This window comes from Biomphalaria glabrata, chromosome 17, assembly GCF_947242115.1.
Source record: "Biomphalaria glabrata chromosome 17, xgBioGlab47.1, whole genome shotgun sequence".
Lineage (NCBI taxonomy): Eukaryota > Metazoa > Mollusca > Gastropoda > Planorbidae > Biomphalaria > Biomphalaria glabrata.
In genome coordinates, this window is record NC_074727.1 from 28,014,645 (window position 1) to 28,303,002 (window position 288,358).

At 37.5% G+C, this 288,358-nt stretch overlaps 4 protein-coding genes and 1 long non-coding RNA gene across 19 annotated transcripts; 3 read left to right on the top strand and 2 right to left on the bottom strand.

The window, feature by feature from the left end:
- The first annotated feature begins 24,428 nt into the window (after positions 1–24,428).
- Positions 24,429–163,211, top strand: LOC106052506 (potassium channel subfamily T member 2-like). Of its 4 annotated transcripts, none has more exons than XM_056016391.1 (31): positions 24,429–24,450; positions 35,729–36,064; positions 37,265–37,347; positions 63,055–63,151; positions 65,611–65,685; positions 65,838–65,946; positions 75,712–75,786; positions 80,987–81,073; positions 82,039–82,142; positions 85,248–85,434; positions 86,916–87,080; positions 89,140–89,276; positions 89,758–89,821; positions 90,055–90,163; positions 94,037–94,145; positions 97,098–97,247; positions 98,979–99,178; positions 103,831–103,866; positions 111,240–111,380; positions 114,383–114,548; positions 119,244–119,349; positions 123,058–123,230; positions 123,359–123,430; positions 126,167–126,298; positions 139,565–139,676; positions 140,500–140,604; positions 146,130–146,213; positions 149,548–149,685; positions 151,074–151,299; positions 151,838–151,922; positions 152,848–163,211. In XM_056016391.1, the coding sequence occupies exons 2-31, from the start codon at positions 35,955–35,957 to the stop codon at positions 153,239–153,241; spliced, it is 3,831 nt and encodes a 1,276-aa protein (XP_055872366.1). In that variant the 5' UTR covers positions 24,429–24,450; positions 35,729–35,954; the 3' UTR covers positions 153,242–163,211. The 4 variants fall into 4 exon arrangements, with proteins under 4 accessions (XP_055872366.1, XP_055872365.1, XP_055872367.1 ...); XM_056016390.1 differs by lacking the exon at positions 24,429–24,450 and adding an exon at positions 31,171–31,512; XM_056016392.1 differs by lacking the exons at positions 24,429–24,450; positions 103,831–103,866 and adding an exon at positions 31,171–31,512.
- Positions 163,212–185,674: 22,463 nt separating this feature from the next.
- LOC106080086 (nucleoporin NUP42-like) lies at positions 185,675–215,048 on the bottom strand. 5 transcript variants are annotated; one of them, XM_056015450.1, is made up of 8 exons: positions 214,959–215,048; positions 207,818–207,951; positions 204,616–204,769; positions 204,308–204,402; positions 200,474–200,550; positions 192,794–192,880; positions 190,230–190,270; positions 185,675–186,819 (listed from the first exon to the last, which is right to left on the bottom strand). In XM_056015450.1, exons 2-8 carry the CDS (start codon positions 207,888–207,890, stop codon positions 186,000–186,002), a joined length of 1,347 nt encoding a protein of 448 aa, XP_055871425.1. In that variant the 5' UTR covers positions 207,891–207,951; positions 214,959–215,048; the 3' UTR covers positions 185,675–185,999. The 5 variants fall into 5 exon arrangements, with proteins under 5 accessions (XP_055871425.1, XP_055871427.1, XP_055871426.1 ...); XM_056015452.1 differs by having other exon boundaries at positions 214,850–214,962; XM_056015451.1 differs by lacking the exon at positions 214,959–215,048 and adding an exon at positions 214,590–214,729.
- On the top strand, positions 214,429–242,361 carry LOC106073453 (transmembrane protein 18-like). Of its 4 annotated transcripts, none has more exons than XM_056015456.1 (5): positions 214,429–214,549; positions 232,702–232,819; positions 239,384–239,438; positions 239,584–239,677; positions 239,820–242,361. In XM_056015456.1, the coding sequence occupies exons 2-5, from the start codon at positions 232,789–232,791 to the stop codon at positions 239,922–239,924; spliced, it is 285 nt and encodes a 94-aa protein (XP_055871431.1). In that variant the 5' UTR covers positions 214,429–214,549; positions 232,702–232,788; the 3' UTR covers positions 239,925–242,361. The 4 variants fall into 4 exon arrangements, with proteins under 4 accessions (XP_055871431.1, XP_055871432.1, XP_013089469.1 ...); XM_056015457.1 differs by lacking the exon at positions 214,429–214,549 and adding an exon at positions 214,736–214,758; XM_013234015.2 differs by lacking the exon at positions 214,429–214,549 and adding an exon at positions 229,177–229,944.
- On the bottom strand, positions 238,530–239,825 carry LOC129923620 (uncharacterized). Its single transcript, XR_008775573.1, has 2 exons — positions 239,665–239,825; positions 238,530–238,935 (listed from the first exon to the last, which is right to left on the bottom strand). It is a non-coding gene; the product is annotated as an uncharacterized LOC129923620 (long non-coding RNA).
- Positions 242,362–256,010: 13,649 nt separating the features above from the next.
- Positions 256,011–275,542, top strand: LOC106079206 (mediator of RNA polymerase II transcription subunit 30-like). 5 transcript variants are annotated; one of them, XM_056015966.1, is made up of 6 exons: positions 256,011–256,082; positions 261,606–261,656; positions 263,744–263,988; positions 264,321–264,479; positions 265,590–265,685; positions 271,569–275,542. In XM_056015966.1, the coding sequence occupies exons 3-6, from the start codon at positions 263,758–263,760 to the stop codon at positions 271,665–271,667; spliced, it is 585 nt and encodes a 194-aa protein (XP_055871941.1). In that variant the 5' UTR covers positions 256,011–256,082; positions 261,606–261,656; positions 263,744–263,757; the 3' UTR covers positions 271,668–275,542. The 5 variants fall into 5 exon arrangements, with proteins under 5 accessions (XP_055871941.1, XP_055871937.1, XP_055871939.1 ...); XM_056015962.1 differs by lacking the exon at positions 256,011–256,082 and adding an exon at positions 258,406–258,473 and having other exon boundaries at positions 261,606–261,673; XM_056015964.1 differs by lacking the exon at positions 256,011–256,082 and adding an exon at positions 258,413–258,473.
- The last annotated feature ends 12,816 nt before the right edge of the window (positions 275,543–288,358 follow it).

Genomic DNA, 288,358 nt, shown 5'->3' on the forward strand with positions numbered 1-288,358 from the left:
GCAAAATGTCCGTCTGTCCGTCTGTCTGTCTGTCCGCCTGTCACACTCAGATCTCGAAAACTAGAAGACATATGAAAAATATTATTTCATCATTAAATGCGGCTTGAAAAGTTTAGGTGCAACGGCTACTTTTGGTTTTCTAAAAGCAAACCGTTTAATTTATAAAATTAATTATGCAAGCGATTTTTTCATTAAAATACACCAATTCTAAAACAATTACGTAAATGTAAGGGAGGCAATGTTACAATATGCTAACAAAGATGGACAGTTTTTGTGTATTTTCAGTATCACTAAGTCAAATATATTTTAAAAATGTACAGGAAATGTTTACAACAAATATAAATAATAGTTAAAGATGTTTTTTCTGATCAACTAGCTGCTAAAATTAAAAGAAAACATTTCTGTTTGTTTATAAAGGCTAATAATGCACTTTGTATGTAAATATCACGCACATTTTTCTTTAATGCACTTTTTATGCAGCTATTTTCGTGCAGTAGCGTAACGTCGAAATATGATCAGGTGCTAAACCAATTCCTTAAACTTTTTTTAAAAATCAGATTTTATTTATTTTTTCTTTAGTGCCCCCATCCGAATAAAAGAAGATTATTTTTGTGCGTTTTGTCTGTTGGTCGGTCTGTCCGTCACGATTAGATTAAAAATGTTTGTTTGCTCTTCTAATTTATATTACATTCAATTTCCATGCTTAAACGTTGCAAAAACACATTATCAATAATATGTTGTTCCGTTTTTTATGTAAATAGCATATTAATGCTAAATCAAAATCTCTATACTGACTTATATTTCATTAAGTGTAAAAATGTTCCGGATATTGTTTTATAAAACATGAATTATGCCTAACGATTGTTTGAAATCGCATAATTTACTAATATTACACTTATATTATTTGACAATGCGTCACTATAATTTGGTTATCAATATCAAATTGTTCCGTATTTTCATCTATAAACAAATTTTAAAAATATCGACAATAGGTTGTTCAGGGCTTTAAAGAAAAGTAAAACATAACATAGAAGTTTTGTAATCGATAAAGAATGTTCCGGATTTTGTTTCTTACAAATCGTCGCCAGAAATTTCCGAATTTATTTAAAAATCTACTAACGCCAAATAATTGTTTGAACTCCCTCTTCTAATTAATAAACAAATAATCTTCTCATTTACGAAATAATGTTTTTACGGATTTTTATGAAAAATATTTTAACTCACTACTCTCTTACAGTACATTTAACTTTCTACCTAAAACATTAAAAAATCTAATTATCGTTAATATTATGTTCCGATTTTTAAGGAAAACAGAATCCAAACACCAAATTTAAGTAGGTATGAAAATCTCTCCACATGGCTGTAGTACATCTAATTTTTATACGATACCATCCAAAAAATTTAATTAACGGTATTACATATAAATCTGAAATTCTCTTTTTCTTTTAGTATTTGTACAAACATCCGGAACAATCTATTATATAAGCTTTTCAATTGTGTTCATACCTAAAAATTATTGCGATGTTTTGAAACGTAAAATAAAGGTTAATCAATTTTTAATAACTTTTAGTTGTTTTTTTTATATCAAGATGACGGACAGACCGACTGACAGACAAAACGCAAAAACAATGCGGCTTTGATCCTCTTTAAATAAATTCTATTAGAACTCAGTGCACCAATGTCTATGAACCCTCGTTAAATATCTCGTGTAAATAAAGACATTTTTTTATGGTACCGGTACTATAAGCCTATTCTGAGGTAATGGAATTTTTTTTCTTTGACGTCATATGAATGAGCTCTTTAAATGTAATGTTAAAAGAACGCACTCGGTGCACCAATGTCTATTAACCCTCGAAAAATTGCTCGTATTGATGAAAACATATTTTAGTCTAACTAAGCCGTGTGACGTAGTGTTTTTTTTCATTTGACGTCATATGGAATGAATTCTTTAAATGAAATGCTAAAAGAACGCACTCGGTGCACCAATGTCTATGAACAATCGATAAATGGCTCGTATTGATGAAGGTAATTTTTAGTCTAGCTAGGCCGTGTGACGTAGTGTTTTTTTTTTCTTTGACGTCATATGGAATGAATTCTTTAAATGAAATGCTAAAAGAACGCACTCGGTGCACCAATGTCTATGAACACTCGATAAATGGCTCGTATTGATGAAGGCGATTTTTAGTCTAGCTAGGCCGTGTGACGTAGTGTTTTTTTTTCCCTCTGACGTTATATGGAATTAATTCTTCAAATGAAATGCTAAAAGAACTCGGTATAGTAATGTTTATTAAGCCTCGTTATGTGACTCGCGTTTAAAAAAGGAATGATATCTTGATTTAGATCTAATCTAGATTTTTTAAACTAGATCTAGATTTTTATTACAGTATATCTAGATCTGGATTTATATTCTAATTAAAATTATTTTAGAGTCTAGATCTAGAATTTCTAGATCTAGTTTAGACTAAAATAGACGATTAAGATGTAGAATTTCAATTTCTAAACTTAAAGTGTAAAAAAAAAAGTGTAGATTTTCATTTCCAAACGTTTTAATCAATATTGCAATGTTTTAATATACTAAAACTAATCTACTATTTTTTATTTAATTTAAATTTAAATTTACGGCAAATGAATCTTTGAAACATTATTACTTTTGACCATCAAAATTAAATCACCTCTTGAATATTATTTGCGATTTGCGAATATGCAGATCCGACAGGGATCCGACTTCGACGGGGGCCGCCTCTGAGTTTATGTAACACAAACTCTCTTTGTAATCTTGTTTGCTTTGATTTTGTTTATTTTAGGTGAGATTTTAATACTAAACTATATCACTTGGCCCAGCACAGCAAAGGAGGTTTTGAGTTTAAAACCCCCTACCAGGGGGTTTTGAGTTTAAAACCCCTACCAGGAGGGTTCGAGTTTAAAATCCTCTACTAGGGGGTTTGAGTTTAAAACCCCCCTGTCACTGAATGTTTTATATATTATGAATGTGGCTGTGGTTATCAATGTAGGCGTGGTGGTGACATTGGGTTCTTGTTACAAATCACTGAATAATGAAATGACGCTGGGTGTAGCAGACACAATAAATTTAATATAACACCACATAGTGAATACACCATACAATTCGACCCAGGAATGGTCAGTATTAATCCAACAGTAATATACGAATATCACAACTTAGTACTTATTCTATAACCAACTACTTTAAACATCTAACTCTACTGCTTATATCTTAAGTGACTCAATACAAGTGCTTGCTACAAGATCTCTATGTGGACTGACTGCCTTTAACTCTCTGGTTCACCTAAGGTCAAAAGTGTTCACCTTAGTGCAACATGGGTTGTGAATAAGATTCACAATATGGAATTAACATACACAATACAGAATTAGGGTTTCTACTCTATGGCACCAACTTTGAGGTGGTGACATTACCTATCACCCCCCTTTTGAAAAAAATTTTGAAGAAATTTTTTTTTAGCTTGACGACATAATTATCATAAGTAGGATCAATTGGAATTCTTGGGGTCTATCAAATGTAAAATTGCAGAGTTCAAATAGAACTACAAACTTGCAATAAAATATATAATAAGACAGTGTTACACAAAATATTTGCTGAATCAAAAAAATTCATACAAGGGCAAAATTCTCTAATTCATCATATTCTTGTAAGGCAATTCAAATAATTCTCTGAGTCAAATACTTAACATCTCAAATAATTCTTTACATGTAGTTCTAATATATACATCAATATTCAAATGTGTTCAATATTTACAAGTCTTTTTCATAATAATATGTGCAAAGTGTGACAAAAATTTCAATGACAATCTCCTATGTCACAATGTGAAAAATTAATACAAGTTTTTTATTCACAATATCTATTTATAAAAAAATCTTTGACACTATAGAAATGTTAGAAGTCTGTTTTTTTTTTAACACCAATAGTACAATATGTACAAATCATGTAGAAAATGTTACAAGTAAGTCTCAATATGTAAGTGATAAGTATAGAAAAATTCAAAATATGTGTCAAAATTCAACATCAAATTGTTTAATGATCATTGTTACCAATTCAATGTATCTGTTTACTTCAATATGAGGTTTGACATCTCCATAAAAAATTGTTGTGCATTAATATTACACAAGTAAATATGTATAATTCAAGTATCAAAATATTTGCTCAAAAGTATGAACATCAAATCAAAGTAATAAGTATCCCTCATAGTGCTTGTTACATGCACCTTATGTTTCAATTAAGTATTTCTCCATATGACAGTTCAAATAATTTGTAGCTAGAAATGGCAAAAGTTTAATGTTACATTGTTTATCCAATAATTATTGTGTACAAAGTTCAAAAAAATCTTTAGTCAAAAAAATTCAACTGAGAAAATGCGTCAGTTGTGATACAATCTTTGAGTTTACATTAATTTGTTCAAGCATATACATACAAGCATAACATCATAATGGTTTAGTTGTATTTATTTTAATCTGTTGTGAAAAAATGTGTAAGTCCAATTTAAAAGAATAATATCAAGTGTCTCTTTCAGTACTTGAAATATCAAAAAGTTTGTACAACAATCTTCTTGTTTACATCAATGATTGTTACAAAAAATATAGTCCATAAGAATAGTTTGACAAAAATGTTTTCAAAAAATACAAGTGTATGTCAATATTTGATTACACTAATTGACATTGAATAAATAAGTTACATTATGAATCAATCTCCTTTTTTAATAGTATTGAAAAATGTGACTAAGTTATATAATTGTGATAAATGACATAGTAAAAAAAATTCCAATCTTGTTTACAATAGCTGTAGAAAAAAAAAATTGTCACAGTTGTTCTCAATACAATGAGAAAAAATAATGTTTACATTGCATGGAAAAAATTAAGCTAGGTACTGAATAAGTTTGGAAAAAATTCAATGTTTGTTTACATTGTTGAGTACAAAAATGTTATTCTTGTTGACAAAAGAATGTGAAAAAATTGTTGGTTACAATGTAGTGATCAAATTCCAAAGTTTGTTTACAAATAGAGTTTAAAAAAAATGGTTTCTAGTTCAATGTTTACAAATAGTACTCATTGTTTACAAAACAATGTTCACAACATGACATCATGGTTGGTTGTAAAAATAATTGTGTTTACTTTAAGGTGTGAATCTTAAATCTTTGAAATTTACAATGGTGACTTTAATTCTTTGACCTTGAATAGTGTTTTCATACATCTCATGCAAAATCTTCTTGTATTCCTCAAAATCTTCATTATCTAACCACATAAAATAGCCATATTTTGGATGCTCTTCAATACTACTATAGGTACAATTACTAGATACATTTTCAACACTAGATAAGATATCATCCAATGAACAATTGCCAGGCAATTTGTATAGACATAGATTAGTTCTAATTTGTGGCTTTTCCCAAGGTTTGACCAAATTTGGATATGCTCCAATAATTATTGAACAGATAGTGTTTTCTAGAACAACCACCTTAAATTTCCCATTTATCCATGGTGATGTAATATCTACCATAGCAGTTTTACAGTGTATGATTTTACTATTGGGCATAGTAACAATAGCTATGTCATTTAGATAATTCTCTTGCTTCACTAAATATTTATCGACAAAGGTTGTGGTAGATTCTTCATCTATTATGCACTTAACATCACGTTCATTAACTGATGCACTATAGAGTTCTAGTTGTTTACTATTTTTAAATGTTAAGGCCATTTTCTCATTAGTAGTTCTGTATTGAGGTCTGAATTCATCTCTATGAGCATTTGTATAGGAGCATACTTCCTCTGTTTGTATCTCACTAGTTACTTTTAGTGTTGTGCTAGAATCTGTTTGACATTCTACATCTACTTTATTTGTATCTGCAATTGACTGATTATGTTTAGTTGCTTCATGTATACTGACATTGTTGAAATCATGTGAATTAGTAGTTGATGCTAACTCAATGTTTTCTTGATTCACACTATTAGCCCATTTTACTAAGGCTTCTTCTGACAGTTCAACTATATTCTCTATGTTCCCTATAATTAGTTCTTCAGCTGGGTTGTTCATTACTATGGCTTTGTATTGACCAGTGAACCATGGTGATTCAATGAAAACTAATGCTGTTTCACATTCTTCCCATAAGTCTTTATTTGCATAAATCAGTGTGACCTTGTCTTCAAGTATCTGTTCAGGTTTTACTAGTGATTTCTTCACAATGATTGAGGTGCAGCCGCTGTCACGTAATGCATATACCTTAATGCCATCCACATAGGCAGGATACACTTTTAATTTGGCTACCTTTGTCTGTATATATGCTACTGTTTCATATTCTATTGGTCTTTCAGTTGCTACAGCTGCCATGTTTTGTCTGGTATGATTGTTATTGTGGTAAGTATGTTGTCTATCTTGAAATTGGTCTCTTCTAGACATTCTGTTGTTTTGCCATCTTCTGTTTGTTTGATGTGATCTACTGTTAGTTGGACTGTAGCTTTGCCATGTTCTTCTGTTATATTGTTGTTGATAGGATCTATTATAGTTAGGACTGAAGCTCTGGTAATTTTTGTTATTTCTTCTATATGTATGGTTTCTATTTAAATATTGCTGTTTTTCTGATGACATTCTCTTTCTGCACTCTGCTTTGGTGTGACCCAATATGCCACAGAAAAAACATTGTATGCTCTTGGCATATTTAAATTTATTTGTAGTTCTTGGATGGTTTTCTGTCACTGTTGCAGCTACATTGTACAATTCCCTTTTGTCAATGGTGATGTTTGGATGTGAGTCTTTGTATGTTGTTAAGTTTGATATCAATTCAGCTTCATTTTTTTATTTTTCTCTCCTTCAGGAATGAGAATGCTGCATCTGTAACATTAATTAGCACATTCTCAATGAGAAAGAAATCTAATATCTGTTTGGGGTCATCTAAGTTGCAGTTTGCGAGTTGTAGCCACTTTGTCATGTTCTGGCGCATGTCATGTATTGTTCTTTTTAAATCTGTATTCTTTGCTAGTTTTATTTCCCTAAAAAGTTTTCGATAGTGCTCCTCCGTTTTGCCAAAATGTTCAATAAGTCTTTGTTTTACTGTGTTGTAGTCTTTTCTTTGCTCCATAGTTAGTGTGTCGATGATGTTTAGTGGTTCACCTCTTAGGTTAGCTAGAAGTTGTTGAGCCATTTGTGCACTATTCATATTTGCTGTTTGACAGATGTATTCAAATTGAATAATGAAATTTTCCAATGTGTCTTCTTTTGGGTCAAAGTTCCTAAATTTGCTATGATACTGATGATGAGATGCAGTTTGACTTGCTGAATTGTCTTTATTTTCTTTTGCTAGTTTTGCCATTTTTTCTTCATGTTCTTTTAATTTTATTTCATGTTGGCGTTCTTTTTCTTTTTCTAAGTTTTCTTGTTCTTTCTCTCTCAGTCTTCTTTCATGTAGCCTTTCTTCCCGTTGCTTGTCTTTTTCTACTCTAATTCTATCTATTTCAATTTTAATGAATGCAGCTCTATCATCTTCTTTTAACTTTAGTTTATCCACTATCTCTATTAGTTTTTCATACTCAGCCATTTTCAAAGATTCAAATTAGTAATATAGTTTAGTAATAGATATGTGTACTAGATATTTGTAATTGAAATATTGTACAATAAATACTTATTATTGCTCAAATAGTAATTACAGGTAATAGTAGATATATATTTTGTGCGAAACAATTGAGGTTATGAGGTATCTTAAGTTATTCTTGGTACTTTGTCTAGTTCGTAATGTAATACTTTACTGATCAATTATATGATTATGTATTTCTAGTATCTCCACTTGCAATGTAAAAGTTTATTGCAACAAATAATTCACAATTATGAGAGCCTTATTAGTCTGGTAAATAGTGATCAATGTATCAATAGTATCAAAATAGTTGAATGTGTTTGAAGAGTATATACAATATAAATCTTGTCAATCTCAAATCAAAATATATCCCATAGTGTATCAAGTGTGTAGTGTAGTGTTGATAATAATAAAAAATAGGTTGAAATAAGAAGTAAAATAAATATATATATTAATAAGTAATTAGACAAACATAAATACACTATAGATACTAAACAGTCTGCTTTAAAGAGACATTACAAGATAGTAGAAATAGTAGACAAAAGAATTACAATGAGAAATAACTATGACGGAAAAAAAAATTCAACAGATGTAAACAAGACAATATCAATACAAGAGTTTAACAATATGATAGATACTTGACGAAATACAAACTTAATACAGCTATACGATCAAGTATTTACTTTATCTAAAGAGTCCCTACCAATACCTGGATGCTTACTTGAAAAAAAATATAAATGCTCAGACTCAATAGATAATTAAATTTAGTCCCTAAAGTCAAATGTATATATAAATACAAATGTAAACAATGAAGAAAATTGTGGTGTAGTTCAAGAGAACTAATCAATACTGATAATACTAAGGGTAATTAAAGTTACTTCCCTTAAATATTCACTTGATGCTTGACTTGTACATAAAGTTCCGGTGATGCTCCACATAAAATATGTCCACAGTACAGTTCATAAGTAATCCACTTGCTAAATCCGCAGCACAACGGTACAGTTCATAAGTAATCCACTTGTTAAATCCACAGCACAATGGTACAGTTCATAAGTAATCCACTTGCTAAATCCGCAGCACAACGGTACAGTTCATAAGTAATCCACTTGTTAAATCCACAGCACAATGGTACAGTTCATAAGTAATCCACTTGCTAAATCCGCAGCACAACGGTACAGTTCATAAGTAATCCACTTGTTAAATCCACAGCACAATGGTACAGTTCATAAGTAATCCACTTGTTAAATCCACAGCACAATGGTACAGTTCATAAGTAATCCACTTGCTAAATCCACAGCACAATGGTACAGTTCATAAGTAATCCACTTGTTAAATCCACAGTACAATGTTACAGTTCATAAGTAATCCACTTGTTAAATCCACAGTACAATGTTACAGTTCATAAGTAATCCACTTGTTAAATCCACAGTACAATGTTACAGTTCATAAGTAATCCACTTGTTAAATCCACAGTACAATGTTACAGTTCATAAGTAATCCACTTGTTAAATCCACAGTACAATGTTACAGTTCATAAGTAATCCACTTGTTAAATCCACAGTACAATGTTACAGTTCATAAGTAATCCACTTGTTAAATCCACAGCACAATGTAACAGTTCATAAGTAATCCACTTGTTAAATCCACAGTACAATGGTACAGTTCATAAGTAATCCACTTGTTAAATCCACAGTACAATGGTACAGTTCATAAGTAATCCACTTGTTAAATCCACAGTACAATGTTAAATGATACGGTACTCAAGTTCTTGAACAATAGTAATCCATTTTCATACAGTTGCTGAAACAAATATAAATAACTAAAAATGACCATAAGTAGTGACGACAAGAGAGGTCTAAAAGTAAGAGCGCTCTCTTATTAAATGTGCTGTTAGACAGCGACAATAGGAGTGTGTCATTAGAATTATGACGAGCACTCGATGTAGATGATTCTTGAATATGTCAGCTACTTCGACTGACCATATATCAGCTGTCTTCAAACGATGACTTGAATGACTTGTAGTACTAGATTTTCACCCACACCGGTTGTAGTATCACGGTTGTCTAGTTTCACCCACACAGGTTGTAAGATCAGGGTTGTCTAGTTTCACCCACACAGGTTGTAAGATCAGGGTTGTCTAGTTTCGTCCACGCAGGTTGTCTCAGCATATCATGTTAAAGTGACTTTGAACAATGCTGTCATAAATGTCGTTTTCGGCCGCTTCTGACACCATAAATGTCACTGCGTTATTTTATATGTTATGAATGTGGCTGTGGTTATCAATGTAGGCGTGGTGGTGACATTGGGTTCTTGTTACAAATCACTGAATAATGAAATGACGCTGGGTGTAGCAGACACAATAAATTTAATATAACACCACATAGTGAATACACCATACAATTCGACCCAGGAATGGTCAGTATTAATCCAACAGTAATATACGAATATCACAACTTAGTACTTATTCTATAACCAACTACTTTAAACATCTAACTCTACTGCTTATATCTTAAGTGACTCAATACAAGTGCTTGCTACAAGATCTCTATGTGGACTGACTGCCTTTAACTCTCTGGTTCACCTAAGGTCAAAAGTGTTCACCTTAGTGCAACATGGGTTGTGAATAAGATTCACAATATGGAATTAACATACACAATACAGAATTAGGGTTTCTACTCTATGGCACCAACTTTGAGGTGGTGACACCCCCTATCAGGGGTTTTCGCATTTAAATTCTCCTCTTCTATAACACAAAACAACAAAAATGCAAACGACAATCTCCCAAATTTCACGAGCACAGTTAAGGAAGATTTTGATTTTTAAACCCCCTCCAAAATTTACGATAAACCCCCTCTTCAATAAAAAAAAAAGAAAATTACACACTCAAAATTCTATGAGCATAGCCTAAGGGGTTTTGAGTTAACCCCCACCCCCTCTTCAGTACCTCTTCAATACCCGGTATAAAAAAAGCAAATTATTACGCACTCAAAATGTTATGAGAGTAGCTAAATGGGTTTTGACTCAGTTTTGAATTTAAACCCCCCTTCAGAGGGGTTTGAAGGTAAAAAAAATACCTCTTTAATATTAAAAACAAAGCAAATTATAAACTCAACATGTTATGAGTGTATTTAAAAAGGTTTTGAGTTTAAACTCCCCTTCAGTGGAGTTTGAAGCTAAAAAATACCTCTTCAATATAAAAAAAAAAGAAAATTACACACTCAGAAATCTATGAGCGTAGCTAAAGGGGTTTTGAGTTTAAACCCCCCGCAAGCGGGGTTTGAAGTAAAAAAATATATCTTCAATGTAAAAAAAAAAGCAAATTACGCACTCAAAATGCTATGAGCGTTGCCAAAAGGAGTTTTGAGTTTAAACCCCCCTTCAGAGTGGTTTGATGCTAAAAAAATACCTCTTCAATATAAAAAAAAGCAAATTAAACACTAAAATTATTTGAGCGTAGCCAAGACAATTGGGGGTTTTGAGTTTACATCCCTCTTCAACAGATAGCTTTTTTTTAAAGTTTAAAACCCCTCCAGATGGTTTTGAGTTTAAGATCCCCCTACAGAGTGTTTTGTGGTGGAAAACCTCTATCTTCAATATTATTTTAAAGCAAACTTTACTTCCACTTACTTTATTCTTTGACCGTAGCTAAATTGGGTTTTGAATTTAAAAAAAAAATATAACTCCAGAGATTTTGTAGTTTCAAACCCCCAACAGATGATTTTGACGATAAAACTTCACTTTTCAATTTAAAATCTAAAGCAAACAGCAAATATGCTGTACGCACGTTTATGCATAGGGTTAGGGTTTACTGGGCGTTAGGGTTACGGTTTGGAAAAAAATCGCCCCCCCCCCTCCAAAGTTCTGGATCCGCTTGTGAGTCTTCACTTTGACCATTTGATTGAGCGTACATGGGGCTTGATGTGGTTATATTGAAACCCCATTCAGAAGCAAACTCTCTATATTGATAGCTGTTAAATGGCATATTGTCGCTCACTATTTCTTCTGGTATGCCATGCCTAGCAAAAATACCTTTCATTGCCCTGATGACACATTCTGCTGTTTTGTTCTCCAGTCGTTTTATTTCAGTGTATTTGGAGAAATAGCCCACAACTAGCAAGTAGTCATTGTTACGCCACTCAAACAAATCTGTAGCAAACTTTTTCCATGGTCTGTCTAGTACAGCACGAGGTAGCAATTTTTCTTTCATATTATTTCTTTTGAATGTTGCACATGTTGAGCATTTCATTATTGTCGAAAAAAATCCTGACCAAAACACACACTGTCTTGCCTTCGATCTGGTTTTTTTCAAGATCAAAATGACCTGCGTGCAACTTGTCGAGAATTTCATTTCTCATATTTGAAGGAATTATAATTCTGTTCTCATAAAACAATATTCCATTCTTTTCACGAATACTGTCTTTAAATGACCAGTACACATTTACTGCTTCATGTACTTGATTGTTAAACATTGGCCATCCTTTTCTGACATAATTACTCTTTAATTTATAAGCAACATCCACATGTAGTCCTTTCATATCTATCATTTGGTTCTGGGTAGGCTCGTCAGCACGAATTATGCTTGCTGCTTTCTCTAAAGTTAAGTCTACATCTCTCAGAAGTCTCTCTCTCACTCGATCCGACTGTATGCCACATACCAATCGATCTCTGATGAGTTGTCGAACTTGCATTCTTTTGCCAAATTCTTCAAATCAGTATGATACTGTTCAAAAGTTTCATCGTCCTTCTGATTTTTTGTAAAGAATTTAAATCTGTCATACAGAGTGTTAGACTTAGGCAAAAAATGATTCTCAAACCTTTCAATTACTTTTTCTACAGTCTTATCTTCACATACTTGACAAGTATTGTGCATGTCTCGAGCGGGTTCACCGATCAGGTGCAACAATAAAGCTTTCTTCACTGGCTCGGGCTTCGTATTCTTTCAGTGGCGACCATAAACAGTTCAAAACTTTGTCTCCATGTTTTCCATCTTTCAGATAGATTACTGTCTAGTGACAACGGTTTAGGAGGATCGAATAATTCCATGATTCGTATAGATTCTAGATTTTATGTCTAGTGTCACGATCATCAATGATGCTGGATGTCACGCTGAATATGAACTTGATCTAAACTGCACAATCAATGATCGTGATTGCCGAGGATCTAGAAATCGTCAGTTGATAAGATGATCATTTAGAAGTTGCTAGTAGATAAGATGATCACCTAGAAGTTGTCAGTTGATAAGAGGATCATCTAGAAGTTGCTAGTCGATAAGACGATATAAGTATATTATTATTATATTCAATGAAGAAACTTCTCCTCGTCAAATACAAATACTTTAATTAAAAACTTGGAAAAGCTATTCACAATAGTTACAATGATATACTGTGATTGAATAAAACATAATATATATATATATTTCTACTAAATTAAAAGATCTACACAATAATACGATCATGTCATCTTCCTTTGAGTTCCAACACGAGACTTGCGGTAATATCTAGAATCTTTTTAGACCTTTGAGCGTTACCATGTGACTAATATCTTTTTGTCGCTTGGTTAATCAATTGACCAATAAAATACAGATTATCGTACAATAATTTATATTTCTAACCAATCACATTTATTCCAAAACAGAAGGTTGCTGCATGCTTGGGATCCCCCGAGCTAGCTGAAATCTTGCCGACAAGATCTACCTGTTACCAGCACTTTCAAGCAATGTGACAATAGATATGACACCTAATCTGACACCAAATCTGACACAAGATCTTAAACCAAATCTGACACCATGTTCTGTTGTCACAGATAGATATTAACATTAACATACTGTAGGCATTAATTAATAGTAATGATAATAATAACGAGACTGTGGTTATCAAAGTAGACATAGAACAGACTCTCTTTTTATTTCCGTTCATTCCTTTTGCTTTCGCCCAAAACATAAACAACAAACTATGACGTAATATCCTATAATTAATATCCTTCCTTTTGAAGCAATTTCACAGTACCTAAAGCGCTCTTTGATTTAAATCCATTTTTTTTTTGGACCATTCCTATTTTCCTTTCATATTCGCATCATTGTCGTATCCCTATGCCTTCTAAGCTGTTTTTTTTTTCAATTTACACTTTTTTTTTAAAGAGTAATGAAAAAGAAAAAAAACTTAGTCTTAATTATAACACAATTTTTAGTTTTTTTTTTGTTTTTTTTTTAAATTCATATTAATTGAACACTGTGTATAGAATCCAAATTTAAGTCATTGTTCTGTAGTCACAGATTAATAATAAATTACTGTAGACGTTACTAATTAATAATGATAATAACGAGACTGTCTTGATCAAGGTAGACATATATAACTAACTTTTTATTTCCGTCCGATTCTTTGCTTTCGCATAAAACATAGACAACAAACAATGACGTAATATCTTCTAATATTAACACATCCTTCCTTTTGAAGCTATTATCACATCCTTCCTTTTAAAGTTCTTAATACTTATATTTACAAGGAATTTTGACAACTCGACCACTTCTGGTTGTCTTGACCGGCACAGCAAGTTCTCTAGATGTTGGTTTATAATTGTCTGTTTCTTTTGTTCTAACAGTTTGCTGTTCAGTGTCTTCGTCGGTGTCATAGTACCCAGAGATGTCTTCTTCGTAGCTCTTGTTTAAAAACCGTTGATTTCGTCTGTATGTTTTCCCATCATTTGTCTTTATAATGTAAGATCTGGGTGATGGATGTTTCTTAATGACGACTGCTTTCTGCCATGTTTGTCCTAGACGAACTCTCACCTTCTCCCCGACAGAGTAGTCTTTAGGTAACCTTGCTTTTGCATCGTACCTCACTTTGCTTTTCCTCTGTCGTTCGTTGAGTAATGTCTCTGCATTTTCAGCTACCGATGGGTTCAATAGTTTGGGATCAGTTGGAATGATGTCCCTGAGTCTTCTACTCATCAGCAGTTGTGATGGCGAATAAAGCAGTCCGCTTATCGGAGTATTTCTATACTCGAGCATAGCGATATATGGATCTTTCCCACTTTTGTATGCTTTGTTGAATATCTGCTTTACGATACCAACATACACCTCACTTTGTCCATTTGATTGAGGGTATCTGGGACTTGATGTTGTTATATTGAAACCCCATTCAGAAGCAAACCCTCTATATTGATATCTATTGAATGGCATATTGTCGCTCACTATTTCTTCTGGTATGCCATGTCTAGCAAAAATACCTTTCATTGCCCTGATAACACATTCTGCTGTTTTGTTCTCTAGTCGTTTTATTTCAGGATATTTAGAGAAATAGTCCACAACTAGCAAATAGTCATTGTTTCGCCATTCAAACAAATCTGTCGCAACCTTTTTCCATGGTCTGTCTGGTACAGCATGAGGTAGCAATTTTTCCTTCACATTATTTCTTTTGAACGTTGCACATGTTGCGCATTTCATTATTGTCGAAAAAATATCTTTAGACAATCCTGGCCAAAACACACTCTGTTTTGCATTGAATCTGGTTTTCTCAAGACCAAAATGACCTATGTGCAACTTGTCGAGAATTTCATTTCTCATACTTGAAGGAATTATAATTCTGTTCTCATAAAACAATATTCCATTCTCTTCATGAATACTGCCTTTAAATGACCAATACACTTTCACTGTTTCATGAACTTGAGTTTTTATCTTTGGCCAACCTTCTCTGACATAATTCATTACAAGTTTTAATTTAGCATCAGATTCAGTTTTCCTTCTTATTTCAATAATCTTCTGATCACTTCCCGGAAACTGTGCTGTTGCGCTATGAATTCTCATAACTATGTCATCATTTGAATTTGATTGTTCTTGACCATTGATGTACGCACGCGATAACGTATCAGCAATATGCATTTTTGAACCTGGAGTGTAAGTTACTGTTAATTGATATCGCAACAGTCTTAACATCATCAACTGAAGTCTTGGTGAAATCTTGTGTAAAGACTTAGTCACAATAGTTTGCAAAGGTTTGTGATCTGATTGTACAGTCACAGTTCTTCCAAAAATATAATGGTGAAAATGTTCAGCTGCAAACACTATAGCTAACATTTCCTTTTCTATTTGTGCATATCTGCACTCTGTTTCTGTCAATGATCTTGACGTATACGCAACTGGTTTATCTTCTTGCATTAAACATGCTCCCAACCCTTTAGAAGAAGCGTCACACTGAATAGTAACTGACTTTTCAAGGTTAAACAATTGCAGAACTGGAGCTTCACTAAGTGTTTTCTTTATTAGTTGGAAAGCATTTTCTTGCTCTGCATTCCACTGCCACAATACATCTTTCTTTAGCAATTCACGCAATGGACTGGTAATTGTTGACATGTTTGGAATGAAACTTGACAGAAAGTTCAACATCCCTAGCAGTCTTTGAATTCCTGTTCGATCTGTTGGTGCTGGCATCTCCATTATTGCTTTGATTTTAGCTGGATCTGGACGAATACCATCTGCTCCAATCTGTTCTGTAGTCACAGATTAATAATAAATTACTGTAGACATTACTATTTAATAATGATAATAACGAGACTGTCTTTATCAAGGTAGACATATATAACTAACTTTTTATTTCCGTCCGATTCTTTGCTTTCGCATAAAACATAAACAACAAACAATGACGTAATATCTTCTAATATTAACACATCCTTCCTTTTGAAGCTATTATCACAGTCATTGAAATTTCACTAAAACGTGTCAGCTTGTTTCTTTTTTTTTTTTTTTCCGAAACAGTTTTGTCTACGTAATTTTAAAGCATTGTAGAAGTTTCTTCCTGGAGATAGAACTGAAAATTTCCGATAAGTCAGCAAGAATTTGATTCCGGGCTGGGCAGGCCTATGACAGAGTATGAAGCCCGGTTTGTTGTTGAAACTGATAAACCTAGGTGTCGGTTCACATATGCTTAGGTGGAAACAAAATTTCCTCACGGAGCGGACGGTGCAGACACGTGTTGGTAAGCACGTGTCGTGAAAACTTCGACTGGAGCAGGGCGTGCCGCAAGGGTCGGCTCTCAGCTGTAGGCCTACACTATTCCTCGCCTATATCAACGACTTACCGCGCCATACGACTCATCTGTGGAACCTTCAGGACAACGCCAATTGCCGCTGGCGAGATTATGGCAAACATCCCACCGTTGAAATTGCGAAGAGAGCGAGCCGTCAAATTAGCTCACGAGAGATATATGCGTCTGGAGGAGGGATGCCCACTCAGAAGTCTGGTCGACGACTGGGAGGATAATAGACGTCTCAAAAACCGGCCCTGATTCATGCATGTGGCTCGTGGGCTGGTCAGAGAGATGAATCTCCGGTGGAGCGGGCTGCTCTTTCTCCGTCCGGTTCTTTATTCCCGATGGAGGCTCTAGGCATGCCGACGATACGGAAATGCCTACTTGACCCAGTGGTAACAAAGCAGAGTTATCCCACACGGCTACTTCAAGCAGCAAGAGAAACTATCGCATCGTATCTAGCCGGAGTGACCACCATCTACACAGATGGCTCTGCAGACGCTAGAGGGCCCTGTGAAAGCTGGGTATTGGGCGGTAGTTTGACTCTCTGGCGAGCTCATGGGCCCTGCCAGGGGAAAAGCAGCCTCGAGGCTGAATTGGAAGCAATGTTCCAGGCACTGAAATGGGTGGAAATGAAAGTACGTAGCGGGGCTGCGCCAGCCAGCGACGTAGTCTTGTTCACGGACTCGATGTCCGCACTAGAGGCCTTAGAGGGGCTAGAAGAAGGTGTCAGAAGAGTATTGGACCTCCTCACGGTCGGAGGGCGTCTCCTAGGATTCGGTGTGAACGTTGCCTTACAATGGGTGCCAGCCCATTGTGGAGTGGTCAGGCACGACTTGGCTGACCACCTCACAAAAACCGCTGTCGCGACGGCGCTCGAGCATGATGAACCGTGCACATACCAAAGTGTACGATCCCTGTCCAACAAACGTTTGTTGGCGCTTTGGTACGATGGCTGGGATAATTAATTTTTAAAACATTGCTACTAATTTAATTTTACTAATATTTTACTAATATTCAGATAAATTAAACTAAAATAAAACCATTTTTTCACAGCCCCTCTCCTTGTTGATCGGTCGTTAGCTTGACGCTCCTAGTTCAACTGTAGGGCCTTTTATAGTTTTAATAAATAAACTTTAAATAAACTCAACAAACTTCTTATGTGATCAAAAACTCAATATAATTGCTATTAAGCCTACTATACTCACAGATTTAACTTGAGGTGAGATATTATCTAGGTCACAACAAAACAACGTCTTTACTCTTTCATGTCTCAAGATGGTCTGCCGTTTCACTTTTGCATCACGCTAATTTCATCATCCCCAATGCATAACCACCAATCAATCGATTAACCACTTCTTACCGTCACCTAGGAAACTCACAATAACACTCCTTTTTGTCAGTACATTGCACCCGCTTCCATTAGAGGTACGCCCCCCCCCCTTTTCCGGGAGTCAAAGCAGGACGTTTTGGCGCAGCCGTTTTTGCGCATGGGACATTTTAGCACGAAATTTTTTGGTCACACTATTTACAATATCAGGTGACCGAGCCTAGCTCGAATGAATAATTTGTTAAGGAAGGATATATACCCGAAGTCATTTTGGAAATATTGTTGTAATTACGAAAATGAACGATCGGTTAAAGACTATCAATCCTAAGAGTTGCTTTTTCGTTCTGACAGTTCTCATGTAATTGTACATGGCGATTGGAATAGAAAGTCCCCCCAACAGTAGGCCTATAGAAAACCACAGCTCACGTCTTAACGTTTTACATTGCTTCTATTGGGCTATTATAGGCTTGGAAGAAAGTCTTTGCAGTGTAACTTCTAAAATGGTTACTTTCTGACATTTAATATTGCAATTAATATATTCATTATGGCTCTGAGACATGCTCACTTTACAGAAAACAACTAAGACTTCTTGAGTGCTTTCACCAAAGATGCTTGCGCTCCACCATGGACATACGGTGGCAGGACCGCACTACAAACAGCGATGTCCTTGCCAACGCCGGTATGGACAGTATGGTCTTATGGTCCGACAGTTGCACTGGGTAGGGCACGTATCCCGTATGGGAGACGAACGTATGCCAAAGGCAGTCTTTTTTTTTTTTTGGTGAGCTAAAAGGTGGTCGACGTAACAGAGGCGCCTCACGGAAACGCTTCAAAGACCAGCTTAGGCGTCAACTTTCCTTGGCTGACATAGAAGTGAGCAACTGGTTGTATGTGGCCTCCGAACGAGACATACTGAATAAGTGTCCTGCAAAGCGTGACTTTCGGATTATAAGAAGTTCATACCATTTTGCAAGAATATGGCTGTTTGTATTGCGGTCTTTGGTGAAGTCGTTCAAGAAGTCTTAGTTGCTTTCTGTAAAGTACTCATGTCTCAGATCCACATAGAGGGGTTGAGAGAATCACTGGTTGACACTGATTTTTGTAGACAGGCGGAGCGATTTATTTCGCCACACTCTCGCTTGGAGGCGTCCAAAAGCATGCCTATCCCTAATCACATATCAACCTCTCTTTAAAGCAATGCGTCATTTGATACTATGCTTCCCAGATAATGTGAAGTTATTTACCACTTTAAGGGATGTCTATGCGCGGTGATCTTTGGGCTGAGTAGGTTTTATTGGGTGACTTCTGGAACATGACTTCTGTTTTACCGAGGTTTATAATGTGAGCTGGCGCTCATAGATCTAAGTTTATCTTTATTTTAATTTGTAATTTATATAGGCCAGGGATATGATGTTTGTAATTTTGTGCCTTTATAGTTTATATAGTTCAGTGCTGAGCATTTTGTAGTTTCCGCTATTTATAACTTTCTGCTAGTTTTAGTCTTTTTCTGTTATTTGTGTTTTACTCGTAGAGGAAAAGTAGTTTTTAAAATAGTTAACTAGCCTTAGAGCTGTGGATGTTCTTTCCTATTTTTTGTCCCTGGTTAGTTCTGCTTATTTTTGTCTTTGGCATTAGTGTTGGATTGGTTGTTATTTTTAATATCAGTTTATGTGCAGGTCTGTAAACGGTATAAAGCCCCCATATGAGTTTGAAATAGAAATAACTTTTTATCTTCCTTTTTGTATTTTGTAGGATTTAAATTTTAAGATTCTCTTTTTAATGCTGTTTAATTTGGTATATAATGTTGTGTAGTCCGTGTCTGTAGTAATTTGCTAGATTTTATTGTTGTGTACGGCTAGGTACAAATTAGGGAAATCGGTAGTCCAGTTTAGTTATAGAAAATTAGCGTGACGTCATGGTCTCCGATATGTTCGCGCTGACAAGTTATAGCTAGCACCGAAACCACGTTAAGCTCTCTTTTGTCTTGAACAGTGGTCAGTTCTGACATTGGTGCCTGTATAAAGCTAATTGTAGTGTAAATTTCAGCTGCGACCACCTGTAAGTTGGAAAATGTTTTTATTTTTACTTTTTTTTTAGTTAGGTTTATATTAATTGTTCCTACATCTACTGTTATAGTCTAGATGTAGACTGATTAGTGTAGTGGCATCACTGGCTAGTTAATTAGCCATGATTACCTCTGATGGAACCGGAATGTTCCCTATGTATTTTTATTAATATTTTATTGCTAGGATAACCACTCTATTAAGTTGGCAGTTTGTCCTACTTATTAATGTAAAAGATGGCTGTATCCTAAGCATCGCTGTCATGGCGGCTTTGTTCAGTTTGTTGAGCCTAGACTTAGATTTATGTTATTGTTGTCTGGCCCAATGTGTGTAATAGTGGCTTAGACTTTGACTTGAGTATGTATGGCTTTTATTAGCCAAATGAAGGTGATTGTTATTACCTGCATAGATTGTTTTGAGCGTGTGTTAGTCTAGATCTAGTCCATTATAATGATTATTTTATATATTTTTCATATGTCTTATGACTTATGTTTGTTTATTTTGTACAATTGCAGGCTATAATTCCTGCCATTATTTCTGCTGCCTAACTGCCTGTCTGCCTTACTGCTATAGTACTGCCATTACTTCTATAGTACTGCCATTATAGCTGTCTGCTGTGGTACTGCTGTAGTTCTGTTGCTAGTAGCTTACTGTCTGCAATAGCTACTGCCTTTATTAGTATAGATTACTGCCACAGTTAAGCTGTCTGCTGTACTGTTGTGTTTGGTGTTGGTATTTTTAGGTGTAATCTAGTAAAGATAGTTAGACATTTGGGTTTCTTATTAGTGTTTGTAGTGGTATAGTCAGGCGGATTAGTTGTTTATTTCTAAGTTTATTTAGTTGTTTCTGTAAAGTTTATTTTCATTTTCGTATTCATCTATATTTTTATTGCTTTGTAAGTTTGTTGTAAATAAAGTGTATATAAGTTTTGTTTTATAAATTTAGTTTAGTTTGTTCTTTTAGTTAGCTAGATTAGTTTAGTTTAGTTTAATTGTGCTGTCTGGTTGCTTAGGCGACTTTAGCCCCTTGGTCGCAGACCGAGGTGCACAGATTGGGCCCACCCAGTAGAGCTACCACCTGCCTACTGTAAAATATTAAACAAATGTTGAGCAGCAGATAATAATAAAAAGGGCCTCACTCAGTAGATCCACATCCTGACCTGCTCGCAATAGGTTAACCAAAAAAGCAGAAGCGTGATGAGAATTCGTTGACCGTGAGTGGATATCATCAGGGCCATCCTTAGGCCTATGCTGCCGCAGTGGACCCCGAAGGTTCAAAAGCCCCGCGCTAATTCTAGGTGTAAATTATTAAATTAAACCATTAAAATTTATAATAGGGTTCCCGTGGTCTCCTTGTTTTCAAGGAGGTCCTGGAAATCTTCTGAAACTCATAAAAATGTCCTTAAAAAGACAAAATTGTCATTTTGGGGTGTCAATCAATATGGTAAACGCCAGTCCTACGCGTGATATAAAAAAAAACGGCATCGTCAGCTTTCGTTTAATAAAAATGTAATGCAAATACGAATTTATTTTCTAATACAAAATCTTTATTTTCACTTATTATCCTTATCCCTACCCTTACTGGTCCCTCGCAATCCATTTCACATAGGGCGCCGCAAATGTTAGGGCCGGCCCTGGTTGTGCAACTAAGGCATAGATAAACTGTGTTATGACCATTTCCTATGTTTTGGTATGGGACAGTAGACTTCGAAGCTTAAACATATTGCAATAAATATCAGGTGACCGAGCCTCGCTCGGATGAATAATTTGTTAAGGAAGGATATATACCAGAAGTCATTTTGGGAATATTGTTGTAATTACGAAAATGAACGATCGGATAAAGACTATCAATCCGAAGAAATGCTTTTTCGTTCTGTCAGTTCTCAATGTAATTGTACATGGCGATTAGAATAGAAAGTTCCCCCAACAGTAGGCCTATAGAAAACCACAGCTCACGTCTTAACGTTTTACATTGCTTCTTTCGCGTTAAACTATTGGGCTATTGTTGTAATTACGAAAATGAACGATCAGATAAAGACTACTAATCTGAAGAGTTGCTATAATGTTCTGTTAGTTCTAAATGTAATTGTACATGGTGATTAAATATAAAGTCTCTTAAGTCCTCCTATAGTCTAGACCAACCACAGCTCACATCCGTCTTATAGTTTTACACTGCATCTTTTGTGTGAAACTCTTGTAGGCCTACTATTATTGGCTTGGAAGAAAGTCTTTGCAGTGTAACTTCTCAGATGGTTACGTTCAGACATTTAATTATGGAATTAGTATATTCATTATGTCTTTAGTACGAAACATCAAGTGACGCAAATCTCTACGTTATATGGTAAAACAGGCACTTTGTGACAAAGTAAAATAGCGCATTTTTTCTTAATAGACTTAAATCATTGCATTAGTTTTCTAAAGAAACGTTTCCGTGGGGCACCTCTGTTACGCCGAAAAATATGTTCGTCCTTCATACGGGATACGTGCCCTGTTCAGCCTGACTATCGGACTATAAGAAGTTCATAACGGCTTTTGTCATCCTTCCATCCATCCCAGTGGTGCTAAAGCCTGTGGAGGGATATGGCCTGCTTTTACTGATCTCTCCATTCAGATCTCTCCTGGGCCTTCCGTCAACACCCCCTAACTCCAAGCTTTTTACCGAGGTTTATAATTAAATCAAAAGAGTCTGCTGCAGCGTACGTAAACTCGTTGACCGCTAGATGGATATCATGTTTAGTGTGAGCAAGTAAGGCGTAGAGAAGCTGTGTTTGTTTTGTTTACCTTTGTTTTGGTATAGGACAGTAGACACCGAAGCATGAACACATGGTAATAATTCACGAGCAAAATAATAATAATAATAAGGCTTGTCTTCGAGTCCGAAAATTAATGAGGATTGCATCTGTGACCTACATCCAGGGCAAGCATAACCATTGTCCGCGGTGATCGATTAAGATTTTCTTTTAGCGTCTGCGTCTGTCCTCGGCAGCAGATTTTCTTTTGGTCTCAAATGTGTATCCGCGGCCTTTGTATAGAGGGAATTCTTTAAGTCCGACAGTTACGCTGGACAGAGAAGTATCCTGTATGGGAGACGAATCTCAGACGAACGTATGCCAAAGTCAGTCTTTTTTGGTGAGCTAAAAAGTGGTCGACGTAACACCGTAACGCTTAAAAGACCAGTTTAGGCGTCAACTTGCCTTAGCTGACATAGAAGATAGCACCTGGTTGCATGCGGCCTCAGAACGAGACAGCTGGAGGTCACCAGCAAAATATACAATAAAGTAAAAGGTATCTACACCGATCTACGCAATTAAAGTGTAAAGAATTTATTAAGCCTTCAAAACACAATAACTAATCATACATCGGCACATTTAATTTCATTACTTTTCTTTTAAGTTCTATAATAAATCAATCTACAGTAAGATGGTGCGCAAATGTTTAATTAGGTCTATTGATCCTTTAAAACTCGTTCTTGTTTGCAAAGAAATATTTTAGTGTACTGCGATAAGCCTAGTGACGTAAGCAGCGTTTTTCCCGTTTACGTCATGGAAAAGTTTCATTCATAAAACATTCTAGCCAAAATTATTTTTTCGATAATGAGGCATTTTCAAACCGATATAACGGTCGACCTCGAGTTTTCCCGATGTGGCCAATGAGTTGAGAATTTTTTTTTTTCACTAATTTGCACATACCTTGAAATTTTAAAGAAAATCGTTAGAGCCGTTTTTGAAATAAAATTTATATATATATATATATATTATAAATATAAATATATATACATACATACATACAAGAATTGCTCGCTTAAGAGTATAGGATACATACATACATACAAGAATTGCTCGCGTAAGAGTATAGGATTCATTGTATTATTTCCTTAAAAAGAATGATACATATCTATGTTTTGTATCAGTGTTTGTGTTAAGAAGTATTTTTCATGTAGGGAACAAGAGATATTTGTGTCCGTTAGTTTTGGTATTTAAGATTGTTATTTAATTATTGTTAGATCATTAACATTACACAAGACCAGGCAGCCATCCATGCTTCACAGTAAGCGTGCTTAAAATAGCCAAAGCTATAAAACTTTTGTTCGCCTGTGTGTGTGTAGGACAGGCAGTACAAAACCACCTATTTCTGCATCTGCCATAATAACGTAGATCTGAGATAATATAGAAGGGGAGATTCTGAATGTCCCATACACCTAAACCTTTCTCATTGGACTGCTCCAACTGCCATTAGAATCTCTACCGAATAGTAAAATTCTTTTATTGTCAATTTCTGATAGAAAAGAAACGTTTCTTTCAGCTCAGGTGAAACTATCTAGTTCTGGTATTCTAATGGAATAGTCAAAGTTGACCTATGTTCAGGCTGTGGAGGAGCTCCTTGCGTTTCACTTCTTCTCCGACGAATTACTTGGGCTATTTCACATCCACTGCTGCTAATATTGTGGTAAGTAGCTTAGAGTCGCCCCTTTTATAACGCTCATAAGTCGTAAGTACCGCCCTCTCCCTCCTTAAGTTTAATGGGGCCACGTTAGTTAAGATTTCAGTAGCGTTTGTTGGGCTTGTCCGAAAGGTGCCCTAAATGAATCTAAATGAATGCCTGGACTCGATCGAGTGATTCGAGGGCTGTTTTACTAGCATATATTTGAATTGTATAGCTGTACTCAATTTATGATCTGACTGCCCCTAAGTACAGTGTGCGTAGCATGTCAGCTTTGGCCCCCCCCCCCCACTTTGTGCTGGCCAGCGTTCTTAGTAACGCTAACTTTTCCGAGGCTTTTCTTTCGACTTCCTGGACGTGCTGGAGCATTGACAACTTTCTATCAAGGGTCACCCCTAGATATTTTGGCGTATTTTCACGTTGGAGTCGCAGCCCACCGAGTTGAAGCTCAAATGGAGCCTTAAGAATGTCGATTCCCAGGCTGAACAGGGACCAGGTCGTTTTGGCAACGTTTATCTGCATCTGCCATTTTTCGCAATACGAGGAGATGGTTTGGAGATCTGCTTGTAATGCCGCCTGAATTTGGTCGGCTTTCTTCCCATTTGACCAGAGGTCAATGCCATCAACATATAGCAGTTTCTCTGACCGCAGTGAGCTGGGCAAATCATTAAAATAGGCCATGAAAAGTGTGCAGGAGAGGGCAGAGCCCTGTGGCAGGCCATTGTGTTGTTGTTTTGGCTTGCTAAGGGAGTGCTGGTATTTTGTACGTGTGCTCCTCCCAGACAGAAAGGATTGTATCCAATTGTATATCTTGCCCCGCACACCCATGGCTCTAAGTTTAAGATAGAGGCATTGTTTCCACACGCGGTCGTAAGCCTGTTTTAGGTCTATAAATACTGCATTTGTTCTTTCGGACCTCTGGCACCCATCAGCCACCTCCTGTGCGAATATTGTGACCTGATCGATCGGGCTCAAGCATGTCCAAAACCGGTCTGTTCTGGCGCCAGGATACCGGCACTCTCAAAGGACCAAACTAGCCGATCGTTAACCATGCGTTCGGCAATTTTGCCAAGGGTCGAGGTTAGTGAAATGGGTCTGTAGGACTCCTCATTAGTCGCGTCTTTGCCCTTCTTGAGGACTGGTACAATGATAGCACTCTTCCAGGCCCCGGGCAGTTTGGACTCTGCCCAGGTTCGATTCATAAACTCTATGAGTTTACCTCTTGCAATTCCCCCGAGCCGAGATGTTTTACCATCTCAGGGGTAACCTTGTCTGGCCCAGGATCGTTTCGTTTTTTGCACTTAGCTATCGCTCTGTCCAGCTCAGCACGGCAGAAGGGCGCGTTGCACGTTGTTTGGCTTTCAGGCTAATCTGGCTCCCTCTCGAGTCTTTTACGTTCTTTATTGAGGGCTTTGGACTTGGCAGACTTCTTTTCGGACTCGCTAATTTAAGCAAAGTGTCGATTTAGCAAGTCGGCCAATTTGGTTAACGTTGAGACCGACCTTCCGGGTGTGAATAGAGGGGCAGCCGTTCGCGCTGTGTCTTTGGCCTCAAGGTTTCGTAGAAGACGCCAGGCTTTCGAGGAGTCCCGAAGATGCATCCCGGCACAGGCAGCGTTCCAATGGTCCGATCGGAAGCGTCGGGCCAGTTCACTCGTTGCTCTACAGAGCCTATTGTATTCCCGCCGGTCTCCGGGCCCGCTTGCGTCTCAGGACCAGCTTGTTCAAATCCTGAGACCACACACGCTTCTGCCTGACACCAGGGTGCGTCCGTGGGAAAAACCTCTTGGCCACACCCAACATTGCCGCTGTTATTTCGCCATATAATGTCCACGTCTTTTTCCTGAGATGAACTCCTATTGAAAAATCAGAGCAGGAAGGACTAGTCCTCCCGTAGTGCTCTGGCAAGAAACTTAGCCGTCCGGCGTAGTGCCTCATAGCTACCATACAAGTCGAGTGACTGCACAGGCAAGTCCCCCCTTAGCTCGCGGAGCTGGGGACACTCGTACAAGACATGCGACACTGTTTCGACGCTCTCTCCACAGTGACGGCATCGGGAGTCAAAGTTAGTGCGGAACCGGGCAAAGTATTCCCCAATAGGACAATGTTCCGTCCTGCACTGCGCAACTATTGACTGCTCTGACCTCCTCAGTCGCCACCATGGATCGTCGCGATCTGGGTGACGCATGCGCTGCCAGACACCACGTGCTCTGTCGGATTCCTCCCAGGACTTTAACCACTTCTCATGAATGAGTGCTCGGATTTGTGCCGTTGCTTGTAAGTACGTGCTTGGTGCTTCGAGGTGTGTGGCTGCCATTGCACCCTCCCTTGCGAGGGCGTCTGCGTCCTGAGACCACACACGCTTCTGCCTGACACCAGGGTGCGTCCGTTGGAAAAACCTCTTGGCCGCACCCAACATTGCCGCTGTTATTTCGCCATATAATGTCCACGTCTTTTTCCTCCACCGCTAAGTTCATTAGGACAGTGTCGACTGCTGCCTCGTATGCTAGCTAGTTCGCCTTGGTGTAACTCCACTTCCGTGGTACTTTTGGGGCTACACCCCTGGCCTCTGAGAGGGGCAATTGTGATTAATAAGGGCCTATGATCGCTGTCTATGTCGTCCAGGACCTAAAATTGAGTATTGGATTCTGAATTCGAAGTTATAAGAGTAAGGTCAGGTTTGGATTGGCTGCCGTTACCAGTATGAAATAATGTTGGGGGAGTATGTTTATTTTGTAAGCAAAAGAGATTTGAATTATTGAGCAGATCATGTAGTTTATGTCCTGACGAGTCAGTTACGTCATAGCCCCACTGTGGAGACTTTGCATTGAAATCGCCCGCGATCACATTTTGAGAATTGATATTTGTGCTGTCGATCTTTAGGCCGATTTCGTGTTGGAGGAGGGGGGGGGTATACAAGATATTTCACCCTTGCTTATGAACCTTGAGGACTGGGTGTTTGGTAACCAAGTTATTGCAATGTCAGTCCCTGGCAGTCTGTGCACTTACATCTGAATGCTGTGTAACCGGTTATGTTGGCATTCCGCTTACCAGTAAGGGTCTCTTGTAACAATACTACATCAATTGACCTCTTGGGGATTACCCGCAGATATTTCGTTGTAAGATCGTGAGGGACCTAGTGTTAATGGGCTAAGTCCCTGAAGTTTGTTGGATCCCACTAGTGTCTAAATGATTCTTTTGAGAGCTGTGGGCTCTCGTCACTAAATCGCTTCCAGTCAGTTCGGCCTGGCGCGTAACATTATCGTCTGGAGGTTGTGCCTGATGTCCAACAACCTGGTTCGTATCGGACCTCCGAAGGAGGTACGAATGCAGTGTATGTTGAGAAGAGGACTTTGGTTGAGGAATTTTAATCCATTTTTCGCGACCTGAGAAATTACCCCTCATCGAGGTCGCGGGGCGACTAGTAGTGGACTTTTCATGCCCAGGCCTGACACCCACTTGTTCAGGTCTGCTCGTGCCCGCTTTTTTTCGTGTCTGTACTTGTCATAGATGTATGGTTAAGACCGTTGGCGGCCTGTTACTTCTCCTATGCAGCACTGTGCATGGCCTATACTCATGTCACCATGGAGGGCAAGGAAAAATCACCTCAGCAATCACCAACACAGTTTGGCAAAATAGTTTCCTGCAGGACAGAAGTGGGGTGGTACAAGTTTCTTGATATTCCCAGTATCAGAATTACCATTTAATTCCTCCACTAGCACAGCGCACCAGGGAACGGGCTAGTTAGAGCCTAGCTCGTGGACGCCAACCAGACTGCCCGACACAGCCCGCGAAGGCCGCACCGTCAGTCCAGTCTTTGCCCAAAGAGAGACCCGCTAATCAGCCGGGACCCAGAAGATCCCAGCCAACCCTCGAGTTGGTGTCACCGCTTTTCGGAGATCCCGTTAGGTCTCTTCCTCACCGTTGCCCTGGGCCCCACGGGAGGGGGGGCTGGACATAACCCCTTTGATGTCATTTTACACTCGCTGACAGCTCCTTCATAAAAAGCGACCCTAAGAGAGCAGGGGTGTTCACCCGACGATTACATTCTGACCCTTCATTCTTTCAAAAGACGTTTATTATGCCCTACAATGTTTCTTCCCGGATTTAGTGGAAAAATGGTAAAACCCCCGACATTGACAGCAATGGGGTCTGGGGGTGCGCTTGGAACTCCCCCAAAGCAGGGCGAAGCCCCGCCGCCAAGCACTATTTCTGGTATTGAAAACCAACAAAATGAATATTCTGAGGTATCTATAGTAAATTTTCCTGCTATTAAAAGTTTTATTTCAAAAACCTAAAATGCTATTCTTACTGCCTTACTGGCGCCAAGTTGTACTAGGATGTCATCGCAACCCTTAGTATGCGTAATTCATTTTGTCGGAGAACATGTCCCGCAAACCTCATGCGACGCTCTGTCACAACCTTACTTAGGGGTCGACTCCCTATTCGGCATAAGATTTCCTTGATTTAGACCCGATCTCTATAACTGACTGCTAAAATCTATCTTAGCCATCTTTGTTGAGCCACATTTAGTGTTTTTCAATTTCGACAGATGACTATTCAATGTACTTTATTAATGGAGCCCCGCCACAGGTAGAAATGTGTAACCTCTCTTGAATACGCTCTTGGAATTAGGTGACTGTAGTTTGCTTTAGATTTTATATCGAAAAGGAAAGTTTTATCGTCAAAATCATCTGCTGTGGATTTTAAACTAAAAAATCTATGGGGTTGTTGTATTTTTTTAAATTCAAAACCCCATTTAGCTACGGTCATAGAATTTGGTAACTGTAGTTTGCTTTAGAAAATTTTTAAAAACTCAAAACCATCTGGAGGGGTTTTAAACTTTTAAGAAAAGCCAACTGTGGGGAGGGGTTTAAACTCAAAACCCCCAATTGGCTTTGCTACGCTCAAATAATTTTAGTGTGTAATTTTTTTTTTTATATTAAAGAGGTCTTTTTTAGCATCAAACCCCGCTGAAAGGGGGTTTAAACTCAAAACCCCTTTTGGCAAAAAATTTGTTTTTTTTTATATTAAAGAGGTCTTTTTTAGCATCAAACCCCGCTGAAAGGGGGTTTAAACTCAAAACCCCTTTTGGCAAAAAATTTGTTTTTTTTATATTAAAGAGGTCTTTTTTAGCATCAAACCCCGCTGAAAGGGGGTTTAAACTCAAAACCCCTTTTGGCAACTCTCATAGCATTTTGAGTGCGTAATTTGCTTTTTTTAATATTGAAGATGTAACCCTGGAGTGGAGTTTAAACTTAAAACCCCTTTGACTACACTAATAAAATTTTGAGTGTATAATTTGCTTTGTTTTTAATATTAAAGAGGTATTTTTTTACCTTCAAACCCCGCTGGATGGGGGTTTAAACTCAAAAGTGAGTCGAAACCCATTTACCTACGCTCATAACATTTTGATTGCGTAATTTGCTTTTTTTTTTTTATTGAAGAGGTATTTTTTTTAGCTTCAAACCCTACTGAAGAGGAATGGGGGGGGGGTTAAATTCAAAACATTTTGGCTACGCTCATAGAATTTTGAGTGTGTAATTTGCTTTTTTATATTGAATAGGGGTTATAAAATCAAAATCTTCCTTAACTGTGCTCTTGGAATTTGGGGATAGTCGTTTCCTTTTTTGTTTTGTTATTAGAAGAGAGGGATTTAACTGCAAAAAAAAACCAAACAAACCCTGGTTGCTGGTTTTAAACTCAAAACCCGCTGGTATGGGGTTTTAAACTCACCCCCCCCCCTGATAAAACCTCAAACCCCCATGGTATAGGATTTTAAACTCAAAACCCCCTGGTAGGGGGTTTTAAACTCAAAACCCCCAGGTAGAGGTTTTAAACTCAAAACCCCCTGATAGGGGTTTTAAACTCAAACCCCCCTGTTAGGGTTTTTTTTATTCAAAATCCCTTGGCTGCGCCCAACCCGCCCCCCCTGGCTACGCCCATGATATATGTATATATATATATATAAAGCAGCTAGTGTTTCTCAACTTTGTACGAAGAAAAAAAAACCAGTCATGTTGATGTTGAACACTTTCTCTTGATATCTTGGGGGTCTGGGGGAGCGCTGTAAGCCTCCTAAGTGGGGTTCGGGGCGAGTATTTTTTTTATGCATTTTTCACTGTAGAAACGCATTCTCCCGACATTTACAGCTCATTATATATCAGTTGGCTTCGGGGCAGAGCCCCGACGCCAAAAGCGTTTTCTTGCATTTTTCACTGCAGAAACGCATTCTCCTGACATTTTCAGTTCATAATTCATGAGTAGGATTTGGGGCTTCGCCCCGACGCCAAAAGCGTTTTCTTGCATTTTTCACGGCAGAAACGCATTCTCCTGACATCTACAGCTCGTTACTCATCAGTGGGGTTCGGGGCAAAGCCTCGACGCCAAAAGCATTACAGTGTACAGTTTAGTCTTAATGAGATTTTTTTCAAAAAAAAAAGAGCGGGCGGCATTTTAAAATTTCGCACGCAGGCGGCCACATACCTCGCGGCGGCCCTGGTATTATTGAAAATATACATCTGTATGTTAAACAAGACGGCCTCACAGAATACATCTCGCCCATACAATATTTTGGACTTGCACTGCCTCTGCTTTTAAAGACCCTACGCTGGCAGAACGAACACGTCGCTTTGTCAACAACCTTCAACTCCGCCTGTAATGACCTTTTCTTTATTTGACACAAGGAGCTAAGTCTATTTTTAGCCGTGATCTCGCACAATTATTCAAGGGGGTGGAGTTCCGTGTAAAGTGGCAAACACTGAAATAGCTTCAAAAAGTTCGCTTCAGTTGACTGAACGTCAGACAGTCTGGTTGATTGAGAAGCTTTGGCTTTGCAGAAGTAGAGAGACCAGATCTCATCCACTTCAAACATTTGAGAACATAATGAACATCTACTAGATTTCTAGATTTCGATTATAGATATAGGACTAAAGTCACTAATGACTAATCTAAAACTTACTAAAAGTAAAAGTAAATCTAGATCTAGTCAGTCTAAGTCTAGTGAGTGACTAGTCTATACAGTCTAGTGTAAAAAGTTATTTAAAAAAAAAAAAGGTTAGGTCGTTAGGTAAGTTTTCTTTTATTTTACTTTAATTATTAATGATAATTTATTGGTTTGTAAATTTAGTAGAAATAGTCATATACTATTATATTATAGTATAGTAGGCTATTATTAATTATAGGATATACTATAGACTATAGACTATTATCACTATAGATCTATCTACTAGAGAATAATCTCGAGTGAGACGAGTGTAAATCTAGATCTATCTACATTCTCCATCTTAGATCTAGCAATAGTTTCATATTATAGATTCAATGACAATAGACTTGAATAGAGTGACAGTCTGTCTATAAGTATAGATCTAGTAATAGTATAGTTATAGATATATATCTAGTAATAGTCAGTATAGTCATACTATCATAGTCATAGATCTATCTAGTAAATACAAGCTATCTATACCTAACCATGGTTATAACTGATCATGACTGGACTGATGGTATTAAATCTAGTATTAGACTGTCACTAGTCTATATCTAGATCTATAAGTATATAAAATATAAATAATAATATAAGTCTATCTAGATTATAGATATAGTCTAGATTAGTTTAAAAACTATATAATACTAACTAATAATAATAGTATAGACAATAGTAACAGTAAATAAATGAACTGAAATAGGATATAACCTAGACTCTAGACTAGAACATATATTAGTTATTAGATCTATATAATATATAGATCTATATGATATATAATATAATAAATATAGAGATCTAGATCTACATAATAGATCTAATTTCTAATCCATTTAGTATAGAGTAGGCCTATAGAGTATAGATAGATCAGGGGTGTTCAAATTACGAGCCGCGGGCCACATGCGGCCCGCCGGCACCTATAGAAATCAGGTGTGCCCACGGTATATATACATATAAAAATGTAAATATTAAAAATAATATCTATATAAATTCTTAAAACTGTCTCATTATAGAAGTTTTAAGTAAACGAAGATTATGCTTATTGGCTATACATCAATACACTCGATTCAAGACACAATCTCTGAGTGTTGGGCAGGCTTGGAACAAGATGGCAAGTGTAACAACTAATGGAGCTCGATCTTTGACTGAGAAAAAATAAATTTTGTAATATCCCAACCATAAATTCTAAACAGGAAAGTTTGCACAAAGCTGCATAAAATTTCTTCATTATATTGGTTAAAACTCCATAGTAATGAAACTTATTAAAGCTAGGGATGTTAACCACGGGTAGTTCCGATTTATGAACAAAATAATCCAATGTAACGCTAGCCTATCATGGGCTAGGCAAATGAGAAGATTATAAAATCTCAAGAAAGAAATTGTTATATTACTTGAAGGACATTGACCTTGACTTTGATACCAATATTTCTAATGAAGAGTGAAAGACAGATTTCATGTCTCTAATAATTGGTATTGCAATTGGTTGTTTATATATGAAATATAAATGCATGTTAAATCTTTTCAAAAGGCTTTCCCATTTCTACAGGCAAGCAAAAGAAAATAGTTTTTGCCATTTTCCTTTGCTGAAAGGTGAAACTATTTTTAGTGAAATAATTAAAAGTACAACACTTATTAAGATTCCTTAATTGTGCAATTTATAAAAGCAAATTTTAAGACGTCATTAACCAGTTTTCAATATTATCAGCTCACCATTTATAACTCCAAGCAAAGAGAAGTTCCATTCAGTACTACCACGGGAGTGGTATGGGTGCCAGAAGCTGTATTTTTAAAATTAAAAAAAAAACCTTTGCTGCTGTTTACACTATTTGGGTATATATACATCTGTTCTTTTTCTTTCTCATTTTACATGTTTGAGGGTTCAGATCAGTAATTCTATATCTGAGATGAACCGCGCAGTGGTTTCCAGATCAGGCAGTTCTCCGAATAGTCTTTGGAGAGTCTTGTTCGGGTCTCTTGATTTAGTATGCACCATTGAAGGACATGGTCAGCATTCTCTGGTGATGCTCCATAAAGACAGGTTTCCCTCATCCCGACATTTAACTTCCGGAACATATATTATTGTCTCATTCTGTGCGAAAAAAATTTTTTGTGGAAACTAAACAAGTATAATCACTGGTCAATATTGACTGACTAATTTGACAGCAGTCACAGGGGTAACAAGTAAAAACTAGTAAGATAGTTTCACAGTTCCGGAACATTATGCATGAGTGTAAAAAGTAAAATACTGCACATTAAGTAAAAATGGATATTTGTGGGGATATTGTGATATAAAAAGAATATATAGGCTAACTCTCTGAGTATATAGGATAGGCCTAGATTTAGAATATTTTTTTTTAATTTTATAAATCTAAAACTAATCACTGGTCAATATTGACTGACTAATTTGACAGCAGTCACAGGGGTAACAAGTAAAAACTAGTAAGATAGTTTCACAGTTCCGGAACATTATGCATGAGTGTAAAAAGTAAAATACTGCACATTAAGTAAAAATGGATATTTGTGGGGATATTGTGATATAAAAAGACAACTGCAATTTTAAAAAATTGTAAAATTTGTTTCCAAAATTGCTAACTCTTGTTGTAATTTTTCAACGCAGAGTGTGAAAAAAAAACAGAAAAAAACGTGAATAGTGTAAATATGAATATTCTACACAGTTAGTGAGCATATCTTTCTAAGATATATATATATATATATATATATATATATATGCAGCCCACCATTCCCAATTTTTTTTTTATGCGGCCCTCGATACAAAAAAGGTTGCCCACCCCTTGATTAGATGATTAGATCTAGACTAGAATATATAGGCTAACTCTCTGAGTATATAGGATAGGCCTAGATTTAGAATATTTTTTTTTAATTTTATAAATCTAAAATTAAAATGTATCTAATCTAGGGATCTACAATTTATAATTAAATTAAATTCTAGATCTAGATCTAGATCTTGATCTAATCTAGAGTGACCAGAACCTCTCATTATATAGCCTACTTACTTGATTACTTGATTAGATAATATATTACTTTATTATTAGGGAATTGGGCCTATAAGAGTCTTTAACTAAATATAATATTTATTTCTATACTAATAGTAGTCTATATAAAAAATATAGAGAGATACAGCTAGTATAATTTAGTATAGATTAGAATGACTAGCAGATTTAGACCCTAGACATAGATTGTTTTAGAAGATAGATGAATAATCTATATTCTATCTATTTTATTATTCTATATCTATGTAGATCTTAGATTTCATAAGATAAGTCAAGAGATGTACTATCTATAAGATATTATTTTAGTCAATTCTAGTGTCTTGTTTAGTCATCTAATGATCTTTACTAATCTATTTAATTTATAATGATCTTTACTAATCTATAGATTTAATTTAATAGATCTATTTTATATTCTATATAATTTACTATAATAAGTATATATAATATATAAAATCTATGTCTAGATCTAGATCTAAAAGGTTAAGTTGATACTAATACTGACAATAGACTAGTAAGATTCTAGATTAATATCTATCTATAGTATTATAATATAATTCTAAAAATTAGATCTATGCTCTATATAGTAATAATAATCTATAGAAGACTAGTCTGCAGCTGCTACTCTGTAAGTGAAATCTATCTTTAAAATATAAATGAAATCTATCTTTAAAAAAAAAAAAAGAATTTAATGGATCAAAATACAGATCTACAACTAATCTAGTCTAGATTTCTAGATTGAGTTCTAGTTTGTTGTCTAGATCTAGATCTCTATATTCTGTTTTCTCACATCTTGAATTTTTTAACACCACATACTGCCTGTAAAGATGTTTAAGAACATTAGCTTTAGAGAAACATGCTAATAAATGTTTGTTTATATATCATTGTGTCTATCTGCTTCAAATTTGGGACACTTTAATTCTCCCATTTCCCATTCCAGGATCAAGATGAAACTTTTCACAATTATTTATTCCCCCTAACAGAACAAGAATCAATAAAAAAAAATGACCAATTATTTTATCAATTAGTCGTAATTAATTAATTGTGTTTTTATATTAAAAAAAGACTCAGCAGGATAATGGGAGATAAGCTTTGTGTAGACAGTAAGGTTTATTAAATAAGAGAAGATTAGCCATGTATAGAGATTTGGACAATAAGGATTTTTAAATTAATATTGTCTTAATTATAATTTTTACAAATGATTTCCTTTTTAAAAAAAAATAAAAGATTGTCTAGTAGCCTCCCTTAACTCGTATAAGCTTTGTTTCTTCAAACAAGTATTTTTTTTTGTCTAGTTTGCCCTTTGTGTTTGGACCAACTGAAGATGTCAAGATACCTACTATGTCATCTCATGACATGACATATGGTTACGCTCACTGGCTGTCACCTAATGACGTGACATATGGTTAAACTTACTGTCTGTCATCTAATGGCATGACATATGGTACACTCACTGGCTGTCAGTCATTGATTCCTAAACTACACACAATATTCTAGTGATTATCTTCTTAAGTCAAAAGAATGTCATTCGATGATGATACTACTGGAGCTGATTGCGATGGTATTGATTTCAAATGGATGCAAGAAGACAGTGATTCTTATGCAGAGGAAGAGGAGAATGATCGTGATGGGTAAGTTCACCTGAAACATCTATGTGGTCTTCTTCTTCTATCTAAGCTGTTTTTAGACTTAAAAAAAAATTTGCTCCTAATCCAGCAAGTCATTCTGACTAATAATTAGGGAAATTGACATGTATGACACTTTTGTGAGCTATGTAATGTCTTCATGACAATTACCTGACATGGATGTACATGACAATATTTGTGCTATTGACATTTAACAAAATGTGTTACACATTTCTAAAGTCAATGCTACCTTATGTGATTGTTAAGCTAAAGCATCCTTAGACCATTCTATCACATGTACAACTAGTCACCTAAGTTGGGAGCTGCTTGTGATGAAAAGAAATCTTTGTAAAAATTGAATGTTGTGAAAAGAAAACAAAACATCTGAACATTATATGCAAACAAAACTTCTTTGTGTATTCAGTGCACTGTAAGGATTAATTTGATGATTGATGTCACAAGGTTGTCATTGAGAAAGGAATTTATTGAAGAAGAAAACTAAATATCACTCATTACAAGATTAAATGTGACAGGTGACATGCTCTGATACACTTACAAGACTAAATAACAGATGACATGACACTCTGATACACTTACGAGACTAAATAACAGATGACATGACACACTCTAATACACTTATGAGACTAAATAACAGATGACATAACATCTCTCAAACACAAGACTAAATAACAGATGACTTGACATGACACACTCTAATACACTTACGAGACTAAATAACAGATGACACGACATGCGTGGCTCTTGTATACAAGACTAAGAATGCAGGTACTTACAAGACTAATATACTTACAAGACTAAGTAATTTGTATGCTTACAAGACTATCTCATACTTACAAGACTAAACTTACAAGACTAAGTAACTTGTGCATTTACAATATTACAATACTAAGTAACTTGTATTCCTATTAGACTAAGTAACATATATATATATATATATATATCTATATGAAAACAAAGGGCTCTCCTACATTGTTCAGTCAATGAAGAATGAAGAATGACACTCGTCAGTCAAATTGAGTTTTCAATTGTGATGTTGGGATATACAATCTCTTAGATTTTACTTGTTGATTTTGTTGTTTAGGTTTAAGAAAGTTTATAGAGTGTATAACTATAGGATAGTAACATCATTGTATTCATTACTTTGACACCATTGTAGTCATTACTTTTGCACCATCATATTCACAGTGGGGCATTACCTAAGATCCATGGAAAGGAGAAATCCTGGAGAGCTCATCTACGTCGGATTATACTGAGGAACCCAACAACACGTAAGTAATAATCTTACAGTCAAGTCTTCTTTATATATTATATACATATAACAACATGTAAGTAATCTTACAGTCAAGTCTTCTTTATATATACATATAACAACATGTAAGTAATCTTACAGTCAGGTCTTCTTTATATATACATATAACATGTAAGTAATCTTACAGTCAAGTCTTCTTTATATATACATACAACAATACTACACTTACATGTTGTTGTAATCTTGCAGTCATCTTCTTTATATATACACACCTGACTTTCATCAGAGCAGTGTTGACTTCACATGTATACCTGTTCTTAATTCCATCAGTGTGTACTCACTTCCATCAGAGTATGTACAGCTAATATTGTGTGTACTCACTTCCATAAGAGTATGTACAGCTAATATTATGTGTACCCACTTCCACCAGAGTATGTACAGCTAATATTGTGTGTACTCACTTCCATCAGAGTATGTACAGCTAATATTGTGTGTAATCACTTCCATAAGAGTATGTACAGCTAATATTGTGTGTACTCACTTCCATCAGAGTATGTACAGCTAATATTGTGTGTACCCACTTCCATCAGAGTATGTACAGCTAATATTGTGTGTACTCACTTCCATAAGAGTATGTACAGCTAATATTGTGTGTACCCACTTCCACCAGAGTATGTACAGCTAATATTGTGTGTACTCACTTCCATCAGAGTATGTACAGCTAATATTGTGTGTACTCACTTCCATAAGAGTATGTACAGCTAATATTGTGTGTACTCACTTCCATCAGAGTATGTACAGCTAATATTGTGTGTACTCACTTCCATCAGAGTATGTACAGCTAATATTGTGTGTACTCACTTCCATCAGAGTAAGTACAGCTAATATTGTGTGTACCCACTACAAAAGCTCCTTGTCAACATTCATGGTCTTCACTTGGAATGACTTATACAACTATTCAGAACAAAGACAAAGTTCAAATTGAAGAAGAAAATTTGTGTTTTTGTTGAAGCCTGGCTCCCCTCCACCTCCTGGTCTTCAAGCAAGTCAGTCAGAACATTGAAGCCTGGCTTCCCTCCACCTCCTGGTCTTCAAGCAAGTCAGTCACAGAACATTGAAGCCTGGCTTCTCTCCACCTCCTGGTCTTCAAGCAAGTCAGTCACAGAACATTGAAGCCTGGCTTCTCTCCACCTCCTGGTCTTCAAGCAAGTCAGTCAGAACATTGAAGCCTGGCTTCCCTCCACCTCCTGGTCTTCAAGCAAGTCAGTCAGAACATTGAAGCCTGGCTTCCCTCCACCTCCTGGTCTTCAAGCAAGTCAGTCACAGAACATTGAAGCCTGGCTTCCCTTCACCTCCTGGTCTTCAAGCAAGTCAGTCAGAACATTGAAGCCTGGCTTCCCTCCATCTCCTGGTCTTCAAGCAAGTCAGTCAGAACATTGAAGCCTGGCTTCCCTCCACCTCCTGGTCTTCAAGAAAGTCAGTCACAGAACATTGAAGCCTGGCTTCCCTCCACCTCCTGGTCTTCAAGCAAGTCAGTCAGAACATTGAAGCCTGGCTTCCCTCCATCTCCTGGTCTTCAAGCAAGTCAGTCACAGAACATTGAAGCCTGGCTTCCCTCCACCTCCTGGTCTTCAAGCAAGTCAGTCACAGAACATTGAAGCCTGGCTTCCCTCCACCTCCTGGTCTTCAAGCAAGTCAGTCACAGAACATTGAAGCCTGGCTTCCCTCCACCTCCTGGTCTTCAAGCAAGTCAGTCACAGAACATTGAAGCCTGGCTTCCCTCCACCTCCTGGTCTTCAAGCAAGTCAGTCACAGAACATTGAAGCCTGGCTTCCCTCCACCTCCTGGTCTTCAAGCAAGTCAGTCACAGACCATTCACTGGCAACATCCACACACCACAGAATGGCAGGACCCAAGTCTCAAGACCTTCAGTTGTCAATGTTTCACATTGTTAAACAACATTACAACTGGTGCGGCATTGAAAGAAAGAATTTCATTTCAAATCTTTTTTAAAATATCTTTAATCTTCATGTGGAATCCCCCCCCCCTTTTTGCAAAAAAAAGTTTTTTTTTTTGGGGGGGGGGGGGGGTTGCAATAGTACTGATTAGTCTCGAGTATATGTTCTGAGTGTTGGAGGCTGTATACTATTTAATATTTGTTGTTCCATAGTTCATTTTATACAAGAAGCCAAGACGTCACTTTACAGAGATACATTTTGTGTATAACACGACATGCTTACAATATACAGACTCTTGTGTAGGCTTTAGTTGTGGACATTTCACTTTATTTAGTGCTTATAATCGTTCTAAATATTCCAGACTTGTTAATTAGATTTAGCTTTGGTTTTTATTTGCGACATCTAGTATTACAAACCTTGAGTGTTACAAGCCCCATTGTTACATGTTTCTGTGCTCTTCTAGCCACGTTTGTTCACCAACAGCCCTGCTGAATACTTCACATTGACTGGGCTTACTACAGCCACATTGTTGGTCTGCCATGAAGAATTTCTATAGTTCAGTGGGTACCCAAATCTTGTCTTTTAAAACACCGGGCTGAATGTGACCCCTACAATGAATCGAGTGACCTTCAGAGACCAAACACCAACCTTTAGACGCTGTGTGCATTGAGACTCCCCGAGGAAAGGTTGACCAAAGATTATCAGCCTGTTGAAGATAGTTGAAGTAGTCTTGACAGTTATTGCCATCCCATACCACACAGGACTGGTTCTGACCGATGATAACATCTTTACAAGTGAAAGTCACCCCCCCCCCCCTCCCTCCCTCTCCAACAGTTTGAGGTGGGGCATCGTGTCCTAGGGATAAGGCTTACATGCGTTGTAGACATAAACAGTGAGAGAAGTAGAGTGTAGAAACAGTGGTCTTCCATAGGGGAGAGAAGTAGAGTGTAGAAACAGTGGTCTTCCATAGGGGAGAGAAGTAGAGTGTAGAAACAGTGGTCTTCCATAGGGGAGAGAAGTAGAGTGTAGAAACAGTGGTCCTCCATAGGGGAGAGAAGTAGAGTGTAGAAACAGTGGGCTTCCATAGGGGAGAGAAGTAGAGTGTAGAAACAGTGGTCCTCCATAGGGGAGAGAAGCAGAGTGTAGAAACAGTGGTCTTCCGAACAGGGAGAGAAGTAGAGTGTAGAAACAGTGGTCCTCCATAGGGGAGAGAAGTAGAGTGTAGAAACAGTGGTCCTCCATAGGGGAGAGAAGTAGAGTGTAGAAACAGTGGTCTTCCATAGGAGAGAGAAGTAGAGTGTAGAAATAGTGGTCCTCCATAGGGGAGAGAAGTAGAGTGTAGAAACAGTGGTCTTCCATAGGGGAGAGAAGTAGAGTGTAGAAACAGTGGTCTTCCATAGGGGAGAGAAGTAGAGTGTAGAAACAGTGGTCTTCCATAGGGGAGAGAAGTAGAGTGTAGAAATAGTGGTCCTCCATAAGGGAGAGAAGTAGAGTGTAGAAAAAGTGGTCTTCCATAGGGGAGAGAAGTAGAGTGTAGAAACAGTGGTCCTCCATAGGGAAGAGAAGTAGAGTGTAGAAACAGTGGCCCTTCAAACAGGGAGAAAAGTAGAGTGTAGAAACAGTGGCCCTTCAAACAGGGAGAAAAGTAGAGTGTAGAAACAGTGGCCCTCCATGGGACCACACCAAGAAGTGTGTAACAAGTAGCTGGGGGCCACACCAAGAAGTGTGTAAGCTGAAATAAAAAAACAAGAAACTAATAAGAACGTTGTGTTGTTATGAGTGTGGCAAAATATGTGGGTCACAGATGGGACTGTGTAGCCACATGAAATACTGCACACCTCATTCTTCAATGTCTAGAGTTTGTGTTTTGATTGCACTTTGAATACAAGAGCTGGATTTGGTTGATTGAGTACACTTTTGTATGAATAATTTTGGACATATATTTCAACAATGTTCTTTTGCACCCCTGCCAATCCCCCCCCCCCCCCCAAAAAAAAAACAACAACAACGAAAAAACTATTTTTAAAAACTTTTATTTTTCATTATTCCTGTGAAATAGCCTGCAGCACATATTCCAGGCCCAATGTAGACACTACCTGGACCCGACAATGTATTTGAGTAAGATAGTAATGTAACAGCATTGAACCTCAATTGATACTTGACATTTCATGCAGCAATGTCTGGACGTAACCATTGGAGAAGTCGCACTGAGACTTTGTTCCAAGCCAACACTAGAGACCCCCCCCCCCCCCCGTTCAAGCTGCCACTGGACGTGAGCAACGTAAGGCCACAACTTCAAAGACAGAGAGACATACAATCGACCTTTGAACTGCTTTCTTACATTGTTTAGTGACACAACAAGCGACCTTTGAACTGCTTTCTTACATTGTTCAGTGACACAACAAGCGACCTTTGAACTGCTTTCTTACATTGTTTAGTGACACAACAAGCGACCTTTGAACTGCTTTCTTACATTGTTTAGTGACACAACAAGCGACCTTTGAACTGCTTTCTTACATTGTTTAGTGACACAACAAGCGACCTTTGAACTGCTTTCTTACATTGTTTAGTGACACAACAAGCGACCTTTGAACTGCTTTCTTACTTTGTTCAGTAACACAATAAGCGACCTTTGAACTGCTTTCTTACATTGTTCAGTGACACAACAAGCGACCTTTGAACTGCTTTCTTACATTGTTCAGTGACACATCAAGCGACCTTTGAACTGCTTTCTTACATTGTTCAGTGACACAACAAGCGACCTTTGAACTGCTTTCTTACATTGTTTAGTGACACAACAAGCGACCTTTGAACTGCTTTCTTACATTGTTCAGTGACACAACAAGCGACCTTTGAACTGTTTTCTTACATTGTTTAGTGACACATCAAGCGACCTTTGAACTGCTTTCTTACATTGTTCAGTGACACAACAAGCGACCTTTGAACTGCTTTCTTACATTGTTTAGTGACACAACAAGCGAACAAGCGACCTTTGAACTGCTTTCTTACATTGTTTAGTGACACAACAAGCGACCTTTGAACTGCTTTCTTACATTGTTCAGTGACACAACAAGCGACCTTTGAACTGCTTTCTTACATTGTTCAGTGACACAACAAGCGACCTTTGAACTGCTTTCTTACATTGTTCAGTGACACAACAAGCGACCTTTGAACTGCTTTCTTACATTGTTCAGTGACACAACAAGCGACCTTTGAACTGCTTTCTTACATTGTTTAGTGACACAACAAGCGACCTTTGAACTGCTTTCTTACTTTGTTCAGTGACACAACAAGCGACCTTTGAGCTGCTTTCTTACATTGTTTAGTTACACAACAAGTGACCTTTGAACTGCTTTCTTACATTGTTTAGTGACACATCGACAACCAACAGTGACATACAAGCGACCTTTGAACTGCTTTCTTACATTGTTCAGTGACACATCGACAACCAACAGTGACATACAAGCGACCTTTGAACTGCTTTCCCCATAGCTCATGTTCTTCATTACCAAAAAAAAAAAATGTTTCCAAAATGAGTTCCGGTCAATATTAACTTTCCTTTCAAAATCATTCAACCGAGAGTGAGGCTCCAGTAACTATTTCAACCGAGAGTGAGGCTCCAGTAACTATTTCAACCGAGAGTGAGGCTCCAGTAACTATTTCAACCGAGAGTGAGGCTCCAGTAACTATTTCAACCGAGAGTGAGGCTCCAGTAACTATTTCAACCGAGAGTGAGGCTCCAGTAACTATTTCAACCGAGAGTGAGGCTCCAGGAATTATTTTCATATGTAGTATGTAAAATACCAATGAGTGACACATTGACCACGAGATTCCTATATTTGTAAAATACCACGTGACTGACACATTGACCACGAGATTCCTATATTTGTAAAATACCACGTGACTGACACATTGACCTCGTGATCTCTTAAACTGTCTCGAGTATCCGCATCACATTTCGTACAGATTCCTTTGACCTCCTCGGTGCTCACTAAGAACTGCTCTGTGACAGATTCGCAACCTGACGACAGCCATTCGCGAACACACCGCAAGCTCTATCAAACCTAAGTATTTTCGGTCTTTCCCCAAAAGGCCGCAGTCTCTATATTAAGACTTTAAAACAAGAAAATATTTTTAAAATACTTTTAAAAAGCGTATAATGAGCGTAGTTGTTTCAATTAGTTTGGATCAGTCATGTAATTAAATTTGTGATAAATCGAGACTAACAATCTAGAGCAGTTCAAAGAGAATAGTGATGATGTTATAGGCCAGTGATGCCCAAAATACGGCCCGCGGGCCAGATCCGGCCCAAATGCCGAAATGTCGGCACAAAGTGTAGAAAACCTCTACACCCCCCCCCCTTAAAGAAAAGTTTAAAAAATGTCTCTTTACCTACGTTAGGGCCCTCAATTTTTCTCCGCTTGATTGGTACCATGACTAACATCTGTGCGTAACTTTATGAGATTGGACTCTTAATGTAGAATAAAAAAAAAGTAAGGACCTGTGGCAGAACATGATACTAAGCCAATATAGATTTGAGTTGTCAATAAAGTGTGTGGCTGTATTAAAAAAAAAAACAAAAAAGAAACGCAATTATAAAACACATGTGACGTCATTGGAATCAAAAGATAGTTAAACTACGTCTAAGAGAGTGGAAGATTAATGTGAATAGTTACCGAAAAGAGACAAGACTATGGTAAAGCTAGCTACACTGTTGCTCATATTTTTTTAGCCGTTTTCTGACGCTTGGAAAAAAAAAAAGAATACTATCCCCATTAATGAACGTAAGTACTAGATCCACGGGTTTCTAATCAAATAGTTTCAGGTCGATTTCATTTCGTTTTATTTGGCCCGAAACTAGGGTCGGAAATTAAAATGGTCGATTTATGTTGGGCATCACTGTTCTAGTGTTAGTGCTAGGTGAGCATTATTTGACTTGAAATCAAGTAGACAACACAGATTGAAAACACAAAGACATTCAATGGCTTTCTCTCGTCACTGTTTCTAGGGGGTAAACACACAAAACAAAACTCATCGAGAATATCAGACAACTAAATTGAAACCCCCCTTCAAGTACGCAGGACCATTCTAACGTTGGCTCCCCGAGTGGGGGGAGGAGAGAGGGGGGCGGTGTGCTGGATCTCTTTGTGGGCAGGGTTTCATTTCCCAGTGTTGACGTCAGAGCGTTTTATTCTATTGGCACACCATTGAAGTCTGGAGGATGTAGATGATATGTGTGTGTGTGACTGTGTAGTTTACTTTAGATATCCGACAAGGTCACTTAGAGGACGTCCAGGAAATTTCCTGTCAACAGATATATATGACCCAATGTGAAACATTAATATATTAAAGTTGAAATGGTTTATTAAGAGACATTAATCGATTATATTCTAGCTCAAATAGTCTATTAGGAGAAATTTTGGGTTATTTTTGGTCACTTTAACCACTGCGATTTTGATCTCAAAAATGGCTTAGTGGTTATAGGCTTAAGTTAAGTAATAACGGGAGGTATTTTATCGTCAATGGCATATTGTCGAATTAGTGATTATCAGTCTGTCATCAAGACTTTGAAATATATGCTCTCCAACAAGTCAAACAACTAGAGACACTCTGTAACACATTGTCCAACAAGTCAACAACTAGAGACACTCTGTAACACATTGTCCAACAAGTCAACAACTAGAGACACTCTGTAACACATTGTCCAACAAGTCAACAACTAGAGACACTCTGTAACACATTGTCCAACAAGTCAACAACTAGAGACACTCTGTAACACATTGTCCAACAAGTCAACAACTAGAGACACTCTGTAACACATTGTCCAACAAGTCAACTAGAGACACTCTGTAACACATTGTCCAACAAGTCAACAACTAGAGACACTCTGTAACACATTGTCCAACAAGTCAACAACTAGAGACACTCTGTAACACATTGTCCAACAAGTCAACAACTAGAGACACTCTGTAACACATTGTCCAACAAGTCAACTAGAGACACTCTGTAACACATTGTCCAACAAGTCAACAACTAGAGACATTCTGTAACACACTGTCCAACAAGTCAACAACTAGAGACACTCTGTAACACATTGTCCAACAAGTCAACAACTAGAGACACTCTGTAACACATTGTCCAACAAGTCAACAACTAGAGACACTCTGTAACACATTGTCCAACAAGTCAACAACTAGAGACACTCTGTAACACATTGTCCAACAAGTCAACAACTAGAGACACTCTGTAACACATTGTCCAACAAGTCAACTAGAGACACTCTGTAACACATTGTCCAACAAGTCAACAACTAGAGACACTCTGTAACACATTGTCCAACAAGTCAACAACTAGAGACACTCTGTAACACATTGTCCAACAAGTCAACAACTAGAGACACTCTGTAACACATTGTCCAACAAGTCAACTAGAGACACTCTGTAACACATTGTCCAACAAGTCAACTAGAGACACTCTGTAACACATTGTCCAACAAGTCAACAATTAGAGACACTCTGTAACACATTGTCCAACAAGTCAACAACTAGAGACACTCATTATGACACTGACACAGAGCATAGTGTTGTAGGTACCAAGAAATAAAAGCAAAATAAGTCATAGACAACATGTTTAACCGCGACACGCTTGGTTGCGTTTTCGACCAGAACCGCGTGTGTGTGTCTACTAGCTGTCTATTGTATCAGAAGACGTATTTGCCCCCCCCCCCCTGTCTGCCCACCTTGTGTCTCTATTGTCATACAAACTGATGTCTTACTTAGTCTGTTGAGATGCTTATGTTGTGGTCAGCAGGCACGTAGAATATTAATTACATGTCATTCGGCTGTGGTGAACTATTATATTGTGGTCAGCAGGCACGTAGAATATTAATTACATGTCATTCGGCTGTGGTGAACTATTATATTGTGGTCAGCAGGCACGTAGAATATTAATTACATGTCATTCGGCTGTCGTGAACTATTATATTGTGGTCAGCAGGCACGTAGAATATTAATTACATGTCATTCGGCTGTCGTGAACTATTATATTGTGGTCAGCAGGCACGAAGAATATTAATTAAAGGTCGTGAACTATTCTGCGACGTCCAAATGACCAGTCTTGATCTTGTTTGAAGCACGTCGAAGTCTGTCACAAGAAACATTCTGTGATCTCACGTCGAAGTCTGTCACAAGAAACATTCTGTGATCTCACGTCGAAGTCTGTCACAAGAAACATTCTGTGATCTCACGTCGAAGTCTATCACAAGAAACATTCTGTGATCTCACGTCGAAGTCTGTCACAAGAAACATTCTGTGATCTCACGTCGAAGTCTGCCACAAGAAACATTCTGTGATCTCACGTTAAAGTCTGTCCCAAGAAACATTCTGTGATCTCACGTTGAAGTCTGTCCCAAGAAACATTCTGTGATTTCACGTCGAAGTCTGTCCCAAGAAACATTCTGTGATTTCACGTCGAAGTCTGTCCCAAGAAACATTCTGTGATCTCACGTTGAAGTCTGTCGCAAGAAACATGTGATCTCACGTTGAAGTCTATCACAAGAAACATTCTGTGATCTCACGTCGAAGTCTGTCACAAGAAACATTCTGTGATCTCACGTCGAAGTCTGTCACAAGAAACATTCTGTGATCTCACGTCGAAGTCTCACTTTTGATCACGTTTGTGCCATTTGTCCAAGACTTGAGCACCCAATGTATTTCCAAGCTATTGTTCAACTAAAACATGTACGAAAGACAGTATTGATCCATTTGGTAAGGATGTAGCTCTAAATACTAATTGTATCAATCTTTTAGACTAATACATGACATATTGCGTGGACAGTTCTCATTGTTTTAGTAGATCTACCCCGAGTGGACATTTCTCAATGTTTTAGTAGATTTACCCGAGTGGACATTTCTCAATGTTTTTGTAGATCTACCCCGAGTGGACATTTCTCAATGTTTTAGTAGATCTACCCCGAGTGGACATTTCTCAATGTCCTGAGTGGACATGTCTCCTCGTTTATGTATCACTTGGCTGTGTAACATTTAGCTCTTGAGCTATAATGGGGAATAACCCTTGAGGTATTATGGGCACGATATGGCCTAAATTGTGCCGCTGTGCCAAAATCCCCCAAATATCAAAACATTTTCTTGCGATAAACCTTAACTACCCTAACTAGTAAACAACCAATCCTATCCTAGACTAATCCTATTCCATAGATCTCAAGCCTTGCTGTGTATTCTATCAATGTTCCAGTCAGGTTGTAACGACTGACTTTGCATAGTGTTGTTGAGTTTAGCACACACAGCGTGAAATCTCCGAAGAGAATGGGGCAGGGTAGGTGGAGCTAGTCTCTGTCTAGTGGCTTTGGTGACATCACACACACACACAGTCGACCTTCGTCTTGGTCAAGGCACATACACTCATTTAGTCAACTGGAGGAGCGTTAGGGCAAAATGTATCGATTAGGTTCAAGTGAACCCCCAAAATCTTGGTTAGTGTACTTCTAAGTAAACCCCCAAAATCTTGGTTAGTGTACTTCTAAGTAAACCTCTACATCTTGGTTATTGTACTTCTAAGTAAACCTCTACATCTTGGTTAGTGTACTTCTAAGTAAACCTCTACATCTTGGTTAGTGTACTTCTAAGTAAACCTCTACATCTTGGTTAGTGTACTTCTAAGTAAACCTCTACATCTTAGTGTACTTCTAAGTAAACCTCTACATCTTAGTGTACTTCTAAGTAAACCTCTACATCTTAGTGTACTTCTAAGTAAACCTCTACATCAGTAATTCCCAAAGTGGTCTATATAGACCCCCAAAGGTCTACAAAGACTTCTACGAAAGTGAAAAAATAAATTGGGGGTCTATGAGATGTCCACGGGGGGTCATGAAAAGTAATGTTAAACAAACAGAAATGTTGATTGTACGGCGTTGATTGTTTAAAATTGGGATTCATGCCTTCCTTGTTAAACAGGCGGGTTAAAAAAGGTATAAAGTTCAGAGTAGAACCACAAAATCTCTCTTCCACATCATATAGAGAGTATAGAGAAGATGGTGGTTTGTGAGCGTCTTACAAGATCTCTTTACTTATAGCCAAACATAGAAAACATTATAGATAAAACACTGATTTTACCAGCCCTTGAAGTAGTTTAAAAAAAATGTTTTACACAATCCTACATCTGATATTCAAGGGCACATTATGTAATTCTGACATATACAGTTTGGGATTAGCGGTGTCACAAGCTCTGACAGGGTGTAGCGCTGTATGCTGCAACAGCCTGAGGGTCGCCGGCTCTTCATTTTTCCTCAGGGTTGACCCACGAAACCTTTCCCATGTTTTGGTATAGCTGCAGTTTTCTTTCTTCTCGGTGGGTTGCTAGCCAAGCCAAGGAGTCCCTCCTGCCTAAAGCTGACTGTTTTAGGCGCTCGCCTTCTCCCCTTCTCTTGTTAATGAAAACAGTTCCGCGAACCCAATATTTGAGCCCAATGTGAAAGATCAAGAAATAGAGAAACCGCTCCATGATTTTTGCAGTGATATTTAACTAACTTAAGGCAAAAAGAAATAAATAATTTCATGTTTGGACGGACTATTTCATAGAACAACAAATTCCTAGATGAAACATAATAACCGTAGTAACGGATGATAAAGCTGAAAAAAAAAAAAACAGCAACACACTTCCTGTGTGATTTGTGATTCTAGTAATATATACATATATAAATTGTTATTTGAATTGGTTTCAATTTGGATGTTATCCATAAAAAAAGATCTCTAGAACTGAAATGAAGCTTTCAATTTACTGTTCCATTCTTCGACTCACTTAATATACAGTTAGAGATACAACAGTTTAATTTGGTTTCAATTTACTGTTCCATTCTTCGACTCACTTAATATACAGTTAGAGATACAACAGTTTAATTTGGTTTCAATTTACTGTTCCATTCTTCGACTCACTTATATACAGTTAGAGAATACAACAGTTTAATTTGGTTTCAATTTACTGTTCCATTCTTCGACTCACTTATATACAGTTAGAGAATACAACAGTTTAATTTGGTTTCAATTTACTGTTCCATTCTTCGACTCACTTAATATACAGTTAGAGAATACAACAGTTTAATTTGGTTTCAATTTACTGTTCCATTCTTCGACTCACTTAATATACAGTTAGAGAATACAACAGTTTAATTTGGTTTCAATTTACTGTTCCATTCTTCGACTCACTTAATATACAGTTAGAGAATACAACAGTTTAATTTGGTTTCAATTTACTGTTCCATTCTTCGACTCACTTAATATACAGTTAGAGAATACAACAGTTTAATTTGGTTTCAATTTACTGTTCCATTCTTCGACTCACTTAATATACAGTTAGAGAATACAACAGTTTAATTTGGTTTCAATTTACTGTTCCATTCTTCGACTCACTTAATATACAGTTAGAGAATACAACAGTTTAATTTGGTTTCAATTTACTGTTCCATTCTTCGACTCACTTAATATACAGTTAGAGAATACAACAGTTTAATTTGGTTTCAATTTACTGTTCCATTCTTCGACTCACTTAATATACAGTTAGAGAATACAACAGTTTAATTTGGTTTCAATTTACTGTTCCATTCTTCGACTCACTTAATATACAGTTAGAGAATACAACAGTTTAATTTGGTTTCAATTTACTGTTCCATTCTTCGACTCACTTAATATACAGTTAGAGATACAACAGTTTAATTTGGTTTCAATTTACTGTTCCATTCTTCGACTCACTTATATACAGTTAGAGAATACAACAGTTTAATTTGGTTTCAATTTACTGTTCCATTCTTCGACTCACTTATATACAGTTAGAGAATACAACAGTTTAATTTGGTTTCAATTTACTGTTCCATTCTTCGACTCACTTATATACAGTTAGAGAATACAACAGTTTAATTTGGTTTCAATTTACTGTTCCATTCTTCGACTCACTTATATACAGTTAGAGATACAACAGTTTAATTTGGTTTCAATTTACTGTTCCATTCTTCGACTCACTTATATACAGTTAGAGAATACAACAGTTTAATTTGGTTTCAATTTACTGTTCCATTCTTCGACTCACTTATATACAGTTAGAGAATACAACAGTTTAATTTGGTTTCAATTTACTGTTCCATTCTTCGACTCACTTATATACAGTTAGAGAATACAACAGTTTAATTTGGTTTCAATTTACTGTTCCATTCTTCGACTCACTTAATATACAGTTAGAGAATACAACAGTTTAATTTGGTTTCAATTTACTGTTCCATTCTTCGACTCACTTAATATACAGTTAGAGAATACAACAGTTTAATTTGGTTTCAATTTACTGTTCCATTCTTCGACTCACTTAATATACAGTTAGAGAATACAACAGTTTAATTTGGTTTCAATTTACTGTTCCATTATTCGACTCACTTAATATACAGTTAGAGAATACAACAGTTTAATTTGGTTTCAATTTACTGTTCCATTCTTCGACTCACTTAATATACAGTTAGAGAATACAACAGTTTAATTTGGTTTCAATTTACTGTTCCATTCTTCGACTCACTTAATATACAGTTAGAGAATACAACAGTTTAATTTGGTTTCAATTTACTGTTCCATTCTTCGACTCACTTAATATACAGTTAGAGAATACAACAGTTTAATTTGGTTTCAATTTACTGTTCCATTCTTCGACTCACTTAATATACAGTTAGAGAATACAACAGTTTAATTTGGTTTCAATTTACTGTTCCATTCTTCGACTCACTTAATATACAGTTAGAGAATACAACAGTTTAATTTGGTTTCAATTTACTGTTCCATTCTTCGACTCACTTAATATACAGTTAGAGAATACAACAGTTTAATTTGGTTTCAATTTACTGTTCCATTCTTCGACTCACTTAATATACAGTTAGAGAATACAACAGTTTAATTTGGTTTCAATTTACTGTTCCATTCTTCGACTCACTTAATATACAGTTAGAGAATACAACAGTTTAATTTGGTTTCAATTTACTGTTCCATTCTTCGACTCACTTAATATACAGTTAGAGAATACAACAGTTTAATTTGGTTTCAATTTACTGTTCCATTCTTCGACTCACTTAATATACAGTTAGAGAATACAACAGTTTAATTTGCTTTCAATTTACTGTTCCATTCTTCGACTCACTTAATATACAGTTAGAGAATACAACAGTTTAATTTGGTTTCAATTTACTGTTCCATTCTTCGACTCACTTATATACAGTTAGAGAATACAACAGTTTAATTTGGTTTCAATTTACTGTTCCATTCTTCGACTCACTTAATATACAGTTAGAGAATACAACAGTTTAATTTGGTTTCAATTTACTGTTCCATTCTTCGACTCACTTAATATACAGTTAGAGAATACAACAGTTTAATTTGGTTTCAATTTACTGTTCCATTCTTCGACTCACTTAATATACAGTTAGAGAATACAACAGTTTAATTTGGTTTCAATTTACTGTTCCATTCTTCGACTCACTTAATATACAGTTAGAGAATACAACAGTTTAATTTGGTTTCAATTTACTGTTCCATTCTTCGACTCACTTATATACAGTTAGAGAATACAACAGTTTAATTTGGTTTCAATTTACTGTTCCATTCTTCGACTCACTTATATACAGTTAGAGATACAACAGTTTAATTTGGTTTCAATTTACTGTTCCATTCTTCGACTCACTTATATACAGTTAGAGAATACAACAGTTTAATTTGGTTTCAATTTACTGTTCCATTCTTCGACTCACTTATATACAGTTAGAGAATACAACAGTTTAATTTGGTTTCAATTTACTGTTCCATTCTTCGACTCACTTATATACAGTTAGAGAATACAACAGTTTAATTTGGTTTCAATTTACTGTTCCATTCTTCGACTCACTTAATATACAGTTAGAGAATACAACAGTTTAATTTGGTTTCAATTTACTGTTCCATTCTTCGACTCACTTAATATACAGTTAGAGAATACAACAGTTTAATTTGGTTTCAATTTACTGTTCCATTCTTCGACTCACTTAATATACAGTTAGAGAATACAACAGTTTAATTTGGTTTCAATTTACTGTTCCATTCTTCGACTCACTTAATATACAGTTAGAGAATACAACAGTTTAATTTGGTTTCAATTTACTGTTCCATTCTTCGACTCACTTAATATACAGTTAGAGAATACAACAGTTTAATTTGGTTTCAATTTACTGTTCCATTCTTCGACTCACTTAATATACAGTTAGAGAATACAACAGTTTAATTTGGTTTCAATTTACTGTTCCATTCTTCGACTCACTTAATATACAGTTAGAGAATACAACAGTTTAATTTGGTTTCAATTTACTGTTCCATTCTTCGACTCACTTAATATACAGTTAGAGAATACAACAGTTTAATTTGGTTTCAATTTACTGTTCCATTCTTCGACTCACTTAATATACAGTTAGAGAATACAACAGTTTAATTTGGTTTCAATTTACTGTTCCATTTTTCGACTCACTTAATATACAGTTAGAGAATACAACAGTTTAATTTGGTTTCAATTTACTGTTCCATTCTTCGACTCACTTAATATACAGTTAGAGAATACAACAGTTTAATTTGGTTTCAATTTACTGTTCCATTCTTCGACTCACTTAATATACAGTTAGAGAATACAACAGTTTAATTTGGTTTCAATTTACTGTTCCATTCTTCGACTCACTTAATATACAGTTAGAGAATACAACAGTTTAATTTGGTTTCAATTTACTGTTCCATTCTTCGACTCACTTAATATACAGTTAGAGAATACAACAGTTTAATTTGGTTTCAATTTACTGTTCCATTCTTCGACTCACTTAATATACAGTTAGAGAATACAACAGTTTAATTTGGTTTCAATTTACTGTTCCATTCTTCGACTCACTTAATATACAGTTAGAGAATACAACAGTTTAATTTGGTTTCAATTTACTGTTCCATTCTTCGACTCACTTAATATACAGTTAGAGAATACAACAGTTTAATTTGGTTTCAATTTACTGTTCCATTCTTCGACTCACTTAATATACAGTTAGAGAATACAACAGTTTAATTTGGTTTCAATTTACTGTTCCATTCTTCGACTCACTTAATATACAGTTAGAGAATACAACAGTTTAATTTGGTTTCAATTTACTGTTCCATTCTTCGACTCACTTAATATACAGTTAGAGAATACAACAGTTTAATTTGGTTTCAATTTACTGTTCCATTCTTCGACTCACTTAATATACAGTTAGAGAATACAACAGTTTAATTTGGTTTCAATTTACTGTTCCATTCTTCGACTCACTTAATATACAGTTAGAGAATACAACAGTTTAATTTGGTTTCAATTTACTGTTCCATTTTTCGACTCACTTAATATACAGTTAGAGAATACAACAGTTTAATTTGGTTTCAATTTACTGTTCCATTCTTCGACTCACTTAATATACAGTTAGAGAATACAACAGTTTAATTTGGTTTCAATTTACTGTTCCATTCTTCGACTCACTTAATATACAGTTAGAGAATACAACAGTTTAATTTGCTGAATGTGCACTACACGTTAAGCAGGGGGTCTACCGTAAACCAGAAAACATGACAAGGGGTCTACGAGACAAAAAAGTTTGGGAACCACTGCTCTACATCTTGTTCTTCCCAGTGTTTGCTGGCGGTCATTGACTTTTAGCACCAAACTGCTAGTAGACAACTACCTTTTAACTTTGTTATCACGCAGTTCTGTGACTTTGTTAACACGCAGTCCCTAAATGGAACCCAGGTGTACCTGACTTAAAAACCATATTGAAATGATCTGAGCTTATTCACTAATGTTCCGATAAGAGAGAGACGTGATATGATGTTGTGATGATGTTATCTTTAGATTGTGTCATACAACTTCCCATCACTAATGTTCCGATAAGAGAGAGACGCGATATGATGTTGTGATTGTGTTATTCAATAATGTTCAGATGAAAGAGAGAGAGGCGATATGATGTTGTGATGATGTTATTCAATAAAGTTAAGATGAAAGAGAGAGAAGCGATATGATGTTGTGATGATGTTATTCAATGTTCAGATGAAAGAGAGAGAGGCGACATGATGTTGTGATGATGTTATCTATAGACTTCTCATCAATTCAAGACATTGCCATGACGAAAGGAGGATCTATTAAGACATAATTGTTTCAAATCACTATTACTGTGTGGGCCCTACAGAATGGTTCTCTCTTAGTTGTTGTCCCTTCACAAAACAGAACACATTCCAAGAGGACAAATAGAAACCAATGTGCGCGCAATGTAGTCTCTTACAACTTGAGTGACTGACTCGGTGATGTGAACATACTCATTTAATGAGGATATTTCCATCCATGCTGTTAGTTTTAACCCATTATCACACCTATGTACCGTCGGACATAAATCTTTGTCCGAGAGACTGTCACTTGAATGAGGAAGTTGTCCCAGACAGTTTCTCAATTACCTCCAGGGGTCCTCAAAAACAATGAAAGTTGTTCTAGTACTAAGAGATTCACAAGTTATTTTGGAGTCAAGGGCTTCAGCGAAATGTCTTGGAATGAACTCGCAGGACAGTAGCACGTGGAATGCATTAGAGGTGACGAAATAAAAGTCTAAGAGCTTTATAACTTTTGTAGGAAACGAACCGTGGGCTTGAAACTGGACAAAACTGGCTGCTTGGTGTTTAGGTCAAATGTCTTGTTTTATATTAGTAACACCGTGCTTCAACAAGACACATCTTATGGTCAAATGTCTTGTTTTATATTAGTAACACCGTGCTTCAACAAGACACATCTTATGGTCAAATGTCTTGTTTTATATTAGTAACACCGTGCTTCAACAAGACACATCTTATGGTCAAATGTCTTGTTTTATATTAGTAACACCGTGCTTCAACAAGACACATCTTATGGTCAAATGTCTTGTTTTATATTAGTAACACCGTGCTTCAACAAGATACATCTTATGGTCAAATGCCTTGTTTTATATTAGTAACACCGTGCTTCAACAAGACACATCTTATGGTCAAATGTCTTGTTTTATATTAGTAACACCGTACTTCAACAAGACACATCTTATGGTCAAATGTCTTGTTTTATATTAGTAACACCGTGCTTCAACAAGACACATTTTATGGTCAAATGTCTTGTTTTATATTAGTAACACCGTGCTTCAACAAGACACATCTTATGGTCAAATGTCTTGTTTTATATCAGTAACACCGTGCTTCAACAAGACACATCTTATGGTCAAATGTCTTGTTTTATATTAGTAACACCGTGCTTCAACAAGACACATCTTATGGTCAAATGTCTTGTCTTATATTAGTAACACTCTGCTTCAACAAGACACATCTTATGGTCAAATGCCTTGTTTTATATTAGTAACACCGTGCTTCAACAAGACACATCTTATGGTCAAATGTCTTGTTTTATATTAGTAACACCGTGCTTCAACAAGACACATCTTATGGTCAAATGTCTTGTTTTATATTAGTAACACCGTGCTTCAACAAGACACATCTTATGGTCAAATGTCTTGTTTTATATTAGTAACACCGTGCTTCAACAAGACACATCTTATGGTCAAATGTCTTGTTTTATATCAGTAACACCGTGCTTCAACAAGACACATCTTATGGTCAAATGCCTTGTTTTATATTAGTAACACCGTGCTTCAACAAGACACATCTTATGGTCAAATGTCTTGTTTTATATTAGTAACACCGTGCTTCAACAAGACACATCTTATGGTCAAATGTCTTGTTTTATATTAGTAACACCGTGCTTCAACAAGACACATTTTATGGTCAAATGTCTTGTTTTATATTAGTAACACCGTGCTTCAACAAGACACATCTTATGGTCAAATGTCTTGTTTTATATCAGTAACACCGTGCTTCAACAAGACACATCTTATGGTCAAATGTCTTGTTTTATATTAGTAACACCGTGCTTCAACAAGACACATCTTATGGTCAAATGTCTTGTTTTATATTAGTAACACCGTGCTTCAACAAGACACATCTTATGGTCAAATGTCTTGTTTTATATTAGTAACACCGTGCTTCAACAAGACACATCTTATGGTCAAATGCCTTGTTTTATATTAGTAACACCGTGCTTCAACAAGACACATCTTATGGTCAAATGTCTTGTTTTATATTAGTAACACCGTGCTTCAACAAGACACATCTTATGGTCAAATGTCTTGTTTTATATTAGTAACACCGTGCTTCAACAAGACACATCTTATGGTCAAATGTCTTGTTTTATATTAGTAACACCGTGCTTCAACAAGACACATCTTATGGTCAAATGTCTTGTCTTATATTAGTAACACTCTGCTTCAACAAGACACATCTTATGGTCAAATGTCTTGTTTTATATTAGTAACACCGTGCTTCAACAAGACACATCTTATGGTCAAATGTCTTGTTTTATATTAGTAACACCGTGCTTCAACAAGACACATCTTATGGTCAAATGTCTTGTTTTATATTAGTAACACCGTGCTTCAACAAGACACATCTTATGGTCAAATGTCTTGTCTTATATTAGTAACACTCTGCTTCAACAAGACACATCTTATGGTCAAATGTCTTGTTTTATATTAGTAACACTCTGCTTCAACAAGACACATCTTATGGTCAAATGTCTTGTTTTATATTAGTAACACCGTGCTTCAACAAGACACATCTTATGGTCAAATGTCTTATTTGTGACAACGCTGTCCTTTCCTTCTCTTGTCCATGTTTTGCTTCTGCCTGTTGTATCGCGGCTCTATAAAACTTTCTTCCATTGGCTTACAATAACTTGACAGCAAGTGACGTTTGTATTGCCAGTTGTAAATTGAAACCTTCACTTGACTAAATGTCTCGGAACAACCCAACCTTCTCAACCCACCACCATTACACACAGACCTAATAAAAACACTCACACACACACACACAGATTTTATTGACATGCTTTTTTTTGTGTTGGAGACACGATCCCCGTATAATCATGGTTTAGTTTACGCAGAGGCAGCCTTAGCAGAGCGCGGGGCCCTGGCCGAGTGTCATATGCGGGCAGAGAGGACCTTAGCAGAGCGCGGGGCCCTGGGCGAGTGTCATATGCGGGCAGAGAGGACCTTAGCAGAGCGCGGGGCCCTGGGCGAGTGTCATATGCGGGCAGAGAGGACCTTAGCAGAGCGCGGGGCCCTGGGCGAGTGTCATATGCGGGCAGAGAGGACCTTAGCAGAGCGCGGGGCCCTGGGCGAGTGTCATATGCGGGCAGAGAGGACCTTAGCAGAGCGCGGGGACCTGGGCGAGTGTCATATGCGGGCAGAGAGGACCTTAGCAGAGCGCGGGGCCCTGGGCGAGTGTCATATGCGGGCAGAGAGGACCTTAGCAGAGCGCGGGGCCCTGGACGAGTGTCATATGCGGGCAGAGAGGACCTTAGCAGAGCGCGGGGCCCTGGGCGAGTGTCATATGCGGGCAGAGAGGACCTTAGCAGAGCGCGGGGCCCTGGGCGAGTGTCATATGCGGGCAGAGAGGACCTTAGCAGAGCGCGGGGCCCTGGGCGAGTGTCATATGCGGGCAGAGAGGACCTTAGCAGAGCGCGGGGCCCTGGGCGAGTGTCATATGCGGGCAGAGAGGACCTTAGCAGAGCGCGGGGCCCTGGGCGAGTGTCATATGCGGGCAGAGAGGACCTTAGCAGAGCGCGGGGCACTGGGCGAGTGTCATTTGCGGGCAGAGAGGACCTTAGCAGAGCGCGGGGCCCTGGGCGAGTGTCCTATGTGGGGCCTATATATACCGTACCACATCACGCTAAGGAGCTCGTCTAACGCTGTAGTCCTTTTTTTTGTGTTACTTCACATTGTACCTTACGTGTAGGTACCTGTACTATTGGCCTGTGTCACTAATTACTTCACATTGTAACCTTACGTGTAGGTACCTGTACTATTGGCCTGTGTCACTAATTACTTCACATTGTAACCTTACGTGTAGGTACCTGTACTATTGGCCTGTGTCACTAATTACTTCACATTGTACCTTACGTGTAGGTACCTGTACTATTGGCCTGTGTCACTAATTACTTCACATTGTACCTTACGTGTAGGTACCTGTACTATTAGCCTGTGTCACTAATTACTTCACATTGTAACCTTACGTGTAGGTACCTGTACTATTGGCCTGTGTCACTAATTACTTCACATTGTACCTTACGTGTAGGTACCTATACTATTGGCCTGTGTCACTAATTACTTCACATTGTACCTTACGTGTAGGTACCTGTACTATTGGCCTGTGTCACTAATTACTTCACATTGTAACCTTACGTGTAGGTACCTGTACTATTGGCCTGTGTCACTAATTACTTCACATTGTACCTTACGTGTAGGTTCCTGTACTATTGGCCTGTGTCACTAATTACTTCACATTGTAACCTTACGTGTAGGTACCTGTACTATTGGCCTGTGTCACTAATTACATACTGTATAGTGACTGTTCTGCATGAAAGATTTCGCCTTTTAAGGGTAATAAACCTAACTAATGACTCAGAAACTTTTTGCATGAAAAATCAATAAACTAGATAATAATTTCTGCTAAGCACGCTGAAGTCGGAAAGTGACTATTAACCAGAGTACTCTCAAGAACCAAATCGTTGCTTAGACGGCTACAGACGGATTCAGTCACGGAACTTTCCTCTAATAATAATACTATGTATCTTCTCTCCCGATACGCGGTTCGAATGCCGAAGCGAAATTGTTCTTTAAGAACAAGGTGTGAGATAAAAGCCTCTACAGTTGTCCCTGGACTTATGCGGAAGGGCTATACCACGGGTTTCCAAAATATATAATGAAAAACTTTCTGAATGCTGATTGGCCGAAATAATCGTAGAGCGCGCAATCACGTGTCAATCCAGACCAATTGTTATAGTAGGCCTCAACATTGACGTCGCAGCCTGTGTAGACCAATAGCTCGTTGCCCCGTCACAGGTGTCACATTAGAAACGGTTGGCATGTAAAGATTATTAGGAAAATGGGAAATTGTTATTTAGGACAGGGGTGGGCAAATTAAGGCCCGCGGGCCACATGCGGCCCGCTGGAGTGTTTAATGCGGCCCGCCGACACATACAGAGGTCAGGTGTGCCCACAGTATATACTTATAAAAATGCAAAATTATTAAAAATAATATAAATATAAATTATTGAAACTGTCATTATAAAAAGTTTCAAGCAAATGAAGACTATGCTTATTGGCTATACATCAATACACTTCATTCAAGACACAATATCTGATCAGTATTTATTCAATGCTATAAAGAACTGTGTTGAATGTTGGGTCTGCTTGGAACAAGATGGCAAGGGTGACAACTGGTGGAGCTCGATCTTTGACTGAGTAAAATGGTGTGTTTTTTTTAAATACCCCTACCATGTCATTGAAACAGGAAAGTTTGCACAAAGCTTCATACAATTTCAGCTTCTTAATATCAAGAGAAAAATATAATAATCAAACTTGCTAGGGCCATGATGTATTAACCACAGGTAGCTTCGATTATGAATAAAATAATCCAATATTTCCTCTATCATAGCATGGGCAAGGCAAACGAGAACACTGTAAAATCTCAAGGAAGAAATTGTTACGTTACTTGAAGGACATTGACTGTGACTTTGTTACCAATATTTCTAAAGAGTGGAAGACAGATTTCATGTTTCATAATCGCTATTGCAATGAGTCTTTTGCATATGAAATGTAAATGGATGTTAAATCTTTTCAAACAAGGCTCTCCCATTTCTACAAGCAAGCAAAAAGAAAACAGGTTTTGTCATGGTTTCCAGATCAGGCAGTTCTCCGAATAGTTTTGGTTCTATAGGAGGGCTTTAGGGCCAGAGTCCTGTTCGGGTCTCTGATTTAGTATGCACCATTGAAGGACATGGTCAGCATTCTCTGGTGATGCTCCAAAAGGGCAAGTTTCGCTCGTCCCGACATTTAACTTCCGGAACATATATTGTCTCATCCAGTGAACAATCATTATATTTTGGGTGGGGGGGGGAACTAAACAAGTATAATTACTGGTCGACTTTGACTGTAATTTGACAGCAGTCACAAGGGTAACAACTAGTAAGCTAGTTCCACAGTTCCGAACATTATGCACGAGTGTAAGAAGTAAAATACTGCACATTAAGTACAACTGTATATTAGTGGGGTTATTGTAATATAAAAAGACAACAGCAATTAAAAAAATTATTAATTGATTTCAAAAATTGCTAACTCCTCTTGTAATTCCTTAACATGGAGTGTAGAAAAAAAGAAACGTGAATATAATACAGTGTAACTATGAATTAAAAGTTAGCTAGAGTATCTTTCTAAGTTGTATATACATATGCGGCCCGCCATTCCCAAATTTAAAGAAATGCGGCCCTCGATCCAAAAAGGTTGCCCACCCCTGATTTAGGAGATGAAAGTCTTCTGATGCTGTTGGTATCCACAAACTAGTGTACGTATAGGAAATACCGAGGCAGCGTTAAAGAAAGTACACACACAAAGTATATTCCTTGATGGGTTGTCAGGTCAAACTTGGTTTCAAACGTGACATGTAGCAGCCTTGCCACTGGCTTCAATTTGATTTGATTTCTACACGTTTTCCTATTCAAATCCGATTGGATGATAATTGGTCGCTTCCGGCTACTTTTTTTTTTTTGAGGCCAAGGTGAACTGTTAAACAATGATAGCCTCGTAGAATCGACAGGTCATAATTGCTGTTTTTACTGAAACTGAACAGTGTTAGCAACCAAAAATATGCTGAGAACTTGCATGGTAATTGGTATTCTACAGATGCCGGGAAGGCTTCCAAAAGATTGAGTCACAAGTCCCAGTTAATGAGAACTGAACTGGATTCCGAAGCTGAAGGTGACAAGGAAATCTAAGATCGCGGGGCCTGGGGCTGTTGCCCCACTTGCCACCCCCTAGGGCCGCTACTGAGTTTACGTGTGCAGGAAGTGACGTAAAGACATGATGTTTTATAAATATAATATAATAAATATAATATTATGTTTAAAATATAAATTATGTTTTAAATACTCAATCAATTGTTGAGAAATTCGCAGATCCATTTCTTTTTGTTCTTGACCATTGATGGGCCGCGCTACTAAAAACTCTCGATCTGGATGGACAACAGAAGTGGGTCTTGTAGCATCACGTCTTCACCTTGCTTGGGGAGCCTAGTTGACCTCCTAGTTGACCTTTATTGGGGAGCCTAGTTGACCTTGCTTGGGGAGCCTAGTTGACCTTCATTTGGGGAGCTCGCTTCCTAGTTAACTTTGATTGGAAGGTCATCTTGTATTTGGCAGAAGGGTACAACCAATAAAGCTAGTCTATGGGGGGGGGGGGGGGAGCTCAGTGTAGAGAGGCCTTCAACTCTGTCCGTTCCCGTGTTCACAAAAAGTTGTTTTTGTTTTAAAACAATTCCTCTAGTCAAGTTGCACATTCCTGGAGCAAAAACTGATGGAAACGTTTGGAAAACTGTCTCTAACACACACACACACACACACAAATACTTTCAATTTGGCGAGATGATCTTGAACAGACACTATGTCTTGGGGTATTTCACCTTGTGGGCCCTATTCATCCAAGAGATGTTTAGATAGATGTTTGTAACCTTGTCTAGATAGATGTTTGTAACCTTGTCTCGATAGATGTTTGTAATCTTGTCTAGATAGATGTTTGTAACCTTGTCTAGATAGATGTTTGTAACCTTGTCTCGATAGATGTTTGTAATCTTGTCTAGATAGATGTTTGTAACCTTGTCTAGATAGATGTTTGTAACCTTGTCTAGATAGATGTTTGTAACCTTGTCTAGATAGATGTTTGGAACCTTGTCTCGATAGATGTTTGTTATCTTGTCTAGATAGATGTTTTGTATCCTTGTCTCGATAGATGTTTTGTATCCTTGTCTAGATAGATGTTTATATCTTTATCTAGATATTTATTTGTATCCTTGTCTCGATAGATGTTTTGTATCCTTGTCTAGATAGATGTTTTGTATCCTTGTCTCGATAGATGTTTTGTATCCTTGTCTCGATAGATGTTTTGTATCCTTGTCTAGATAGATGTTTTGTATCCTTGTCTCGATAGATGTTTTGTATCCTTGTCTAGATAGATGTTTTGTATCCTTGTCTAGATAGATGTTTTGTATCCTTGTCTCGATAGATGTTTTGTATCCTTGTCTAGATAGATGTTTTGTATCCTTGTCTAGATAGATGTTTTGTATCCTTGTCTAGATAGATGCTTATATCTTTATCTAGATATATATTTTTTGTATCCTTGTCTAGATAGATGTTTCTATCCTTGTCTAGATAGATGTTTCTGTCCTTGTCTAGATAGATGTTTCTATCCTTGTCTAGATAGATGTTTCTATCATTGTCTAGATAGTTTGTATCCTTGGCTATCATTTTAGATTTTTGTGTCCTTGTCTAGATAGATGTTTGTATATCCTTGTCTAGATAGATGTTTGTATATCCTTGTCTAGATAGATGTTTGTATATCCTTGTCTAGATAGATGTTTGTATATCCTTGTCTAGATAGATGTTTGTATATCCTTGTCTAGGTAGATGTTTGTATATCCTTGTCTAGGTAGATGTTTGTATGTCCTTGTCTAGATAGATGTTTGTATATCCTTGTCTAACCATGTAGTTAAATGGCATCAACCTATTTTTATTTCTTCCAGGAATCAATATTTCTATTGTATATATCACAGCCAAAGTGATCATGTGTGCCCTGTATGTTGTAAGGGTCTGTCTGGATGACCCACAGCAGTATGCTTGGTAAGTACTGGGACATGTTCAACTAGACAGACACTTTTTGACATGGCAGACAATTGAAGAACATTAAACAAAAAATATCTAGAATATATTTTATCCTTAGGCTATGGCGCTATTCCTGACGCTATTCCTGACGCTATTCCTGACGCTATTCGTGACCTTATCGAAAATACCAACTATAACAATTTTAACTGCATTTTCTTGATACAAAAGAATAGCTTTTCTTTTGTATCATGAAAATGCAGTCTTGATGACCCACAGCAGTGTGCCCTGTATGTAGTACAAGTCTTTTGGATGACCCACAGCAGTGTGCCCTGTATGTAGTACAAGTCTGTCTGACCCACAGCAGTGTGTACTGTATGTAGTACAAGTCTATATGAATGACCCACAGCAGTATGCCCTGTATGTAGTACAAGACTATATGAATGACCCACAGTAGTATGCCCTGTATGTAGTACAAGTCTATATGGATGACCCACAGCAGTGTGCCCTGTATGTAGTACAAGTCTATATGAATGACCCACAGCAGTATGCCCTGTATGTAGTACAAGTCTTTTGGATGACCCACAGCAGTGTGCCCTGTATGTAGTACAAGTCTATATGAATGACCCACAGCAGTATGCCCTGTATGTAGTACAAGTCTTTTGGATGACCCACAGCAGTGTGCCCTGTATGTAGTACAAGTCTATATGAATGACCCACAGCAGTATGCCCTGTATGTAGTACAAGTCTTTTGGATGACCCACAGCAGTGTGCCCTGTATGTAATACAAGTCTATATGAATGTTCTAGAGCATTATGTTTTTAGGATGACCATATGCCCGCAGGCTCCCCCCCCCCCTGGATTCTGAATTGAAAATTGTTTGCACCATCAAAACAATGATTGTATCAATCTGACCAACTGAACATAGTGGCTGCTCACTGAGACACCATCAAAACAATGATTGTATCAATCTGTCCAACTGAACATAGTGGCTGCTCATTGAGACACCATCAAAACAATGATTGTATCAATCTGTCCAACTGAACATAGTGGCTGCTCATTGAGACACCATCAAAACAATGATTGTATCAATCTGACCAACTGAACATAGTGGCTGCTCATTGAGACACCATTAAAACAATGATTGTAGCAATCTGTCCAACTGAACATAGTGGCTGCTCATTGAGATATCATTAAAACACACACACAACAACACTTTGAGCATGCTGATGAACAGTTTAGGGATGCCATGAGACCACCTTGTTGCTACTGGTATCACTTGTATAGCAGACATTGAACTTGTTTGACTACTAGGATCAATGTATAGCAGACATTGAACTTGTTTGACTACTAGGATCACATGTATAGCAGATATTGAACTTGTTTGACTGCTGGGATCACATGTATAGCAGACATTGAACTTGTTTGACTGCTGGGATCACATGTATAACAGATATTGAACTTGTTGCTACTGGGATCAAATGTATAGCAGACATTGAACTTGTTTGACTACTAGGATCACATGTATAGCAGACATTGAACTTGTTTGACTACTAGGATCACATGTATAGCAGATATTGAACTTGTTTGACTGCTGGGATCACATGTATAGCAGACATTGAACTTGTTTGACTACTAGGATCAATGTATAGCAGACATTGAACTTGTTTGACTACTAGGATCACATGTATAGCAGATATTGAACTTGTTTGACTGCTGGGATCACATGTATAGCAGACATTGAACTTGTTTGACTGCTGGGATCACATGTATAACAGATATTGAACTTGTTGCTACTGGGATCACATGTATAGCAGACATTGAAATTGTTTGACTACTGGGATTTAGAAGTCTCTAGCATAAAGTACAAGATGATAACATTTTTAAACAAATCTATGGATGTTTGTCAAGATGCTGTTAGCCTTCCATTTGTTCCACCTGCAATGTAAATATTGCCTTAAAAAAACCTAAATGATGCTCTGCCAGATGTTGTAAGGTATTTGTATGATTACTGTATTGGTTGTCAAACTGCAGAGTGACTCCAACATTTCCAATACCATTATGAACAAGCAATTCAGTGGAGGTACACAATTCTCATTTCAGCTGTCTTTTGGTGGTCATCACTCCCAATGTTTGTCTACAAGTTGATCACCCCCCCCCCCATGTCTACAAGTTGATCACCCCCCCCCCTTATGTCTACAAGTTGATCACTTCCTGAGAGAACAGGAGTACACTTGTGGAATTTCTTGTTGGTGATGTTACTATGAGTTGTTTCTTATTGATCTGAGGGGAAAAGGAGGGGGGGGCTTAAAAGAAATCAATTTGAAACCAGGGATACAATAGAATGACTAGATCAACATTTTTGACATAGGTTAGCATGGGTAGCAGCTTGTCTATACATACATCTGTAACTACTTTTGTTTCGCCTCTATGTCTCTCTGTATGTCTCTCTCTAAACAACTGAATGGTTTGGTCCTCAGTCATGGTGTCCCTTGTAACACTACCAGTAAAACAGAAGGTGGAGAAAATGGATTTACATCTACAGACATTAACTGGTAATGTTTGTTTTCTTGTCAGATTTCTGTGTGCTGAAACTGTTGGCTCTCTTGTTATTTTACATTAGACTAAGACTTTACTTTTCTCTAGGATTAGTTTCAATGCAAACATATCTACGTTGTTTTGAGACTGTTTCTTGGCTTATCCACAGGCATGTTTTGTTGTGGGTTAGGCGTCCATTATGGTTGTGGGCCATTCAAGTTTTCTTGGCTGCAGTCACATTGCTGAAGACATGTATCATTGTTGGTGTAACTGTCAAGGTGAGTCCATCCTCTAAACATTTGAGATAGGGTCCAAATAACACAGTGCACATGGATGACATTTGAGATAGGGTCCAAATAACACAGTGCACATGGATGACATTTGAGATAGGGTCCAAATAACACAGTGCACATGGATGACATTTGAGATAGGGTCCAAATAACACAGTGCACATGGATGACATTTGAGATAGGGTCCAAATAACACAGTGCACATGGATGACATTTGAGATAGGGTCCAAATAACACTGCACATGGATGACATTTGAGATAGGGTCCAAATAACACAGTGCACATGGATTACATTTGAGATAGGGTCCAAATAACACAGTGCACATGGATGACATTTGAGATAGGGTCCAAATAACACAGTGCACATGGATGACATTTGAGATAGGGTCCAAATAACACAGTGCACACGGATGACATTTGAGATAGGGTCCAAATAACACAGTGCACATGGATGACATTTGAGATAGGGTCCAAATAACACAGTGCACATGGATGACATTTGAGATAGGGTCCAAATAACACAGTGCACATGGATGACATTTGAGATAGGGTCCAAATAACACAGTGCACATGGATGACATTTGAGATAGGGTCCAAATAACACAGTGCACATGGATGACATTTGAGATAGGGTCCAAATAACACAGTGCACATGGATGACATTTGAGATAGGGTCCAAATAACACAGTGCACATGGATGACATAGTTTCTTAAATTTCAGCCTAACTAATACATGGAATAACAAACAAACAATGGACCTGTTGTATTGATTTTGTCAGTGTGTGGGTCAACATTTCAAACTTAGATACATAAAGACATTCCTTTATAAAAATCTTAAAATCAATGTGTTTTTGTTTTATGATGAGGTATTAGTATATGTTCGTCCCGAGACATGACGTTAAACTGCGCTCCTCTTTCCTTAGCACTTTTGGAGCTCAAAAGTGCCCTACTTCTTTTCTATCATTGTGTCTGCCTCCTCTTTTCCTAAGTCTGCCTTCATTGATCATCACACTGTCTCCTTAACTTTTAATTCTCACTACGTCCTAGACCAGTCCGTTTGCCGTGGACTGCGACGGGTAAGGGGGGATAAAGAGATCCTAGTGTTTGAGTGGTGGCTATCTAAGGATAAACCACAACAACACAATACTTTGGCTCCAAGTTCCCCTAGACCTGAGACCCAGATGGCCCGCGTCGTCGACCTTTGCTGGAGGGCGGTGGCTGGAGGGTCAATCAGGGAGCTGCTGTATCGGACACATGTCCGATGTAGCAGCTGACTGAGTATAGCACCTGTGTAGCCCTGGCGGGCTCATTCTGGACATCCGAATGGCCCGTCCCCTTGTTCTACTCGATGGCGGGTGGGGAGCACAGGTGCCGAATTAACCAAAATATATATGGACAAAAAAACACACACAAAACTACTTGCCCCAGACCTATGTCTGGGCAAGAAACGTCGAATTGATGATAAAAAAGAGGAGGTCCCAAAAAGCTGTGCCACCTGGCCATCATTTCTGGTGGTTAGGTGCACAGAGGAGGGAAAAAGCCTGACAAAGTTGAGCCCTTTTATTATCTATAAGGGACTCAAATCAGTAGTGGGAGAGCCCAAGAGTGTGTCTAAGCTACACAAATCAATGGAACTCCTTGTAGAAGTAGACAGCAAGACACACTCTGATGGGCTTTTAAGATGCAGAAGACTCTGTGATCTCCAAGTGGAAGTCATGCCACACAAGAGTCTGAACACCAGCAGAGGTGTAATCAGCTCTAGGGACCTACTGGAATGTTCCGAGAAGGAAATAGTGGAGGGCATTGAAGGAGTCACCCATGCCCGGCGCATTACCAGGCGCAGGGAGGGTGAGGAGGTCAAAACCGCCACTATTATCCTCACATTCAGAACTAGGACACCGCCAGAGTATGTGAAGGCAGGATACCTACGAGTTCCAGTGAGGCCCTACATACCTAACCCCATGAGGTGCTTCAAGTGCCAGGGTTATGGACACGGCGCGGCAGTCTGCAAGAGGAACACTGTGTGTGCCAGATGTGCTGGAGAGGGTCATGAGGACAAGGGCTGCACAGCCCAGTTCAAATGCCCAAACTGTCAAGCTGGCCACTCAGCCTACTCCAAGGACTGCCCTGTGTGGAGTACAAGGCAAGAAACGGATGTACCTTTAGCCAGGTGAAATTGGCTGTACTGGCCCTACCCAAGGGCCAATTCGGCTTGACAAAGACCTACACCCAGGCTGTTGCTAAGAAAGGAAGATCCATAGCCACAGAGACGGACACATTGACCCCACCACCCCCTCCTCCTCCTCCAACTCAGAAGAAAACACCGCCAAAGAACACACCTCTGAAGAAACAAGAAAGCCCTGTTGTCATGCTAAAGAACAGGTTCTCTGTGCTCGCTGATGAGAGCATGGAGACTGAGCAGCATGTCAAAACCAATACTCCGGGAGAACCCGGAGACATCATGTCTGACACAGGTTCTCCTCAGAGAACCCAGCCAGATACCCCAACCTCTACCGAGTTAGAGGTTGACCAACTCCCTAAGGGGAGAAATCAAAGCGGAGAGGATGCCCGAGGTGAGAGAGGAGGAAATAACCTCCACTCTAACCAGAGAGATCTCCCCTCTCCAGAGAGAAAGACTTCCCCCAAAAGGGGGTTGTCCTCTTCTCCATCCAAACCCAAGAATAAAAATACCAAGGTCACTGGAATAAAGAGAAACCCCTCCGGGGGCCTCCCAAGGCCAAATAGCTCCAAGTAGGTCATCTAGAATAAGCCATGGATTCCAGAATTTTACAGTGGAATTGTAGAGGCCTCAAGGCCAATTACGAGGAAATGCAGCTACTGATGGACTCTGAGACTCCTGTAGCTGTCTGCTTACAGGAAACATTTCTGAAAGATTGCATCAGCTTCCGAAGCTACCGTGCTTACAGCAAGAATGTTGAGGATGCAGAGAGAGCATCAGGTGGAGTCTGTATCCTTGTGAAGGATAGCATCCCCCATGAGAGGGTAGAACTACAGACCACACTACAGGCCGTAGCAGCTAGGATATAACCCTTCACAAGGTTATCACTTGCTGCAGCCTGTATCTACCACCAGGCGCTCCATTAAACCGAACAGACATGGAGGACCTATTGAAACAACTCCCCTGGCCTTATTTAATCCTTGGGGATTTCAATGCCCATAACACCATGTGGGGATCCAACAATACCGACACAAGAGGTCGTATGCTGGAGGATATCTTCCTACAACATGATTTATGCATACTTAATGATGCATCACCGACCTACTTGCACCCAGGAACTGGATCACTCACATGCATTGACCTCACCGTATGCATCCCCGGACTTCTGGACGACTTTAAATGGTCAGTTAGCAATGATCTACGGGGAAGTGATCACTTCCCAATCATCATTACTAACAATTTCCCTTCATTAGGACGACCTCAGCGGTGGAAACTGAATAAGGCCGATTGGGAACAATTCCAAAAAAGATGCTCCGAGGATATCACAGAAAATATCCTCAAGGAACAGAACCCAGCTGATACCTTTGCTAGCAAGCTACTAAGTATAGCCAGGAAAGTTGTACTCCTAACCTCTGCAAATCCAAAACGGCCTAGCAAACCATGGTTTGATACAGCTTGCAAAAGTGCTATTGGCGATAGGAAAAAACGACTGGCTGCATTTATAAAGAATCCTTCCCAGGAAAACCTAAAGCTATTCAGGATAGCTAGAGCAAAGGCTAGACAAACCATACGGTCAGCCAAAAGGAATTCCTGGAGAAGTTTTGTCGGCAGTCTGGATGCCAAAACTTCTGCTAGAGCGGTTTGGAAGGCAGTAAGGCGAATCAAAGGGAAAGAATCAAATGCAATAGGGCATTTGAAAAACCAAGGACGAACTGTCACGTCCCCCAGAGCAATAGCTGACTGCCTTGCATCCTCAATAGCAGAAAAATCATCCACTGCACACTACTTGCCAGAGTTCCAAAAAGTCAAAACCAGGGAGGAAAGACACCCAATTGATTTCAGGTCAGAGAACAATGAAGACTACAACAAACCGTTCTCGCTTGAGGAACTGAGGGAATCGCTGGACAAGTCACATGACACAGCGCCTGGAGAAGACGAAATCCATTACCAGTTCCTCAAGCACCTTCCCGAACCCTCATTGGCAGTCCTGCTAGGGGTCTATAACTGTGTGTGGCAAACAGGCGCTTTCCCAAACAGCTGGAGGAAAGCCACAGTTATACCGATACCTAAACCAGGAAGAGACGGCTCTGACCCAGCTAACTATCGACCAATAGCACTAACAAGCTGCATCTGCAAAACCATGGAAAGAATGATTAACAGTAGGCTGGTCTGGTACCTGGAAAGGAATAAAGTGATCTCAAACTACCAGTGCGGATTCCGGCAGGGGCGGACAACAACTGACCACCTGGTAAGGCTGGAAGCTTATATTAGAAATGCATACTTAGAAGAGAACATCTAGTAGCTGTATTCTTCGATATAGAAAAGGCCTATGACACAACCTGGAAACATGGCATTCTATGTGACCTGGCGCTTATGGGGCTTAAGGGACACCTCCCCCGTTTTGTGGAGGAATTCCTGAAAGATCGAAAATTTCAGGTTCGAGTGGGCAACTCCGCTTCTGACACTCATGACCAGGAAATGGGTGTACCCCAGGGCAGCATTCTGTCAGTCACCCTGTTCAACATTAAAATAAATAGCATCATAAATGCGCTGTCCCCTGGCATAGAGTGCTCTTTGTATGTTGATGACTTTGTCATTCTTACTTATGGGAAAAACATGAACACCTTAGAAAGAAAATTACAGTTATGTTTAAACAAAATTCAGGGTTGGGCAAACTATAATGGTTTCAAATTCTCAGACTCCAAAACAGTTAGTATGCATTTTTGTAATCTAAGGGGACTCCACCCAGACCCTGAACTATTTATACACAAAAAGAAGATGTCGTGAAAACTACAAAATTTTTAGGCCTCACCTTAGATTCCAAATTTAATTTTCTCCCCCACATTAAGGAACTTAAGAAGAAATGCCAAAAGTCATTAAACATACTAAGAGTACTCAGCCATACGGACTGGGGAGCTGACAGAGATACCTTGCTGCTGCTCTATCGGAGTCTAATTTGATCCAAGCTAGACTACGGATCCATAATATATGGAGCAGCAAGGAAGTCGTACCTAAAAATACTGGAACCAATACAAAATGCTGCCCTGCGTCTCTGTCTCGGCGCGTTTCGTACATCACCTATCCCAAGTCTCCATGTGGAGGCTGGAGAACTCCCCATGGATATAAGAATGAAAAATCTTGCAATGCAGTATATAGTCAAGCTAAAATCCTACCCCACGAACCCTGCTTTTGACTCCATATTTAACCCCACATAGGTAGAATTATACAATCGAAGGCCTAACGTCATACAGCTGTTGGGCCTTCGAATGAGAGAACCCATCCAAAATTTAACCCCACCCATTGACCAAATCTCTAAAATAGAAACCCCTCAGAACCCTCCTTGGCTAATGAATAAACCCAAATTAAATTTATCCCTCCTTAATTTCAAAAAAGAAAATACAGACCCAAGCATACTACAAGTCCACTTTAGGGAACTGCAGGAGAGCTACGGAGATTGTGGCACCATCTACACAGACGGATCCAAAATGGAGGGAAAGGTCGCGTGTGCCTGCTCCTTTCGGAACAAAACAATCTCCCGTAGACTCCCTGATGGCTGCTCCATCTTTACGGCCGAATTGCACGCAATATTGCTTGCACTTATGGCCGTAAAAGCATCAGAAAGGAGTAAATTTATAATCTGCTCCGACTCCAAATCTGCATTGCAAGCTTTGGGGTGGATGAAGACTGACATCCCATTGGTACATAAGAGCCTGAAGCTGTTGGACCAAATAACAGCCGACCGTAGGGATGTCACCTTCATCTGGGTCCCCTCCCATGTTGGCATTGAGGGAAACGAAGCCGCAGACAGAGAAGCAAAGAGAGCCCTAAATCATGCGGTGTCAGGAACCCAAATTCCCTACTCGGACCTGAGACAAAGTATTGCCTCTGCCACCTATCGAGAGTGGCAGAACCGATGGGAGGCTGAGACTCACAGTAAACTCAGGCAGATTGTGGCGGATGTCAGGTGGCGGCCCACATCTAAGGGTCTGACAAGGCGTGGTAGCACGACCATGTCCAGACTTAGGATTGGCCACACCTACATCATGCACTCTTTTGTACTGAAGAGAGAGGAGCCCCCACTTTGCGAGTACTGTGACTCTCGCCTCACCGTGGAACATATCCTCGTTGATTGCCCCAGATACCAGGATGTCAGGGCGAAATATTTTAGAGCCACTAATTTAAAAACACTATTTGATAATGTCGACCCTGGGTAGGTACTGGGCTTTATTCGGGAAGTGGGGCTATCTACGAAGATCTGATATATGAATTTGTGAACATGCACTATTTACATTAGATTTTTACCAAATATTTAAATTTTTACTACCTTTACTATTTTAACTGTGAATAGACCTTGATTTTAATTATATGACTGCATAGAATCTGGCCCTTGTTGTTTAGAGAGAGAGTAGTCCTTAAGGGACTGCAGGCACGACATGGCCTAAATTGTGCCGATGTGCCTCAAATAAAACAATCAATCATTAGTATATGTCAACACTTTAAGTTGACTCCAATTACTTTATTATCTTCAATGCTATCAGAAGAACAATGGGTAAGTACATTAGTTTAACAAGTACTTAGTATTTTTACCAATCTAGCAAGTACTTGCACTTGTCCCATAATAACAAGTATTTCTAACTATCTAGGAAGTACTTGTCACTAAATCTATGAGATAATAGAGCAATAAGACATTTAGCTGCTAAATCTAAGAGTTTTTTAATATTTTTTTTTTCTATTCAATATTAATTGCTTTGTCCTCAACACTTCTAGGTTGTGTCTCTTTCTTTCTAGGTCTTGGAACAATTTATGTTGACCCTCCAAATAGTATTTATTTAGACAATTTATCTCCAGATATGATTTATTTAGACAATTTATCTCCAGATATGATTTATTTAGACAATTTATCTCCAGATATGATTTATTTAGACCACTTATCTCCAGATATGATTTATTTAGACCACTTGTCTCCAAATATTTTTTATTTAGACCCCTTATCTCCAGATATGATTTATTTAGACCACTTATCTCCAGATACTAAATCTATTTACTTATACCACTAAACTCGAGATACTATTTATTCAGGCCACTTAACTCTAGGCACTATTTATTAATTTATATCATCAAACTTGTAATATGTTTTTAGACCACTTAACTCCAGGATCTAGTTCTTTTAACCACAGAATATCAGGTCCCTTTTTTTTAACCATCAAACTTTAGTTACTATTTCCTTAGACTTGCCAAGTGAAGTTACTATTTCCTTAGACTTGTCAAGTGAAGTTACTATTTCCTTAGACTTGCCAAGCTTGCAATAGTTATTATTGCCTTAGACTTGCCTAGTGAAGTTACTATTTCCTTAGACTTACCAAGTGAAGTTACTATTTCCTTAGACTTGCCAAGTGAAGTTACTATTTCCTTAGACTTGCCAAGTGAAGTTACTATTTCCTTAGACTTGCCAAGCTTGCAATAGTTACTATTTCCTTAGACTTTGGAAGGGAAGTTACTATTTCCTTAGATTTCCAAACTTGAGTTACTATTTCCTTAGACTTGCCTAGTGAAGTTACTATTTCCTTAGATTTCCAAACTTGAGTTACTATTTCCTTAGACTTGCCTAGTGAAGTTACTATTTCCTTAGATTTCCAAACTTGAGTTACTATTTCCTTAGACTTGAAAAGGGAAATTTCTGAGACCTTGTAATGTCTTAATTGTAACTGTCACTAAACACTGACATGATTAGCTAAAAATAAAATGTGACAATATTCCTGAAACATCAGTGCGACAAATGACTTGCTAATTCAATCAATTATCTTCATAATTAGAAAAATATAATGTGTGGTAAGCACATTGTACTGTTGATTTCCATGTTTGTAATGCAGTCTTTGTATGAGATGTCTCAACTCCTTCTGGAACATGTCTGGAACATGGCTCCAATCTTCCTTTCATTTTCTGTAGTTAAAGTTCACGCTTTGCATGCATACAAGAATGTCCCCATGACAAAGGGGCTTATTGGTCTGATTTCAATGCTGAGGGCTATGCCAAATTGTATTGAACTTTGCTGTTGTTTGATTCTGGACAGTAATTCAGGTCAGGTACCTTCAGAGCTATAAATATACAAGCATTGGTCACTTCGTATTGGTGTTGTTTTACCTCTGATCTTGGTGTGCTTGGTCAAACCCTGTTCTTATTATGTTTGATTTGGGGCATATATTTGCATTCCACATGCTTTTGGAGTATTGTCTCTGTGCATCACCTAGACCCCAGCTATTTCTACCTGCCTGACCTGTCTATGTGCATCAGCTAGACACTATTTCTTCCTGCTAGACCTGTCTCTGTGCATCAGCTAGACACTATCTCTTCCTGACAGACCTGTCTATGTGAATCAGGTAGACACTATTTCTACCTGCCAGACCTGTCTATGTGCATCAGGTAGACACTATTTCTTCCTGTCTGACCTGTCTATGTACATCAGCTAGACACTATCTCTTCCTGACAGACCTGTCTATGTGCATCAGCTAGACACTATCTTTTCCTGTCTGACCTGTCTATGTGCATCAGCTAGACATATCTCTTCCTGTCTGACCTGTCTATGTGCATCAGCTAGACACTATCTCTTCCTGCCAGACCTGTATATGTGCATCAGCTAGACATCCACAAAGTGCAAGTCATTTTTCTCCCACCATTGCATGCCGTACTTTCAAGAGCATCTTCCATTATCCTTTTATGTAAGATCACTGAAAAGTATTAGTAAGCCTTGACTCCAGCTTTGGGTGTTTAACCAATTCCCAATGTTGCTTTTGAAGTACTAGTGAGTTGGATGTAAAAGTTATTTTCATTGTTTTGATTGATATTTTATTTTTCCATAGTTCCCCAGTGTGCCAAACTGTGTTGAAAATGTTTTGAAATCTACAAATATATGAAAGAAATTATGTAGGTGTTGAAGGTATTTCTCTTTTTAAGTTTGAGGATCTGTTCTCTGTTGTGCTCTGTTCTTGGTTTTGAGATGGTTAGCATCATTTGTATCTAAAGAAAACAACAACAATACAACTCCTAACCTACTTGATGGGCACTTCCACCAGGAGCCAACACAAAACTTGATTACTCAATGTTCAAGACCTGCCTTTTTTTCATTGGCAAGATCTCACAGATCTTTCATTCTTTCATTTTTTAATTGACAAGAGATTTCCCTTCAAGCCTCTACTGTACATTTCCATAAACAGTTCTCTAGGAACTTTGTCTAGTTGTGTAGTATGTGCTCTGGTCTGTGGTTCTAGCCCTCCCCTTAACTATCCCCATCATCTTGCTGGAGGTTTAGGTTTGGAGGTCATAGATTTGAATCAACATTGGACTATCCAAGAAACTGTAAGGTTATCTAAGAAACTGTAAGGTTATCCAAGAAGCTGTAAGGTTATCCAAGAAACTATAAGGTTATCCAAGAAACTGTAAGGTTTTCCAAGAAACTGTAAGGTTTTCCAAGAAACTGTAAGGTTTTCCAAGAAACTGTAAGAATCCAAGAAATGAAAAGGTTTCTCTATGCCATTGAAATGCATGTATATATATTCTCAATATGTTCTCTTCAACAGGGAAATCTATTTATGCTGTTTTCCTCCAGAATATTTCTGTTAGAGATGGTGTGTAGTCTACCCTTTGTTTTCTCAGTAAGTCTCATTTCAATCTTCTACTGGTTTGAGTTCAGTTAGAAGACACACAAGAAATAAAAGTCAAGACACTGCAGGCATAGGAACAAACAGATTCACTCATACACTGCACCAAATAGCTGGCCAGATAGTAAAATAAGATATCTGGCCAGATTCCATTCTTACATATCTAGTAAACATAACACACTGAACATTGTGCACAATGTCTAAATAGCACATACCTTATGTTAGGGTTGTAGTTTACCTTTGTTTGTTGTTCACCTCATTGTTTTCAAGTCTAAAGTCACTCAGTTAGGACTTGATCAAATACATAAATATGAACAGCGTTGACAAACTAATCTGTGTCTCACCTGTTATATATATTTATATGTCTCACGTTATATATATATATCTGTGTGTCACCTGTTAGTGCATGTGGAATATGTACAAGTGTATATATATATCTGTGACTCACCTGTTAGTGCATGTGGAATATGTACAAGTGTATATAGATCTGTGACTCACCTGTTAGTGCATGTGGAATATGTACAAGTGTATATATTGTTATAAACTTGGTGGTGGCACAGAGAGGGGTAGTGGTGTGTGTGTAGTCAGCCGACGCAAATCGCCCCAGGCCAGCGCTAGACGAGCGGTCAACCGTGACGAGGTACGACTGTCAGCCGAGTCGTGTCAACAGGACGGTTCGGGAAGGATCGCAGCGTCACGAGAGTTGTAGTCACCTAACCACCTAGAAACGTCGAGCGGCGTTCTGTCCGGTTCGAGAAGGCCAGTAGGGACCCTATATAAAGAGCGGAGGTGTCGCAGTCAAGACGGTTCACGACAGAAGGTACAGAAAGCGGGTTTACGACAGGAGTTCAGAACACGGTCGACTACAGCACTGTTCAACGGTGTGGTCCTGTACGGAGCATTACGACGGTTCAGTGCGGAGTACTGTCAAGTACAGTTGAGACGAACGGCGTCTTGATCTTGGTCTGTGATCGAGTCCGACACAACGAGCCCAAGTGTGTGAAGTCAGTCCCGAACTGTTGAACCCAGTGCAAGCCCGGAACGAGACGGAGGGACCAGTGCAAGACTTGATACGGCGGAGAGATATTTGTTATCGCAGAGCTATTTGTACTGTTCCACGTGCTGCCAATTGTACAGTATTGGCTGTTATTTATGGACATTAAACCTTTACGTTATTTTGGAGCCCTGACTTGTCAAGTTCTTTAAGTTGGTGGTGTATGGTGCAGTTTGCAGAGAGCCTGGATAGTGAGATTCGTAACAATATATATCTGTATGTCACCTGTTAGTGCATGTGGAATATGTACAAGTGTATATATATATCTGTGTCTCACCTGTTAGTGCATGTGGAATATGTACAAGTGTATATATATCTGTGTCTCACCTGTTAGTGCATGTGGAATATGTACAAGTGTATATATATCTGTGTCTCACCATGAAGAGGCTAAAGAAACATTGTCTCTAAACGTTTAAAGTTTAAAAAAGTTTAAAGTAAACGAAGATTATTCTAAAAGCAATATTTCAAAACATTCAGTCAAAAGAGACTAACAACAGTTTTTATTCAATGCTATGAAGAACTGTGTTGAAAGTGTTGGTACAAGATGTTAAGGGTAATAACTGATGCAGTCCGTAGTTGACTGAAAAAAAACAGGCTTTTGAATAAAGTAAATAACAATATCCCAACCATTATCTCATTACATGAAAAAGTACATAAAGCTGCATAAAAAATCACATTTCGTAAAACATAAAAAAAAAAATGTTCATATGTTTGACTTAAGGCCACTGTAGGCATAAGCAAACCATGCATCTGCCCCTGGCCCATGATTGCTGGGGTCCTCGCTCAGAGTGCACATGTCATTACTTTAGAGAACAAATAGCGAAATTAGTCATCAATGATATTGTTGAAGTAAACTAGGTTTTTAATCAATTGCATCATTTTAGTTTTTTTCGCTGTTTATTTTTATTTTTCTATTTTATTTGGGGCCACCAAATTCACCTTGCCTAGGGCCCCAAATTCTCCAAGGTCGGCCCTGACTGGCAGTTCCGAATACTTGAAGGTTTGGAAACAAAACATTTCGATGCTCGGTAACACAGTAGCATCCGCTAGCCTAGCATAAGAAGAATATGGGATCTTTAGGAAGAAATTGTTTGGTTCCATGAAGGGCATTGACTGTGACTTTGTAACTAATATTTCTAATGAAGAGTGGAAGACAGACTTCATGTTTATTACTGGAAACACCAAAATGTATTGCTTGCGCATGAAATACTTGTGCATGTTAAATCTTTTCAAACAAAGCTATTCCATTTCTTGAGACTAGTAAGTGAAAACAGGTTTTATTATTTTCATTAGCTGAAAGGCGAAACTATTTCTAGTGAAAGGATCGTGGAATTTGAAAGCAAATCCTAAGACGTCAAGAACTTGGAACCAGTTTTCAATACCTCCAGCTCACCATTTAATGCAGAAGCCGATTCAGCTCCAGATGACAAACCTCCTAGCAAATTATGACCTGAAAGAGAAGATCCAGTCAATTTTTTTGCAGGAGCTTCATGGGGGCCAGAAGCTGTATATGGACACTTTAAAAACTTAAGCATTATTTGGAACCACATTCATAAAGCTTCTGAAAATTATCAAGTGTAAAAACAGGTCGATGCTGATTGACTGTACAAGACAGAGGTCACAAAAAAAACAACTAGTAAGCTAGTTTGACGTTTCTGGAACATTATGCACAAGAGTAAACAGTTATATACCTCATAATAAGTACTACTGAACATTTGTGATGTGATGAAATTCCATAGTATGTTAGGATGTAAACAGACAATAGCAAAATTTAAAAAAACTGATTCGTGAAATTAGTTCAAGAAATTGCTAACTCTTGTTGTAATTCCCAAATTCGGGGTGCAAAAAAATAATCTATATTTATGCGGCCCTCCAATCCCCATTTTTTTTTAATGCGGCCCTTGGAAGAAAAAGGTTGCCCACCCCTGCTGTAGCTGATACATTTACCAGAAACTATCTATCTGCCATCACTCGCAATGACTTAAATTGCTGCATACTAGTCTTTGCCACCCGGGCGTTACTCAACTATTGCACTAAGTAAGGGCTAAAAATCTACCATTTTCCTGTGATGACGTCAGAACTGTGATAGAACAATGTCAAACTTGTGCAGAGCTGAAGCCCTTTTTTTTTTGACAGCCGACCTGAGAGCTGATTAAAGCGACTCAACCTATTGAGAGAATTAGTATGGATTTCAAGGGACCTCTTCCATTTCAAGAAAAAGATATCTACTTACCATTATAGATGAACTCTCTAGATTCCCATTTGCATTTGCATGTCCCGATATGTCTTCATCTGCAGTTATTAAATGTCTCAATGACCTATTTGCCCTATTTGGATTTCCAGGGTACGTCCACACTGACAGGGGAACTTCGTTTATGTCTACTGAGGTGCAGCATTTCCTCCACGAGAGAGGAATCGCGACCAGTAGAACAACCCCTGACAGTCCGAGAGGAAACGGACAAATAGAGAGACTAAACGGGACTTTATGGAAAGCCACCACTTTGGCTTTACATTCTAAGGAATTGGACATAGCTAAATGGGAACTAGTACTAAATGATGCTCTGCAGTCCATCCGGTCATTACTATGCACCGCAACTAACACGACATTACATGAACGACTTCTTGGGTTCAACCAAAGAAGTGGTTCCGGGACCTCTCTGCCAACATGGTTGACCAGTCCGGGTCCTGTCCTGCTGAAGAAGAACCTTAGATCATCTAAATATGATCCCATAACAGAAGAAAAATGCAACCCTCAGTACGCTGTTATCCGAACACTAAACGACAGAGAGGAAACAAGTCTCATTACGAATGTTAGCCTCTAGGGAGGAACAAAAAGTTATAGAGAATGAGAATCAGAGTGGAACAGAGCTTGATACTGATTGCCCTGTCCAAAGCTCGCCTCCCAGGAATCAACGTACGAAGACATAGCCAGACCGTGGGAAGCTCAAGCAGATGAAACTACACATAGATACAACGTTAGAGTAAGGAGAACTAGGCCCAATTACAAAGTGTAAAAGCTCATCAGCTTACTATAACTTTTAAATTGACATTCAATTTGTCAATACTAGTCTCCAAAATGACATTTGTTTATTTTACTATCTTCATTTTACTTTGTTACTTGACTTTAATATATTTGATTTATCATGTTATATTTAAATAAGCTATTTGATCTATAATGTTTTATTTGTTACAGCATGTCCTGCTATTCTACATTGTTTGTTGACTTGAACCTCTATTACTGTTCTACGTTTATTTAATTCTTTCATTGTTAATAATACAATAAGTAAGCACAATTAGAACTGGGGGTGAATGTAATGAAAATTATATGCTGTATCGGTTGTCGTTCTTATGTTTACATGTGCTTGTAACTCGTCCGTAAGAATGTGTTCACGAAATGTGTGATGTGTAGTCATTCAGTGTATTAAAGCCATACTAAATGGACATGGTTTTCGACTCTATTATCATTATGTTCATAACATAACAAAACAACAAGAACAAATATATTGGATATTTAAATTTTTTATTTACAAAAAAAAGGATTATAGTGCATGGATATTTAAATTTTTGATAATACCAAACAAGTATATTGCTTAGATTTTTAAATTTTTGATAATATAGAACAAGTATATTGCTGGATATTTAAATTTTTGATAATACAGAACAAGTATATTGCTTAGATTTTTAAATTTTTGATAATACAGAACAAGTATATTGCTGGATATTTAAATTTTTGATAATACAGAACAAGTATATTGCTGGATATTTAAATTTTTGATTATACAGAACAAGTATATTGCTGGATATTTAAATTTTTGATTATACAGAACAAGTATATTGCTGGATATTTAAATTTTTGATTATACAGAACAAGTATATTGCTGGATATTTAAATTTTTGATAATACAGAACAAGTATATTGCTGGATATTTAAATTTTTGATTATACAGAACAAGTATATTGCTGGATATTTAAATTTTTGATTATACAGAACAAGTATATTGCTTGGGCAGTATGGAAATTTACATCAGCTGCCTCATGTATATCTTGGTTTTGAAGGAAAAACTATTGCCCCATGCAAAACTTGGTCTAGTAAGGAAATTAACAGAATGTGATTATGTTCTTCCATTTGTCCCTGTGTAGGTGTTGTGGCCGCCACTGCTAGAGAACATCTTCATACCTCATTTTCTGAACTGCTGGCTGGCTTTGATCTTTTTGAAACGCTTACTTGTAAGTTAATACTGTTTTGTCCTTCATTACTTTACAGTCTCATTTATCACTTGATGACTGAAACATTGGTTTCAATCTCACCTTGTTGCTCTGTATACTTGTGAAACATTGGTTTGACCTTGTATGTTTGTGAATCATTGGTTTGACCTTGTTGTATGCTTGTGAAACATTGGTTTGACCTTGTTGCCCTGTACACTTGTGAAACATTGGTTTGACCTTGTTGCCCTGTACACTTGTGAAACATTGGTTTGACCTTGTTGCCCTGTACACTTGTGAAACATTGGTTTGACCTTGTTGCCTTGTATACTTGTGAAACATTGGTTTGACCTTGTTGCCTTGTATACTTGTGAAACATTGGTTTGACCTTGTTGCCCTGTACACTTGTGAAACATTGGTTTGACCTTGTTGCCTTGTATACTTGTGAAACATTGGTTTGACCTTGTTGCTCTGTATACTCTGTGAAACATTGGTTTGACCTTGTTGCCTAGTGAAATACTTATGAAACATTGGTTTGACCTTGTTGCTCTGTATACTCTGTGAAACATTGGTTTGACCTTGTTGCTCTGTATACTCTGTGAAACATTGGTTTGACCTTGTTGCCTAGTAAAATACTTATGAAACATTGGTTTGACTTTGTTGCTCTGTATACTCTGTGAAACATTGGTTTGACTTTGTTGCTCTGTATACTCTGTGAAACATTGGATTGACCTTGTTGCCTAGTGAAATACTTATAAAACATTGGTTTGACCTTGTTGCTCTGTATACTCTGTGAAACATTGGTTTGACTTTGTTGCTCTGTATACTCTGTGAAACATTGGTTTGACCTTGTTGCTCTGTATACTCTGTGAAACATTGGTTTGACCTTGTTGCTCTGTATACTCTGTGAAACATTGGTTTGACCTTGTTGCCTAGTGAAATACTTATGAAACATTGAAAGAGAAATGTTTTTCTTGTTTTATTCCTAGAATGACTTTCACCTTGCCAAACAGAGATTTCAAACTATGTCAGTGACCTTGTCTCAACAGTCTTGGTTTCTCATAGCTACTTTATGTTGTCTGATATTTACAACGTAAGTCACTTTGTTTCTGTAGTTCTAGACTCCTTCTAGGTATTTCATTAGATACACACTGTACACACCTAGATCATTATGAAACATCATCATCTGTAAGTATAGATCATATAACATCATCATCTGTAAGTATAGATCATATAACATCATCATCTGTAAGTATAGATCCAATAACAACATCATCTGTAAGTATAGATCCAATAACATCATCATCTGTAAGTATAGATCCAATAACATCATCATCTGTAAGTATAGATCCAATAACATCATCATCTGTAAGTATAGATCATATAACATCATCATCTGTAAGTATAGATCCAATAACATCATCATCTGTAAGTATAGATCATATAACATCATCATCTGTAAGTAAAGATCATATAACATCATCATCTGTAAGTATAGATCCAATAACATCATCATCTGTAAGTATAGATCCAATGACACCATTATCTGTAAGTAGATCCAGTAACACCATTATCTGTAAGTATAGATCCAATGACACCATTATCTGTAAGTAGATCCAGATTATCTTAAGTAATTAGATTATCTTAAGTATAGTTCCAATAATTCCATTATCTGTAAGTATAGATCCAATGACACCATTATCTGTAAGTAGATCCAGTAACACCATTATCTGTAAGTATAGATCCAATGACACCATTATCTGTAAGTAGATCCAGTAACACCATTACCTGTAAGTATAAATCCAATGACACCATTATCTGTAAGTATAGATCCAATAACACCATTATCTGTAAGTATAGATCCTATTATCTGTAAGTATAGATCCAATAAATCATCATCTGTAAGTATAGATCCATTGACACCATTATCTGTAAGTATAGATTCAATAACACCATTATCTGTAAGTATAGATCCAATAACACCATTATCTGTAAGTATAGATCCCAATATCTGTAAGTATAGATCCAATGACACCATTATCTTAAGTATAGATCCAAAGACACCATTATCTGTAAGTATAGATCCAATGACACCATTATCTGTAAGTATATATCCAATGACACCATTATCTGTAAGTATAGATCCAATGACACCATTATCTGTAAGTATAGATCCAAAGGCACCATTATCTGTAAGTATAGATCCAATGACACCATTATCTGTAAGTATAGATCCAAAGGCACCATTATCTGTAAGTATAGATCCAATGACACCATCATCTTTAAGTATAGATCCAATGACACCATTATCTGTAAGTATAGATCCAATGACACCATTATCTGTAAGTATAGATCCAATGACACCATTATCTGTAAGTATAGATCCAAAGACACCATTATCTGTAAGTATAGATCCAAAGACACCATTATCTGTAAGTATAGATCCAATGACACCATTATCTGTAAGTATAGATCCAATGACACCATTATCTGTAAGTATAGATCCAATGACACCATTATCTGTAAGTATAGATCCAAAGGCACCATTATCTGTAAGTATAGATCCAATGACACCATCATCTGTAAGTATAGATCCAATGACACCATCATCTGTAAGTATAGATCCATTGACACCATCATCTGTAAGTATAGATCCAATGACACCATTATCTGTAAGTATAGATCCAATGACACCATTATCTGTAAGTATAGATCCAAAGACACCATTATCTGTAAGTATAGATCCAAAGACACCATTATCTGTAAGTATAGATCCAATGACACCATCATCTGTAAGTATAGATCCAATGACACCATCATCTGTAAGTATAGATCCAATGACACCATCATCTGTAAGTATAGATCCAATGACACCATCATCTGTAAGTATAGATCTAAAGACACCATTATCTGTAAGTATAGATCCAATGACACCATTATCTGTAAGTATAGATCCAAAGGCACCATTATCTGTAAGTATAGATCCAAAGGCACCATTATCTGTAAGTATAGATCCAAAGGCACCATTATCTGTAAGTATAGATCCAATGACACCATTATCTGTAAGTATAGATCCAATGACACCATCATCTGTAAGTATAGATCCAAAGGCACCATTATCTGTAAGTATAGATCCAATGACACCATCATCTGTAAGTATAGATCCAATGACACCATCATCTGTAAGTATAGATCCAATGACACCATCATCTGTAAGTATAGATCCAATGACACCATTATCTGTAAGTATAGATCCAATGACACCATTATCTGTAAGTATAGATCCAAAGACACCATTATCTGTAAGTATAGATCCAAAGACACCATTATCTGTAAGTATAGATCCAATGACACCATTATCTGTAAGTATAGATCCAATGACACCATTATCTGTAAGTATAGATCCAATGACACCATTATCTGTAAGTATAGATCCAATGACACCATTATCTGTAAGTATAGATCCAAAGGCACCATTATCTGTAAGTATAGATCCAAAGGCACCATTATCTGTAAGTATAGATCCAATGACACCATCATCTGTAAGTATAGATCCAATGACACCATCATCTGTAAGTATAGATCCAATGACACCATTATCTGTAAGTATAGATCCAATGACACCATTATCTGTAAGTATAGATCCAAAGACACCATTATCTGTAAGTATAGATCCAATGACACCATTATCTGTAAGTATAGATCCAATGACACCATCATCTGTAAGTATAGATCCAATGACACCATCATCTGTAAGTATAGATCCAATGACACCATCATCTGTAAGTATAGATCCAATGACACCATCATCTGTAAGTATAGATCCAATGACACCATTATCTGTAAGTATAGATCTAAAGACACCATTATCTGTAAGTATAGATCCAATGACACCATTATCTGTAAGTATAGATCCAAAGGCACCATTATATGTAAGTATAGATCCAATGACACCATTATCTGTAAGTATAGATCCAATGACACCATTATCTGTAAGTATAGATCCAATGACACCTTCAGCTTTAAGCATTAATGATCCTTAACTTTCTCATCATTAAGATTTAAAAAGGTCAAATCACCAGCACTAGCAGAGCATTGAGTCCATTGCTGGCCCATCAGCTCTCCACTTTGAACAATCCATTGCTGGCCCATCAGCTCTCGACCTTGAACTGTCCATCGCTTTGTTTCTCCTTGACAGAATCTGTGGGATACAACATATTCAGAGAGGAAGCTATGAAAGACAACTCAATATGTTTGAAAGTGTATACTTTGTCATCGTGACCTTGTCCACTGTTGGTTATGGAGACATCTCCCCTGATATTTGGCTGGGTCAGCTGTTTATGTGCATCATGATCTGTGTAGCCTTCTCCTTCATCCCTCGACAGGTAATGGCATCAGTTTACCGAGTTGTTTTGTTTCACATTGAAATCATGTTATCAAATATTGTTAGAACTCATGTCATCAGTTTACTGAGTTGTTTTGTTTCACATTGAAATCATGTTATCAAATATTGTTAGAACTCATGTCATCAGTTTACTGAGTTGTTTTGTTTCACATTGAAATCATGTTATCAAATATTGTTAGAACTCATGTCATCAGTTTACTGAGTTGTTTTGTTTCACATTGAAATCATGTTATCAAATATTGTTAGAACTCATGTCATCAGTTTACTGAGTTGTTTTGTTTCACATTGAAATCATGTTATCAAATATTGTTAGAACTCATGTCATCAGTTTATCGAGTTGTTTTGTTTCACATTGAAATCATGTTATCAAATATTGTTAGAACTCATGTCATCAGTTTACTGAGTTGTTTTGTTTCACATTGAAATCATGTTATCAAATATTGTTAGAACTCATGTCATCAGTTTACTGAGTTGTTTTGTTTCACATTGAAATCATGTTATCAAATATTGTTAGAACTCATGTCATCAGTTTACTGAGTTGTTTTGTTTCACATTGAAATCATGTTATCAAATATTGTTAGAACTCATGTCATCAGTTTACTGAGTTGTTTTGTTGTTATCAAATATTGTTAGAACTCATGGGGATGTGGTAATTGTGTGTGTGTGTGTGTAGCCAGCTGACACAAGTTACACAGGCCTGGGCTAGACTAGTGGTCAACCACAAAGAGTGATGACTTGTTGGCATTTTGGAAAAGATGTGTTGTAAACAAAGTACTTATTCCAGTCATGATGGATATAGTCATGTGACCACCCTGAAGGGACAAGCTTTGTTCCATCATGTTCTAGAGAAGATCTTTGGGGACCCTATATAAAGGGCAAAGATGTCACTGTCTAGATGGTTCAATGCATTGTGGTTCTGTACAGCACATTATGACAGATTGGTTAGGAGTAAAGTCAAGACACCTTGTGAGTACGAGACGAAGTCACAAGCTATGTTTAAGTCTGATACAGCTAGCCCAGTGTGTGAAGACAGTTTGAAACAGTTGAATCCATTGCAAGTACAGTAATCAATGATGAAGCATTTGTACAATATTGGGTGTGATTTATTGGACTTTAAAGTGTTACTTTATTTTGGAGCCCTGAGTTTTGAAGTTCTTTGAGTTAGTGGTGTAGTTTGCACAGTGCCTAGATAGTGAGTCTTTACAATATGATTCATTTTTTGTCTTCTCTTCAAATAATAGACAACCAGAATAGAAGCACATTTTTTTCTGTTTGCTCCAACTAGTGAATTTCTTTCTGTTTGCTCCAACAAGTGAATTTCTTTCTGTTTGCTCCAACTAGTGAATTTCTTTCTGTTTGCTCCAACTAGTGAATTTCTTTCTGTTTGCTCCAACTAGTGAATTTCTTTCTGTTTGCTCCAACTAGTGAATTGATTGATGGGTGTATTTATTGTTTCAACAGTTAGAAGAGATTGGTTCTACCTGGTCACAGAGAAAGAAAATGGGAGGAGATTACAGCAAGAGGGCTTCCAACAGAGGCAAACATGTTGTGGTGATTGGGGCAGAGTTTACCATTGAGTCTGTCATGAGTTTCCTCAGTGAGTTTTTTGAGCATCCAAAGCTTGAAGTAAGTCTTTAACTCCCCCACATACATTTCTTCCATCCAAAGCTTGAAGTAAGTCTTTAACTCCCCCACATACATTTCTTCCATCCAAAGCTTGAAGTAAGTCTTTAACTCCCCCACATACATTTCTTCCATCCAAAGCTTGAAGTAAGTCTTTAACTCCCCCACATACATTTCTTCCATCCAAAGCTTGAAGTAAGTCTTTAACTCCCCCACATACATTTCTTCCATCCAAAGCTTGAAGTAAGTCTTTAACTCCCCCACATACATTTCTTCCATCCAAAGCTTGAAGTAAGTCTTTAACTCCCCCACATACATTTCTTCCATCCAAAGCTTGAAGTAAGTCTTTAACTCCCCCACATACATTTCTTCCATCCAAAGCTTGAAGTAAGTCTTTAACTCACCCACATACATTTCTTCCATCCAAAGCTTGAAGTAAGTCTTTAACTCCCCCACATACATTTCTTCCATCCAAAGCTTGAAGTAAGTCTTTAACTCCCCCACATACATTTCTTCCATCCAAAGCTTGAAGTAAGTCTTTAACTCCCCCACATACATTTCTTCCATCCAAAGCTTGAAGTAAGTCTTTAACTCCCCCACATACATTTCTTCCATCCAAAGCTTGAAGTAAGTCTTTAACTCACCCACATACATTTCTTCCATCCAAAGCTTGAAGTAAGTCTTTAACTCCCCCACATACATTTCTTCCATCCAAAGCTTGAAGTAAGTCTTTAACTCCCCCACATACATTTCTTCCATCCAAAGCTTGAAGTAAGTCTTTAACTCCCCCACATACATTTCTTCCATCCAAAGCTTGAAGTAAGTCTTTAACTCCCCCACATACATTTCTTCCATCCAAAGCTTGAAGTAAGTCTTTAACTCACCCACATACATTTCTTCCATCCAAAGCTTGAAGTAAGTCTTTAACTCCACATTTCTTCCATCCTAAATTGAAATCACACCAGATTCTGCCCCGTCTCAAGATTAAGCCAAAACCAGTGACTCATTTGGGCGCATCCATTGCCTTTCGAGACAAAAGGAGCCATATATATAGGAAAAAAGCATTACCTTTAAAAATAGTTTAATTATGACAAAGTTAGTAATTAAGTGTCCTGCAGTGCTCATGGGTGCATTAGTCAGTAGCAGTGCACATGGGTGCATTAGTCAGTAGCAGTGCAAATGGGTGCATTAGTCAGTAGACACATCAAAACAAACAAGACATAAATAGAAAATTGTTTACATGTTTGAAACGCAGGCAGGACCTTGTACTACAAGCACTGGTAGAAAACTGCAATGGATGCAAAAAGTGATCCTCCTAGTTAAAGATTGCTAACCTCTATCTCATTAGAATAGGAAACTGTTGGCCTGTAAATAAGATTGCTAACCTCTATCTCATTAGAATAGGAAACTGTTGGCCTGTAAATAAGATTGCTAACCTCTATCTCATTAGAATAGGAAACTGTTGGCCTGTAAATAAGATTGCTAACCTCTATCTCATTAGAATAGGAAACTGTTGGCCTGTAAATAAGATTGCTAACCTCTATCTCATTAGAATAGGAAACTGTTGGCCTGTAAATAAGATTGCTAACCTCTATCTCATTAGAATAGGAAACTGTTGGCCTGTAAATAAGATTGCTAACCTCTATCTCATTAGAATAGGAAACTGTTGGCCTGTAAAAAAGATTGCTAACCTCTATCTCATTAGAATAGGAAACTGTTGGCCTGTAAATAAGATTGCTAACCTCTATCTCATTAGAATAGGAAACTGTTGACCTGTAAATAAGATTGATAACCTCTATCTCATTAGATAAGATTGGCAGTGTAGGATGATAAGATTGCCAGTGTATGATGATAAGATTGCCAGTGTATGATAAGATTGCCAGTGTAGGATGGTAAGATTGCCAGTGTAGGATGATAAGATTGCCAGTGTAGGATGATAAGATTGCCAGTGTATGATGATAAGATTGCCAGTGTATGATGATAAGATTGCCAGTGTATGATGATAAGATTGCCAGTGTAGGAAGATAAGATTGCCTATGATGCCCCCCTCTGTGTGTTTCAGCACTACACTGTGATCATGATGAGCAGTGAGGAGCTAGATGACAACATGCAATTCATACTCAAGGATCCCAAGTGGGCCAATAGAGTTTTGTACATCAGGGGCTCAGCTCTGAAGGACATAGATTTGAAACGTTGTAGGTCAGTGCATAAGATCTGACATTTTTTAAAATAGTAAAGGGGTCCAATAAAGCTAACCAATGCCATAATTGTTATATTATATACTTTGTATTTGTTCAAGTTGTGTTGATTTGTTAATGACCTGCTTTTCTTAATGTGGTATCAGTATATTTGTGTTGGTTCATGCCACTGGTTGTTTTATTTTAGTCTGTGCCAAAAACAAAATGTCCCCCCCCCTCTGCCCCTTGACATTGAATCCTAGTCCAGAAAAACATTTGCCTTGTTCTTCCCATGGAACAGTCTGAAAAGGATGGATGTTATTTGGATGTCTGCTAAGCTCAAACTCTGTCTATAATCATATGAGACTTGACCAATTGTAAAACAAAGATGTGCCCCCTCATAACCCATTGGCCTCATAGAAAAAGACTACTTGTAACTATGCATTAATGTTGTGATAGGCAAGACGTGTACAATCTTGTCCTGCTTGTTTGTTTGTCTCCAGAATCAATGAAGCTGAAGCCTGTTTCTTCCTGATCAATAAGAACTGTGGAGATGTGGAGAAAGCTGTAAGTTTGTTGCTGAAGTTATGTTTTGTTTTTAAACTGTGTCTTGGGGTTGGAATGGCCTATGTTCAATTATTACCATTCAGTGCTACTACAGTTTGTGAGATGTATTTACCTAATAGTCCAAGCACTTGATAAGTTGATGTTACTACTGAAAGCAACACTAATGTCATAAGCTCACTATGTACTGAGATCTTTCAGTTATTATGTTTTAACGTTATGTTTACTTTATCTAGGACCAACACACTGTACTGAGGTCCTGGGCTGTCAAAGACTTTGCTCCTAACTGCTCTCAGTATATTCAGTTGTACAAAGCATCCAACAAAATTCATGTCAAGTTTGCAGGTACTGTGGGTTTGTATGATGTTTTAGCGGACAACTTGGAGACATGACGTTAAACTGCGCTCCTCTTTCCTTTGCACTTTTGGAGCTCAAAAGTGCCTTACTTTTCTATATTTGTGTCAGCCTCCTCTTTTTCTCAGTCTGCCTTTATTACCCATCACTCAGTCTTTTTATCTTAAAAATCTCCCTACGTCTTAGACCAGTCTGTTTTGTCTTTTTATCTTAAAAATCTCCCTACGTCTTAGACCAGTCCGTTTTGTCTTTTTTTCTTAAAAATCTCCCTATGTCTTAGACCAGTCCGTTTTGTCTTTTTTTCTTAAAAATCTCCCTATGTCTTAGACCAGTCCGTTTGCCATGGACTGTAAAGGGTAAAGGTAGATAAAGAGACCCTGGTATTTGAGTAGGTGCCTATCTGAAGATAAGTTACTACAACACAGTACTTTGGCTCTTAGTTCCTCTAGACCTGAGGCCCAGATGGCTGAGATACCAACATAGGTTGGAGGGCAGTGGCAATCAGGGAGCTGCTGTATCGAACATGCAGCTGAGTATAGAGGGTAAAAGCCTGACAAAGATGAGCTCTATTCTCATCTACAAGGGACTTAAGGCAGTAGTGGGAGAGCCTAAGAGTGTATGAAAGCTGCACAAATCATCTGAACTTCTCATAGAAGTTGAAGGCAAGATACATTCTGATGGGTTTCTACGATGCAGAAGAATATGTGATCTCCATGCGAAAGTCATGCCACACAAGAGTCACCAGCCACCAGCAGAGGTGTAATCAGCTTTAGAGACCTGCTGGAATGTTCCTAGAAGGAAATAGTGGAGGGAATTGAAGGAGTCACCCATGCCCAGTGTATTACCAGGCATAGGGCAGGGGACAAGGTGAAAACTGCCACTATTATCCTCACATTTGAAGGCAGAATACCTACGAGTTCCAGTGAGGCCTATAAAACCTCTTCTGGTGTTTATTAAAGTGTCTGCTATATAAATAATTAAATGTACGTTCTCTTCACTTGATTTGTTGCACTTCTTTTATTGCGGATGTTCACTATAACTGACGTAGCACAACAAACATAGAAACTTCATTCAATGAGTAGCAAACGCTATATTTATTAATTGTTCACTGGATAGTAACATAATGTTAATATATATTCTCATCGCATGTTTAATTTGTTTAAAAGATTTGTCAGTGATGAAATGTCAGTGAACGAATAGTCATGGAACCATTCTAGATCTAGAACTATATCTAGAATCTTGATATAGAATCATTAGAATTCATATGACTTTACATGTTTAGTCTTAAAATTACTAGACACCTAGGCCAATGTTATGATCAGGAATAGTAGGCCTTTGGGTACCGAGTAATGGTGTACTAATATGCTGTTCGTATCAGATTCACTTCTTTATGTGATACAGTTCCACAACATTATAGACATTATTTCCAAAAAAAATAATTAATCAGAGTTTCCTTGTAAATTTTTTTTTTTTATTAATTCTTTATTCATTGTTTACTTTAGAGAGTGACTTTAGAGAGTGACTTTAGAGAGTGACTTTAGAGAGTGACTTTAGAGAGTGACTTTAGAGAGTGACTTTAGAGAGTGACTTTAGAGAGTGACTTTAGAGAGTGACTTTAGAGAGTGACTTTAGAGAGTGACTTTAGAGAGTGACTTTAGAGAGTGACTTTAGAGAGTGACTTTAGAGAGTGACTTTAGAGAGTGACTTTAGAGAGTGACTTTAGAGAGTGACTTTAGAGAGTGACTTTAGAGAGTGACTTTAGAGAGTGACTTTAGAGAGTGACTTTAGAGAGTGACTTTAGAGAGTGACTTTAGAGAGTGACTTTAGAGAGTGACTTTAGAGAGTGACTTTAGAGAGTGACTTTAGAGAGTGACTTTAGAGAGTGACTTTAGAGAGTGACTTTAGAGAGTGACTTTAGAGAGTGACTTTAGAGAGTGACTTTAGAGAGTGACTTTAGAGAGTGACTTTAGAGAGTGACTTTAGAGAGTGACTTTAGAGAGTGACTTTAGAGAGTGACTTTAGAGAGTGACTTTAGAGAGTGACTTTAGAGAGTGACTTTAGAGAGTGACTTTAGAGAGTGACTTTAGAGAGTGACTTTAGAGAGTGACTTTAGAGAGTGACTTTAGAGAGTGACTTTAGAGAGTGACTTTAGAGAGTGACTTTAGAGAGTGACTTTAGAGAGTGACTTTAGAGAGTGACTTTAGAGAGTGACTTTAGAGAGTGACTTTAGAGAGTGACTTTAGAGAGTGACTTTAGAGAGTGACTTTAGAGAGTGACTTTAGAGAGTGACTTTAGAGAGTGACTTTAGAGAGTGACTTTAGAGAGTGACTTTAGAGAGTGACTTTAGAGAGTGACTTTAGAGAGTGACTTTAGAGAGTGACTTTAGAGAGTGACTTTAGAGAGTGACTTTAGAGAGTGACTTTAGAGAGTGACTTTAGAGAGTGACTTTAGAGAGTGACTTTAGAGAGTGACTTTAGAGAGTGACTTTAGAGAGTGACTTTAGAGAGTGACTTTAGAGAGTGACTTTAGAGAGTGACTTTAGAGAGTGACTTTAGAGAGTGACTTTAGAGAGTGACTTTAGAGAGTGACTTTAGAGAGTGACTTTAGAGAGTGACTTTAGAGAGTGACTTTAGAGAGTGACTTTAGAGAGTGACTTTAGAGAGTGACTTTAGAGAGTGACTTTAGAGAGTGACTTTAGAGAGTGACTTTAGAGAGTGACTTTAGAGAGTGACTTTAGAGAGTGACTTTAGAGAGTGACTTTAGAGAGTGACTTTAGAGAGTGACTTTAGAGAGTGACTTTAGAGAGTGACTTTAGAGAGTGACTTTAGAGAGTGACTTTAGAGAGTGACTTTAGAGAGTGACTTTAGAGAGTGACTTTAGAGAGTGACTTTAGAGAGTGACTTTAGAGAGTGACTTTAGAGAGTGACTTTAGAGAGTGACTTTAGAGAGTGACTTTAGAGAGTGACTTTAGAGAGTGACTTTAGAGAGTGACTTTAGAGAGTGACTTTAGAGAGTGACTTTAGAGAGTGACTTTAGAGAGTGACTTTAGAGAGTGACTTTAGAGAGTGACTTTAGAGAGTGACTTTAGAGAGTGACTTTAGAGAGTGACTTTAGAGAGTGACTTTAGAGAGTGACTTTAGAGAGTGACTTTAGAGAGTGACTTTAGAGAGTGACTTTAGAGAGTGACTTTAGAGAGTGAACATGTCCAATAGGTATGATAGGCCTAAGTTTGGTGGAAAAAAGGGAGGAAATAAATAAAGAAATAAAAATAAATAAAAAAATATTATTAAAATATTGCACAGTTGCATTGTGGGTAAAAAATCTCGTTTTGAGAGCTGACCACATGGTCAAGAGCCAGTCAATGCCATGAGTATCAAGAAGACAGACGTGTTATGTCTGTATTATTAACTGTGTATTTGATATTTTTCATTTGGATTATGATTTATTTTTGTGAAATATTCCATGCAAGTTGATGATGGCTGAAGTTGCCAATTTATTGTGAACTGTTATTTCATTTAATAAATATGATGTCTGCACAAGGAGTTTTTCATATATCTACGTGTTTGGGGTGAGATAGTACTCAATAGATCAAATAGACATGCGCAACAACAAGTAGAGCATTTAATTAATACTACAGACATACCAGTAATACCAGAAGTAATACAGACAATTTGCTCATAGATAACTTGTTCACCGACAGATGCAACTGTGACATCTTGATTTCTCGGTGCAATATTAAACTCCATAAACAAGTGTTCCACAACCAATACGTGTGTGTGTGTAACAATAGCTACTAGATAATGATGTGACAGGTTTCCATTGATTCTATTTGTGTACATTCCTATTTGAATTGATTTTGTTCAGAGCATGTCATCAGTGAGGATGAGTTCAAGTTTGCTTTACTGGCCAACAACTGTTTGTACCCAGGACTGTCCACACTGGTCACTTTAATACTTCACACTTCTCGAGGACAGTAAGTTGTTATTTACACAGTGCTTTTGAGTTTTTATTTGTTGTCATTTACATAGCTTGAAGACTTGTCACCTTTTTTTCCCATAATACACCCTCAGTATATCTCTACTTTAGATTCAGTTGACACTCACTTATATAATGGTAGACCCTAACAGATGTAGTAGTCAGATGTAGACCCTCAGTATATCTCTACTTTAGATTCAGTAGACACTAACTTATATAATGGTAGACCCTTACAGATGTAGTAGTCAGATGTAGACCCTCAGTATATCTCTACTTTAGATTCAGTAGACACTCACTTATATAATGGTGGACCCTTACAGATGTAGTAGTCAGATGTAGACCCTCAGTATATCTCTACTTTAGATTCAGTAGACACTCACTTATATAATGGTGGACCCTTACAGATGTAGTAGTCAGATGTAGACCCTCAGTATATCTCTACTTTAGATTCAGTAGACACTCACTTATATAATGGTGGACCCTTACAGATGTAGTAGTCAGATGTAGACCCTCAGTATATCTCTACTTTAGATTCAGTAGGCACTCACTTATATATATATATATATATACATACTTTATCCATCGTAGTTTGATGATGACCACTTTGTCATCCAGGGGGCTGAGGGCTTTGCACTGGGGTTTTATGCGTCCTCATGTGTCTGGTGGGACCTATGTGAGCCCGGAATGTTCGGCTGCACACTGGGCAGGTTATTCCAGCTGGAGCTAGTGTCATTGGCCTTGCTTTTCTTCTCTGGCGTTTTTCTTCTGCCAACGTTGTTCTTTTTTCCTCAGCAACCTGTGCGCCAGTTTTCACAACACGACGCCATGATGCTCTGTCATGTGCCTCTGTCTCCCAGGTGGCTGGGGCAATGCTGAACGCCTTCAGAGAAGCTTTGAGGGTGTCCCTGAAGTGTTTTATTTGACCATCTTGCGAGCGCTTTCCTTCGCTTAGTTGGCCATACAAGAGTCGTTTACGGATGGGGCGATCTTCCATTCTGCAGATGTGTCCTGGCCATCGCAGCTGGAACTGCATCAGGATTGTGTGGATGCTTTGCAGACCCGCTCTTGGAAGGACTTCAGTATCTGGTATTTTGTCTTGCCATTTGACATGCAGTATTGTTCTTAGACATGTCATGTGGAAGTGGTTCAGTTTCTTTGCATGTTTTCTGTACACTGTCCACATTTCTGAGGCATAGAGCAATGTAGGTAGGATTACAGCTCGATAGATCCCTAGCTTTGTATTTGTGGTGATACATCGTCTGTTCCAGACGTTTTTAGACAGTCTGCCATAGGATGCACTGGCCTTGGCGATACACAGGTCGATTCAGTAGACACTCACTTATAAAGTTTGGTGGACCCTTACAAATGTAGTAGACCCTCAGTATATCTCTATTTTAAATTCAGTAGATGTAGTAAGTAGACCCTCAACCTTTAACTAAAATATTCATCTGTTTGTATTATTATATGTATATTGACACTAAATTTTCATTAATTAGATAAATTTTTTTCTCCTGTATTAAATCTTCATTAATTAGAGACATTTCTTTCTCCTGTATTAAATCTTCATTAATTAGAGACATTTTTTTCTTCTATATCTTCACTAGTCGACCGGCGGCGTAGCTTATGCCACTATTTTGCAAGGCCGGCCTTAGGCCACTGCAACCTATGCAACCGCTGTGGGCCCCGCACTTTTATAGGACCCTTGCTAATTCAAGGTGTATAAATTATTAAATTAAACCATTTTATAACTTAAAACAGATTTCCCGCGCCCTCCTGTCGATTTACCAGGAGCTCCTGGAAATGTCCCGAAATTGCAAAAGATATGAAAAAGTCCTTAAAATATATAAACATATATAGACAATATTTAAGTCCGGCGCTGCTTTTAGTGTTTGTAAAATGTTTTACATGTTTCGGATGTTCCTTCAGAGTTGAAGGACGAAGGGGGATGGGAGAGGGCAGGCTTTGATAAATCCAAATGATAGTCCAGCATGCAAACCACATGACCAGGCAGCCATCCGTTGTGACCGGTGAATACTTGTTCTCCCCCCCCTCTTGTTTTTTCGTGGGGTGACTATCCGCAGAAATAAGAGTGATTTTTCATTTACTTCTTACTTCTTCTCGTCCAAACTCCTGAGCCATGAAGAGAATTATATATATAGATTAGAGACATTTTTTTCTCCTGTATTAAATCTTCATTAATTAGAGACATTTTTTTCTCCTCTATTAAATCTTCATTAATTAGAGACATTTTTTTCTCCTCTATTAAATCTTCATTAATTAGCGACATTTCTTTCTCCTGTATTAAGCTTAGGATATTGAAAAAAAATATATCTATAGGTTGGAAACAGGTGTATGGTAAAAATTGATTTTATGTAATTAAAATTCAATATTGTCTGTCTGAATGTGCCCGGTTTAATATTTATGTTTGTTTCACTTTGAGACCAAATGTAATGTATCTGTCTTATACTTTTATAAATGATGAAAGACCAAAATATATATGAAGAGTCAGGAAGCCGATGGATGTATGTACAGTTAATTGCACATATAAACAATACACAGCACAGTTGGTAGGCAGACACTAAGTATAATCAAACATAATGATCAATGAATGTCCAACAGAACAATTCAATAATATCTCAAAGACTGAACTCTCAGGTGAATAACCTATTAATGTCAATCAACTCAATAACTCTACTAAGCATCTACTGGATGATATTCATACAATAACTTAACTGGACTTTGACTAAATCTCAACTCTCATAGAATCTCAATGGAACTGCCTGACAATCCGAACTGAACTTTCTCTCTGTCTTATTATAAAACCATGAAGGGAATACTTCTTCACTAAATAAAATAGGATCATTCTGATCTGAAGTACAACTGGATCAGCTACACTGGCTCATGTCTTCTATTCCTATGTTGCTGTTTATGTCTTGTAATTTTGTTGCAGAGAGGGTTCCTGGGCACCTGAAGCCTGGCAACAAGTCTACGGGAGGCATTCTGGAAATGAAATTTACCACATACAGCTGGGACGTAGCATTTTTTTTAGAGAGTATGAGGGCAAGAAGTTTACCTATGCCTCAGTTGATGCACATAACAAGTAAGTAGACCTATGCTTCAGTTGATGCACATAACAAGTAAGTAGACCTATGCTTCAGTTGATGAACATAACAAGTAAGTGGAGTGAGTAGAACTACATACATTTGGAGGCTCACACTTGAAGAGAACTAGCTGGCTTTGACTCCACTGACTAATCATTGTAGTACTTGACTTTATAATACTGATTAATCATTGTAGTACTTGACTTTGTTATACTGACTAGTCATTGTAGTGTCTGACTTTATAATACTGATTAATCATTGTAGTACTTGACTTTGTTATACTGACTAAATCTTTGTAGTGCTTTGACTTTGTTATACTGACTAAATCTTTGTACTCTTGACTTTTTTTTTTCTGAGTTATTTGTTTTTCTTAACACTTGCTGGCCACAAGGCTTCCATTTTAGTGGACTGTCAACATTTTCTTGTAATTTTATTAAGAGCTTGCAATCCTTTCAAACTTGTTTTCCATCAAAATATCATTTCATTCCAATTGCTTTAGAGTAATGGGTCCAGTGGATCATTCAGGAGGTTTGTGGAGCATTTATTCAAACTGAACATGTGAAATGGTATTTACTGAATAGAAAAGATTGTTTGATGTAAACCCTATACCCTTGACTAAAATCAATGCTCACATTTGTTTGGTAAATGATCAAGACCATAAGGCACAGACATGTCTTCTAGAGGAAAACGTCCCTTGAAACTAGAGATGTGAGGATTTAGTTGTTTGAACTTTAACATGCAGACCACATTTTAAAAATCTCCATATAGCAGGATTTAGTTGTATCTGTTACCTGGCACAGCCCTCTTTGTAATGCTACCAGGCACAACCCTCTTTATAATGCTACCAGGCACAGCCCTCTTTATAATGCGACCTCTCTCAAACAAAAATGTTTGGCAAGGGAATCTGATTACCAATACACTTACACTCTTTGGAAACTCCTGCATGCATGAATAGTCTTCAACTTTTCAGCTTTTTATCCAAATATTTGAAAGGTTCTAAGATGCTTTCAAACACCATGAATTTTTTAATCAAGTGTTAAATCTCATCTTAGGATTGAGGTTATAAATTTCATTTCAACTTTCATGTACATTGAATTATTAAAATTAATTAGTGTGAATAAACATTATTTTAAAACATTATTTAAAAAAAAATAAATGAAAGAGTTTAAGTGTGATTTAGGACTTGTACCTCTGACCCTCCAATTTAAAGTGTGAAGCTCTAAAAACTGAGCTGAGTGTTATGAATATTTGAGGAAATTATGCACAAAAAGTAAAGTGCATAACAATTGAAGTATACTTTTCCATAGCTCTATGAAACACACAGAAGATAGATCTAGTCATTATAAATAGTACTTCAGATGCCTAAGACTTCTTCTCTAGATCTACACACAAAACATTAAGTTTAGATCTATATAAGAGTCAATGTATAGGCCTAGACGCTGGAGCAAAAAGGAAGTGCTAAGTTTTAATTATGTCTAAAACATTTGGATTGAATTTGCGAATAAATAATTAAATATGGTAAATTTAAATGCTGTAGTTTTGAACTTGTCCTAGATTCAAGGAAAGAGATACAATGTTAAATTTTCATATTTTTTCTTGCATCAGAAGTGGGAGAGTAAGTGTTAGCTGCATCAGTGAATCAGGTCTCTTATAAATATATAGATTGAAAGTTTCTCTAGATTCAGATTTCACCTTTTTCAACTTGCTCTACATTTGAATGTAATCCTTAGGTATGGTGTGAACCTAATAGCTGTCTTTGATTCCACTGCTGGTGAAGCTAAACTTCAACTGAATCCTGGCCCTGACTACACAATGAAGGCTTCAGACTACTGTTTTTATATGAGTTTGTCACGAGAGGAGAACATGAAAATCTCTCCTTCTGACTTAGATGAAGGCAACAGCACATCAGATACTAGGAATAAAAACATAGGTACATTAGATCCACACATAGTTATATTCAACATTGGATTTCTTCTCATGTTAGTTTTGTACAGGAATTAGGTCAAGCTATAAATAGTTTCTGGCTTTATCTTGAGCTGTCAATACAGTTTTGTGTGAGGGTAGACTAGAATCTGAACAAATGTGTTTGGCTACAGAAATAAAGAATTACATTTTTATTCAAATAGAATTTATAAATATTTGCAAAATTTAACAAAAAAAAACGTGTTAGAGGGTACTTGATAATAATTGTCTTTAACTTCTCAATCTAGTAGTCCAGATGAGTTGTGTTAGAGGGTACTTGATAATAATTGTCTTTAACTTCTCAATCTAGTAGACCAGATGAGTTGTGTTAGAGGGTACTTGATAATAATTGTCTTTAACTTCTCAGTAGAGTAGTCCAGATGAGTTGTGTTAGAGGGTACTTGATAATAATTGTCTTTAACTTCTCAATCTAGTAAACCAGATGAGTTGTATTAGAGGGTACTTGATAATAATTGTCAGATGAGTTGTGGTGCCTGAGTTTGAATTTTGATCTTAAATGGATAATTTTATTTTTAGCTAAAGTTGAAAAAAATATTTCTTTAAAACAACACTAACAACTACTAATGTTATGCTTATTCATGTGTTAGGAATGATCAGATCCAAGGCAGACTTTTAACTCAACTGTGACCTAAAACCTAGTTATTAATAATGTTCATAAACTATCAGTGGACAGACGAGATTTAATAAACACTGCCTCTAGGGCCATGCACTGCTACTAGGAGATGCAAGATAGAATAAACTAGATAGAACTGCTACTGTGAGGAGCAAGACTTGAGACAATATTTCTCCCAGTAAGAAAATGTCAAACATTTTATTATTAGAGGGACATGATAGCCTGAACTCTACAAATAATCAATATGTTGGACATTCTCTCAGTGGAGGGACATGATAGCCTGAACTCTGTTTTCTTAAAATCTCATACATTTTATGACTTAAGGATAAAACCTGCCAAAGAGAAAAAGTGGGCAAAATGAGTATACTTGCATTGTCAGTTTTTGTCTCTAGGAGTATACTTGCATTGTCAGTTTTTGTCTCTAGGAGTATACTTGCATTGTCAGTTTTTGTCTCTAGGAGTATACTTGCATTGTCAGTTTTTGTCTCTAGGAGTATACTTGCATTGTCAGTTTTTGTCTCTAGGAGTATACTTGCATTGTCAGTTTTTGTCTCTAGGAGTATACTTGCATTGTCAGTTTTTGTCTCTAGGAGTATACTTGCATTGTCAGTTTTTGTCTCTAGGAGTATACTTGCATTGTCAGTTTTTGTCTCTAGGGTGTTTAGTTCTAACCATGAAAGTTGGCAACACAGAAACAGAGTGAACTACTTGGTCATGTGTTGGACCTGTATGTTTTCTTACATCTGTTAAGGTCTACTACACAGGGAGCATAGACCTAGACATGCACTACACAGGGAGCTAAGACCTAGACATGTACTACACAGGGAGCATAGACCTAGACATGTACTACACAGGGAGCATAGACCTAGACATGCACTACACAGGGAGCATAGACCTAGACATGTACTACATAGGGAGCATAGACCTAGACATGTACTACATAGGGGGCATAGACCTAGACATGTACTACATAGGGAGCATAGACCTAGACATGTACTACACAGGGGGCATAGACCTAGACATGTACTACACAGGAGGCATAGACCTAGACATGTACTACACACAATGAGACAATTTGTATTTTATTTCTTTTTTGTTCTGATAGTTGAACTAAACAAAATGGAGACTCAGTGAAGTCATCAAAACGAAACTTCAAGACAATGTGCCAGATGTCGTTTTGCATCCATTCTTAAAAAAAAAAAGATGCCCTAAATTCTTTCCCATGATTCTATTTTTGTGAGCAGATGACTTGTAAAGCCCTATGTCATTGTTAGTTGGCACAACTGCAAAGATCAAAGGATAACCTTTTGTTGTTGTTAGCTTATTTTAAAGATGGTAAAAGAGGCTAGACACCTTGGGATTTTATTTTAAGCTTTTATTTCTGGCTTGCTCAAAGTATGTCTGTATGTAATCCTTGTCCAGTCTCTCTGTGTAGGATTTTAACATGTAATCCTTGTCCAGTCTCTCTGTGTAGGAACTAAAGTAATCCTTGTCTAGTCTCTCTGTGTAGGAACTAAAGTAATACTTGTCTAGTCTCTCTGTGTAGGAACTAAAGTAATCCTTGTCTAGTCTCTATGTGTAGGAACTTAAGTAATCCTTGTTCAGTCTCTCTGTGTAGGAACTAAAGTATTCCTTGTCTAGTCTCTCTGTGTAGGAACTAAAGTAATCCTTGTCTAGTCTCTGTGTAGGAACTTAAGTATTCCTTGTCTAGTCTCTGTGTAGGAACTAAAATAATCTTTGTCTAGTTTTCTCTGTAGGAACTTAAGTAATCTTTGTTCAGTCTCTCTGTGTAGGAACTAAAGTAATCCTTGTCTAGTCTCTCTGTGTAGGAACTTAAGTAATCTTTGTTCAGTCTCTCTGTGTAAGAACTAAAGTAATCCTTGTCTAGTCTCTCTGTGTAGGAACTAAAGTAATCATTGTCTAGTCTCTCTGTGTAGGAACTAAAGTAATCCTTGTCTAGTCTCTCTGTGTAGGAACTAAAGTAATCATTGTCTAGTCTCTCTGTGTAGGAACTAAAGTAATCCTTGGTCTAGTCTCTCTGTGTAGGAACTTAAGTAATCCTTGTCTAGTCTCTCTGTGTAGGAACTAAAGTAATCTTTGTTCAGTCTCTCTGTGTAGGAACTTAAGTAATCCTTGTCTAGTGTCTCTGTGTAGGAACTTAAGTAATCTTTGTTCAGTCTCTCTTTGTAAGAACTTAAGTAATCCTTATCTAGTCTCTCTGTGTAGAAACTTAAGAAATCTTTGTTCAGTCTCTCTATGTAGGAACTTAAGTAATCCTTGTCTAGTCTCTCTGTGTAGGAACTAAAGTAATCCTTGTTCAGTCTCTCTGTGTAGGAACTAAAGTAATCCTTGTCTAGTCTCTCTGTGTAGGAACTAAAGTAATCTTTGTTCAGTCTCTCTGTGTAGGAACTAAAGTAATCCTTGTCTAGTCTCTCTGTGTAGGAACTAAAGTAATCCTTGTCTAGTCTCTCTGTGTAGGAACTAAAGTAATCCTTGTCTAGTCTCTCTGTGTAGGAACTAAAGTAATCCTTGTCTAGTCTCTCTGTGTAGGAACTAAAGTAATCCTTGTCTAGTCTCTCTGTGTAGGAACTAAAGTAATCCTTGTCTAGTCTCTCTGTGTAGGAACTAAAGTAATCTTTGTCTAGTCTCTCTGTGTAGGAACTAAAGTAATCCTTGTCTAGTCTCTCTGTGTAGGAACTAAAGTAATCTTTGTTCAGTCTCTGTGTAGGAACTTAAGTATTCCTTGTCTAGTCTCTGTGTAGGAACTAAAATAATCTTTGTCTAGTTTTCTCTGTAGGAACTTAAGTAATCTTTGTTCAGTCTCTCTGTGTAGGAACTAAAGTAATCCTTGTCTAGTCTCTCTGTGTAGGAACTTAAGTAATCTTTGTTCAGTCTCTCTGTGTAAGAACTTAAGTAATCCTTGTCTAGTCTCTCTGTGTAGGAACTAAAGTAATCCTTGTCTAGTCTCTCTGTGTAGGAACTAAAGTAATCCTTGTCCAGTCTCTCTGTGTAGGAACTAAAGTAATCCTTGTCTAGTCTCTCTGTGTAGGAACTAAAGTAATCCTTGTCTAGTCTCTCTGTGTAGGAACTAAAGTAATCTTTGGTCAGTCTCTCTGTGTAGGAACTAAAGTAATCCTTGTCTAGTCTCTCTGTGTAGGAACTAAAGTAATCCTTGTCTAGTCTCTCTGTGTAGGAACTAAAGTAATCCTTGTCTAGTCTCTCTGTGTAGGAACTAATATATTCCTTGTCTAGTCTCTGTGTAGGAACTAAAATAATCTTTGTCTAGTTTTCTCTGTAGGAACTTAAGTAATCTTTGTTCAGTCTCTCTGTGTAGGAACTAAAGTAATCCTTGTCTAGTCTCTCTGTGTAGGAACTAAAGTAATCCTTGTCTAGTCTCTCTGTGTAGGAACTAATATATTCCTTGTCTAGTCTCTGTGTAGGAACTAAAATAATCTTTGTCTAGTTTTCTCTGTAGGAACTTAAGTAATCTTTGTTCAGTCTCTCTGTGTAGGAACTAAAGTAATCCTTGTCTAGTCTCTCTGTGTAGGAACTAAAGTAATCCTTGTCTAGTCTCTCTGTGTAGGAACTAAAGTAATCCTTGTCCAGTCTCTCTGTGTAGGAACTAAAGTAATCCTTGTCTAGTCTCTCTGTGTAGGAACTAAAGTAATCATTGTCTAGTCTCTCTGTGTAGGAACTAAAGTAATCCTTGTCTAGTCTCTCTGTGTAGGAACTAAAGTTATCCTTGTCTAGTCTCTCTGTGTAGGAACTTAAGTAATCCTTATCTAGTCTCTCTGTGTAGAAACTTAAGTAATCCTTGTCTAGTCTCTCTGTGTAGAAACTTAAGTAATCCTTGTCTTACTATAAGCCCTCCTTCCTGTCCTAACCTCCCAGACCTAGAGAAACTGTTCTTTCAATGTTGACACATTCAAGGGGTGTAACTAATGTGTAACTGTAATCAGTGTTTCTCTCCCCTACTTGTACTTCAGCCTATAAAATGTGTCCAGACAAAAGCCAGAGTATTGGTGAGACTTTTTAATTGACTAACTTCACTAGCTGCACATCTAACCATAGATTAGTGAATTGCTTGGGATTACAGAAGTATCTTTAAAACTTCACTAAATTATTACAAATTTGTTTACTCTTAATATACATTTTCTTTTGCCGATCTTAGAAATTTACCATTGGCTACAGCATGTTTAAAAGTTTCATTTCAGCAGTTGTCAGTTTCTCTAACACCCTAATTCTCCCAGCTTGAACTTGCAAAGTCTTTCAACAGGAGCTAGAAACAAAAGTATTAAAACTGAGAGAATATGTTCATGGAATTAGGAATAGAATAGATTTATAAATGAATGACAAGGTATTATACAGTGACAAGGGATTAGGATGCATGCAGTGTGATTCCAATGTTCATCAAGATCTAGTAAAAATGTTCATTAGCAGATGTTCATTATATCATGCACCATTAGCACAGAATGTTTTGACCATGTAACTGTTTATTTGGAGACTATCTTGGTTAACAAAAACATTTACAAGGGATGTTACCACTCAATACTGATTGAAAAAAAACAACCAATAAAATACACATCTCAGCCCAAACTATTAGAAATAACAAGGTTATAAAGACAGTTTGTATGGAAACACAAACTCAAAATTGGCCCCCAAAGTGGTCCACCCAAGCAGGTATAAAGGCATCAGAATGAAATTCTGTCAAAGATAAATGACAGAGAAAAATTGAGAAAAAGGGTTGACAGATGTTTTGTGGTGCTCCAGCAGACCAAAGGATAGGTGAAAGTGAATGTAAAGTTAGATGTGAACCTGGCCTAACCGATGTCTTATAATGTATATCTAATTGATCTAATTGTTTTGTAAAGGGTCAATCTCTTATTCAAATCCTAAAAAAAAAAAAATTTTCCCCCTTGGTTGAATGTTCTATATATGCAGTGCAGCTCTGCTGTTCATGCAATAATATGAAAAACTACTTATTAATTGTTGTTTTAAATTTTGTCCAACTTATATGCATATTAAATAGTTTTTTTCTCTTTAAATAAAATAGTTAACATTTTTTGTGTAAATGTAATTAGTATGGCAGAACTTACTTTACTTAGCAATACAAATGTAAAAAAATATTTTTTTGACAAAAAATCTAAAACCGTTTGCTTAAATGTGCGACAAATATGGTAAATAGTCATCTCCCCTACTAAAGAGCCTCCAGTGTTTGTTACTATTAATAGTGAATAGTTGTAAAAGTGGTGTATTTTCATGAAAAATCTGCTTGCATAGATAATTTTAAAATTACTTTCGGAAAAGAAAAAAGTAGCCATTGCATCAGAACTTTGAATGATCTAAAATATCATGATGTCTGATTTTCATTTTCTCTTCTAGTTTCTGAGTTCTAAGCGGGACAGAGGGACAGACAGACAGACAGGCCACACAAAACTAATAGCGTCTTTTCCCCTTTTGGGGGCTGCTAATAAAAACATAAAGTTGCAAACAGGAAATGAAGTTAAAAAATGTTTGGGACAACATTCTGTCCAGAAAAGAAGAAGACAAAATGACAATAGAGAATTGTGTAGCTAGAGAATTAAAATAGCTTTGTCAGAGAAAAAGTTTTTTGATAGAAACTATTTGAGGAAGCTTTCTGGTGTCTTGACATAAGAAGCTGTCTCTTTTGTCTTGACATAAGAAGTTGTCTCTCTTGACATAAGAAGCTGTCTCTTGTTTCTTGACATAAGAAGCTGTCTCTTTTGTCTTGACATAAGAAGTTGTCTCTCTTGACATAAGAAGCTGTCTCTTGTTTCTTGACATAAGAAGCTGTCTCTTTTGTCTTGACATAAGAAGTTGTCTCTCTTGACATAAGAAGCTGTCTCTTGTGTCTTGACATAAGAACTTGTCTCTCTTGTCATAAGAAGCTGTCTCTTTTGTCTTGACATAAGAAGTTGTCTCTCTTGACATAAGAAGTTGTCTCTCTTGACATAAGAAGCTGTCTCTTGTGTCTTGACATAAGAAGTTGTCTGGTGAAGTTGAAGTTTTCTCTGATTGCAGGAAATGTTGAAATCCCTTTCATTAAGTCTGTTTAATAAATTAAGTCATGAAACTTGTGATGTGCTTGTTCAGGCTGTCTTGAGGTCAACTCTAGATGACTTGAATTTCAATTAATTACTCTGCAAGCGTTTGGGTTTTATTGTTCGGGTGTATTCAATGTAGTTGATCAACAATACAGAATAAACAAGACAATCGATTTAACGAGTAAAGAGATGTGATCAACACTGATGAACAATTTAACATATTTATTCTAAGAAAAGGCCACAGTAAAAGTCTCTGTCACTAAACATGTCTTTACCCTAGAGGATTCTATCGCTAACTGATTTTCCGGTCTCTAACCCAATATATCCCAAACGTCACTAGTCCCGTTCAATATGCGTCTTCTATGATGCGTTGCTAAATAACTAAACTATAAATAAGGTGTCTAACAGATTAGATGACATCCTTTTTAATGTTTGTATTATATGGTGTGCATTAGATGAGTGTGTTTAGTGTATTATTTTGTATAAAGTCTGTATTGTATGGTGTGCATTAGTTTAGTTTGTCTTGTGTATTGTTTTGTATTATGTGTGTATAGTATGTACTATATTTTGTATAAAGTCTGTATTGTATGGTTTGCATTAGTTCAGTTTGTCTTCTGTATTGTCTTGTATTATGTGTGTATAGTAGGTACTATATTTTGTATTCATAGCCTTTGTACATTTTTTTTTTCTTTTTTAGCAGCCCTGTAAGGGGAAAAGCCGCTATTAGGTTTGTGCAAAATGTCAGTCTGTCACACTCAGATCTCGAAAACTAGAAGAGAAATGAAAAATATTATTTCACCATGCGATGCAGCTTGAAAAGTTTATGTCCAATGGCTACTTTTGTTTTTCTAAAAGCAAACCGTTTAGTTTATAAAATTAATAATGCAACCGATTTTTTCATAAAAACACACCAATTCTAAAACAATTGCGTAAAGGTAAGGAAAGTAATGTTACAATATGTAAACAAAGAAAGACAATTTGTATTTTAAGTATCACTAAGTCGAATTTTATTTATTTTTCTGGTCAACGAGCTGTTAAAATTAAAAGAAAACATTTATGTTTTTGCACTTTGTATCTAAATATCATGCACATTTTTTAAAATGGACTTTTTATGCAGCGACTTTTGTACAGTTGCGTGACAAGAAGCGGCAAAATAAGGTACTAATCAGTTTCGTCAAAAAATTATAAATAATCAGATTTTATTTATTTTTTGTTTAGTGCCCACATCAGGATATTTTTGTGCTTTTTGTTTGCCAGTCGGTATGTCTGTCACGTTTAGATAACAAAAAAATAAAAAAACTCTAAAAACTATTGAAAATCTGATTTAACCTTTAATGTCAATAGCATATAAATGCTAAATGAAAATCTATATACTGACTAATATTTCATTAACTAAAAAGTTGTTATGATTGTTTGAAATCACATAATTGACTAATATTACACTTATATTCTTTGACAATACGTCACTATAGTTTATTTATAGAAATCAACTTGTTCCGTATTTTCAACTTAAAACAAATTTATGTCAAATGACTATTTTTTTCACAGTTTTATCTTGCTTTGAATATCTTTAAATATGTTGCGAACTCTCTTTTCCTATTGATATAGATGTTGAAGAAGTGCTAATTCGTCGATGGTGCTGAGAGGATCTAAAATAGTAGACCTTACTTGAAGTTGTCAGCTGATAAGATGAAATAAACTTTACTTGAAGATGTCAGCTGATAAGATGAATTACTGTGACATGCAGGGGATTCTATATCTCTAGATCTAATATTGTCTAGTAGATTGAATAAGTGAAGATCCATTAATTCAAATACAGAACTTTAATACAAAAACTTGAAATCACAAAATATATTATACAGTAATTACAAAAGAAAACTGTAATAAATATGAAACGTTCAAATTAACCACTAGATTCTAACTCAAAAGTAATACATCTAAACCCTATGAAATCTCCCGATAGACTGAATAATTTAGATTCTATATTGCGCATCCCTTTATTTATTTCCGGTGGTGTAACCCACCAAATCATAGCTTTCTATCACGTGATAAATGCGTCTTTGGTTTGAGTGACAGATGTCAAAGACGCCATTGGAATTACCAGCAACCTAGATTTGAATTTCAACGTTGACCTAATTTTTATTTGAATAATTAAATATATTTTTTTAAATAATAAAATATTGACAATGATACCTGACATTGACAGTAGGTTGTTCAGGATTTTAAAATAAGAAGGTAATTTACTAGAAATGGTTATTGAAAATCACTTTTTAGACTTATTTCACAGTTAATTTTCTTGCCGAAGCATAACAAAAGTTGTTTAATTGGTAAAGAATTTCCGGATTTTGTTTTGAAAAAGAAATCAACAAACATTATTTTAATTTTCTTACAAATCATCACCAAAACTGTTCTAAATTGTTTATGAAAAATCTACTAACGCTAAATAACTGTTTGAAATCCCTCTTCTAATAAGTAAAACAGATAATCTACTTCTCATTTACAAAAATTGGTTGTTCTGGATTTTCAATTTAACGTTATTTATGTAAAATTGCACTTCTCTCTTACACTACATTTAATTTTCTAGCTAAAACATTAGAAAATCTAATTATTGTTAATATTACATTCCGATTTTTAAGGAAAACAACTTCCTAATACCAAAGTATGGTTTGAAAATCTCTCCACAAGGCTATGGTACTACTAATTTTCATACGAGACCATCCCAAAAATTTAATTAACAGAACTTGATTTATCTGGAATTCTTTATTTTCTCTCACTATATATATCCAAACAACAGACCAGCGCGCAAACCGCACGACCAGGCAGCCATGATTTAGACTAGATCAAGATCTATAATTTTAATTCTAGACTTAAAGTGTAGATTTTTATTTCCAAATGTCTAGATTGTCTAGATCAATATTGCAATGTTATAAAATACTAAAACTAATCTATTTTTAAATTTAATATTGCATTCAGTCTATTAATAGATTAAATAAATTTTTTTTTTTTTTTTTTTACAAAAATGTTATCTACATTGCATCTATATTATTCCAAATTTATATTTTAGATCTAGTAGATGTAGATCTTAAGAGTGCTAAATCAGAAGTTTAATTTAGGTAGATCTACATCCTCGTTCTAGTGCCATTTCAATGACAATGCCAATAGCTCTGTTGGTAACTGTGCTGGGACATCGAGCAGACGTTGCCGGAGTACAAGCTCGATGACTTGTTCTTTTTTTTTTCCAATTATAAATCAATACCAAAAGATCTACAGTCGCTCGTCTGACATATTGTACATATCCGGTAGTTGTCATACTGTAATGTGTTATATATCTCTGTATCAATAATAGGCTATTAGTTTGTTATTAAGTTAACAGCAATGCCTGGTGGTGCAGTTAGCGCACTGGACTGATTACCTCAATGGTCCCGGTTTCATACCCTGCTCTCTACCATCCCCCATCGTCCAGCAGGAGATTTGGATAACGAAATAAATTATCTTTAACTTTGAAGGAAAATCCAAAACATGTAAAACATTTTACAGAAAAAAACATTTTTTACAACACCAAATGAATCTTTGAAACATTATTACTTTTGACAATCAAAACAAAATCACATCTTGAATATTCCTTGCGAATAGACGGATCTAACAGGGATCCGACTCCGACGGGGGCCACCTCTGAGTTTGTGTAACAGCACAAACTCTCTTTGTAATCATGTTCTTTTTCATTTCTTGTGATGATACTCCTATTTTATATTGTTCTGGGCTGGTGTGAACCTTTGATTGTTCTGGTATGAACCCATTATTTGATTGTTGTTTTATAATTTTTTTTTACTGCTTGTACTGGCTTTAAACATGACATGTCATGTTACATATAGCAGCAAGGTTAATGTACTGGCTTTAAACATGAAATGTCTTGTAATATATAGCAGCACTTATGGTTCAAGGTTAATGTACTGGCTTTAAACATGAAATGTCATGTAACATATAGCAGCACTTATGGTTCAAGGTTATTGTAGTGGCTTAAACTAAAACTTTCAGTAAGAGTTTCCACTGTATCAAAATGTCAGCCAATTTATTCCACAAGTTTGTTTAATGCCTTTCATTAATGAGTGAACTTGAATATCAGCAAAATTGTTCATTAGTTGTGTGTGTGTGTACGTGTCCCCATGTAGCTTTTCAGTCATCCAAGTCTGTTGTTTTTTTAGCTTGTCAATTTTCTGACCATTAAATCTAGACCTGTAGACAAACTGACCTTCAATGACCTTCTCAGTGGGAGGATTGATCTCCTTTTCACTTGTTTGTTTCTAATGTGTTTCACTTGTTTGTTTCTACTAACTATTGGCTTTGATCTCTTTGAAAGTAAGAAAATTTGCTTTGAATAACATCTCTAGGTCAGCTTGCTTGAGTAGATTATAAACTCCTTTGAATGTTTAAATATCCTGCGTTTTTAAAGTATTCTTTAGAGCAAATCCTAAAAAAAAAACTTTAAAAATAAAATTATTTTTTTTAACACTGTTCATTACCAGCAAATGAGCTGAGTCATCACTTTGTTCATGAACATTTGGGAGTAATGCAAAATGTAAGGAACAAGTTGACATGTTAGCAAACCTCTCTGTCCTTCCAAGACTTTTACTTTCCCGTCATTCTAGACAATGGCAAAACTAAAAGTCAGATACATTTCACATGGCTGTCAGAGCCTTATCACTTGATCAATCAAGAGTAGGACAATGGCTGCAAAGAACTTACTTCAATCTAAGTGAAGTGTTTTGTGTTCATATCATACTTGACATCTGTCAACTTAGTGTGTATATACACACATACACACAGGTCTATTTACTATCTTATTTCTACACAAAACGTCCTTCTGAAGTCATAGAACTAGTCACTTCAAATTTGTAGAGGGGTTTATATATCTGTACATTCTGGCCCTATGTCTGCATTACATGAGACATGCTGGTCTTATGTCTGCATTACATGAGACATGCTGGTCTTATGTCTGCATTACATGAGACATGCTGGCCCTAGGTCTGCATTACATGAGACCTGCTGGCCCTAGGTCTGCATTACATGAGACCTGCTGGCCCTAGGTCTGCATTACATGAGACATGCTGGTCTTATGTCTGCATTACATGAGACATGCTGGCCCTATGTTTGCATTACATGAGACCTGCTGGCCCTAGGTCTGCATTACATGAGACATGCTGGCCCTATGTTTGCATTACATGAGACCTGCTGGCCCTAGGTCTGCTTCCTGTCTGATGTGTTGCTATTGAATGTGTTGCTATTGAATGTGTTGCTATTGAATGTGCCTGTGTCTCTAACTTTGTTGTCAGCCATGATAGTGAAAGAGATGCACAAACTGATGCAAGACATCGATGGGGAACAAGAAGAGATTGATGAAGAGTCTGTCTTTAGTACCATTACATCTAATATTGGGGCCACACTGGCCAAAAGTTTAAGGAAAGGTATAGAAGGTCAGTAAACCATCAGATTTAACATTTCTGTATAATGGTCGGATTAAATGTGAATGTTGTCATGTTCTAAACTAGATAGCAATAGTTGTTGTTTCAGTGACTAGATAGCAATAGTTGTTTCAGTGACTAGATAGCAATAGTTGTTGTTTCACTCACTAGATAACAATAGTTGTTGTTTCACTGACTAGATAGCAATAGTTGTTGCTTGAGTGACTAGATAGCAATAGTTGTTGTTCCAGTGACTAGATAGCAATAGTTGTTGTTTCAGTCACTAGATAGCAATAGTTGTTGTTTGAGTGACTAGATAGCAATTGTTGTTGTTTCAGTGACTAGATAGCAATAGTTGTTGTTTCAGTCACTAGATAGCAATAGTTGTTGTTTCAGTGACTAGATAGCAATAGTTGTTGTTTCACTGACTAGATAGCAATAGTTGTTGTTTCACTGACTAGATAGCAATAGTTGTTGTTTGAGTGACTAGATAGCAATAGTTGTTGTTTCACTCACAAGATAGCAATAGTTGTTGTTTCACTGACTAGATAGCAATAGTTGTTGTTTCAGTGACTAGATAGCAATAGTTGTTGTTTCAGTGACTAGATAGTAATAGTTGTTTTTTTCACTTACTAGATAGCAATAGTTGTTATTTTACTGACTAGATAGCAATAGTTGTTGTTTGAGTGACTAGATAGCAATAGTTTTTGTTTCAGTGACTAGATAGCAATAGTTGTTGTTTCAGTGACTAGATAGTAATAATTGTTGTTTCAGTGACTAGATAGCAATAGTTGTTGTTTCACTGACTAGATAGCAATAGTTGTTGTTTCAGTGACTAGATAACAATAGTTGTTGTTTGAGTGACTAGATAGCAATAGTTGTTGTTTCACTGACTAGATAGCAATAGTTGTTGTTTCAGTGACTAGATAGCAATAGTTGTTGTTTCACTGACTAGATAGCAATAGTTGTTGTTTCAGTGACTAGATAGCAATAGTTGTTGTTTGAGTGACTAGATAGCAATATTTGTTGTTTCAGTGACTAGATAGTAATAATTGTTGTTTTCAGTGACTAGATAGCAATAGTTGTTGTTTCAGTGACTAGATAGCAATAGTTGTTGTTTCACTGACTAGATAGCAATAGTTGTTGTTTGAGTGACTAGATAGCAATAGTTGTTGTTTCAGTGACTAGATAACAATAGTTGTTGTTTGAGTGACTAGATAGCAATAGTTGTTGTTTGAGTGACTAGATAGCAATAGGTTTTGTTTCAGTGACTAGATAGCAATAGTTATTGTTTCAGTGACTAGATAGCAATAGTTGATGTTTCACTCACAAGATAGCAATAGTTGTTGTTTCAGTGACTAGATAGCAATAGTTGTTGTTTGAGTGACTAGATAGCAATAGTTGTTGTTTCAGTGACTAGATAGCAATAGTTGTTGTTTGAGTGACTAGATAGCAATAGTTGTTGTTTGAGTGACTAGATAGCAATTGTTGTTGTTTCACTGACTAGATAGCAATAGTTGTTGTTTCAGTGACTAGATAGCAATAGTTGTTGTTTCACTGACTAGATAGCAATAGTTGTTGTTTCACTGACTAGATAGCAATAGTTGTTGTTTCAGTGACTAGATAGCAATAGTTGTTGTTTCACTGACTAGATAGCAATAGTTGTTGTTTCAGTGACTAAATAGTAATAGTTGTTGCTTGAGTGACTAGATAGCAATAGTTGTTGTTTCAGTGACTAGATAGCAATAGTTGTTGTTTCAGTGACTAGATAGCAATAGTTGTTGTTTGAGTGACTAGATAGCAATAGTTGTTGTTTGAGTGACTAGATAGCAATAGTTGTTGTTTGAGTGACTAGATAGCAATTGTTGTTGTTTCAGTGACTAGATAGCAATAGTTGTTGTTTCAGTTGTTGTTCCAGCCAGCTTTTCTTCTGATGACCCCAAATGACCTCAATATATTCAAGCTGCAAACCAAGCTGCAGACATTTGTTGGAGGATTGTAAATCATATTTCCACTGTAAGAATCAAGCCCTCAATAAATGTGTTGATGAACTGAAATCACTGAGTGTAAGAATCAAGCCCTCAATAAATGTGTTGATGAACTGAAATCACTGAGTGTAAGAATCAAGTCATCAATAAATGTGTAGATAAACTGAAATCACTGGCTGTAAGAATCAAGTCATCAATAATTGTGTTGATAAACTGAAATCACTGGCTGTTAGAATGAAGTCATCAATAAATGTGTTGATAAACTGAAATCACTGGCTGTTAGAATCAAGTCATCAATAATTGTGTTGATGAACTGAAATCACTGGCTGTAAGAATCAAGTCATCAATAAATGTGTTGATAAACTGAAATCACTGGCTGTAAGAATCAAGTCATCAATAAATGTGTTGATAAACTGAAATCACTGGCTGTAAGAATCAAGTCCTCAATAAATGTGTTGATAAACTGAAATCACTGGCTGTAAGAATCAAGTCCTCAATAAATGTGTTGATAAACTGAAATCACTGGCTGTAAGAATCAAGTCCTCAATAAATGTGTTGATAAACTGAAATCACTGGCTGTAAGAATCAAGTCCTCAATAAATGTGTTGATAAACTGAAATCACTGGTTGTAAGAATCAAGTCCTCAATAAATGTGTTGATAAATTGAAATCACTGGCTGTAAGAATCAAGTCCTCAATAAATGTGTTGATAAACTGAAATCACTGGCTGTAAGAATCAAGTCCTCAATAAATGTGTTGATAAACTGAAATCACTGGCTGTAAGAATCAAGTCCTCAATAAATGTGTTGATAAACTGAAATCACTGGCTGTAAGAATCAAGTCCTCAATAAATGTGTTGATAAACTGAAATCACTGGCTGTAAAGTTATCCAGTTCATTGTTTGTTAATAAATGTTAGTGAATAAATGAATAGAAATTTGATTTTACTTTGAACCAAATAGCTGTAAAAATGTAAAGCAACATTAAGTCTTTAGAGCCGGTCCTATCTTTATTGTTTGTTCTGATAGGTGAGCCTTTACTTGGTATAGAGTCCAGTAGAATGCTAGAAAAACCCATAGGACTAGGTCAAGCCAATGGCAGCAGTCCTAGAGCTGTGGAATCCTTTGATAGAGTTCATGCAGCCACAGTGCCAGTCAAAGTTGTGCAACATATGATTCACTTGGGCAAAGAAAGGTAACTCTAGAATAACTTTTTACAACTCACTCTGTCTGACAGTATGGTAAAATTTTTTTACATGTTATTTCTCCAACACCCAATCTCTTATCAAGCTGAAATTTTGCACAATTATTTCTTTGACCTGACAACACAAGATTCAATAAACAAAAATTAACCAATAAGCTAATTAACTATTGCTAGTTTTGTTTGATATCTCAAACAAGGGAATGAAATTGTACTTGACTAAAATGATGGTATAAACTGGATTTGTCCCCTTTATAGGTCGCCACTTTAAATTGAAACAAAAAATATATATCTATGCAATCTTCACTAGTCATAGGTACCTCTCTAGCAGAGTGGTTAGCACGTCTCGGCCCGAGGAGGTGTGAGCTATGAGTTTGAAGTCAGGGATGTGTTTTAAGCCTTAGCTTGTTTGCCCGGCCCCCTGACATTGAACATGCACCTTAGTGCGTAAAATAAATAATTAACAAGAAAACAATAAAAGCTATATGTTAACAGATACTATAGCACAAAGGTTTAATGATTCCATGATAGGATATGACAAATAACATATGACATAAGAATTAATACTATGTCAGCACGCCTACGTTCTGTGCCAATCTACAACATAATGCATGCACACCTTAGTTACAGTGCAAACTCCGGGCTCACTATGCCCACAAACCTATGGCCAAGTAGGATCCATACAATTACAGATCAGGCTTGAGTCCCAAGCCTAAGTCCTAATAAAGAAAAATATGCCTTCCTTGTGACTGCCATTCACATGATTATAATGGCAACCACTTTAGAGCTAGGAAATAACGAAGAAATCATAATAACCTAACTTACCCAATACTGGGGAAAAACAACAAACAGAATGCTCCAGCCAAGAATCCGCAAACTATTATGGTGCAGAAAAGAAACACACCTAACAAGAATCAGTGCTAGAATAATATAACCTACACACTAACAGTTCCCCCCCCCCCCCCCACCTTTTTTTTTTTTTGTTTGTAAATGCTTTTAAAAACCAATTCTGGTAAAATTCACCCAGATATTCCTTTCTTACCCCCCCCCCCCCCCCCATTTTCCCAACTGCACCAAATAAGTGATAGGGTCATAGAGTACTGAGAATTCTAAAAGCATGAAAAAGCTCTAAACAAAAACAATTGGTAAAAAATATTTCTAATGGCACAGATGTATTGTTGTTGTTGGTCTAGTTCTATTACACATTGAATTGCATGACTGATCCAAACAAATTGATACTGTTGTAACCCCGCTCCCGCGCTACACTAATGGTGCGCATCTGAGCACTACTGAACATGACTAGTGAAAGACATATAGAGACAGGAAGAAGGACTGTTATGAGCCGGCTAAAAGTCATGGGAGTCTGAACATTCTGGTGCTGAGTGCTGTCCTGTGTGATACTAGGAAACTGTGTGGGAGACCTGGAGTGACACTGGGAAGTGTGTCGGTGGTCTGTTCTGTGTTCTGGTATGAAGTAGGACTCTTAGAACTTAAGACATATTACTCCCTGTGACTTTATAGCAGACATCCAAGTCTAACTAGTAACTATTACTATTCGTTGATGCTTATACTAGTTATAATAAATAAATACATCGTTTACCGTTGTCGACCTGTCTTTCGTTGAGTGCCTGCCTTAGAGAGTTACAACAACTGGTGTCAGAAGTGGGATTTAGGCAGCTCAACAAAAGGATAAGAATGACAACGCTTAGGAAGCTGGATGAACTTAGCTGTAAACAGTTAAAAGAGGAGCTCCGAGACAGGGAACTGAGGATCTTCTGTGACAAAGAAAAAATGAGAGCCAGTCTTTGGCAGGCCCTTGTTGATGAAGGGGAGGATCCGGAAACATACCTGTTTGAGATAGAACCAGATATTGGTGAGGTGCTGAACACCATTCAAAACTGGTTATGCGAACTTTGTACTTTCCAGGATTCGATGAATCCTTCTATGGACAAACTGATACGTAACGTGCAAGGCCAGATCAATCCAGTAAGAGAGAGGAGTCCATCATTCAACAACAATGAACCGTTACTCATTCAGGACTGTGGCTGTACTGATAGTTACAAAGAATGCGTCAATGTTAACAAGAAAAACGCAGATGAACAGAAAGAGACAGTTGAAGCAATAGAAGAAGTCTGCTAAGCGACTGAAACTTTTGCTTTACCAGTTTTGAGTGCCACAACGACCCGGACAGAGCAGGACAACTTTGAGCCTGCGTTAGAGCCTGTCACTTTGGACCTTAAGGACCCCTGTCGATCTGCCTACGAGGGGAACTTGAATTTTGATTGTTGCATTCAGGCGGTAAGCAATAACTGTACATGTGATGCTTCACGATGGGAGTGCAAATGTCAAGAAACCCATCAACAGGGTCTGAAACCACTAGACTTCGATACTTCTGTTTTCACCAGCGAGAGAGGCCTTGAAGATGGTCAGAAGCACCCTGCAGCTGATGAACTTGTGCACATAGGACGTTGCCCACGTGCCTCACAGACATGTCTTTCGGACACGCTTGAAGATTATGCCGTGTTTGACAACCTGGCCTCCTGGGGGCCTACGGTGCATCAAGAAAGCGTGCTGGAGCAATGTGTAAGACCAATGGTCTTGATGACCACCGCCATGACATCCACTGCCTCTCTTCCTGCCATGAAGCTGCCGTCGGTGCTGACTGAGAGAAAGGCCAGACAACGAAAACGACGCCCCCTTAACCAAAGGCAGATCAACTGGAGAAGGAGAAAGCGGCACCAGCAGAGAGCAGTGTGGATGACTTTGTGGGGAACACGCTCCCTGCCGTCTGTAGCTCCCACAGACCGACCTCCACCTGCACTGACCAACGTCCACCACCCTGTAGGGCACCTGAATCTGTTCGGGACAAACAGATCTGAGAAGGGGGCAATGTTGTAACCCCGCTCCCGCGCTACACTAATGGTGCGCATCTGAGCACTACTGAACACGACTAGTGAAAGACATATAGAGACAGGAAGAAGGACTGTTGTGAGCTGGCTAAAAGTCATGGGAGTCTGAACATTCTGGTGCTGAGTGCTGTCCTGTGTGATACCAGGAAACTGTGTGGGAGACCTTGAGCGACACTTGGAAGTGTGTCGGTGGTCTGCTCTGTGTTCTGGTATGAAGTAGGACTCTTAGAACTTAGACATATTACTCCCTGTGACTTTATAGCAGACGTCCAAGTCTAACTAGTAACTATTACTATTCGTTGATGCTTATACTAGTTATAATAAATAAATACATCGTTTACTGTTGTCGACCTGTCTTTCGTTGAGTGCCTGCCTTAGAGAGTTAAAACAATACAATTACACTTCATATATACTCTTTTTTTTAAATAGAGTATTAGTTTTAAGGTTTTTCTTGTTTACATTTTGCAGAAAGTTGTCCATCATTCCTGACTATACTTTCTTAACTCCATCATTCCTGACTATACTTTCTTTAACTCCATCCTTCATGACTATACTTCTTACACTCCATCATTCCTGGCTATACTTTCTTAACTCCCTGCATTACTGACTGTACTTTCTTTAACTCCATCACTCCTGGCTATACTTTCTTAAACTCCATCATCCCCGACTATACCTTATTAACTCCCTGCATTCCTGACTATACTTTCTTAAACTTCCATCATTCCTGACTATACTTTCTTAAACTCCTTCATTCCTGACTATACTTTCTTAAACTTCCATCATTCCTGACTATACTTTCTTAAACTCCATCACTCCCAACTATACTTTCTTAAACTCTTATTCAACCCTGACTATACTTTCTTAAACTCCATCATACTGACTATAAATTCCTTTTTCTTCCTACATCAGTAAATATTGAAGTAAAGTATCCATTAATGTCTTGATTCCTTTCATCATTAAATAATAATAATAATAATCTTTATTATCCGTAAAGAAATTTGTCTTACACTTTGTGCATTACACCAAACAAAAAACATGATAACTATAAGAAACCAAAGTGTACATTCACACCAGACTCACTCATAATTTACATGTGAAAAAGTTTATACCAGATTGTTCTTATTTAATGATTTGATTGCCAGGGGAACAAAAGAGTGTTTGTGTCTGTTTGTCTTTGCTATCGGTGACTTGTATCTCTTTTGTGATGGTAAAATCACAAAATCCGGACACAAAGGGTGATTCTTTATTTCGAGGATCTTGTTAGCTTTTTTATAGATGTTTGTCTCAAACAACTGCCCAAATGGGGTTTGTTTTTTGCCAATGATTTTGCCAGCAGCATTTAGGATTCTATAAAGTTTATTTTTATTTTTAATGCTCAGATTGCCATACCAGGCAGTTATATTAAAACTTAAAATATTGCAGATGTGAGCTTGATAAAACATAGCCAAGGCCTTTTCGCTAACATTAAACGAGGACAGTTTTCTTAGTAATTGTAATCTTTGCTGCCTTTTTTTGCTGATATAATCAGTATTTGCAGTAAAATTTAGTTTATTGTCTAGGATAGTACCAAGGTATTTAAAGGTTTGCACAATTTCAATAGTCTCTCCAGCTACAGAAACAATATCATTTTCCTTCTTGTCCCTATGAAAATCGATTATCATTTCTTTGGTTTTTTTTACATTTAATAATATGAAGGTGTCATTAGTGTCAAATGTTTAGCTCACTCTCTGTCCTAGCATTTCAGTCATATTTGCACTAACTTATAATCAATCTGACTCAGTATGACCATTGGACCACCGCCCAGCACCCTCAACCTAGGAACCAGGAGGACATTGTGTCACCTTCACAAGGAACCAAGACATTTGTGTTGTCTAGAGTGGGGAAAGGTAGGTCTATCTCTATATACAGTCACATGACATTTGTGTTGTCTAGAGTGGGGAAAGGTAGGTCTATCTCTATAAACAGTCACATGACATTTGTGTTGTCTAGAGTGGGGAAAGGTAGGTCTATCCCTATATACAGTCACATGACATTTGTGTTGTCTAGAGTGGGGAAAGGTAGGTCTATCTCTATATACAGTCACATGACATTTGTGTTGTGTAGAGTGGGGAAAGGTAGGTCTATCTCTATATACAGTCACATGACATTTGTGTTGTCTAGAGTGGGGAAAGGTTGGTCTATCTCTATATACAGTCACATGACATTTGTGTTGTCTAGAGTGGGGAAAGATAGGTCTAATGCTATATAGTCACATGACATGTGTGTTGTTTAGACTAGGTAAAATGATTAAAAACTTTGTGGCCTCATTAATATATTGTTGAAAACAATTAGGAAAAAAAAAAGATCCTTTTAAAGGAACCATGTTTCTATCAACACATTTCTTTGACTCTAACAAACTTGTAGAGAGTCACAAATGTATTAGATTTGAAAAGTAGCATCAGGAAGTTGCTGGTTAGACCTTCATCCTGTTCATTCAAATATCCAATCATTTGTTTGTCCCAGCCCTATAAAAACAACATGAACTCAAAAAGAGTTTTTTTTATATTCTTCTGATCTAAATTAATATCATTCAAAATTGTTTCTTTTAGGTTAGTTTAGTTCATAGCAAATACAAAATGAAATTTGAGGTCTGTAAAGGTGATATCAAACACTTCAGATGCTAATTAAGTTTAAGCAGTCAATCCTGAATGAGAGTTGAGGACTGTATAGGAGATATCAAACAATTCAGATGCTAAGTTTGAGCAGTCAACTCTTCAGTGTTTAGAGACAAACAAATTTGAAATTTTCCAGCACAAACAAAAATGTTCAGGGGGGGGGGCTAGAGCTACAAAAACAAACATAACTTTTTTATTTGACTATATCAATGATTTTATTTTAAAGGAAAATGAATGGATTACAAAAGTATAAAAAAAATTTAAAAAATTAGTCCAGAAAAAGTGCAGAAAAAGGAAATATCTAAAAATAAATTCATTAAAAAAGTAATAGACTGAAATATTTCACTTTTATTTCTACATTTCATCCATAAATATTGACAAATACTTACAACAATTTGTCACTTGAAATTTGTTTAAAATGACTTAATGATCGTTTAGTATTCCCATTATTAATGTTATGGAAAATCAAATCAAAAAGAAGAACCTTCCTCCTTGCATTCTGTCACTGGGTTATATTTTGACACTGTTGGTTTATCCATGCAGGCATGGTGGTGACATTGGGATCAGATCATACTTCACTTGCACAGAATAAGGAAATGACACTTGATGTAGCAGACACAAATAAGTTTAATATAAGCAATAACACCACATAGTGAATATGATACTCAATTCAATTCAGGAATGATCAGTATTAATACTTTATAGAAACATGGTGAATATAATAATAACTTAGAAACTGTTCTTTCTCCTTGTATCAACTGTCTACCACTTAGTAACTGTCCTTACTCCTTGTATCAACTGTCTACCACTTAGTAACTGTCCTTACTCCTTGTATCAACTGTCTACCACTTAGTAACTGTCCTTACTCCTTGTACCAACTGTCTACCACTTAGTAACTGTCCTTACTCCTTGTACTAACTGTCTACCACTTAGTAACTGTCCTTACTCCTTGTACCAACTGTCTACCACTTAGTAACTGTCCTTACTCCTTGTATCAACTGTCTACCACTTAGTAACTGTTCTTACTCCTTGTATCAACTGTCTACCACTTAGTAACTGTGTCCTTACTCCTTGTACCAACTGTCTACCACTTAGTAACTGTTCTTACTCCTTGTATCAACTGTCTACCACTTAATAACTGTCCTTACTCCTTGTACCAACTGTCTACTACTTAGTAACTGTTCTTACTCCTTGTACCAACTGTCTACCACTTAGTAACTGTCCTTACTCCTTGTACCAACTGTCTACCACTTAGTAACTGTCCTTACTCCTTGTATCAACTGTCTACCACTTAGTAACTGTCCTTACTCCTTGTATCAACTGTCTACCTCTTAGTAACTGTCCTTACTCCTTGTATCAACTGTCTACCTCTTAGTAACTGTCCTTACTCCTTGTATCAACTGTCTACCACTTAGTAACTGTGTCCTTACTCCTTGTACCAACTGTCTACCACTTAGTAACTGTTCTTACTCCTTGTACCAACTGTCTACCACTTAGTAACTGTGTCCTTACTCCTTGTACCAACTGTCTACCACTTAGTAACTGTTCTTACTCCTTGTATCAACTGTCTACCACTTAGTAACTGTCCTTACTCCTTGTACCAACTGTCTACCACTTAGTAACTGTCCTTACTCCTTGTACTAACTGTCTACCACTTAGTAACTCTCCTTACTCCTTGTACCAACTGTCTACCACTTAGTAACTGTCCTTACTCCTTGTACCAACTGTCTACCACTTAATAACTGTGTCCTTACTCCTTGTATCAACTGTCTACCACTTAGTAACTGTTCTTACTCATTGTATCAACTGTCTACCACTTAGTAACTGTGTCCTTACTCCTTGTACCATCTGTCTACCACTTAGTAACTGTTCTTTCTCCTTGTATCAACTGTCTACCACTTAGTAACTGTCCTTACTCCTTGTATCAACTGTCTACCACTTAGTAACTGTCCTTACTCCTTGTATCAACTGTCTACCACTTAGTAACTGTCCTTACCCCTTGTATCAACTGTCTACCTCTTAGTAACTGTCCTTACTCCTTGTATCAACTGTCTACCACTTAGTAACTGTCCTTACTCCTTGTATCAACTGTCTACCACTTAGTAACTGTTCTTACTCCTTGTATCAACTGTCTACCACTTAGTAACTGTGTCTTTACTCCTTGTATCAACTGTCTACCACTTAGTAACTGTTCTTACTCCTTGTATCAACTGTCTACCACTTAGTAACTGTCCTTACTCCTTGTATCAACTGTCTACCACTTAGTAACTGTCCTTACTCCTTGTACCAACTGTCTACCACTTAGTAACTGTCCTTACTCCTTGTACCAACTGTCTACCACTTAGTAACTGTCCTTACTCCTTGTACCAACTGTCTACCACTTAGTAACTGTCCTTACTCCTTGTACCAACTGTCTACCACTTAGTAACTGTTCTTACTCCTTGTATCAACTGTCTACCACTTAGTAACTGTCCTTACTTCTTGTTTCAACTGTCTACCACTTAGTAACTCTTCTACCACTTAGTAACTCTAACAACTGCTTCTCTCTAAACTGTCTATTACCAACTCCTTCAAATAACTAACTGCCCTTAACTCGAGTTCACTAAAGGTCAAAAGTGTTCAACTTAGGGCAACATGAGTTGTGAATAACTTTCACAATATTGAAATAGGGTTTCTACACTATGGCACCAACTTTGAGGTAGTGACACATTAAATTCCCTAATAAAGCAAAGAAGGATTACTCTCATATCCAGAAGATAAAACAAAGAGAGAAATAAAAAGTGTAACATTGTAAAGATAGTGAAACAAATAGATACCAAGATACCAAGTTACTTGCTGAGAGTAACGCCACTGAAAGAGTTAATTGATTTAATTAATGTAATCACTTTCTGCCATCAAATGAAATTATTTCTAATGATAGATTTATGTATTGAACTCTAGCCCTGTGAGCATTGCTCCTACAAGTTAGCCTCGGACCACAGATGGGACCATCAGCTGGTCATTTTGTCAGTGAAACAATGTTGTCCTGGTCTGTACAACTTCATCATACCACTTCGCTCCAACTACCTGAGCCTGTTGTCCCTCAGTCCAATCATACTTATGTTTGAGGAAAGGTAAGATTCACCTGTGTTGTAAGAGCATCAAGTGGCTTGCAATAGATAGACTTGTAGAGCATCAAGTGTCTTGTCATGTTTCTGTTGGATTAAAAAGGCATGCCTCTAATTTAACATTGTGTCCACAGACCAACTAGATTTTTTTTAGAGACCATTGCTCACTTTCCTCTAGTATTTTGGATGCAAGGAGCTTTAACAAGGTATGTGTTTGTATCTCCTATTTATTTTGGAATACCTTGTTGAATTTCCTATTAGATTTGATGTACATAAATGTTTGACTACATAATTCAGTGTGTGTTAGATTTGTTTTGACTACATAATTCAGTGTGTGTCAGATTTGTTTTGACTACATAATTCAGTGTGTGTTAGATTTGTTTTCACTACATAATTCAGTGTGTGTTAGATTTGTTTTGACTACATAGTTCAGTGAATGTTAAATTTTGCCATGATTTATCGTAATGGTGTGTAAGCTGCTTATGTAAATAACAAATTCTTGATACAATAAATCTGGTCATAATTAAGACTTATTTGGACAAAATCAAAATGTATGTCTTGAAAACAATCTTTTCTCTTTGCAACTTCTCATGTGGCTAGAGGCCAATCCTTGATACTCAGCTGATGGCACAAGTTGGTCACATCTGTAAACACCAGGCAATGTTGCACTTTCACTCTTCTTTTTACTACTGTGTGTATGCCATCTGCAATCTTGAACCCTTCCTTTATGCTTGCTCTCTACATGGATCCATCCAGTGCCTCTTTTTTCCATTTGTTTGTGTTGATGTTGCATTTACATACATCACTATACCTTAAAAGCGGGCCACCACCGACTCATTTACATACGTCAGTATACCTTAAAAGTGGGCTTCCAGCAATTCATTTGCATATGTCAGTATACCTTAAAAGTGGGCCACATTCCACTCTCCTGCTTTGTTAGATAACCATTCTGTGAACATGACCAAGCCAGCCAAGGCCTGCTGCTTATAATTGCGGATTTTCTGACACCCTGCTCTTCGCAACACATCCTCATTGGTTATTTTATCTTGCCACCTTCTTTAAAAAATTCTCCTTTAGCATTGGAGGTGGAAGATAATCAACTTTTTTTTCTGCCAAGAGTAGGTGGACCATGTTTCACTACTTATAGCAGAGTGCTCATCACACAGGTCTGGTAGACTAGGGCTTTGGTATTGTTAGTTAGCAAGGTTATGTCCCATACTCTTTTCTGCAGCCATGACATGGTGCCCATTTCCTTGGCTATCCTGTTGTTGATGTCTTTATTTAGTAGCACATTGTTGGAGATGATGGAGCCAAGATATCAACAACATTTTCCAGTGGTAGTATTTTGATCTTGCTTTGGCTAATATTTAACTTCTGGCATGTAGCAGATTTAGTTTGTCAACCCCAGGCTCTGAAGCTGAGTAGCAGAATCAGTAACAATAGCTGCATCATAAGGTTGGAGAAGTTCTCTGATTAGTAGGCTACCTTCATAACTTTGGTTTTAGCCCTCAATCTGGATACATTGAATAGTTTTACAGAGGATCTTGTATGGAGAAATATACTTTCTTTGATGTTGCTGTATGCAGTAGGCAGAAGAAGAATATGCCAGACAGAGTAGGTGCACACATCCCTGTATGACCCCGCTGCTGACAGCAAAAGGTGTTGATTGGGCACCATTGAATTTCAGTGTACATTTTGTTTCCCATAAAAACATTCAATGAACTTGGATTGACTCTAGAAGCTTTAACTTGCAGCTTTGTTTGTGGCGCTCTAGCAAATATTTTGCCAACTATACTGAGGAGAGAGATACCCCTATTGAATCACTCTGATCTTTTTTGTTCTTATATATTGTGACTATATTTGCATTATGCATGTACTGTAGGACATGACCCAATTCTCAGCAGGGGCAAAGAAGAGATTATAGAGTTCTGTGAGTTGGACAAAATAATGTTGAGTTTAATGAAAAAAACAAAATACCGCAAAAATCACTGCCATTTATGTAAATTCTGTAGGAATAAGCTCCCTATTTCAATTATAAATAAAATTAATTAACTAATTGGTAAATTTTTAATGGATTCATGTATTTGTAATAAAAGCCTTATCCATTGTATGGATCTTGGACACTGCACAACAGCTGTCAATGATAGGGCTAGACAAGTGCCAACTCTAAGGAGAGGATTACTCATTGGGAGACAGAACTAAGCTGCACCGTACACAGCCTAGTCTAAAACAATGTGCTGACCCACTGCAAATGTTACTGCTTTGATGATCACTATCATCACTAAGAGAATGTCATACTTAACTAACTAATAATTCAACAACTAATACTGTACAATTAGCAACAGGATATTCTGACTACAAATGCTTGACTGAACATAACCCTACTGCCATACTTAACTCTACTGGTCTCTCTCTGTCTCATCCTGGATACCTCTGGATTTACAGTAGCTGACTCTGTGCTGAGCTGTTCCAGACAAACTGTGTGACTCTGGCACAGTCTTTAGATTTGATAGGGTCCTTCAAGGCCTTCTCTTGCTAAATAACAGAAAAACATTCTACATTATCACATGCAATTTACATGTGGAGAATTCATTCCAGCACACTCTCTGTTTATCATCACTTGACAGCTAGCAGGACATGTCACAAATGTCAGTTGATCCCCCACACATTGCTACTTCTACTCATGTCACCACCATGACTATAACACTACTATTCTCACAGCTTTAAGATACAATACAAATGTGTGTACACACATTGTTTGATATTAAAAATGGAGAGTCTGTAATGCTGTCACATCTTTCATATCTTCAAACACTGCTCTGATTTTAGCAGAGATAGTTGTCAAATAAGACTTAAATTGTTCTAATTTGAAAGCATTGTTTAGTAGTGTCTATTTGTTTAGATGTCAGAGATGAAAGTTAAATGAATGTTTTATTTTGTAGTCTTGATGACCTTCTGGTGGCTGGAGTCAACAAAGCCATTCATCTGGTTATCTCACATATACAAGCTGATCCTGGAGGAGAAGAAAACTTAAATGATGCTGAGACTATAGTTGCTGTGCAGAAGATATCTAGGTCAGACCCTCATAAAGTAGTTATACTTTAGACAACATAGAACTGCCAACATATAAAGTAGTTATACTTTAGACAACATAGAACTGCCAACATATAAAGTAGTTATACTTTAGACAACATAAAACTGCCAACATATCCACTAGTTATACTTTAGACAACATAGAACTGCCAACATATCCAGTAGTTATACTTTAGACAACATAGAACTGCCAACATATCCACTAGTTATACTTTAGACAACATAGAACTGCCTACATATTAAGTAGTCATACTTTAGACAACATATAACTACCTACATATAAAGTAGTTATACTTTAGACAACATATAACTACCTACATATAAAGTAGTTATACTTTAGACAACATAGAACTGCCTACATATCCACTAGTTATACTTTAGACAACATAGAACTGTCAACATATCCAGTAGTTATACTTTAGACAACATAGAACTGCCAACATATCCACTATTTATACTTTAGACAACATAGAACTGTCAACATATCCAGTAGTTATACTTTAGACAACATAGAACTGCCAACATATCCACTAGTTATACTTTAGACAACATAGAACTGCCAACATATCCACTAGTTATACTTTAGACAACATAAAACTGCCAACATATCCACTAGTTATACTTTAGACAACATAAAACTGCCAACATATCCACTAGTTTTACTTTAGACAACATAGAACTGCCAACATATAAAGTAGTTATACTTTAGACAACATAAAACTGCCAACATATCCACTAGTTTTACTTTAGACAACATAAAAGTGCCTACATATCCACTAGTTATACTTTAGACAACATAGAACTGCCAACATATCCAGTAGTTATACTTTAGACAACATAGAACTGCCAACATATCCACTAGTTATACTTAAGATAACATAGAACTGCCAACATATCCACTAGTTATACTTTAGACAACATAGAACTGCCAACATATAAAGTAGTTATACTTAAGACAACATAAAACTGCCAAGATATCCACTAGTTTTACTTTAGACAACATAGAACTGCCAACATATAAAGTAGTTATACTTTAGACAACATAAAACTGCCAACATATCCACTAGTTTTACTTTAGACAACATAAAAGTGCCTACATATCCACTAGTTATACTTTAGACAACATAGAACTGCCAACATATCCAGTAGTTATACTTTAGACAACATAGAACTGCCTACATATCCAGTAGTTATACTTTAGACAACATAGAACTGCCAACATATCCACTAGTTATACTTTAGACAACATAGAACTACCAACATATCCACTAGTTATACTTTAGACAACATAAAACTGCCAACATATCCACTAGTTATACTTTAGACAACATAGAACTGCCAACATATCCAGTAGTTATACTTTAGACAACATAGAACTGCCAACATATCCACTAGTTATACTTTAGACAACACAGAACTGCCAACATATCCACTAGTTATACTTTAGACAACATAGAACTGCCAACATATCCACTAGTTATACTTTAGACAACATAAAACTGCCAACATATCCACTAGTTATACTTTAGACAACATAAAACTGCCAACATATCCACTAGTTTTACTTTAGACAACATAGAACTGCCAACATATAAAGTAGTTATACTTTAGACAACATAAAACTGCCAACATATCCACTAGTTTTACTTTAGACAACATAAAAGTGCCTACATATCCACTAGTTATACTTTAGACAACATAGAACTGCCTACATATCCAGTAGTTATACTTTAGACAACATAAAACTTCCAACATATCCACTAGTTTTACTTTAGACAACATAGAACTGCCAACATATAAAGTAGTTATACTTTAGACAACATAAAACTGCCAACATATCCACTAGTTTTACTTTAGACAACATAAAATTGCCTACATATCCACTAGTTATACTTTAGACAACATAGAACTGCCACTATATCCAGTAGTTATACTTTAGACAACATAGAACTGCCAACATATCCACTAGTTATACTTTAGACAACATAGAACTGCCAACATATCCACTAGTTATACTTTAGACAACATAGAACTGCCAACATATAAAGTAGTTATACTTTAGACAACATAAAACTGCCAAGATATCCACTAGTTTTACTTTAGACAACATAGAACTGCCAACATATAAAGTAGTTATACTTTAGACAACATAAAACTGCCAACATATCCACTAGTTTTACTTTAGACAACATAAAAGTGCCTACATATCCACTAGTTATACTTTAGACAACATAAAACTGCCAACATATCCAGTAGTTATACTTTAGACAACATAGAACTGCCAACATATCCAGTAGTTATACTTTAGACAACATAGAACTGCCAACATATCCACTAGTTATACTTTAGACAACATAGAACTGCCTACATATAAAGTAGTTATACTTTAGACAACATAGAACTACCTACATATAAAGTAAATATACTTTAGACAACATATAACTACCTACATATAAAGTAGTTATACTTTAGACAACATAGAACTGCCTACATATCCACTATTTATACTTTAGACAACATAGAACTGTCAACATATCCAGCAGTTATACTTTAGACAACATAGAACTGCCAACATATCCACTAGTTATACTTTAGACAACATAGAACTGCCAACATATCCACTAGTTATACTTTAGACAACATAAAACTGCCAACATATCCACTAGTTATACTTTAGACAACATAAAACTGCCAACATATCCACTAGTTTTACTTTAGACAACATAGAACTGCCAACATATAAAGTAGTTATACTTTAGACAACATAAAACTGCCAACATATCCAGTAGTTATACTTTAGACAACATAGAACTGCCAACATATCCACTAGTTATACTTTAGACAACATAGAACTGCCAACATATCCACTAGTTATACTTTAGACAACATAGAACTGCCAACATATAAAGTAGTTATACTTTAGACAACATAAAACTGCCAAGATATCCACTAGTTTTACTTTAGACAACATAGAACTGCCAACATAAAAAGTAGTTATACTTTAGACAACATAAAACTGCCAACATATCCACTAGTTTTACTTTAGACAACATAAAAGTGCCTACATATCCACTAGTTATACTTTAGACAACATAGAACTGCCAACATATCCAGTAGTTATACTTTAGACAACATAGAACTGCCAACATATCCACTAGTTATACTTTAGACAACATAGAACTGCCAACATATCCACTAGTCATACTTTAGACAACATAGAACTGCCAACATATAAAGTAGTTATACTTTAGACAACATAAAACTGCCAAGATATCCACTAGTTTTACTTTAGACAACATAGAACTGCCAACATATTAAGTAGTTATACTTTAGACAACATAAAACTGCCGACATATCCACTAGTTTTACTTTAGACAACATAAAAGTGCCTACATATCCACTAGTTATACTTTAGACAACATAAAACTGCCAACATATCCAGTAGTTATACTTTAGATAACATAGAACTGCCAACATATCCACTAGTTATACTTTAGACAACATAGAACTACCAACATATCCACTCGTTATACTTGAGACAACATAAAACTGCCAACATATCCACTAGTTATACTTTAGACAACATAGAACTGCCAACATATCCACTAGTTATACTTTAGACAACATAAAACTGCCAACATATCCACTAGTTATACTTTAGACAACATAGAACTGCCAACATATCCAGTAGTTATACTTTAGACAACATAGAACTGCCAACATATCCACTAGTTATACTTTAGACAACATAGAACTGCCAACATATCCAGTAGTTATACTTTAGACAACATAGAACTGCCAACATATCCACTAGTTATACTTTAGACAACATAGAACTGCCAACATATCCACTAGTTATACTTTAGACAACATAGAACTGCCAACATATAAAGTAGTTATACTTTAGACAACATAAAACTGCCAAGAAATCCACTAGTTTTACTTTAGACAACATAGAACTGCCAACATATAAAGTAGTTATACTTTAGACAACATAAAACTGCCAACATATCCACTAGTTTTACTTTAGACAACATAAAAGTGCCTACATATCCACTAGTTATACTTTAGACAACATAGAACTGCCAACATATCCAGTAGTTATACTTTAGACAACATAGAACTGCCTACATATCCAGTAGTTATACTTTAGACAACATAGAACTGCCAACATATCCACTAGTTATACTTTAGACAACATAGAACTGCCAACATATCCACTAGTTATACTTTAGACAACATAAAACTGCCAACATATCCACTAGTTATACTTTAGACAACATAGAACTGCTAACATATCCACTAGTTATACTTTAGACAACATAAAACTGCCAACATATCCACTAGTTATACTTTAGACAACATAGAACTGCCAACATATCCAGTAGTTATACTTTAGACAACATAGAACTGCCTACATATCCAGTAGTTATACTTTAGACAACATAGAACTGCCAACATATCCACTAGTTATACTTTAGACAACATAGAACTGCCTACATATAAAGTAGTTATACTTTAGACAACATAGAACTGCCAACATATCCACTAGTTATACTTTAGACAACATAAAACTGCCAACATATCCACTAGTTATACTTTAGACAACATAGAACTGCCAACATATCCAGTAGTTATACTTTAGACAACATAGAACTGCCAACATATCCACTAGTTATACTTTAGACAACACAGAACTGCCAACATATCCACTAGTTATACTTTAGACAACATAGAACTGCCAACATATCCACTAGTTATACTTTAGACAACATAAAACTGCCAACATATCCACTAGTTATACTTTAGACAACATAAAACTGCCAACATATCCACTAGTTTTACTTTAGACAACATAGAACTGCCAACATATAAAGTAGTTATACTTTAGACAACATAAAACTGCCAACATATCCACTAGTTTTACTTTAGACAACATAAAAGTGCCTACATATCCACTAGTTATACTTTAGACAACATAGAACTGCCTACATATCCAGTAGTTATACTTTAGACAACATAAAACTTCCAACATATCCACTAGTTTTACTTTAGACAACATAGAACTGCCAACATATAAAGTAGTTATACTTTAGACAACATAAAACTGCCAACATATCCACTAGTTTTACTTTAGACAACATAAAATTGCCTACATATCCACTAGTTATACTTTAGACAACATAGAACTGCCACTATATCCAGTAGTTATACTTTAGACAACATAGAACTGCCAACATATCCACTAGTTATACTTTAGACAACATAGAACTGCCAACATATAAAGTAGTTATACTTTAGACAACATAAAACTGCCAAGATATCCACTAGTTTTACTTTAGACAACATAGAACTGCCAACATATAAAGTAGTTATACTTTAGACAACATAAAACTGCCAACATATCCACTAGTTTTACTTTAGACAACATAAAAGTGCCTACATATCCACTAGTTATACTTTAGACAACATAAAACTGCCAACATATCCAGTAGTTATACTTTAGACAACATAGAACTGCCAACATATCCAGTAGTTATACTTTAGACAACATAGAACTGCCAACATATCCACTAGTTATACTTTAGACAACATAGAACTGCCTACATATAAAGTAGTTATACTTTAGACAACATAGAACTACCTACATATAAAGTAGTTATACTTTAGACAACATATAACTACCTACATATAAAGTAGTTATACTTTAGACAACATAGAACTGCCTACATATCCACTATTTATACTTTAGACAACATAGAACTGTCAACATATCCAGCAGTTATACTTTAGACAACATAGAACTGCCAACATATCCACTAGTTATACTTTAGACAACATAGAACTGCCAACATATCCACTAGTTATACTTTAGACAACATAAAACTGCCAACATATCCACTAGTTATACTTTAGACAACATAAAACTGCCAACATATCCACTAGTTTTACTTTAGACAACATAGAACTGCCAACATATAAAGTAGTTATACTTTAGACAACATAAAACTGCCAACATATCCAGTAGTTATACTTTAGACAACATAGAACTGCCAACATATCCACTAGTTATACTTTAGACAACATAGAACTGCCAACATATCCACTAGTTATACTTTAGACAACATAGAACTGCCAACATATAAAGTAGTTATACTTTAGACAACATAAAACTGCCAAGATATCCACTAGTTTTACTTTAGACAACATAGAACTGCCAACATAAAAAGTAGTTATACTTTAGACAACATAAAACTGCCAACATATCCACTAGTTTTACTTTAGACAACATAAAAGTGCCTACATATCCACTAGTTATACTTTAGACAACATAGAACTGCCAACATATCCAGTAGTTATACTTTAGACAACATAGAACTGCCAACATATCCACTAGTTATACTTTAGACAACATAGAACTGCCAACATATCCACTAGTTATACTTTAGACAACATAGAACTGCCAACATATAAAGTAGTTATACTTTAGACAACATAAAACTGCCAAGATATCCACTAGTTTTACTTTAGACAACATAGAACTGCCAACATATTAAGTAGTTATACTTTAGACAACATAAAACTGCCGACATATCCACTAGTTTTACTTTAGACAACATAAAAGTGCCTACATATCCACTAGTTATACTTTAGACAACATAAAACTGCCAACATATCCAGTAGTTATACTTTAGATAACATAGAACTGCCAACATATCCACTAGTTATACTTTAGACAACATAGAACTACCAACATATCCACTCGTTATACTTGAGACAACATAAAACTGCCAACATATCCACTAGTTATACTTTAGACAACATAGAACTGCCAACATATCCACTAGTTATACTTTAGACAACATAAAACTGCCAACATATCCACTAGTTATACTTTAGACAACATAGAACTGCCAACATATCCAGTAGTTATACTTTAGACAACATAGAACTGCCAACATATCCACTAGTTATACTTTAGACAACATAGAACTGCCAACATATCCAGTAGTTATACTTTAGACAACATAGAACTGCCAACATATCCACTAGTTATACTTTAGACAACATAGAACTGCCAACATATCCACTAGTTATACTTTAGACAACATAGAACTGCCAACATATAAAGTAGTTATACTTTAGACAACATAAAACTGCCAAGAAATCCACTAGTTTTACTTTAGACAACATAGAACTGCCAACATATAAAGTAGTTATACTTTAGACAACATAAAACTGCCAACATATCCACTAGTTTTACTTTAGACAACATAAAAGTGCCTACATATCCACTAGTTATACTTTAGACAACATAGAACTGCCAACATATCCAGTAGTTATACTTTAGACAACATAGAACTGCCTACATATCCAGTAGTTATACTTTAGACAACATAGAACTGCCAACATATCCACTAGTTATACTTTAGACAACATAGAACTGCCAACATATCCACTAGTTATACTTTAGACAACATAAAACTGCCAACATATCCACTAGTTATACTTTAGACAACATAGAACTGCTAACATATCCACTAGTTATACTTTAGACAACATAAAACTGCCAACATATCCACTAGTTATACTTTAGACAACATAGAACTGCCAACATATCCAGTAGTTATACTTTAGACAACATAGAACTGCCTACATATCCAGTAGTTATACTTTAGACAACATAGAACTGCCAACATATCCACTAGTTATACTTTAGACAACATAGAACTGCCTACATATAAAGTAGTTATACTTTAGACAACATAGAACTGCCAACATATCCACTAGTTATACTTTAGACAACATAAAACTGCCAACATATCCACTAGTTATACTTTAGACAACATAGAACTGCCAACATATCCAGTAGTTATACTTTAGACAACATAGAACTGCCTACATATCCAGTAGTTATACTTTAGACAACATAGAACTGCCAACATATCCACTAGTTATACTTTAGACAACATAGAACTGCCAACATATCCACTAGTTATACTTTAGACAACATAAAACTGCCAACATATCCACTAGTTATACTTTAGACAACATAGAACTGCCAACATATCCACTAGTTATACTTTAGACAACATAAAACTGCCAACATATCCACTAGTTATACTTTAGACAACATAGAACTGCCAACATATCCAGTAGTTATACTTTAGACAACATAGAACTGCCTACATATCCAGTAGTTATACTTTAGACAACATAGAACTGCCAACATATCCACTAGTTATACTTTAGACAACATAGAACTGCCTACATATAAAGTAGTTATACTTTAGACAACATAGAACTGCCAACATATCCACTAGTTATACTTTAGACAACATAAAACTGCCAACATATCCACTAGTTATACTTTAGACAACATAGAACTGCCAACATATCCAGTAGTTATACTTTAGATAACATAGAACTGCCAACATATCCACTAGTTATACTTTAGACAACATAGAACTGCCAACATATCCACTAGTTATACTTTAGACAACATAGAACTGCCAACATATAAAGTAGTTATACTTTAGACAACATAAAACTGCCAAGATATCCACTAGTTTTACTTTAGACAACATAGAACTGCCAACATATAAAGTAGTTATACTTTAGACAACATAAAACTGCCAACATATCCACTAGTTTTACTTTAGACAACATAAAAGTGCCTACATATCCACTAGTTATACTTTAGACAACATAGAACTGCCAACATATCCAGTAGTTATACTTTAGACAACATAGAACTGCCTACATATCCAGTAGTTATACTTTAGACAACATAGAACTGCCAACATATCCACTAGTTATACTTTAGACAACATAGAACTGCCAACATATAAAGTAGTTATACTTTAGACAACATAAAACTGCCAAGATATCCACTAGTTTTACTTTAGACAACATAGAACTGCCAACATATAAAGTAGTTATACTTTAGACAACATAAAACTGCCAACATATCCACTAGTTTTACTTTAGACAACATAAAAGTGCCTACATATCCACTAGTTATACTTTAGACAACATAGAACTGCCAACATATCCAGTAGTTATACTTTAGACAACATAGAACTGCCTACATATCCAGTAGTTATACTTTAGACAACATAGAACTGCCAACATATCCACTAGTTATACTTTAGACAACATAGAACTACCAACATATCCACTAGTTATACTTGAGACAACATAAAACTGCCAACATATCCACTAGTTATACTTTAGACAACATAGAACTGCCAACATATCCACTAGTTATACTTTAAACAACATAGAACTGCCAACATATCCAGTAGTTATACTTTAGACAACATAGAACTGCCTACATATCCAGTAGTTATACTTTAGACAACATAGAACTGCCAACATATCCACTAGTTATACTTTAGACAACATAGAACTGCCAACATATCCACTAGTTATACTTTAGACAACATAGAACTGCCAACATATCCAGTAGTTATACTTTAGACAACATAGAACTGCCAACATATCCACTAGTTATACTTTAGACAACATAGAACTGCCAACATATCCACTAGTTATACTTTAGACAACATAGAACTGCCAACATATAAAGTAGTTATACTTTAGACAACATAAAACTGCCAAGATATCCACTAGTTTTACTTTAGACTACATAGAACTGCCAACATATAAAGTAGTTATATTTTAGACAACATATAACTACCTACATATAAAGTAGTTATACTTTAGACAACATATAACTACCTACATATAAAGTAGTTATACTTTAGACAACATAGAACTGCCTACATATCCACTATTTATACTTTAGACAACATAGAACTGTCAACATATCCAGTAGTTATACTTTAGACAACATAGAACTGCCAACATATTCACTAGTTATACTTTAGACAACATAGAACTGCCAACATATCCACTAGTTATACTTTAGACAACATAAAACTGCCAACATATCCACTAGTTATACTTTAGACAACATAAAACTTCCAACATATCCACTAGTTTTACTTTAGACAACATAGAACTGCCAACATATAAAGTAGTTATACTTTAGACAACATAAAACTGCCAACATATCCACTAGTTTTACTTTAGACAACATAAAATTGCCTACATATCCACTAGTTATACTTTAGACAACATAGAACTGCCACTATATCCAGTAGTTATACTTTAGACAACATAGAACTGCCAACATATCCACTAGTTATACTTTAGACAACATAGAACTGCCAACATATCCACTAGTTATACTTTAGACAACATAGAACTGCCAACATATAAAGTAGTTATACTTTAGACAACATAAAACTGCCAAGATATCCACTAGTTTTACTTTAGACAACATAGAACTGCCAACATATAAAGTAGTTATACTTTAGACAACATAAAACTGCCAACATATCCACTAGTTTTACTTTAGACAACATAAAAGTGCCTACATATCCACTAGTTATACTTTAGACAACATAAAACTGCCAACATATCCAGTAGTTATACTTTAGACAACATAGAACTGCCAACATATCCAGTAGTTATACTTTAGACAACATAGAACTGCCAACATATCCACTAGTTATACTTTAGACAACATAGAACTGCCTACATATAAAGTAGTTATACTTTAGACAACATAGAACTACCTACATATAAAGTAGTTATACTTTAGACAACATATAACTACCTACATATAAAGTAGTTATACTTTAGACAACATAGAACTGCCTACATATCCACTATTTATACTTTAGACAACATAGAACTGTCAACATATCCAGCAGTTATACTTTAGACAACATAGAACTGCCAACATATCCACTAGTTATACTTTAGACAACATAGAACTGCCAACATATCCACTAGTTATACTTTAGACAACATAAAACTGCCAACATATCCACTAGTTATACTTTAGACAACATAAAACTGCCAACATATCCACTAGTTTTACTTTAGACAACATAGAACTGCCAACATATAAAGTAGTTATACTTTAGACAACATAAAACTGCCAACATATCCAGTAGTTATACTTTAGACAACATAGAACTGCCAACATATCCACTAGTTATACTTTAGACAACATAGAACTGCCAACATATCCACTAGTTATACTTTAGACAACATAGAACTGCCAACATATAAAGTAGTTATACTTTAGACAACATAAAACTGCCAAGATATCCACTAGTTTTACTTTAGACAACATAGAACTGCCAACATATCCACTAGTTATACTTTAGACAACATAAAACTGCCAACATATCCACTAGTTTTACTTTAGACAACATAAAAGTGCCTACATATCCACTAGTTATACTTTAGACAACATAAAACTGCCAACATATCCAGTAGTTATACTTTAGACAACATAGAACTGCCAACATATCCAGTAGTTATACTTTAGACAACATAGAACTGCCAACATATCCACTAGTTATACTTTAGACAACATAGAACTACCAACATATCCACTCGTTATACTTGAGACAACATAAAACTGCCAACATATCCACTAGTTATACTTTAGACAACATAGAACTGCCAACATATCCACTAGTTATACTTTAGACAACATAAAACTGCCAACATATCCACTAGTTATACTTTAGACAACATAAAAGTGCCTACATATCCACTAGTTATACTTTAGACAACATAGAACTGCCAACATATCCACTAGTTTTACTTTAGACAACATAGAACTGCCTACATATCCAGTAGTTATACTTTAGACAACATAGAACTGCCAACATATCCACTAGTTATACTTTAGACAACATAGAACTGCCAACATATCCACTAGTTATACTTTAGACAACATAAAACTGCCAACATATCCACTAGTTATACTTTAGACAACATAGAACTGCCAACATATCCACTAGTTATACTTTAGACAACATAAAACTGCCAACATATCCACTAGTTATACTTTAGACAACATAGAACTGCCAACATATCCAGTAGTTATACTTTAGACAACATAGAACTGCCTACATATCCAGTAGTTATACTTTAGACAACATAGAACTGCCAACATATCCACTAGTTATACTTTAGACAACATAGAACTGCCTACATATAAAGTAGTTATACTTTAGACAACATAGAACTGCCAACATATCCACTAGTTATACTTTAGACAACATAAAACTGCCAACATATCCACTAGTTATACTTTAGACAACATAGAACTGCCAACATATCCAGTAGTTATACTTTAGATAACATAGAACTGCCAACATATCCACTAGTTATACTTTAGACAACATAGAACTACCAACATATCCACTCGTTATACTTGAGACAACATAAAACTGCCAACATATCCACTAGTTATACTTTAGACAACATAGAACTGCCAACATATCCACTAGTTATACTTTAGACAACATAAAACTGCCAACATATCCACTAGTTATACTTTAGACAACATAGAACTACCAACATATCCACTCGTTATACTTGAGACAACATAAAACTGCCAACATATCCACTAGTTATACTTTAGACAACATAGAACTACCAACATATCCACTCGTTATACTTGAGACAACATAAAACTGCCAACATATCCACTAGTTATACTTTAGACAACATAGAACTGCCAACATATCCACTAGTTATACTTTAGACAACATAAAACTGCCAACATATCCACTAGTTATACTTTAGACAACATAGAACTACCAACATATCCACTCGTTATACTTGAGACAACATAAAACTGCCAACATATCCACTAGTTATACTTTAGACAACATAGAACTGCCAACATATCCACTAGTTATACTTTAGACAACATAGAACTGCCAACATATCCACTAGTTATACTTTAGACAACATAGAACTGCCAACATATCCACTAGTTATACTTTAGACAACATAGAACTGCCAACATATCCACTAGTTATACTTTAGACAACATAAAACTGCCAACATATCCACTAGTTATACTTTAGACAACATAAAACTGCCAACATATCCACTAGTTTTACTTTAGACAACATAGAACTGCCAACATATAAAGTAGTTATACTTTAGACAACATAAAACTGCCAACATATCCACTAGTTTTACTTTAGACAACATAAAAGTGCCTACATATCCACTAGTTATACTTTAGACAACATAGAACTGCCAACAAATCCTTTAAAAAAAAATCTTTCTCTAGTTGAAACTAGAATATATCTCAGGAGTTTTAAAAAGCTTGTCACTAATATTCAACTTTTTATTCACAGGTTGTTTCCACATGTGAACATCATTACTGAGGTGAATGAAGCTTCCAATATGAGATTCATGCAGTTCAAAGCCAAGGATACCTATATGTCACAGATACGTAAGCTAGAAAAGGTCAGAATGTTTTCATGTGTTGGCAATGATTTGTTTGTGCATGCTCATCAAAAGGGATGGGAGCTTTTACTGCTGATTTGAAAAGAAATAGGTTTCTAACCATTCAAATAGGCTTCATGTAAATGACAAAGTAGGGTTAAGGTCATATTAAAACTCAAGTGAATCTTGATTATCTGAGGCATTTGATAAACCAGCGGCGTCTCTTGCTGCAACATTGACAAACTTAGGTGTGTGTGTGTGTGTGTCAGGATCACTTATCTTGCTAAATGTTTGTTTAATCTCATTTGTTCCACCTGCCAATGTAAGAACTCCCCTCGAAGTACTAAATGATGCTCGGCCATATGAAGGGAATTTGTATGACTTTTGGGAAGACAACTTTATTTGTCGCTAGAGACGAAACAGGCAGAGACTCCAGCATTATTGAATGTTAGAGATTGAGTACAGGACAATTTACCATGTAGAAACAATTCAGCGGAGGGATGGGATCATGCATATCAGCTGTCTATTGAGGGCCACCCCCTCCAATCTCTACAAGTTGATCACTCACTTCCTGAGAGAACAGGAGAACACTGAGAACAGGATACTGAGGCTACAATGTGCTGGAGAAGGAAGACTAGCTTTAAAAAACAATAGGTTGAAATTGCATTAAAAAATTATTTTTGTTATTATTAATTGTTGCGATTTCCTTGTTCTAGGCTTAAGTTAAGTAATAACAGGTTAAATTTTTGTATTTTATCAGCCGTAGGAAATGGTTAATGTTTAGTCAGTCATCAGGACAAAGATTGAATATAGTTGATTGTTTTATTCTATTGATCTCTCTCAGCGGCTGAAGGAACAAGCCTTGTCCCATCTACCATACATGTTCCGTTTACCTTTCGCGGCAGGCAAGGTGTTCAGTTCTCACATGTTGGACAGGTTGTTGTATCAGGTAAATGAGTCTATATGTTCTAAGTACCTTTTGTTGTGTCTGAGCTTACAAGAAACATCTGGTAAAGAAGAGCTACTCAGCAGACAGCTCAGATATTGTTCAAGTCACACAGTTTTTTATGACAGATTTGAACATTTCAGCTGAATTTTTACATTCATACATATAACATAAAAACAAAGCTTTTATTAAGTGTAATTGTATCCATTAGTTTGTATCAGTCATGTACCGGTAATTATATGTATCATTGACCTAAACCAGAGATGCCTACATGCCAAAATGGAAATGTGTATTCCCAGACCTGGAAATGTTATTTTGAGGGGCAAATGTGTATTTTTCTAAATATAAAGAAATATTCTCAGGAAAGACTAAAAAATCATTCAAGCATGTAACATACACAAAATGCAGCAATCCTAAAGTTAACCCAACATAAAGTTATGTAAGACAATTTGTACTTTTATCAAAATATTGACACTTTTAGTCTTTGTCATCTTAAATAGACTTTTCTAGACTATTTTAGAGTGCTGCCATTCTTGTCACAATGCAATAATTTTATGATCATAATAGGCCTACCTCTATATAGTGTTTTCTACATTCCATAATAGAGGCAACAGAAAATGCATTCAAAAGAATGAACATTTTTGTTACAAGTGAAATAAGACTTCAACCAGATGTAATGGTTTACTAAACTGGATCAGTGACATCTAATTCTATTAAAGTAGTTTTTGTTTATAGGCAATTTCTTTACAAGGTATCCTGACACTGGAAATATTTTATTATTTTGAAAGAGTTCAGATTTTCTTTTTCAGACCATTCTTTGCAGAGTTAGCAATGAAAGCATTAGAATCCTCTACAATGACTAATAACAAACATGTTTAAAGGTTTTTTTTCAGGCAGATAATCTAATCATTGAACTTGTTTCTAATATAAAAGCTGGGCTATTGAGTCTGCTGAAAATCTGTAAGATAAAGCTAATTATTCTGGTTTCTGATGCTTGAAGTTGTTTTATAAAGCAAACAGATGTATTGAAGTAGACCACACTCAGCTTTCAATGCCCCTTAATTTCATTGGTTCTTAGATTTTAGGCCTTCATAAGTAATGGAACCTAGCTAGTTGCAAGTGACTATAACAGTATAGCTTTCGATCTGCCAGAAGATACGTTATGCATCAGCAAACATCAGTTTATCACCCTAAGAGAGAGATTAAGCTTAACCAATATTCCTTCTATTAAAATCTCAGCCCTTCTCACTTTCCTCTCAAAAGAACTCTTTCCTGAATTTGGTGGTTTACAAAAAATCGAATCTAGGTCTAGATTAGATGTAGTATAGATCTGTTGGCAGCTTCATTAACAGTTGATTGGTTTTTAATGTGCATAGGGCTATTTAAATGTATTTTAACAATCCCACAGAATTGTAGGCTCTATTGTGAATGTGCACTAGGCCTACTAGATTCTAGATCTATACCTAAACTAGGCTAAACAAAGTTAGAACAGCCAGTTTGGGTTTTTTTTACATTTAATAATAAAAAAATTATCTTTACAGTTTTTTTCAATGTGTTCTATTTCTCTGAAATACTCATTTACGTCTGAGCTCTCTGAGAGCAGGGCATCATCAGCGAAATTTGTGAAGGTGCAAAAAGGACTTTCGGATTGAAAATCATTGGTGTACAAAATGAACCACAATGGCGATGTCACAGCCCCCTGGGGTGCCCCTGTGTTAGCTATGCATGCATTTGATATAACATTGTTTACCCTAACCCTCTGAGATCTCTGGGTCAAAAATTCATTAGCCCATAGTATTTTGTATGGACTAATCTTCAACGCTTTTATCTTTTCAATGAGTAAATGAAGTTGTATAGTGTTAAAAGCTGATGAGAAATCAATAAAGAACAATCTTACATAAGTGTTCGGTAAGTCCAGATGTTTGTAGACACAATTTAAAATAAATAGGATGGCATTGTCTACACCTTTACCAATTTGGTAAGCCAAATGTAAAGGGTCTAACTTACTACAAAGATCATTCAGAAGAAACATTTTAACCAATTTTTCTAAGCATTTAGACACAATGGAAGTAAGTGAAACAGGTCTATAGTCATTTACTTCCTTCAGTTTGGAAACCTTTGGCACAGGTACAATTATAGATGACTTCCACACAGATGGTATCTCGTGGTTTAGTAATGAAGTGGAAAAAATCTCTAGGAAAGGTTCAGCTAGTTGTTCAGCACATTCTTTTAACATTTGCCCTTTTATTCCACCAGGCCCACCAGCTTTCATTGGGTTGACGTTTTTGAAAATATTACAAACTTGCTCTTTAGTAATCGCTAATTCTAAGCAGTTGTTAACATTGACATTCTCAAGGGCTTTGAGTCTTAGATAATTAAAATCTTTCGTGTCAAAGCGACAATAGAAATCATTTAACTTGTTGGCTAATGTTTTTTTGTCTCTTGTAGCAAGATTATTTTTACTTTTGACTTGTGCTCCTGACATTTTGTTCATGATACCCCAGCCTGTCTCATGTCACTTATCTTAATCGAGTCTTCCTGCTTGGTGCTGTAGTTTCTCCTCCCTTCCTCAAGAATGACGTTTAGATTTTGTTGAGCTCTTTTCCTTGTCTGTCCATCGCCACTCATATATGCTCTTTTCTTTTTATTTCCCGTTTTATTTTTGCAGTGACCCATGGTTTATTGTTGGGGTATATTTTGATACTCTTAGTACTGATGTATATTGGATGTTCTTTTGTTATTAGTTATGTAGATGAAGACTTCTGTTTTCAAGGTGGGCTCCACAATGAGCATTTACATTACACATTTTACTAGATCTAGATTTGTTTTCACATTTGTGTTGAAGATACAGATTTTATTTTTTAGACACGAGCATTTGACCTCCAGATTGGCCATCGAGTATTAAAGGCATGTGTAGCCTTGTTGTTTCCATTTTTAATATCACAAAACCCTCTGCTGGGGTTTTTAAACTTAAAGCCCTCTGGAGGTGAGTTTTAAACTCAAAGCTCTCTGGAGGGGGGTTAAACTAAAAAATCATGGAATTTGGTGACTTGTCTTTTGCTTTAGTTTTTTTTTATTGAAGAGGGTGGTTATAATCTCAAAAACTCTCAGATGGGGGGCTCAAAACACCCATTAGCTGCACTCATGGAATTTGTTGACTAAAGTTTGCTTTAGTTTTTATTGAGAGGGGATTCTTTAACGTCGGCAACACTGGAGCAAGTGAAAAGGTTTAACCAAATAAAAATTAAAGCAAAAAAAAAACAGTCAATAAATCCCCTTCCTTCCTGCTAAGCCCATGCACAGATATGAGATCTAGTTGGCATGTTTATTAGATAATGGTGTATACCCTGATATCTTATCTTATATAATACAGACGTTACTTCAAAAAAGAAGATGATTACGTCCTACACGTCATGCATTTAGTCATGCATATTTACCAATGACTTAAATTCTGCCAAGTCACTGGTTTTCCTGGCTAGCTCAGGCAACCCATTCCATGCTCTAATAGCACTAGGGAAGAAGGAGCATATGGGACAAGGAATGTGCCTTTATCATTGTGTCTTTCAGAGTATTTTATTAAATTTTGTTTTTGTATTTGAAGATTATGGTTCACTGTTTTATGTATAATTGCTACTTTACTTTTAAGTCTTCTATCCTGAAGGCTTTCTAAATTTAGTGATTTAACTAAAGGTGTTACTCTAGTCAAGTGTGAATATTCATTTGTTATGAATCTCACTGCTCTATTTTGTGTCTGTTCCAGTTTTTTAATGTTTTCTTGAGTTGAGGGGTCCCAAACAGAGGATGCATATTCTATTATTGGCCTAACCAAGGTTAAATAACATTTTAGTTTTATGTTCTTATTTGATTTATAGAAATTTCTTTTAATAAATCCTAATGCTTTGTTTGATTTTTTTGTAGTTTCATCCATATGTGGATTCCATGACAGTTTTTCATTTATTATAACACCTAGGTATTTTGTGTTTTTAGTCTGTGTTACTGGTTTGCCATAAATAAGATAAGTGGAATTAATTTGTTTTAGTTTTTTTGTTACTCTTGACAACTGACATTTTTCTGGGTGGAAAGACATGCTCCAATTTGATTCCCATTTCTCTAATTCATCTAATTCTCTTTGTAAAATATGTGTCTTGTGTTGTTTTTATTGTTCTATATATTATGCAATCGACTGCAAATAATCTGACTTTTGTTCCTGAACCAATGCAATTTTGTAAATCATTTATGTAAATTAAAAATAGTAGTGGACCCTAGACTGTTCCTTGAGGTACACCTGAGTTTACTGTTATCGGTGTTGATTTAGAGCCATTTATTATTACAGTTTGTTCTTTCCCTATCAGAAAATCTTTGATCCACTGATGCAGTGGACCATTAATGCCAAAATATTTTAATTTTTTAAGCAAACTATGGTGGTGAACTTTGTCAAAAGCCTTAGAAAAATCTAGTAAGATAGCATCTAAACCTTTTGAAAAATCATCAATAAGTCCTATTAGTTGTGTTTCACATGATCTATATTTCCTAAAGCCATGTTGGTAAGGTGTGAGGACATTATGTTTGTCTAGGTGGTTTATGATGTTGCTACATATTATGTGTTCTAGGATTTTACATGTGATGCTGGTAAGTGATACTGGTCTGTAGTTTCCTGGGTCAGATTTTTCTCCTGTTTTAAATAGGGGGGTGACATTAGCTTCTTTCCAGTCCTTTGGTACTCTGCCCTGGTTAAGTGAAGCCTGAAAGAGTATTTTGAACACTGGGGCTAACTCATTGCTTAGTTCTTTGAGTAATCTAGCTGGAATACCATCAGGTCCAGACACTTTATTTGGTTTGGTGTTGGCTAATAGTTTTTGAATTCCATTTTCTTGTACTACTATATCTTCTATGTTGTCTACTTGGTTCAAATTCAGTAATATGTCTTTGTCTCCTGGGGCTGAGAATGCTGATGCAAAGTATTAGATATGAGATCTAGTTGGCATGTTTATTAGATAATGGTGTATACCCTGATATGAGATCTAGTTGGCATGTTTATTAGATAATGGTGTATACCCTGATATGAGATCTAGTTGGCATGTTTATTAGATAATGGTGTATACCCTGATATGAGATCTAGTTGGCATGTTTATTAGATAATGGTGTATACCCTGATATGAGATCTAGTTGGCATGTTTATTAGATAATGGTGTATACCCTGATATGAGATCTAGTTGGCATGTTTATTAGATAATGGTGTATACCCTGATATGAGATCTAGTTGGCATGTTTATTAGATAATGGTGTATACCCTGATATGAGATCTAGTTGGCATGTTTATTAGATAATGGTGTATACCCTGATATGAGATCTAGTTGGCATGTTTATTAGATAATGGTGTATACCCTGATATGAGATCTAGTTGGCATGTTTATTAGATAATGGTGTATACCCTGATATGAGATCTAGTTGGCATGTTTATTAGATAATGGTGTATACCCTGATATGAGATCTAGTTGGCATGTGATGTGTTCCTTTTTTTATTTCAGACTTTTGTGAAAGGTTACCTGATTAGTTTTGTCAGACTTCTGCTGGGCATTGATGCAGAAAAAAACTCGGGACATTTGTCTAGTGTAAGTACAACAGACTCTATTTTTAGCATGCACGTCTAATAAAGGACATATGGGATTCATTTTTTCAATAGTCTCTCTGTTAGAAATGAAAACAAACTTTTATAGTACCAGTAGTCAGTGCATTAGAAATCAAACTAAAACCGTCAAAGTGTTTTTCTGACTTTAAGGAATTTTTTTTTTAAAATTTACTCAGTATTTGAAGAACTTTCCTCTATTTCCTAAGAAAAGGGAGATAACTCTGAATAAAATAATCTTTAAATTGAAAATATAACAGAAGGCAGGAGAGATGCTGGTCATCCACTTCTAAGGTATAGGCCTACTGATGTATGCAAACACGACATAAAGCTCTTCTGGGAAAAAGTGTCCCTGAATAGATCCACATGGGTCCAGGATTGCAGATGCCATACACAACAGTAGTAGAAAGAAGGGTGAAAGTACAATGTGCCTGGTGATTACAGAGGCCCAACCTGTGACCACAGCTGTGTATCAGGGATTGGCCTTTTTAGTCACACAAGAAGTTGTGAAGGGAAATGGTTATTTTTCAAGATGTAAAATTCCACAGAAGATATATTCAAATATATATGAAGAAAACAAGTTAAATAAAAAAAAATAATTCTTGTTCTTTTACTTGGAGCAGAGAGTATATAATGTAGACCTTTCCATGTTCCTTTACTTGGAGCAGAGAGTATATAATGTAGACCTTTCCATGTTCTTTTACTTGGAGTGAGAGTATATAATGTAGACCTTTCCATGTTCTTTTACTTGGAGCAGAGAGTATATAATGTAGACCTTTCCATGTTCTTTTACTTGGAGCAGAGAGTATATAATGTAGACCTTTCCATGTTCTTTTACTTGGAGCAGAGAGTATATAATGTAGACCTTTCCATGTTCTTTTACTTGGAGCAGAGAGTATATAATGTAGACCTTTCCATGTTCTTTTACTTGGAGCAGAGAGTATATAATGTAGACCTTTCCATGTTCTTTTACTTGGAGCAGAGAGTATATAATGTAGACCTTTCCATGTTCCTTTACTTGGAGCGAGAATATATAATGTAGACCTTTCCATGTTCCTTTACTTGGAGCAGAGAGTATACTTTTCAGACCTTTCCATGTCTAAAGATTTTTTAGTTAAACGAATAAAACAAATGAAATAACAGGTGGCAGTAAAAGGTTTTAAAATAAAATAAAAAACACTGCATAAAAAATCAGAACAATGGCTCTACTATCTGGTTTAATATGACCATAGGATAATTTCCTGTATCCCTCCACCAGACTTAGAGCTTACTTACAATTGTGGAATGTATCCCTCCACCAGACTCATAGCCTAGGCCCTGTCCTGGGCAACCCTTTCCATCTTGTTCCTGGTATAACCAAACTTGTATCTGGTATAACCAAACTTGTATCTGGTATAAACTTTGTCACATGTAAATTATGAGTGAGTCTGGTGTGAATGTACACTTTGGTTTCTTATAGTTATAATGTTTTTTGTTTGGTGTAATGCACAAATTGTAAGACAAATTTCCTTACGGATAATAAAGATTATTATTATTATTATTATTATTATTTGTCTGCCTGTAGTTCACATTGCCAGGTGCTCATAGGATGTGCCCTCTCTTGCCTTATGGGTTACACTTCAATGCCTGCCATGTGATGCTAGTTGGCCATTTTCTCAAAGTCTGCCCAATCCAGCCCCATCTTCTCTTTCTGATTTCTTCCTCTACAGGAGTTGGGTTGTTTTTTTCTAGGAGATCACTGTTGCTAATAGTGTCTTGCCAATGGATGCGAAGTAGGCAACTTGCAATGGCAGTTTGAGCTGTTCTCCATGTAGGCAACTTGCTATGGCAGTTTGAGCTGTTCTCCATGTAGGCAACTTGCAATGGCAGTTTGAGCTGTTCTCCCTGTAGGCAACTTGCAATGGCAGTTTGAGTTGTTCTCCATGTAGGCAACTTGCAAGCAGTTTGAGCTGTTCTCCATGTAGGCAACTTGCAATGGCAGTTTGAGCTGTTCTCCCTGTAGGCAACTTGCAATGGCAGTTTGAGTTGTTCTCCATGTAGGCAACTTGCAATGGCAGTTTGAGCTGTTCTCCATGTAGGCAACTTGCAATGGCAGTTTGAGCTGTTCTCCATGTAGGCAACTTGCAATGGCAGTTTGAGCTGTTCTCCATGTAGGCAACTTGCAATGGCAGTTTGAGTTGTTCTCCATGTAGGCAACTTGCAATGGCAGTTTGAGCTGTTCTCCATGTAGGCAACTTGCAATGGCAGTTTGAGCTGTTCTCCATGTAGGCAACTTGCAATGGCAGTTTGAGTTGTTCTCCATGTAGGCAACTTGCAATGGCAGTTTGAGTTGTTCTCCATGTCTTATCTCAATAGAGCGGCCACAATGGCCTCAACACTTTAGTTCAAGAGAGGAATCTTTGTTGCCTTTTCTGAAGACTGAGAGCTGAGGCAGATTTGTTAAAAAGATTGAATTCCAAATATGTATAATCATCACAGCCTACTCATCACAGTCTACTCATTACAGTCTACTCATTACAGTCTACTCATCACAGTCTACTCATCACAGTCTACTCATCACAGTCTACTCATCACAGTCTACTCATCACAGTCTACCCATCACAGTCTACCCATCACAGTGTACTCATCACAGTCTACTCATCATAGTCTACTCATCACAGTCTACTCATCATAGTCTACTCATCACAGTCCCTACTCATCACACTCATCACAGTCTACCCATTACAGTCTACCCATCACAGTCTACTCATCACAGTCTACTCATCACAGTCTACTCATCACAGGCTACTCATCACAGGCTACTCATCACAGTCTACTCATTACAGTCTACTCATCAGTCTACTCATCATAGTCTACTCATCACAGGCTACTCATCACAGTCCCTACTCATCACACTCATCACAGTCTGCTGAAATTACACTAAAAAACTTGCAATCAGTTGAATACAAAGCAACAAAATCCTTGTTTCTGATGACCATATAGAGGAGTGTCTCTTGAAACTAGAGATAATTAAATCAAAGAGCAGTCAATACTTTCCCAGCATTTCTAAGGAAAAATGTCATTTTGGGATAATGATAATTAATTTTAAAAAGTCTTGCAAAATTCAAAATTCTATTTTTTTTTGTCTGGGGTTGGTGGGTGGGAAGTTTATTGAGTTTTGTTACAAGGAGGATAAAAAAAAAAGGTGATTTTTAGCGTTAACTAATATCCAAACATTCCTTTTATACTTGAATGAAAATGTTGTGCTCGAGTAGTTCATGCTAGAAGCTAAAAACTCCTTACTACAAGTTATTGTTTTTCTTAACCACATGATGTTTCAGGTTAGAGTGCGAAGGGCAACATTGTCCCAGTTCCCTTCCTATGGTGATCTTTATCAAGGCTTATGTTCTACTACTGGAGAAATTCCCATTGCTATTTATAGAACAGAGAAGCAGAATTTTCCCACATCCCCAATAGAGGTAAGACTAGTTTAGAACTTAGACTTGCTGAATATTTAGAGACTAGTCAATGAAGTCTGTTAGACTTGTGGGTGCTTGAGAATGTTCTCAGCACTGATGACAGCCTGAGGTTAGACTTGTGGGTGCTTGAGAATGTTCTCAGCACTGATGACAACCTGAGGTTAGACTTGTGGGTGCTTGAGAATGTTCTCAGCACTGATGACAACCTGAGGTTAGACTTGTGGGTGCTTGAGAATGTTCTCAGCACTGATGACAGCCTGAGGTTAGACTTGTGGGTGCTTGAGAATGTTCTCAGCACTGATGACAGCCTGAGGTTAGACTTGTAGGTGCTTGAGAATGTTCTCAGCACTGATGACAACCTGAGGTTAGACTTGTGGGTGCTTGAGAATGTTCTCAGCACTGATGACAACCTGAGGTTAGACTTGTGGGTGCTTGAGAATGTTCTCAGCACTGATGACAGCCTGAGGTTAGACTTGTGGGTGCTTGAGAATGTTCTCAGCACTGATGACAGCCTGAGGTTAGACTTGTGGGTGCTTGAGAATGTTCTCAGCACTGATGACAACCTGAGGTTAGACTTGTGGGTGCTTGAGAATGTTCTCAGCACTGATGACAGCCTGAGGTTAGACTTATGGGCGCTTGAGAATGTTCTCAGCACTGGTGAAAGCCTGAGGTTAGACTTGTGGGTGCTTGAGAATGTTCTCAGCACTGATGACAGCCTGAGGTTAGACTTGTGGGTGCTTGAGAATGTTCTCAAGTAAGGTTAGTTATATAGATTGTGGCGATTTAAAAGACAAATTTTCTTTTGCAAACTTCTTAAAACAACTACAACAGTACATGTTGTATAAGAAAAAGTTGGTTCTTCTTTTGGAAAAGTAAAAATTTCTTTGAAAAATATAAGTAGTGCTCTAAGTATGCTTGTATGTAGGTCTGGATTTAAATGTTTGTTACAGAATACTAAATTAAAGTTCCCTATTCAGATGTTGCAATCTATAGGGCAGACGATGAGGGTGTTATGTTGGCAGCACAATGACCAATCCCCAATATCAGGTACCCCTCTATCCATGCTATTCTATGTCTCACCTAAGATAGTGACTGGTGAATATGGAAAGTAAATAAATGTAATTTCAATAGAATATTTCATTTATTTGTATTTAGGAGGACATTTTTAGAATAGCAAAAGCACAATTAATTATGCTTATGAGCAAAAATAATTTTACTGTCGGGGGAAGCTGCATAGTGGGAAATTGTAAAAAGGGAATGCTGAGCTAAAAAGGTTAAGAACTACTGGTGGTCTGTTTAGATGCAGGCTGTAGTCTCCCCTCTCTCCTACCCCCTGTTATTCATGTGCAAAACTTTTGGCTTGTGTAATGGATGACCTCTTTCTCTAGATGGGTGAAGAGCTGACAGAGAACAATAATACCACCACCACCAAGGCTCACAGTAAACACAGTAAACTATTCCACTTCCATGAACACAGCAAAAAAAATCTGAGATCTTCAAGAACATCTGTTGGGGCAGTATTTTCAGAAAAGGAGAAACACAGTGTTCAACATTTAGAGGAGATGGTCCAGGCTAGAATGGAAAGTTTAGGTTTAGCCAACAAGTCTGAACCTTGTAAGTAAATTGACTGCTACCTAGTGGATGAATATTGCTTTCTTATATAAGGCCACATGACTTTCAGTAGATAGGCTTTTCCTTAGGTGACAAGGATTCTTTGAGAAATGGCCTTCGAATTATCGAATTATCGTATTGCTCCATTAGATGTCTTTAATAGTGTCACATTGCTGATCTGATAACTTGGGGGGAAAATGTCATAATCTACCTATTGGCCAGTAGGTTTCATTTTAGGAATAGGTTTGATTTTATCTTGACTTGTTAGCCAGTGGGTCTAAGTTTAAGAATAGGTTTGATTTTATCTTGACTTGTTAGCCAGTGGGTCTAAGTTTAAGAATAGGTTTAGGTGATTTTATCTTGACTCTGTAAATAATAATTTTATATTTTTGATGAACAAACTAAGAAACTTTCATATCACTAAAATATGTGTCAGTGACTAGATTGAAGCAGACACATTGCTGTTGGTGATATTCTTGCCCCCCCCCCCCCCCCCTTTTCCAACATGAACATACTCTAATGTTTCTACACTATGACACAGATACCATCAAAAAACCACCAAAGACTCTGTCATATGTTATTGTCAACCCTGCAGCTAACAGAAAGTTGAAAAGTGGTGATATAGTGTAAGTATCACAATGCTAGATTCTGCAATAATGTAATAGTGTTTTAATAGGCATGAGCCATTCTAGTAAAAGTAAAGTTCCCCTTTCAGACCTTGTGGTCTATGGGGCAGATCTGTTTCTGTGGCCACCGGTTAACAAGGGTGTCATGTGGCCAGCTCAAGGACCAACTGACTTTACTTTTCCCCAACTAATGTTGGGTACCCATTAGAGCTGGGTGGACTCAGAGGTGACCGAAGAACCCGAAATTTAAAATACCAGGATTTGAGCCCAGGATCCCTGGTTCAGAAGCCAGGCACTTAAAGGCTAAGCCACTGCACCTCCTAGCATTCTAGCAAAACCTATCTAACTGAAGTAAGTAATATGTACTAGCAACACTTGTAGAGAAATTGTAACTAATGGTCTAGGTTGTGACTTGTGTGCTTGAACCAATTTAGGACAGCAATTGTTGTATGTAGCTCCAGATAGCTAGTACAACTAAACCCATGTTGGCATATTCAATTCTTACCATAGAGCTTAATAAATTTGAGAATAATGTTTATATATAAATAAACATAGATTCAACTTGAAACGAAATATAGATCTAGTAATCAGAAAATAAAAAGGTCTTTGAACCAAATCTAACTCACTACTAAAATAAAATGATACTGCGGGGCCTTTAGTTTGAGTATTATTTGATTGGATTTAGATCTATGTCAACATGGAGAATATATAAATAAAAGTAGAATGTGAAAATGAGTTTTCCCATTCAGCTGACATATTCATATAAAAATAAAATACTGTGAAAACGGGTTGATCCGATTGGTTCAAAAGTTTCGTTCTTTAATAGAGAATACTATTAGACACTTTTTGTTTATTTTCAGGGTCCCCCGGTTGTGGGAGGACAAACATACACTTGTTATATTCACTATTGATTTTGTTTCAACAGCTATGTCATTCAACCCAGTTCAATGCAAGCAGTACCCAATAAGTTGAACAGGAGCAGCAGGACTATGTCTAAAGCTTTTCGCAGTCGTCACATAAGTATTAACACGTCAAGCATTAACAGGGCAGCTGGAGACAGTAGTGGGTCACCAGGGAGCCCTGTTGTTCCCCTGGAATACCCCCTGATCTCCACCCATGCTCCCCCCCCCAGCAGATACTCCTTGAAACCAACTGATGTTCTGGTAGAAGTCAAGACCAACAGCGACAAAAATATTCTGAAAGAAGAGGATGAGTTTGAACCAATGGAGATGAGACCTAGATGTAGGTCAGATTCCCATGCTGACAGAAAGTGTGGAGGGTTTGTACCCAAACAAAATGGCCAGGAGTCGCAGATGTAATGAAACCTGGGATTCCCACGATCAGTTCATTTCAGATCTAGGAAACTTCCATTGGCATTGCATTTATATAACATTGATGTGTTTACACACCACTCTCTGGATTGCATTTATATATACTGAACTATGAGATATCCGTTGGTTTATGCATTTATTATTTGCTGTTGTCCAAACTATTCTCCAGTAGTTGGACTCCACACAAGATCACTTTGTTCTCCACACCAATGATAGATAATATATTTGTTTTGTTGACTTTGGTTGTACAGACATGTTTTGCTCACTATTTGTTATCCCACTACACAGACTCTACATTCCTAGTTCTATTGAGAGTCTACAAGGACAGTCTTTCACTTATAAACACAAATTGTTATTTACATAATCTCTTGTCACCACCTAGTGCATAACATACCAGCTGAGGATCAGAACATAGTGCATTGTCCTCTGTACATACCAGCTGAGAATCAGAACCTAGTGCATTGTCCTCTGTACTTACCAGCTGAGGATCAGAACCTAGTGCATTGTCCTCTGTACTTACCAGCTGAGGATCAGAACCTAGTGCATTGTCCTCTGTACTTATCAGCTGAGGATCAGAACCTAGGTTCAATTTAGATTGTACTTTTGTGCCTTATTCTGATTGCTTGTTGATAGAACTTACAGATTGTTGTGAATGTTTAGTGAGAATTAAAATGATGGTTAAAATATTTGTTAACTACTAGGTCATGTATTTGTTTGAATTCAATCAATTTCCAATCTGTGACAAGGGCACATCCAGGGTAGGAGTCCAAGTAGGAGAACTCCTTGTAGTTTGGAGAAGCCTAATTCTACTTACGGAATGGTTCAAAAGAGAGTTGAATGAAACTGTTTGAGTGCAGGCAGTAGTTGAATAGAACTGGATCAAACCCTAGTGCACAATGTGGGCAACAAAAACAATGAATAGTTAGTTTAAAGCAGACACAAGTCTTGATTTGGACACAGCTCCTCACATTCTAGTTCATGACTTCTAAAATATCACCATGTCAATTCTGAAGTTGTTCACAATTTGTTCCTACATTGTCTAAACAAAACAAAATCTTGGTAGCTCTGCTAATAAAACTCATAGAGGCAGGGGAAGTCATCTTTATGAATTGTTTGACAAAATGTCTGTACTAATTATCTCTCCTCACTACTGTACATTATCTTCTTGGGCCATGTGATGATGTCACAACCAAAACCTTTAGGTTGACTTCTTGTGTTGACTTGTTAGGTTTTGATAGAAGTATTAAGTTGTATAGAGGCTCTACTTTGAAGCCATATAAAAGGCTGCACTCTTCCTTAATCTTTAATATGCCTTTATTATTTACATGTTTTAAAGTTGTATTTACATATACAGTTATAGATATGCTTGTACTTGTAGAGAGTCAAGCTGTTCTATTGTCCATTCAATGCATAATAAATGTAGCTTCTCACTACATGGTCTCTAGCTTCACCATGGTCTCTACCTTCACTACATGGTCTCTACCTTCACTACATGGTCTCTACCTTCACTACATGGTCTCTACCTTCACTACATGGTCTCTACCTTCACTACATGGTCTCTACCTTCACTACATGGTCTCTACCTTCACTACATGGTCTCTACCTTCACTGTGGTCTCTAGCTTCACTGTGGTCTCTACCTTCACTACATGGTCTCTACCTTCACTACATGGTCTCTACCTTCACTACATGGTCTCTACCTTCACTACATGGTCTCTACCTTCACTACATGGTCTCTACCTTCACTACATGGTCTCTACCTTCACTACTAGCTTCACTACATGGTCTCTACCTTCACTACATGGTCTCTACCTTCACTACATGGTCTCTACCTTCACTACATGGTCTCTACCTTCACTACATGGTCTCTACCTTCACTACATGGTCTCTACCTTCACTACATGGTCTCTACCTTCACTACATGGTCTCTACCTTCACTGTGGTCTCTAGCTTCACTACATGGTCTCTACCTTCACTACATGGTCTCTACCTTCACTACATGGTCTCTACCTTCACTACATGGTCTCTACCTTCACTACATGGTCTCTACCTTCACTACATGGTCTCTACCTTCACTACATGGTCTCTACCTTCACTACATGGTCTCTACCTTCACTACATGGTCTCTACCTTCACTACATGGTCTCTACCTTCACTACATGGTCTCTAGCTTCACTACATGGTCTCTACCTTCACTACATGGTCTCTACCTTCACTGTGGTCTCTACCTTCACTACATGGTCTCTACCTTCACTACATGGTCTCTACCTTCACTACATGGTCTCTACCTTCACTACATGGTCTCTACCTTCACTGTGGTCTCTACCTTCACTACATGGTCTCTACCTTCACTACATGGTCTCTACCTTCACTACATGGTCTCTAGCTTCACTACATGGTCTCTACCTTCACTACATGGTCTCTACCTTCACTACATGGTCTCTACCTTCACTACATGGTCTCTACCTTCACTACATGGTCTCTACCTTCACTACATGGTCTCTACCTTCACTACATGGTCTCTACCTTCACTACATGGTCTCTACCTTCACTACATGGTCTCTACCTTCATTACATGGTCTCTACCTTCACTGTGGTCTCTACCTTCACTGTGGTCTCTAGCTTCACTACATGGTCTCTACCTTCACTACATGGTCTCTACCTTCACTACATGGTCTCTACCTTCACTACATGGTCTCTACCTTCACTGTGGTCTCTAGCTTCACTGTGGTCTCTAGCTTCACTACATGGTCTCTACCTTCACTACATGGTCTCTACCTTCACTACATGGTCTCTACCTTCACTGTGGTCTCTAGCTTCACTGTGGTCTCTAGCTTCACTACATGGTCTCTACCTTCACTACATGGTCTCTACCTTCACTACATGGTCTCTACCTTCACTACATGGTCTCTACCTTCACTACATGGTCTCTACCTTCACTACATGGTCTCTACCTTCACTACATGGTCTCTACCTTCACTACATGGTCTCTACCTTCACTGTGGTCTCTAGCTTCACTGTGGTCTCTAGCTTCACTACATGGTCTCTACCTTCACTACATGGTCTCTACCTTCACTACATGGTCTCTACCTTCACTACATGGTCTCTACCTTCACCATGGTCTCTATCTTCACCGTGGTCTCTACCTTCACTACATGGTCTCTACCTTCACTACATGGTCTCTACCTTCACTACATGGTCTCTACCTTCACTACATGGTCTCTACCTTCACTACATGGTCTCTACCTTCACTACATGGTCTCTACCTTTACTACATGGTCTCTACCTTCACTACATGGTCTCTACCTTCACTACATGGTCTCTGCCTTCACTACATGGTCTCTACCTTCACTACATGGTCTCTACCTTCACTACATGGTCTCTACCTTCACTACATGGTCTCTACCTTCACTACATGGTCTCTACCTTCACTACATGGTCTCTACCTTCACTACATGGTCTCTATCTTCACTGTGGTCTCTACCTTCACTACATGGTCTCTACCTTCACTACATGGTCTCTACCTTCACTACATGGTCTCTACCTTCACTGTGGTCTCTACCTTCACTGTGGTCTCTAGCTTCACTACATGGTCTCTACCTTCACTACATGGTCTCTACCTTCACTACATGGTCTCTACCTTCACTACATGGTCTCTACCTTCACTACATGGTCTCTACCTTCACCATGGTCTCTACCTTCACTACATGGTCTCTATCTTCACTACATGGTCTCTACCTTCACTACATGGTCTCTACCTTCACTACATGGTCTCTACCTTCACTGTGGTCTCTACCTTCACTACATGGTCTCTACCTTCACTACATGGTCTCTATCTTCACTACATGGTCTCTACCTTCACTACATGGTCTCTACCTTCACTACATGGTCTCTACCTTCACTACATGGTCTCTACCTTCACTGTGGTCTCTACCTTCACTGTGGTCTCTAGCTTCACTACATGGTCTCTACCTTCACTACATGGTCTCTACCTTCACTACATGGTCTCTACCTTCACTACATGGTCTCTACCTTCACCATGGTCTCTACCTTCACTACATGGTCTCTATCTTCACTACATGGTCTCTACCTTCACTACATGGTCTCTACCTTCACCGTGGTCTCTACCTTCACTACATGGTCTCTACCTTCACTACATGGTCTCTACCTTCACTACTAGCTTCACTACATGGTCTCTACCTTCACTACATGGTCTCTACCTTCACTACATGGTCTCTACCTTCACTACATGGTCTCTACCTTCACTACATGGTCTCTACCTTCACTACATGGTCTCTACCTTCACTACATGGTCTCTACCTTCACTACATGGTCTCTACCTTCACTACATGGTCTCTACCTTCACTACTAGCTTCACTACATGGTCTCTACCTTCACTACATGGTCTCTACCTTCACTACTAGCTTCACTACATGGTCTCTACCTTCACTACATGGTCTCTACCTTCACTACTAGCTTCACTACATGGTCTCTACCTTCACTACATGGTCTCTACCTTCACTACTAGCTTCACTACATGGTCTCTACCTTCACTACATGGTCTCTACCTTCACTACATGGTCTCTACCTTCACTACATGGTCTCTACCTTCACTACATGGTCTCTACCTTCACTACATGGTCTCTACCTTCACCTTGGTCTCTACCTTCACCTTGGTCTCTACCTTCACTACATGGTCTCTACCTTCACCTTGGTCTCTACCTTCACCTTGGTCTCTACCTCTTTCTTGCAACTCTGAAGCAAATATTTGGCATTGTTTTGTTTTTCTCCATACACACACACACACACACTGTGTCTAGGCACACACACATCTTTCACTTTGTGACATTGTTGTTTGGATCACTCCCTGAGACACAGAATGTTGTGTGTGTCCACTCCTACTAGAGGATTGTAATCTCACCATTCTCTAAGAAATGTAACCATAAATTTGACTGATTGCTATAGCCACACAGTTCAGAATGGATTTAGCCACATCATTCCCTTACAGATCAAGCCACACCATTCCCATACAGATCTAGCCACACCATTCCCTTACAGATCTAGCCACATTATTCCCTTACAGATCTATCTACACCATTCCCTTACAGATCTAGCCCCATCATTTCCTTACAGATCTAGCCTCATCATTCCCTTACAGATCTAGCCCCATTGATGGATTGAAGAGTTGACTTCCCCCTAAAACTATTTTGTGTTTTACTGTTTTGTGTTTTGTCTTCCATTTTGCATTTCATTAAATCTTCACAGTAGTCACTCCAAGAGACAACAAACTGAGAGTGTGCTTAGATTTTTCATACTCTCATGTATTACAAAAGCAACAGAGTTAGTTTCCTTAGGACTATATCATGTCCACAGAGTTAGTTTCCTTAGGACTATATCATGTCCACAGAGTTAGTTTCCTTAGGACTATATCATGTCCACTGAATTAGTTTCCTTAGGATTATATCATGTCCACAGAGTTAGTTTCCTTAGGATTATATCATGTCCACAGAATTAGTTTCCTTAGGACTATATCATGTCCACAGAATTATCTAGGGTTTCATTAGATCTGTCATGTTAACAGAATTATCTAAGATTTCATTAGGACTAGAATCTCATCTTCAGTATTAGCTAGGGTCTCACTAGAACTATCATATCTCCAGTATTAGCAGGAGTTACATTGGCAGGTCTACAGTATTAGCAGTATTGGCAGGTGTCCAGTAGTAACAAAGGTCATTGTGTGATTTGTCAAGCTTCTTGAATTTTGATGATGTAACTTTCAAATAGTGTCTGACTCCATCAATGAAATGTAGTTTGAAAAGAGTTGTACATTTAGTACACACACCTGTTGATATTCGGAGTACCAAATGTTTAGTTTGCTTGACCTACCATGTCCACACAATTTTTAAAAAAATAGAATCTTAAAGAAATGTTTTGTTAAGGCAGGATACTGAAAGACATGCAGAATTAGATGAACTGACTAATGTGTTGAACTGACCAGTGTTTAGATAAACTGTGTTGAACTGACCAGTGATTAGCTGAACTGACTAATGTGTTGAACTGACCTGTGTTTAGATGAACTGACTTGTGTTGAACTGACCAGTGTTTAGATGAACTGACTTATGTGTTGAACTGACCAGTGTTTAGATGAACTGACTTATGTGTTGAACTGACCAGTGTTTAGATGGTACTGACTGTGTTGAACTGACCAGTGTTTAGATGAACTGACATGTGTTCAACTGACCAGTGTTTAGATGAACTGACTTATGTGTTGAACTGACCAGTGTTTAGATGAACTGACTTATGTGTTGAACTGACCAGTGTTTAGATGAACTGACTTATGTGTTGAACTGACCAGTGTTTAGATGGTACTGACTTATGTGTTGAACTGACCAGTGTTTTGATGGTACTGACTTATGTGTTGAACTGACTAGTGTGATGGGACTCAGTGTCATGTAGACACTATTTAATCTGCTTACTTTGAGAAGAACTGAACTATCTATGGCATTGTCTTAAGTTTAAATCTGACAAGAAAACTCTCTATACAGTCAGCATTACCACTTATGCATTTAATGTGAAAGTCTTTTGATAGAAACATGTTATTCAGCTTAAGTTAGTGATGTCTGCTTTTGTTCCATGTTCCTCTATTCAAGTATTTAGCTATTTGTTTGCTTTTATTCCATGTTCCCCAGTTCAAGTCTTTAGTTAGTGATGTCTGCTTTTGTTCCATGTTCCCCTGTTCAAGTCTTTAGTTAGTGATGTCTGCTTTTGTTCCATGTTCCCCTGTTCAAGTCTTTAGTTATTGATGTCTGCTTTTGTTCAATGTTCCCCTGTTCAAGTCTTTAGTTAGTTATGTCTGCTTTTGTTCCATGTTCCTCTGTTCAAGTCTTTAGTTAGTGATATCTGCTTTTGTTCCATGTTCCTCTGTTCAAGTCTTTAGTTAGTGATGTCTGCTTTTGTTCCATGTTCATTAGTTAATTTTTTTTTAACTTAGACATCCAGTTATGTTAGTTAACTTAGCCATTCAGTTGTATAAGTTGACTTAGCCATTCAGTTGTATAAGTTGACTTAGCCATTCAGTTGTATAAGTTGACTTAGACATTCAGTTGTATACGTTGACTTAGACATTCAGTTGTATAAGTTGACTTAGACATTCAGTTGTATACGTTGACTTAGACATTCAGTTGTATACGTTGACTTAGACATTCAGTTGTATACTTTGACATGGCCAGTTTTCTTTGTACTTAACTCTTCAGTTGTAGGATTTATTCAGCTTTGAACAATCAAAGCTCTGATTGAGGAAAGTGAATAATTTTTTGTCTTGGCTCTTGGCACTTCATTGACAGGCAAATAGTTCTAGGACTAGTTAGTGTTTTTTCTCTGATCTTAGGACCTGGTGCCTAATGGAGCTATTGTGTGATCTTGTGACTTGATGACCTGGTGCCTAATGGAGCTATTGTGTGATCTTGTGACTTGATGACCTGGTGCCTAATGGAGCTATTGTGTGATCTTGTGACTTGATGACCTGGTGCCTGATGGAGCTATTGTGTGATCTCCATGGTTAACCATCATGGCCTGATGTTCATGTGTTCCATTCTGTTCTTTCAGTTCTCTCTAAATGCATTCCCTCTTCCACACGTTCCACTCTAAGCACAACACATCCTCAATGTGTCACACACACACACAGAGAGAATCAATCCAATCCATCTGGCCACAATACTCTTTCATTCATCTCATTTATTCTCTAAAGATGATGTCCCTTTTGATGTTGTCTGTAGTTCATGGCTTTTAGATTTGCATCTTCTTTCAAACACAAATAATTGTATTACTCAAATCAATGCATTTGTATAGAGACATACTCATATGCATACATATATAAAGATATAAATATATATTTACATATTTTTTTATCTAGTTTTTTTTAATATTTTTTTTGTTGTCAGATTTTTATTTTTGTCAAAACTTGGTAGATAAAGTGTTGATACCTCCCCCAACTAGACACACTGTCTGGAATACAGTGCACTCCTTTAATAATTTGTTTCACTTATGGAATGTGAGTCAATCAGGATTTGAAATAACTTCAACATTGAGATTGACTCTAACTCAGTCAGCCTCCTAAAGAGACTAACAGTAACACCTTCAAGGCAGCAACTTGTTAGAGGTCCAACATTGAACACCTTCAAGACAACAACTTGTTAGAGGTCCAACATTGAACACCTTCAAGACAACAACTTGTTAGAGGTCCAACATTGAACACCTTCAAGGCAACAACTTGTTAGAGGTCCAACATTGAACACCTTCAAGGCAACAACTTGTTAGAGGTCCAACATTGAACACCTTCAAGACAACAACTTGTTAGAGGTCCAACATTGAACACCTTCAAGACAACAACTTGTTAGAGGTCCAACATTGAACACCTTCAAGACAACAACTTGTTAGAGGTCCAACATTGAACACCTTCAAGACAGCAACTTGTTAGAGGTCCAACATTGAACACCTTCAAGACAACAACTTGTTAGAGGTCCAACATTGAACACCTTCAAGGCAACAACTTGTTAGAGGTCCAACATTGAACACCTTCAAGGCAACAACTTGTTAGAGGTCCAACATTGAACACCTTCAAGACAACAACTTGTTAGAGGTCCAACATTGAACACCTTCAAGGCAACAACTTGTTAGAGGTCCAACATTGAACACCTTCAAGACAACAACTTGTTAGAGGTCCAACATTGAACACCTTCAAGGCAACAACTTGTTAGAGGTCAAACCTCTAGACTTATTGTTTTGCTTGTTGCATTGAAAATTGTTGAGTGCATGTCTAGTGTTCTATTAGTTGAGTGCATGTCTAGTGTTCTATTAGTTGAGTGCATGTCTAGTGTTCTATTAGTTGAGTGCATGTCTAGTGTTCTATTAATTGAGTGCATGTCTAGTGTTCTATTTGTTGAGTGCATGTCTAGTGTTCTATTAGTTGAGTGCATGTCTAGTGTTCTATTTGTTGAGTGCATGTCTAGTGTTCTATTAGTTTCTAGAAACAGGAACTCTTTTGTTTTTCTAAGTAGACCTTTAGTTCATACAGTCATTTTGCAAATAAATATTTTGTGGTTGTTGTTTTTTTTCAACCAATAGGCTATCATTGCTTCAGGATAACTTCATCCTTAGTGCATAGAACTTACATACATCTAAGTATCATTATCATTTTACTAAATACATGTCTAGGCCTAGCATACCCTATCAATTTACTAAATACATGTCTAGGCCTAGCATACCCTATCATTTTACTAAATACATGTCTAGGCCTAGCATACCCTATCAATTTACTAAATACATGTCTAGGCCTAGCATACCCTATCATTTTACTAAATACATGTCTAGGCCTAGCATACCCTATCATTTTACTAAATACATGTCTAGGCCTAGCATACCCTATCAATTTACTAAATACATGTCTAGGCCTAGCACATCCTATCATTTGTCAAAGACTGTGTATCTAAGCCTAGCATTCCTACAATACTGTTAAAATGTTTGAAATATATTTGATCAGTCTTTATGGTTGTTGACTTTATCCCAGGGATACTTAAACAAGACTTACACATCTTGTATATCATTAGAGATCTCCATGATAGTTAGTCCAAGACATGTCTTGTACACTATGATGTTTGATCTAAGACATGTCTTTACATTATGATGTTTGATCCAAGACATGTCTTTACATTATGATGTTTGATCTAAGACATGTCTTTACATTATGATGTTTGATCCAAGACATGTCTTTACATTATGATATTTGATCTAAGACATGTCTTGTACACTATGATGTTTGATCTTGGTCTTGTATACTATGATATTTGATCTAAGACATGTCTTGTACACTATGATGTTGGATGTATAAACTATTTAAGCAGAATGAAAATAATTGTTTGTATATAAATTGTGAAGTGTCAATAAAAAACATTTTTATCAAATATATAGAGCTCTGTGTTGATTGGTGGAAACTTCTTGTGACCTAGAAATAGGATAGGTCATAAGACCAGTGACCTTAACTGTACTGGCAAGTTAGTCCAGTGGTACTTTGTGGTCCCAATTATACCATCCAGGCTAACAACTATAGCCTCCAGATGTACAAAACCACCGAGACAAACAAACAATTCTGAGAGTTCAGTTGCAACAAAAAAAAAAATTTAAAAGGAAAAGATCATGAAAAATATAAATGGCAATAAAGGCTCACCAAAAGAAAATGACATAATGAAACAAAGCAAAGTAGCAAGACAGTTTCCGGTCAATATAATGAAAGGACCACCATCATAGAGGCACAATTATGTCATATGACGAAAAACCATAAAGATGGCCTACAATAATATCATACATGCATTAACAATGAAATGACTCATTTATGAGACATTTTATGTCAAAACCAAAGCGAGGGTTTAATTTGTTTACAATAATATCATACATGCATTAACAATGAAATGACTTCATTCATGAGACACACCGTCTCGTATCTAAATAAAATGTCTTTCAAAAAAAAAAAAACATACAGAAGAGGATAAGAGACTAAGTAGACCTATACCATTTACATAAATCAATTTAGTACTAACAAATTGATAAAGTCTACTTAGCTCATTATCGAAATACTCTTCCCACAACAGTGGCACACTCCTCTTGAGTAACACAACAATAGTACAACACAAGTATGAGTTAAACAGTATATAGATTTTAATTCAAAATACACTGGTCAGTTGAAAGACTCAAGAGAGAGTGGCAGGGACTTAAATCAAGTAATAAAGGGGGCTAACTCTTATAAATAAAATAAAGGTAGCCACCCTTATTGTCCCACTTCTATTCTACTCACTGGACACAATGTCAGTAGATTCTGGGAGAACCAGATTTTGTTGTTGTTTTTTTAGCAAACTCAATTCATAATGAAACATGTCATAGCATATTTAGCATGTGCTTAAATATGTAATTTTGTCACGACACAGAAACCTGTGCAGACTGGATTTGTTAAGAAACTTGTACAGTCTGATTAGATGCCTGTACAGACTGATGTGTTCAGATACCTGAACAGAATGAGTTTAGAATGTTGTGCAGACTGAGGTATGTAGAAACGTGTACAGGCTGCATGTATTTAAAACGTGTGCAAAAAGAAACGTGTACAGGCTGCATGTATTTAAAACGTGTGCAAAAAGAAACGTGTACAGGCTGCATGTATTTAAAACGTGTGCAAAAAGAAACGTGTACAGCCTGCATGTATTTAAAACGTGTGCAAAAAGAAACGTGTACAGGCTGCATGTATTTAAAACGTGTGCAAAAAGAAACGTGTACAGGCTGCATGTATTTAAAACGTGTGCAAAAAGAAACGTGTACAGGCTGCATGTATTTAAAACGTGTACAGGCTGCATGTATTTAAAACGTGTGCAAAAAGAAACGTGTACAGAACGGATGTATTTAGACAAGCTGCACTGACACTGATATGCTGGATGTATTTAGACAAGCTGCACTGACACTGATATGCTGGATGTATTTAGACAAGCTGCACTGACACTGATATGCTGGATGTATTTAGACAAGCTGCACTGACACTGATATGCTGGATGTATTTAGACAAGCTGCACTGACACTGATATGCTGGATGTATTTAGACAAGCTGCACTGACACTGATATGCTGGATGTATTTAGACAAGCTGCACTGACACTGATATGCTGGACTACTCAACATTTTTACTAAGACACAAATACACTGCTTCAAAATTGAAAAATAGACAACAATGTTAGCGTCAGTCAATGGTATGCAGGAATACCTAAACGGTAACAATGTTTAGTTTCAGTCAATGGTATGCAGAACTACCTACACAGTAACAATGTTAGTTTCAGTCAATGGTATGCAGGACTGCCTACACGGTAACAATGTTATCTTCAGTCAATGGTATGCAGGACTGCCTACACGGTAATTTTGGATATAGATAGAGTCGAAGTGTAGACTCTAATTATTTTTCTGTGTTGTCACTATTCAGTCTATGGAATATTAAGCTGTTATATTTTTAATTGATACTGGATATTTTAATATGTCTGTGAATTGGCATTCTGAATCTTTATTCTGTCGTTGTATGTGTCGTTACGGTATTGCCCAGGACTTGGGTACATTTAGTAATCAGCATTGGAGTACACATACGTATATCAGCTAACAATCGACCAATAGCACTAACAAGCTGTATCTGCAAAACCATGGAAAGGATGATAAACAATAGGCTGGTCTGGTACCTTGAGAGAAATAAAGTAATCTCCAACTACCAGTGCGGATTCCGGAAGAGGCGGACAACAACTGACCACCTGGTAAGGCTGGAAGCTTACATCAGAAATGCATTGCTAAGACGAGAACATCTAGTAGCTGTATTTTTCGACATAGAAAAGGCCTACGATTCAACCTGGAAACATGGCATTCTACGTGACCTGGAGCTAATGGGACTTAAGGGACACCTTCCCTGCTTTGTGAGGGAATTCCTAAAGGACCGGAAATTTCAGGTTCGTGTGGGCAACTCCGCTTCTGAAACTTATGATCAGGAAATGGGTGTACCCCAGGGCAGCATTCTCTCAGTTACCCTTTTCAACATAAAAATAAACAGTATTATAAAGGCCCTGTCCCCTGGCATAGAGTGCTCTCTGTATGTTGATGATTTTGTCATCTTTACATATGGAAAAAACATAAACACTCTAGAAAGAAAACTACAATTATGTTTAAATAAAATTCAAAATCGGGCAAATGACAATGGTTTTAAATTTATGACTCCAAAACAGTTAGTATGCATTTTTGTAATCTAAGGGGACTCCACCCAGACCCTGAACTATTTATACACAAAAAGAAGATCCCTGTCGTGAAAACTACAAAATTTTTAGGCCTCACCTTAGATTCCAAATTTAATTTTCTCCCCCACATTAAGGAACTTAAGAAGAAATTCCAAAAGTCATTAAACATACTTAGAGTACTCAGCCATACGTACTGGGGAGCTGACAGAGATACCTTGCTGCTGCTCTATCGGAGTCTAATTCGATCCAAGCTAGACTACGGATTCATAATATATGGAGCAGCAAGGAAGTCTTATCTAAAAATACTGAAGCCTATAAAAAATGCTGCCCTGCGTCTCTGTCTCGGCGCGTTTCGTACATCACCTATCCCAAGTCTCCATGTGGAAGCTGGAGAACTCCCCATGGATATAAGAATGAAAAAGCTTGCAATGCAGTATATAGTCAAGCTAAAATCCAACCCCACGAACCCTGCTTTCGACTCTATATTTAACCCTACAGAGGTAGAATTATACAATCGAAGGCCTAACGTCATACAGCTGTTGGGCCTTCGAATGAGAAAATCCATTCCAAATTTAACCCCACCCATTGACCAAATTTCTAAAATATAAATCCCACAGTACCCTCATTGGTTGATGAATAAATCCAAATTAAATTTATCCCTTCTTAATTTCAAAAAAGAAAACACAGACCCAAGTTTACTACAATTCCACTTTAGGGAACTGCAGGAGATTGTGGCACAATTTACACAGACGGATCCAAAATGGATGGAAAGGTCGCCTGTGCCTGCTCCTTTTGGAACAAAACAATCTCCCGTAGACTCCCCGATGGATGCTTCATCTTTACGGCCGAATTACATGCAATATCGCTTGCACTTATGGCCGTTAAAGCATCAGAAAGGAGGAAATTTATAATCTGCTCCGACTCCAAATCTGCATTGCAAGCTTTGGGGCGGATGAAGACCTACATTCCATTGGTACAAAAGAGCCTAAAGCTGTTGGGCCAAATAACAGCCGACCATAGGGATGTCACCTTTATCTGGGTCCCCTTCCATGTGGGCATAGAGGGAAACGAAACCGCAGACAAAGCAAAGAGAGCCCTAAATCAAGCGGTGTCATGAACCCAAATTCCCTGCTCGGACCTGAGACAAAGTATTGCCTCTGCCACCTATCGAGAGTGGCAGGATCGATGGGAGGCTGAGACTCACAATAAACTCAGGCAGATTGTGGCGGATGTCAGGTGGCGGCCCACATCTAAGTGCCTGACAAGGCGTGGTAGCACGACCATGTCCAGACTTAGGATTTGACACACCTACATCACGCACTCCTTTGTGCTGAAGAGAGAGGAGCCCCCACTTTGTGAGTACTGTGACTCTCGCCTCACCGTGGAACATATCCTCATTGATTGCCCCTGATACCAGGATGTCAGGGAGAAATTTTTTAGAGCACACAACTTAAAAACACTATTCGAAAATGTCGACCCTGGGAAGATATTGGGCTTTGTCCGGGAGGTGGGGTTGTCTACGAAGATCTGATTTGTGAAATTGTGACCCTATAATATTTACATAAGATTTTTACTAAATACAAAATTTTTACTACCTTTACTATTTTAACTGTGAATAGACCTTGTTTTTAATGATTTAACTGTATGGTATTTAGCTCTTGTAAAGGAGAGTAATCCTTGAAGGGTTACGGGCACGACATGGCCTAAATTGTGCCGATGTGCCTAAAACTCAAAACCCGTAGTAATTATTCTAGTCTAGAGCGCTGCAGTCCACCTGAAGGTAGTAATTATCATAGCCTATAGGGCTGCAGTCCACCTGAAGGTAGTAATTATCATAGCCTATAGGGCTGCAGTCCACCTGAAGGAAGTAATTTATATTTTACTGGGTTAATATATTTAAAATTTAATTGATAACTATTATGAACAGACTTGGACTTACTTACTTAGACTTAGGTCCTCCCGCTCCATTCGGCGCATTGGGCGGCAAGCTGTCTCCATAAAGATCTGTCATTGGCAATGTCTGAAGCCTCCTCCCACCTGTTCTGCGGCCCTCCATGAAGGTGTGACGCAAGGTATACGACGACGTCTCTGTTTGAGCTTTCCTCGTATTGGCCTTCATGTCATCGCAACTCTTGTTATGCGTAGATCATTTTGTCGTAGAACATGCCCCGCAAACCTCAAGCGACGTTCTGTCACAACCTCACTGTTCGACTGCCAGTTCGGCATAGGATTTCCTTGTTTGAGACCCGATCTGTGTAACTGACTCTCAAAATCCGTCTCAGCCATTTTTGTTGAGCCACATTTAGTCTCTTCTCAATTTTGAAAGATGACTTCCATGTCTCACATGCATATGTTGCAGTTGGAATGACGATTGTGTTGAGAAGGTGTATTTTTGTCTCGAGTCGAATAGCTTGCTTGTCCAAATAGGCTGCAGCCTTTGGAAAATGTTCCCTGCCTTTCCTATTCGGCACGCTACATCATGGTAGGCATCCCAATCATTTGTTATGATGTTGCCAAGGTAAGTGAACTTGTCCAGCTCTTCAAGCTTTGACTCGCCAAGTCTGACTGGGGCACCCTTTGACTTATATCCTACTCGCAAAATTTTAGTTTTATCCAAGTTTATGCGGAGGCCAATTTCATGTGCCTCTCTGTCTAGGCTCTCCGTCATTTCTTGTATGCATTTATTTGTAGCCCCGAGTTGTGCAACGTCATCGGCGAAGTCCAAGTCCGTCATTTGGTTTTGTTCACGCCATGGAATACCAAAGGCAGTCTGGTTCATTGCTCTCCTCATTATTTAGTCGATGGCTAGGAGGAAGAGGAAGGGAGATAGAATGCACCCCTGTCTCACACCTGTCTCGATGCTAAAAAAAAACTCTGTTGTTCCTTCTTCTGTTTTAATGCAGCAACTACATTGACTGTATAGTTGTTGTAGGATCTGGACGAATTTTTCTGGGATGCCGTATTCTCTAGATATTTTCCATAGTGATTCTCGGTGGACACTATCAAACCCTTTCTCAAAGTCTACGAACCTAATCGTTAGGCGTTGTTGGTACTCAAGAATTTGTTCTATGATATTTCGTAGAACGAAGATCTGCTCTGCACATGATCTGCTTCTTCGGAAGAATGCTTGCTCTTCTCTGAGTCTCTCATCTACAGACTGTTGAAGCCGTCTCAACAAAACAGTGTTGAAAACTTTGCCTGGGAGAGAGAGGAGATATTATGAACAGACAACTGTTTAATTTTACCAGTGTAAAATAATTTGAATAGCTTCAACCCGTTCCCATAGGTTCGGACCATAGACTTATATATACTACTCTAGACTGGACATGGAGATTTTCTAACACTACAAAAAATGTTTTAGAAAGTTGGATTAAGGCGTTGTTTTGTAAAGTAGTTAAAAGAAGTAGAGTTGTTTTGTTTGTTTCTTTTCAACCCTAACCTATGTAACATATAATTTAATGTTTAGATCTAGATCTAGTAATTGAACATCAAAAATAAGAGTACTCTCGTCTCATAATTATTATTTTGCAATTTTTAGATACATTATCTAGAAATATCTAGGTAATCAATCTATTTAAATGTACATAAGATTATTTAAATCAACATGAATTATTTCCATCTAGGATTTTTGAAACATTATCTCAATGGAAACAAACAGGAAATGGCTTTGTTTCATATATTTGCGTGAATATCAGAGAAATGATTTTGCATTATTTCTAAATTTTGAAAACTAAAGATCATTACTTTTTCTATGAAAAAAGAGTTTACGTACATACAAATCTCTCTCTCTATGTATATATATATATAGGTCTGTGAATCGATCAATCGCGGATAAAATTTATTTCCGGTTTCCCGTCTAGTTTAATATATAAGTCTATGGTTCGGACCTTGCGCCATTATGAGAGAACGTCTCTTATCTTGTAGAGATTCTCTTCTGTTCATGCGTCACTAATAGGATGGTATGACGTTTATTAAGGAGAAATTTGTTCGTACTGCCGTAAAAACGGGGTAGACTCTAGAATCATGTTGAAGAGGCATTAAAATTTTTTCTTTAAAACAATCTTTGGAATCGGTCTTGCTGCTAACGTAGAAAATGTTCTAATAGGGTTTGTTCATAGACATATATATATAGACTGGACGATAAAGTAAAAATTATTATGGGAAACATTTGGGAAAAGATAAGTTTGTATGAGTTATACAGCAGTTATGAGCAGTGTAAAATTAAAAGTATTTATAGTTGTTGTTTTTTTTCAGTCATAACCTATATAATTGATAGAACCCTTCTGTATTATTATATCTCTAATCGTGCCTAATTATAAATAGTTTTAAATACTAGATTTAGATCTAGTCTATATAAATACTATAGTAAAAAAATACTACTTTTACAAGTACTATACTACTATACTATACTATAACTATAAACTATAATTGTAATCTGTATAGTCTAGTCTATAGTCTATAGTTAGTAGGCCTATATAAATAGTCTAGGACTAGATTCAAGATTGTCACTTGATCTATAATCTATTCTATACTTATACTAGATCTAGTCTATAGTCTGCATGCATAGATGATAGACTGACTAGTTTAATAGTTAGTAGTAGTAAGTATGAAAAGTATTAGACCTAGTTATTACAAATATTAGTCATATTTATTAGATTTAGATCTATCAATATTAAATTAGTGACAGTCACAGTGTCAGTGACACTGAATTATTGTGACTTACTGAAACTGAAAGTTAATGTGTATAATATTCATTTTTTTTTTCAACCTTTAGAATTTATCCTTGGCCTATCGTACTACGAACATTATAGCACGTTCTGCTCATTTATTTTTTTTGACTAAAAACTAATTCTAACAATTTGAATCGATAAGACGACCGCCATACATTAATAAAGAAGCCATGTCAACAAACATAGATCCACATCACAAACCTATATATATATTTGCCTATTTCTATGATTATGAAACAAAGGCAAAATATTGGGAATATGGCAGTTTTGTACTTTTCAAAACTAAAGATCATAATTATATATTGGCTGAAATGTTAGTCCTAGAATTTATAGCTCAATTGCCGCCATTTTTTTTCACATAGATAGAATACATAAAACATATTTGACTTCCCCCAAATAAAAATAACTTCCTACTTCCAGTCTATATTTATTTATGTCTATGGGTTTATGTTGCTGAACATAAAAATTATATATATGTCAGACGCGAATAGCCCAATTTTCAGTAAAAGAAAGTCATTTCTCTATAGAAGAAGTTACGAAGGCTATATAAAATACAAACACAGACCTATATATACTACAATAAATAAAGGTTTTTGATTGCTATTTACGATTTATTTAGGTAGGTGCTGTTTTACTATTACATACCAAGTATTAGAGTTTAGAAAAACCCAGGTTTGTTTCTTGTGCATATCATCTCTCCATTAGTATATTTAGTTATATATAAACTAATTCTAGTCTAGATCTATATATAAAAATCGAATAGATCTAGTAATAGTATAGATTCTATCTTGAGACTAGATTGCCTAGTCTAGCCTATGCTATGCCTATAGTCAGTTTTTATTAGAAAAAAACTCTATATATGAATAAAGACTAAAGTTTTTTAATTATTAGATTAGATATAGACATAACTGTAGAATATTCGTGTTACACAAATAACAAACTAGTGTTTAAGAGGGAAGACATATTAGGAACTCCATTTATTACGTAAACACAAGCGGTGTTGCACTGACGCGCTAGTGTGCAAATGTACATATATTACTATTATGTTACATCTCTCTTCTTTAATTTAGAAAATCTATTTATCAGAATAACTAACAAACTAGTCAACTAAAAAGTCTAATCAGTTCATCACAAATCAAGTCTCTTGGGTTTGTTAACTATTCTGCCTGAGCGTGTTACATAAGGTTCATTTGGTCTAGAGGTGTTAGAAGAAGCAGTGTGTAGTGGCGGCTCAAAATCTAGTGTAGTTTGTAATCTTGGACTCTCTAGATCTAGTGGTTCTGGTTGTTCTGAGATGTCATCTGGAAAGTCATAATTGTTGTCAAATCTGTTTGCTTTCTCAGAAGACTTTCTGATGTGTTTTCTGTTTCTTCTGTAGACCTTATTTCCACTTTTGACATTATATGATCTAGGCTTAGAATGCTTCGAAACTACTGTTCCTGGTTTCCACTTAGAATTAAGTTGCATTCTGACTGCCGTTCCGTCTTGTAGTGGATTATGACTCTTAACTCCTTTCCTCTTATCATAATAATGTTTCTGAGACTGTTTCTCGGAGTCAAAGTGTTTCTTCACCACCTTGAGATCTGGTGTCTTAGGTGTGAGTATTTCCTCGCTAGAAGGTAACAAATTTCTGGGTCGGCGTCCCATGAGTAATTGTGCTGGCGACAAATTAATATTACTCAGTGGAGTAGTTCTGTAGTCTAATAGCGACAGAAATTTGTCTTCGCTTTTCTTCCAAAGTTTCTTCACTGTTTGAATAGCTCTTTCAGCCTCACCATTAGAACTCTGAAAATGAGGACTCGACATTTCATGCTCTATTCCGTATGATTTACAGAAATTCAGGAATTCCCTTGAAGAGAACTGTGGCCCGCTATCTGACCTTAACCTTCTAGGTATTCCATGGCATGCGAATATACTCTTCATTGCTTCGATGATATCTGATGTGGTTTCCTGTGACAGTTCTTTGACATCAATAAACTTTGAGAAGTAGTCAACTAGAAGAACATACTTTTTACCCTCAAAGTTAAACAGATCACACCCAACCATGCTGTATGGAAGGTCTGGTGTCTTGGTAGGCATTAGCGGCTCTGACACATTTTGATTCTGTTGTTCAGCACACCTGCTACAATCCCTAACTGTCACTTCAATGTCTGCATTCATGCCTGGCCAATACATGACTTCTCTGGCTCTCTGCTTACACTTGACTATTCCTAAGTGAGACTTGTGAATCAGATTTAGCATGTATTTACGTAAGCTTGGTGGCATGACTATTCTCAGACCTTTGTATATAATACCATCCGAAGTTGATAACTGGTCTCTTGAATCCCAATACGGCCTGACTTCAATTGGAGTCTCGCTTCTTGTGTCTGGCCAACCAGTCATAATTACTTCCAGAAGCATTGAAAGTTCCTTGCTTGTACAGTCTTTAATTTCACTGTATTTTGAATCACTTACAGAGATCATATGCACTGAATCATCTGTAAATTCACATGTCTGTGTATCAGTATTTGGTAGATGTGCACGAGAAAGTGTATCGGAGATAAACATTTCCTTGCCTTTTCTGTAACAGACTTTCAGATCATACCACTGCAGTCTTATTAGCATCTTCTGTATTCTCATTGGTGCTGACAATAGAGGTTTCTTGAAGATTTGCTCCAGAGGTTTGTGATCATTATAAACTGTTACTTCTTTACCAAATATGTAGCAGTGAAATTTGCTTGTACTATACACAATTGAGAGCATTTCCTTCTCAATTTGAGCATATCTTGTTTCTGTATCTGTGAGAGCTCTTGATGCGTATGCAATTATACGACCTTCCTGGAGTAATACTGCTCCCAGTCCATCTTTACTTGCATCACATTCTATCTCTACGTTCTTGTTGACATCATAATATGCTAAAACTGGAGGGTTTGTACAAAGATGTTTCAATTCTTTGAAACTCTTGTTTTGTTCATGATTCCATTGAAATTCTATATCATCTTTTAGAAGCTTTCGTATTGGAGCATCTGCTTGACTTAGATAAGGAATAAATTTTGCTAGGTACTGAATTAAACCTAGAAATCTTCTGATTCCATCTTTGTCTTGAGGAGCTGGCATGTCAATAATTGCCTTTATCTTTGCTGGATCTGGTTCTAAACCTTTCTCTGACAAGATATGGCCCATATAAGGTACTCTGTTTTGCCTTATCTTGCACTTGTCATAGTTCAGCTTTAGATTGTACTTCGTTGCTCTTTGCATGACTTGTTTCAAAATGTGATCATGATGCTCAACATCTCTACCAGCTACTAGAATGTCGTCTATGATGACATATGCTCCTTCAATTCCTTGAAGCATTTCATCCATAATTCTTTGGTAAATTTCTGGCGCTGATTTGATACCAAAAGGTAATCGTAACCATCTATATCTTCCCAGAGGTGTGTTGAAAGTTGTGAGAAATGAAGATTCTCTTTCAAGCTTTATTTGCATAAACCCTGACTTGGCATCGAGAACTGAGAATATATTCGAATCTGGAATATTAGTGATCACATCTTCAATAGTTTTCATCGGGTGATGTTCCCGTCTGATTGCTTTATTGAGATCTTTTGGATCAATACATATTCTCACTTTGTCATTCCTGAACGAAACAACCATGGAGCTAACCCATTCAGTAGGTTCATGTACGGCAGTAATAAATCCATCAGCTTGCATTTCTTTAAGTTTTTCTTCAACTTTATTGCGTAGAGATGCTGCTAAGCGACGTGGTGGATGAATAACTCCTTTAGCATTTTCCTGTAACTGAATCTTGTATTCTCCTGGCAGTGTTCCAGTTGTTTTCAGCATTTCAGGAAATTCTCTTTGTAACTCGTCTTCTGCCTTGGATTCTATGCTGTCTATCCGTTGTAGTAGTCCTAAACATTCTGCTGTGTCACCACTCAAAATGTTCTCTTGACTAATGTCTACTACCTCAAACCTTGCTTTCACCTCTTGGATATTATTTTTCAAAGGTAGCACTACTGCTCCTAAAGTCTTAATAACATGATTAGAGTAAGACTTGAGCGACTTTGCTGAATAAGCAAGTTTTACTTTGTCTTTGAGCTTTTCAAACTCTGACTTGACAAGAATGTTACATCTTGCACCAGTGTCGATACGAAAAATTAATGTCTTGCCATGCACGACTAGTTTTACAGTCCACTTGTCTTCGACGACATTGATGTTCTCAATATTACCCTTTCTATACTGGCTACTTGCAGTGCTAACAGGTATAATATTTTCATCACTGTGACTGTCATCTTCTACTAGATTGACGTTGCGTCTTTTTCTGCACATTTGAAACCAGTGGTTTTTCTTCTTGCAGAAATTGCATGTGGTTCCTATTGCTGGACATTTTCCCTTTTCGTGGTTCTTGCCGCATTTACTACATAATTTATCTGAGTTGTCTTTAGACTTCTGCTTGAGTACATTGTGTGACCCTCTCTTGATCGCTAGAACTTCTTGGCCCCTAAACATTTTCACTTGGCTTTGCGACATCTCATATTGTTGTCCTATTTCTATAGCCTTGTTAAGGGTCAACTTCTGTCCCTGATCAAGAAGTCTTAATTGTACCTTTTCGTGTATGACTCCACTAATGATCAAATCAATAAGCATATCGTCTGGGTTGTCATACTCACAGTCCATAATGAGAAGCTTTAGGTCTTTAACAAAGTTATCAAAACTTTCTCCTTCTACCTGCTTTCTCTGATGTGCTCTAAATCTAGACACTCTTTTATTTTGTCTTGGCCTTATGTAGTCTTCTATTTTCTTTAATAGCAATTGCGGATCTCCCTCTTCACTATCAGTAATATTTAGAGTTTTGTAAACCTCACGGCCTTGTTGACCTATCCACATTCCCAGCCATCCGGCTTTTTGTTTACTATCGGCACCAGCTAACGGTCCTTTGAAACAAAAGCTCACCTGCTGTTGAAACCTTAAAAACTCTTGATACAGATCTTTAGCATTCCAATTCAAGATTGGTTGCTCAAAATAAAAAGAAGCCATTATTAGATTAATAAAAACCTTTGTCTGGACAGCTTTTTAAGTTTTATTCTGACACCATGTAGAATATTCGTGTTACACAAATAACAAACTAGTGTTTAAGAGGGAAGACATATTAGGAACTCCATTTATTACGTAAACACAAGCGGTGTTGCACTGACGCGCTAGTGTGCAAATGTACATATATTACTATTATGTTACAATAACTGACATAAGACATAGATCTAATAATACTGTAATACGTTTACTATACTCTATACTTAATCTACTAAACTAGAGATCTATAGATCTATCTATAATCTAGTCAATCTAGATCTATACAATATTCATTATACTTCTACTTATAATGACTTATTTAATAAGTTAGTACTTAGACTTAGATCTATTATAGTTTATTAATATATCTACTTTTCAATGCCTAGACCTAATAATAAAATTGCGAATGATGTATATAATGACTGATTATTTTTTTTATAAAAGGCCTACTAAATCTAGGTCTAGACTCTACTTAAATCTAGTCTAAAATAATGACTGTCTAAGACTCTAGATGATTGAGAAGTTCACATAGAGGTGTTTTTAATAATACGGCATGTCGGCTGAAAGTATATAAAGTGCTTTTTTTTGTAAAAATAAAAAAGAGGCTCCGGTACTCAGTGATAGATTGCCTAACTTTCAACTAATAATAAATTAACAATTAACGTTGAATTACAAGAAAAGTAATCATTTTCCCCGACATTGAAAAAAGGTGCCGGTACCCCGTACCGGTGCGTACCGTCACAAAAATATATGTATATCTCAATCTTCTTTCATTTAATTTTTTTTTTTTGCGGGGTTATTGCTACTTAATACATTGATACCGGATCGATTTAAATAGGGCCTAAGTATACAAGCAGGATTTCGAGCATTGGATAAATTTATTTTTTAAGTACAAAGTTTTATGGAAGAGGCAATATATTAGTTGTTTGAAGTTTGTAACTTCTTAAATTCATGCTAAAAATATCGAAGCCTACATTTTTACACTCATTTCTAAACAATTAGAAGAGATGGACTGACTCATAGTGTAGCTTGTGTACATCTGCAAAAACACAAACTCTCTTAGTAATCTTATCAGTTAGACTTTCAAAACTATTAAAAGAAAATTTTTACTGTATAATTCTATTATTATTCCTTTTTAGAATTAGGATATAAACAAAAATTTGCCATATGACTTTATCTAACAAAAAAAAAAAAAAACTTACGTCTATTTATGCGGTTATTTATAGTTACCTAGTAATATAAAATATATTGAACTAACGCGTACATTCATCATAATGCAGCCATGCGATTTTTCGTTTATAAACATAGCATTATTTAGGACCAATATTTTACAAAGGCTGCTTGGAGAAATCAGGTATACCCATTAGGAGAAAAACGACCCCTTTACTCAAGAAAAATTTAAGAAACTAGAACAGACACAAAATAAACAGTGACATCCATAACAAAATAATATTCAAAATTGATTAGAGTGACACCTTTTTAGGTAATCATTTAAAGTTTGAAATCACTACAATTTTTTTCAACAATTATTTTGTGTATGAAATTGTGTATTGGAAAATGCCGGGACATGAAATAAGCTAGTCCTAAAAAAACAACACAGATCTTGGGTAAAATACTCATTAAATAAAGTACTGTATATGTTTCACGCGCTAGTTTCAGGTCTTTTCTTTGTATAGCCTCTATCGGGTTTGATCCCAACTACCCGTATTTTTGTGCAGAATTTTTTTCTCTATCAGTTACACTTAAAATTATAGCATAATAATGTCAGTTTAATTTAAAAAGAGAACTGAAAAATACAAAGATATATAGGAAAAAAAAAGCGACTTCCGGCCCAATACTTTTTAATCAATGAAACGAAACGGACTAGTCCAACAAACCCTATTGAACGATAAAACGACGTCAAATAATTAATAATTTAATTTTTCTTAAAATTTGGTAACAAAGTCGCTTTCGCCTAATTAATATAAAAGTATAACATAACTTCAATGCCAATGCAACCAATGTTTTCTTTTCTTGTTTCGGTTTCTTTGATGAAATGACAGTCTCCCAATGACAACACCGGAACTAAATCTGTACAACAAAAGTGACATTATAACGAACAAGAAGCAGTGAATTCTTTTCAAAATGCTAAAATAAATATATATTCAAAAAATCTCAAGTGAAATGAAAATAAACCACTACAACTATCAAGATATAGAGTCTATATTGTCGACATTTATATTTAGATTAAACCAGTGCACTCAACAATGAATAACAAAGATTTACTGCTGCTTAGGTGAACGACTGTATAGAAAATACATTAAACATGCATAGATGTAACCATGGGCGTAGCCAGGATTTTTTTTCGGGGGGGGGGGGGGTTAGGGATGTATTTGTGTGTGTGTGTGTACATAATCTTTATTGCATTCTGACCCTTCATTCTTTCGGAAGACGTTTATTGCGCCCTAGAATAGGTTCTTCCATGAGTTAGTGGAAAAATTGTAGATTGCCCGCCAATACTAGCAAGGGGGTCTGGGGGAGCGCTAGGAGCTCCCCCAGCGCGGGGCAAAGCCCCGCCGCCAAGCACTATTTCTGATATTGAAAGCCAACAAAATGCATAGTCTGAGGTATCTACAGTGCATTTTCCTGCTATTAAAAAGTTTTATTTCAAAAACCTAATCTGCAATTCTTACTGACTTAGACCCTCCCGCGCCGTTTGGCGCATTTGCCTTCAAGCTGTTTCCATAAAATTGTAGATTCCCTGCCATTACTAGCAATGGGGTCTGGGGAGCGCTAGCGCGGGGCGAAGCCCCGCCGCCAAGCACTATTTCTGGTATTGAAAGCCAAACAAAATACATATTCTGAGGTATCTACAGTGCATTTTCCTGCTATTAAAAAGTTTTATTTCAAAAACCTAATGTGCTATTCTTACTGTCTTAGACCCTACCGCGCCGTTCGGAGCATTTGAAGTCAAGCTGTTTCCATAAAAATCTGTCACTGGTAATGTCTGAAGCCTCTTCCCACCTGCCATGAGGACCTCAGTGAATGAGTGGCGTCAAGTTGTACTAGGATATCATTGCAACTCTTCTTATGCGTAATTCATTTTGTCGGAGAACATGTCCCGCAAACCTCATGCGTCGCTCTCTCACAATCTTACTAAAGGGTCGACTCCCAGTTCGGCATAGGATTTCCTTGATTTAAACCCGATCTCTATAACTGACTCCTAAAATCAGTCTTAGCCATCTTTGTTGAGCCACATTTAGTGTTTTTCAATTTCGGCAGATGACTATTCACTACAGTTTATTAAGGGAGCCCTGCCACTGGTAAAAATGTGTAACCACTCTTGAATACGCTCTTGGAATTAAGTGACTGTAGTTTGCTTTAGATTTTATATCGAAAAGAGAAGTTTTATCGTCAAAATCATCTGTTGGGGGTTTTCCACCTCAAAATGCTCTGTAGGGGGGTCTTAAACTCAAAACCATCTGGAGGGGTTTTAAGCTTTAAACAAACGCCATCTGTAGAAGAGGGATTTAAACTCAAAACCCCTTTTGGCAACGCTCATAGCATTTTGAGTGCGTAATTTTCTTTTTTTCTTACACTGAAGATGTATTTTTTAGCCTCAAACCCCCCTGGCGGGGGGTTTAAACTCAAAACCCCTTTGGCTGCGTTCATAGATTTTAGTGTGAGTAATTTGCTTTTATTTATATTGAAGAGGTACTTTTTAGCTTGAAACTCCACTGGAGGGGAGTTTAAACTCAAAACCCCTTTGACTACACTCAAAACATTTTGAGTGTATAATTTGCTTTGTTTTTATTATTAAAGAGGTATTTTTTACCTTCAAACCCCGCTGAAGTGGGGTTTAAACTAAAAACTAAGTCAAAACCCATTTAGCTACGCTCATAACATTTTGAGTGCGTAATTAACTTTTTTTATATTGAAGAGGGGGTTTATCGTAAATTTTGGAGGGGGTTTAAAAATCAAAATCTTCCTTAACTGTGCTCTTGGAATTAGGGGATTTTCGTTTGCATTTTTGTTTTGTTTTGTTTTATAGAAGAGGGGGGGGGGGTTAACTGCAAAAACCCCAAGTAGGGGGTTTAAAACTCAAAACCCCTAGTAGGGGGTTTTAAACACAAAACCCCTGGTAGGACATTTTAAACTCGAACCCCACTGGTCGGGGTTTTAAACTCAAAACCCCCTGGTAAGGGGTTTTAAACTCAAAACCCCATTGGTTGTGCTGGGACAATTGATGGTTTAGTATTAAAATCTCACCTAAAATAAACAAAATCAAAGCAAAAAATCATTCACTAAATTCCGATCCCCCCCCCCCCCAGGTTTTGGGGTTCAAACCCCCCCCCCGGCTACGCCCATGGATGTAACCCTGCCGGTTCAAGTAGAAACAAAGGACTCTCATAACGTATCTGTCCACCAAATGTAGAGGCAGTACTACTATTAAACACTGACTTAGCATTGCCAACAAATGTAGAGGCAGTACTATAAAACACTGACACAGCATTGCCCCCAAATGTAGAGGCAGTACTACTATTAAACACTGACTTAGCATTGCCAACAAATGTAGAGGCAGTACTATAAAACACTGACCCAGCATTGCTACGAAATGTAGAGGCAGTACTACTATTAAATACTGACCCAGCATTGCTACCAAATATTGAAGAAGGTTGTAATAAAAATGTTTTAGTTTGTTGACTGAGTTGTAGGTTTGTTCTCTTCAACTTAGCGAGGAAGAAAAGAAATGAGCTACGCTGGTGTAAAAGCGCGGGAAATCCGAAGGGGGCGGAGATGTCTAGCGGGCTTAGATTCTGTGCAGAACCAAGCTTTAAGACTGATGTGCGGTACAACACATATCGCTGCGGGTAAAGTCATGACAGATCTTTCACCTCTCAGGTTGCAGAACCAAGCTTTAAGACTGATGTGCGGTACAACACATATCGCTGCGGGTAAAGTCATGACAGATCTTTCACCTCTCAGGTTGCAGAACCAAGCTTTAAGACTGATGTGCGGTACAACACATATCGCTGCGGGTAAAGTCATGACAGATCTTTCACCTCTCAGGTTGCAGAACCAAGCTTTAAGACTGATGTGCGGCGCAACACATATCGCTGCGGGTACATGACAGATCTTTCACCTCTCAGGTTGCAGAACCAAGCTTTAAGACTGATGTGCGGTACAAACACATATCGCTGCGGGTACATGACAGATCTTTCACCTCTCAGGTTGCAGAACCAAGCTTTAAGACTGATGTGCGGTACAAACACATATCGCTGCGGGTAAAGTCATGACAGATCTTTCACCTCTCAGGTTGCAGAACCAAGCTTTAAGACTGATGTGCGGTACAAACACATAGCGCTGCGGGTACATGACAGATCTTTCACCTCTCAGGTTGCAGAACCAAGCTTTAAGACTGATGTGCGGTACAAACACATATCGCTGCGGGTAAAGTCATGACAGATCTTTCACCTCTCAGGTTGCAGAACCAAGCTTTAAGACTGATGTGCGGTACAAACACATAGCGCTGCGGGTACATGACAGATCTTTCACCTCTCAGGTTGCAGAACCAAGCTTTAAGACTGATGTGCGGTACAAACACATATCGCTGCGGGTACATGACAGATCTTTCACCTCTCAGGTTGCAGAACCAAGCTTTAAGACTGATGTGCGGTGCAACACATATCGCTGCGGGTACATGACAGATCTTTCACCTCTCAGGTTGCAGAACCAAGCTTTAAGACTGATGTGCGGTACAAACACATATCGCTGCGGATACATGCCAGATCTTTCACCTCTCAGGTTGCAGAACCAAGCTTTAAGACTGATGTGCGGTACAAACACATATCGCTGCGGGTAAAGTCATGACAGATCTTTCACCTCTCAGGTTGCAGAACCAAGCTTTAAGACTGATGTGCGGTACAAACACATAGCGCTGCGGGTACATGACAGATCTTTCACCTCTCAGGTTGCAGAACCAAGCTTTAAGACTGATGTGCGGTACAAACACATATCGCTGCGGGTACATGACAGATCTTTCACCTCTCAGGTTGCAGAACCAAGCTTTAAGACTGATGTGCGGTGCAACACATATCGCTGCGGGTACATGACAGATCTTTCACCTCTCAGGTTGCAGAACCAAGCTTTAAGACTGATGTGCGGTACAAACACATATCGCTGCGGGTACATGACAGATCTTTCACCTCTCAGGTTGCAGAACCAAGCTTTAAGACTGATGTGCGGTACAAACACATATCACTGCGGGTAAAGTCATGACAGATCTTTCACCTCTCAGGTTGCAGAACCAAGCTTTAAGACTGATGTGCGGTACAAACACATAGCGCTGCGGGTACATGACAGATCTTTCACCTCTCAGGTTGCAGAACCAAGCTTTAAGACTGATGTGCGGTACAAACACATATCGCTGCGGGTAAAGTCATGACAGATCTTTCACCTCTCAGGTTGCAGAACCAAGCTTTAAGACTGATGTGCGGTACAAACACATAGCGCTGCGGGTACATGACAGATCTTTCACCTCTCAGGTTGCAGAACCAAGCTTTAAGACTGATGTGCGGTACAAACACATATCGCTGCGGGTAAAGTCATGACAGATCTTTCACCTCTCAGGTTGCAGAACCAAGCTTTAAGACTGATGTGCGGTACAAACACATAGCGCTGCGGGTACATGACAGATCTTTCACCTCTCAGGTTGCAGAACCAAGCTTTAAGACTGATGTGCGGTACAAACACATATCGCTGCGGGTAAAGTCATGACAGATCTTTCACCTCTCAGGTTGCAGAACCAAGCTTTAAGACTGATGTGCGGTACAAACACATTGCGCTGCGGGTACATGACAGATCTTTCACCTCTCAGGTTGCAGAACCAAGCTTTAAGACTGATGTGCGGTACAAACACATATCGCTGCGGGTTATGAAAGATCTTTCACCTCTCAGGTTGCAGAACCAAGCTTTAAGACTGATGTGCGGTACAAACACATATCGCTGCGGGTCATGACAGATCTTTCACCTCTCAGGTTGCGAAGGGAGCGAGCCGTTATGTTGGCATTCGAAAAATTTAAACGGCTAGAAGTTGTTGTACCATTGCACCATTGTTGTATCCCCTCAAGTACAACTAGGAATCATGCACTAGGAACAATTTCCGTATTTCGTGCCTTCAGAAATCTGCATTTTGATTCTTTGTGAACAACATTAACAACTGACCTCGTTCTGACTACTCACTTCTGCTCCTGTATTTGCGACGATTAGAACTGATAAGCGGCAGCAGGTATATTACAATGAACAGTGCAAGTGTAAATGATCATGATCTATATACAATTTCTCGAGAACATTTTTTTCGCCGTCTCCCTCCCCCCCCCCAATCTACAATTGTCCAACTAAGAACAGGACACACACACACACAACTATTACTGAACAAAAATAAACTCCACACAACTCCCCCTTTGCAGACACTGCGCCCACCCTTATGAAACCGTAAACCTTATCCTCTTTGAATGCCCCTCCCTAATCCACCTTAGGCAGACCCTACTTTCACTACAGTCCAACATAACCAACACCCTGTACGGCAGTGCTAAACAACTGAAAAAAAACAGCGCACAATTTTTTCCTTGGCACAGTCTGCAAAAGAGCTGACAGCTCAGCAGCAATAAAGCTGGCTAGAAGAAGAATGATGAACAGAGAAAAGAAACAATATGGTGGACTGATGATTCCTGCTAAGTAGATGGAGAAATATAACTAGAGATAGGTAGGGACCATCTAGTTGTAGGAGGGATCGTTGCCGTTGTGTTCAGAAGGTGAGAAGCGGTGTAGGTTGTCTGGCCAAGAGGCAAGCTACAGGGAAGGAACAGAGGCGAGGATTCTATAGGATTCTATCAAGAGACAAGCTACAGGGAAGGAACAGAGGCGAGGATTCTATCAAGAGACAAGCTACAGGGAAGGAACAGAGGCGAGGATTCTATAGGATTCTATCAAGAGGAAAGCTACAGGGAAGGAACAGAGGCGAGGATTCTATCAAGAGACAAGCTATAGGGAAGGAACAGAGGCTAGGATTCTATCAAGAGGCAAGCTACAGGGAAGGAACAGAGGCGAGGATTCTATCAAGAGGCAAGCTACAGGGAAGGAACAGAGGCGAGGATTCTATAGGATTCTATCAAGAGGAAAGCTACAGGGAAGGAACAGAGGCTAGGATTCTATCAAGAGACAAGCTACAGGGAAGGAACAGAGGCGAGGATTCTATCAAGAGACAAGCTTTAGGGAAGGAACAGAGGCTAGGATTCTATCAATAGACAAGCTACAGGGAAGGAACAGAGGCTAGGATTCTATCAAGAGACAAGCTATAGGGAAAGAACAGAGGCTAGGATTCTATCAAGAGGCAAGCTACAGGGAAGGAACAGAGGCTAGGATTCTATCAAGAGACAAGCTATATGGAAGGAACAGAGGCAAGGATTCTATCAAGAGACAAGCTAAATGGAAGGAACAGAGGCGAGGATTCTATCAAGAGACAAGCTACAGGGAAGGAACAGAGGCTAGGATTCTATCAAGAGACAAGCTATAGGGAAGGAACAGAGGCTAGGATTCTATCAAGAGGCAAGCTACAGGGAAGGAACAGAGGCGAGGATTCTATCAAGAGACAAGTTACAGGGAAGGAACAGAGGCTAGGATTTTATCAAGAGACAAGCTATATGGAAGGAACAGAGGCGAGGATTCTATCAAGAGGCAAGCTACAGGGAAGGAACAGAGGCTAGGATTCTATCAAGAGACAAGCTATATGGAAGGAACAGAGGCGAGGATTCTATCAAGAGGCAAGCTACAGGGAAGGAACAGAGGCGAGGATTCTATCAAGAGACAAGCTATATGGAAGGAACAGAGGCGAGGATTCTATCAAGAGGCAAGCTACAGGTAAGGAACAGAGGCTAGGATTCTATCAAGAGACAAGCTATATGGAAGGAACAGAGGCTAGGATTCTATCAAGAGACAAGCTACAGTGGAAGGAACAGAGGCGAGGATTCTATCAAGAGACAAGCTAAATGGAAGGAACAGAGGCTAGGATTCTATCAAGAGACAAGCTACAGGGAAGGAACAGAGGCGAGGATTCTATCAAGAGACAAGCTATAGGGAAGGAACAGAGGCTAGGATTCTATCAAGAGGCAAGCTACAGGGAAGGAACAGAGGCGAGGATTCTATCAAGAGGCAAGCTACAGGGAAGGAACAGAGGCTAGGATTCTATCAAGAGATTATAGAAGAGGAGAGAATCTTATTTGAGCAGGAGAAACTTGGAATGATTTAGTTAGATCTAGAAGTTGAAAGTAAATAGTTCGTGAGTTACGAGATCATAATTATTGTATCTTTGAACATGAACTATATATATATATAGTTTCAAATTTGAATTTCTTCAATGTTTCTTAAAGAGTTTGAAACCTAATGATGGCACCTCACAATATCATCTCACAAAATAAAATTTGTGACATCATATAATGACTTTTTTCTTGGTAAATCTTTTATTTATTTTGCACCTTGATGCTTTGCAAATCTGGTCTTAATGAAATCTTCTTTAGAAACACTTCAACATATCAATAAATCATAAGGTTCTAAGGTTCATCAAGTTCATTCTACAGGTAAATAAATCACAAGGAATGTGTACTTCTACAGGTAAATGAATCATAAAGGTTGGCTATTGTTACAGGTAAATAACTCCTAAAGGATGGGTCCATTGTGTCTTGATGTAGCTTTAGGAAAACAATGACAGGTTTTCTCTCCTTCAGTTTTAAAGTCAAGCTGCCCTAGTTCTAACCAGATTCTGAGATCTACTCTATCTTCATGACAACCAAATCAATCAACAGAGTTCAAATTTAGAAGTAAACATTTTTTATTTGGACATATAAAAACAATGCTTTTATCACAGGCCTAGTTGTCACTAGTCCTAAAATACTGTGAAACAAAGCACTGTGATTACATCTTGTTAGTTTAAAAACTGTGATTACATCTTGTTAGTTATTTAAAAGCTGTGATTACATCTTGTTAGTTATTTTAAAACTTATTACATTCTGCTTGTCATATATCCTGATGAGCCCAGTCTCCTTTTGTCTCATGAAATCCTATTGTTACTATCAGTCACATTACTTATGCTTTTAGCATCCTTTTTGCTTGATAAGTTCTTTGGCTGACTTACTCTTTCAATTGATCAGTTCAACTGGTGGTGGACGAAGGGGGATGTGACCCAGCTGAAAAGACTTGGCCATAAAAGCTTCTTTCTCTTGATCATTGAGATCAGTCAGTTGAGAATAGATTCCAGAAGCCTGAGCAACTGTTGCTTTTGGAAATGGTTTACCTGGAGAGGACTGAATCAAGGGAGTGCTTGTCTGTGAGGACACAAAATCACTGATGATACCATTTCCACCAAATGTAGAGGTATTATTTCCCCCAAATGTAGAGGCAGCATTGCCCCCAAATGTAGAGGTATTATTTCCCCCAAATGTAGAGGCAGCATTGCCCCCAAATGTAGAGGCAGCATTGCCCCCAAATGTAGAGGCAGCATTGCCCCCAAATGTAGAGGCAGCATTGCCCCCAAATGTAGAGGCAGTACTACTATTAAACACTGAGGCAGCATTGCCACCAAATATTGAAGAAGGTTGTGAAAAAATGTTTTGGTTCGTTGTAGGTTTGTTCTCTTCTCCAAAAAGAGATTTCACAGGTTTTCCAAACAATGTCATTGCAGGAGTTCCAAAGTTTGTGACTGAACTGGAAGTGACTGTGGCCGAATCCAATGTAGACTGTGAAGCAGCAGTTGATGAACCAAACACTGAGCTGCCAACATCTCCACCTCTTTGACTACTAAACCAACTGTTTGGCCCGGTGCTGAATAGATCAACATTGCTGTTTGAACCAGTGACTGGGCTTTGTTGGCTAAATAGACTCAATGAATTGAATGCTGAGTTGGTCTTTTGTTGGTTAAACAGACTAGAAGTATTCATTTCAGATCCATGAGTTTCTGGGCTAAAAAAAAAGAATAATGTTTAGAGCTAAAAAAAATACTTTAAAAAAAAAAAAAAAAGAAAAAAAAAAAAGCAAAGATTATACCAAGCGTAATTGTATCAACTAGTTTGGATCAGTCATGTAATTAAGTTTGTAATAGATTTAGGTATTCTAGACCACAGGGTTCATAGCCAATTTCATGAATGATTTTCCAGGTATTTTCCAGGTTTTCAAGGTAGAGTTTTAGATTTTCAACGTATGCATCGCACCATAGCAAGCAATAAATATGTATATATATTTACATACATATGACATAAATATGTAAAAAGAACAATATATATATATAAATATTCAATTTAAAAACCCACATTAAAATGTATGCTGATAAATTGAAATCATACCTCAAAAAAAAAAAAAAAAATCATCTCTAGTGTTCCTAAGCATTTAAATGAAACTTTTTAATACATTAGAAAACACACACAAGCTTGCACTACAGAAGAATAACTTTTTTAAAATATGAGATGTAATTCAGCTAAAACTGTCGCAATCTGAAGTTGGAAATTTTCTTAAATTGACATAGATTTGTAAAAATGTATTTCATTCTTACTATACCAGTTGACTTGCTTTCCATCAGTTTTAAGTAAATTACAACCAAAATAACCCTAGGGGCTTTTCTACAGCTGTGTGCGAAATGTTTTCGTTAAATCTACAGTAGATCTAGACTCTAATTTAAGTCACTAAATTCGCGGACTTTTCACAGCTGTGAGAGAATTATCTTCACTCTATTCTATTGGATTAGCGTAAATTAAGTCTTAGATCTAAGTCTAAGTCACTAAATTCGCGGACTTTTTTCGAATTATCTTCACTGAATCACCGTAAATCTAGTCCCTAAAATTCGCGGACTTTTCACGGCTGTGTGCGAATTATTTTCACTGAATCTACCGTAAATCTAGAGTCTAGATCTAAGTCACTAAATTCGCGGACTTTTCACGGCTGTCACTGCTTCTACAGTCTAGATCTAATTAAGTCACTAAATTGGCGGACTTTTCACGGCTGTGTGCGAATTATCTTCACTGAATCTATCGTAGATTTAGACTCTATAGATTCTAACTCAATGTCACTAAACTTCGCGGACTTTTAACGGCTGTGAGAGAATTATCTTCACTAGATTCTAGTGATTTAGCGTAAATCTAGAATCTAGCGTATTTCTACAATCTAGACATTAGATGTACCTGGATCTAGATCCTTAAATTAACTAAAATTCACGGAGTTTTCAGGTTAAGCGCGAATTATCTTCACGAGATCTAACTTAGATCTAAATCTAGATACTATTTCTAGCTAGATGAGAAGGATGGATCGTGAGAAGACTCAAAAGTAAAGAACGGTAGCAATTATACTTAAACACTGAATCATAATCTCCAAATACAAAATCTAATAAAATACTCAGAAAGACACAAAGATAAGATGATATACGGACTTTCCACGCGAAGTCACTCTTACTGTTACAAGAAGAAGATTTTTGGCGAGGGAGGGCCCGGAGGGGTGTAGCCTTCACATTAGGCTGCTAATTGCTCTAGTTATAGACAATAGTCACTTCAGACTAGATCTAGCGCGTCTTCAGTAGTAACAGTGAAAGGAAAATAGTGCTAAGTGAAATGCTTGCTTGAGCCAAGGTCGTTTTCAATCACGAGGTCGCCCTTCACAAGTGGGTGAAAGGCGGTGTAGACGCGTCGTCACTGGTCAGCTCAATGTAACCGGGAAAAAAAAAACGAAAATAAACACCAGGTATCGGGGGAGGGAAAGAACTCAAGGTCCAGTTTTAAAATTCAAGGTTTTTTCACCGTTTTTTACGAAATTCAAGGCTTTTTCAAGGCCTTGAATTTAATATGAAATTCAAGGTGTTTTCCAGGTTTTCAAGGTGGCTACGAACCCTGAGACCAACAACAGGAAATCTGTGCGAGTAGAAATATTTATACTAAATGTATTTGTTTAGTGCTATTTCATACTTTTAGTTTTCTCAATATGCTATGATCCTATCTTATCTTATAAAATACAAACGTTACTTCAAAAAAGAAGATGATTACGTCCTATGCATATTCCTAGGTCAATCTAGTCATGCATAACTTAAATTCTGCCGAGTTCTTGGTTTTCCTGGCTGACTCAAATTCAAATTTGTCCTAACATATGGAACAAGGAATGTGCCTTTCTCTTTGTGTCTGAGTATTTTATTAGGTTTTGTTTTTGTATTCGAATATTATGGTGATGTGTTTTATGTATAATTGCTACTTTGCTTTTAAGTCTTCTATCCTGATGTGTTTCTCAATTTAGTGATTTTACTAAAGGTGTTACTCTAATCAAAACACTAATCTGGACCAGTTGGAAAAATGGGGGGGGGGGGATGACAGAAAAGAATTGTTTGGCTGAATGGTTGAATTTTAGCATTAAAAAAAAGGGGGGGGGGGGGTAACAATCTAAATTGGAACTCATGCCTCAAGCCGACATTCTAACAACTCCTGACTGGTAGGTGAAAAGTTTTGTATTGAAATAGAAACTTGTATATTTATCCATTGTTTGTTTCAACCTTACTTTCAAGTGGCCAGGACTAAATTGGGAGCTTAACTTCCACTCAAGTACATTCTCTTTCTCTTATCAAACAAAATAATTAACTACCAATAATTAAAACTAACTAATTGGCTAATTTTTTTATTGATTCTTTTGTTGTCAGGTAAAATTTCAGCTTGATCCGAGATTGGGTGTGGGAGTAATAACGTGCACAAACTTTTTAACAGACAGTCAGTTGATATAACCTTTGTAAAAAAGGGTAAGTTATAATATTTCTGTTAAATTTTATATATAATAAAAAGAAAATATTTAAAAAATACTTTAAAAAAAAAACAAAGCTTATATTAAGCATAGTTGTATCAATTAGTTTGGATCAGTTAAGTAATTAAAACAATTTAATTAGATCTAAACTAACAATAAAATAGCCTTTATGAAAACAAAAAAAGGGGGAACAACCTGACTTGGAACTCAAGGCTCCTCAAGCTGACATTGTATAAACCCATTCTGCTAGGGAAGTTCTTGTGAACACAGCCAATGGTAGAGTCACATGTCTTGTTTCCATAGTCTTCTTGTCCTAGTTCATTTTTGTGTTCACTAAGACTCAGACGACGGCCTATAAATGGGACTAATTCAGTTTATACCACTACTTCAGTCAAGAACAATTTCTTTCCCTTTTTCGAGATACCACATAAAATAATTAATTACCAGTAGCTACATTTTATTTATTGATTCTTGTGTTGTCAGGTAAAAGAAATAATGGTGTAAAATTTTCAGCTTGATCCGTGATTGGGTGTGGGAGAAATAATGTGTACAAACTTTTTACCAGACAGACTGACAGAGCGAGTTGATATAAGCTTTGTAATAAATACCCTTGAGACAGTTGTGTTCTGGCAGCATCCAAAAATGAGATCTGAAAGAGACAAGAACATTGTGAACAGAAATATTAGAATAATTAAAAATTGTATTGTGTTTGACGTATTACAACTTTGCAAACAGTAAAACACCTTAACAACCAAACATAAGACTAGTGTAGAACATGATAACATCAAACAGAAGTCAAATGTAGAACATGATAACACCAAACAGAAGTCAAATGTAGAACATGATAACATCAAACAGAAGTCAAATGTAGAACATGATAACATCAAACAGAAGTCAAATGTAGAACATGATAACACCAAACAGAAGTCAAATGTAGAACATGATAACATCAAACAGAAGTCAAATGTAGAACATGATAACATCAAACAGAAGTCAAATGTAGAACATGATAACATCAAACAGAAGTCAAATGTAGAACATGATAACATCAAACAGAAGTCAAATGTAGAACATGATAACATCAAACAGAAGTCAAATGTAGAACATGATAACATCAAACAGAAGTCAAATGTAGAACATGATAACATCAAACAGAAGTCAAATGTAGAACATGATAACATCAAACAGAAGTCAAATGTACAACATGATAACACCAAACAGAAGTCAAATGTAGAACATGATAACACCAAACAGAAGTCAAATGTAGAACATGATAACATCAAACAGAAGTCAAATGTAGAACATGATAACATCAAACAGAAGTCAAATGTAGAACATGATAACACCAAACAGAAGTCAAATGTAGAACATGATAACACCAAACAGAAGTCAAATGTAGAACATGATAACATCAAACAGGTGATATTTTCCAATATCAGATGATTGCATAATATATAGAACAATAAAAACAGTAAAGACACAGATATTTTACAAAGAGAATTAGATGAATTACAGAAATGGGAATCAAATTGGAGCATGTCTTTCCACCCAGAAAAATGTCAGTTGTTAAGAGTAAAAAAAAAACTAAAACAAATTAATTCCACTTATTCATGGCAAACCAGTAACACAGACTAAAAACGCAAAATACCTAGGTGTTATAATAAATGAAAAACTGTCATGGAATCCACATATTGATGAAACTATAAACTTCAAAAAACTTGAACAAACTTCTTTTGTAAACAAAAACTCAAAATAGAAACTATTATAAACAATCTACACAGATTTAACTGGAGGTGAGACAGTAACAAAATGAAACATTGAAACAAAATGTAACTCACTACAAACACATGTCATTACTATCTCACATCTTGAATCATTCTCCAGCTCCATTATCACCCATTTGACTTCTTAACATAAATTATGACAGACCAGCTCAAAGGTTTCATCATCATCAAAAACTGATGCCCTCCTTGTCCCTACCTTAGAAACATACAACTTCACTCCAGAACAAGTTTACACAGCACTTCCCTCTACAGAGGTGTATCTTTAAACTTAGGTACACAGCACTTCCCTCTACAGAGGTGTATCTTAAAACTTAGGTACACAGCACTTCCCTCTACAGAGGTGTATCTTAAAACTTAGGTACACAGCACTTCCCTCTACAGAGGTGTATCTTAAAACTTAGGTACACAGCACTTCCCTCTACAGAGGTGTATCTTAAAACTTAGGTACACAGCACTTCCCTCTACAGAGGTGTATCTTAAAACTTAGGTACACAGCACTTCCCTCTACAGAGGTGTATCTTAAAACTTAGGTACACAGCACTTCCTTCTACAGAGGTGTATCTTTAAACTTAGGTACACAGGACTTCAATTTACAAAGGTGTATCTTTATACTTAGGTACACAGGACTTCACTTTACAAAGGTGTATCTTTAAACTTAGGTACACAGGACTTCCCTCTACAGAGGTGTATCTTAAAACTTAGGTACACAGGACTTCCCTCTACAGAGGTGTATCTTTAAACTTAGGTACACAGCACTTCACTCTACAGAGGTGTATCTTAAAACTTAGGTACACAGGACTTCACTTTACAGAGGTGTATCTTTAAACTTAGGTACACAGCACTTCACTCTACAGAGGTGTATCTTAAAACTTAGGTACACAGGACTTCACTCTACAGAGGTGTATCTTAAAACTTAGGTACACTGCACTTCACTCTACAGAGGTGTATCTTAAAACTTAGGTACACAGGACTTCACTCTACAGAGGTGTATCTTAAAACTTAGGTACACAGGACTTCACTCTACAGATGTGTATCTTTAACTATTGACATGAAATAAGAGCAGAAACTACTTTGCTTAAGCGAGATGGCTGTCTGATACTGAGTCATTTAACTCGTTTTTTTAAGGAGGGTTGTTCTAATAAAGAAAAGCAATAGTGTAGCTAACTTTTAACTTAGAAACTGTCAGTGACACAACAGAGTAGAAATAAGTTTGACTATTGTCAATTAACTTAGAAACTGTCAGTGACATAGAGACAGGTTTGACTGTTAACTTAGAAACTGACAAAATGATACAAATATGAACACAAAGAAATGAAAAGTTGAACTATGAACTTTCTGGTCTACAATAAAGAGTTCTGAACATATTTGTTTTTGTGTTTCCTATTTACCAGTTTAGATTTGGTTTCCATGGTGACGTGCTTTAAGACATCTCTCTTTGTTTTCACTTCTTCAAGCTGTTGGTGATATCTGTCTGCCTAGAACATGCAACAAAGTGTTGAGGACTTGAAACATTTCAAGAACTTGCTGTTTAAATATGTCAGTATAAATCAATGCAACACTTGGTGTGATATTAAACTAATGCAACACTTGGTGTGACATTGAACTAATGAAACAACTTGGTGTGACATTGAACTAATGCAACACTTGGTGTGACATTGAACTAATGCAACACTTGGTGTGACATTGAACTAATGCAACACTTGGTGTGACATTGAACTAATGCAACCCTTGGTGTGACATTGAACTAAGCAACACTTGGTGTGACATTGAACTAATGCAACACTTGGTGTGACATTGAACTAATGCAACACTTGGTGTGACATTGAACTAATGCAACACTTGGTGTGACATTGAACTAATGCAACACTTGGTGTGACATTGAACTAATGCAACACTTGGTGTGACATTGAACTAATGAAACAACTTGGTGTGACATTGAACTAATGCAACACTTGGTGTGACATTGAACTAATGCAACACTTGGTGTGACATTGAACTAATGCAACACTTGGTTATGGTTAGAATCACTGCATTAGTAAGAACCAATGCAGTGATTCTAATTTATTGAAAAGATAAACTAGAAATATGTTTTTGAAACCAAAAATACTTTTGTTCAAACATTGGTTTAAGTTCCTGGTTTTTGGATATTTGAATAAGCAGCTACTGTATGGATTGATTTGTGATTGGAATAAAAGTTTGTTTATGTGTCAGTATATCAAACTGGCCATGTTCTTAGAATGCAAGTATTTGACTTCCACAAGACATTCTGTATGGCGATCTAATAGAAAGCAGGAGAGCCGCTGGTCGCCCACTTTTACGGTATATGAACATGAAGTTCTTCAAAATCGACACTAGCAGCTGGATAGATCCACATGGAGAGAGAGCATAAAGGAAGGGTCTCGGATTGCAGATGCCATACACAACAGAAGCAGAAAGAAGGGTGAAAATGCAACGGCGCCTGGTGATTACATATGCCCAACCTGCAATTGCAGCTGTGTATCAAGGATTGGCCTCTTTAGTCACACAAGAAATTGCAAAGGGAAAATATTGTCTCTCGAGATATAAAATGCCACAGAGAGATATCAAAGTGAAGAATCTCTTCTCAGTCAGAGTCAGTCAGGTGATGACATTAAGCCTTCAATGGCAGTAGAGAGATGTGAGCAGAAATTGATGGACAGACAGAGAATGAGCAGAGGTCAAAAATTGATGGACAGACAGAGAATGAGCAGAGGTCAGAAATTGATGGACAGACAGAGAATGAGCAGAGGTCAGAAATTGATGGACAGACAGAGAATGAACAGAGGTGAGAAATTGATGGACAGACAGAGAATGAGCAGAGGTCAGAAATTGATGGACAGACAGAGAATGAGCAGAAGTCAGAAATTGATGGACAGACAGAGAATGAGCAGAGGTCAGAAAATGAAAGACAGATAGAGAATGAGCAGAGGTCAGAAATTGATGGACAGATAGAGAATGAGCAGAGGTCAGAAATTGATGGACAGATGAGCGGTTGTCAGAAATAGAGGACAGAGAATGAGCGGTGGTCAGAAATAGAGGACAGATAGAGAATGAGCAGTGGTCAGAAATAGAGGACAGAGAATGAGCTGTGGTCAGAAGTAGAGGACAGATAAAGAATGAGCAATGGTCAGAAGTAGAGGACATATAGAGAATGAGTGGTGGTCAGAAATAGAGGACAGAGAATGAGCAGTAGTCAGAAATAGAGGACAGAGAATGAGCAGTGGTCAGAAATAGAGGACAGATAGAGAATGAGCAGTGGTCAGAAATAGAGGACAGAGAATGAGCGGTGGTCAGAAGTAGAGGACAAATAAAGAATGAGCAATGGTCAGAAGTAGAGGACATATAGAGAATGAGTGGTGGTCAGAAATAGAGGACAGAGAATGAGCAGTAGTCAGAAATAGAGGACAGAGAATGAGCGGTGGTCAGAAGTAGAGGACAGAGAATGAGCGGTGGTCAGAAATAGAGGACAGAGAATGAGCGGTGGTCAGAAGTAGAGGACAGACAGAGAATGAGCGGTAGTCAGAAATAGAGGACAGAGAATGAGCAATGGTCAGAAATAGAGGACAGAGAATGAGCGGTGGTCAGAAGTAGAGGACGGAGAATGAGCGGTAGTCAGAAATAGAGGACAGAGAATGAGCAATGGTCAGAAATAGAGGACAGAGAATGAGCGGTGGTCAGAAGTAGAGGACAGACAGAGAATGAGCGGTGGTCAGAAGTAGAGGACAGACAGAGAATGAGTGTTGGTCAGAAGAAGAGGACAGATAGAGAATGAGCGGTGGTCAGAAGTAGAGGACAGAGAATGAGCAGTAGTCAGAAGTAGAGGACAGATACAGAATGAGCAGTAGTCAGAAGTAGAGGACAGACAGAGAATGAGCGTTGGTCAGAAGTAGAGGACAGATAGAGAATGAGCAGTATTCAGAAGTAGAGGACACAGAGAATGAGCGGTGGCCAGAAGTAGAGGACAGACAGAGAATGAGCGATGGTCAGAAGTAGAGGACAGATAGAGAATGAGCAGTGGTCAGAAGTAGAAGACACAGAGAATGAGCGGTGGTCAGAAGTAGAGGACAGATAGAGAATGAGCAGTAGTCAGAAGTAGAGGACAGATAGAGAATGAGCGGTGGCCAGAAGTAGAGGACAGATAGAGAATGAGCGGTGGTCAGAAGTAGAGGACAGATAGAGAATGAGTGTTGGTCAGAAGTAGAGGACAGACAGAGAATGAGCGGTGGTCAGAAGTAGAGGACAGATAGAGATTGAGCAGTAGTCAGAAGTAGAGGACAGATAGAGAATGAGCGGTGGCCAGAAGTAGAGGACAGATAGAGAATGAGCAGTGGTCAGAAGTAGAGGACAGATAGAGAATGAGCGGTGGTCAGAAGTAGAGGACAGACAGAGAATGAGCATTGGTCAGAAGTAGAGGACAGAGAATGAGCAGTAGTCAGAAGTAGAGGACAGATACAGAATGAGCAGTAGTCAGAAGTAGAGGACAGACAGAGAATGAGCGTTGGTCAGAAGTAGAGGACAGATAGAGAATGAGCAGTATTCAGAAGTAGAGGACACAGAGAATGAGCGGTGGCCAGAAGTAGAGGACAGACAGAGAATGAGCGATGGTCAGAAGTAGAGGACAGATAGAGAATGAGCAGTGGTCAGAAGTAGAGGACACAGAGAATGAGCGGTGGTCAGAAGTAGAGGACAGATAGAGAATGAGCAGTAGTCAGAAGTAGAGGACAGATAGAGAATGAGCGGTGGTCAGAAGTAGAGGACAGATAGAGAATGAGCGGTGGTCAGAAGTAGAGGACAGATAGAGAATGAGTGTTGGTCAGAAGTAGAGGACAGACAGAGAATGAGCGGTGGTCAGAAGTAGAGGACAGATAGAGAATGAGCAGTAGTCAGAAGTAGAGGACAGATAGAGAATGAGCGGTGGCCAGAAGTAGAGGACAGATAGAGAATGAGCAGTGGTCAGAAGTAGAGGACAGATAGAGAATGAGCAGTAGTCAGAAGTAGAGGACAGATAGAGAATGAGCGGTGGCCAGAAGTAGAGGACAGATAGAGAATGAGCGGTGGTCAGAAGTAGAGGACAGATAGAGAATGAGCGGTGGTCAGAAGTAGAGGACAGATAGAGAATAAGCGGTGGTCAGAAGTAGAGGACACAGAGAATGAGCGGTGGTCAGAAGTAGAGGACAGACAGAGAATGAGCGTTGGTCAGAAGTAGAGGACAGACAGAGAATGAGCGGTGGTCAGAAGTAGAGGACAGAATGAGCAGTAGTCAGAAGTAGAGGACAGATACAGAATGAGCAGTAGTCAGAAGTAGAGGACAGAGAATGAGCATTGGTCAGAAGTAGAGGACAGATAGAGAATGAGCAGTATTCAGAAGTAGAGGACACAGAGAATGAGCGGTGGCCAGAAGTAGAGGACAGACAGAGAATGAGCGATGGTCAGAAGTAGAGGACAGATAGAGAATGAGCAGTATTCAGAAGTAGAGGACACAGAGAATGAGCGGTGGCCAGAAGTAGAGGACAGACAGAGAATGAGCGATGGTCAGAAGTAGAGGACAGATAGAGAATGAGCAGTGGTCAGAAGTAGAGGACACAGAGAATGAGCGGTGGTCAGAAGTAGAGGACAGATAGAGAATGAGCAGTAGTCAGAAGTAGAGGACAGATAGAGAATGAGCGGTGGTCAGAAGTAGAGGACAGATAGAGAATGAGCGGTGGTCAGAAGTAGAGGACAGATAGAGAATGAGTGTTGGTCAGAAGTAGAGGACAGACAGAGAATGAGCGGTGGTCAGAAGTAGAGGACAGATAGAGAATGAGCAGTAGTCAGAAGTAGAGGACAGATAGAGAATGAGCGGTGGCCAGAAGTAGAGGACAGATAGAGAATGAGCAGTGGTCAGAAGTAGAGGACAGATAGAGAATGAGCAGTAGTCAGAAGTAGAGGACAGATAGAGAATGAGCGGTGGCCAGAAGTAGAGGACAGATAGAGAATGAGCGGTGGTCAGAAGTAGAGGACAGATAGAGAATGAGCGGTGGTCAGAAGTAGAGGACAGATAGAGAATAAGCGGTGGTCAGAAGTAGAGGACACAGAGAATGAGCGGTGGTCAGAAGTAGAGGACAGACAGAGAATGAGCGTTGGTCAGAAGTAGAGGACAGACAGAGAATAAGCAGTGGTCAGAAGTAGAGGACAGATAGAGAATGAGCGGTGGTCAGAAGTAGAGGACAGACAGAGAATGAGCGGTGGTCAGAAGTAGAGGACAGAATGAGCAGTAGTCAGAAGTAGAGGACAGATACAGAATGAGCAGTAGTCAGAAGTAGAGGACAGAGAATGAGCATTGGTCAGAAGTAGAGGACAGATAGAGAATGAGCAGTATTCAGAAGTAGAGGACACAGAGAATGAGCGGTGGCCAGAAGTAGAGGACAGACAGAGAATGAGCGATGGTCAGAAGTAGAGGACAGATAGAGAATGAGCAGTGGTCAGAAGTAGAGGACACAGAGAATGAGCGGTGGTCAGAAGTAGAGGACAGATAGAGAATGAGCAGTAGTCAGAAGTAGAGGACAGATAGAGAATGAGCGGTGGCCAGAAGTAGAGGACAGATAGAGAATGAGCGGTGGTCAGAAGTAGAGGACAGATAGAGAATGAGCGGTGGTCAGAAGTAGAGGACAGATAGAGAATGAGCGGTGGTCAGAAGTAGAGGAGAGATAGAGAATGAGCAGTAGTCAGAAGTAGAGGACAGATAGAGAATGAGCGGTGGCCAGAAGTAGAGGACAGATAGAGAATGAGCGGTGGTCAGAAGTAGAGGACAGATAGAGAATGAGCAGTAGTCAGAAGTAGAGGACAGATAGAGAATGAGCGGTGGCCAGAAGTAGAGGACAGATAGAGAATGAGCGGTGGTCAGAAGTAGAGGACAGATAGAGAATGAGCGGTGGTCAGAAGTAGAGGACAGATAGAGAATAAGCGGTGGTCAGAAGTAGAGGACACAGAGAATGAGCGGTGGTCAGAAGTAGAGGACAGACAGAGAATGAGCGTTGGTCAGAAGTAGAGGACAGACAGAGAATAAGCAGTGGTCAGAAGTAGAGGACAGATAGAGAATGAGCGGTGGTCAGAAGTAGAGGACAGACAGAGAATGAGCGGTGGTCAGAAGTAGAGGACAGAGAATGAGCAGTAGTCAGAAGTAGAGGACAGATACAGAATGAGCAGTAGTCAGAAGTAGAGGACACAGAGAATGAGCGGTGGCCAGAAGTAGAGGACAGACAGAGAATGAGCGATGGTCAGAAGTAGAGGACAGATAGAGAATGAGCAGTGGTCAGAAGTAGAGGACACAGAGAATGAGCGGTGGTCAGAAGTAGAGGACAGATAGAGAATGAGCAGTAGTCAGAAGTAGAGGACAGATAGAGAATGAGCGGTGGCCAGAAGTAGAGGACAGATAGAGAATGAGCGGTGGTCAGAAGTAGAGGACAGATAGAGAATGAGCGGTGGTCAGAAGTAGAGGACAGATAGAGAATGAGCGGTGGTCAGAAGTAGAGGACAGATAGAGAATGAGCGGTGGTCAGAAGTAGAGGACACAGAGAATGAGCGGTGGTCAGAAGTAGAGGACACAGAGAATGAGCGGTGGTCAGAAGTAGAGGACACAGAGAATGAGCGGTGGTCAGAAGTAGAGGACACAGATAATGAGCGGTGGTCAGAAGTAGAGGACACAGAGAATGAGCAGTGGCCAGAAGTAGAGGACACAGAGAATGAGCGGTGGTCAGAAGTAGAGGACAGATAGAGAATGAGGGGTGGTCAGAAGTAGAGGACAGATAGAGAATGAGCAGTGGTCAGAAGTAGAGGACAGACAGCAGTTCTAGGATATCCTTTTGTTCAGAAGTGTGTTAGAGACTGGTGGTGAACTGTTCTAAATCACATACTGATTAAAGAGTTTCTCTCCTCCTTTTATGTTTGACCTCCCCTTATTCCAAGACTGGTCATTGCCAGGTACCCTCCCCTCTTGATGCACTTGTCACCAGTGGTTTGGACACAAGTGTCTTTTGCTTTCTTCCTACTCTGTTAAGTTTTTTTTCTTTACTCGTCAACATTGTACGTGGGTGAGAGCGTCTTGTATTTTTGTTTTGAATTGTTAGCTTCATCACATAGTCCAGTGACATTGATTGGTCATTCTTTGTCATAAGGCAGTTCACCCTCTGAAGCTGGTTGAAACGGACTATGTGTTGGTCCGTAAAAGATTATTAGTTTGTTCAAACAAGTACTTTTTTCCTTGGAATTATTATTTGGTAGGATTTTTGGACCCCTGTTTAGGGTGAGTTACTTCGTTTGTGATATCTCTTATTATATGATCTATGAGGTTGTCACTATTATAAGTTTTAGAGTACAAGTTGAATGTTGTGTTTATTTTGTTTATAGGATGCCAGTGTTGGAGTGTATTACTGAACATGATTCTTTGCCAGTGTTGGAGTGTATTATCCTCTCAGAAGTTTCTACTACAGTCTTGAATGTCATTGTCAGATTGTCAATCATTGACAACTGGAGTTTCAGTGGCCATTACAGAAAAGTTGGTGCCAGTTGGGCGTCAGTTGAAATCTAACTCTAACATTGCTGATGTTGTCAGCATTGTGACATCATCATTTAGCGTCTGGTTTACTAAGAAACCATGGTGACAAATTTGTAACAACAGCAAGGTGCTTATATTTGATTATTAATACATACATGTATATAATATCTGTTCATCACTCTATCATTCTCATTGCACATATATAAGTATCATATAATTAAATAACACATAATTTTGTTCTTTAAATCCACCACATAGTTGGTTACTCTATGTAAGACTATTTGTAAATGATGTTCTTGTCAGGCCTCTGGATCTTAATTTTGTTAAGATATGGAGCAACATATATAATTCTTAACACTGACAGATGTGAGATGTACAACCTAGATGTGATTTGTACAACATTGATATGTACAACTTAGCTGTGATATGTACAACCTTGACATATAGAATACACTAGGTGGACTCTTGACTTGATGCTGTGCTGTAAAACTGCACTACATTTGACTACAGAACTTACAAAGGTTTTGAAATTGTTTTCCTTCAGGGCTTGATAAGCAGCAAGTCTTAGCTCTTCAAAACTTGTATCCACAAAGTCTAGAACAGAGTTACAAGACATGCTATCAGAAACATGGACACTAAATGTATGGTCAATGGCTTAGTTGCATGATCATTACATAAACAATAGTTAGAAGGGGGGGGGGGGCAATTTTTTTTCACCTCTAATTGAGATGCACCACTTCAAATTTAACAAGTTTCAGTTCCTTAAAGTATGGTCATTTTGACCTATTTGGTCAGTTATACATATTAGAATGTTATAGAGGAAAGAATTTAACAAAAAATAAATAAATAAAGTCTGTCTTTGTTAACAGCATTTAAAATTTTTATGAACTTATGGACTATAGACTAAACATAAATAATGAACACTGTTAGCAGTTTTAAATAAAAACAATTTCACACACAGGCAAAATTATATAAAACAAGCTTTAGCAAGACTTCTGACCTGCTTGCACCAAATCTGTAATATTTAGAGTTAATTTCATGACCTTGGTTTGTTTTGATCATTTCCATGGATGACAATGCTTGCTGATATCAGTATCTAACAGACTTAACTATAGGCTAACATTTTCTTAGTAAATGTTAACATGGCAATGAACACCAAAAATGAATTATTCCTATGCATTTGGTAATGAGGAAAGGTCATTTCATTCCAATTTGAGTACTAAATTTGTTTTCAGATTAATAAATTCTGTTTTTTATGGAATCTTCTGAATATTCTGTTCAGTAACTGAAAATTTGCTTAATAAAATCAATCTACAGTCTTCCTCTTCAGCCATTTCATTTCAACGACTGTGTCTCTATGAATTCTGTAAAATTGACTTGATCTTCAAGACTTTGTGCTTCTTAATGTGGGAATTGACTCAGATCTGTTTTTTGTTAATGAAAGATAAAGTTTTAACTTCATTTAGAATCACTGTGATATCATTTACAAAACTAGAAAACATTTCATTGAGATGTCTAGTAACATCAAGCTCCATTAAACATTCCCTCACACAGAAGACCTTAGGCAGCACATCTTTCTCTTCTAGAAAATCAAGTGCAATATTTTTCAGTTTCCAAAATCTTCTGAGATCTTTTTCTTTAGCAAGTTAACACAACTCACAATAAAGGATCTTAGAAATCACACACAAGTGTTGATACATTCTCTTATTTACTCAACCATGCTCTCCATAACATGGTCTCCATAACATGGTAGAAATTCAAATTGTTCCCCACACAAACACCGCCTCTTGGTGTATAAAGCAATGATAGCTCAGAAGAGAACTACCTAAAATTCTTTTATTTAAGATTTACAGTTCCAGTCACTCTACCAGTCATTGACAGTTTTAGTGGACTAACATTAAATTGATTTCCTAGACATAATTTTGCTTCCTCAAATAATAATAATAATAATCTATATTGTCCAAAAGGAAATTTGTCTTGCAATTTGTGCATTACACCAAACAAAACATTATAACTATTAAAAAACAAAATGTACATTCATACCAGACTCACTCAACCTTTACATGTGAAAATTTTATATCAGATTGTTTCTGTTAAATGATTTGATTGCCAGGGGAAAAAAAAGAGTTTGTGTCTTTGCTATCGGTGTCTTGTATCTCTTTTGTGATGGTAAAATCCCAAAATCCTGACCCAAAGGGTGATCTTTTATTTCTAGAATCTTGTTAGCTTTTTTATGGATGTTTGTCTTAAATAGCTGCCCAAATGGATTTCTTTTTTTGCCAATAATTTTACCAGCAGCATTTAGGATTCTATGAAGTTTATTTTCATTTTGAATGCTTAGATTGCCATACCAGGCAGTGATATTAAGACTTCTAATATTGCAGATGTGAGCGTGATGAAACATAGCCAAGGCCTTTTCGCTAACATTAAATGAGGTTTTCTCAGTAATCATAATGTCTGACCATCTGGTTTTTCCTGAAAGTAACTTAAGTAAAGGCAAATGAGTTCTTTGAAAATGTTGAAATTATGATCAAATTTTCTAATAACAAAAAAGCTTAAATAGGTAAAATCAAAAAATGCCCCAGGCTCAAAATAACACAAAACCAACATGTACTAGGTTTTTGGATCTGATTAGGACATGTATTTTAAACATCAAAGCTGATTTGGGGATTATAATAGCTAGTCGATTAAATTCCTGCTATTTTTTTTTTCTAGAAATCATTTGTTTTCATTTTTTGCTAGCATGCTTGGTTTTTCTTGATTTTTTTTTCTCATACTTGTCTTCATACAATGCGCCACTTTTGGTGCATGCGCCAGTAAGGTTATCCACCCCTGATTTAGATAGTCACTATTTATCAAGGCATTCTAAAAATATTTCTATTCAATGGTAATGAGAGACTGGACCCTCCAAAACTGTTTGAAGTATTTGATGTTAGGGAGAATAAATACTAGATTGTATAAGAACACACATTGCCCCATCAATCAAATGTACAGGTAGATTATTTTACACACTCATCAAATATTTGACACGCTTCTGTTATATTTCACACACAGGTCAAGTACTACCTCTTATACTGGTGTACACACTTCTGTTATATTTCACACACAGGTCAAGTACTACCTCATATACTGGTGTACACGCTTCTCGCTTCTGTTATATTTCACACACAGGTCAAGTACTACCTCTTATACTGGTGTACACACTTGCAAAGTTTCAAATGATTCTTCAAAAATGAAGACTTTTAGATCCCAGCCAGAACTAGAAGAAAAAGAGAAGGCTGACACACTCGCCAATAGTAGGAGAACAAACTCACAATTAAACATTGCACTCTATCCAGGAGAAATGAAGAAACTCATAGTAAATAAAATAAATGAGAAATGGACAAGCTCTCATCCAAATCACAAGAAAGATGATGCCTGTTTTAAGCTATTCCGACAAGATCAATGTTTAGTCTTTCGACTCAGGACCGACAAAACAGCATGCGACAAAATATGTACCGGAAGCTCAAAATTGAAACCAGTGAAATCTGAAATGTGGAGTGTCACCAGAGAATGCTGACCACGTCCTCCAAAACTGCTCTCTTTACCAAGAGGCCCGTACAAGACACTGACCCCAAAACTATATGGAGAGCTTCCTGATATGAAAATTACTGGGCAGTTCATCTCATCTATTGGTCTAGTCATTTGAACGCTCGAACATAAAAATGAGAACGAAGAAGAAGATCCCAGCCCAAACCTTCTGCAAAACAGCAGAGGGTGTGAACCTGAAACAATCATGATGACAGTCCATTCCACATGACCAGGCCACCATCCTGGTGTTTATGTTGTTCTTGAACTATTTCATTGACTCAAAAGTGCAAAGAGAACCTCTGTCTGTCTATCTATGTATGTGCCTGCGTGTGCGTGTTCTTAATGAGAGTCAAGTTCTTCACTTTAGAATCAAAAGGAAATTCTATTTAACATACATACTTTAGTTTCTATTCTGTGATCAACATTTGTTTCTAAACCAAAGCTTGAAATTCACCAATACAGGATCCTTAGAATAATAATTATGATATGGCGTTGCCTTTTATTCCAAAGATTCAGAATGAGTGCAATATCACATGACTATGCAAACCCAGTAATATATTTAATGTAAAAAACACTCATTTGGAGGCCCTGGGGATTTTCAAATTCTCCTCCCCCCACCCTCGCTATGCCACTGGGTCTATTTAAGTTTTCCTCATCTGTCATTTCTTGGGATGGATGCCTTGCAGTGTTTCACCAAGGTGAATGTGTAGCCTGTCTGCGGTGCACACAAACTTTATGTAATAAAATAAACAGACCTATGTGTATTGAATTGGCTGCTTACCTGGTAAAGACTTTGTATATCCTTCTAGACCAATACATGTCAAAGGCCACATTTTAGAACTTTCAAAAGTTTCCATTTCTTTTGGCAAATTACTCCTGAAAGAGAGGAAAAATTTACTTGAAATACCAGCAACTTGTGTTTGTGTGTGATCTATTGTTAGCACTAAACCACATACATACACTAAGAATTAACTGTGCATACCTTAACCTGATCCTTCTAGGAATGTATCCCCTAGGTATGCTAGGAGTGAATAATTTACATTTGCTGAGACCAAAATTGTGTACATTTTATTGAATGAAAACACTTACACAACATCTAGTGAGCTCTGTGACGTGGCCTGGTACTGTTGGTTACTTGAAGACCATTTGTACTTTTCATTCTGACCAGCATTATTAAAGCTGTCTCTAAATGTGATCTTACGTTCCCCTCCTCCTCCTCCAAACAGATTTCTCTGGACCCCACCTGTAGAGACATAATATCATCAGTCATTACATCAGCTGTAGAGACATAATATCATCAGTCATTACATCATCTGTGGAGACATAATATCATCAGTCATTACATCATCTGTGGAGACATAATATCATCAGTCATTACATCATCTGTAGAGACAATGATATCATCAGTCATTAACCTTCTAGATCTAGAATCTTTATGTAATCTATATTAGATATATGTAAAAATATAAGCAAGGATAAGATAATCTATCAATAAACTTAAAGCAACTTAAAATTTCATATTGATAAATTCAAATGATACAGATCTGGGCCTTTTAATCTAGATTGAAAAGAAGATGCTCAAACATTAATTGAATCAATAAATGCCTTACATTTCGGAATTCCTGAACATGTTAGTGCTTTCAAAATCAATGTTTGATCTAGACTTAGATTAAGTCTCTAGCCAAATCTACATTTATTTATTTTTTTTACTTTGAAAAATTATAAGTCTTATAGGAGCAATATTTGAGATCGGCGTCTCTCAAGGTTTCTCCATGAAGGAGTGACCTGAATAGAGGTCTAAGAATGTTTTTTTTTTCTTATATGCGTAAAAAGCAGTGTTTCTCAACCTTCGACGAAAAAAAATAAAAAAAATAATAATAATGTTAATGCCTTTCTCTTGATAGTTTGGGGGGCTGGGGGAGCGCTTTAAGCCTCCTCAGTGGGTTTCAGGGCAAAGCCCCTACGCCAAAAGCATTTTCTTGCATTTTTTCCACTGCAGAAACACCTTCTCCAGACAATAACAGCTCATTATTGATCAGTGGTGTTGGGGCAAAGCCCCTATGCCAAAAGCGTTTTCTTGCATTCTTCACTGCAGAAAGGCATTCTCTTGACATCTATAGCTCATTATTTATCAGTGAGTTCAGGGCCAAGCGTTTTCATCCACTCTTCAATGCAGAAAGGCAGTCTCCTGACATCTACAGTTCATTATTCATTCTATTCAAAAATGACATTTTCATAATGTTTTACTTAAAAAAATATTCTAATATGAATTTATAGGCCCTTACTACAATGCAAATAAAACGATTTCAAGATACCCCAAATATTTAGATTAAGGCTTTTAGGATCGCCGCTGAAAAAAAAAATATTCGAAAAATTTTAAAAAAATTGTTCAATAGGCTTGTTTGTAACTTTGTTTTGTTGAACTATAATTCAAAGCTCTAACAAAAAATTTCGAAAGTGGGAGGAGAAATTAAGTGGACCAATCAGATTCTACTCTAAATTTTTTTTTGCATTTTTGGGATTGAAGCAGCATAAATTGTGAGCTATAGTCCCAAATTTATTTAACTAGAAAAATAGCAGATTGAGTTAAGGCTGGAAAAAGGCGACTAGGAAAAGAATATTTGGTTCAGAACTCATCTCAATCGTTACTCTTAAACTGAAAAATTTTATATGAATTCTAAATTTTCCAAAGCAAAGTCTTTCTTTAAAAAAATATGATAAATTCATGTGAAATTACATAAACTCTGTCGCCATATTTGACTACTCTGTTTTAAAACCTCATGTTTTTGTCTGGAAAGTCGAGGGGCGGTAGAGTGAAAACGATTAATGCTCGCTCCTTTTTATAATTTCTGCTAATGATTGCATCTGGCATTAAAGAATAGGGGTAGGGCGACTCGATATAAGAATTAAATTTATAGCATATGTAAATTATATTAGTGACAGATTTTTCTTAATTTTGTAATTTCTTAACTATAATACAAAAAAGAAAAAGTATTCGTTTGTCTGATGGGCGGAAGGCAATTGCATGTATCGCCCCTCCCACCTGGTACAACCCTTTTTCATTTTACATAACATTTGAGATTAGAGTGTGATGCGACATAATATACAAATGGATGCACATATCAATACATAGCTTTTATTATATAGATATTCAACTAATTGTGTTCACATACTATGATTTCTCAATAAAAATAGGAACCCCCCCCACTCAGAGGGCTAGAGTGGGGGAGGACAGAAGATGCTATCCCCCCCCCCCCCCCAACCCCACCGAATCGGCCAGGATACCAGAAGGGGAGTGATATAATTTAAAATTTATATTTTAATTCAACTAGTTTTGTTCACAAACTACGATTTCCCCATAAAAGTAGGACCGCCCCCCCACTCAAAGGGTTTATTTGGGAAGGGCAGTAGAGCTATTCGCCCCCCCCCCAATCACCAACAGGGGAACGCCATAATATAAAGATAGCTTAAAACACCAATAACAAATTTTAATATAAATATTTAATTTATTCGGTTTACAAGCTGTGATTTCTACAAATGAATTGGATCACCCCCCCCCACACACCACTGGAAAGTTGGGGGGGGGGGGGCGGGTTTGATGCATAGCACCTCACGGCCCTACCAAATTGTCCAACATACTAGAGGGGGGGGGGGCGAAATAATCTAAAAAAAGGTTGAAATATAAATAATTAGTATATATTATTAATCCGCCAGTGCATCAAACCAACATTGTTTAAAATAACTTTGTAAAATTCTAATGCAATTTGAAGGAAAAGTAAAAGCCAAATAGTAATTCTTGAAGGTAAAATAATTTACCATTGAAAAATTTGAAAATCTGTGTCAGAGCTGACTAGATGTATCACTTTGTGAATTGTGTCAGAGCTGACTAGATGTGCCACATTTGTGAATTGTGTCAGAGCTGACTAGATGTGCCACATTTGTGAATTGTGTCAGAGCTGACTAGATGTGCCACATTTGTGAATTGTGTCAGAGCTGACTAGATGTGTCACATTTGTGAATTGTGTCAGAGCTGACTAGATGTGCCACATTTGTAAATAGTGTTAGGCCCATACAAAGTGACCTTGATTAGGATTGCATAGGGACTTTGAGGACATGGCCAATGTTTCAGAGGAGGCTGGGTTTTTTGACAAGGTATTGTATTTGTGGTGACGTGGTCAATGTTCTAGGGAAATCAATAACCTTTGAAAACTATTGTACCTCAATTAGAAACTAGACTTCATCTCTAGATTCTAATGACGCAATATTCTGAGCATTGAAAAAAAAAAATGACCTCGAGGATGTTCATTCCGACAACGTTCTCCATATCTGCATCGGCCTTCCAGGAAAAATTGACACACAGGCATTCTAGGATTTGGAGACTTGGATAGACTCTAGACTTAGATCTAGCTAGATTCTATACATGATCTGAAAAGTAATAATAATAGTTAAATTGTAAAATAAAATAATAAAAATAAAGATAATTATCCTAGATTCACTAATCTGAATACTGACTTTCAGGAACTAGGAAAAAAATTGTATTATATTTTTTGACTTGGTAAAGGCTTAACACACAAAACTTTCTTTTCTTCAACTAATGGACGGTAAGAAATAGCTGTGATCCTATGTAGTACAAGAAATAGCTGTGATCCTATGTAGTACAAGAAATAGCTGTGATCCTATGTAGTACAAGAAATAGCTGTGATCCTATGTAGTACAAGAAATAGCTGTGATCCTATGTAGTACAAGAAATAGCTGTGATCCTATGTAGCACAAGAAATAGCTGTGATCCTATGTAGTACAAGAAATAGCTGTGATCCTATGTAGCACAAGAAATAGCTGTGATCCTATGTAGTACAAGAAATAGCTGTGATCCTATGTAGTACAAGAAATAGCTGTGATCCTATGTAGCACAAGAAATAGCTGTGATCCTATATAGTACAAGAAATAGCTGTGATCCTATGCAGCACAAGAAATAGCTGTGATCCTATATAGTACAAGAAATAGCTGTGATCCTATGTAGTACAAGAAATAGCTGTGATCCTATATAGTACAAGAAATAGCTGTGATACTATGTAGTACAAGAAATAGCTGTGATCCTATGTAGCACAAGAAATAGCTGTGATCCTATATAGTACAAGAAATAGCTGTGATCCTATGCAGCACAAGAAATAGCTGTGATCCTATATAGTACAAGAAATAGCTGTGATCCTATGTAGTACAAGAAATAGCTGTGATCCTATATAGTACAAGAAATAGCTGTGATCCTATGTAGTACAAGAAATAGCTGTGATCCTATGTAGCACAAGAAATAGCTGTGATCCTATATAGTACAAGAAATAGCTGTGATCCTATGTAGCACAAGAAATAGCTGTGATCCTATATAGTACAAGAAATAGCTGTGATCCTATGTAGTACAAGAAATAGCTGTGATCCTATATAGTACAAGAAATAGCTGTGATCCTATGTAGTACAAGAAATAGCTGTGATCCTATATAGTACAAGAAATAGCTGTGATCCTATGTAGTACAAGAAATAGCTGTGATCCTATGTAGCACAAGAAATAGCTGTGATCCTATATAGTACAAGAAATAGCTGTGATCCTATGTAGTACAAGAAATAGCTGTGATCCTATGTAGTACAAGAAATAGCTGTGATCCTATGTAGCACAAGAAATAGCTGTGATCCTATATAGTACAAGAAATAGCTGTGATCCTATGTAGTACAAGAAATAGCTGTGATCCTATATAGTACAAGAAATAGCTGTGATCCTATGTAGTACAAGAAATAGCTGTGATCCTATGTAGCACAAGAAATAGCTGTGATCCTATATAGTACAAGAAATAGCTGTGATCCTATGTAGTACAAGAAATAGCTGTGATCCTATATAGTACAAGAAATAGCTGTGATCCTATGTAGTACAAGAAATAGCTGTGATCCTATATAGTACAAGAAATAGCTGTGATCCTATGTAGTACAAGAAATAGCTGTGATCCTATGTAGCACAAGAAATAGCTGTGATCCTATATAGTACAAGAAATAGCTGTGATCCTATGTAGTACAAGAAATAGCTGTGATCCTATGTAGTACAAGAAATAGCTGTGATCCTATGTAGCACAAGAAATAGCTGTGATCCTATATAGTACAAGAAATAGCTGTGATCCTATGTAGTACAAGAAATAGCTGTGATCCTATATAGTACAAGAAATAGCTGTGATCCTATGTAGTACAAGAAATAGCTGTGATCCTATGTAGTACAAGAAATAGCTGTGATCCTATATAGTACAAGAAATAGCTGTGATCCTATATAGTACAAGAAATAGCTGTGATCCTATATAGTACAAGAAATAGCTGTGATCCTATGTAGTACAAGAAATAGCTGTGATCCTATATAGTACAAGAAATAGCTGTGATCCTATGTAGTACAAAAAATAGCTGTGATCCTATGTAGCACAAGAAATAGCTGTGATCCTATATAGTACAAGTCATAGTTCAGATTTGATTTGAAAATACATTCCAAGGCTCAATTCAACACCAAATGCAGTTTTTGTGTTTTCCTGTTCATTGAACACTGATCTCAGTCACCGAACACTGATCACAGTCACTGAACACTGATCACAGTCACTGAACACTGATCACAGTCACTGATCACAGTCACTGATCACTGAACACAGTCACTAAACACTGATCACTGTCACTGAACACCAATCTCTGTCACTGATCACAGTCACTGAACACTAATCAGTCACTGATCACAGTCACCGAACACTGATCACTGTCACCGAACACTGATCACTGTCACTGAACACTGATCAAAGTCACTGAACATTGATCACTGTCACTGAACACTGATCACAGTCACTGAACACTGATCACAGTCACTGAACACTGACCAGTCACTGAACACCACTTTAATGTAATTGCTGAGAAATTATATCTGTTCTGTGTTCTTTTAAAATTATTAGGATTGTATTAAATAGCATTGATTAACTTCTGCAATTATTTATTTTATAGACTTTTAGTGTTTTTTATTTTAGCATAATACTAGACAAAACCCTTCAGGCATATTATTGTCTCTGTAGTAGATAAAGAATAACTCAATTGCTAATGTCTGTTGCAAAGTGACAATGAATCATCTCAAGATTGAAATGAATGCCTGGGAATTAGCAGTTGTTGAAACTATTTTGCCCACACAGCAGTTCCCCTCTCTGAACATAGCTGATGTATCCAAAGGAATGGTAAATGTGGATACACTCAAGAGTGTTGCAGGCTCTGACTGGGTGTAGCACTGAGTTCAGTAAACTACCTAGGGGGTCACTGGCTCCTGAATGTTTGACACTCAAAGCCTTTCCCATGGAACCAATTTTAATAAATAGCAGTAATTGTTGCTGTGATAATCTGGGCTTCACTTTTAGTACATTAGAAGAAACAAAAAATATTCTAAGTAAAACTTGAGTATGAATATAAAGGTGAAAGATTTGTCTTGTTTAGATGTATTCATGCCCTAGATGAACACTTTGACTTGAAGCTTTGACCTACAGCCAATGGAGTGATATAGTTAAGGAGATAGTCTAGTGTTGAGTCTAAACAAACTAAAATGGCATATTATATTTCCAATGACAATATACGGTAATAAAAATAAAACAAAAATATAATATATATATTTTTAAAAACTAATAATCTCCGGAAAAATCAAATTACATATTTGTAATCTGCATTTTTTTCTGCATATTCTTAAAATATAAGAGGAACCTGATTCTAAATATCTAGTCACTAGTCACATAAACTAACACCGACTATTATACTATAGATCTATTAAGTCCAGTGCTTTTTTTTGTGACGGTATGCACCGGTACGGAGTACCAGCACCTTTTCAATGTGGGGAAAAAATGATTACTTTTCTTGTATTTTAACATTTATTTATTATTAATTTTTTAGATAATAATTAGATCTAGATCTAGTAGATCTAGTTAAAAGTTAGGCAATCCATCACTGAGTACCAGCACCTATTTAAAAAAAAATATTGATTAAATCTATATAGACAATATTCTTATCTTATCTTATATAATACAGACGTTACTTCAAAAAAGAAGATGATTACGTCCTACGCGTCATGCATTTAGTCATGCATATTAACCAATGACTTAAATTCAGCCAAGTCACTGGTTTTCCTGGCTAGCTCAGGCAACCCATTCCATGCTCTAATAGCACTAGGGAAGAAGGAGTGTTTGTACAAATTTGTCCTAGCATATGGGACGAGGAATGTGCCTTTATTTTTGTGTCTTTCAGAGTATTTTATTAAATTTTGTTTTTGTATTTGAAGATTATGGTTCAGTGTTTTATGTATGATTGCTACTTTACTTTTGAGCCTTCTGTCCTGAAGGCTTTCTAAATTTAGTGATTTTACTAAAGGTGTTACTCTAGTCAAATGTGAATATTCGTTTGTTATGAATCTCACTGCTCTATTTTGTGGCTGTTCCAGTTTCTTAATGTTTTCTTGAGTTGAGGGGTCCCAAACAGAGGATGCATATTCTATTATTGGCCTAACCAAGGTTAAATAACATTTTAGTTTTATGTTCTTATTTGATTTATAGAAATTTCTTTTAATAAATCCTAATGCTTTGTTTGATTTTTTTGTAGTTTCATCAATATGTGGATTCCATGACAGTTTTTCATTTATTATAACACCTAGGTATTTTGCGTTTTTAGTCTGTGTTACTGGTTTGCCATGAATAAGATAAGTAGAATTAATTTGTTTTAGTTTTTTTGTTACTATTAACAAATGACATTTTTTCTGGGTGGAAAGACATGCTCCAATTTGATTCCCATTTCTGTAATTCATCTAATTCTCTTTGTAAAATATCTGTGTCCTGTGTTGTTTTTATTGTTCTATATATAATGCAATCGTCTGCAAATAATCTGACTTTTGTTCCTGAGGTAATGCAATTTGGTAAATCATTTATGTAAATTAAAAATAGTAGTGGACCCAAGACTGTTCCTTGAGGTACACCTGAGTTTACTGTTATTGGTGTTGATTTAGAGCCATTTATTATTACAGTTTGTTCTCTCCCTATCAGAAAATCTTTAATCCACTGATGCAGTGAACCATTAATGCCAAAATATTTTAATTTTTTAAGCAAACTATGGTGGTGAACTTTGTCAAAAGCCTTAGAAAAATCTAGTAAGATAGCATCTATTTGTTCACTATTATCTAAACCTTTTGAAAAATCATCAATTAGTCCTATTAGTTGTGTTTCACATGATCTATATTTTCTAAAGCCATGTTGGTATGGTGTGAGGACATTATGTTTAAGTGGTTTATGATGTTGCTACATATTATGTGTTCTAGGATTTTACATGCGATGCTGGTAAGTGATACTGGTCTGTAGTTTCCTGGGTCAGATTTTTCTCCTTTTTTAAATAGGGGGGTGACATTAGATTCTTTCCAGTCCTTTGGTGCTCTGCCCTGGTTAAGTGAAGCCTGAAAGAGTATTTTGAACACTGGGGCTAGCTCATTGCTTAGTTCTTTAAGTAATCTAGCTGGAATACCATCAGGTCCAGAAGCTTTATTTGGTTTGGTGTTGGCTAATAGTTTTTGAATTCCATTTTCTTGTACTACTATATCTTCTATGTTGTCTACTTGGTTCAAATTCAGTAATATGTCTTTGTCTCCTGGGGCTGAGAATGCTGATGCAAAGTATTTGTTTAGGATGTTTGCTTTAGTTTCATTATCATTATGTATTATGTTATGTTTGTCTTTTAATGGCGCTATGCCTGTTGTTTCCATTTTCTTAGACTTAATGTATGACCATAGGTTTTTGTTGTTATCTTAAGATATTACATTGTTTATGTATTCACTCTGCAGCTGTCTGCTTACTTTTTGGGTTAAGTGTTTAATTTTTATATATACTTTTTGTAAACTCTTTCTGCATTAGTTTCTTTAAATTTTCTATATAGGTTTTCCTTCTATTTACAAAACTTCTTTAGTCTATTATTAAACCAGCATTTATTTATTTTGTTTGATGTGTATTTAGTTGGTATATGATTTTCTATAATGCTTTTAAGATGGTTTTTAATGAAATTCCAGAGGCCATCGACTGGTTGGTTAATGTCTTTTTATAATAAGAATGTTTGTTGAAAGTTTAATGCAGCTTGGTGTAGTTGTGTTAGGTTACATTTATTCCATAGTAAGATTTTTCTTTTGGGTTTTGTATATTCAATAGTCATATATATTATATATAATTATATATATATACTAATATATATATAGTATATTAGATCTAGACTATAGTATAGTCTATAAAAAAAAAAGTAGTAATTAGTTACTAGTAGTATAAAGTCACTAGTCTAGAATAGAATCTAGTCTAGATTCTAGATCTAATGTACTATATATATATTAGTATATATATATAATTATATATAATAGAGTCTAGATTCTATATGACTATTGAATATTCATACTAACTCATAGAGTCTAGGTCTCTAACTCTAGCCACTCTAGGCCTAGGCTCTAGGTCTAGTCTAGACTGTAGTCGATCTAGGCCTAGGAATCTTATCTAGAATGTAGTTATAAGTAACAAACATTGGAGTTAGAGTACTGTTAGAGTCTAAGTCTAGATAGCTCACTTCTCAGTAACTGAGACCACTGAGTGATCAGACATCAGTCACCAGTGAGTCAGTAGTGACAGTAGTGAGTAGTCTAAGAGAAGTCATTATTGACATTATATGATTATAATATTATATTAGTTGAGATCCTACTCCTAGTCACTAGTGACTATAGATCTAGTCATCTACTAGTAATAAGTACTAGTCTAGTAATATATATATATAATATATATATATTTATTTAATATTATAATATATTATATAGATTCTAGACTGCATTCAGTGTATTATTATTTATAGTGACACTTGTCATAGACTGATTATCTGATAGTCCTGGTGATTCACTGATTACCCTAACACTGAGACTAACACAGTGCGAGTGAGCCAGCCTAGTCTCATTGCAGGGCATTGCAGCTGCAGGGTAACAATAACAAATAACATCTCTAGTCTCTAATACTTACTAATAGTTAATAGATTTAAATAGATCTACTACTAGATCTAGATAGAATAGAGCCTATCGATCTCTAGATTCTAGTCTAGATCTAGACTCGAGTGCCTGAAAGTAAAATCTCTAGAATGTTTGTTACAAATATTGAAATTAATAGATCTACTTGATAGTACTTGTGTAATGTAAGTGTAAGCACTAGCTCTTATTGATATATTATATAGAATTATGTTATATAGAATATAGATCTAGTAGTTTATTTATTTAGGACATTACATGAATTCGGACATTCGCTGTTTTCGTGGTCATTAAATAATTATTTTAATATTTATTATAAAACTAGCGCGCTGTATAATGTACTTGTTCATTTTCCAATGATTTCGACCCAATTTCCTTCCATTTAGCTGTCTTTTTATGTAAGTAAAACGAATTTCAAATTTGTTAGTCAGGTTGTTGTTTTTTCCTATGTTAACCGGATGACTTTACCTCTTCCTATAGGGTTAAGACTATATTTTTTGATTGGCTAAGTCTATATTAATGAGCCCGACAATATTTATTCTGTTTTTGGAGCTGATTTATTTGATTTATAAGCCAAGTTGTTTGATTCCATACAAATAAAAAAAATGCAAGAAAAACGCTTTTGGCGTAAGGGCTTCCAGCGCTCCCCCAGACCCCCCCTAGCTGTCAAGAGTAAGGCCTCAACATGGCTGTTTTTTTTTTTTTTTTTTTTTGTTTTGTTTTTGCTAGAGGTTGAGAAACAATGCTTTTTTTTTACGCGCCTTTATGCTTAGGGTTAGTATTTACTGGGCGTTAGGGTTAGGTTTGGAAAAAATCGTCCCCCCGACTCCAAAGTTATGGATCCGCTAGTGGACCGTGGTCCTACTGTATAATTTTGCAACACGGGGAACAGCTGAAGAAACAAAGTACACATCTTCATCAACAGATGTCTGAGAAATATCTTAAAATACATTGGGCAAAATAGAAAACACTAAACTGTGGGTTTGATTTGATTTGATTTTAGGCACATCGGCCCATGTCGTGCCTGCATTCCCGTAAGAACAACTCTCTCTCTACATAACAAGGGCTAAATATTCTATACAGTTAAATCATTAAAATCAAGGTCTATTGACAGTTAAAATAGTAAAGGTAGTAAAAATTTAATAATTTGGTAAAAATCTAATGTAAATAGTACATGTTCACAAATTCATAAATCAGATATTCGTAGACAACGCCACTTTCCGGATAAAGCCCAGTACCTTCCCAGGGTCGACATTGTCGAATAGTGTTTTTAAGTTAGTGGCTCTAAAATATTTCTCCCTGGTATCTGGGGCAATCAACGAGGATATGTTCCACGGTGAGGCGAGAGTCACAGTACTCACAAAGTGGGGGCTCCTCTCTCTTCAGCACAAAAGAGTGCGTGATGTAGGTGGGACCAATCCTAAGTCTGGACATGGTCGTGCTACCACGCCTTGTGAGACCCTTAAGTGCAAGCGATATTGCATGCAATTTGGCCGTAAAGATGGAGCAGCCATCGGGGAGTCTACGGGAGAATGTTTTGTTCCCAAAGGAGCAGGCACACGCGACCTTTCCCTCCTTTTTGGATCCGTCTGTGTAAATGGTGCCACAATCTCCGTAGCACTCCTGCAGTTCCCTAAAAGTGGACTTGTAGTATGCTTGGTATGTATTTTCTTTTTTTGAAATTAAGAAGGGATACATTTAATTTGGGTTTATTCATTAGCCAAGGAGAGTTCTGAGGGGTTTCTATTTTAGAGATTTGGTCAATGGGTGGGTTCTCTCCTTCGGCTGTATTTCGTTAGGCCTTCGGTTGTATAATTCTACCTCTGTGGGGTTAAATATGGAGTCGAAAGCAGGGTTCGAGGGGTTGGATTTTAGCTTGACTATATACTGCATTGCAAGCTTTTTCATTCTTATATCCATTGGGAGTTCTCCAGCCTCCACATGGAGACTTGGGATAGGTGATGTACGAAACGCGCCGAGATTGAGACGCAGGGCAGCATTTTGTATTGGTTCCAGTATTTTTTAGATAAGACTTACTTACTCCGTAGTCTAGCTTGGATCAAATTAGACTCCGATGAAGCAGCAGCAAGGTATCTCTGTCAGTTCCCCAGTCCGTATGGTTGAGTACTCTAAGTATGTTTAATGACTTTTGGCATTTCATCTGAAGTTCCTTAATGTGGGGGAGAAAATTAAATTAGGAATCTAGGGTGTGGCCTAAAAATTTTGTAGTTTTCACGACAGGGATCTTCTTTTTGTGTATAAATAGTTCAGAGTCTGGTTGGAGTCCCCTTAAATTACAAAATTGCATACTAACTGTTTTGGAGTCCGAAAATTTAAAACCATTATCGTTTGCCCAATTTTGAATTTTGATCAAACATAATTGTAGTTTTCTTTCTAGAGTATTTATGTTTTTTTCCATATGTAAGAATGACAAAGTCATCAACATACAAAGAGAACTCTATGCCAGGGGACAGAGCATTTATGATGCTATTTATTTTAATGTTGAACAGGGTGACTGACAGAATGCTGCCCTGGGGTACACCCATTTCCTGGTCATGAGTGTCAGAAGCCGTCTCTTCCCGGCTTAGGTATCGGTATAACTGTGGCTTTCCTCCAGCTGTTTGGGAAAGCGCCTGTTTGCCACACACATTTATAGACCCCTAGCAGGACTGCCAATCGGGGTTCGGGAAGGTGCTTGAGGAACTGGTAGTGGATTTCATCTTCTCCAGGCGCATTGTCATGTGACTTGTCCAGCGAGTTCCTCAAGCGAGAACGGTTTGTTGTAGTCTTCATTGTTCCCTGACCTGAAATCAATGGGGTGTCTTTCCTCCCTGGTTTTTACTTTTTGGAACTCTGGCGTGTAGTGTGCAGTGGATGACTTTTCTGCTATTGAGGATGCAAAGCAGTCAGCTATTTCTTTGGGGGACGTGACAGTTCGTCCTTGGTTTTTCAAATGCCCTATTGCATTTGATTCTTTCCCTTTGATTCGCCTTACTGCCTTCCAAACCGCTCTAGCAGAAGTTTTGGTATCCAGACAGCCGACAAAACTTCTCCAGGAATTCCTTTTGGCTGAATGGTTTGTCTAGCCTTTGCTCTAGCTATCCTGAATAGCTTTAGGTTTTCCTGGGAAGGATTCTTTATAAATGCAGCCAGTCGTTTTTTCCTATCGCCAATAGCACTTTTGCAAGATGTATCAAACCATGGTTTGCTATGCCGTTTTGGATTTGCGGAGGTTAGGGGTACAACTTTCCTGGCTATACTAAGTAGCTTGCTAGCAAAGCTATCAGCTGGGTTCTGTTCATCGAGGATATTTTCTGTGATATCCTCGGAGCATCTTTTTTGGAATTGTTCCCAATCGGCCTTATTCAGTTTCCACCGCTGAGGTCGTCCCAATGAGGGGATATTGTTATCAATAATGATTGGAAAGTGATCACTTCCACGTAGATCATTGCTAACTGACCATTTAAAGTCGTCCAGAAATCCGGGGACACATACGGTGAGGTCAATGCAAGTGAGAGATCCAATTCCTGGGTGCAAGTAGGTCGGTGATGCATCATTAAGTATGCATAAATCATGTTGGAGGAAGATATCCTCCAGCATACGGCCTCTTGTGTCAGTATTGTTGGATCCCCACATGGTGTTATGGGCATTGAAATCCCCAAGGATTATATAAGGCCGGAAGAGTTGTTTCAATAGGTCCTCCATGTCTGTTGGATTTAATGGAGCGCCTGGTGGTAGATACAGGCTGCAGCAAGTGGTAACCTTGTGTAGGGTTATCCTAGCTGCTACGGCCTGTAGTGTCGTCTGTAGTTCTACCCTCTCATGAGGGACGCTGTCCTTCACAAGGATACAGACTCCACCTGATGCTCTCTCTGCATCCTCAACATTCTTGCTGTAGGCACTGTAGCTTCAGAACCTGATGTTATCTTTCAGAAATGTTTCCTGTAAGCAGACAGCTACAGGAGTCTCAGAGTCCATAAGTAGCTGCATTTCCTCATAATTGGCCTTGAGGCCTCTACAGTTCCACTGTACAATTCTGGAATCCATGGCTAATTCTAAATGTCCTACTTGGAGCTATTAGGCCTTGGGAGGCCCCCGGGGGGGGGCAGCTAGGATAACCCTACAGTGACCTTGGTATTTTTATTCTTGGGTTTGGATAGAGAGGAGGACAACCCCCTTTTGGGGGAAGTCTTTCTCTCTGGAGAGGAGAGATCCCTCTGGTTAGAGCGGAGGTTATTTCCTCCTCCCTCATCTCGGGCATCCTCTCCGCTTTGATTTCTCCCCTTAGGGAGTTGGTCAACCTCTAATTCAGTAGAGGTTGGGGTGTCTGGCTGGGTTCTCTGAGGAGAACCTTTGTCAGACATGATGTCTCCGGGTTCTCCCGGAGTGTTGGTTTTAAAATGCTGCTCAGTCTCCATGCTCTCATCAGCGAGCACAGAGAACCTGTTCTTTAGCATGACAACAGGGCTTTCTTTTCTCTTCGGAGGTGTGTTCTTTGGCGGTGTCTTCTTCTGAGTTGGAGGAGGAGGAGGGGGTGGTTAGGTCAATGTGTCCCTCTGTGTGGCTATGGATTGCCCTATCTTTACCACAGCCTGGGCGTAGGTCTTTGTCAAGCCAAATTGGCCCTTGGGTAGGGCCAATACAGCCGATTTCGCCTGGCTGAAGGTACATCCATTTCTTGCCTTGCACTCCTGCACGGCAACCTCCTGTTTCCACACAGGGCAGTCCTTGGAGTAGGCTGAGTGGCCAGCGTGACAGTTTGGGCATTTGAACTGGGCTGTGCAGCCCTTGTCCTCATGACCCTCTCCAGCACATCTGGTACACACAGTGTTCCTCTTGCAGACTGCCGCGCCGTGTCCATAACCCTGGCACTTGAAGCACCTCGTGTAGGGCCTCACTAGAACTCGTAGGTATCCTGCCTTCACATACTCTGGCGGTGTCCTAGTTCCGAATGTGAGGATAATAGTGGATGTTTTTTACCTCCTCACCATCCCTGCGCCTGGTACTGAACTCGTAGGTATAGGGTTAGGGTTAGGAGATCACAGGTTCTCCTGCATCTTAAAAGCCCATCAGAATGTATCTTGCTATCAACTTCTACTAAAAGTTCCAAAGACTTGTGTAGCTTAGACACACTCTTGGGCTCTCCCACTACTGACTTAAGTCCCTTGTAGATGACAAAAGGGTTCATCTTCCCCTTCTCTGTGCACCTAACCACCAGAAATGATGGCCAGGTAGCACAGCTTTTTGTGGCCTCCTCCTTTTTATCCTCCATACGGCTTCTCTTGCCCAGACATAGGTCTGGGGCAAGTAGTTTTTTTTTTTGGTGTTTTCTTATCCATAGGTGTTCTTATTAGTTCAGCACCTGTGCTCCCCACCCACCATGGAGTCCAACAAGGGGACGAGCCATTCGGATGTCCAGAATGAGCCCGCCAGGGCTACACAGGTGCTATACTCAGTTAGCTGCTGCATCGGACATGTGTCCGATATAGCACCTCCCTGATTGACCCTCCAGCCACCTATGCTGGTAGCTCGGCATGACCAGCCGGTTGACCCAGAGCGGGCCATCTGGGCCTCAGGTCTAGGGGAACTTGGAGCCAAAGTATTGTGTTGTGGTGGTTTATCCTCAGATAACCACCACTCAAACACCAGGATCTCTTTATCCCCCCTTACCCGTCCCAGTCCACGGCAAACGGACTGGTCTAGGACGTAGTGAGATTTTAAAGTTAAGGAGACAGTGTGATGATCAATGAAGGCAGACTGAGGAATAGAGGAGGCAGACACAATGATAGAAAAGAAGTAGGGCACTTTTGAGCTCTAAAAGTGCTAAGGAAAGAGGAGCGCAGTTTAACGTCATGTCTCGGGACGCCTAAACTGTAGGAGATGAGTGGATAGAGAAATATAGAGGTGCAGATCTTAGAGAGAAAATAGAGATGGATAGGTCACACGCTTAGTACCAACAACAGAGCTAGAAAGGGCACAAGACGTAGAGGAAGACCAAAAAAGAAGGTGGCGACGTAGAGTACTAGATGAAGTCGAGAGGACAGGAAAGAGCTGGGAAGTCATTACAAAACTAGCAAGAGACCGCGGAGAGTGGCGTGTTTTTACTGACGCCACGTGTCCCAAGACAAAACATCTCACAATGCGTTCTGTGAGCGTGGCATGGGTAGGTTTGGTCAGTTGCTGATAGGCCTGCTTCTTCTCTCAGAATTTTTTTTGGTTCGGTGCTTTTTCATGCTGACCACTCTCCTTGCTTCGTATCTCGTGACTACGACATTCACGGCTTCATGCCACGAGGAGCGATCGAGAACTAGAATGTCAATATCACACTCATTGAAGGAGCTCTTAATGATGTCTTTATAGTATTGACCCCCCTGGGAGCGCTTTACTGCACACAACTCCCCGTACAGAAGTCGTTTGGGAAGGCGATTGTCTGGACTCACAAGTGTCCCGCCCACCGAAATTGGGAAATTTTTTACCGTGGTATCGATACTGTTCATATTAAACAACTGTAGGATTTCATTATCTGGTATGTGCTCAGACCAATGCGCCTTATGAATATGCTGAGTCTTCTCCGTTGTCACACTTGTCCTTGAAGTCTGCAAAAGCAAAAGTCGACCTCGTCATCTAAGTTGGCATTTGCTGATATGGTGCTCCCCAAATATAATTTTTTAGCATTTGCTAGTTTCTGACCATCTATAAGAATGTCTGGTTCTGTTTGGTTCAGTACTTCATTGAAAAGGGACAGGCCATATATATATATATATATATATTGGACAGGCTCTTTTGAAGGTCTTCTTCGTTCAAGACATTTACGGCACATTCATCTGAGAATAGCAGGTATCTGATGCAGTCATATTTTACTTTAGTCCTTGCCCTAAGCTTTTGAACATTGAATAGACTTGCATCAGTGCTATATTCTTTACAAAAGGCATCTTTCAGCATAGCGGTTAACATTAGGCTGAAAAGCGTTGGAGCCAACACAGAGCCCTGCTTCACGCAATTTGGGACAGGAAAATGCTTGGGGTAGTCTCCGTTGTCTTGAACTCTTGCTTGCATGTCATCATGGAACTGACGAATCATTGTTATGAACTGATCTTGACATAATTTGCCAGAGGCCTTCACGACTGACGTTATCAAAAGCTTTAGTCAAATCTATGAATGCTGTATAGAGATTTATATTTTGCTCTCTACATTTCTCTTGGAGTTGGCGGACTGCAAAGATCATGTCAACCATGCCTCTACCCTGCCTGAAGCCGCATTGACTCTCGGAAGTAGGCCAGTTTCTAGGTGGTGTTGTAGTCTATTTAATTGTACCCTAGCCAGAATCTTGCCAGTAATGCATAGGAGGGATATTCAACGATGGTTATCGCATAACTAAACAAACCTACTAAAGAAGTAATACCAAAATACCTTAAAACCTTAGTTATAAATTTTCAAAGCATTAGAAACAAAACAGCAGACTTAGAAATTTTATTAGAATGTGAGAAACCAGACATAATTGCAGGAACAGAAACTTGGCTGCATCCTGAAATTTATAATGCAGAAATTTTCAATAGTAATTATGAAATTTTTAGAAAAGATAGGGCTGATAATCATGGAGGAGTTCTTTTAGCAATAAAAAACACTCTTATAGCAGAAGAAATTACCTTACCTAACTCAAAAAATGTAGAATCAACATTTTGTAAAATTAATACCACCTCAACATCCCTAATAATAGGCAGCATTTACAGACCACCAAATTCTAGTTTAGAATACATGCAGGAACTATGTAATCAGATTACTACACTTAAAGAGACAAAAAAAATGCAGTTTTTTGGATTATGGGTGATTTCAACCTACCTGATATAAATTGGAAAACACTAACCATAGATAAACACCAAAACCTTAAGGACATAAATGAGCTTTTCATAGAAACTTTACACAACCTAAGTTTAGATCAAATCATTAAAAAGCCAACTAGATTAAACAACACATTAGATCTCTTCTTAACCAACAGACCTGGATTAGTAGTTGATTATGAAATTATCCCTGGTCTATCAGACCATGAGATCGTAAAAATACACAGTCAGATAAAAGCAGTAGCCAATACAAAACCCAAAAGAAAAATCTTACTCTGGAATAAATGTAACCTGACACAACTACACCAAGCTGCACTAAACTTTCAACAAACATTCTTATTAGAAAAAGACATTAACCAACCAGTCGATGACCTCTGGAATTTCATTAAAAACCATCTTAAAAGCATTATAGAAAATCATATACCAACTAAATACACATCAAACAAAATAAATAAATGCTGGTTTAATAATAGACTAAAGAAGCTTTGTAAACAGAAGGTTAACCTATATAAAAAATTTAAAGAAACTAATGCAGAAAGAGTTTACAAAAAGTATATAAAAATTAAACACTTAACCCAAAAAGTAAGCAGACAGCTGCAGAGTGAATACATAAACAATGTAATATCTAAAGATAACAACAAAAACCTATGGTCATACATTAAGTCTAAGAAAATGGAAACAACAGGCATAGCGCCATTAAAAGATGAACATAACATAATACATAATGATAATGAAACTAAAGCAAACATCCTAAACAAATACTTTGCATCAGCATTCTCAGCCCCAGGAGACAAAGACATATTACTGAATTTGAACCAAGTAGACAACATAGAAGATATAGTAGTACAAGAAAATGGAATTCAAAAACTATTAGCCAACACCAAACCAAATAAAGCTTCTGGACCTGATGGTATTCCAGCTAGATTACTTAAAGAACTAAGCAATGAGCTAGCCCCAGTGTTCAAAATACTCTTTCAGGCTTCACTTAACCAGGGCAGAGTACCAAAGGACTGGAAAGAAGCTAATGTCACCCCCCTAATTAAAAAAGGAGAAAAATCTGACCCAGGAAACTACAGACCAGTATCACTTACCAGCATCACATGTAAAATCCTAGAACACATAATATGTAGCAACATCATAAACCACTTAGACAAACATAATGTCCTCACACCATACCAACATGGCTTTAGGAAATATAGATCATGTGAAACACAACTAATAGGACTAATTGATGATTTTTCAAAAGGTTTAGATAATAGTGAACAAATAGATGCTATCTTACTAGATTTTTCTAAGGCTTTTGACAAAGTTCACCACCATAGTTTGCTTAAAAAATTAAAATATTTTGGCATTAATGGTCCACTGCATCAGTGGATGAAAGATTTTCTGATAGGGAGAGAACAAACTGTAATAATAAATGGCTCTAAATCAACACCGATAACAGTAAACTCAGGTGTACCTCAAGGAACAGTCTTGGGTCCACTACTATTTTTAATTTACATAAATGATTTACCAAATTGCATTACTTCAGGAACAAAAGTCAGATTATTTGCAGACGATTGCATAATATATAGAACAATAAAAACAACACAGGACACAGATATTTTACAAAGAGAATTAGATGAATTACAGAAATGGGAATCAAATTGGAGCATGTCTTTCCACCCAGAAAAATGTCAGTTGTTAAGAGTAACAAAAAAACTAAAACAAATTAATTCCACTTATCTTATTCATGGCAAACCAGTAACACAGACTAAAAACGCAAAATACCTAGGTGTTATAATAAATGAAAAACTATCATGGAATCCACATATTGATGAAACTACAAAAAAATCAAACAAAGCATTAGGATTTATTAAAAGAAATTTCTATAAATCAAATAAGAACATAAAACTAAAATGTTATTTAACCTTGGTTAGGCCAATAATAGAATATGCATCCTCCGTTTGGGACCCCTCAACTCAAGAAAACATTAAGAAACTGGAACAGACACAAAATAGAGCAGTGAGATTCATAACAAACGAATATTCACATTTGACTAGAGTAACACCTTTTGTAAAATCACTAAATTTACAAAGCCTTCAGGACAGAAGTCTCAAAAGTAAAGTAGCAATCATACATAAAACACTGAACCATAATCTTCAAATACAAAAACAAAATTTAATAAAATACTCTGAAAGACACAAAGATAAAGGCACATTCCTCGTCCCATATGCTAGGACAAATTTGTACAAATACTCCTTCTTCCCTAGTGCTATTAGAGCATGGAATGGGTTGCCTGAGCTAGCCAGGAAAACCAGTGACTTGGCAGAATTTAAGTCATTGGTTAATATGCATGACTAAATGCATGACGCGTAGGACGTAATCATCTTCTTTTTTTTTTGAAGTAACGTCTGTATTATATAAGAATAAGAACTGCCTATTTCCCTTTCTCATGTAGATGTAAGCTTGCGCTCCCAGAGCTATTTTTATATGTATTTCTATTTTTATAGGTTAGAGCTATTTTATGTATTTATTTTTTATAGGCTAGTGTCAGATTTTATACTTGTGCTTCTGCCTATTATTATATAGGTTAGGGCGGGCTAGTATAAATAGTGATGTCCATGCTGTCTTAGGAACAGTTGACCAGTGGTCAGTACAGTATCTCTGTCTGTGTTACAGGTGAAGATCTTTGTGGTCTGGCGTGTAATTATTTTATTATTCTTTACCTGGGACGGCCTGCTATTATTACTGCTATTGTTACTGCTGCAACTGCTATATCTGCTGTTGTAGTATTTCTGCTGTATTTAGTATTGCTGCTGCAACTGCTGTAACCACTGCTATATCTATTACTTTAGTATTACTGCTGCCCAGTGGCGTCATTAGGGTCGGTGTCACCCGGTGCGGTAAGCTCAGGGTGCCACCCCCACCCCCCGCAGGAAAAAAATTGCCCTAAAAAACAAACAACTTTCTTTATGTTGAACAATAAAACTGTAAACTTATTGATAAATTGATAACCTTGAGTTGAACATATTTTTTTACTAGAGATTATTTAAGAGTTCCTTATGGAAAAGCTCTTAAATTATACTAGTGTTTCTCAGCTGCTTCCGAAATGGCAAATCAAGCACTGAACACTTTACGTCCTGAAAAACTTCGTCAAAAAAAAAAAGGCCAGAATACCAACAAAGGAAAAAAATTCAGTTTTTGTAGATTTAAAAAAAAAGTTTGATAGCGTCCATCGGAATCACTCTGGAAAATAGCAAGAGAGTAAGCCATCTTGCAACAATTTGTCAAGATTCAGCGACATTTCTAAAGCCAATCAAGCTGTTGTTTCACAACAGACGGTGAAATTCTTCAACATCGCTACGGATATGAGATTAGGGTGTATCTTATCCCCATATCTCTTTCTTGTAGCCATTGACGATGTCATTAAACATTCGGATTCCCATGGCATAAACCAAACCGAGACGACACAGCATTACTTTGTAATACAATTAAATGTATACACGAGATGACGGATAAAGACGCCCTCAAAGTTATACATATAGGGTGCAGGTTATCCAGTTCCCGATCAACATGGGTCATACAGATCTTGAACAAATAGTAGAGTTCAACTATTTAGGGCAGTGTTATCTCAAGTGATGGAGATATATATCATGGTGTTGCATGTAGGATTGGAAAGCAGGAGCCTTCTTTCAATAATTAAGGCCTATTTGAACAAAAAAAATCAATTAGCCTGAAGATTAAAATTCACCTACTCAATACAATCATTGTCCAAACGACCATCTACGCTTCGAGGCGTGGAAGATTGGAAAGAGGCTGAGTAGTGATGGCTGAGAAGGATCCTACAAATCCTCCCGAGATAATGTTACCAATAGAGAAATCTTTTCGCACACAGACATTCGCTGCGTCTAAGGGAAGTGGCAACTGAACGTTAATTGACATTTGTGAGACCTATCACGAGACAAACACGTTGTGACTAAAGTCAGCCTTAGCTGTTGTTTGCGTTTTGGCTGACCGAGGTCACTGCTAGCTAAAACGTACACATAATCCATTAGTTTATTCCAGCTGTTTTCCACATCCTTGTTCATGTGCAGGGTTTTAATTTCACTATCTAGTTCGTTGATGAGCTCTTGCTTGATATCTGGGTCAGTGAGCTTACCAACATCTAGGCGTTTTGCATGCTTGCATTCTTGGGGCCGTCTAGGTGGTTTGATGCATATTTTCAGCTTAGATTAGGCGATGATCAGTCCAACAGTCAGATCCGCATAATGTTTTAGTGACTTTGACGTCTTGTCTGTCAGACTGTCTAACTATGATGAAGTCTATTTGATGCCAGTGCTTGGATCTGGGATACATCCATGATGCTTTTTTTTCGGTGAGGTAGCTGGAAAAGAGCATTTGTTACAGTCAGCTTGTGGGCTGCGCACATTTCTAATAACAATGCACCATTGCTGTTGCAGTGACCAATTCTGTGTCTGCCCAGAACATTACTCCAGGTTTTCCAGTCAGAGCCTATCCTGGTATTGAAGTCGCCTAGTATTATGAGTTAGTCGGTTTTGGGCGTTTTGTTTATTGCAGAGTTCAGCCCCGAGTAGAAACTTTCCCTGATGTTGTCTTGATAGGACATAGTAGGGGCATAGGCGCTCATTGGAGTTGCATGTCGCCTTGAGGTCAGAGTAGGCGTAAGGTCATTAGACGGTCATTTATGCCTTTTGGCAATCCAGCTAACTTGTTGACTAATGTGGAATTCACCGCGAAGCCAACACCAGCTTTCCTCGCTATTTTTTTTCCGATCCAGAAGAATGCATATCCTGCGCCAACTTCTGTTAACTGCCCTTCGTCTGCAAGTCGCGTTTCACCCATGGGCAGAAATATCTACATTGTATCTGGCTAGTTCTCTTGTCACGAGAGCAGCACGACGTTCAGGACGGTTTGATTCAGCTCGGTCAAGGACAGTGTGAACATTCCAGGCGCAGAGTGTGAGTTTATGTGTTTGAATTTGTTTCGTTTTGATCGAAGTTTGTTATTGTTTTGTTTTTTCCGCATTAGAGGTATGCCAGCCAGTCGCGGGAGACTGGCCAGGGTCATGGGGGACAGGCAATTTTTATGGCATCTTTTCTAGCCCCTTCCTCAGGTAAGCAGTGCATTCCTAAAAGGGGCTTCTTAGACGCTCAGACGGCTGCCAAGTTCCAGTGCTCTCCCAGTCACTAGCAAGCGACCACATGGTCTGGGCCGCCTACGTGTAGGTTTGTAGCTATGGCTGCCAATGTATCCACACCTACCACTTCACCACTTGCATATCGCCGCAGAGCTTTTTGATTGATAAGCATAGAAGATGAGAATGTGGCTTGCGCGATGAAAATTTATTAAAGTGAGGGAGATATGCGCTGCATCAGTCTCACTCTCTCGTCCCTTGCCAGCCAGTCCAGACAACTGAAGCTAGTTTGAAGTGCTGTGGGTGACCAGTGTGATCTACATGTCCCACAGTGCTTCGTTTGCTAGGTGACGCCCGACCGATAGCCTACTCTGGTAGTCCAATTCGGTGACTTGAACGCCATGCAGCCGCAACTAGACTCCACGTGCTGGTGGTGGACAGAGACCAAAGTTTCACTAGATGACTACTTACTCCCTATTTCAGGGTACAAAAGACTTTGATCTACCTCCGAAAAAAAAAAGCAAAAAACTTAATATAATGAACATTCATTGCGTAATTTCAAAGTAGGATATAGGCTGGTATAGGAGGCGCGGTGGCTCAGCTGTAGGCCTACTTTAAAGCGCTTGGCTTCGGAACCGCAAGTCCTGGGTTCGAATCCTGGTGAAGACTGGGATTTTTAATTTCGAATTTTTATGCGCCTCTGACGAGTCCACCCAGCTCTAACGGGTACCTGACACTAGTGGGGAAAAGTAATGGCATTTGGCCGTTGTATGCTGGCCACATGACACCCTCCTTGACCGTGGGCCACAGAAACAGATTACCTTTACATTATCTGCCCTATAGATTGCAGTGTCTGAAAGGGGAACTTTACTTAACTTTACATTATATAGGCCCATATGCAAAGGAAAAAAGTGTTACCCCCCCCCCTCTTTCTCTGATTTGGCAACTTCTTCAATTGCTATTCATTCATTCATTGACTGACATATCACTAATTTTCCCACTTGCGTGGACGAAAAATACGAAAATTGAAAAAGTTAGGCCTACTACTTTCCGTGTGCTTGTTACAACTAAGCACCTTTCATGATAGCAACAGCAGCTGTTTAATTTACTGAAGAAGTTTTTTATTCGCACTTTTTTTTTTTTTGTAAAAGTTATTGTACCAGTCTAATGGTAACCCTCTTAGCTTATAGGCACCCCCACGAGAGTTTTGTTATGCCACACTTTGGCCTAATCGTCCCCTGTCATGATCTTTTCCACCCGGGCACCACGATGAGTCAGGGTAGCTTAAATTAATGCCCGGGCAGGAGACTTTTTGTAAAGGTGGAGATAGCTGGAGATCGAGTTGGGGGAGGGAAGGGATATTCGAATTAACGGCCGGTCCAAGTTATAAAAGGGAGGGGGTCCATTGCAAAATAAACAATATATAGCCTAGAGCTGGGACCAAATCAACGGGCGTAGCCGGTGGGTAATGTTAGTATATATATATATATTATATGTATGTGTATGTATAAGTATTTTAGACAACTTTTCCGAATAGACACTGCTTTCTTTATAATTTTATTTGTAGTTGGTTTATAATAGGCTTAAATCACTGAACTATAGAATATAGATCTATATATTGTTGATGTGATATTACATACATAGAATATATATATTTTAAATTTAGGAATCTAGAAAAATAGATGAACTATCAACTAGATCTAGAGCTCTATGACTATCATTTATCATCTAGACTGACTCTAGAATATATTAGATCTGTCTAGATTCTAAATCCCACAGTAGATAGATATAAAATAATAAGATAGTTACTAATCGAGTATCATAGACTGATAGATCATAGAGTCAAGCTAGAAGATAGTTAAGATAGATTCATACTATTCTATCTTCTATTTCTATATATAATATATATAATTATTATATATAGTATACTATTATTTTTACTATATCATAGTCATAGATCATAATAGATGTATGATTACTGTATATGTAGTCAGAGTAGTAGTCTACAACTCAGACAACTGTAACACTACTAGATTTAACTAGATCTAGAGTAATCTAGACACTACACTACGGCCGGCGTAGACTACGGTCTACTACACTGTGACTAGTGACACAGTGTGACTGTGTACAGTCATAAAAAAAAAGTGGCATATACTTATACTACTTATAGATCTATAATCTATAATAATCTATATATATATAGACTAGTCATTGATATTTATCTAGACTAGGACTAGATCTAGTTGATAATTACATTTAGAATAATTTAGATCTACTATCTAGAATCTAGTAATACTAGAATCTAGACTAGATATCTAGGGACTATGGATTTTATTAAAACTACTCAAATAACTGGGATATGGTCATATTTAGAAACAGTATGTTATGTGATGTGATGTCTGTGTTACACACTGAAGCTCTAGACCAGTGTTTCCCAAACTGTGTTCCACAGAATCATATATCGTCAATAATAATATTGTTCCACGAGGCCTGAGTAGGTGTTCTATGAACTACTGGAACAGAGCTGGCCTTAGGTAATTGGAGGCCCTACCCTGATAGCAATGCCTGAGACCTAGGCATAGGTGAAGTGAAAAAATTAGAAATGAATTAAAAACCTTCCTGCATCTAGATCTATAGTCTATATCTAAATCAAAAAATATATTCATATTTATAACACCAATGCTTGAATGTGCGGTAAAACTTCCCATTGAAGGGATTATTCATGATCACCAGACTAGAAATAACATTGGTATTTCACCAAATGGAAGAAGCAATGTTCTTCTAACATACATAGTCTAACAAGTCTAGCCTTAATTGGCATGTCATCCATGAAGTGTTCCTAAGCATGGTCAAGTTAGTTTTGGTTAAGTCAATGAGATAGCTGATGTGCTGTTGAGTGGCCTTTATGTTATGTTGGACAGACTGCAACATCATTGAAACTGGTTCAAGAACAATTGAATAATTGACAACAATGAAAAGACAAATCAGAAACACGTGAGGAGCAGGCACTTATTACACATGTGCAGTTTGTCTGGTTTCCGCAGCAGTTATTTTAAGATCTGCCAGACAGTCAAAGATCTTCTCAAAGTTGTGATTTAAAGCATGAATAGATTTGTATTTCTCAGTAGAATTGTGTTTCACACAAAAGATGTAAATTTACCACCAAAGCTCTCACTTGGGACTGATACTGAAGAAATAGTCTTTTTGATGACAAAAGCATTACATATATATCTGAAACATCATTTGGGTTATTGATAACAAGGTTAAGTCTGTGAGAGGCACAACAGACAAAGGCTGCATTTGGATATTTTTCACAAATTCTTGCCTGAACATAGTTCTGAATGCTAGCCTTCACAGGCATCCATCGTAGCCTTGGCCAAGTAGTTTGTCCATGTCTAGACTGTACGTATTCTTAGATAATGACACTAGACACAGACAGTGCGTCTCTCTGAACAACAGGAATAAAACCAATGAAGTCTCTTGAATACAATCACCATCAACAAACCAAACACTCAAAGACAGGGCCTGAGATATATGCGGTTTCAACCACAAATGCATTTAATATTTTTTTTGTTTCTTGCTGCTGCCAGTGCTCTGTTTTGACTCGGACAATATTGAAGAACGTTCTTACATCCACTAGTCTTAACCTGTTGAACCTGTTTAACCTGCTATTTTATCAAGCGCTATCACCGACTGCAAATCCACAAGATGTAAATACATTTAATAAGTTGACTTCACTCTTCACTCTTGTTCAGAGAAATGTTAAAATTTATCACATTGTAGATAAAATAAATGAGAAATGGACAAGCTCCCATCCAAATCACAAGAAAGATGATGCTTACTATAAGCTATCCCGACAAGACCAACGTCTAATCTTTCGACTCAGGACCGGACACAACAGAATGCGACAACACATGTTCCGGAAGCTCAAAATTGGAACCAGTGAAATCTGCCCATGTGGAGTATCACCAGAAAATGCCGACCACGTCCTCCAAAACTGCTCTCTCTACCAAGAGGCCCGTATAAGACATTGGCCCCAAATCACCCCAATAGAAAGAAAACTATATGGAGAGCTCCCTGATTTGGAAACCACTGCGCAGTTCATCTCATGTATTGGTCTAGTCATATGAACACTCCAACATAACAATGAGAACGATGAAGAAGAAGAAGAATCACATTGAAAGACAGCTAGCAAGGATTTCACCTCCAATGTAAAAAACAAACAAACATGGTAGAGAGCGAGGCTAGTAGACATGGAGCCATAGAGCCAGGCTAGTAGACATGGAGCCATAGAGCCAGGCTAGTAGACATGGAGCCATACAGTTTCTTCTATGTTTGAGTTAGGATCCATGTTTTGCAATATTTTCTCTCTAAAAAAATTTCTCTTGAGTCCTATATGCGTAAGGCTGGCCCTGACTGGAATAATTTTAAACTAGTTGGCCACCACTCTTAAAAAAATTTCTCTTGAGTCCTATATGCGTAAGGCTGGCCCTGACTGGAATAATTTTAAACTAGTTGGCCACCACTCTTAAAAAACAAAAGCAAAATGTTCATGTAAATACTCAGAATGTGAAAGTGTTCCGTTAAGGAAAAAGTTTGGGAAACACTGCCCTAGACTATATATAATATATACTAGCTATGAACCTAGATTTATATTTAATAATTCTGCAATTTTATGCAAGCTTTTTTCTTGCTATTAAAAAATCACAAGCTTAACTTAAGGTTATATTACTAAGTGTGTGAGCGAACTCTCAATGAGGCCATAGGAAGGGCAGATAGCCCATACAGTTGAACCGCTTGTCTAGTGCTGGCCTGGGGCAATTAGTGTCGGCTGTCTACACACTTACTACTATCCACACCACCACCAGAGTTATAACATAATATTGTAATTGTTAAAGACGCATGTAATGTAGGACATCTCTTGACTATTGACTAGTAGCCATGTTGGCCCAAGTAGAGTTAAAAAAAACAACAACTGAATAACTAAATCAACAAATACATGACATTGTCTTCTTTGGTTGGACTAAACTTATTATGGATATCTAAATATTGACTATTAGCCAAGTAGAACTAAAAAAACAACAACTGACAAACTAAATATTTATTTTAAATTTTTCAAACAATCCATTCCTCAGGTGGACTGGACAGAGCCTTGGTTGGCTGTATTGATAGGTTTTCATGTCTTTACATTTCTAGTCACCTTTAGCACAAGGAATTTCCCAATGCTTCAAGCTGGACATTTTTTTATACTGCGTAAGTTAAATAATATATACAATGATTGATTGCTTAAAATCTCCATACCAAAAGCCTAGAAAACAAATCATAAATGATTGTGTAATAGTCAGGAATCCATTGTTATATTAAAGTGGAGGGGGGGGGGTATCTTCTTTCGTACTGCACCGTCTTTACTGCCTTGCTGCCCTGGACTTGCACTGGGTTCAACTGTTCAGGATTGACTTCACACGTTGGGCTTGCTGTGTCGGAATCAAGATCAAGACATTATTTCATACTGGTGAGGTGTCTTGACCATACTTGACAGAACCGTCGTAATGCGCCATACAGAACCACACCGCTGAACCATACTGAACCAAGTTGTCTGAAGTGAACTGGACTGTAGTGAACTGTCTTGACTCCACTCTTTATATAGGGTCCCCGCTGGCCTTCTAGAAGCAGATGGAACACGCTCGACCATTCTGGTTGATCACATGATTACATCCGACATGATCAGCCTGAGTACTATTCACAACACAGATCCTTCCCGAACCGTTGTGGCTGACTGTCGCAACTCGTCATGGTTGACTGCTTGTCTAGTGCTGGCCTAGGGCAATTAGCTTTGGCTGTCTACACACTTACTACTATCCACACCACCACCAGAGTTATAACAATATATATTTATAATCTGTACTGATCTCTACCAATAATATCCATCTAACATTATTTTTTTATATCTAGAAGTCCAAAACAGAATTCACAACTTTTGAGGCCCCTGAGAGTGGAAAAGCCACTATTTAGGTTTGTGTGGACTCTCTCCCATTCAAATCACAAAAACAAGAAAAAATATTGAAAACCCAATATCATGATACTTTAGATCTTGCAAAGTTCTTATGCAATGGCTACTTTATTTTTTTTCTAAAAGTGAACCATTTAATTAAAAAAAAACATTTGGTTTCATAAAATTACAGCCACTTTTTTAATAAATGACTTTAGGGAACTTCTACATTGATAACTCTGGCTCCATTGATGGATTTGTGCATTGGTAAAAAAAAGGTCACAAATGAAAAGCTATTAATTGCTAATTATTTAAATTTTTCTTCTTTAACTAACTAACTTGTTTAGAAAAATTACATTCAAATGTTGTTTTTACAAAGCTTATATCAACTCACTATGTATGTCTATCTGTCTGTCTGCCCAAAAGTTTAAACACATTATTTCTCCAACACCCAATCTCAGATCAAGTTGAAATTTTGCACAATTATTTCTTTTATCTGACAACACAAGAATCAATAAAAAAAAATTAACTAATTAGTTAATTAACTATTGGTAATAAATTATTTTGTTTGGTATCTTAAACAAGGTAAAGAAATAATACTTGACTGAAGTGCTGGTATAAGCTGAATTAGTCCCCTTTTGTTTAGCTTGTCATCTGAGTAAACACAAACATGAAATAGAAACAATTGATAACTAGACAATCTTCCATGTTCATAGACTCTTCGCTGCAAAGTGGTTATCGTGTTAGCTTGAGAAGCCTGAGAAAGCTTTGAGTACAGGTCGATTCCTTTTTTATAAAAAAAAATTCATTGAAAAAGCCATCAGCCAGAGTAGCCTGTTCTTTCTCCCCCTACCCCTTTCCTATTGGCCCAGACTAGTGTATTGAGAACGATAAAATAGTGTCTTAGCGTTATAGTGTTAAACCTCTCAGCTATTTTCTAATCATGACTACCGGCATGTACAGGGGCATTGCTTCAACTCATTTTTTTTTCTTTACTTTTAATAAATGATTTTGAGAATGCTTAAATAATGAAATTGAACTAAACAAAAACAATTACTAAAAAATATTTCTAATCGAACAGATTTTTTATTGTTAGTCTATATCTATTACAAAATTTAATGACATGTCTGATCCAAACTAATTGATACACTTAATATGAGCTTTGTTTTTTTTTTTAATTTTTTTTTTGTATTTTGTTTAAATATATATATTTTTTCCTATTATTAGCTTTAGTTGTAAATCTATAATAGACGGTTGGTCGTTATGCTGGCCACATCATTTCCTCGTTAACCATAGGCCACAGAAACAGATGACCTTTACATCATCTGCCCTATAGACCACAAGGTCTGAAGGAGGAACTTTACTTTTACTTTAATAAATAGGGATTATATTTTTATCATGCCGTTTCCTGACCTGTCAATTTTCACTTGAGTTCAATTTAAAAGGAACACTGACTATTAGAAAATAATTTTTAAATGAATAAACAATAAACTATTAGATGTAGATCTTTTTTTAGTGTTCATGTATTTTCATGCAATGTTTTCTGTAATTTTTAAATAAAAAATAAACTTAATCAGTAAGTTTTGATATCTAAAAAACACAAAAAAAAAAACACAAGCAATTTATAAATACATGGTTATTGCACATTATTTTGACAAATAAACTTCCCCACCCCAAAAAAAAATGTATATTATAAAGTACTAATTGACCGGCGGCGTTGCATGCGCCACTATTTTGCAGGGCGGGCCTTAGGCCAATGCAACATATGCGACCGCAGTGGGCCCCGCACTTTCATAGGACTCGCGCTAATTCTAGGTGTATAATTTATTAAATTAAACCATTTTATAACTTATTACAGATTTCTGGTGGCCTCCTGATTTACCAGAAGCTCCTGGAAATCTCCTGAAATTGCAAAATATACGAAAAAGTCCTGGAAATATCCGGAAATTATTAAAATCTTTTGGAAACTCTTAGAAATCTCCTGAAATATATAGACAAAAATTGTCATTTTGGGGTGTCATTCAATATGGAAAACGCCAATCGTACGCATGATAAAAAAAAACTGCATTATGCAATATGCGTGATCTATGTAGGAAACAGAATTCTTATGATATACTGTATGACTTCGCTACATGCAAGCTCGTGTAGTAATTTTGTACGTAGTAAAGAATGAATTAAATGCAAAGACGAATTTATTTTTAATACAAACTCTTAATTTTCACTTATTATCCGTATCCCTACCCAAACGTCCCCCTGTGAAATCCATTTCCCATAGGGCCCCACATCCACAATGGTTAAGTTTTGCCCTGCTATTTAGTGAATGGTGAATACAGAGTAGATTACTTGTTCTTTTTCCATGACTTCTTAGTCACAATGGTTAAGTCCGTCCCTGCTATTTAGAGACGGGTGAATACAGAGTAGATTACTTGTTCTCTTTCTATGACTTCTTGGTCACAATGGTTAAGTCTGTCCCTGCTTTTTAGAGACGGCTGAATACAGAGTAGATTACTTGTTCTCTTTCCATGACTTCTTGGTCACAATAGTTAAGTCCAGCCCTACTATTTAGTGATGGGTGAATACTACTTGTTCTCCATCCCCCTCCTTTTTTTTTTCACCGCTAAAGTAACGTGGGGGTAATTCTAGTCCAACTTGCAGAAATAAAAAAGTGATCTTTCCTTTACTTCTGGTGTCAGGAATGGTTGAGCCATGAAGAGAATTATATGTATATATATTTGACCCACGGCGTAGCATATGCCACTATTTTGCAGAGCTGGCCTTAAGGCACCACAACCTAAGTGACTGCAGTGGGCCCCACACTGTCATAGGCCCCATGCTAATCCTAGGTGTAAATTAATAAATTAAACCATTTAAAACTTATAACAGATTTTCCGTGGCCTCCTGATTTACCAGAAGCTCCTGGAAATCTCCAGAAATTGCAAAATATATGAAAAACTCATACAAATCTCCTGTAATATATAGACATAGATATATAGTTGTCATTTTGGGGTGTCATTCAATATGGAAAACGCCAATCCTACGTGCGATAAAAAGAAACAGCATTATCACGTAATTGTGGAATCTGGTGAAAGAAGCTTCTCACTCCTCAAAGTAATGAAGAATTACTTGAGGTCAACAATTCTCAAAGATAGATTGAAACATTTAGTAATTCTTGATATTGAGCGTGATCTATATAGGAAACAGAATTCTTATGAAATACTGTATGACTTTGCTACACACAAGGCTCGTGTAGTAATTCTGTGCATAGTAAAAAATGAGTAAAATGCAAAGACCCCCTTAGACTTTGGTGACTGTAGTTTGCTTTAGAATAAAATTGAAGACAGAGGTTTTCAACTTCAAAACTCTCTGTATGGGGGGATTTTAAAGTCAAAACCATCTGGAGGGGTTTTAAACTTTAAAAAAAGCCCTCTCGAGGGTGGGGGTTTAAACTTAAAACCCCCTTTGGCTTCGCTATGCTCATAGAATTTTGAGTATGTAATTTGCTTTAAATTATATTGAAGAGGTATTTTAGCTTCAAATCCGGCTGAAGGGGGGTTTAAACTCAAAACTCCTTTGGCTACGCTCTTTGAATTTTGAGTGTGTAATTTGTTTTTTTTTAAATTGAAGAGGTAGTTTTTAGCTGCAAACCCTGCTGGAGGGGGGTTTTAAACACAAAACCCTTATTGACTATGCTCAAAGAATCTGGTGACTTATGAATGGATAGTCTTATATTGAAGACAGGGTTTTATCGTAAAATTTGGAAGGGGTTTTAAAATCAAAATCTTCCTTAGCTATGCTCTTGGAATATGGGCATTTTCGTTTGCATTATTTATTTATTTTTTTTTTTGGTTTTGTTTTATAGAAGAGGGGGATTGAACTGCAAAACCCACTGTTAGAAGGTTTTAAACTCAAAACCCCCTTGGCTGTGCTGGGCAAGTGATGGTTTAGTATTAAAATCTCACTTAAGATAAACAAAATCAGTCACTAAACTCCAAACCCCCCTCCCCCCTTCAAGCGGGGATTTCATTTTGTTAACCCCCCCTCCCCTCTGCTAGGCCCATGTAGTGACATGTATATATTTAAGTATTATTAAATTTCTAATTATTACAAATATGAATATTATGTTTTGTCAAGATTAGTTTAGGTTCAGCCTTATAGAGACACACCATGCAAATAGTGTTGTACTAGTAATAGGGATGTAATAATTTATATCTGTTTGGATCTTTCCCAGACAGAAGTTTGTTCAGACAGGCAGATGTAAGCAAGCTTCCATTGGTTCTTGAGTTCCAAGAGTGTTAGACTCAACTCTTTGGACAATTGCGAAGAAAAGCATATTGATAATCTGATTTCTCCTTTTGGCAACAACTAAAAAAATAAACTAATATTTTGCTCTGTTTGTTTTCAAGAGCAAGACTAGATCTAGAACAATCAAAACAAAACAAGATAATGACATTTGACAAAAAGAAGTAGATCAATTATGGTACAGTAATAGGAATCAAATTGGAACATATTTTTCCACACTGTAATAGGAATAAAATTGGAATAGTTTTTCCACACAGTAATAGGAATCAAATTGGAACATGTTTTTCCACACAGAAAATGCCAATTTTTAACTGTAACAAAAAACTAAAACTAATAAATACCACTTATATCTTATTCATGGTAAACCAGTTACACAGACTAAATACGGTACTCAAAATACATAAGTGTTTTAATAAATGTAAAGTTATCATAGAATCTCCATATTGATGACATTATTAAAAAATCTAACAAAGCAGAACAAAGAACATGAAACTGAAATGTTATTTAACATAAGTTAGGCCTATATTATCTTATATAATACAGATGTTACTTCAAACAAGAAGATGATTGCGTCCTACGCGTCATGCATTTAGTCATGCATAAATTAGAAATTGCATCCTCTATTTGGGACACCCTCAACCCAAGAAAACATAAAGAAACTATGAAAAACACAAAATAGAGCCATGAGATTTATTACAAACAAATATTCACATTTGATTAGTAAAATGACTAAATTTAGAGACGCCCCAGTACCAAAGACTAAAAAGTAAAGTAGCAACAAGACATAAAACATTGAACCATAATTGACAAATACATCAAACATTGAACCAGAATTGACAAATACATAAAACATTGAACCGTCATTGACAAATACAAAAAAAAACTAATAAAATACTCAGAAAGACACAAAGATAAAGGCACATTTCTTATTCCATATTCTAGGGCAAATTCCTACTAGTGCTCCTTCTTCCCAAGTGTCATTAGAGCATGGAATGGGTTACCTGAATCTGCCACTGATTAACATGCATGATTGATACATGAAAAGTGTAGGATGTAATTTTCTTCTCTTTTGAAGTAACGTCTGTAATGTATAAAATAAGAAATGATTCTTTAAACAATCAAAACAAGATCAGAGCTTAAATTTAAATATTCCCATGCGCATAATCTGGTTGCCTCACACAAACTCTCTTTGTAAAATTTTTATTTATAAAATTTCAGCTGAGGATTTTGGGACTTGGGGATCAGGGACCAGACATCAAAGTTAGGATAAAGTATCTTTGAATATAGAATGTCATCTAGTCTTTTGGTTTGATAATGTCATAAAAATAAAATATACAAATGTCTAAGTCAGAGATGTATTAACAATTGATGAGATCCTTGGCTGGTTGACTTGACAGTCCTTGGTGAAATGTTGTGGACATGGATGTTACTATCAAATGTCTGAAGTGGTTCATAGTTGTAACATTTCTAATGTATGTCTAATAGATTTGGATAGTTTTAGAATGACATGTGTGACATTTCTCTTCTAGTGCTACTGGTCTACTTTGCTGAGTCTCTCAATAAGTTAGCAGCTAACAACTGGCAGTAAGTTTAGCCTTATTTACTTCAGCTATAGAGATCTACTGAATTTGTTTTGCTATGTTCTTTGACTAGTAGAAAGAATACAATATTGAATATTTATTTGTTCAATAGTTGCAAATGTCAAATTGAATCCTTTGCTTTTCATCAGATTATTTTCCAAGCAGCAATATTTTGACAGCAGAGGAATGTTTATATCTCTGGTATGGTCAGTACCATTGTTGGTGAATACCTTGGTCATTGTGGTAGGTTACATGAAGTCATTTATTAGCTCAAGTCTTAAGTAGTGTTTCATGTAGTCATTTCTCAGCTCAAGTCCTACTGTTGAACAACTCTGAATGGTTGTCTCTCTTGTCATTACTGCAGTGGTTTTTCTTTGTCTTTCAGATGCTGTGGCTTCTGACCTCCTCACAACTGATGCTTACATCTGGGAGACTTAAACTTCAGACTGAGAGAAAAGCTCTTGAACAAAGAAACAAAAAGAAAGATTAAATACATGTATAGAGGACTCCATACATGTCTAGAGGATTCAATACATTCATTTAGAAGGACTATATCCATGTAGAATGAAATAGTTGTAATAGAGAAGTTACATATATTGAGGTCCAAGTCATTCATTGTCATTTAGAATGTCCAGTAATGCTATCTAGATTTGTATATGGCATCAGTTATGGCAATACTGACATTGGGTTTGTACTTCCTTTCAACTAAAATTGTTTAGAATATCACCAAGAGAAAAAACTTGGAATAAAAGCATCTTATATATAAAACAAGAGAGCCACTCACACTCCTGCATCACTGGGCTGGAATAGGCAGAGTATGGAACAGAAGTATTGGATAATACACACACACACACTTACAGGGGGATTAATTAAAGAATGACATTAAACCATTATGTGGTATTGAAATACACACACACAATTGATGCCTGGCTGGACACAAGTTTTTATTTCATGCTTTAGAAGTGCTCAATGTGACCACCACAGACATCAAACCGCTATGAAAATTCCAAACACGCTTGGTATGTTGATTGCAGTTGTTATTCAACCTTTCATGTCATTGATATTTACTGGCAACATTGGAACAAAAACTTTGTCATTAACATACCCCCCCCCCTTTCTCAGGAAAAATTTGCTGCCCTGTGGCTATTATTTTCACAAATTCAAGCATGCAAAGCACCTTCTGCTGGGTAAATAAACAAGTGATTTTCCTACAAAAATTTATCGAAATTAACAAGTTGAACTTTACACCCAGTTAAACAAGTACGTCTCCTGTATCGAGTGACCAATAATTCAATCTGTTATAATCTGTTTCAAGATTAATAAATGCATTATAATTTATGAGCATTCTTTTTTAATCACCCAGCATAGCACTTTAAATAGAATACTCCATTGAGCACGCCTCCCTTACACCTGACTTTGGGTTATTTCATTAGTTCTAGATCTACACTTCACTTCCTACACTATTAGCTGAAACTTTGATTCTTGTTAGAAAAATGTTTAGAACTGAAACCAAAACTTATTCAGAAAGAAATCACTTCACTCTTTAGTATTCAATTCACTTCACTCTTTAGTATTCAATTCACTTCACTCTTTAGTATTCAATTCACTTCACTCTTTAGTATTCAATTCAATTCACTCTTTAGTATTCAATTCACTTCACTCTTTAGTATTCAATTCACTCTTTAGTATTCAATTCACTTCACTCTTTAGTATTCAATTCACTTCACTCTTTAGTATTCAATTCTCTCTTTAGTATTCAATTCACTTCACTCTTTAGTATTCAATTCACTCTTTAGTATTCAATTCACTTCACTCTTTAGTATTCAATTCACTTCACTCTTTAGTATTCACTTCACTCTTTAGTATTCAATTCACTTCACTCTTTAGTATTCAGTTCACTTCACTCTTTAGTATTCAATTCACTTCACTCTTTAGTATTCACTTCACTCTTTAGTATTCACTTCACTCTTTAGTATTCAATTCAATTCACTCTTTAGTATTCAATTCACTCTCTAGTATTCAATTCACTTCACTCTTTAGTATTCAATTCACTCTTTAGTATTCATTCACTTCACTCTTTAGTATTCATTCACTTCACTCATTAGTATTCAATTCACTTCACTCTTTAGTATTCACTTCACTCTTTAGTATTCAATTCACTTCACTCTTTAGTATTCACTTCACTCTTTAGTATTCAATTCACTCTTTAGTATTCAATTCACTTCACTCTTTAGTATTCAATTCACTCTTTAGTATTCATTCACTTCACTCTTTAGTATTCATTCACTTCACTCATTAGTATTCAATTCACTTCACTCTTTAGTATTCACTTCACTCTTTAGTATTCAATTCACTTCACTCTTTAGTATTCAATTCACTCTTTAGTATTCAATTTACTTCACTCTTCAGTATTCAATCACTTCACTCTTTAGTATTCAATTCATTTTTTTTTTAAATGTATGTATCAAGAAGTTCTATTATTTTTATTTTGTATCCATGTAGATGTTATTTATAGATCTTGCTTTATATATTTGTGTTTATTTTTGTTTTTATATGGTGGCTAGCCAAGCTATTTAGAATGTCAGGCTTATAACACTAATGTTGTGGGTTCATCTCCATATTGGCCTTTTTTTTTCTTTAATTTTTACAATTCCTTGGGCCAAAAAACTGAATGGAAACAGAACAAAAACGGCTCTAAAAGATTTTCGTAGAAATGTGAAAATTGATGTTTATCTTTAAGAAAAGAATAACTAGCTAATTCGCCATACTGAGAAAACTCTAGTTTAACTTCATAATTTTTCAAAGTTTAACAAAATAATTTAAATTTGGCTTGACACTCTTTATTTTGAGCAGCATGTATTTAGGCTTGTGGGGCCTATTCATTAAATAGTGAAATAAATAAATAGATGCTCAGGACATTTTATGCACCATCTTTTAAGTCCTTAGATCTATAGACTTATTAGAATTGTATATACTCTGAGTAAATGTATATATTTGCTTAACCAGGAGGGGAATTGGGATGGGGTAAACAATGTTCCACTTTTGTTTAAATTTATGGTCATGTCATTAGTTAGCAAAAGTCAAAGCAAAAGACGTTCAAGAACAACAACCATCTTCTTGGCCTCGGGACCATTATGAGAATATATTTATAAACTCTGAGTAGATTTATACATTCACTTAACCATGTAGATTTATACATTCACTTAACTATGTAGATTTATACATTCACTTAACCATGTAGATTTATACATTCACTTAACCATGTAGATTTATACATTCACTTAACCATGTAGATTTATACATTCACTTAACCGTAGAGATGTCCATTTATGGTTCGAGATGACATCTCTTTTATGAACCATGTGACCCAGGAAAAGATTTTATTCCGAGGCCAGGATGAGGAATTGGCTCTTCACCAACACCTCTGTCTGGAGTCCCCCTGCGTCTAGATGATCATTTAATCACATCCGTCTGGTCGTGGGACACGGTCCCTTGAGCCAATGACACGGGTTCTCTCGACCAGTGCTAGGCAGGATTCCGAGCCCACGGGGGGCCCTCCATATGCCTATAATGTCCCACTGACCTCGTGGGGGAGCTATCACCACCCGTATGGTCTCCATTGGGAAACAAAGCAATGGGGGTCTTGGACTGGTTAGCAAGCACATCCCCATCACGTGCAGGTACACTAGCTAGCGCATACAGTGGTAGCTCACTGGTCGCCATGTTTGCTCATGTACTTAGCCTTTCCGCTTCCCCGGGCTGACGTTTCCACAGAGGTGCCACGCTGAGGTGACTGGAGCATTTCCTCCACATTCACTTAACCAGAATTACCAAATTATTTGGGGAGGGGGTGTAAAATCATTCCATTTTTTTTTATCTATTAATCATTAGTTATTAAGAGCAAAATAAATGCTCTGGCACAAAGCTTAGTCAGCTGTACAGAGGAGGAATTGTCTTTATTTTTTTATTTTACTTGTTCAATGGCAAATCCAATAGGAATGTTGATTATTTGAACATCAAGTGGGAATTGATTTCAGTGGTTTTTTTTATATAGCCCTTTTTTTTTTTTACTGGTAAGATTGAAATCTATACACTGGGTCCCTCAATTCTAGTGAGGGCTCAGTCTTCCTCAACATTGATTTGTATATACGTTAAACTTTCCTGGTTCATTATAAACATAGCATTCACTTTGGACTTTGAGAGATAATAATAATAATAATAATAATAATGAAAGCACAAATTGCATGTCGCCACAGTGCAGCGCCATTTTGAAAAAAAAAAAAAAAAAAAAAAAAATCATGTTTATTGGTTGGTTTAAGTTTTATTAAAGGAACATAAAATGGTAATAAAAGGCTTGAATTTTTGTCCATGAATAGACTGTGAATCTATCATAAGTGTTTTATTGTGTTCTTACGAATTTCACGTAAACCCTGAGATTTGTTGATCAGTCATGCAGTCAATGAATTTTCTTTTTGTCTTCTGTAAATGTTCACAGTTTGATTGTAAATCTCTCGCTTTAGAATAGATGGCAATGTTTGAAAGGGGTAAACTATGTATAGACATTTATATTGGACCACATTGCTTTGGAATTTAACTGTTTCCTGATGTGGTCAAATATCTCTTCAGAAAATTTGCTTTTCATTCCTAAATGTCTCTCTTTAGAAAGTGTTGCCATCGTTGTTGTTGTTTTTTTCATTGTAGCTTCTAAACACAACTATGTTTAAGTGAGACCCCAACAAAGTTCTGCTTCTGTTCTAGGAATCCAATGTACATTGTACAGTAGAGTTTCATTTTGTGTCATTTATTGACATTCAACTGGAATGAACAGAAGGATCAACTATGTAACCTTGACCTCATTCTTGACATCTGCTACAGTGAGTTGTTGATTTGGAGGTTTGTGTGGAGCTGTTAGTCATTTGTTTTCAACTGACCAGTGGGCCTAGGAGAATGTCCAGACCCAACATGAACCAAGGTCAAGGTTTTTCTCTTAGTTAATTCTTTTGCTAACTTCATAGTTTTAGTCATTTTGATTTGATGCTTACCAAAAATAAGCTATTCTTTAGTAACATTTGATAGCCCCTTAATTTGGGTGATGGTTAGACAGGCCAAGGCCTTGACTTGTATGATTAGACAGACCAAGGCCTTGACTTGTATGATTAGACAGACCAAGGCCTTGACTTGTATGATTAGACAGGCCAAGGCCTTGACTTGTATGATTAGACAGGCCAAGGCCTTGACTTGTTTGATGATTAGACAATCCAAGGAAAACATCTTTGATTTGTATGGAAACATGAATTATGTACAAATATATGTCATGGTATTTCTATGGGTCTTTTATTGAGGATGAAATAAACTATACTTTCAAAACAAATCCTGGGGTTACCTCTCATGTTTATTTTTTTAAAAAAACTTGTTTTATATATCAAAGAATCTGTGTTCAATTATGCTGGTTTACAAATCATCATCAACATCTTAACTTTGCGTTCCTCATGGGCCATAGGGCCTCAGTAAAAACACGCCACTCTCCACGGTTTCTTGCTAGTTTTTTTAATGGCTTCCCAGCTCTTTCCTATCGGCTTCATCTAGTGACACTCTCTCTAGTATACTGTGTTCTTTTAGGTCTTCCCTGGGGGGGGGGGGGGTCCACAGATACATTATGAATATAACAATCGTAACAACTTTGTCATAAAAAAAATTAAGATGAGATAATCTGTATATTATTATAACTGACCCGTGACACTGGTCAGTGTAGCTCTTTGTGTAATCAACCAACACATGTTCAACAGGCTGGTGTAACTCGTAAATACTCCCCTGTAGATCAACGGTGATATCTGCCTCTGGGTTGTGTGTCACAGTAGAAGACCAGCAGAGTTAAGACTTTTTACTACTGCTAAGTATTTGATTCTTGTTTATTTATTTACACTCTGTCTGTCTGGCCAAAACCTTTTTTTCTCCCCCCCCCCCCCAATCTCTCGGATGAAGCTGAAATTGAGCACGATTTGACCTGACACACACACACACACACACAAGAATCAATTTGAAAAATAATTAGTGAATTATTAATCGCAATTATTATGTTTGATATCTCAAACAAGAGAAAGAATATGTACTTGACTGAAGTGGTGGTACCGGTATAAGCTGAATTAGTCCCCTTTATAGATTATCGTCTGAGGCTTAGTGAGCACAAACATGAAATAGAAAACAATAGAGAACTAAATCTTCCATGTTCATAGTCTCTTGGCTAGTAGAGCTATTAATGTGTTGGCTTGAGGATCAAATCAACCCACTCTGTCTGGTCAAACATATATGTACTTCTCCCATTCTCTGATCAAGTTGAAACTTCACACAATTCTTCATTGGCATAGACAAGACAGGAATCACTTCAAAACAATGTAACCAAATAGGCAATTAATTTGTGGTAGTAGTTATTTTGTTTGATACCAACAAGAAAAACTAGTCCTTCAGTATTCACAGATAGGGCTAAATGTGTTGGGTTTAGTCCCCCTAAGATGAGTGTTAACACTATTTCTCCCTCGTGCATTTTCCGATCAAGTTGATACTTTAATCAAGTATTTAGTGTATCGAACAAAGCATGAATAAATAACTAATTAGTCAATTAATTATTGGTAATTATTTAGTTTGATATCGAATAAGTGAAATAACTTTAATTTTGTTGATAGCTATAGTTTTAAGGGCGTAGTTCTTCCTGTTAGATCCTTTTTTTTAAGAAAAGGATTTTATATATTTTTCTTTTTTTTTCTTGTTATTAAAAGAAAAGTTCCCCTTGCAGACCTTTCAGACCTTGTGGTCTATAGGGAACATGATGTAAAGGCAAATCTTTTCCTGTTTTTTTTTTTTGTTATAAACGCATTTAAAAAGCGATCACCCAGATACCCTTTTATTTCTTCCCCCACCCCTTTCCAACTGGAAAACTGCCCGAATTTCAACAAACCCCCCACCCCCCTTTTGATCATCTAGTAAATGTTAGGTTTAGTTGGAACGGCCCGATCAAATAGCCCAAACACACACACACAGTAGGATTACCAGGAGACACGCCCAAAGAAGGGCAAAGCCTAACAAAGGAAGACAAACTGGACTGGACTTAAATTTCTTTGTTTTGTTTAAACATAAACCGTGGGCTGTAAAGGATCTTTATTACATATCCTATTTCTCAGAAGAAACTTTAAGCAGTAGTTCATTATTCGCGTGGAGCTCATTTTCTTTCAATAGCAACATATTGGCCAAAGTCTTCCAGTCTCCGTATGTACAGTACTATTGGTGGAACACTTAGCCTCTACTGGCCGCTACATTTGCAAACACACACACACATGTTGTATACAGCTGTGAAGAATGTGAGCAGGACGCCAACAAGCGGCTTCTTCTTGAGAGCTCAGCTTTTCATCTGTGAAAACACACTAACAGTTTGAGCTTGTTTCCTGTTAATGTCTCCAAAGTTCACATTGCCTACTCACTTTCCTATGAACACGTGGATGACAAACTGCATTTCTCAATAGTTTCTTTAAGAAGTTTCATTCTCTGTGTTTTTTTTAGTTCCACCGAATCAGAAACCCCATTAGTAACAAACCATGCTGAGAATTACTCCCTTAGAGCACGGAAGAGGAAGCAGGCAGTGAGTTGTAAGGTCGCCTTATCCCCGTACAAGGACAGACCTCTTGCCGCACATGGACCAGTATTCTCTCTCTCAATTCCTTGTCCCGATCGTTCCTCATGCAGAGCTCGGCATTCATAAAGAATGTGCTCTATTGTTTCGTCTTCCTCGACGCAATGGCGTCACCGTGTGTCGTAGTTCTCCTTCAACCGTCCAAAGTACGCGTTCCACCAGCTTTACAATCCAAGTACTGAACTACTACTGGGAAAGTTTCGCTGCATCATCTGGTTACTTGCATGTGTATTGACTCTAAAACAGCTAATGTGGGACTATTGTAGTTGGCTACTTTCTGGTTACTTAAAACAGCTAATGTGGGACTATTGTAGTTTGCTACTTTCTGGTTACTTAAAACAGCTAATGTGGGACTATTGTAGTTTGCTACTTTCTGGTTACTTGCATGTGTATTGACTCTAAAACAGCTAATGTGGGACTATTGTAGTTGGCTACTTTCTGGTTACTTGCATGTGTATTGACTCTAAAACAGCTAATGTGGGACTATTGTAGTTGGCTACTTTCCCTCTGCTTTTGTTCTGGCACACGCAATGTGTTTATCAGTTTCTGAATCTTGAAACATTTTTGATATTAGACTAGGTGACTGGTCATTTCATCCCCCGGTCAGTTCATCCCAATTAAATATTTTTCTATTCCATTGTTTAATTGTGCTGTTAAAGGCTTTGACTTTTAATTCCTCATTTCATCTACTATATAAATAGGATTATGTAGAATGCTTTTTGACATGTTTGAGAGATAGAAGTGCGATTAGAATAATTATGACCATGCCGCTGATAACTTATTATCAAAGGCCAAGGTGTGGTGGAAGTACGACCATGGACATTTCTAGATGGTCTACGTAAGGATAGCTGCACAAGGCCTCAGTTTTACACGCCCAAGGAAGAAATATGCATCACCAACAAGAGAATAACAAACATTGTTCAGCAATATGAATCGATGGATCGTCTTCTGTACATACAATCGATAGCCTATCTATCTTATTGGTGTAGATCAGGGGTGGGCAAATTACGGCCCGCGGACACCTAAAGAAATCACATTACACATATAAAAATGCAAATAGGCCTATATTAAAAATAAATAATTGTAAATATCTATAGAAATTATTGAAACTTTTGATTCTTATCACTTATAATGAAGAAGCTAAAGAAACAATGTCCCTAAACGTCATTCTAAAAAAGTTAAAAGTAAACGAAAACTATTTTAAATGGCCCATTTCGAAAAATTTAGTCAAAGACACAAGCCCATGCCAGTATTTTTTCAATGCTATGAAGAACTGTGTTGAAAGTGTTGGGTTGGCTTGTACAAGATGGCATGGGTAACAACTGATGGAAACCTTGCTTTGACTGAGAAAAACAGACTTTGTAATAAATAAAGGGCAATAGTTGACACAAATCTGTTTTGAATACCATTCATGTGCAGCGATCATTTCTCCAATATTATAACATAAAAAGCTCAGCAAAGAAATAGCGAAACCTATCCTGACTGTTACTGTTGAAGTACACTAGGCTTTTAATAAGCTGTATAGTTTTCTATTTTTTTGGCAGTTCATTTATTATATTTTTTTATTTTATTTGGGGCCACCAAATTCACTTCGCCTACCCTATGGACTCCAATTATCTAAGGCCGGCCCTGACTGGAAGTTCCGAAAAGTACTTTAAGATTTGGAAACAAAACATTCCGATGTTCGCTAACACAGTGGTATCCGCTGGCCTAGCATTAGAAGAATATGAAATCTCATGGAAATTGTGAAGTTCCTTGAAGGACATTCGTTACTAATATTTCTAATGAAGAGTTGAAGAAAGACGTCATGTTTTTCTTCGGAAGCATTGCAATTAGTTGTTTGCACATGAATTGTATGTGCATCTTCATTCTTTCCAAACAAAGCTATTCCATTTCTTAGGCCAGCAAGTGAAATTAGGCGTTATCATTGTCTTTACCTGAAAGGTGAATCTATTTCTAGTGAAATGGTTGAAATGTACAAGACTTATTTGTATTCCTTAATTGTGGAATTTGAAAACAAATTTTAAGACGTCAGCAACATGAACCTGAGATGAACTCCTATTGAAAAATCAGAGCAGGAAGGACTAGTCCTCCCGTAGTGCTCTGGCAAGAAACTTAGCCGTCCGGCGTAGTGCCTCATAGCTACCATACAAGTCGAGTGACTGCACAGGCAAATCCCCCCTTAGCTCGCGGAGCTGGGGACACTCGTACAAGACATGCGACACTGTTTCGACTCTCTCTCCACAGTGACGGCATCGGGAGTCAAAGTTAGTGCGGAACCGGGCAAAGTATGCCCCAATAGGACAATGTTCCGTCCTGCACTGCGCAACTATTGACTGCTCTGACCTCCTCAGTCGCCACCATGGATCGTCGCGATCTGGGTGACGCATGCGCTGCCAGACACCACGTGCTCTGTCGGATTCCTCCCAGGACTTTAACCACTTCTCATGAATGAGTGCTCGTATTTGCTTGTAAGTACGTGCTTGGTGCTTCGAGGTGTGTGGCTGCCATTGCACCCTCCCTTGCGAGGGCGTCTGCCGTTTCATTGCCCCTCACGCCGCAATGTGAAGGCGCCCACTGCATAAAAACGACAGCTCCAATAGCTCGGCGGATGTTATCTGCGGCGCCGATTGCCTCTTCTATTACGGGCGACCCTCCCCCGCCGCCACCCATAACTAGGAGACTGGAGCGAGAGTCAGTGACCAACACCACCGTAGTGGCGCTAGTCTCGCGTTGGAGCATTCGGGCCCTAATGGCCTCGAACGCCCTAGTTATCCCTGTGAGTTCGGCATCCATGGAGCATGCAGCGTAGCCGCATGGACCAGAGAGCCTATCTGGTTCAGTCCGGTCGGGGTAGACAATAAGGGCCCCATACCCCGATCTGTCGGGGTCCCTCATTACCGACCCATCGGTATAACAGAATATGGCATCTGATGGGTAGGATTTTATGGTTATGGATGCCAAATTTTGAAGAATGGCAGGTGTTAATCGCCTCTTGGTGGCTCCCTCTTGCCCTAACAGGGACAGGTTTATTACTAATTCTCCTAATAGGGATTCTATCAGTGGAGAGTTCAGCTGAGTTAGACAAATTGGCCGCAATATGGAGGAACGATCGCATTTTGATGCGGTTCCTCTCTCTCCACTGTCGCACTAAGATTGAGGTGGGTAGCCTAGAGTCGCCCCTTTTGTAGCGCTCGTAGGCCGTAAGTACTGCCCTCTCCCTCCTAAGATGTAAGGGTGCCACGTTAGTAAAGATTTCAGCAGCGTTTGTTGGGCTTGTCCTAAAGGTGCCACAAATGAACCGTAGAGCCTGTGCTTGTACCCGGTCGAGTGATTCGAGGGCAGTTTTACTAGCGTATACTTGATCTGACTGCCCCTAAGTACAATGTGTGTAGCATGTCAGCTTTGGCACCCCACTTTGTGCTGGCCAGCTTTCTTAGTAACGCTAACTTCTCCGAGGCTTTTCGTTCAACATCCTGGACGTGCTGGAGCATTGACAGTTTTCTATCCAGGGTCACCCCTAGATATTTTGGCGTATTTTCACGCTGGAGTCGCAGCCCACCGAGTTGAAGCTCGAATGGAGCCTTAAGGATGTCGATTCCTAGGCTAAACAGGGACCAGGTCGTTTTGGCAACGTTTATCTGAATCTGCCATTTGTCGCAATACGAGGAGATGGTATGGAGGTCTGCTTGAAGTGCCGCCTGGATTTGGTCGGCTTTCTTCCCGGTTGACCAGAGGACAATATCGTCAGCATATAGCAGTTTTTTGGACCGTAGTGAGCTGGGCAAATCATTAAGAAAGGCTATGAAAAGTGTACAGGACAGGGCGGAGCCCTGAGGCAGGCCATTGAGTTGTTGTTTTGGCTTGCTAAGGGAGTGCTGGTATTTTGTACGTGTGCTCCTCCCAGACAGAAAGGATTGTATCCAATTGTATATCTTGCCCCGCACACCCATAGCTCTTAACTTAAGATAGAGGCCTTGCTTCCACACACGGTCGTAAGCCTGTTTTAGGTCTATGAACACCGCGTATGTGCTCTCGGACCTCTGGAACCCGTCGGCCACCTCCTGTGCAAATTTTGTGACCTGGTCGATCGGGCTCAAGCCTGCCCTAAAGCCGGCCTTTTCTGGCGCCAGGATACCGGCACTCTCAAAGCAGCAACTAGCCGCTCGTTAACCTTTCGCTCAGCAAGTTTGCCAAGGGTTGAGGTTAGTGAAATGGGTCTGTAGGACTCCACGTTAGTCGCGTCTTTTCCCTTCTTAAGGACTGGCACAATGACAGCACTCTTCCAGGCCCAGAGCAGTCTGGATTCTGCCCAGATTCGATTCATAAACTCCAGGAGTTTATCTCTCGCAATGCCCCCAAGGTGTTTTACCATCTCAGGGGTAACCTTATCTGGCCCCGGAGCTTTTCGGTTTTTGCACTTAGCTATCGCTCTGTCCAGCTCAGCACGACAGAAGGGCGCGTTGCACGTTGCGTGGCTTTCCGGCTCATCTGGCTCCCTCTCGAGCCTCTTACGTTCTTTGTTGAGGGCCTTGGACATGGCAGACTTCTTTTCGGGCTTGCTGATTTTAGCAAAATGTCGATTCAACAAGCCGGCCATTTTGGTTACCGTCGAGACCGGCCCTCTGGGTGACAATAGAGGGGCAGCCGTTCGCGCTGTGTCTTCGGCCTCTAGGTTTCGCAGAAGAAGCCAGGCTTTCGAGGTGTCCCGAAGATCCATCCCGGTGCAGGCAGCGTTCCAATGGTCCGACCGGACGCGTCGGGCCAGTTCACTCGTGGCTCTACAGAGCCGATTGTACTCCCGCCGGATTTCAGGGGTACCCTTCCGTTCAGCAAGCCTCCGGGCTCGCTTACGTCTCAGGACCAGCTTATTCAATTCCTGAGACCACACGCGTTTCTGCCTTACGCCAGGATAAGTCCGCGGAACAAACCTCTTGGCCGCACCCAATATAGCTGCTGTTATTTCGCCGTATATGATGTCAACGTCCCTATCCTCCACTGCAATATTCATAAGGGCAGTGTCCACTGCTGCCTCGTAGGCTGGCCAGTTCGCCTTGGTGTAACTCCATCCACGCGGGGCTTTTGGGGTTACACCACTGGCCTCTGAGAGGGCAATTGTGACTAGTATGGGTCTATGGTCGCTTCCAATGTCATCTAGGACTTGTAACTGAGTATGTGATTCTAAATTAGCTCGGATTAGAGTAAGGTCTGGTCTAGATTGGCTGCCATTTCCGGTATGGTATAGAGTTGGGGGAGTATGTATATTTTGCAGACAGAACAAATTAGAATTATTTAGAAGTTCATGAATTTTGTGTCCCGACGAGTCGGTTGAATCATAGCCCCACTGCTGAGACTTAGCATTAAAGTCTCCTGCGATGACGTTGTGAGTATTGATATTAGTACAGTCATATTCGAGACTAATTTCATGCTTGGGGGGGGTACAGATTAGTTACCGTGAGTTTACGCCCGAGTTTATATACTTCGAGGGTAATGGCGTCGGTACGCCCATGCACTCGTGGACCGGGGACTTGTGTAGCAACCAAGTTGTTGCGCACATAAGTAATAAGCCCCCGGCAGTCTGTGCATTTGCACTTAAATGCAGTATAACCGGTAATACTGGCATTGCGTTTGCCAGTTAGTGTCTCTTGTAATAAAGCCACGTCTATTGCCCTCTCGTGGAGGAGTTTTGAGAGCTCTAACACCTTTGGGATGACCCCGCAGATGTTAATTTGTAAGATCAGGAGGGACCTTGTGTTTATGGGCTTAGTCCCTGAAGTGGGTTGGGTCCCACTAGTGTCAGTTTGGGTTGTTTGGGGGCCGGAGGCTCCCGTCACTATTTCGCTTCCAGTCATATTTGCCTGCGGTGTATCTAGGTCCACAGGAGGTTGTGGCAGACTTCCATCAACCTTGTTCGAATCGGACCTCCGAAGGAGGTACGAATGCAGTGTTCGTTGAGAAGAGGACTTAGGTGGAGGAATTTTAGCTAACTTTTCACGACCTAACAAATTCCCCCTCATCGAGGTCGCGGGGCGACTAGTAGCTGACTTTTCGTGTCCAGGCCTGATGCCCACTACCCGGCGCACGGAGCCTGTTCGGGTCTGCTCGTGCCCGCGTTTTACTGAGTCTGTGTCAATCATGGTTGTATGGTTAAGGCCGTTGGCGGCCTTAGTTACTGCTCTAATGCAGCAGCGTGCGTGGCCTATACTTGTGTCGCCACTAAGGGCAAGGCAGAGACCTGCCCAAGCTATCACCGCCACAGATTGGCATATAAGTTTCCTGCAAGGCAGGAGTGGGGCGGCGCGCGTTTCTCGACATTCCCAGTGTCAGAGTTGCCATTGGTCGCGGCGGATTCCTCCACTAGCGCGCCAGGGAACGTGCTAGATAGAGCCTAGCTCATGGACGCCAACCGTTCCGCCCGACGCAGCCCGCTAAGGCCACGCCAGTCGGTCCAGTCTTTGCCCATAGAGAGACCCGCGAATCAGCCGAGTCCCAGGAGAACCCGACCAACCCTCGAGTTGGTGTCCAGCGCTATCCGCTTTTCGGAGATCCCGTTAGGTCTCTTACTCACCGTTGCCCCGGGGCCCCACAGGGGGGGGGGGGGGCTGGACTTAACCCCTTTGAGTTCCTTTTACACTTGCCGGCTGCTCATTCATCAGCGGCAAGCAACCAGTACCCTTGGCCACTCCAGGAGAGCGGAGTGTTCACGCGGCGACCACGATGAGGTGGTACTGGAACGCCGCGGCAACATGAACCAGATTTCAATACCCTCCACTCATCATTTATGCAGAAGCTGTCTCAGCTCCAGATGACCTGAAAGAGAAGTTCCAGTCAGTTCTTTCGCGGAAGTTTCATGGGTGCCAGAAGCTGCATACCCGCACTTAAAAAAAAAACTTTCCTACTAAACTTTCATATTATTTGGAACCACATTCACCTGCGAACATCGATGCTTATTGATGTGCCAAAATCTTAAAATATCAAATATTACTTATTGACTGTAATTTGACAGCAGTCACAATGATAACAACTAGTAAGCTAGTTCCACGAGAGTAAACAGTTATATACTTCACATTAAGTACAACTACATGTTTGTGGGTGATAGTGTTGTGATTGAAACAGATATCGGCAAAATTAAAAAAAAAATCATTCGTAAAATTAGTTGTTATAATTCCTCAATTGGGAGTGCAAATATATATATATGCGGCTCTCCAGTCCCCTATTTATTTTTAATGCGGCCCTCGGCAGAAAAAGGTTGCCCACCCCTGGTATAGATGAACACAAAAACACTTTTACATTACCTCTATATTAAATTTGTATAGTTTTTAATGACATTTAATTTAATTTTTGTCATTCAAATACAAAATGGATATATTAAATGGGCCTATTGGCTCATTTCGTGATTTTTACAATTTTACTATTTGTTAGATAACATGACCAGAGGATGAAACTATCAGGGGATGAAATGACCCGGGGAACCATTAGACTAGCAGTACAGTCCGTTGACGTATGAGACTCTGAGGATGTCTGACAGTGTCATTAGCTAATGGCGCAGCACGAGCCTTTCAAAGTGTGTTTCAGTTGAAAACAAAAGTGGTGACTTTTGCAGATGAAGCGCATCTTCTTATCAAGTTTCGTTTTTTTTTTTTTTCGCTGAAGAAACTAATAGTGAATAAAATAAATGAGAAATGGACAAGCTCTCATCCGAAATACAAGAAAGATGACGCCATATAAGCTATTCCGATAAGATCAAATCCAGTGTCGTAGCTAGCAATGTGTGGGGAGTGCGGGCAGCACGGGGCATCAAGTGGTGGAAGGCATCAAACTGAGGACAAACTTTCTCAGTAAAACTACACAATGTAATGACATAAACACGTTTATTAGTGTTTTTTTTTTGTAATTTGTTGTGTCTAATATTCTTTCTTAAATTCAATGTAAGCTGTAGATCAGCTTGAATCAAATTCTCCCACATTTGTTTAAATCCCTGAAGGCAACGCATTTATACAATTTTTATTCTGAAGCCTTACATGATGTTACTTATTCATTGTTCAATGCAATGGTTAATGCAATGGAAAACTTTAAAAAGGTGTTTTTTTTTAATTACTAATTAGTAATGGTCCAATCTCTTTTGTGGATCAGTTGGGGGGGGGGGGGAGAGGTATCCTAACCGCTCAGCAAACACAACCCTGCTAGAGTAAGGATTCGAACTCAATCCCCCTTGTATGGTGACCAAGCGGTTTTAGCCTCTCAGCCACACATCACTTGCTTGGAGGGAACTTGAAGTTTGTGACTAGGCAACACTAATGACAGCAAGGCTCAAGATTTAAATAAGCATTAGGGGAAAATGCTGAGAGATTATCTGTAGAGCATCATGGATATCATGCGTTTTCTCTTCAAGCAGAATCTGGCACTCCGTGGGCATCGAGAACGAGTTGAAGAAAAATTGGCAGTACAAAGTCTAAGAGATATCCTGGAGTGAAATAACTATTCAAGAACGATCCATTCCTGAGAGACCGATAGGCTACATGTCCCAACAACATAAAAACTAGTTTATTGTAATAAAGAAAAAAAAAAAGCAAATATTTCTCGATTACTTACCACAGTACATCTAACGTCTAAAATCTGGATGAAACTTTTATGGTAAATTTTCATGCAGAGCCTCAAAGATGTATTGGCCACAAGAAAAAATTGCCAGGCGAAAAAAGATGACGATAGATTTTCTATCAACACACAACTGTTGGAAATACCTTCTGTGACATAATGGGGAAATAACTTTTTTTTAATAGTAATTTTGCTTATAGGAGTGATTCCCCCAACGTGGTTTATATAAAGGCATGTAGACCGTGTTTAGTTGCCACTTGCTCCTGAGTTACCAGCTTGACCTGTGTTGTAAATTGTATTTTTTCTGTTAGTGGTCGTGTGTCTTGGGGTACTCAGGAGAAGTGTGCCCTGCTCTGGAGATCTTTGGGCTAAGTATATATATAGTCATTGTAGTATTTTATATAATGTATTAATTAGTAGATATAGCCTCAAATGATTTCCAGGCAGTATGTTTAACCCTGATGTTCTGCATCCTGGGGTACTCCCAAATGTGACATTTTTATAGCTTTGTCTCTGAGGCATTCAACCTGTATTGAATCATCAGATAGGCTTTACGAACGGATGTCTAAAGGTGAGATTCTATGAAGCTTGTAGGCTCATAGGTTTCCATGAAGCTTATAGTACATCATGACCTTTTGGTTTGTTTTTTTTTGGCTAAAAGTGGCTGTATCAGCCTGAAGCCTGTAACCCCAGAGTAGCCAAAAGTGGTCGTGTTTTGACCTGAGGCCTGTGGCCTTCAGTTGGCTGTGTAAGCCTAAAGTCTGTAACCCCAGAATGGTCAAAAGTGGTCTTGTTTTGACGTGAGGCCTGTGACTTTCATTTTTCTACACTGATGTGTGATTTCCAGAATGTGATGGATGATAGTGTATATTATATGACTAGGGCGGTGTGCCATACAATTATTGAGTGTATCTTTTGATTATTTTGTATTGAGAAGGCCAGTGAGTTGATGGCTATTTATTTACATAGTTGTAACATATGACTAGAGCGGTGTAACATACTATTTTTGGAATGTGAATTTTTTGTTTATTTTGTGTGGAGTATGCCTGTGAGTTGATGGCCATTTATTTACACATTTATTTTACTTATGTAAATAAACTTTGTATAAATGATTACTTGCGACTTTTTTAGTCTTGTTTTGCATACATTAGTTTGTCTACCTGGAGGTTATACTTTATAACCTAGGCAGTACAGAGTAGGGACCAATATGCCACTGGACGAACGTACGTGCCAGCACACCTTTAACACTTATCTTTTGACCTAAATACCTAAATCTAGCTATTATTCTAATTGAATATTTTTAGCTATACCCGCTACTAGGTCATGTGATCATATTGGTTCATGAATCCTCTTTAGGTCACACCTTCCCTGGACCGTAGTGCTCATGAAATAATAACCCGATAAGAACAACGTCATGATAAATATGAATTTAAGTCACATTTATTGAATTGTCGCAGTTTCTCCAGAAGTCTTCGATTTTCCATAACAAGAATCTATATCAGTCCTCCAATATTTCCATCTTGATTCGCATATTATTTTACTATTGTGGTAAGTGTGGCCACATGCAAGCGACGTTTTTTCCAAACTTACTTTGAGGAAGAATTATACTTACAATCAACTATGACGAATGTACACCTCACTAATTAGCAAGACCTAGTGGAAAAAAACTGATTTCAATTAAATTATCGATAGTTTAACTGCGAGAAAGCACGTGTGATTCACTTCCCTATTATCTTTCTTTTTTTTGTGTGTTAAATTGATTCTTTGCGAAAAAGCAATGCTTAAATGATGAATACACTTAATTTCGAAATTAGATAACGTTTTCTTTTTTTGGAGAGAATCATGAGGAACTGCCGCACAGGTCATGAAATATCCTAGCTACGCTACTGGTCTAATCTTTCGACTCATCTATTGGTCTAGTCATAGGAACGCTCCAACATAACCAATGAGAACAAGGAAGAAGAAGAAGAAGCTGACAGCACATAATGTTTCCTTGACACGTCTTACCCGAAACTTCTGTGCGCCCATCATCAAAACACGGAGAGACTTTTGTTGTCATTGGATCTGAGACTTTTGTTGTCATTGGATCTGAGACTTTTGTTTTCATTGGATCTGAGACTTTTGTTGTCATTGGATCTGAGACTTGACTTCCCTTTTTCATTGCCTCTAACTTGTGATCTTGAAAACAAAGTCTAAACACATATTCGACAACCGCGTATAGGCACATTTGATTGGTTGATGCTATGTAGTAGTGGTCACTCTCAAATGCATTAATCACCAGTCGACCGCGGCATAGCATACGCCGTTAATTTGCAGGGCCGGCCTAGGCCAATGCAACCTATATGCAACCGCAGTGGACCCAACACTCTCATAGGACCCGCGCTAATTCTAGGTGTATAAACTTTCCCGTGGCCTCCTGTCGATTTACCAGGAGCTCCGGGAAATCTCCTGAAATTGCAAAATATACAAAAAGTCCTTGAAATATCCGGAAATTATTAAAATGCCTATTTTGACCGACAAAAGGGTAGATTTTAATCAACCTAATTAGACCTAAGGCTAATATCTGAGCATTCCCATGAATATGACTAGATGAACTATTTTGTTTTTATATAGGTAAGTATGTCCTATTTGTCGCTATTATTAACTTCAAGTCACTAAGAGCTCCCTATTTATCCCTAAATTGTAGATCTAGATGATCTAGAAGCTCTACATCTACATCTAATGAGTCCAAGTTTAGATATCTACATATATATATATGAGAAAGTATCTAGATTTAGGCTAGTAATAATTATAATAGAAGCTAATAGACTCGAAGTCTAGAGCCTAGGACTTTAAAGTCTAAACTCTAGATCTACTCATCTAGAATATAGATCTAATCTGGATTATTCTAGATAGTTAAGATAGAGTCATAGACTACTCTCGTAACTCTAAGATAGTTATCATCTACTGATCTAGATCTAGACTAGATTCTAGTAAAACTGTAAAGACAAAAGTGACTAAAAGTCTAGTACTTAGACGTTAGACGACTTAGTTTAAATAGTTAGTAGGCTACTATAAATCTAGATCTAGTAACTAAGTACTACTCAGCCCCGTCACCACTAGAGTAGTAGTAGTTACTTACTACTAGATCTAGTAGTACTAGAAGAAATAGATCTCCACTCTATAGTAAATAATAGTAGTTTTTATGCTATAAATCTTTTAATTCTTATTCGGACACATAGTCCTAGGCTATATACGGTAATAGACTATATTTATAGATAGAGAGAGAACTATCTAATAGACTATAGTTATAGATCTAGTATAACTTAACTTAAGACTATATCTTTAAAAATTAAAGTATTTTGGCATTGATGTTCTATTGCATCAGTGGATTAAAGATTTTCTGCACTGATAGGGAGAGAACAAAGTGTAATAATAATGGTTCTAAATCAACACCAATAACAATAAACTCAGGCATACCTCAAGGAACAATCTTAGGTCCACTACTATTTTTAATTTACATAAATGATTTACAAAATTGCATTGGTTCAGGAACAAAAGTCAGATTATTTGCAGTCGATTGCATATATAGAACAATAAAAACAACACAAGACACAGATATTTTACAAAGAGAATTAGATGAATTACAGAAATGGGAATCAAATTGGAGCATGTCTTTCCACCCAGAAAAATGTCAGTTGTTAAGAGTAACAAAAAAACTAAAACAAATTAATTCCACTTATCTTATTCATGGCAAACCAGTAACACAGACTAAAAACGCAAAATACCTAGGTGTTATAATAAATGAAAAACTGTCATGGAAGCCACATATTGATGAAACTACAAAAAAATCAAACAAAGCATTAGGATTTATTAAAAGAAATTTCTATAAATCAAATAAGAACATAAAACTAAAATGTTATCTAACCTTGGTTAGGCCAATAATAGAATATGCATCCTCTGTTTGGGACACCTCAACTCAAGAAAGCATTAAGAAACTGGAACAGACACAAAATAGAGCAGTGAGATTCATAACAAACGAATATTCACATTTGACTAGAGTAACACCTTTAGTAAAATCACTATATTTAGAAAGCCTTCAGGACAGAAGGCTCAAAAGTAAAGTAGCAATCATACATAAAACACTGAACCATAATCTTCAAATACAAAAACAAAATTTAATATAATACTCTGAAAGACACAAAGATAAAGGCACATTCCTTGTCCCATATGCTAGGACAAATTTGTACAAATACTCCTTCTTCCTTAGTGATATTAGAGCATGGAATGGGTTTCCTGAGCTAGCCAGAAAAACCAGTGACTTGGCAGAATTTAAGTCATTGGTTAATATGCATGACTGAATGCATGACACTTAGGACATAATCATCTTCTTTTTTGAAGTAATATCTGTATTAAATATAAGATAAGAAGATAGCTAGAGTAGTTTATTAAATTTAATCCGGACATTACATGAATTCGGACACTCACTGTTTTTGTGGTCATTAAATCTTTATTTTGATATTTAATATGAAACTAGAGTGCTCAATAATGTGCTTGTTCATTTTCCAATGATTCTGACCCAATTTCCTTCTATTTAGTTTAGTTATAATCTTTTTATGTAAGAAAAAAGAATTTCAAATGTTTAAGTCATGTTGTTGTTTTTTCCTATGTTACCAGGATGACTTTACCTCTTCGTAGGGTAAAGACTATATTTTTTGGTTGGCTAAGTCTATGCTAATGAGCCCGGCAATATTTATTATGTTTTTGGAGCTGATTTATTTGATTCATAATCCAAGTTGTTTGATTCTTACAAAAAAAAAATTTGATAATAGGGTGTTTGTATTAAGTTACGATTTTCTTTCCAAAATATATTTCAAACAGCCAGTTTTGGACATCAATGTTAATGATCTTATATTATATATATTTGTTTTTTTTTATAGAGAATGGACGTAATCATTTTCTTCTTTGAAGTAACGTCTGTATTATACAAGATTAGATAAGATGACCTACTAGTAACTAGATTGATCTAGATTTATATAGAGGATTCAGCTATTTAGGCAAGAATGGCTATCCTAACCTGTTGGCCTACTATACTACAAAAGATCATCTGTAGAAGAAATTTATTTAATTAATAAACAAAAAAAACACAAACATTCAACACACATCTAATCATGAAAACATTTTATAAGTCTAAAAGTCCATGTAGAAGTCACTATCCAAGTGACCTAATTTGGGTAGAATAAGTGTGTTCATATTTTTTTTTGTGTTTGTATTTATGCATAATTTGAAAACATTTTAATGATTTCATGTGAGGGGCTATGCCTGAGGATCATAAAATTTAGTTAATGTTAATATAGAATTAAAATCTGAGTTTATTGATGCCTAAATAGAGAGACTGTCAAATTTGTCAGAATTAAATGAAAACACACTGCCTCTTTGACCTTAAATATAATAACAAATATAGGTTAGGGGTACAAATATAAGTAGTCATCCTTATTCTCCTTAAACTAAAGAAGATTTTTATACTTCATTTTCTTTTCTATGTCGAAGCATTGTCAAATAATGCTTTGTCAAAGTCAAACTTTCCCTCTTCTGGCTGGCTGGTCCACAAATGACATTGAACTATATTGCTATAAGCATGCTATAAGCATGAAAGTAGCACTATATAAAAGCTAAAATTTATTAATTTATTTTATATGCTGTATGTTCGTTTAGGGTTTACTGGGCATAAGGGTAAGGGTTTGTAAAAAAAAAATCGCCCCTCCCCCCACCCCCCCTCCGAAGTTCTGGATCCACTAGTACATACCCATAATTTATATCATGCAAATATTACGTTGTATATGCTAGGTTGGAAAAATTGTTTTTTAAATAAAATTTACTTTCTATAACTAATTTCAAACCAATACCTTGTTTCAGGACATTTGTGTGCAGTCTTTAGAGATCAGCACATCCAGTCCAGATATATATGAAAGTTTGTGTTGAAGGTATTGTTTTCTTGTTGGGAGTATTATATATATATTGTCTTATGTTCTTGTTGAGAGAGTTGCTAAATGGTAGTCTTGATTGTCGGTAGCTAATTAGTAATTAGCAGGCCATGGCTGTTGGTACTGGTAAATAAATAGTAATTGGTAGGCCATGACTGCTGGTAGCTAATTAGTAGTTGGTAGGCCATGACTGTTGGTTGCTTATTAGTAATTGGTAGGCCATAACTGTTGGTTGCTCATTAGTAATTGGTAGGCCATAACTGTTGGTTGCTCATTAGTAATTGGTAGGCCATAACTGTTGGTTGCTCATTAGTAATTGGTAGGCCATAACTGTTGGTTACTCATTAGTAATTGGTAGGCCATAACTGTTGGTTGCTCATTAGTAATTGGTAGGCCATGACTGTTGGTTGCTCATTAGTAATTGGTAGGCCATAACTGTTGGTTGCTCATTAGTAATTGGTAGGCCATAACTGTTGGTTGCTCATTAGTAATTGGTAGGCCATAACTGTTGGTTGCTCATTAGTAATTGGTAGGCCATGACTGTAGGCTGCTAAGTAGACAGTAACTGTTGGTACCATAGCTAATTAGTAATTAGCAGGCAATGACTGTTGGTAGTTAATTAGTAATTGTTAGGCCATGACTTTTGGTAGCTAATTAGTAATAGGTAGACTATGACTGTTGGTAGCTAATTACAGACCTGCCTACCGTTACGCAAAATGCGTATTCGTTACGCAAAATCTCCCAAAAATGACCGCCAGTACGCAAATACGCATTTAACCCGTCGCGTTACGCATTTCGTATGCTTTTTTGTTCTCCTCTCTAGACTAGCTTACAAGCGGTCACAGAGGTCACGCTAAGCCCACCTCTGGGGAGAGGGGCGAAACAGAAAAGGTGGGGTGAACACAATGTGCCCAGATCTATACGTTGATTGGTACTTAATAGCAATTAGATGTCTAGAAATGAAGAACGCGAGAGTGAGGGAGTGGCGGGTTGGTACCAGGTTGGTACCGTCAGTTAGCTGATTCACCAACGTGACTTTTGTTTTTGTGTAAGTTCATGAGTAGAAATTAATTATGTTGGTGCATTCCTGATTCTCGTATTCATTTGTATAGAAAAAAAATCGAAGAGCTATCGATTAAAAACACATTGAGTGACATTGTAGATATCTAGTCTAGATCTAGATCTAGAATCTAGATAACTTGTTATACAGGAATAGATCTAGCTCGAGTCTAGCTAGTCATTACGTTATGATTCTCTACATTAATATTAGATAATTAGTACATTACCATACAAACTAGTTATAGTATGATTTAGAATTTAGATTGACTAGATCTAGATCGATAACATCTACTACCATCTAGTCTAGATCTAGACTAGATACTAGATTCTTAGTCGTAGTATAGAATATATCAAGTATGAAGGTAGGCCTACGAAAGTTTGGATCTAGCGGATCCACGGCATCGGTAACACTTTTGAGCCCAGATTTAGAGTAGATTATATTCATTATATAGACATAGATCCAGATCTAGTCTAGATATCATCTCTATTGATCTAGATTTAGATTGTAGATCTAATCATGACATCTAATATTATATATATATAATTTTATATGACAAAATAGAGGATCACGTAAGTGTTACGCATTCTGGTGCCAAAATACGCATTTTGACCGTACGTGTTACGCATTTGGACTTTTTTTGGTAGGCAGGTCTGTAATTAGTAATTGGTAGACCATGACTGTTGGTAGTTAAATAGTAATTGGTAGACCATGGAGGTTGCTAAGTAATAATTAGTAGACAGTAACTGTTGGTACCATAGCTAATTAGTAATTGGCAGGCAATGACTGTTGGTAGTTAATTAGTAATAGGTAGACTATGACTTGGTTGCTAATTAGTAATTGCCAAGCCATGAGTGTTAGTAGTTTATTAGTAATTGGTAGACCATGGCTGTTGGTTTCTAGCTAGTAATTAGTAGACTGAATGGTCTGCCTCAACTTAATTATTGACTAGTTTTTAGTTTGTTTCTGTCTTGTATAACTCCACTCAATCATTATGAATCTGTTCACTTCAGACCTTGAACCAAACATGGCTAGCCAAGCTCCAGTTCTATCCCAAGCACCTCAGCACCATTACAGTCTTCAACGAGAGTGGAGTCACCAAAGCAACTCCATGATGAGCCCAGCCTCCACATCACAGCTCATGTCTCCCACTAAAGATAATGCAGTTAATATCTGTGGCTTTGGTCAAGAGATTGTGCAGGACATAGTCAGTAAAGCCCAGGAAGTGTTTAACTTGCTGAAAGCAAACAGCATGCAGGTAGTTGGAATACCCTTGTTTTAGTGTTTCTAATACAGTAACCTGTTGAACCTTGTATCTCTTTGACACATTGTGTTTTTGTATTTCTTGGTACACAGCAAATAAGCCTCATCTCTTTTTGTACAGCAAATATATATATATTGCTTCCCACACCAATATGGTATTTTTTTAAGCTCTTTCTCATAATTTTTTTTCCATCAAGACTATGCCTGAATGCTTATTTGTTTTTTTGTTGGTTTTTTTTTTTTTTGCATGATTTAGTGAAAGAGTTTGCCTTTGCATATCAGTGTGTAATGACAACTTTAAACTAATCTAGTTTTCTCTGTCCACAGTTGCCCAACAATGTTACCTTTCATGGGCAGCAGTACACAGAGAGAAAGGGTAAACTGGCAGAACAATTACAGCAGGTCACAATGAATTTTAAAAGACTCAGAGCATTTTACAGCAAAGTGAATGAACTCTGTGAACAGATTGAAATACCTTCTGAACAGGTAGGAAGAGAATGTCTTTGCTAATGTCTTCTGAACAGGTAGGAAGAGAATGTCTTTGCTAATGTCTTCTGAACAGGTAGGAAGAGAGTGTCTTTGCTAATGTCTTCTGAACAGGTAGGAAGAGAATGTCTTCTGAACAAGTAGGAAGAAAATGTATGTGTGTGTATCCTGATATCAAACACCATGTTCTTCTTATTTCAAAACCCAGGTCAAAGCTGTTATTTTCTAATTAGGTAGCTTACATCATTGGGGAAATCTGACACAAATTCTTGTGCAGAGAGAGTAATGTTCTTCTTAAACCATCCAAGCCTATCATCAGCGTTTTGCTTGGGGGGGGGGGGGGGGGGGAGGTCATAAGTATGTGAAACTTTCAGAGTTCTTCAACTGCCAATTGGTTGCAGGTGCCCTCTATGCCAATTGGAGGAATGCATTGTCCTTCACCAGAGCATCATTAGTAGTGGCAGTGTAGTCTTGATGATGCCCAGATTATTTGTAGAGGACTCAATAGCAACACATTGCTAGGTAGGGCACAAGAGCCACACAGAAGGGTTGTGAAAAGCATTGCCTGGTAAGGCACAAAGCCACACAGAAGGGTTGTGAAAAGCATTGCTTGGTAAGCATGGATTTCATTTAAGAGCCACACAGAATGGTTAGTTGTTTGGTAGATGTCTCTTTCAGATGGAAGAGTTCTATGATAGTGATTGAGCTGGCCTCAAAGTGGAGGGGGGAGTAATCTCTTCCCTTTAGCTCACAAAAAACTTTTTCTTTAGCTAGCTGCCATACACTAGTCTCTCTACATACTTGCATTCAGCAGAAGTTTTTTTTTTTAATATTTTTATTTGTATTAAAGTTGAATTTATACCTACACATGGAACTTTTTATAGTTTACAGTACTACTTGTTGCTTCTACAAAGGAAACATGTTTTTCTAATGTTAAGTATGTTGATACTAATATGGCATTTATCTAGTTTACCCAAAGTGTTATTTCAGTAATAATTAAGATATATCTTGTGTCATGGTATAATAGTCAAGTCATTTGTACTAAATATCTATATATCTTGTGTCATGGTATAAATAATCAAGTCAGATGTACTAAATATCTGCTTTCAGGAACTGGTGCCTTATGTAGGTCAAGAAGTAGACAAGACTCAGTCCTACTCAGAGGTCTATCTTTATGTATCTGAACAACACAGAGACATGCTAGAGGTGAGCTTTGTAACTAAACAATTCTATTGACATATTTAAACAGTAGTGACTATTTATTTTTTGAGATTATAGTTAGGATAAAAATTGTTGTGTAATTATTGTTGTGTTAGTAACATTAGAATGTGGGCTTTAATATTGTCCAAAATGAAACAATGATACATTATTTTTATTCACATCCAAAATGTTTATTTTTTTTAAATTTCTAGTAAATCTCCAACAAAAAAAAATTAGCTTTGTGGGGGGGGGGGGGGGGGGGGGGGAGGTTTCAATACTAGCATCTCAGATTAGAATCTCACCTTTTGTAGTTTTTAGGTACATGTATTAGATGTTCCTTTAGAATTGAAGGTTATTATTAGTCCAAATAAAGGATGGTTTGAGGTGGTGCTGGGCCATAGCAAACAGCTTCGGATAATCCACCTTAACCTGAATCGTCAGTTCTCATCCAAATGGGTCAAGGTCCATACAATTGTAGAGCGATACTAGGCAGATGTCCTCATGTGTCGGGAAACTCAAAGCTCGGAGGAGGGGCCACCTCTTCTTTCTGGCTTTACCGCTTACTGGTGTTCCTGCTCGTTAATGGCCGTGTTGTGGAATCTAGCGCCCCTCCGGGATCCTGGGGGATGGATACGCTGACAGTCGAGGTATTCAAATTTGGTCAGCGATTCACATGCTTAAACCTTTACAACCCACCCGAGTCTGAGCTGCAATTCAAATTGCGTGAGTCCTATGGCACAAGGATGATCATTGCAGGCGATTTTAACACTAAGTCACCCACCTGGGGGTGTCCAGAGACAGATGTCAGCGGGCAGTGACTGCTCGAGATATGCGACAAAACAAATCTGGTTGTCTTGCAGGGTAAAGACTGCCCCCGACCTTCTTGCACACTGGCAATAGAGGCATGTCGTGGCCAGACTTGTCACTAGAGTCAGCTGATTTAAAGTTGCAATTGAGAGTGGACGTGCTCGAAGACGTCGGTAGTGACCACCTGCCGGTCTTGATCACAATTGAACTCACAGAGCTCGACACGAAGACCCCATACTCAACAAAAATGGGTGTGCAATCGTGCCAATTGGGGCCTGTTTAAGAAGGCGTCGGACTCCTCTCTGAGCGGGCTAGAAGTCCAAGTTGGATGCATTAACCGGGTTTACAGACTCTTCATGAAGGCTATTGTGAGCGCTGCTCGTAGGGCATTCCCGAGGTCCTATGGTGGGAATAAATTTAGTCCCTTTTGGTCTCCCACTTTAGCACGCTTTATCCGGCTGAGGAGGGCCACACGTAGGTGGCACAGTTGTTGACCAAGCGATGATACCAGATGTGCTTATAACAAGCTGTTGGTTGAGGTGAAGGAAGCCATCTTGGAGTGTAAAAGACTGAAATGGACCAAGACATGCGCAAGCCTGGATCTTGCGGATGGACGGCAGCCATGGAAACTCCTTAATAACTTGGCTAGGGCAAAAGAACCAAAAGCAGCAGTGCTCCTGCTAATGGCTCAAGGCAAGGTGGTCACAGACCGTCATAGGTCGGACGCTCTAAACTGTGGCTTTGCAGCCATATCTAAGTCAGGGAAAGGGAGCGACATGTCGAAAACCCTTAATGGCATCAGAAAGGCCAAAGCTAAACGCTGCATGGTCTATGTCGAAGATGAGACAAGCACATTCACTAATGCATTTACTCATGGAGAGCTAGCATTTGCACTTCGGAAGTGCAAGTTACGGAAAGCAACGAGATGCTTAAGAATCTTGGCCCAGTTGGCAGACAGAAACTGTTAGAATTGGTTCATAAAACTTGGACTCAAGGGGATTTCCCTAAGGCTTGGCGGGAGGCAACGATCGTACCCCTTCTCAAAAAGGGAAAAGTCCTAGACAGGGCGGAAAGCTATCGACCCATCTCGTTGACGTCCAACATTGGGAAGACGGGGGAACGCATGGTCAAAAGAAGGCTCGTATGGTTCCTGGAAGTACCTCAGGCTCAGTTCAGTCTCACATGGATTACAGTCTACCTGTTCAAGTCTAGGCTTTGTAAACATCTCTACTGAAGCTTGACTCTGTTCAGAATCAAGCTATCAGACTCATGTGGCACGTTTCGCACAAAGCCTATTGCCTCCAGCGAGATCATGGCCAATGTGTCGCCATTGAAGTTGCGCAAAGAGCGAGCCGTCCTACTAGCTCATGAGAGATACGAGCGGCTGGAGATGGGATGTCTGCTCAGAAGTCTGGTTGACAACTGGGAGGGCAAGAGACATCTCAAAAACCGGCCCTGCTTCATGCATGTGGCACATTGGCTGGTCAGAGAGATAAATCTATCGGTAGAGCAGGCTGCTCTTTCCCCGTCCGGTTCCTTCCCCCCTGACAAAGCTTTCGGCATGCCAATGGTACAGAAGAGCCTACTTGAACCGGAGGCGACAAAGCGTTGTGATTCTACACGGCTATAACAAACAGCCAGAGAGAGTATCGCTCTGTATCCGGCTGGAGTGTCCACCATCTACACGGACAGCTCCACGCAGATGCTCAAGGGCACTGTGAGAGCTGGGTATGGGGCAGTGGTTCGACTCTCTGGCAATCCTGAAAGTTTGAAGCTGAGTACAAAGCTGAATACAATGGGAAAAGCAGCACAGAAGCTGAGCTGGAAGCAATGCTTGAAGTCTGGTCAGTCATCAGAGGGCTGACTTTTTAGCGAAGGCCATGGCAGCAACACGAGTGTACAATCCCTAGCCGACACCCATTTGTTGGCACTTTGGTAGGACAGCTGGGACGCTTCTGAAAAGGGCAGAGAGCTACATAAGCAGTTGAGTAGACCAGACAGAAAGGACGCATGGTGGGACCTCTGCCGTGTGGAACAGGCAGTCCTAGCCCAGTTCTGAGTCGGGCATTATCCAATAGGCGCATACTTTGGACAGTGGAAGGAGAACTATGACATACAGTGCCACCACTGCGTAGAGGATGACGAGACAATAGCACACATTCTTTATGAATGCCGAGCTCTGCATGAGGAACGATCGGGACAAGGAATTGAGAGAGTGAGTACTGGTCCATGTGCGGCAAGAGGTCTGTCCTTGTATGGGGATAAGGCGACCTTACAACTCACTGCCCGCTTCCTCTTCCGTGCTCTAAGGGAGTAATTCTCAGCATGGTTTGTTACTAATGGGGTTTCTGATTCGGTGGAACTAAAAAAAACACAGAAAATGAAACTTCTTAAAGGAAACTATTGAGAAATGCAGTTTGTCATCCACGTGTTCGTAGGAAAGTGAGTAGGCAATGTGAACTTTGGAGACATTAACAGGAAACAAGTCAACTAAAGAAAAGTTAGCTCCTTGAACAAGATAAAAAAAAATGCAATGAATCTTGATTCAAGGACTTGAACTAGAGAAGTCTTGAAACTCTTGAACTGAAACAAATATGCTCCTAACTTCAAAGGAATTACATGAGTTATTGAGTTGAAAAAACTAAAGTATTTCTTGAGCTTCAGGACATTGCAAGCAAGGCCTCTGGGAAACTTTGCATCATATGCATTCACATATTAGGGAGACAAATGGACATGCTATGATCACTTTATTTAGGAGGAGTATGATTACAGGTTGACTACAGTCTACCAAAGCGGTGTCAGGAACCCCAATTCCCTGCTCGGACCTGAGACAGAGTTTAGCCTCTGCCACCTACAGAGAGTGGCAGGATTGGTGGGAGGCTGAGACCCACAACAAACATAGATGGGTTGTGGCGGATGTTAGGTGGCGGTCAGGTGGTGGTCCACATCTAAGGGTCTGGATTGGAAGCATGACCATGTCCAGACTTAGGATTAGCCACACCTCCATCACACACTCCTTTGTGCTGAAGAGAGGAGCCCCCACTTTGTGAGTACTGTGACCCTTATCTCACCATGGAACATGTCCTCCACCAGATACCGACTGGATATTAGAAGGAAGTATTTTATATCAGACAACTTAAAAACACTGTTTGTTAATGTTGACCCTGGGAAAATACTGGGCTTTATCCTGGAGGTGGGGTTTACTACAAAAATTTGATTTGTGATAGGGCAAAGATATTGTGAATATATATTTACAACAGATTTTTATCAAATCATTACATTTTTACTACTTTTACCATCTGAACTGTGAATGGATTTTGCTTTTAATGACTTAACTGTATAACATTTAGCTCTTGAGCTATGAAGGGGGAATAACCGTTGAGGAACTATGGGCACAACATGACCTAAATTGTGCTGATGTGCCAAACACCCAAAATCAGGGTTCGTAGCGCTCCTAAAATCTCCTAAAAAATGAAAAGTCTCCTAAAATTCTCCTAAAAATTGCCAGAAGTCTCCTAAAATTTTACCCAATATTTTTTTTACAATATAATTTTGCTTATTTCTTGCTAAAAATGGGGGGGGGGGGGGGGAAACAACAGCATTATTATGGGCATTCTGATTGCATGACGTTATGGGCTGGCTGTGTTTATGAGCTGACCGGTGATGCATCTACACCGCCTTTCACCCACGTGAAGTGCGACCTCGTGATTGAAGATGGCATTTCACCCGGCAGCGTAGAAATAGTTGTTTCCTTTCATTGTTACGACTGAACATGCGCTAGATCTAGTCTGTAGTGACTATTGTCTATAATTAGAGCAATTACCAGCCTAATGTGTAGGCTACACCCCTCCTCACCTAAAATCTTTTGTGATAGTAAGAGTGACTTCGCATGGAAAGTCCATAAATCATCTAGCTAGAAATAGTAGGCTATCTAGATTTAGATCTAGATCTAAATTAATCTAAATTAGATCTAGTGAAGATAATTCACAACTAACCTGAAAACTGAATTTTAGTCAATTTAATGGTCTCTATAAATCTAATGTCTAGATTACTATAGAAATACGCTAGATTCTAGATTTACACTAAATCACTAGAATCTAGTAAAGATAATTCGCAAGCAGCCATAAAAAAGCCCGCAAATTTTAGTGACTTAGATCTTGAGTCTAGATCTACAGTAGATTTAACGAAAATATTTTGCACACAGCTGTGAAACGTCGTAAAAGTTATTTCAGTCATAAAAGTCAGGGAAACTACATAATTGAAAAAGAAATAGTGTTTGAAAAAAAAAACGCAATTAGGTCTAAAGCCATTATTTAGTAAGCAAACGTCAACTAAACATACAAATAGGCCTGTATATTACAGGCTCTAATTATGAGGAGAATTTAAGCACAGGTAATAAAAGAAGAAAACATTACCTCTAATGCACACCATGACTCTAGTATCTATAAGATACATAGTATCTATAAGATACAAATAGGAACTAAAAAAGTAGGCCCTACATTTCCACCACAGAGAAAATATACATTATGAAGGCATCTCTAAGAATGTTTCTTATTTTTAATAAATGAAATAGCAACCATTTGAAATGTTTTAAAATAAAACTTTATAAAACAAAAAGGTTGTTTGAGGTTTTGGGATGACAGTCAAGTTGAAACTTGATTAAAAGATAACTTTCATTACATTTTCTGTGGACATACCACAGCTGATGACATTGTTTCTGTTCTGGGTGGGATGTTGGCAAGATATTTATTAGTTTCTAAATCAAGTAACAATAATTGATTTGATAAATGCATAGTGAAAACACTGGGAAACAATTCCTCTAGAATTAATGAACCTTGTTATGCTCATTCCTGCCCTAATGATAGTAATCCCAAAAGTTCCTCTTTAGTAGAGAGAGCTGCTTGCCTAACCAATTGAATACAACAAGAAATTCACAGCCAAACAATTTGAACCTCTTCTGCTTTATTGCTGAACTACTTGGAGATGGAGATAATGCTAGAAGTGTTTGCAAGCAGTGCTAGGGGTTGCATTCTCACATTTTATTTCTATTACTCTATTCACTTTTTCTTTCTTTCTGTTTAGCAAATCCATTGGAAGAATCAACAACTCAAGGAAGTCATTGACAGTATGAGATCTATCATATGGGAGATAAATACAATGATTACTATGCGGAAAACATAGCAGAGTTGCCTCCTTTTGTCACAAAGATGATTTGTACAAATATTTGGAGTTGAATGGTCAAGTAATATGAATTGTATTTGGAGCTGAATGGTCAAGTAATATGAGTTGTACTTGGAGCTGAATGGTTAAGTCATGTTAGCAGAATGTATGTAACATTGACTGGTCAAATGATATGAATGCAATATAATTACAGTAAAATGGTCATGACCAGGTCATGTGTTGAAGTTAATTGAAGTATTAAAAAATGTAAAATACGTATAAAAGTTGTGAATAGATAGAATCCATTTGTTACATTGTACTTCTTTATGTAGTCATAAAAGGACCTCTGAGTACACTTCTGTAGTCGTGAATAGATAGAATCCATTTCTTACATTGTACTTCTTTATGTAGTCATAAAAGGACCTCTGAGTACACTTCTGTAGTCGTGAATAGATAGAATCCATTTCTTACATTGTACTTCTTTATGTAGTCATAAAAGGACCTCTGAGTACACTTCTGTAGTCGTGAATAGATAGAATCCATTTCTTACATTGTACTTCTTTATGTAGTCATAAAAGGACCTCTGAGTACACTTCTGTAGTCGTGAATAGATAGAATCCATTTCTTACATTGTACTTCTTTATGTAGTCATAAAAGGACCTCTGAGTACACTTCTGTAGTCGTGAATAGATAGAATCCATTTCTTACATTGTACTTCTTTATGTAGTCATAAAAGGACCTCTGAGTACACTTCTGTAGTCGTGAATAGATAGAATCCATTTCTTACATTGTACTTCTTTATGTAGTCATAAAAGGACCTCTGAGTACACTTCTGTAGTCGTGAATAGATAGAATCCATTTCTTACATTGTACTTCTTTATGTAGTCATAAAAGGACCTCTGAGTACACTTCTGTAGTCGTGAATAGATAGAATCCATTTCTTACATTGTACTTCTTTATGTAGTCATAAAAGGACCTCTGAGTACACTTCTGTAGTCGTGAATAGATAGAATCCATTTCTTACATTGTACTTCTTTATGTAGTCATAAAAGGACCTCTGAGTACACTTCTGTAGTCGTGAATAGATAGAATCCATTTCTTACATTGTACTTCTTTATGTAGTCATAAAAGGACCTCTGAGTACACTTCTGTAGTCGTGAATAGATAGAATCCATTTCTTACATTGTACTTCTTTATGTAGTCATAAAAGGACCTCTGAGTACACTTCTGTAGTCGTGAATAGATAGAATCCATTTCTTACATTGTACTTCTTTATGTAGTCATAAAAGGACCTCTGAGTACACTTCTGTAGTCGTGAATAGATAGAATCCATTTCTTACATTGTACTTCTTTATGTAGTCATAAAAGGACCTCTGAGTACACTTCTGTAGTCGTGAATAGATAGAATCCATTTCTTACATTGTACTTCTTTATGTAGTCATAAAAGGACCTCTGAGTACACTTCTGTAGTCGTGAATAGATAGAATCCATTTCTTACATTGTACTTCTTTATGTAGTCATAAAAGGACCTCTGAGTACACTTCTGTAGTCGTGAATAGATAGAATCCATTTCTTACATTGTACTTCTTTATGTAGTCATAAAAGGACCTCTGAGTACACTTCTGTAGTCGTGAATAGATAGAATCCATTTCTTACATTGTACTTCTTTATGTAGTCATAAAAGGACCTCTGAGTACACTTCTGTAGTCGTGAATAGATAGAATCCATTTGTTACATTGTACTTCTTTATGTAGTCATAAAAGGACCTCTGAGTACACTTCTGTAGTCGTGAATAGATAGAATCCATTTCTTACATTGTACTTCTTTATGTAGTCATAAAAGGACCTCTGAGTACACTTCTGTAGTCGTGAATAGATAGAATCCATTTCTTACATTGTACTTCTTTATGTAGTCATAAAAGGACCTCTGAGTACACTTCTGTAGTCGTGAATAGATAGAATCCATTTCTTACATTGTACTTCTTTATGTAGTCATAAAAGGACCTCTGAGTACACTTCTGTAGTCGTGAATAGATAGAATCCATTTCTTACATTGTACTTCTTTATGTAGTCATAAAAGGACCTCTGAGTACACTTCTGTAGTCGTGAATAGATAGAATCCATTTCTTACATTGTACTTCTTTATGTAGTCATAAAAGGACCTCTGAGTACACTTCTGTAGTCGTGAATAGATAGAATCCATTTCTTACATTGTACTTCTTTATGTAGTCATAAAAGGACCTCTGAGTACACTTCTGTAGTCGTGAATAGATAGAATCCATTTCTTACATTGTACTTCTTTATGTAGTCATAAAAGGACCTCTGAGTACACTTCTGTAGTCGTGAATAGATAGAATCCATTTCTTACATTGTACTTCTTTATGTAGTCATAAAAGGACCTCTGAGTACACTTCTGTAGTCGTGAATAGATAGAATCCATTTCTTACATTGTACTTCTTTATGTAGTCATAAAAGGACCTCTGAGTACACTTCTGTAGTCGTGAATAGATGTTGGAAGCCAAGTGTTTTACTGCTAGGTCACCACATCCAATACTTACAGAAAACTAGTTGATATAATAATAATAATACAGCTTGCCTTTCGAGTCCAAAGATTAATGAGGAATGCAGTATTTCCCATTGGCTACGCAGCCCCAGCTGTGACCTACATTTTATATAATAAATACAAGTTATTGAAATCTCTGTTACCCTTATTATAATTAAAAAAAATTTATGCAGAAAAAGCCATTGATTTCGATAATAAGATTTCTCGTCATGACCATTCATTAATATAAAATTTTCCCTTTCAGACCTTGTGATCTATAGGGCAGATGATGTAAAGGTCATCTGTTTCTGTGGCCCACAATGTGGCTAGCACAATGACCTATCACCTATGCTTTTCCACAACTAATGTCAGGTACCCATTTGGTACCCATTAGAGCTGGGTGGACTCAGAGGTGCCCAAAGATCCCAAAATTAAAAATCCCAGTCTGCACTAGGATTCAACCCGGTACCCATGGTTTGGAAGCCAAGCGCTTTACCACTCAGCCACTGCACTTCCATTTATAAATAAAGCAGTTCTAAATTGACAAAATTTCACTCAATATTAAAAAACATTTGTAAAGATTGTAAGCTCTCTAGCTAACATTATTCTTTAGTCTTAACTATGTAAAGAACAAGACTTTTTGTAGCCATCTAATATATAATACTGTTCATATTTGAAGATTATAATTTTTATAGAAACCTATCTCAAAGTAATCTTCAATTAATGCATGTTTCAAGATAATTCATTTTTATGTAAAAAAAAAATGAAAAGAAAAGTTAATTTTTTTCAATTGTTAACAAAGACTAATCACTTGAACAGCATTTACAAGTGTTCATAAATTCTAATTTCACTACAATTTCTTTTCAGCATTTTTTTTTTTTTTTTGAAGCTTTTGAATTCTTCCATTATACTTTTACTATAAACTGACCAACAAAGTAGGCATTTATATTAGATTGTGTTGAGTACTTTTATTTTAGTTTTTCTTTGAAATTTCAATCACCATTGAACTATGACTTGCATACAGAGGTGTTGTGACAATTTGTAAAATTATGTTTCTCTACTAACATTAGGGTATCAGAAGAAAAACAGATTCTATTTCAAAAAGGCTCTCAGCTAGCCCTATTAAAGAAATTAAATTGCCACACACACAAAATAAGAAAGTGTCAGTGGAACTGTTGTAGAGTGTGAATACACAAAAATATTGAAAAAATAAATGGCAACAATTAATAAAACCTGTAACTTAAACTAAAAACAAAACAACCTAAAGCTTATAATAATGATAATAATTTTGTGTTCACTCTTTTTGTATCATCCTAAAATACATGTATGTATAAACAATGTGATTGCTGCTTCAAGTATGTTGTGTTTTTCTGTGATTTTTTAAATTTAATTCTTATAATTAGTTTGAAGAGATCTCACTTCAGCAGGAAACTTATTCTGATGATCTTGCCTCACAATTTGTTTCTCGTTTATATTGCTAGTGAAGACTTATGTATATGAAAATATGAATATGGAGGGTCCAGACACAGCAATGCTAAATGCTAGGTTTTCTTTGCAAATTATGTCTACCGGCACTTGTAATGTAGTATTCTTTGATTTTAAAATGTCCTATGAATAACATAGGTCACATCTACTGCTACCTCTAGTCCAAGGTAACTCTGGCTCCATGTGACCTCAATGTGGCACCTCAGAGAAATGTTTTGAGTCTGTTAGTAGATAGGCAAACAATGGGTAGCAAACCTTCATGTGTCCACCACCTTGTATTTCTTAGCCTGCTGGGGTGGGGGGGATGAGAGACCTGACTGTTCAAACTGTTCACCTCCAACTGTAGAGCCAATTATCAGAGAGCCATTGACTGAGAAGTTGGCCCTTACACATTGCAGCAGTGACAATGTGAAGAAACTTCCTAATGTTTAGCATGAGCCCATTGTATTAATGGCTCCCTACCATTGTGTAAGCTTCCAGTCCACATCTGTCACAGGAGTAATACTTCTTGAAGGTCCATCAGATAATGTTCATGCATAGATGCTTCTATTTTCCTATTAGACTTTTCAAAGCTGCCTCTAGTAACAGCTGTAGAGCAAAGTTTGAATGAAACATATTTGTCTACATAGGTTTTATGCAAGGCATAGTGGGAATGGAACTTTCTCCACAATAAGCTTTGACAAGCCCTATACCTTCACATTCCAATCTTGTTGAACATTTTTTTTATCATTTCCTTCTATGGTACCAAGGAATCCTTCTTTTCAATGTTTTTCTGAAATAGCTCAGATTTTACTGGTAGTGTTAATGTGTGGCCTCATGTAGAGTCCACTATAGATCCAACTGGTGAGTCAACAAACTCTTGTGTTCCTTTTGAGGGGAAAATATGTTTTTTTTTTACGTCTTCCTCTTGTCTACAGACAAAACATTCTGTTTGTGCAGGGCTCTTCAACAAGCTCAAACTTTCACAATCTACCTTTTGATCATACTTATTTTAAGCATTTTACTCTAGGGTACTAAACAATCTTTTTTAGCGGCCTCCGAAGGGGAAAAGAAGCTATCAGTTTTGAATGAAATGTCTGTCCATCGTCCATCTTGTTTAGCTCTCAAAAACTAGAAAAGAAAGTGAAAATCCGACATCATGATATTTTAGTCCATTCAAAGTTCTGATGCAACGGCTACTTTTTTCTTTTCTGAAAGCGAAAAATCTCATTTTTAAAATCACTTATGCAGGCAGTGTTTTCATAAAAATACACCACTTTTACAACTATTCACTATTAATAGTAACAAACACAGGAGGCTCCTTAGTAGGGAAGAGGACTGTATACCATATTTTTAACACATTTATGCAAATGGTTTAAGATATTTTGTCAAATAATAATTTTTTTTTTACATTTGTTTAGCTCAGTTAAGTAAGTTCCGTCATACTAACTACTACATTTACACACACAAGAAATTGTTTTTTTTTTGGTCTTTTTTACGGAAATGTTTTTTTTCTTGAGGAATAAGAGATTGTCCCTTTACAAAACAATTAGAGCAATTATACATTCATTATAAGACATTAGTTAGGCCAGGTTCATATCTAACTTCACATTCACTTTCACCTATCTGTGGACCGCTGGGGCACCACACAAGATCCATCAACCTTCTTACTCCATTCTTCTGTAATTTGTCTTTGATAGAACTTCATTCTGATGTTCTTTCTGAAAATATTGAAACCAGCCTTTTTACCTGACTGGGTGAACCACTTCAAGGGCCGAATTGAGTTTGTGTCTCCACACAAACTGTCTTTGTGACCTTGTTTCTCCACTGTTTCTGAAAGTTTCTAGCTGTCTTTGCTAGTGTGGACTCACTCAAATATATCAAGAATGATGTTTCCAGATTACTCATAACTTGTTAGGTCCCATTTCTCTAGACAGTTAAGAAAATGTTTATTAAAGAACAGTGTTGAATGAAAGAATACTAAATTATCACTTGAGAATTCAGTGTGCCTGGCATTAAGGTATGGCACTTGAAAACAAGGTATTTTCTTCTATGGTTCCAAGGAATTTTTCTAGTCAATGTATACCTGAAATATCCCAAAGATTTCTTTGCTACCTAAGATTCTGGTTTTCTTCTCTTGGGGTGTTGAACAACAAATTCTAAACACATTGTACGATAAAAAACAAATTCTAAATACATTTTATGTTAAACAACAAATTCTAAACACATTGTATGATAAACAACAAATTCTAAATACATTTTATGATAAACAACAAATTCTAAACAAATTTTATGATAAACAACAAATTTTTTCTAAACACATTCTATGATAAACAACAAATTCTATATACATTTTATGATAAACAACAAATTCTAAACACCTTTTATGATAAACAACAAATTCTCATACATTTTATGATAAACAACAAATTCTCATACATTTTATGATAAACAACAAATTTTAAACACCTTTTATGATAAACAACAATTTCTAAACACATTTTATGATAAACAACAAATTTTAAACATTTTATGATAAACAACAAATTCTAAACACATTTTATGATATTTACCCACCACTAGCTCAGTAACAGGTAACAAGACTTAATAATCCATAAGAGAGATGTTGATGGTATGCTTTCAATCTTTACCCTAGAGGGACTATGATAACAGTCACTAGGTACAAAATGTATTACCATCTTCTTCAAGAAAAAATATACTGATTATCTTAAGTCTGCCACTGTGAGTTTATCAATACCCACAGAGGGAAAAGACCCCAACTGATAAAGCCACTATATGCAACCAGTATTGAGGATAGTTCCCTCTATCAGATTATGAAAAGAACACACAAAAAAATAGATAAGAACTGTATGTCTGGGCTGATCAAACTTGATAACAAAGAAAAAGGAGACTAGTGATACAAAAGAGTGACTTAAGCAAGAGTAAATAGAAATTATAACCACTATGAGCCTAGTCACATAATGTTAAACCATAACATATACATAGTCTCTATAATAAACTTGAATGCAAGTCAGTCATTTTTATTTATTTATTATAGCTTTTATATAGCGCTACTTTCATGCTTATAGCATGCTCAGAGCGCTTTTGGTCCAATTTCATTTGTGGACCAGTGGGGGGGGGGGATATCTAGGAGTTGGTTTTCCGTGCTGCCTTTACGTAATGTAACAACTCTATAAATAGTTAGCAAAATAAACCTAAGCACTAGCAGTTAGTTAAATAAACCTAAACACTAGAAGTTAGTAAAACAAACCTAAATACTAGCAGTTAGTAAAACAAACCTAAACACTAGCAGTTAGTAAAACAAACCTAAACACTAGAAGTTAGAAAAACAAACCTAAACACTAGAAGTTGGAAAAACAAACCTAAACACTAGAAGTTAGAAAAACAAACCTAAACACTAGAAGTTGGAAAAACAAACCTAAACACTAGAAGTTGGAAAAACAAACCTAAACACTAGAAGTTAGTACAGCAACCCTTTACAAACAGGCAGTACAACAAACCTAAATAGCAGCACTTAGTGTAACACCCTCAACATTAACAACTGTTCAAAGCAATCCCAAACAGCTATCACAATAAACTACAATCAAACTGGAACAAAAGCAATCCATGCAATGTATATCCAAATGCATGCAACAAGCCTAAGCCTGGGAGACAAGATCTAGAAGAAATAGAAAGGATGAGGGGAGAATTTGATCTGCTTTGACAAAACAACTTGTGTGTGCACCAAAATGGAACACTCTTAAAAGCAGACAAGGTAGAACAACTTGTGTGTGCACCAAAATGGAACACTCTTAAAAGCAGACAAGGTAGAACAACTTGTGTGTGCACCAAAATGGAACACTCTTAAAAGCAGACAAGGTAGAACAACTTGTGTGTGCACCAAAATGGAACACTCTTAAAAGCAGACAAGGTAGAACAACTTGTGTGTGCACCAAAATGGAACACTCTTAAAAGCAGACAAGGTAGAACAAAAGAACACTAGAAAGAAGGTTACAAGAGATCTAGAAAGGGAAAAAGAAAGGAAAGATATGAAAGAGTAGAAAGTTGTGCCAGACTTAAATTAGATTTAAAATTGCATAGCTAATGATTATAACATGACCTTATGATTTCAACACATGTGCTTCAATGTGGCTAGATCAACTGTTTGTAATGAAGTTCCTCTCATCTTCTATGTTCCTGGGTAGATAACTTGTCATAAAGCTTGTATGAACTTGGGGTAAACCAACAACTTATCCAAAATGTTCTTAAGACCACTGAAATATAGATAAATCAGGTGAAATTTTAATATTTTTTTAGCTTTTCAACTAAACTTCTAGACAGAAATAGAGGCTATAATATATAGATTCTAAATAATGTTAGAAAACAGACTTATCAGCCTAAAATACCCTATGAATCTTTACTTTAAAGTTTTGTGACTAAGAAAACACTTTGGGAAAAAAAAAGTTTATACAGGCTTAAATTGAAATTAAACATGTTAAACACACACACTCCAAACAGTAGAGATTCTACCCACAAACACCCACACTCCAAGGAGTAGAGATTCTACCCACAAACACACACATTCAAAACAGTAGAGATTCTACCCACAAACACACACACTCAAAACAGTAGAGATTCTACCCACACTCCAAGGAGTAGAGATTCTACCCACAAACACACACTCCAAACAGTAGAGATTCTACCCACAAACACACACACTCCAAACAGTAGAGATTCTACCCACAAACACACACACTCCAAACAGTAGAGATTCTACCCACAAACACACACACTCCAAACAGTAGAGATTCTACCCACAAACACACACACTCCAAACAGTAGAGATTCTACCCACAAACACACACACTCCAAACAGTAGAGATTCTACCCACAAACACACACTCCAAACAGTAGAGATTCTACCCACACTCCAAGGAGTAGAGATTCTACCCACAAACACACACACTCCAAACAGTAGAGATTCTACCCACAAACACACACACTCCAAACAGTAGAGATTCTACCCACAAACACACACACTCCAAACAGTAGAGATTCTACCCACACTCCAAACAGTAGAGATTCTACCCACAAACACACACATTCAAAACAGTAGCGATTCTACCCACAAACACACACACTCAAAACAGTAGAGATTCTACCCACAAACACACACTCCAAACAGTAGATATTCTACCCACACTCCAAGGAGTAGAGATTCTACCCACAAACACACACTCCAAACAGTAGAGATTCTACCCACAAACACACACACTCCAAACAGTAGAGATTCTACCCACAAACACACACACTCCAAACAGTAGAGATTCTACCCACAAACACACACACTCCAAACAGTAGAGATTCTACCCACAAACACACACACTCCAAACAGTAGAGATTCTACCCACAAACACACACACTCCAAACAGTAGAGATTCTACCCACAAACACACACACTCCAAACAGTAGAGATTCTACCCAAAAACACACACACTCCAAACAGTAGAGATTCTACCCACAAACACACACACTCCAAACAGTAGAGATTCTACCCACAAACACACACACTCCAAACAGTAGAGATTCTACCCACAAACACACACACTCCAAACAGTAGAGATTCTACCCACAAACACACACACTCCAAACAGTAGAGATTCTACCCACAAACACACACACTCCAAACAGTAGAGATTCTACCCACAAACACACACATTCAAAACAGTAGAGATTCTACCCACAAACACACACACTCAAAACAGTAGAGATTCTACCCACAAACACACACTCCAAACAGTAGATATTCTACCCACACTCCAAGGAGTAGAGATTCTACCCACAAACACACACTCCAAACAGTAGAGATTCTACCCACAAACACACACACTCCAAACAGTGGAGATTCTACCCACAAACACACACACTCCAAACAGTAGAGATTCTACCCACAAACACACACACTCCAAACAGTAGAGATTCTACCCACAAACACACACACTCAAAACAGTAGAGATTCTACCCACAAACACACACTCCAAACAGTAGAGATTCTACCCACACTCCAAGGAGTAGAGATTCTACCCACAAACACACACTCCAAACAGTAGAGATTCTACCCACAAACACACACACTCCAAACAGTAGAGATTCTACCCACAAACACACACACTCCAAACAGTAGAGATTCTACCCACAAACACACACACTCAAAACAGTAGAGATTCTACCCACAAACACACACACTCAAAACAGTAGAGATTCTACCCACAAACACACACTCTAAACAGTAGAGATTCTACCCACACTCCAAGGAGTAGAGATTCTACCCACAAACACACACTCCAAACAGTAGAGATTCTACCCACAAACACACACACTCCAAACAGTAGAGATTCTACCCACAAACACACACATTCAAAACAGTAGAGATTCTACCCACAAACACACACACTCAAAACAGTAGAGATTCTACCCACAAACACACACTCCAAACAGTAGATATTCTACCCACACTCCAAGGAGTAGAGATTCTACCCACAAACACACACTCCAAACAGTAGAGATTCTACCCACAAACACACACACTCCAAACAGTAGAGATTCTACCCACAAACACACACACTCCAAACAGTAGAGATTCTACCCACAAACACACACACTCCAAACAGTAGAGATTCTACCCACAAACACACACACTCCAAACAGTAGAGATTCTACCCACAAACACACACACTCCAAACAGTAGAGATTCTACCCACAAACACACACACTCCAAACAGTAGAGATTCTACCCACAAACACACACACTCCAAACAGTAGAGATTCTACCCACAAACACACACACTCCAAACAGTAGAGATTCTACCCACAAACACACACACTCCAAACAGTAGAGATTCTACCCACACTCCAAACAGTAGAGATTCTACCCATAAACACACACACTCCAAACAGTAGATATTCTACCCACAAACACACACACTCCAAACAGTAGAGATTCTACCCACAAACACACACACTCCAAACAGTAGAGATTCTACCCACAAACACACACACACTCCAAACAGTAGAGATTCTACCCACAAACACACACACTCCAAACAGTAGAGATTTTACCCACAAACACACACACTCCAAACAGTAGAGATTCTACCCACAAACACACACACTCCAAACAGTAGAGATTCTACCCACAAACACACACACTCCAAACAGTAGAGATTCTACCCACAAACACACACACTCCAAACAGTAGAGATTCTACCCACAAACACACACACTCCAAACAGTAGAGATTCTACCCACAAACACACAAACTCCAAACAGTAGAGATTCTACCCACAAACACACACATTCAAAACAGTAGAGATTCTAGCCACAAACACACACACTCAAAACAGTAGAGATTCTACCCACAAACACACACACTCCAAACAGTAGAGATTCTACCCACAAACACACACACTCCAAACAGTAGAGATTCTACCCACAAACACACACATTCAAAACAGTAGAGATTCTACCCACAAACACACACACTCAAAACAGTAGAGATTCTACCCACAAACACACACACTCCAAACAGTAGAGATTCTACCCACAAACACACACTCCAAACAGTAGAGATTCTACCCACACTCCAAGGAGTAGAGATTCTACCCACAAACACACACTTCAAACAGTAGAGATTCTACCCACAAACACACACACTCCAAACAGTAGAGATTCTACCCACAAACACACACACTCCAAACAGTAGAGATTCTACCCACAAACACACACACTCCAAACAGTAGAGATTCTACCCACAAACACACACACTCCAAACAGTAGAGATTCTACCCACAAACACACACACTCCAAACAGTAGAGATTCTACCCACAAACACACACACTCCAAACAGTAGAGATTCTACCCACAAACACACACACTCCAAACAGTAGAGATTCTACCCACAAACACACACTCCAAACAGTAGAGATTCTACCCACACTCCAAGGAGTAGAGATTCTACCCACAAACACACACTTCAAACAGTAGAGATTCTACCCACAAACACACACACTCCAAAAAGTAGAGATTCTACCCACAAACACACACACTCAAAACAGTAGAGATTCTACCCACAAACACACACTCCAAACAGTAGAGATTCTACCCACACTCCAAGGAGTAGAGATTCTACCCACAAACACACACTCCAAACAGTAGAGATTCTACCCACAAACACACACACTCCAAACAGTAGAGATTCTACCCACAAACACACACACTCCAAAAAGTAGAGATTCTACCCACAAACACACACACTCAAAACAGTAGAGATTCTACCCACAAACACACACTCCAAACAGTAGATATTCTACCCACACTCCAAGGAGTAGAGATTCTACCCACAAACACACACTCCAAACAGTAGAGATTCTACCCACAAACACACACACTCCAAACAGTGGAGATTCTACCCACAAACACACACACTCCAAACAGTAGAGATTCTACCCACAAACACACACACTCCAAACAGTAGAGATTCTACCCACAAACACACACACTCAAAACAGTAGAGATTCTACCCACAAACACACACTCCAAACAGTAGAGATTCTACCCACACTCCAAGGAGTAGAGATTCTACCCACAAACACACACTCCAAACAGTAGAGATTCTACCCACAAACACACACACTCCAAACAGTAGAGATTCTACCCACAAACACACACACTCCAAACAGTAGAGATTCTACCCACAAACACACACACTCAAAACAGTAGAGATTCTACCCACAAACACACACACTCAAAACAGTAGAGATTCTACCCACAAACACACACTCTAAACAGTAGAGATTCTACCCACACTCCAAGGAGTAGAGATTCTACCCACAAACACACACTCCAAACAGTAGAGATTCTACCCACAAACACACACACTCCAAACAGTAGAGATTCTACCCACAAACACACACATTCAAAACAGTAGAGATTCTACCCACAAACACACACACTCAAAACAGTAGAGATTCTACCCACAAACACACACTCCAAACAGTAGATATTCTACCCACACTCCAAGGAGTAGAGATTCTACCCACAAACACACACTCCAAACAGTAGAGATTCTACCCACAAACACACACACTCCAAACAGTAGAGATTCTACCCACAAACACACACACTCCAAACAGTAGAGATTCTACCCACAAACACACACACTCCAAACAGTAGAGATTCTACCCACAAACACACACACTCCAAACAGTAGAGATTCTACCCACAAACACACACACTCCAAACAGTAGAGATTCTACCCACAAACACACACACTCCAAACAGTAGAGATTCTACCCACAAACACACACACTCCAAACAGTAGAGATTCTACCCACAAACACACACACTCCAAACAGTAGAGATTCTACCCACAAACACACACACTCCAAACAGTAGAGATTCTACCCACAAACACACACACTCCAAACAGTAGAGATTCTACCCACACTCCAAACAGTAGAGATTCTACCCATAAACACACACACTCCAAACAGTAGATATTCTACCCACAAACACACACACTCCAAACAGTAGAGATTCTACCCACAAACACACACACTCCAAACAGTAGAGATTCTACCCACAAACACACACACACTCCAAACAGTAGAGATTCTACCCACAAACACACACACTCCAAACAGTAGAGATTTTACCCACAAACACACACACTCCAAACAGTAGAGATTCTACCCACAAACACACACACTCCAAACAGTAGAGATTCTACCCACAAACACACACACTCCAAACAGTAGAGATTCTACCCACAAACACACACACTCCAAACAGTAGAGATTCTACCCACAAACACACACACTCCAAACAGTAGAGATTCTACCCACAAACACACAAACTCCAAACAGTAGAGATTCTACCCACAAACACACACATTCAAAACAGTAGAGATTCTACCCACAAACACACACACTCAAAACAGTAGAGATTCTACCCACAAACACACACACTCCAAACAGTAGAGATTCTACCCACAAACACACACACTCCAAACAGTAGAGATTCTACCCACAAACACACACATTCAAAACAGTAGAGATTCTACCCACAAACACACACACTCAAAACAGTAGAGATTCTACCCACAAACACACACACTCCAAACAGTAGAGATTCTACCCACAAACACACACTCCAAACAGTAGAGATTCTACCCACACTCCAAGGAGTAGAGATTCTACCCACAAACACACACTTCAAACAGTAGAGATTCTACCCACAAACACACACACTCCAAACAGTAGAGATTCTACCCACAAACACACACACTCCAAACAGTAGAGATTCTACCCACAAACACACACACTCCAAACAGTAGAGATTCTACCCACAAACACACACACTCCAAACAGTAGAGATTCTACCCACAAACACACACACTCCAAACAGTAGAGATTCTACCCACAAACACACACACTCCAAACAGTAGAGATTCTACCCACAAACACACACACTCCAAACAGTAGAGATTCTACCCACAAACACACACTCCAAACAGTAGAGATTCTACCCACACTCCAAGGAGTAGAGATTCTACCCACAAACACACACTTCAAACAGTAGAGATTCTACCCACAAACACACACACTCCAAAAAGTAGAGATTCTACCCACAAACACACACACTCAAAACAGTAGAGATTCTACCCACAAACACACACTCCAAACAGTAGAGATTCTACCCACACTCCAAGGAGTAGAGATTCTACCCACAAACACACACTCCAAACAGTAGAGATTCTACCCACAAACACACACACTCCAAACAGTAGAGATTCTACCCACAAACACACACATTCAAAACAGTAGAGATTCTACCCACAAACACACACACTCAAAACAGTAGAGATTCTACCCACAAACACACACTCCAAACAGTAGATATTCTACCCACACTCCAAGGAGTAGAGATTCTACCCACAAACACACACTCCAAACAGTAGAGATTCTACCCACAAACACACACACTCCAAACAGTAGAGATTCTACCCACAAACACACACACTCCAAACAGTAGAGATTCTACCCACAAACACACACACTCCAAACAGTAGAGATTCTACCCACAAACACACACACTCAAAACAGTAGAGATTCTACCCACAAACACACACTCCAAACAGTAGAGATTCTACCCACACTCCAAGGAGTAGAGATTCTACCCACAAACACACACTCCAAACAGTAGAGATTCTACCCACAAACACACACACTCCAAACAGTAGAGATTCTACCCACAAACACACACACTCCAAACAGTAGAGATTCTACCCACAAACACACACACTCCAAACAGTAGAGATTGTACCCACAAACACACACACTCAAAACAGTAGAGATTCTACCCACAAACACACACTCTAAACAGTAGAGATTCTACCCACACTCCAAGGAGTAGAGATTCTACCCACAAACACACACTCCAAACAGTAGAGATTCTACCCACAAACACACACACTCCAAACAGTAGAGATTCTACCCACAAACACACACATTCAAAACAGTAGAGATTCTACCCACAAACACACACACTCAAAACAGTAGAGATTCTACCCACAAACACACACTCCAAACAGTAGATATTCTACCCACACTCCAAGGAGTAGAGATTCTACCCACAAACACACACTCCAAACAGTAGAGATTCTACCCACAAACACACACACTCCAAACAGTAGAGATTCTACCCACAAACACACACACTCCAAACAGTAGAGATTCTACCCACAAACACACACACTCCAAACAGTAGAGATTCTACCCACAAACACACACACTCCAAACAGTAGAGATTCTACCCACAAACACACACACTCCAAACAGTAGAGATTCTACCCACAAACACACACACTCCAAACAGTAGAGATTCTACCCACAAACACACACACTCCAAACAGTAGAGATTCTACCCACAAACACACACACTCCAAACAGTAGAGATTCTACCCACAAACACACACACTCCAAACAGTAGAGATTCTACCCACAAACACACACACTCCAAACAGTAGAGATTCTACCCACAAACACACACACTCCAAACAGTAGAGATTCTACCCACAAACACACACACTCCAAACAGTAGAGATTCTACCCACAAACACACACACTCCAAACAGTAGAGATTCTACCCACAAACACACACACTCCAAACAGTAGAGATTCTACCCACAAACACACACACTCCAAACAGTAGAGATTCTACCCACAAACACACACACTCCAAACAGTAGAGATTCTACCCACAAACACACACACTCCAAACAGTAGAGATTCTACCCACACTCCAAACAGTAGAGATTCTACCCACAAACACACACACTCCAAACAGTAGAGATTCTACCCACAAACACACACACTCCAAACAGTAGAGATTCTACCCATAAACACACACACTCCAAACAGTAGAGATTCTACCCACAAACACACACACTCCAAACAGTAGAGATTCTACCCACAAACACACACACTCCAAACAGTAGAGATTCTACCCACAAACACACACACTCCAAACAGTAGAGATTCTACCCACAAACACACACTCCAAACAGTAGAGATTCTACCCACACTCCAAGGAGTAGAGATTCTACCCACAAACACACACACTCCAAACAGTAGAGATTCTACCCACA

What these genes read in the sequence shown, in the direction of transcription:
- LOC106079206 (XM_056015961.1), top strand. Translation starts at nt 258,466, where the DNA reads ATGAGAAAGTATCTAGATTTAG. An exon ending in CATCCAGTCCAGATATATAT is followed by an intron (nt 261,657 to 263,743) that starts GAAAGTTTGTGT and finishes TGTTCACTTCAG; the next exon opens with ACCTTGAACCAAACATGGCT. An exon ending in AACACAGAGACATGCTAGAG is followed by an intron (nt 265,686 to 271,568) that starts GTGAGCTTTGTA and finishes CTTTCTGTTTAG; the next exon opens with CAAATCCATTGGAAGAATCA.
- LOC106073453 (XM_013234015.2), top strand. Translation starts at nt 229,891, where the DNA reads ATGGATTTTATTAAAACTACTCAAATAACTGGGATATGGTCATATTTA. An exon ending in TATGGTCATATTTAGAAACA is followed by an intron (nt 229,945 to 232,701) that starts GTATGTTATGTG and finishes TCCATTCCTCAG; the next exon opens with GTGGACTGGACAGAGCCTTG. An exon ending in TGGACATTTTTTTATACTGC is followed by an intron (nt 232,820 to 239,383) that starts GTAAGTTAAATA and finishes TTTCTCTTCTAG; the next exon opens with TGCTACTGGTCTACTTTGCT.
- LOC106080086 (XM_056015450.1), bottom strand. Translation starts at nt 207,890, where the DNA reads ATGCCTGTGTGTCAATTTTTCCTGGAAGGCCGATGCAGATATGGAGAA. An exon ending in CAGAGCTCACTAGATGTTGT is followed by an intron (nt 204,403 to 204,615) that starts GTAAGTGTTTTC and finishes CCTCTCTTTCAG; the next exon opens with GAGTAATTTGCCAAAAGAAA. An exon ending in TGGAAACCAAATCTAAACTG is followed by an intron (nt 190,271 to 192,793) that starts GTAAATAGGAAA and finishes TGTCTCTTTCAG; the next exon opens with ATCTCATTTTTGGATGCTGC.
- LOC106052506 (XM_056016391.1), top strand. Translation starts at nt 35,955, where the DNA reads ATGTCATTCGATGATGATACTACTGGAGCTGATTGCGATGGTATTGAT. An exon ending in TGGACAGGTTGTTGTATCAG is followed by an intron (nt 140,605 to 146,129) that starts GTAAATGAGTCT and finishes TTTTTATTTCAG; the next exon opens with ACTTTTGTGAAAGGTTACCT. An exon ending in AGCCAACAAGTCTGAACCTT is followed by an intron (nt 151,300 to 151,837) that starts GTAAGTAAATTG and finishes ACTATGACACAG; the next exon opens with ATACCATCAAAAAACCACCA.